The sequence below is a fragment of the Diabrotica virgifera genome, chromosome 7 (genome assembly GCF_917563875.1).
Source record: "Diabrotica virgifera virgifera chromosome 7, PGI_DIABVI_V3a".
In the NCBI taxonomy this organism is placed as follows: domain Eukaryota; kingdom Metazoa; phylum Arthropoda; class Insecta; order Coleoptera; family Chrysomelidae; genus Diabrotica; species Diabrotica virgifera.
In genome coordinates, this window is record NC_065449.1 from 162,032,537 (window position 1) to 162,320,894 (window position 288,358).

At 33.0% G+C, this 288,358-nt stretch overlaps 2 protein-coding genes and 1 long non-coding RNA gene across 4 annotated transcripts; 1 reads left to right on the top strand and 2 right to left on the bottom strand.

Annotated features, from left to right (window-relative positions):
- Positions 1–19,032: 19,032 nt before the first annotated feature.
- LOC126888836 (uncharacterized) lies at positions 19,033–22,150 on the top strand. Its single transcript, XR_007699668.1, has 3 exons — positions 19,033–19,837; positions 20,567–20,724; positions 21,970–22,150. It is a non-coding gene; the product is annotated as an uncharacterized LOC126888836 (long non-coding RNA).
- Positions 22,151–22,841: 691 nt separating this feature from the next.
- On the bottom strand, positions 22,842–196,746 carry LOC126888833 (gastrula zinc finger protein xLCGF3.1-like). Of its 2 annotated transcripts, XM_050657258.1 has the most exons (3): positions 196,619–196,746; positions 46,240–46,421; positions 22,842–25,084 (listed from the first exon to the last, which is right to left on the bottom strand). In XM_050657258.1, the coding sequence occupies exon 3, from the start codon at positions 25,065–25,067 to the stop codon at positions 23,958–23,960; it is 1,110 nt and encodes a 369-aa protein (XP_050513215.1). In that variant the 5' UTR covers positions 25,068–25,084; positions 46,240–46,421; positions 196,619–196,746; the 3' UTR covers positions 22,842–23,957. The 2 variants fall into 2 exon arrangements, with proteins under 2 accessions (XP_050513215.1, XP_050513214.1); XM_050657257.1 differs by lacking the exon at positions 196,619–196,746 and having other exon boundaries at positions 46,240–47,041.
- On the bottom strand, positions 63,846–64,640 carry LOC126888656 (gastrula zinc finger protein XlCGF8.2DB-like). Its single transcript, XM_050657018.1, has one exon. The coding sequence runs from the start codon at positions 64,638–64,640 to the stop codon at positions 63,846–63,848; it is 795 nt and encodes a 264-aa protein (XP_050512975.1).
- Positions 196,747–288,358: the final 91,612 nt, after the last annotated feature.

Here is a 288,358-nt window from a genome sequence, read left to right on the forward strand (position 1 = left end):
AAATTTTCTACAATTTTTTATCGATCACTTTTTATCGTCAAGTGACCAACAAAAAAGTTATAAACAAAAATAAGAGAAAATTTTGTAAGAACTTTCCTTTTGGAGGTTATAACTTTTTTTCCGTTCATTTCACAATAAAATAACGTCATAGAGATTTTGTAGAGGATTTTTTAACGAACAATTTTCACTATAAAGTTGTTTAATTTTATTTATTTATCTAGGGTTTACAGCGCTCCAAACTTGACCAGGTTCTCGAATTCTCATAGAAATACGATAAAAACAAAACCTTAGATTTAGATACTTTTCTATCTATATATTTATTTATTATAATTTTAACATTCCTATGCTATTATTAAGCTATTTTTGACCCTTTTCCCCGCCACCTATGAGGTAGAGTCTGGACGCGCGTTTTTTGTGTGTTATCCCCAATAGGCCTAATCACGGACGATTTCTAGACAAAATAATATTATTTATTATTACATAATATAGTTATTATTTTTGAATTTTTTCGATGGTCTAGGCTGCTAGTCAAGGTCTGAATCAGTATCCGAGATGAATTTTTGTGGTATAATGAGAGATAGAGTTGGCGTCATTGTCGGTAATTCATCTTCCAATTCATTTTCTTCAACAAATAATGTTGATATGTCCACGATGTTGCTGCAACTATCGCCACCACAATGGAGGCACACTGCCATAGGCGCCCATACACACGGCCAGGGGGGGCCGTGGCCCCCCCTAGCTTTTCAGGAAAGAACAAAAATTAAATTTATATTACATAAACGTATTTTTGTCGAAAAATTATTGGATAATTTTGAGAGATAAATTATAAACAACATATTTATTAATAAAAAAAATTCACATATTGGGTAATTAATAGTTTAACAGAAAATCTGTGTGTGCGACAGCGCATATGGAATGTGCATAATACACATTTCGCAGTCACGGTATGCTATTAACGAAAACATTGAAAGAGATTAGAAACGTGGGAACATAATATATACTGTAATCGACACCCAAAATTACAAATTAAATGAAGCATTTAGAATACTGCAAAGAAAATCATATCAACAAGAAATCCGATCTCTGACCGATATAATCACTATGAGCCATTTGTCTTTGAGAACTGGCACTATAAAAGTGTAAAATCTGTGAAGTGATTATATTAAGTTTTGTGTACACCGAATAGAACCGTCTTCATAAGCACCATTAGGTATTTAAGTAATTATATTTTATATTTTAAAATAAATTGAAAAATAATTTTTAAAATTTATTGAACATAGTCAAATTTTAGTTTGTAAAATTATTTTTTAGTAAGTAGATTATTTTTAAAGTGTACATTATGATGAACAGAACAATTTTATTTAAATGAAAAACAGGTGATCTTGCATGATGAATGAGTGTTATATACAGGGTGTCCCAAAAGTAGCGGAAAGGTCGAATAATTCGCGAAATGAACATCGGATCCAAAAACTGAAAAATATGTCTTAAATATTTCTCAAAAATTTATGCAGTGACACTAAACAAGTCCCCCACTCCAACCCCTGGGTGTGGAGCGGGGGGTAAATTTAAAATCTTAAATGGAACCCCTAATTTTTGTTGCAGATTTGGATTTTCCTTGTAAAAATAAGCAAATTTTATTCGAGCCATTTTGCGAATTGTGGATAGATAGCGCTATAATCGGAAAAAAAGATATATCGTGATACCATAGCAAAATTATAGAAACGGTCTAATATCTCGAGAAATATACTTCCAAATGAAAAACTAAAAAACACGTGTTTAATATTTTTCAAAAATCTATAGAATGACACCAAACACGATTTTTCATTACACACTCTGGAGATGGAGTGGGAGTTAACTTTAAAATCTTAAATAGGAACCCCCGTTTTTTATTGCAGATTGAGTTTCCTCCTCAAAAAATAAGTAACATTTAATCTAAACTTTTTTTAGAATTGTTGACGGATGGCGCTATAATCGGAAAATGCGATTTATTTGCGCCATCTATCAACGATTCTAAAAATGTTTGGAATATATCTAGGGTGGGCGGGAATAAGAGTATAAGTCAAAAAATGTAATTTTTCGGGAGAGCGTAAAAACTGTATGACATCAGGCATTTTGTGTTTTAAACTATTTTGACACCAGTTCTATGACTTATTTTTGATGACTTTAAGGTGATACAGTAGCGATCAACAGGTAGCCAAAACGCTTTCCAAGACTGCGGCTGTAATTTTGAATATTTTTTCGAAATATTTGGCACACGTATTCGTAATATAATAGAGAATGGCGGTACAGAGCCCAAATTGAAAAATGTATTAATATGTGGAAATTACTCTGTAATTAAATACAATATTAAAAAAACGAGCCTGTACCGCCATTAAGAAGAACAAAAAAATACACTTTCTTCAGATAAACTTTTTTATACGATGGCTAGATTTTGTGTCATTTTGGAACTACTAATGAAATAAAAAATTTTAGTAGTTCCAAAATGACACAAAATCTAGGCATCGGATAAAAAAGTTTATTTGAAGAAAGTGTATTTTTTTGTTCTTCTTAATGGCGGTGCAGGCTCGTTTTTTTAATATTGTATTTAATTACAGATTAATTTCCACATATTAATATATTTTTCAAATTGGGCGCTGTACTGCCATTCTTTATTATATTACGAATACGTGTGCCAAATATCTCGAAAAAATATTCAAAATTACAGCCGCAATCTTGGAACGCGTTTTCGCTACCTGTTGATCGCTACTGTTTCCTCTTAAAGGAAAAAAATATTTTTTTTTTATAAATGACAGAATGACATAATTAGATGACTTGTACTACTTGTACCAGGTAAGTGATACGAGTCAAACTGACTTGTACTATAATGTCCATAAAGTATATAATATGGATTTAAAGAAAACAACTCTTTATTATACGAAAACCTCTTACACATATTGTAACAAAATATGAATACATAATAGGACCTTAAAAGTACAAACTTAAGCATGTAAAACTTGTTAAACAATAAAATTAAAATGTATGATATACACATTACAGTCAATCATTTACATTAACTTCAACAACTCTGCAAATACTAAGAAGTTAATCTTCATTCTATTCTTCTATGTCTGCTAAAGTATCAACAGCCGTACTACTGACTTTCAAGTTCTTGTAAAAGTCATGAAACTCTGGTCTTATAAGTGGAAGGAGGCTAATCAAGTCCTTTTTATTTTCGTTGGAAATCGGAAGAGAAGCTGTATAGCATCTTTGAGGCTGCAAAGTTGGATTAGGGTTACCACGTCTTAAGAATGACAGAGACTTAAATGTGTCTTTTTCTTCCAAAGTTTTCTTAAACAATATCTCTCCAGGACTTTTTGTGTATCGGAACCATTTTGCTTCTTGCCATTTAAAAGGTTCTCCTGTGGAATCTTTTTTTCTCAAGACTAAACATGATTGTAACAATGAAGCAAAATATAAAAAACTTTCATGATTCATCTCTTTTACAACAAATTGCAACAAAGGGCACTCTCTCCCTCATGCCACATGTAGCAAGTGACCTCACCAGTGCCTTGATTATGAAGCGTCAGGTTGTACGTCCAAAGTTAAGGCTTATAAAATGCAACTGATGTGTTAAGGTATGGGGTAGGAAGACATTGTTGCAGATCGAACGTAAAACTTCTCATGGTAGAATCGTGCTTAGCAAGTTCTTTGTCTCTCTCTTTTTGAATTATATGCAGTATCAGCCAATTGTTGATGTTCTCTTAATTCTGTTTCATGTTGTTCTTTTCCCCCTAAACTACTTGAAGTTTTAAGTTTCATGTTTAGAGTATCGCATTTGTGGCAAGTGTCAACTTGTGGAACCTTAAAGCTAAGATTTAATTTATGAAATTCACGAGAATAAATCTTCCTAGACACGGGAGAAGAGTTTTTTCACAATATAATGAATACATTTTTTTTATATTCAAATGGGAAGGCAGATACATTTTTTGATTTGTACGTCTAGTGTCTAGTGTAATGTGACTCATATGCTGGAATCGATTTTATGTGCTGTATTACATTCGCGATTGCATCATCTGAGTGCTTATTTTACTCGTAGACCCTCTTCCATCGGGTTGTGGTATCCCAGATAGGGATGTTTTTTCTTTTTAATTGCATTCGTTACAAACATTTTACTTACATCATACACATTTTGAAAGCAGTCTCGACACACTTTTACTCTTTCACCATTTATTTGAAAATATAAGCTATTCATGGTTTCCCTGTTATTTCTTTTTGCTGATTTAACCTCTTCTCTCTTTTTTGTGACCTTAGTTCCACTAGTTTCAATGAGGTTTGCAATATATGAAACTCTTTTCGCGTACTCTCCCAGTGACCAAAATTCTTGAAATAATGTACGTCGGATATCTTCAGGTATTCTTTCCCTACATTTAAGACAGCATATTTTTAAAGACTTTATTTCCCGTTGTCGTACTTCATTTCCTGCCAAATTCACATTTGATTGACCTGTGTTTCGCTTCAGTTTTCGCTCACTTCGTAATTTTCTTGAATGTAATTTTCTTTTAATCCCCTATCATTTCTTTCACTAATAACACCAGAGTGAATAATAGTAGTTGGAAGATTAGTTGGGTACTGCGTACCCAAACAAACACGTTACACTTCGAGAAGAAAGGCAAAATGGTGGGAGTTACCGTGGGTTCGAACAGTACAAAAATAAGCTTTGTTTTCATTTTGTATGAACACAAGCGGTCAAATGAGTACAAGTCTACTTGTACTGTTTTGACCGCACTCAACTTGACGATTTTCTTTTGTACTGTTGTTGCCGCCTCAGAATGCTGTTTGTTCCAGTAAGAGTTGACTTGTACTCTTTTTACAGCCTATAGATATCGAGTTTTTAAATCGAAACACATACTTGTCCTAATTTCGCTAAAAATTGACTTGTACTCTTATTCCCGCCCACCTTAGATATGTGACTTATTTTTCATAAGGATTCTAAATCTGCAAAAATAAAGGGGGCTACTTTTTAAGATTTTAAAGTAAAAACTTGGTTCGACACATACTCATGGTTAGTCTACTCGCCAAAGTTGAAAGCAGGGCTTTGCAAGTATTGTATTCTTTTCAAACAAGATTTAAAGAGATGCGCATTTGGTTCTTTTATAATAAAAGCTCATCAAGACTACAAACATTTTTAAGAAGTTGCCCGATCACATGAAAAGAGTAGTTGGCATCTAGAATCTACAAGCAAGGCCAACAGTTTTTGTGATTCGATCGAAATGGAAAAGAAAAACATTATTGAGCAATTGGATAGTGGGATTAAGAACTTGTGAATATCAATAGGAAAAAACTTAAATCGCGTCTTTAATTTTTTGTGGTACCCATGACATTTCCATTTAAAAACTTGGTCTAGTATTTAAATGTATGAATAATTTCTCACAATAGTGTTCAAACTAAGTTTTTTAGGTGGTTTAAACTACAGTAGACTCCCTCTATAACGAGAACTGAAATGGTGGACTAATTATCTCGTTATAAGCGGATCTCGTTATATCAACAATAATATTGAAATGTTTTGATGCCTCTTACGTAGTTTATTAGGTGTCGATGAATTCGTCGGAAGAATTCGTCATTGACACCGGGCTTAGACAAGGAGATCCTCTCGCCCCCCTGCTGTTTAACTTCGCACTGGAACATGCAGTAAGAAAAGCTCAGCCACAACTGACAAACGGATTTGCCGCCCAAGGATCAAAAATACTATTGGCCTTTGCGGATGACGTGGACACAATTACACAATCCACCAGAGATGCAAAAGAAGTTTTCACCCTATTCGAGAACGGAGCCAAGGAAGTTGGTCTTAAGGTCAACGAGGACAAGATCAAGTACATGGTGGTTACGAAGAACCCAAGACCAAGGGTTAGACAAAACGTAACAATTAATGAATACAACTTTGAAGTCGTCAAAGAATTTAAGTACCTGGGAGCGATCATAACATCTGAAAATAAATATGAAAAGGACGTGGCAGCCACGATCATTGCAGTAAACAGGGCATATTACTCATTAATGACCCTTCTTAAATAAAAATACTCTCAATACCAGCAAAAATAAGAGTATAAAAGACAATAATTCGTCCCACAATAACGTATGGAAGCGAAACCTATATTCTGAACCAGCGGGAAACGACAAAATTACTGCTACTAGAAAGAAAGATACTGCGGACTATCTATGGGCCTTGCCGAGAAGAGACTACAGGAGAATGGAGAAAAAGACACAATGATGAACTCCAGACAATATATGGAGATGAAAACATAGTACGCTACATTAAAGCAAACCGAATACGATGGGCGGGTCACGTGCTAAGATCGACTGACGAAAGACTTCTGAACGCCACATTCTGGGAAAGGCCCGATGGCAAAAGGTCAGTTGGTCGACCAAGAAAGAGATGGAAAGACGCAGTAGCCAGTGACCTACGCAATAATGGGAGTACAGCAATGGGAAATAGCTGGTCAGGACCGACAACAATGGAGGGAAATAGTAAACGCGGCCAAGACTCACATGATGATGATGATGATGGTCAACCTGAACAGTGAACAATGAGACTTCGCCGTCATAAATTGTAAATTTCCTGTAATATTCAATATCGGTCGATAAACAGGCAGAAGTTTATTACAGGCGGCCGAGTTTATTACAGCACTAGCCTCGATAATAAGACAGATGTTGGGCATTTCTATGTACAGGCAGTTGGGGCATTTATTTATTTATTTATGACCATTACAACGCTAAAAACAGGTAAAGACACGTATTTTTCGATTTCAATTTTCCTCGTTATAACCACTGGCGAAGCGTCCATGTAACCACTGTTACCATTGGTAACAGTTAAAAATCTTGCAATAAATATTTTATGACTGTTATGAAATAATTCCATATACATTTTTTACCAAAGGAAATATTTGTTCCTAATTCAGTAAATAGCCAACTAGACGCACGAAAATATTGGCCAGATATGTGAATCCATTGCACGTTATTACATGCTGTTATTTACCAATACTGGCAGTGGTAACGCAGGAGAAACCTCGCTATCGCTCGGGACTAGCTTGTTTCTGAAAATTTTGAAGGAGAGACGGCGCGCGGACACGCTGTGTATATCAGTATTGTAACCATTTTGAGGATTGGTAACATTAGTTTAGTACCTATTACAGATTACAGTGTGCGTGTATTTAAACATGGGAGAGTGTTGCTACGTATTGCGTAATTGATCAACTACTTGAAAAGTTATTCTCCTTGTATATTTTTTTTATATATAATTTTGAAGAAAAAAAAATGATATTATTGAAAATGAAAGAATTAAAATATAAACAATAGTTTTCAAAATCTATTCTTTTTCCTACTTGTTCATTTTTTTTATGTTAATTTTATGGTAGAATAATATGTTTAGTTTGTTTATTATTTATTGTTATACCTGTTACATATACATAATTACATACATATAATTTGGGAATAGTGATTTCTTTAATTTTATCCCACAGGATTGAAAACAAAAACTTATATTTGGGAGGTTCAAAATAAGTTTTTTAAATAAGATATTTTTACATCTGGTTACTGGTTTGGTAACACTTTGGAAAAAGTCACGCGTCGCCACTGGTTATAACCAAATATGCCTCGTTATAGAGCGTTACAGCTCAATAGGAATTTCATGGGACCACCTAATGTACAGCTGGTTCCTAAAAAAACTGATACGACTCTTAGTAAGATTTGATTATTTTGAGCAGTGTATGATTGGTCTGACATTATATTATATTTATTATGACAGACAAATAATAAAATAAACAAACAGCCATTTTTTGAGGTTGAAGTTATCTGACAAGTTTTAAGATTTGGCAGTGGCAGTGACAGTAACTAAATAATAAGTACTTATCCTTCAAAATATAATAAATTAAATATAATTAAACTCATATTCATTATATCACACCTCATCAAAAGCTTTTTACAAGAACATAGTCAGCGATTTTGATATGGCTTAGAGCCAGACTACATCAAGATCGCCTATAAATCGTGCTGGTAATTGCCTTGCAGCGAGACCAAAAACAAAAAAAAGAAGAAGAAAGTACACTGCTCAATTTTCTACAAAATACGCTATAAGAATCGTATCAGTTTTTTTTTGGAACCAGCTGTACCTCGTTATAAGGGAAACCTCGTTATATCCGTGTTCGTTATAGAGAGAGTCTACTGTATATATTGTCATCCAAAATATACAAAATGTAATGTGCAACATCTTCACTTTTGGCCCTCCTAAAAATTTTTATATGGGCGCCCTTGCACACTGCTGAAAATTTGAGGTCTGCTTTTTGGCAACCACATGCACTTCCAATTTCCATTGCATCTGCAAAAGATGAATTTAATAAGCTCAGGGGTACTTACTGGAGGCTTGGAAGTTTGGATTGGTATCCAAAATTGTCCATGCTTTTTCCAGCGCAAATCTTCTGGACCACAATGTTTACCGAGCCATGACTGAATCTGGTGGTACACTCGGAGTCTGTGGAATCGGGCGCATCTTGTTTTGGAGGAAGTAAGAAGAGATTAAATGCATTTTTTGTCACTGTTTTAGCAAATCGTTTGTATCTCAGGGATTCCAGAGAATCGTCTTTATTTCCGCCATATAGAGACGAAAAACGTTCGCCCACAACAGTAAGTAAAACTTTCCCACTGACAAATAATTTTCCCCAGAGGTATCTTACAAATAAAATAACCACCACTCATGATGCGCGCTTACAAAAAACATAAAATGCTTATCTAGTCACAAAAATATAAATTTTACGATTTTACGATTATTTATTAAAAATACGAGTTCACGTGGCCAAATAGGTAGCACAACTGTAAGAATAAGTTAAGTAGAGGGGAACCGACTGCTGTGCCACCCAGGATAAATTATAATTATAAAACTAATAGCAGGCAGATATTCAGTCCGGTATGGAGGAAGAATGACGTAACTGCAAATTTTCTCAATTCCTGTTTATTGCGAATTAACTTCTAAAATATTATGTACAGATGATACAAAAACGACTGAGCTTTAAAAATGTACTGAGCCACTATAGGGTACTTGCGTCGTTACTGAAATACGCGCTATGTTAGACCTTGTTTAAGATGCATAATGACGCAACTGTAGATAGGGTTGAAAATGGGGCGATTAAATTAAGATAATGAAATTCGAACCAATATCGATGAAAATAAAAGCCACCGTTGTCAAAAAACAAACGCCATACCGATGCTCCTGGACGATTACTCTTAATTTAATCCATATTTTAAATATTAAAAAATATTTTTTTGCTCTTGCAACTATTCTACCATTACATAAAAAAGGGGATAAACATAAGTGTTCTAACTACAGGGGAATATCATTGTTGGTAGTTGCTAGTAAAATCTACGAAATAATACTAGAGAAAATTTCTTATTACTTTCATATTAAAATTTTCATATTATAACCAAACACGGTACTGTGTAGAACGTTTTTAAAATCGCTCGTAGTTATTTGCTATTTTTGCAAGGAAATAGTTATTTTTGTATTGTTTAATTGGCATCAATTTAATCGTCTAATTATAGTGGTAATATTAGTGAAAAATTAAAAACTGTGCAACATAAATTAAGCGAGTAATTAGAAGATATCTGGAAGCTGTTCTGCCGTATAAAACAGGTTAGTCAATAATTGTTTATCGTTACCAAGGTCAAACAGCTTTAAATATGAGTGATTGCCAGAATTGTCGATCAGCTTTAGGGTCTACGCCAACAACAATGTGTGACGGATGTCGATCTACTGTTCATTTGAAGTGTGTTGGAATGCAATCCGCCGAAGATGTTAGAATGACTAGAAATAAATCACGAAGCGTTAAGATTCTTTGTAATAATTGTTCAGGAAATATTGGTAATCTTGATCAATTAAAATCTTTTTTTGAAGGCTTTAAAAATGAGTTTGAAACTAAAATGTCAGAATTAAATAAAAAGTTTGATGATCTAAGCACACAAATTACAAACCAAAAGATGTCACCACAAACTTTTGAAGAAGTTGTTTCGGAGGCAACTGAGAGGATGGTGCGAGCTCAGAATATAATTATTGTTGGTGCTCCAGAAAGTACAGGCAGTATCGATCAACGTAAAAAGCATGATGAAGAATTAGCATCCGATATTTTGGGGGTAGTGTGTGGGAATTCAACCCCACATATTCCTGTTAGCATAACCAGAATTGGCAAACCTTCACCCAATAGACCAAAATTAATGAAACTTTCATTTAACAATGCATCAATTGCAAAGGATATTCTTAAACGCAAGAACTCATTAACGGGAACCCGTTTTGATAAATTTATTATTAGAGATGATAAAACACCTAAGCAAATGGAGTATTTGGATCAGTTGAGAAAGGAGCTAAATGATCGAAAGGCTAAAGGCGAGACTGATATTACTATAAAGTTCATCAGAGGAACCCCCTCTATTGTACCATCAAAAAACTGAAACAGTCAAATTTTCTTAATTTCTCTATATCTTATACTAATATTGATTCTTTAATGGCAAAACTCAATGAATTTGTTCCTTATATGGATTTAGAGAAGCCTGCTATTATGCTTATAACAGAATCCTGGCTTAAACCACATATACCTAATTCTATCATAGATGTACAAGGTTATACTATATTCCGCAACGACCGGCTTTCGACTGGAGGTGGAGTATGCATTTATGTGTTAGATTCTGTTTTTTCTCAATTTACAGTAACTGTTTTACCTTCCAATATTCCTGGCTTCGAGGCAATATGTCTTCTCTTTCATAATAAACACTTATCTTTTACGATTTGCTGTGTTTACAGACCGCCTGATACTGCTTATAATAATTATGTTCAACTTATTAATTTTTTATCCGTTCTAGCTTCAACTTACAAAAACCTAATTATTGCCGGTGACTTCAATCATAGAGATTTAAAATGGCCACATCCTGTACCTCAAAATGCTTCATCTAGACTTCTTCTTGATTTTGTACAAGATTCACATCTCCAACAAATCGTTACTGAACCAACTCGTTTCCGTTCTGGGCAGCAACCCTCCATCTTGGATTTAATTATTACTTCTGATAATGATTTAATAAACAATCTAGAATACTATCCCCCTTTTGCTAAATCCGATCATGCAATTCTTCAGTTCCAAATGCAGTTAATTCTTGTTACTGATCCAAAAAAACTATACTCATCAAGATATTTTATTGATTATAGAGGTATTAATCATGATGTGTCACTGGTTGACTGGGCTTCCGCCCTGTCGTTACCAAATGTACAGGAAAACTGGAATATTTTTCATGAACAATGTAGCAACATCATAAAAAAGAATACAAGCTCAAGACTTATAACTACATTTCCTTCTAAACCCTGGATTAATTGGGATATTCAAAGACTGATTAAGAGAAAGAAAGCTCTTTGGCAAAAGTATCAAAGATCACGTTTGGAGAATGATTTTGTTACGCATAGGAAAGTTGCCAATCTATTGAAAACAAAAATTTGCAATGCTAGGAGAAACTATGAAAAAAATATTATAGACAGCAATAATCCAAAGAAGTTTTATAAGTATATTAGAACTTCCATAAACACAAAAGTTTCTGTTCCTCAATTAAAAACAGACTCAGGTGATATTACAAATGATGATTTGAAAGTGGCTACAACTTTTGCTAGGAGCTTTTACGGATCTTTTACTTTAGAACCTGATGGCCCGCTCCCAGACTTACATTATGAACCCGTAAATCATAGTTCTATTACCTCAGTAGAATTTTCTCCTGATGATATTTTTAAAAAACTTAAAGAACTTGACACCAACAAATCTCCAGGACCAGATAATCTTTCTCCTACTTTCTTGAAATCATGTGCAAATGCTCTTAAATATCCACTCCATTTGCTTATGGAACAATCATTCCACTCTGCTACTCTGCCACTTATTTGGAAAGAAGCACGGGTGAAACCAATCTTTAAGAAAGGAGATAAACTCGACCCCAAAAATTATAGGCCTGTTAGTCTCACTCCAGTTATATCCAAAGTTATGGAATCAATTATTGTGGATAATTTACACATATTTTTGAACCAGCATCAAATAATCCCGAACGAACAACATGGCTTTACCAGTGGAAGATCGGTTGTTACCAACTTGTTATGTTGCCTAAATGACTGGACTGCCGAAGTAGATATGGGACAGGATATTGATATTATCTACTTAGATTTTAGCAAGGCTTTCGATAAAGTTCCAAGGGAAAGGCTTTTGAAAAAATTAAACAGGATTGGAATTCGCGGGCAACTGTTAAACTGGATTTCAGCCTTCTTAAGTGAAAGAAAATTTTCAGTAAGAATACAGTCTTCAAGTAGCCCCCTATATGACGTGATAAGTGGAGTCCCCCAAGGATCTGTTTTAGGGCCACTACTGTTTAATATATTTACATCGGAGCTAAAATACATCATTTCATCAAAGTTTTCGGTTTATGCGGATGACACAAAGCTGTACAACAATCCTAAAATAAACTCTCAGTGTTTGCAAAAAGACTTGGACAGCATTTCTCGATGGTGTACTGACTGGTTGCTACCGCTTAATATAGAAAAATGTGTCGTTCTTCATCTCGGCAAGAATAACCCTCGGTTAAATTATTTTATTAACGGCACCGTTTTAAAAAAGACCGATTGTCACTCTGATCTCGGCGTGTTAATAGACTCACAATTGTCCTGGACTCCTCAAACGTTGCAACAGTGTAATAAAGCCAATCGCATGGTATATCTTATTAGTAAAGTTTTTTCGTCCTGTGACAGTCGAACCTTAGCAAAATTGTATAAAACTTATGTGAGACCTATATTAGAATTTGCTAATTCAGTGTGGTGTCCGGTTCTTCAGCGTGATGTAAATATGCTGGAAAATGTACAGCGACGAGTAACACGGATCCCGTATTCATTGGTGCGTCCCTCATATGAAGATCGTTTAAGGATCATGGATTTAGTTCCATTATCCGCCCGAAGACTTAGAGGCGACTTAATTACAACATTCAATTCATTTCATTACGAAACTTCTTCACTCAGAAATTTCTTTACAATAAATACAGATGAGCGGTTAAGAGGCCATCCCAGAAAGCTAAGAAGAGAACTCTGCAGAACCAACATCAGGTTAAACTTTTTATCAAATAGGGTTGTTTATGCTTGGAATTCATTACCGGCTTATGTCGCTATGGCTCCTAGTACAAATAGTTTTAAGAATAGACTCGATAATAATTGATTGTATTTTTAATTTAATTATATGTAAATCAGCGTATTTAAGTGTAAAACAGCTAAGTACCAAAATTTGTTTAGCTTTTAGAGTATAATAGGATTCTAATCCTCTATTCTTATTGAATGTTAATAATAATAATAATAATAATAAAAATCTGCGGGAAAATATCGAGGCCACACTGGATGACAGCCAATGCGGCTTTAGGCCCGGGCGAGGTACAACCGATCTCATATTCACGGTGAAACAGTTATCACAAAAAGCCTACAGCATAACAGTAAGTTGTTTCTCTGTTTTGTGGACTTGGAAAAAGCATTTGATCGGGCGCCACGTAACAAGATCAGGGAAATATTAAACTGTCGAAATGTGAAACCGAAGTTAATCCAAGCAATAAAGAGTATGTATAAATGAAAACGTAATAATGTAAGAACGAACAATCGCTCATCTCTAGAATTCTACACAAGGACAGGTGTAAGACAAGGTGGTGTTCTGAGTCCTTTGTTATTCATCACTCTAATGGACGAAATTGCAAAAGAATGCAGGGGTAAGGTAAAAAGAACTAGGGTTGGTGTGTATAAACTTCAACAAGTTTACATGTCAGAGTTGATATATGCCGATGACCTGGTAATTGTGGCAAAATCAGAAAAAGACTTGCAAGTGAATGTGAATGTTTGGAATGAAGCCTTTAAGAAATTTGGGATGAAAATAAATATTGAAAAAACAGAAGCTTTAGTAATAATATCGAAAACTCAAGAAAATATAAATGTAAATCTGAATAATGAGACCATTACACAAGTAGAGGACATCAAATATCTACGATCAACAATGAATGGACAAGGAAATATAGAACCAGAAATAAACAGCAGGATAATGAGTGCAACAAAATTATACTATGCACTAAATAAAAGTTTTATTAGGAAGAAAGAAGTAAGCCTGAAAACAAAAATGAAAGTATTTCAAACTGTATACGAGCCGGTGCTACTATACGGTAGTGAAACGTGGACAGTGAATGACAACATCCGTAGTAAAATTCAAGCATGCGAAATGCGATATTTACGTGGGGTATCCGGGGTGACCAGACGTGATCGTATAAGAAATGAAGACATACGTGAAAGGTGCGGTATTGGAAGGACCTTAGACAGACTTGAAACGGAACAGTTGTCGTGGTTCGGACATATGGCGAGAATGAGTGAAGGTAAAACTGTAAAGAGGGTATGGAACGCGGCATCCGACAACAAACGAAAAAGAGGCAGGCCAGCAAGAACGTGGAACACAAATATTGGAAAGACTTTTGTAAAAAGAAATATTGGGTGGAGAGAAGCAGAAAGACTAGCTACTGACCGAAAGGCATGGAGACGTCTGATTTCTCCACTTACCTCGACACCGTAAGGTACAAGAGGACGGCTTAAGGTAAAATATTTTTTTTGCTCTTCTGATGAATTTTGCATTTTCGGTTGCGTCATTCATCTTCTGGACCGGCGAATTTGTCCTCAAACAACTTCTTGTGCTTTTTCTATATATGCTTAGGGTTCTAAGTTTTATAGTAGAGAGAAAGATCAAAAATATATTAATAATAGCATATGCATGTTAAAATCATAATCAATTATATGAATAAAAAATATATAGATAGAAATGTAAGCCTAACGTTTTGTTTTTATTGTATCCCTGTGAGCATTCGAGAATCTGGTCAAGTTTGGAGCGCTGTAAAACCTAGATAAATAAATAGAATAATTAAACAACTTTGTAGTGGAAATAATTCGCTGATAAACCCTCTACAAAATTGGTATAATATTTTGTTCTAAAATGAACTGAAAAAAAGTTATAACCTCCAAAAGGAAACTTGTTAATTTTTTACTTATTTTTGTTTATATCTTTTTTGTTGGTCACTTGACGATAAAAAGTAATAGAAACAAAATTGTAGAAAATTTAATTTGCTACATTTTATGTTTTATTAGATTTTTCGTAGGGTTGGTAGTTTACGAAATATAGCGCGAAACCCCTTTGCACCCCTTTTCCAAGATGGCGACCGGGGAACAAGGGTGTGGCGACCCCAAAAACTTGAATTTAAGCTCCTACTGATCTCCTCTACACAATAAAAAAATAAAATTGGCTCCTCTAATAAATGCAAGGTACGGCCTAAAAAATGTAACATTTCAATGGACTACTCAGCGTTGCCAGTGTTCTTTCTTTCAGTAGCCATACCTCACAGTTGTATAGAGTGATATTTTTTACTACAGTCTCATATAATATCCTCTTTTTGTTTTCTTTGCTAATGGATTAGTTCCATAAAATGCTGTTTAATATTGTGATGGCTTTTCTACCTGACGTGTTTCTTTCTCTTACGGCTTTGTCTAATGTTCCATCGAGCGAAATATTGATCCTAGATATTTGTAGTCGTAGTAGTGTTTTATCGTGGCCAGGTTACCTAATATGATATATTTTTGTTCGTATCCAATGTATAAGTATTCGGTTTTATTTTCTTTTTATTCACTTCTAAACCCTATGTACCATCCTCTTCAATTAATTTTCGGGCATGTAGTTGATGGCCATTCACCAACACTATGTTCTTCAAAGTTGAGCGTATATACCATAGGATTGGTGAGTATTCCCATTGTTCTACATTTTTGTTTCAATCTTTTTAAAGCACTTTCGAGGTCTATTTTAAATAAAGTGGGGGACAGGCAACATTTAACGCGGAACAGTTCGGGTCGGTGGTCTATCTGTCTCTCTCTACCGGCGCTTAGCTTTCTCTCTCTAGCATATGATGGCCGCCGCCTGTGTGTCACTGTCGTTCCGTTATTCCCACCTCTTGGTAGATACGCTCACACTCGCACGACAGACAAAGATAGCTAGACCACCGTACTTGATATCGGCGTTACACCCCGATGCATTGAGTGGCATATGACTAGCCTGATCTATTTTCTTTACATATCTCTGCCTTTACTACTATTTTGAATATCTTGAATTGTACGAACATCTTCGGCAACTATTTCAAGAATGCATAAGCACCATCGAAATTCCTATGAAATGGAAAATATCATATCTTAGTACTATACATAAAGAGGTGATAAAATCAATTGTGAAAATTACCAAGGAATAGCTGTAACAGATAATAGAGAAAAAATGGTCCGAAATCAAGAAATTCGTATGTTGTTTATCGAACTACGGAAAGTCTATGACAGCGTTCCACTGAAGAAGCTGCAACAATCAACGGAAAGCACGAATGTTAATATAGAATAAATAAAAGCAGTCAAAGTGTTATACAATCAACCCATAACAAAATTAAAAGCAGCACACAAATAACCACAGGGTGTGTAACATCAAAAGGATTAACGCTATTTTTCGAACTGGCCTAATCTATTCTGTTATATCTATGAGTAAAGGTCATGTTAAATACAGCAGAGTATTAATTAAACGCATTAAGGCTAATTTTCACAGATCCGATATCCGAAGACACGAAATACGAAATTTTTTCGTACGATTATATTTGATTGTCGTATCCGAAATTTTTTGACATTTGTGTAATATGTCAGATTATTCCATGGATTGATATTTGATACAAATGTTTGCTGTTGGATATTGAACAGGAACAGATATATAGTTTTATTTCGATTTTATTCTTATTATTGTTTGGATCATCATGGATTCGTCAAATTATCTGTTTGAAGAGGATAAAAATGTGAGTTATTGTTAGAAGTACCATCACATCCATTTATAATTAACTGTTTTTAATGGGAAATAAGCCATAATTTTACTAAAAAATAAAATCATTTTTTTTATTAAAATTGTGGCTTATTTCTCATTAAGAATAGTTAATTACAAAAATGCCACAAGAAAATAGTTTCAGAACAACATCCATTTATAATTACGATTTTGATGTTCCATTTCAATATATCAAAAACATAAACACTTCACAAAAGTAAGGTTATCAAGACGTTCAAGATAGAATGTCAACAGTGTCAAAATTCATCCGATTTTCGTGCAAAAGTTAAAATAATTTTAACTTCTTCCGATGACTTTTTAATTTCGTACGAAAACCCAACTGTCACTTTTCAGCCAATGAAATTGTCTGAAATTTCTATCGTATCATCGTACCGTCGGACATCGGATCTGTGAAAATCCACCTTTATGCACAAAAAATACGTCTTTAGTTTACCGGCGGTAACGGCTGTACCGCCCTCTCGGCGAGCCTGGTTGTGGTTAATTAATCTCATATAAACATAACATTTAGAATAGTCACAAAATAAATGAGAAACAAAAGATCTCCGTCTCGTGTTTTCGTATTGGGCTAGTGTATAATGTAACGAAATAAAACTTAATATGCATGATCATTATTATATCGTTTTACACAAACACAAGCTTACCTAATCGAAAACTAATAACGTAGCGAAATTATGTCTAAATATCTAACCCAGCTTGGTAGATAGCTATAAATTATGTCTAAATCCCTGACACAGTTTGGTAGATAGCTATACTTGAACATTTGGGCTTAAAAGGAATCACTGCTATATTATTTTTTCGTAATGAGTAGGGAGCGGATTTATATGCGATCAATTTTGAGAAAATATGCGCATATATATGCAGTAAAAAATTACGAAATATGCGCAAGATATGCACAAGAATTCAAAAAATGCGCATTTCGAGAAACCACAAATTTTCTGTTCTATTCTATTCTAGGGGGTTCTTTTATAGGGGGGCGGCAGTCTTATTTATTATCTTTCAAATAAAATCATTATTTTTTATATATACAATTTATTCACATTTTTTACAAAAACTGATACCAATAGTTACCTATTTAAAATAAAACAACAACATCAATATATACCTATATCTTCGATTATAATTCACTACAATGTGTTTTTCCAATTTTTTTACGAGGAAACATTTTTTGATCAGATAAAATATTTTTATAACTTGAAAAACTCCTTTCAACATCAACAGAAATAATTGGGGCGTATTTAAAATAACTTGTTAAAGCCAAAAATCCTGCATAAAGAATTGCAGCTTCCAACCAAGTTCCCCACCTAGTCAGTACTGGACCGGGAGGTAAAGGTACATTAGGTAGTTTGTTCCTGTACAACTGAACCCGTAAAGGACTTTTGACGAATACTTTTTTACGCTACTTATTAGTAAATTTACATCAGGGAATTCACCCCTAATATGTTCCGTTAATAATATCCGTTAGAAAATCGTAAAATAAAACGATGGTTAAAGGTGTAAATTCTCTTAAAAATAGGGGTTTAAAAGAATCACCAGAATTATAGGTACCTACTAAATAATAAAAGTAAATAAAATTCGGATTTCCCGGTAAACCATCCTTCATAATTTTAACATCCTACAATAATTTTATAACGGCGTGCTCTAAGCACTATAAGTACTTTGTGTAAAGATCGGGTATTTTCTAAAAAAAAAAAAAATGAAAAGGCAGTGAATGAGCCGTCTCTCTTCAGGTAGTTCTCGAATTAATAGATACGACAGCCTGTGCTGAGAAATATTTTGTGTCGAATTAAAAAATTTAAAAAAATTTTTTTTGGACTTAAATGTTTTTAAATAGGCACAAAATATGCATGTTTTTTTAAAAATATGCAAAATTTAGTAAAGTTCTCAAATATGCGAAATATGCATGCAATATGCATTTAGCATAAAATCCGCTCCCTAGTAATGAGTAATGAATTAATAGTAGAAATAAACATGTTTTTAAAATGTGTTGAATTTGTCTTTGGAAGAATTGATCGCAACCATCCGCATGGCTCCACACACTAGTTCCAACATTAAGAGGAGTGAAAACTAGGATGGGTGAAGAAAATAACCCTAACAACACACAACATTCCAGGAATGTACTACCAAAGTTCTATCAATATTTGAATGTCCTGGACATTTAGGGAACATTCGGTGAACATCTGTTTAAATTATTCCTGGAATGTTACCATAAGACATTCTGTGAACATACTACCAATGTTCCTATATTTTAAGTTGCGAAATAATACATACGTGTAACAGATACAACATTACTTATAACATACCAGACAAACTAAGTGACACTTTAGGCCTACAGTGCAATAATATGTCAAATTTAAAGAGTTTCCCAAGTTCAATTAATACAATATTATAAACATACAAATGTAATAAAAATTATTGTTCGCGAATATTCAATTTGGAATGCGATTTTGTTAATAAAAAAATACTTATAACTTATGCAAAACCCAAGAGAGGCATTTATATTTATTTCTTTTGCGTTCATTTTCAAATTCGCCGTGCATATATTTTTGTGCATGGCGCTTGAGAGGGCATCACGTGACTAAAAACGACCAACCAACGACCTCGCTTCGGCCATCTTGGCTTGGCATCTTCATCTTGGCCACCTTGCTTTGCCGTGGGTGGATCGTTGTTTCTATTATTTGTGCTTTTTAAGAATATTTTTTTAATTCGGATACTTTTATAATAGCTTTAATAGTATTATTAACATAGTGAATAAAATGGTGTCCTGTTTTTAACGCAGTTGGAGTAGCAGAAACAAATGTAGATAAAAAAATCTGCAGGAATAACGTTTCAATTATGACAGAAGCTCCAAACAAATGACTGTGAATGAAAAGCCCTATTAAAAGGTTAGTATGCAAATATGTAAACGAAGGCATGCCCTGTATTTCAGAAAATAAATTAATACTATTAATACCCTAATAATACTATGTATTCATAAAAAATCTTTTAAGTAACCTAGATATAACAAAGTGAATAAAAGGCATAAATCAGAAGAATTATTATTTTATTTTATAAGTTAATAATTGGTCATATCCATTTATTATTTTAATAATAATTGTGAATAAGCCACAAACTTCGCTTATTCCTAACTAAAATAGTAAATAGAGATAATAACAATAGGATTTGTAAAACTAAAGTAATTCTTTTTGCGTTTTTGCTAATGTATGCCTTTATAAATAGGATGGTAGACCACACACTATAATATGCAGTACCAACTAATGAATACACAGAATATTATAGTCGATTTACTAAACTCAGTCTCAGTACTACTGAGTCTCAGACACAACTGGCTAGTGATTTTAGTAAATAATTTTGCCAATTTGGTAAAATTGGCAAAAAAAAAATAATAACTAAATAGTTAATAATTACTGTAATTTTGGCAAAATTGGCCAAAAACAAAAAAAATTACCTACTAAAATCACTAGCCAGTTGTGTCAGAGTTTGGGGAACCGACTATACTAATAAACAATTTCTAAGCTGTTTTATAATATTTTGTGAGTCCATTAATCATATTTTTTATTTAAAACTAAAATTTGTTAATAATGCTTAGTAATGCATATATTTTGTATTTTTAGCTTTCCAGAAGATCCTGCGAAGAAGACATGAAGTATAGATCAGATTTGTTAATAGAGGAGTATGTTCAAAACACTTTTTAGAAAAAGATATTGACAGAACTTCACTTTCATCTGTTCGTTTAAGAGACTGTGCTGTTCCAATAGCTTATGTCACACAGGTATATGCATTTTTTTTCTTGGTTTTAACATCTTTAAACGCGAAATACGCAATAGCTTATCGAATTGATGCCATGTTATTTTTCTTTATTAAGGTCTTTGTTTATTATTGTGTATGTGTATTAACAACAGAAACATTTTTGGTTATTCTTTTATTTTATTTTATATTTTGTCATCAAGTGTTCAGTCAATGTATGTAGTTTTCTTATGTACACCTTTATGGGTTTATACCTGGTGGATGTATATTTCAATAAATAAATAAATAAATAACCTAATTAATAATACAGTCTGTACAATATAGATACTGTTGTAATTCATTATCTACATCGGAGATCTAAGTTGACATTGTTGCCCAACTGCAAAAAATTTTTGAATTAATTTTAAGTCAAATATATCACATAATTATTGCGAAGTAGATTATACAACAAAACAGATTAATATTCAATGTAAATAAATAAAAACATCAGAAATAGAAAACAAGAATTAAGGTATAATCTTATGTTACAGTTATTAAGGTACCAAGGGTATTATAAGGATAATAACGCTTGAGGTCAATGGTGTTTTTAACAAGGGCCTGAGGGATATACGTTGACCGAAAGCATTATTATTATAATACCTGTGGTGCCTTCAACGTTTAATGTCTGACTAAATTATTCTTTATATGCGAAAAATTTGAATGAATTTTGAATTGATTAGTTTTTAAATAAGTACATTTACCAGTAACAGTAGTAACATAATTGTGGTAACCATAGTTTTACTTAGGTTGATATTTGTCAACTTGACAGTATCTAAGTCGTTATTTAAATTTAATGCCCAAGGGCGTTATATCATACTTAACAGACTTCGAAATGTCATTATTTGTCAAATAATGTACCAGTAGGACATTAAAGTAAATAATAAAAACAATAAATATAATGAATACTAAATACTTATTTGTTTGTGAAAAATCTATTTCTTTGTGGCTTTTTTGTAATTAACTATTCTAATGAGGAAATAAGCCACAATTTACTTGAAAAAAATAATTTTATTAAGGTTTCTACTTCCACGTCGGATGTCGTTGTCAAAATACAAAATGTTCATTATTATTATTTTATTTATTAAATATTATTTATTATTTATTTAAATATTATTTAATATTTATTTTTTTATTATTATTATTTATGCGTATTATTACCTGTAAATAATATTTCTTCTGATTGTTAATTGTAAAGGATAGAAAAATTACCTTTTATTTTATTTTCTTTTAGAATCAGCTGAGAGAAGTGGTCTACAAAAAACCAGAAAGGAAACAGAATATGTGGCTACGAAAAGCAAAAGAAAGGTTTACAAAGCAAATGTGACACATTTTTTTATAATATTTAGGAATGTCAGTAAATTACATTAAAAAATGTATGTAAAGATTTTTTGCAATAAAAATGTTTATATTTATCAAGGATGTATTATTTGGTATGGCCACATATCGTCAGTGATGTGACAATACCTCCTATCTGTTTTTTTCAAGAGATTTGTAAGATAGACTAAAAACTTGTTTCGGCCACCTCCTGTTTTCATATATTTTTTGACTTGTTTTGCAGTAAATAACTATCTATTTACTACAAAAAAGTCAGAATACGTACGAAAACAGAAAGTGACCTTAAAAAATGTTTTTCGTCTCCTGCAAACCTCATGAAAAAACATATAGGAGGTATTGTCACATTACTGACGATATATTTCAGTGAATGTCTAAAAAATATTCTGTGAATGTTCAAAGAACGTTCGTAGACATTCATGGAATGTTCTAACAAGACATTCAGTCTAAAAATATACTGTGAATGTCCAAAGAACATTCATGGAATGTTCCAACAAGACATTCAGTCTAAAAAATAGACTGTGAATGTCCAAAGAACATTCGTAGACATTCATGGAATGTTCCAACAGAACATTCTAAGAATATTTAAAATGCTGACACAGCACTTTCCTGGGACTTTCCAGGGACATTCGTGTGCATTTGGGGACATTCCAGGAATGTTTTCAATGTCCTGTGTGTACATTCTAGGAACATTCATGGAATGTTTTGTGTTATTAGGGAAGTTATTGTTTCTTTTAGGTCTTGGAAATTGCAATAATAAAAAATTAGGTATTCGCTTTTGCTATATTATATTTTGTATAAGTAAAAGTATTTACAATCAATTAAAGTTAAACTTTTACTATAAAGCCATCGGAAAATAAAATTTAACTAAATTAGACGAGTCTATGAAAAATATTCGAGAGATTTCAAATATATATCTAAAAAATTTTTGGCGGTGACGCTGCAGATGTATCTATATTCACTCTTCAAAGCTGATACTAGATGTCTATCTGTTCGGCACTGCCATTAATCCGGCAGATGGTTAGTCTTACACTACAGAATTTAAATTGTGAGTGAGTTTTCACTCACCGGTCAGGATCCATATGATGTGCTTTGTGCTTCTAAACCAGTATTTTGTGAAAATTTTCTGGAGCTTATTTTGTATGAGAACGGTTTTACACCAGTATGAACTCTCATATGCGATTTTAAAAGTGGTTTGATTTAAAACTGTTTGGTACAAGTTTCACATCCAAATGGTTTTTCACCAGCATGCCCTGTAATATATTTAACTTGCTTTTTGTTGAAAATTGTTTAGCGGAAATTTCATATTCAAACGATTTTTTATTTTATCGTTATGAACTGATTAACGTGATTTTAGATTATGTTTTGTTAAAAATTGGTTGGTGCAACTTTAAAATTTAAATGGCTGTTAATCGATTTTCATTTTCTCTCATACGCGATTTTAAAATTCCTTTCATTGAAAATTGTTTGGTGCGAATTTCACATTCAAATGGTTTTTCACCAGTATGCACTGAGATATGTGTTTGTAAATTCTGCTTTCTGAAAACTGTTTGCTACAAATTTCACATTTAAATGGTTTTTCACGAGTATGCCCTCTCATATCGACTGTACCTGCATAATATGTCATATGATTTTGGACAACTTTTCAGGAGAGATTGAAAACTGTTTTATTTTGCAATGCTTTGCAATTTTCTGCCTGACATAGACTCTTCTTTATGACAGTTAGGACCGAATGCTTGTTGCTCGGCAGTTAGGACCGAATGAAAGAGTTAAAATTAGCGCCAAATTCAATGATTGATGTTTGTTGCTATATTGCAATAATGTATTTTAGTGGTTAGGTTCCAATGCCCCGAAAAACGAAAAATGAGAAAAATCTTAGATAGGACATTATGCATGTACACAGTCGATATGCCTTTTTAAATATCCTTTCATAGAATACGGTTTGGTGCAAATGTCACATTTAAATGGTTTTTGACCAATATGCACACTCATGTGCGACTTTAAAATGTGTTTCGTTGAAAATTGTTTGGTACAAATTCCACATTTAAATGGTTTTTCACCAGTATGTACTGTCATATGTGATTTTAAAGTATGCTTTGCTGAAAACTGTTTGGTGCAAATGTAACATTTAAATGGTTTTTCACCACTATGCACACTAATATGCGATGTCAAACTGTATTTCGTTAAAAATCGTTTGGTGCAAATTCCACATTTAAATGGTGTTTCACCAGTATGTACTCTCATATGCACTTTTAAATCTCCTTTCGTTGAATACTGTTTGGTGCAAATTTCACATTCAAATCGTTTTTCACCAGTATGCACTGTCATATGATATTCCAAACTTTGCTTTGTTGACAACTGTTTGGTACAAATTTCACATTCAAATGTTTTTTCACCAGTATGTACTGTCATATGTACTTTTAACCTATCCTTTGCGGCAAATTTTTTGGTGCAAATTCCACATTCAAATGGTTTTTCACCAGTATGAACTCTCCTATGACTTTCTAAATGTGTTTTTCTTGAAAACTGTTTGGTGCAAACTTCACATTCAAATGGTTTTTCACCAGTATGAACTTTCATATGCCTTTCTAAATGTGTTTTGATTGAAAACTGTTTGGCGCAAATTTCACATTCAAACGGTTTTTCACCATTATGCACTATCATATGCCTCGTTAAATTTTGTTTCATTGAAAATTGTTTGGTGCAAATTTCACATTTAAATGGTTTTTCACCACTATGCCCACTCATATGTCTTTTTAAAAGAAATTTCGTTGAAAACTGTTTGGTGCAAATTTCACATGCAAAAGGTTTTTCCCCAGTGTGTATTTTCATATGTAGTTCCAAATTATATTTGCTTGATAATGATTTCTTGCAAATGATGCATATAAAACGTTGTCCTTCAGTGTTCACATTGGTAGTTAAAGTTATATTATATTGGTTCAAATTAATCTCACTTCTATCATGATTTGTTAATGGGCTACTGGCTTCAGTTTTCATATTTCTACTAGAGACACCTAAAATTATAATTACCTGTTAAATCAGAATAATTTGTTTAAATGATAATTGAGTGTCTGAAAAAGAGAAGGGATTATGCCACAAAATTTCTTTTTTGAGTAATTAAAGGTTTTATTAGACTGAACATACACTGACGCTCGAACTGGCGAATTTTTAATTGCATTTTAGACAAACAAGGGGATGCCACACTTATAAGAAGTTCATATTATTGTTCCTTGATGGCAGTACTATGCAGAACGACAAAAAAACCAAAATCTCGTTGTGTGGCATAGCCCCTTCTCTTACTCAGGCACTCAATTAATAATGTATGATGGCAGAAAATATATTATCTAAGCTGGGTTGAAGCAATATGTTTGTAGTACAAATTGCAACAATAAAACATTAGGTATTCGTTAAGATTTACACCTTATCATCCCGATCTCAATCCAATCGAATTGGTTTGTGCTTCATTAAAACATTATGTACGATAAAAAACGTTACGTTAAACTTTGTTATCCAAAGAAATAAATTAAGAAAAATAATTTGTTTACAAGGTGTGTAAATACAACCGCCTAATTGTTGTTATTATTGTGGCTATGTTCTATGTTACATAATATGAAGAGACAGAAAGCAGAGACCATCAATATGTAGTAGCATTTATCTTGAACAAAAAAATTAGGGATAGGTACACTAATAAATTGAAAGCCCATAGACGAAAGAATAATAAAAATTAGACTGAAAATAAGGAAAACATATGTATGGTCTATTACACAGTGCTATGTACCAACCAATGTAGCAGACGATGACAATAACGAACTCTTTTATAATAAACTCTCTGCAGTGCTAGACAAAATCCCTCGAGAAGAGTTAATCCTCTTGACTGGAGATTTTAATGCGAAAGTAGGATCAGAAAATACAGGATTTGAGGACATAATGGGTAAAGAAGGAATGAGTACACGGAATGAGAATGATGAACTCGTGCACGAACTATGTGGTATGTACCAATTGAAAAGTTTATGGAACGTTATTTACGCATATAAACTGCCATAAAATAACAAGGACATTCCCAGATGGTAAAACTGTAAGCCAGATAGATCACATATTATGTCATAAGTAAAAAATTTAGTAAATTAATGATAGATGTGCATGTGCGTAATAAAAGAAGAGCAGATGTGAGATCAAACCACTACCTCCTATTGGCTAATATACGAGTAAATATACAAAAGGAAAACTGAATTTACATACCCAAGCACAAACTAAACTTAACCAAATTAGAGACACAAGGAAGAAATTTGCCCTAATCCTAAAACGAAAGCAAGAACGAATAAATTACACGACATCGATCCAAGAAGTGTGGAAGAAATATTCCCAGGAAGAGGACAAGAGGTCCTCGGAAATAAAACAAATGGAAGAAAAAATGGATGAGTGGTGAATCTTGGAAGAAGATAGAGGAAAGAAAGAAATGAACTGTAAGAGATTATCCAAAGAGATCAAGAAGTCTAAGAAAAGATAAATAAACATACATAGGAAATATATAGCAAAGGTACTCTAAATAGGATGGGGAATAGCAAAGTACTCTATAGTAAAATTAGAGAATTAAGTGAAAATAGAAGAACATGCAATATTATAAAGAGTAGAGAACAACAAATACTAACAACAGAAGACGAACAGATAGAGAGATGGGTAGAATACTTCAAAGAGTTACTAAATATACAAAGAGCAAGAACAAGCAACAGAACAATTATCATTATTATGTTTGTTATTCATAGATTTCGAAAAAGCTTTCGATTCAATTAGTAGAGAAAATATACGGAGATCGCTTAAAAATAGAGGCATTCCGATAAAATTAATAAACCTAATCAAAGAAGGTTATAATAATTAAAGAAGTGTACTACAGCACCAAGGCAAACTATTTAGAACATTTGAAACAGAAACAGGGGTTAAACTAAACAAGGATGTATACTATCGCTACTACTGTTCGCCATCCTCCTAGATGACGTAATGAGGAAAGCATTAAATAACAAGAAGAGAGGAATAAAATGGGGATTAACGGAAAATCTTAAGATCTAGATTTTGCATATGATATATGCTTACTGTCGCAGAACAGGCAATACGTGCAGGAAAAGATAGAAGCGTTAAAAACAGAAGCGAGCAAAGTTGGATTAAAAATAAATAAAGGAAAGACCAAATCGATGAGCTTGAGCTTAAACACGACACGAAATACACAACTAAGAGTAAGAGAAGGAATTATAGAAGAAATAAACGAGTTTAACTATCTAGGAAGTACTACGTCACAAAAGAATGGAGTACCCAGTGACGTCGACAAAAGAATAAACAAGGCCAGGAGCACTTTCGCAAGACGAAATAAGATATGGCGTACATTGTACGCGTACAAGAACCCTGACAACCTATGCAAAAATAAAAGTCTTCAAATCGATGGTTAAACTAGTCTTACTCTATGGCGCAGAATCGTGGACGATTACTAAAACAATAGAAAATAAACTCCAGGTTTTCATAAATATACCTATGTCTAAGAAGAATATTCAAGATAATAATATGGTGGCCCGAAGTTATAAGCAACCGAGAGCTCTGGGACCGAGCAGAAGAAGAGGAAATTGGAAAACAAATACGCAAACGGAAGCTTGGATGGCAGGGACATACTTTAAAAACAAGCGACAACGAAATTCCAAAGAAAGTCTTACATTGGAACCCACAAGGAAGAAGAAAACAAGGATGGCCAAAGGAAACATGGATTAGAAGTACCCAAGCAGAAGTCAATATGGCCTTTAGACAGATGAGTTAGATCGCGAAAAACAGGCAGGGAATGGAAAAACTTTTCGACTACCCTATGCCCACAAGAGGGATAATGGGTTACATACATACATATTATGTTACATCCCTGTCAACGAGGAATTGTATTTCGCCTATGATGGTTGTAGTTTTTATGCTTTGTGATGTTGTGGTCATGGCCGCCGAGAGGGATGAGCGGGTCCCGGTAAGAAGTGAAGAACGGGACCCCGCCAAAAAGTGAATTGCGAAAAAAATGTTTACTATACAAAAATGACTACCTACTTGTCGGTTTATAACGTTCTCTTTTCAGACTTCCAATCGCCATTTCGTCCGGCTGTTCCGTAGTCCATAGATCCTCTTTTATGTTTCTTTCTCTCAGTTCTGTGTCTATTCCTTCGCTCCAAATTTTCTCGGCCTACCTCGTTTTCTTCTTCTTTCTGGTTGCCATTTTTTTGGTACCTATTCGTTGTTCATCCATTCTTTGTATATGTTTGAACCAGATAACTGACTTTGTCGATAAGTCATCTGTGATTGTTCGTTTGACTCGCATTATTTATCTAATGCGTTCGTTGGTAATCCTTTCTCTTGAATGTTACATTTCATAGAGGAGTCAATTTTATTTTTTTTGATATATAGGGGGATCAGTAGAAGGTTAAGTTCAAGTTTTTGGGGTCGCCACTCTTGTCCCCCGGCCGCCATCTTGGAAAATGGGGTGAAAAGAGCTTTTGCGCTGTATCTCCTAAACTAGCAACCCTACAGAAAATTTAATTACACGTAAAATGAAGCAAATTAAATTTTCTACAATTTTTTATCGATCACTTTTTATCGTCAAGTGACCAACAAAAAAGTTATAAACAAAAATAAGATAACATTTTGTAAGAACTTTCCTTTTGGAGGTTATAACTTTTTTCCGTTCATTTCACACTAAAATAACATCATAGCGATTTTGTAGAGGATTTTTTAACGAACAATTTCCACTATAAAGTTGTTTAATTTTATTTATTTATCTAGGTTTTACAGCGCTCCAAACTTGACCAGGTTCTGGAATTCGAATGACCAGAGATGCGATAAATCAAAACCTTAGGCTTAGATACTGTTCTATCTATATATTTATTTATTATAATTTTAACATTCCTATGCTATTATTAAGCTATTTTTGACCCTATTCCCCGCCACCTATGAGGTAGAGTCTGGAGGCGCGTTTTTTGTGTGGTATCCCCAATAGGCCTAATCACGGACGATTTCTAGACAAAATAATATTATTTATTATTACATCTTGCATATTTGGAAATCTCTCCGAAAAATATTAATTTTTGGCGGATTATTTGATTTATACCGTTCTAATTTAGTTTGTTTAGTTTTGTTAAACTTTTCCTTATTTAGTTTACATTTTGAAAGTGTTCATAAGTTAAACGTTACTTGAAAACTCCTCTATGGAGTCATCTAGTGGAGGCGAACCGCCTGATATTGAGAATTCGATGGATAGTAGCTGTGATTTACAAGATTTAAATGGATTTCTACCCAACCAGCCTCAAAATAAGATAAGTAGTAGTATTAATCTTAACAATATTAATGAAAAACAAAATACTTTAGTAAACTCAGATCAACCAGAAAAAACCAGGCCTGTTTATTTATACGAAAAAATTGATTTAGGACCTTTTTACATTTTCATTGAAAACTCCAGTTTAAATTTTACAGGAAAATTAAACGCTGTTAAAATAGGCGAGATCCTATTTACGTTACATCCAGAAATTGACAATTATATAAAAAAAATTGACTCAATCGGACGCAACCGAGTTAGGGTCTCATTTAAAAATTATAGTAGCGCAAATGCTTTAGTTACTTCCAAATTCCTTATTCAAAAAAATCTGACCGCATACATTCCAAAATTTCAATTGTTTAAACTAGGTGTAGTAAGGGATATAGATTCAGATATATCGGAAGAATATCTTAAAAATAGAATAAAGGAATTTGATCACCATTGCAAATTCTCGGTTGAGTATGTGAAACGAATAACAAGAAAAATAGTAGCAGATGACAAAGTAATATTTAATCCAACAAAATCAGTTATTGTGTCTTTTAAATGCCAGAATATACCAAAGTATGTAGTAATTAATCATGTCTTACACACTGTTGAAAAATACCAGCAAAAGGTAATTATCTGTTACCACTGCTATAGGTATGGGCACATGAGTAAGCAGTGTAAAAGTAATCCTCGCTGTTTTAAGTGTCATGAATCTCACGTTTCCGATTCTTGTCCTTTATCATCGTTTAACAAAAAATGTCTATCCTGTGAAGGTGAACACTTCACTAATGAATGGGAGATATGCCCAGAATTTGATCGTCAAAAGAAAATAAAACATTATATGTCTGAAAACAGCTTATCTTTTAAGGAAACAATTAAACTCTTTCCTAAGATAACTTATGCATCTATAGCAGCCAATAATTCCTCAATAAATTCTCATCAAACTCCAAATATGAATGCACCATCCTCTTCATATTCCTTTACTCAATTGTCCACGTCTCAAACATCTTCCAATCAGTTCGCTCTACCTTCAGTTTCAAATAGATATACAATAATAAAACCACCAAAATACAAACGACCTATCTCTTCCTCACCAGACCAAGTAACAATGGAACATCAAAAAATAATAAAGTTAAACCCCATGTCCAACAGACCTGGTGGTATTATCACCTCTTCTTCGTATCAATCTACATTTAATCCAGAACAAGGATATAAAATACATGAACCATCAAAAGAATTAACAGAATTAATATCAAATATAGTTACAAGTATTATCTCTAATATAAATCACAAAAATTTTGAAATTCCAGAAAAATCAGTTCTAGTAAATTCAATTCAATCAGTTTTAAGTTCTCTCTTATATAATAATGAATAGATTGGTAATTTGTCAATGGAATTGTAGATCGGCTAACTCTAATAGAGAAAACCTTATCCACCTATTAGAAGACCAGAAAGTTGATATCGCATTATTGTCAGAAACTAGATTTAAACCAGAAAAGTATTATAACTTTCACGGGTACAATATTGTCAGAGACGACCGCTTTTCAGTAACTGTTGGCGGTGGCTCAGCAATTTTAATAAATTCAAACCTATATTACGAGGAAGTCACCATGAAAGTAGATTTAATAAACGTCAATAAAGTAGCAATAAAAATAAAGTTTAAGTCATATACTGTCACATTTATATCTATGTATGTTCCCCCAGGAACCAAGTTATTGTTACAACAATGGAACAATTTCATAACATCTATAGAAAGACCATTTATAATAGGAGGTGACCTTAATGCTCACCACATTGCCTGGGGCCTAGACAACCAAACAGATATGAAAGGTAAAATCTTGATGGACTGTATAGACGATAATAATTTAATATTCAAAAATGATGGCTCTCCTACTTTCTTTAGGAACTTCTCGAAATCGGCAATAGACCTGACCATTTGTACTCCTGACTTAAACCACCTGATCACTTGGAAAACACTTCAAGACCTATTTGGTTCAGACCATACACCTATAAGAGTAGAGTTAGAGGATCAACCAACTCATACATATAATCCATATTCACAAAAGTGGAATTTAAAGAATGCCGACTGGAAATTATATGAACAGTATTCGGAAGATGTATTCTCTCAATTTAAAGATATAAATTCTTATGAACAAATTTTGCACAATATAAATACAACTGCATCCTACTGCATCCCCAAATTTAAAATAAAAAAACCGACTTCCAGAGGAAAATACTGGTGGAATTTAGAATGTGAAGAAGCAGTCAGAAGAAGACAGGAAAGTTTTTGTATATTCAGAGAAAATCCAAACCATGAAAACCTACTTAAGTATAAAAAAGATGATGCACATGTCAAGAAGATCACTAAACAAACTAAAAGAAATAGCTGGAGAGATTATGTCGGATCCCTAAATAGGTCAGTCCCTATTAAAGATGTATGGTCAAAAGTTAACCGAATAAAAAATAGAAAAACAAAGAACAAAGTCCCTGTTATTCTGTCGGAAGCTTCGTGGATAGAAGAGTTCCATCAAAATATCACACCGCCGTCTGCAGAATTAGTAATTCCTGATTTACAACTAAATGCTCTGTACGACTATCCAGAACCAATCCGTTTCCTAGTCAAACCATTTTCTGCCACTGAACTAAACTTTGCGTTGAAGAAAAACTCAAATTCAGCACCAGGTGCCGATAATATCCATTACTCGATGCTATCAAATATTTCAAGAATTGGTAAGGCTGCACTACTAAATATATATAATGAAATTTGGATGCGCCGCATAAAGATTCCTGACGATTGGCACGTTTACACTATTATCCCGGTTTTAAAACCAGGAAAATCATCAAAGAATTGGGATTCTTACCGTCCAATCGGTCTGGCTTCCTGTATACTAAAAACATATGAGAGACTTATTAAAAACCGTCTGGAATTTTGGCTAGAAAAGAACGACCTATTACCAAGAAGTCAGTTTGGTTTTAGAAAAGGTAAATCCACACAAGATAGCCTCTGCCACTTTTTAATAGACATTTATAGTTCCTTTACTTATAAGAAAGCAGTTAGTGCTTTGTTCTTAGATATAAAAGGGGCTTACGACAACGTTAATCTTCACATACTATACGCGAAAATGTTGGAAATAGGAATACCCGAGATAGTAACATGGAACATCATTAACTTATACATTAATCGAGCAGTTCACGTTAGATTAAATGGAGATCAATCTAACTCCCGATACACATCTTTGGGACTACCTCAGGGTAGCATCCTAAGTCCTATATTATATATACTGTATACTGCTGACTTAGAAACTAAACTTCCTCAACACATAAAAATCCTACAGTACGCTGATGATGTTGCGATATATGCAGAAAATAAGTCAATAGATAGATGTAATAACTACCTTAAATCGACATTGAATATTATAAAAAAATGGGCTACCGATAATAACTTAACAATATCAGAGAGTAAATCAACCATTGTTACCTTTACTAAAAAACGATATGTTCCTCAAAGCCATCTACAATTTGATAATACTAGTATTCCTTATAAAACTTCAATAAAATTTCTTGGCGTATTTTTAGACTCCAAATTAAATTGGAAAGAACACACAAATTACATATTACGAAGAATGGAAAATGCAATGAATATCATGAAGACTGTAAGTGTCAGTAACTGGGGAGCTGATCCAAACATATCAATATTACTATACAGAAATTTGATAAGATCAATCTTAGACTATGGATCTATTTTTTATGGCTCAGCATCAAACTCTGTACTCCAAAAAATCGAGAGAATCAAAAATAAGGCACTTAGGTTATGCACTGGTTATCTTCGTAGCACACCTATATTGGTCATGGAATGTGAGCTTAATGAACCTCCACTTTCATTACGCAGGGAATACCTAAGTGAGAAATTTATAGTTAAAACAGCGGTAAACGATAAACTGCTATTAAATAAAATTGTTCATTTAACCACCTTATACCTAACTCATTATTACTGGGAAAAAAAGAAACTGCTTTTAGTTGTGGAAAGCTTCCTCAACGTTTCTAATTCCATTGGCGACATACACCAAATTGAACAAAGCTCGTCTCGAAAGCTAAATTATGAAGATTATTTATCTCCAGTTAACTGTCATTTAAGTAATATTCGTGCGACAGACTTCCTTACTAAAATAGACCACCTTCAGTGTGTACAAAAAAACTGGGGGAGTTATCAGAAATTATATACGGATGGTTCAAAAATGGAAGGAAAAGTTGGATATGCTATATATTACCCACAAAAAAGTATAAAAATAAACAACAGATTACCTGATAAAATGACAATTTTCACAGCTGAACTCATTGCAATCAAAGAAGCATACAAAATATGTATTAATCAAAAAGAACTCAATTATGTTATATTTACAGACTGCCAAAGCATTGTAAAGACATTGAAATATAATGTACATAATTTTGCAGAAAATTATATCATCAGTGACATCATAGCAATGAACAGTGAAGCTTTGAAATCGGGCAAAAATATAATATTGTGTTGGATAAAAGCACACATTGGTATAAAAAACAACGAAATAGTAGATGATCTGGCTAAAAAAGCAACAACGAAGGAATCCACTCTGCATACTTATCAACTTCCTATGGGAGACATAATTTCTATTATGAGATCTATCAAACGGACGAAATGGCAGGAACAATACAATAATTCAGACAAAGGAAATTATTACAAAAAAATCCAGCCTACACTTCCCATCAAGACATGGTTTAATCAAGTTTCCAACAAAGGCTTTATCAAAACTATTTGTCGAATAAGAAGTAATCACTGTCTGACTCCAGTCTACAAAAGAGAAATAGGACTTGTAGATAATGATGAATGTTTATGTGGAGAGCTAGCTGATCTACAACATATGCTATTAGAATGTCCTTTACATTTTATTGAAATATCAAACTTTTTTGCCAATCTAGTTCAAGTTAATGTACAATTTCCTTTTAATCTTATATACCTTTTACAATCAAACAATCTAGATGTTTATAAAATTTTGTACAACCATGTTAATTGTTTAAAATTAAAGCTCTGAGAAAAAAGAAAAAAAAAATAAAAAAAAAAGAAAAAAAAAAATAATTAAATAAAATAAAAAGATACTAAGATCTAAACCTCCGCGAGGTTGAATCGGGTTTAGGTCTTAGCGCGATAAAAAAATATACAAAAAAAAAAAAAAAAAACTAAAAAAAAAAAAAAAAAATGTAATAAAAAAAATGTTAAAAAATATAATAAAAAAAATAATAAAAAAAACAGAGTAAAAAAAAAACAGTAGTACTAATAGTTTTAAAATTTAGATACTAAGCATATATTTTGTAAAAGAGAGAATTCAAAACACATTGACTGGCCAGTTGGTTGCTTAAACCAGTGCCAATAAAACATAAACACACACACACATTATTACATCTTGAAAAAGATTTATCATAGTTATTATTTTTTAACTTTTTTCGATGGTCCAGGATGCGAGTCAAGATCTGAATCAGTATCCGAGATGAATTTTTGTGGTATAATGAGAGTTCATCTTCCAATTCATTTTCTTCAACAATTAATGATGATATGTCCACGATGTTGCTGCAACTTTCACCACCACAATGGAGGCACACTGCTGAACATTTGAGGTCTGCTTTTTGGCAACCACATGCACTTCCAATTTCCATTCCAACGCCAAAAGATGAATTTAATAAGCTCAGGGGTACTTACTGGAGGCTTGGAAGTTTGGATTGGTATCCAAAATTTTCCATGCTTTTTCCAGCCCAAATCTTCTGGACCACAATGTTTACCGAGCCATGACTGAATCTGGTGGTACACTCGGAGTCTGTGGAATCGGGCGCATCTTGTTTTAGCGAATCGTTTGTATCTCAGGGTTTCCAGAGAATCGTCTTTATTTCCGCCATGTAGAGACGAAAAACGTTCGCCCACAACAGTAAGTAAAGACTTTCCCACTGACAAATAATTTTCCCCAGAAGTATCTGACAAATAAAATAACCACCACTCATGATGAGCGCTTACAAAAAACACAAAATGCTTATCTAGTCACAAAAATATAAATTTTACCCACAAGACTCTCAATAGTATTATCTATAAAACTCAAAATACTTTTCATTTTTTTAATACGAGTTCACGTGGCCAAATAGGTAGCACAACTGTAAGAATTAGTTAAGTAGAGGGGAACCGACTGCTGTGCCACCCAGGATAAATTATAATTAGGGGTACGGAATTTTCGCAAATAAAAAAACATGAATTTCGCATTAACTTTTTTATAATTACAAAATTTCGCATTTATTTTTAACTACGAGTAAAACAACAAAAAACATTAATTAAAAGCTAACATCATTGTAATTTCGACATTCGCCTCTTTAAGAGCAGTTCTTCGATCTGTCACTACAATATTATATGATGAAAGATCCTTCTGTTTCAACACGTGTTACAACAATAAACAACCTTTCAAAAATTACAATAGAAAACTTTCCGTAAAATCTTTCCATACCTTCGTAACTACCTACTTATTTAGGGGTGAGTTGAGCATATGCAGGTATTTCGCGGAAATAAACAAAAACTCCATATTTCGCATTTATCGCATTTATGTTCAAAATTTCGCCGAAATTCGCATCTATTTCGTAAAAACGAAAATTCCGTACCCCTAATGGAAGAGGAAGACTGACGTAACTGCAAATTTTCTCAATTCCTGTTTATTGCGAATTAACTTCTAAAATATTATGTACAGATGATACAAAAACGACCGAACTGTAAAAATGTACTGAGCCACTATAGGGTAGTTGCGTCGTTACTGAAATACGCGCTATTTTAGACCTTGTTTCATATGTATAATGACGCAACTGTAGAGTTGAAAATGGGGCGATTAAATTAAGATAATGAAATTCGAACCAATATCGATGAAAATAAACGCCATCTTTGTCAAATAACAAACGCCATACCGATGCTCCTGGACGATTACTCTTAATTTAATCCCTATTTTAAATATTAAAAAATCTTTTTTTGCTCTTCTGATGAATTTTGCATTTTCGGTTGCGTCATTCATCTTCTGAACCGGCGAATTTGTCCTCAAACAACTTCTTGTGCTTTTTGTATATATGCTTAGGGTTCTAAGTTTTATAGTGGAGAGAAAGATCAAAAATATATTAATAATAGCATAGGCATGTTAAAATCATAATCAATTATATGAATAAAAAATATATAGATAGAAAAGTAAGCCTAACGTTTTGTTTTTATTGTATCCCTGTGAGCATTCGAGAATCTGGTCAAGTTTGGAGCGATGTAAAACCCTCTACAAAATTATTATAATGATATTTTATTGTAAAATGAACTGAAAAAAAGTTATAACCTGCAAAAGGAAACTTGTTAATTTTTTACTTATTTTTGTTTATATCTTTTTTATTGGTCACTTGACGATAAAAAGTAACAGAAACAAAATTGTAGAAAATTTAATATGATACATTTTATGTTTTATTAGATTTTCCGTAGGGTTGGTAGTTTACGAAATATAGCGCGAAACCCCTTTGCACCCCTTTTCCAAGATGGCGGCCGGGGGACAAGGGTGTGGCGACCCAAAAACTTGAACTTAAGCTCCTACTGATCTCCTCTACACAATAAAAAAATAAAATTGACTCCTCTAACAAATGCAAGGTACGGCCTAAAAAATGTAACATTTCAATGGACTACTCAGCGTTGCCAGTGTTCTTTCTTTCAGTAGCCATACCTCACAGTTGTATAAAGTGACATTTTTTACTACAGTCTCATATAATACCCTTTTTTTGTTTTCTTTGCTGATGGATTAGTCCCATATAATGCTGTTTAATATTGTGATGGCTTTTCTACCTGACGTGTTTCTTTCTCTTACGGCTTTGTCGAATGTTCCATCGAGCGAAATATTGATCCTACATATTTGTAGTCGTAGCAGTGTTCTATCGTGGCCAGGTCATCTAATATAATATATTTTTGTGCTTTTCCAATGTACAAGTATTCGGTTTTATTTTCTTTTTATTCACTTCTAAACCCTATATACTATCCTCTTCAATTAATTTTCGGGCATGTAGTTGATGGCCATTCACCAACACTATGTTCTTCAAAGTTGAGCATATATACCATAGGATTGGTGAGTGATATATCCCCATTGTTCTACATTTTTGTTCCAATCTTTTTAAAGCACTTTCGAGGTCTATTTTAAATAAAGTGGGGGACAGGCAACATTTAATCCTTTTGATGTTACACACCCTGTGGTTATTCGTGTCGCTGCTTTTAATTTGGTTATGGGATGATTGTATAATACTTTGACGGCCTTTATTATTTATTCTATATTAACATTCGTGCTTTCCATTGATTGTTGCAGCTTCTTCAGTGGAACGCTGTCATATCTTTCCGTAGTTCGATAAACAACATACGAATTTCTTGATTCCGTGCCATTTTTTCTCTATTATCTGTTACAGCTCTTCCTTGGTAATTTTTACAATTGCTTTTACCACCTCTTTATGTATAGTACTGAGATATGATATTTTCCATTCCATAGGGATTTCGATTGTGCTTATGCATTCTTGAAATAGTTGCCGATAAGATGTTCGTACAATTCAAGATATTCAAAATAGAGGTAACGGTCATATTAAATACAGCAGAGTATTAATTAAACGCATTATGCACATAAAGTGAAGAGCACAAAAACGGGAAAAAATACGTCTTTAGTTTGGTCGACGCCTGGCCCCGGTAAAATGTACCGGCTGTACCGCCCTCTCGGCGAGCCTGGTTGTGGTTAATTAATCCCATATAAAAATAACATTTAGAATATGTAGTCACAAAATAAACGAGAAACAAAAGACCTCCGTCTCGTGTTTTCGTATTGGGCTAGTGTACATTATAATGTAACGAAATATAAATGATCATTATATTTCGCAGTCTAAATCCCTGACCCAGTTTGGTAGATAGCTATAAATTATGTCTAAATCCCTGACCCAGTTTGGTAGATAGCTACAACTTGAACATTTGGGCTTAAAAGGAATCACTGCTATACAGTGGCGGCTCATGGTAATTTAAAAAGGGTGTTCAATTAAGGAATGTAATTATAGAAACGGTGAATAAAAGCCGCTGGCAATTGCGGCACAGGCGAAAAATTTTTGGGGAAAAAACCCAGCAGGACCTAAGCGGATTAGTGAAACTATTATACTTTCCTGCTTCTCACCAAATTATATATTTACTTATTGCATAGGCGTTCATTAAAAAATTATCAATGGTGAGTGCTTTGCCTGTTTAAATGTTGTGGAATATTAACCATTTTTTAAAACGAAAAGAAAATCGTTTTCGTTTTGATGCAATTCGAGTCTCTTGTCATCCTCTGATACCGTGTTTCGGGGTCTCTACCCCTTATCAAAGAGACTATGCAAGTAGACTGAATTGAATCAGGACGAAACGAAGAAGAACTGCATATATTAGGGGTAGAGACCCCGAAACACGGTGTCAGAGGATGGCAAGAGACTCGAATTGAATCAAAACGAAAACGATTATTTTCTTTTATTTTTCATACCTTACTTGGTTTAGAGTACAAAATGACCACGTTTCGTTAAAGTAATCTGAGACGCATTGTTGGAGTGTTTCTCCTAGCGGCGCCGCTTGGTACTATCGTATCTCGGTTAACAGAATACTGACTCGTGGTCGAAATTTATTTTTGCTCATTTCGTCATTCCCCGTTAGAGGACAGTCTAACCACACTCTGCTGCAAATATTTTAATATATGCAGTTCTTCTTCGTTTCGTCATGATTCAATTCAGTCTACTTGCATAGCCTCTTTGATAAGGGGTAGAGACCCCGAAACACGGTGTCAGAGGATGGCAAGAGACTCGAATTGAATCAAAATGAAAACGATTATTTTCTTTTCTTTTTCATACCTTACTCGGTTTAGAGTACAAAATGACCACGTTTCGTTAAAGTAATCTGAGACGCATTGTTGGAGTGTTTCTCCTAGCGGCGCCGCTTGGTACTATCGTATCTCGGTTAACAGAATAATGACTCGTGGTCGAAATTTATTTTTACTCATTTTTTAAAACGTTTTTATATACTTGGCTTGGTTGGCGTCACGGACTCCGTAAATTTTGTAATCCATTTTAAAAATAGTTCTAGGCTATGTAGGTACCTGAAATTTTCAGAATAGTTTTGAACTAGCTAACAATGCAATATTTAACTGCTATTATACAGGGTAATTGATTAGTGGGGTAAAGCTCCGTAGATCCGTTATAGTAATGGATAGCGATAAAAGTTAATAACAAAAATTGTAGCCAACTTTGAGCTTCACATTACAAAATTAGTTAGAATTTTACAGGGTGTTCGATAACATAGTGGCAGATTAAACTTATGTTTTTTTAAATGGAACACCCTATATTTTATTTTGTATTCGAAATCTTCTTAACTTCTCCATTACAAAAATATAAAGGTTTGGTATGATATACAGGGCATTTACAAAGTTATTACTTTTATATGAAAATCGTAACAAGTTCAACTCCCTGTATAAATAAAAATAAGCACAACGGTAATGGTTTATTGATGCCATATTTTTTTACTTATTGTCAAAATTTTCATAAATGATTTTCCTGATTTTCTTTATATTGATTACAGGGTGAGTCAAAAGGCAAGTACATTATTTTCTCAGTAATTTTAAATGAAACACCCTGTATTTTATATCACTATCGAAAAGTACTATTACCGTTCTTTAATTTATATATAACATTCCCTATGTCTAAATTTATTAGATTTTGAGATATTTTCATTTTTCAGAGCAAATTATTAATTATGGGTCTAAATCTATCCAAATCTCAGGTAAGCCATGACTTGTCTAAAAGTGACAATTCATAATTACTGATTATCAATCTGTAATCAAAGTTGGCTACAATTTTTGTTATTAACTTTTATTGCTATTTATTACTATAACGGATCTACGAAGCTTTTCCCCAATAATCAATCACCCTGAATGGATAAATCGATATTTTTTATTTCAAACTACATATTTTAAAAATGTGGCTAATGCAATGACATTTTAAAGTACGTTAATAAATCAATATCTACAAATTGATGGTGGGTCAGTGACATTAGACTGCAGACCGAGAGTTCCTTAGTTCGAACACGGCTGTTGCGTATCTTTCTTTATTTTTTTTAATAAATATAAAAGTTGATATACTTAAAATTCGTATTTTATAAGTTAATTATTATATATAAATATGTATTATAGATACCATTTTAAACAAGCGTGGTATTATAAAAAGTACTTTTTTATACTAGTGTAATTTTCGGAATTATAATTTTAACAGTTAATACACCTACTAAAAATTCATATTTTATTCTTTCCAAACATGTTGTGTCCTATATATACAGAGTGTCCCAAAAGTAGTGGAACGGTCGAATATCTCGCGAACTAAACATCGGATCAAAAAACTGAAAAATACGTGTTCAATAATTTTCAAAAATCTATCCAATGACACCAAACACCAACCCCCACTACACCCCCTGGAGGTGGGGTGGAGGGTAACTTTAAAATCTCATACGGAAACCCCTAGGTTTTCTTGAAGATTTGGATTCGTTACGTAAAAGTAAGCAACTTTTATTCAAGACATTTTTTCGAACTGTGGATAGATGGCGCTATAATTGAGAAAAACGATTTATCCTGATACCATAGGTAAATTATAGAAACGGTCTAATATCTCGAGAAATACACTTCCAAATGAGAAACCAAAAAAAAAGGTTTTTATTACTTTTCGAAAACCTATCGAATAACGCTAAACATGACCCTCCCACCCACCCCCTGGAGGTGGGGTAGGGGGTAACTTTAAAATCTTAAATAGCAACCCCCACTTTTTATTACAGATTCGGATTTGTCATGAAAAACTAAGCAACATTTATTCGAAACATTTTTTAGAATTCTTGACAGATGGCGCTTTAATTGGAAAATACGATTTATTAGCGCCATCTATCAGCAATTTTAAAAAATGTTTCGAATAAATGTAGCTTAATTTTTCATTACAAATTCGAATCTGCAATAAAAAGTGGGGGTTGCTATTTAAGATTTTAAATTTACCCCCACCCCTTCTCCAGGGGGTGGGTTGGAGGGTCATTTTTGGTGTTTATCGATAGGTTTTCGAAAAATATTAGAAACCTGTTTTTTTGGTTTCTCATTTGGAAGTGTATTTCTCGAGATATTAGACCGTTTCTATAATTTACCTATGGTATCAGGATAAATGGTTTTTCCCAATTATAGCGCCATCTATCCACAGTTCGAAAAAATGTCTTGAATAAAAGTTGCTTACTTTTACGTAACGAATCCAAATCTGCAAGAAAATTTAGGGGTTTCCATTTGAGATTTTAAAGTTACCCCCCACCCCACCTCCAGGGGGTGTAGTGGGGGTTGGTGTTTGGTGTCATTGAATAGATTTTTGAAAATGATTGAAAACGTATTTTTCAGTTTTTCGATCCGATGTTTAGTTCGCGAAATATTCGACCGTTCCACTACTTTTGGGACACCCTATATAACAAAACCGTGTTATTATAAAAAGTACTTTTTTATTATAGTGTAATTTTTGGAATTTTAAGCATTTTATCTCGTCAAATTATTTTATATTCTCTCCTATAAATAATAAAAACGTTTTATTATAAAAAAGTTATTTTTTATAAAAGTGTAATTATTATTATTTATGTATGGTAGGTATACATAAAATCTGTAACTAATTTCGATTAAATAAAGAATAAAGCATTCAATTCCACACCACCATTGAGGTAAAATACAAAGCGCATTTTTTTCCTATACCCAGAATCTAATACTTGGCGAACATCAATATTGCCAATATCTGAGAGTTGCAATTCATTTTTTAAATGAATTTGGGAAGATCCGTGTTTTTTATTTTTGTTAATAAATGAGATAAATCCCGAACGCCCGTTTTTGTCCACTCTGAAGAAATAGTTTCATTCTTTGAAAATACTAAATGATGGAAAACAAAACAAAGAATGTAGTTTGTCACATCCGCACAACCACAAAGTTGTTTTATATTGTTCAAATTTAAAGCAAAATTTAAACTTTTTGTTTTTTATAGCACATTCTTGTATCTCCGGCCGAAGTGGACCATTATTTTTTATAAGAAGTCGGTTTTCAACAATATTTGTATTTTCTTTTATAAATTCCACTGAATAAGACTCCATCATAAAACTATTAATATTGTATTTAAGATTTAACCGTATTTAACTAAATCCCTCAACAGAAAATTCCAAACTGTGAACCGAAACGCTGCACTGGTCTCTGTGTGCACTGCACAAATCCTCACTGTTTTAGATAGGCGAAATTCTTTTTCACCGATTTTAAGATTTCTCTTTCTAATCTACAGCGGTAGGTTAGAACTGGCTGGTTCAATTTGAATTCTGCACCAGAGCATAGTACGTGTATCCAGCGGCGTAGGGCAAGTAAATGTGATTAATAAATAATAAAGTTATATTTTAATGATTTTATGAGATTAAAAAAAATATTTTAATAATATTATAATATTTATGAGATTTAAAAAAACTGTATTTTAATGAACTTTTATTGGGTGTTCACTGCACAAGTGAACCAATGGAGAAACCGCCCCTGCTGCTATATTATTTTTTCGTAATGAGTAATGAATTCATAGTAGAAATAAACATATTTTTAAAATGTGTTGAATTTGTCTTTGGAAGAATTAATCGCAACCATCCGCATGGCTCCACACACTAGTTCCAACATTAAGAGGAGTGAAAGCTAGGATGGGTGAAGAAAATAAGTTATTGTTTCTTTTAGGTCTTGGAAATTGCAATAATAAAAAATTACTTATTCGCATTTGCTATATTATATTTTGTATAAGAAAAAGAATGGTAAAAGTCTAAGTTTTCACTCTAATGGAATATAACATATCCCACCAGAATGAAAACAATGGGAACCTTCTCTGGTAACACCTCCGAGGCTTCTACAATTTGCAAGCCATACGGATGCTGAGACTAAGGAAGATGAGGGAATTCTACAATTTACAATTCACGTCCCATCTGCTCAGCGCGGTAAAGTTCCAACGAGACTGGTTCCCTTCATACTCCACACAGAGTAAATGTAAATAAAAAATGAATAACCATTTTCAATTTCGTTGCAAAACGAAAATACAGCCGAACAATATTCCAGTCCAATCAGAGAGTGCTGCAAGCATCTCTACCGGTTTCGAAACTTATTAGTCTCTCATCAGGAGGCACATATGCTGCTCTCCCTGATCCAACCAAAACAAACCCCAGCGTGCAGTCCCGAATTGCAACGAACGAAATGGCATAGATGCCCTAGCGGCAACTGCTAGCAAAAGACTAAGTTTTCACTCTAATGGAATATAACATATCCCACCAGAATGAAAACAATGGGAACCTTCTCTGGTAACACCTCCGAGGCTTCTACAATTTGCAAGCCATACGGATGCTGAGACTAAGGAAGATGAGGGAATTCTACAATTTACAATTCACGTCCCATCTGCTCAGCGCGGTAAAGTTCCAACGAGACTGGTTCCCTTCATGCTCCACACAGAGTAAATGTAAATGAAAAATGAATAACCATTTTCAATTGCGTTGCAAAACGAAAATACAGCCGAACAATATTCCAGTCCAATCAGAGAGTGCTGCAAGCACCTCTACCGGTTTCGAAACTTATTAGTCTCTCATCAGGAGGCACATATGCTGCTCTCCCTGATCCAACCAAAACAAACCCCAGCGTGCAGTCCCGAATTGCAACGAACGAAATGGCATAGATGCCCTAGCGGCAACTGCTAGCAAAAGACTAAGTTTTCACTCTAATGGAATATAACATATCCCACCAGAATGAAAACAATGGGAACCTTCTCTGGTAACACCTCCGAGGCTTCTACAATTTGCAAGCCATACGGATGCTGAGACTAAGGAAGATGAGGGAATTCTACAATTTACAATTCACGTCCCATCTGCTCAGCGCGGTAAAGTTCAAAGTTGCAATTCGGGACTGCACGCTGGGGTTTGTTTTGGTTGGATCAGGGAGAGCAGCATATGTGCCTCCTGATGAGAGACTAATAAGTTTCGAAACCGGTAGAGGTGCTTGCAGCACTCTCTGATTGGACTGGAATATTGTTCGGCTGTATTTTCGTTTTGAAACGAAATTGAAAATGGTTATTCATTTTTTATTTACATTTACTCTGTGTGGAGTATGAAGGGAACCAGTCTCGTTGGAACTTTACCGCGCTGAGCAGATGGGACGTGAATTGTAAATTGTAGAATTCCCTCATCTTCCTTAGTCTCAGCATCCGTATGGCTTGCAAATTGTAGAAGCCTCGGAGGTGTTACCAGAGAAGGTTCCCATTGTTTTCATTCTGGTGGGATATGTTATATTCCATTAGAGTGAAAACTTAGTCTTTTGCTAGCAGTTGCCGCTAGGGCATCTATGCCATTTCGTTCGTTGCAATTCGGGACTGCACGCTGGGGTTTGTTTTGGTTGGATCAGGGAGAGCAGCATATGTGCCTCCTGATGAGAGACTAATAAGTTTCGAAACCGGTAGAGGTGCTTGCAGCACTCTCTGATTGGACTGGAATATTGTTCGGCTGTATTTTCGTTTTGCAACGAAATTGAAAATGGTTATTTATTTTTTATTTACATTTACTCTGTGTGGAGTATGAAGGGAACCAGTCTCGTTGGAACTTTACCGCGCTGAGCAGATGGGACGTGAATTGTAAATTGTAGAATTCCCTCATCTTCCTTAGTCTCAGCATCCGTATGGCTTGCAAATTGTAGAAGCCTCGGAGGTGTTACCAGCGAAGGTTCCCATTGTTTTCATTCTGGTGGGATATGTTATATTCCATTAGAGTGAAAACTTAGTCTTTTGCTAGCAGTTGCCGCTAGGGCATCTATGCCATTTCGTTCGTTGCAATTCGGGACTGCACGCTGGGGTTTGTTTTGGTTGGATCAGGGAGAGCAGCATATGTGCCTCCTGATGAGAGACTAATAAGTTTCGAAACCGGTAGAGGTGCTTGCAGCACTCTCTGATTGGACTGGAATATTGTTCGGCTGTATTTTCGTTTTGCAACGAAATTGAAAATGGTTATTCATTTTTTATTTACATTTACTCTGTGTGGAGTATGAAGGGAACCAGTCTCGTTGGAACTTTACCGCGCTGAGCAGATGGGACGTGAATTGTAAATTGTAGAATTCCCTCATCTTCCTTAGTCTCAGCATCCGTATGGCTTGCAAATTGTAGAAGCCTCGGAGGTGTTACCAGAGAAGGTTCCCATTGTTTTCATTCTGGTGGGATATGTTATATTCCATTAGAGTGAAAACTTAGTCTTTTGCTAGCAGTTGCTGCTAGGGCATCTATGCCATTTCGTTCGTTGCAATTCGGGACTGCACGCTGGGGTTTGTTTTGGTTGGATCAGGGAGAGCAGCATATGTGCCTCCTGATGAGAGACTAATAAGTTTCGAAACCGGTAGAGGTGCTTGCAGCACTCTCTGATTGGACTGGAATATTGTTCGGCTGTATTTTCGTTTTGCAACGAAATTGAAAATGGTTATTCATTTTTTAATGGTAAAAGTATTTACAATCAATTAAAGTTAAACTTTTATTATAAAGTCGTCGGCAAATAGAAATTAACTAAATTAGAGGGGTCCATGAAACATATTCGAGAGGTTTCAAATATATCTAAAAATTTTTTGGCGGTGACGCTGCAGATGTATCTATTCACTCTTCAAAGCTGATACTAGATGTCTATCTGTTCGGCACTGCACTTAATCCGGCGGATGGTTAGTCTTACACTACAAACTTTAAATGTGAGTTTTCATAGCTACTCACCAGTCAGTATCCTTATGTGATTTGTGCTTTTAAACCAGAATTTGTGGAAAATTCTCTGGAGCTTATTTTGTATGTGAACGGTTTTTCACCAGTATGAACTCTCATATGCGATTTTAAAAGTGGTTTGATTTAAAACTGTTTGGTACAATCTTCACATCCAAATGGTTTTTCACCAGCATGCCCTGTAATATATTTAATTTGCTTTTTGTTGAAAATTGTTTAGTGGAAATTTCATATTCAAACTATTTTTTATTTTATCGTTATGCACTGATTTAGGTGAATTTAGATTAAGTTTTGTTAAAAATTGTTTGGTGCAACTTTAAAATTTAAATGGCTGTTAGTGTTAATCGATTTTGATTTTTTCTCATACGCGATTTTAAAATTCCTTTCATTGAAAATTGTTTGGTGCGAATTTCACATTCAAATGGTTTTTCACCAGTATGCACTGACATGTGTTTGTAAATTCTGCTTTGCTGAAAACTCTTTGCTACAAATTTCACATTTAAATGGTTTTTCACGAGTATGCCCTCTCATATCGACTGTACCTGCATAATGTCATATGATTTTGGACAACTTTTCAGGAGAGATTAAAAACTGTTTTATTTTGCGGTCTGGCTTTGCAATTTTCTGCCTGACATAGACTCTTCTTTATGAAAGTTAGGACCGAATGCTTGTTGCTCGGCAGTTAGGACCGAATGAAAGAATGATTAACAAATGATTGAATGTTTGTTGCTATAATGTATTTTAGTGGTTAGGTTCCAATGCCCCGAAAAACGAAAATTGAGAAAAATCTTAGATAGGGCATTATGCATGTATACAGTCGATATGCCTTTTTAAATATCGATTCATAGAATACGGTTTGGTGCAAATGTCACATTTAGATGGTTTTTGACCACTATGCACACGCATGTGCGACTTTAAAATTTGTTTCGTTGAAAATTGTTTGGTGCAAATTCCACATTTAAATGGTTTTTCACCAGTATGTACTGTCATATGTGATTTTAAAGTTTGCTTTGCTGAAAACTGTTTGGTGCAATTGTAACATTTAAATGGTTTTTCACCACTATGCACACTCATATGCGATGTCAAACTGTATTTCGTTAAAAATCGTTTGGTGCAAATTCCACATTTAAATGGTGTTTCACCAGTATGTACTCTCATATGCAATTTTAAATCTCTTTTCTTTGAATAATGTTTGGTGCAAATTTCACATTCGAATCGTTTTTCACCAGTATGCAATGTCATATGAGATTCCAAACTATGCTTTGTTGACAACTGTTTGGTACAAATTTCACATTCAAATGGTTTTTCAACAGTATGTGTCATATGTACTGTCATATGTACTTTTAGCTTATCCTTTGCGGCAAATTTTTTGGTGCAAATTCCACATTCAAATGGTTTTTCACCAGTATGAACTCTCGTATGCCTTACTAAATGTGTTTTTCTTGAAAACTGTTTAGTGCAAACTTCACATTCAAATGGTTTTTCACCAGTATGAACTCTCATATGCTCTTCTAAATATGTTTTGATTGAAAAGTGTTTCGCGCAAATTTCACATTCAAACGGTTTTTCACCAGTATGCACTATCGTATGCCTTGTTAAAGTTTGTTTCATTGAAAATTGTTTGGTGCAAATTTCACATTTAAATGGTTTTTCACCACTATGCCCACTCATATGTCTTTTTAAAAGAAATTTCGTTGAAAACGGTTTGGTGCAAATTTCACATGCAAAAGGTTTTTTCCCAGTATGTATCCTCATATGTAGTTCCAAACTATATTTGCTTGATAATGATTTCTTGCAAATGATGCATATAAAACGTTGTCCTTCAGTGATCACATTGGTGGTTGAAGTTGTATTATATTGGTTCAAATTAATGTCACTTCTATCATGATTTGTTAATAGGCTACTGGCATCAGTTTTCATATTTCTACCAGTGACACCTAAAATTATAATTACCTGTTAAATCAGAATAATGTATTTAAATGATAAAATTAATAATGTATGATTGCAGAAAATATACAGGGTGAGTGGGGAGGAACGCGCCAAACTTTAAGACGGTATAATATACGTAAAAATAATCAAAAATAGCTCATATGTTGTTATTCGATTTTCATTTGTTTCCGAGATACGGGGTGTTAAAATTTTTCTTACAAACTGACGATTTATTTATTACCCTAAAACCGGGTGAAATGTGCAAATGATATTTGGTGGATTTTAAGACATAGTTATTGCGCATGTTTTGACATACAATTAAGAATTTTATATTCGCCATTGGCGCGCGTACGGGTAAAAATCTGAAATTTTTTAAAGAAAAAAAAAATAGTACGCCACTGAGATAATCCAAATTAAAAACTATCTTTGAATTCCCTGTTCAATTTCTGACAAACACTCTATCTTCCCGTTTGTTCATACAACGCTTCGTTTTCATGCAAAAAATAGAATATCTTAACGCTTACAAAGTATTCGAAATATTCTACACAGTCATATTATATAGAAACTTCGTCGAAAAATTTGTAAGCGTTAAGATATTGTATTTCTTGCATGAAAACGAAGCGTCGCATGAAAAAAAGGGAAGACAGATTTTTTGTCACAAATTGAACGAGAAATGCAAGAAATATTTTTAATTTGAAATATTTCAGTGGCCTACCATTTTTATCTTTAAAAAATTTCAGACCATTACCCGTAGGCGCGCCAATGGTGAATATAAAATTCTTAATTGTGTGTCAAAACATGCGCAATAACTATGTCTTAAAACCCACCAAATTTAATTTGCACATTTTAAGTGGTTTTAGAGCAATAAATAAATCGTCAGATTGTAAGAAAAATTAACACTCCGTATCTCCGAAACAAATGAAAATCGAATAACAATATATGAGTTATTTGTGATTATTTTTACGTATATTATACAGTCTTAAACTTTGGCGCGTTCCTCCCCACTCACCCTGTATTATATCTATTAGGCTGGGTTTAACGACGTTCTACACCTTCGTTGCGGGGTATGCCTCTCAGATGAAAGGGGGGAAACTTATATGCACGCGAAAGTTGGTAACAATGCATTTATAGCAGAATACTCAAATCATATGTTTCAGTATTGAATACTTTATAAAAATAAATTATAATAAATTACGGAAATTACGGAATAAATTACGGAATTAATTATAATAAATAAATTAAAAATAAATGGTACGGTAAACAATCCTCATTTTTTTAATATGTTATTCCTTACAAAAAAACCTTTAATTTAAGCACAAATAATTAAAAATCGTAAATTTGGGTCAAAAGTTATTAACTTTTTAAGAATTCCCATAAGAGCCCATGTTAAAACTTAACTTTGACCCTTAATAGTAATTAAACGGCACGGTAAAACAATTTTTAAAAAATCGTACATACTAAAATTTCATGCAAATCCTTAATTCTTTGCCGAAGGTGTAGAACGTCGTTAAGCAATGTGTTTGTGTATGTCGTACAAATTGTAATAATAAAACATTAGGTATTCGTTAAGATTTACACCTTATCATCCTGATCTTAATCCAATCGAATTGGTTTGTGCTGCATTAAAAAATTATGTAGGATCAAGAAACGTTACTTTAAACTTCCTTATCAAAAGAAATAAATTAAGAACAATAATTTGTTGACAAGGTGTGTACAACCGCCAAATTGTTGTTATTATTGAGGCTATGTTACATCTCTGTCAACAACGAATTGTACCTATGATGGTTGTAGGCAACAGCCAGCTGTGGCTGGAAAGATTTGACGGTGGATGTTTTTATGCTTTGTGATACATTAAATTCTGATTATTCTGTGTGTTTGTGTAATTATTCTGTGTGTTATGTGTTTCACTTAATAAATTCTCAACTGGCAGCGACCACCGCATACTACGAGCCAAAATAGAAATAAGCAAACCAGCGACGCAGAAATCTAGAAGAAAACCAACGGCTATTGACCATAGCAGAATAAGACAAAACGCAGAAGAATATAGACAGACTTTAAGGGAAAACTATAATCAACAAGTAGCAAAGGAAGAGTCAGAAATTAATAAGATCAATGAAGAAATGAAAGAAAAACTCTTGGAAGCGGGAATGAAAACTGCCAAAAAACTAACAACAAAAGAAAATAGATTAAGTACTAAGTAGCGGAACAGTTAAATTAATGGAAAGTAGACGAAAACTAATAAGCGAAAACAAAAGAAACACAGTAGAATAAGTAGAACTAAACAAACTTATTAGAAGAAAAACCAGAGAGGATCTAAGAAAACACACTGAAAATGAAATCGAGAAAGTAATTGAGAGAAATAAGGGCCTAAAATGCTTACGACCAAATTTAGGGAAACCACTACTCATTTCAATAAAGGATGAAACAGGACGGGAAGAGAGGAGAAAAGATAAGATATCAGAAGAAGTAGAAAGGTTTTATAAAGAACTATACACCTCAAAGAAAGACGCAAACTTCAACACTCAGGAATATATCAAGAAAACAATCACGAATGTAAACTCAGAAACACTACCAAAAATAGAAAATTATGAAATAGAAGCAGCACTATCACAATTAAAGAACAACAAAGCACCAGGACCAGATGGAATCCTTGCTGAAATGTTGAAAGAAGGGAAAGAAGAAATCTTACAAACATTAAGAAATCTGTTTAATCAGTGTCTACATAAAGGAGAAATACCCGACGAATGGAACGAAAGTCTTACAATCCTGCTATTTAAGAAAGGCGACAGAAAGGACATAAAAATTACAGACCCATCTCACTGCTGTCGCAAACGTATAAACTATTCATGATAATTATCAACAACAGACTAACACACAAATTGGACTCGTATCAACCAGTAGAGCAGGCAGGATTTCGAAAGGGATATAGCACCACTGACCATCTTCTAACAATTAGGACACTAATAGAAAAAGCTAACGAATACCATATAGATCTGCACTTAGCGTTCGTTGACTACGAAAAAGCATTTGACAGCGTGGAAATGTGGGCAACAGAAAAAGCTATAAACAACTGTCGAATAGATTCCAGATACAGAATGCTAATACATAATATATATAAGAAAGCAACAATGACAGTACAATTGGAAGAAACCACAAAACCCATACCAATTAACAGAGGAGTGCGACAGGGAGATGTTATTTCTCCTAAACTATTTACATTAGCACTGGAAGATGTTTTCAAAACAATGGAATGGACAAACATGGGAATAAACATAAATGGAAAGAAACTAAACCACCTAAGATATGCAGACGATGTAGTAGTCATAGCATCAAGTTTTGAAGAACTACAAACCATGCTAACCGAACTAGCAAATGAATCCGAACAAATAGGTCTAAAAATGAATTTTGCCAAAACAAAAACAATGACAAACACACAAGACAATAGAGACGTAATACTAAACGACACCACAATAGAAGCGGTTAATGATTATATATATTTGGGACAGATTATAAAAATAAATAAGGAAAACCAAACAGCGGAGGTAAAAAGAAGTGTCAGATTGGCCTGGGCAGGATTTGGAAAATTAAAATGGGTCCTAAAGAATAAAATACTTAAATATACAAAAATACTTAAAAACAAGAGTGTTTGACCAGTGCATACTCCCAATTCTCACATACGCATGCCAAACATGGACCTTGACCAAGGCAAACATGGATAAAATAATAAAGACACAAAGAGCCATGGAGAGAGCAATGTTAGGAGTAAAATTGACAGACAAAAAGCAAAACAACTGGGTCAGAAATAGAACAAAAGTCAAAGACGCAGGCCAACATATAACCAGGCTAAAATGGAGCTTCGCAGGTCATAACGCTAGACAAACGGACAATAGGTGGAATAGCACGATACAACAATGGAGACCATGGACAGGAAAGAGAGCAAGAGGACGACCCCAGATGAGATGGGGAGACGACATTAAAAAGATAGGAGGAACGCACTGGAAACAGAAAGCACTAAACAGAAGCGAATGGAGGAAGCTGGGGGAAGCCTATGTTCAGAATTGGACGAATTAAAGGGCAAAAGAAGAAGAAGTTATGTGTTTCTGTATGGGAATGTTGGTAATAATGAGTTTTTGGGGTAAAAAAGTTATAGTTAAATTTTATCTATTGTATATTGGATATGTGTAGTATTTTGGAGATATGTGCTTCACGTTTCTCTATCCTCTATTATTGGTATGTTTTTGTTGTTCACTTCTTCTTTAAGTATTGGCAACCCAAGTCGTCTGCATTCTGCTGATGGATTCGCTACACATTTTTGTTCAATTAGTAGAATGAGAGCTGCTTCTTTTACCTTTCTCTTTTTCATGTCTGTATCACAGACCACGGTAGAAAACGGTAAGTATTTTTAGGTAAAATAATATGTAATTGTCATTATAGCTGTGTTGCTAATCCCATATAAACATAACACTTCAAATAGGCACAACAGGGCCGGCGATACCGGGCCTGCAAGGGGTGCACTGCAGGCGGGCGGCCCCGTTTGGGGGGCGCCAGAATGAGCTATTTTTGCTGGTGTTATGCAAAATACTAAAATAGAAAAATTCATTTTTTAAATATGGTTTAAATTCGTCATAATACCCTCATCTGTGTTTGTTAGTTATGCATACCACACATGTAAAATATACAAAAATATGCAATGCCGCATAGAAGTCTTACCATGTAGTAATATAATTTATTGGTCAAAGATATCATATTTCAACCAAACAACTTTGCTCTTAATGAGAATGCTTTGTTTATTTTCTTCAATCAGCAGTTATGAGAGGAAATAAATGATTTCTAGTAAAATAAACAAGATTGTGATACTGTTTTCTTGCCGCCTGTCTAATTTAACCCTCGCTAATTTAACGCTCACTTCTGTAACGTAAATAGTCGCGCGTAGAGAAAAAATCTCACAATATAGATTTAAATGCGAATTTAAATGAAATTTCTATTTTATAATATTTTTATTTACTTCTTATGTTAAAAATATCTATTTCTAACAATTTTAAAGCTAATTAGTTCTCACCAAAGCCATAAATTCCACAAAAAAAATAAAAAAAATTTCTACGCATTACTACGATCTTCCTCGAGGCACTTACGAGTGGAAAGCAATGTTGAAAAAGTTTTCATTAAGTTATCACGGAAAAGGATATGTGAGATTTTTTCTCATGGCGCGACTGCTCCCTGTTTAAGTAATATGTTCCTATATAGGTATCAAGTTAAAGTATTAATCCCATAAAAACCTAATATCAGTACTTCAGAGCAAAACTGTATCAAGTCCAAAATTTCAGTTTTCTACATTTTTAGCTCACTGGGATTACAATTTTCCGGTCTACTCACTGGTGTTTCTTATTCGCTGTTTCGACTGAAATTGGCCAAAATAGCCTTGTATGAACAGCATTAAGTCCACATTGCGTTTAGAGCAAAACAGTATCTTCTGCATTTCAAGTGTATTAGATCCAAAATGGTGTATACGTTTCCCAGGGCAATACCATATTATGTCAAACAAAAAGTATTATGTCCCACATACTTAATGCAATTCAGGCAAAGCATTAAGTCCACAATCTTTTAAAATTTGGCAAATCTGTGACTTAGACAACACAAATTCACATGCAATTTTGGAATCATGAGACAACCATAGATCCAAAAAGACAGTTTTTATGATCTTCTCTTGAAAAAACGTGTATCAAAAGAAAAAGAGAACGAACAGGTGCTCAAGCTCGAAAAAGCCATTGTAACTGGAAATATTTTTTTACCATTGAAGGAAAGAGACTCTAGATATTTCTCAATCTTTTAGATGTGCCCTTGAAAAATGCAAACAAGTGGAGTTTTAGAATGTGACAAAAAAGAAAGCAGGCATTTAAAAATAAAGTAAAGAATAAGGTAAAGGCTAGGATTCATGAGCATGTCATGGCCTATCCATGTGAAGAGTCACATTATAGTCGAAGAAGGACGGCAAACAAATATTTAGTAGGTTGCTAAAATATTTCTACAATGTTTAGGATGTTTAAGGAAGAATGCGATTTGAAAAACATTCCTTCGGACGAAGTAGACAAAGAATGGCTTTACAATCACATTTGTAGTACAGAATTTAATTTATCATTCGCTGTTCCTTCAAAAGACACTTGCAATAAATGTGATGAATTTCTAATCAATCTAAGACAATCAAGGTCTGAAGCTGAGTGAAAAACATTACAAGTGATGGTACAAATTAAAACAGATAGAAGATGTCCATCAATAACCCTGGACAAAGCGTTTTAATGATAGATTCACAAAAATCTCTTCCTTGCCCAAAGCAAACTGATTCTCAAACATTTTACAGTCGAAATCTCTGGTGCTTTAAATATACAATAATTCATGATTCAAGGAAAAACAGGCGAACTGTCTAATGTGGGATGAATCAATTGCTGGTTGAGGTGGAAACGAAATGGCCTCATGCTTGGTTCAATACATTCATTCATTACCTCAAATCACAACTTCTATTGTTATTTGGACCAATAAAATAGCTCATCCCAAAACCGGAACTTACAAATAATTATGTGCTACTTTTATCTACTTTCAAGATATCCACATATAAAATAAATCACAAAATTTTTTTGCGAGGGCATACGCACATGGAGGTGGACAATATATACTTAAAACGAGAGGCTAAAAAATGTCCTAATTTCTAAATTATGATCTACTCCATAGGATTGGTTACAGTTGGCTAGAATTTTCGAAAAAAATAAATATTTCAAAGTGTACTTATGAAATGACAACTTTTAATTTTAAAGACTATAATAAACTGTGAAATTCGTGCGATTCACCGTTTCAAAATAAAAATAAAACTGTGAATAATGAAAAAATTTTAATTTCACAAACAGTATGTATGTAATTCAGACAACAAAATCCTGGGATTCTGTAGTTTAAAACAGACTTCGATTTGGAATTTAAGAATGTAGACTTTAACCGAAGAGTTGGTAGAAGAAATCATCAATCTGTAGAAGATTCTTCCGATAATTGCTAAAAAATTCAATGATCTTCTGCTAAAGTGAGTTCCGGCGATGATTCACGATTTTTTCAGACTCTAGTCCATAAAGACAATTCAGATTACTGATAATTAGCGGCAGTAGTCCTGAATTTGTTAAGCTTTTAATAAAAATATACATTTGTTAATAAAAATACAGTTGCATTACAACCGTTTTCGTTTTTTTTAAACTCGATTATTTAAGAAGTTTTTTAGTACTCGTATTAATGGTTTTGTTACAGATAAGTCCGTAGTCCGTATAATATTTTTAATTCTTTATATTCAAACATTTAATTAATTTTGTAAAATAGGTACCTATGATATTTTTCGTAATAGAGCTCCGTCTTTGCCATGAGATAGGTGAAGGTGGCAAAATTAATATTCAGTCACAGTCAAAAATTTATTTTTCAGAGCGAAAATGTGTAAGTCCATTTTTTTCCAAAAACAGTAATATTCAAAAAAATTTCTTTTTAGTGGTAAAAAGAACAATGATCATTATTCACATTTTTTGAAATAAACATTTTACATAAAATTTAGTAAAGCTCTTTAGATTTAGTATTACTTCATGTGATTATAATACAGAATAGTTTGTCAGTTGTACTCTGTAGTTAAAGAATCTATGTAGTGTTGCATTTAGTTAATATAAAATTATATTTGTTAAGTACTAAGTACTATCTATTATTAAATTACGGTTTCACATTACTGCAGAAACATAATCTTGATGTTTTACAGTTATTATTTTTATTTAGTTAAATAAAAATGGATTCAAAAAAAATTATCTGTGGCACAAATCGAAAAAGAAAAGGTGAAAAAGAAGAAATGACAAAAAACAATCTTAGTTCTCTTAGCGAATTTCTTTAAAAAGTTAAAGTGAAGTTGTTTTGTCAGATGATTGGTCCAATAAAACTGTAACCGAACTTTATTTACCGGGGACATTTGCGGATAGCGGGACACCGACTTAGTCGGTGCCTCGCTGCCCGGAATAGACATTTTTAGGACACAAATTTAAAATCAAGTCATGCATAGGGGAAAAGCTCTTCTAGCTACCCCTAAAATCAGGTGGTTTAACCACATAAAGTAATACAGAGGATGTCCCATTACAAAGAGCATCCAAGGTAACGTTCAGTACAAAACCTCCTCATTCGTTCTGTACTGCGATGGGAGGGGTGGTGGTATAGCTTGGGGGTCAGATAGATACCACTCCAGGTTATGGGCGGTCAGATAGGTACCACTCCAGGTTACGCAGTGTGACCGGTTTGATCTTCGGACATATGGGGGTCTCACTGTTCCAATAGAACAAACATAATGTCACCGAGGCTGGGGTTGTGTGTATGTGTGGGTGGGGGCGCCGTCTCGTACTTTCTTGTATTGGCTTTGGGCTAGTGTATAATGCAACGAAATAAAAATATGTTCGATCATCATATCTTATGACACAAACACAAGCTTACCAACCGAAAACTGATAACGCAGCGAAACTATGTCTAAATCCCTGGCCCAGTTTGGTACGTACCTATAAATTCAACATTTGGGCTTAAAAGAAATCACTGCTATATTATTTTTTATCAGTGTCCGATGTACGGACGTACTCAAATTTTCGTAATGAGTAATGTATTCATAGTAGAAATAAACATGTTTTTAAAATGTGTTGAATTTATCTTGGAAGAATTGATCGCAACCATCCGAATGACTCCACACACTAGTTGTTTAATATCAAATGTTCAATTGTCATATTCGATATTAAACAATCTATTTATCACCCCATATATCATAATACCGAAATTTGTTATTATATTTACAGTTGAGTCCGCGAGTCTTTACCCGTGCGTCATTAATACCTGGCGAGATAAAACACATACTTTTTATCTAGCATCATTCTCTTCCACGCATGAAACTCATGACAAACCAGCTGCCGTTTGTTATTAAGTAACAACACATGTTATTTTTATGAACCATCTAGACTCAGTGCATTGAAAAGAGATAGGTACAAAAAAAGACGATTCGGTATGTTTTCATATTTTAAGCAAAATTTGTTTGACGTTTCTGCTTTGTTTACTTTTGTGGCTGTCAGTCAGTTGAATTTTTTGCGGTTTTTGTCGAATTTTTGCGTTTTGAAGTTTCCTTATATTACACAAACAGTTGTTTTCACAACTAATTTTATATTGGGCTTTGAAATTTTAAGGTAAATAATTATATTTTGGCAATTAATATTTAAAACATACAAAGCTAACGTCATTCACACAGTAAAGAAATGATTGTGTTTAGATTTCCGTCAAGTGAATAAAATAACAAAAATAAAATATGTTATTGAATTTTTTTTTATAAACTGTTTATATATTAATTAATCCATAATAATAAAAGAATTTATTAAGCTACTTCAAATGTAGCTGTAATTCTGCACAAAAATTTTGAAGCAAAACTTACATTTGACATTCTATATATTTGATAACGTCAAATTTTATAATAAAACTCGTAATCGGAACAGTAGCCACTTTCTGTCAGTTGTTGTTGCGTGAAATAGATTTCCGACTTATTTCGTATGCTTTAAATGATGACGCACGGGTAAAGACTCGCGGACTCAACTGTACACATGTGCGGGCTACTAATTTAGTTAACTAATTGCAAATCATAAACAATATTTTGGGCAATTGCACATTATTTTGCTGACTAAATAAAAACCTTTGTTCGTTAGTCGCGTGGGCCATGACCCAATTCATCTTACCGCAAAGAAAGAGTATACATTAGAATCATTCATTCGAGTCAATTCAACCAGTCCAGATGTGGCTTTAAAACATTCATTCGAGGGCCTTCAACGGTAATCCATAAATATTATATTATAATACGTCGCTAAAGACTTCTAAAAACGACTGCTTTTTATACAAAAGCAGACTAACAATCTAAAAATTAAAGAAATAACACAGAAACACAAAAAATCGCCGGTATAACTTAATTAATCTATGAAATGCTACTAGTGTTAAAATTTGATAAATGTCATTAGTGTCAAAATTTTATAACAGTGGAGTACACTTGCCTGCGGTTGGACCAATTACAAACAAGCATTACAGCGCGTAAATTTGAATTACTCCTCTTGGTTTAAAAACAAACCATAACAGTTTTTGATTTATTCGCTATCGAAAGTGTAAAGGCCACGTCCCACCATCAAATAATTTGATCAAACTGGTTTGAGCAAACTGAAAGTGACAGTTAGTGACGTCACATCCTGAGTGTTCATTGTGGATAATAATGAAAAATTTTAATTTTAAATAAAGTACAAACAAGTTAGACAACTCAATACAAAAAATTTGATCAAACTAGACTGATAGTGAGAGCACAGATTTTTAGAATTTCAAAAAAACTGCAATTGTGACGTCACTTTGACGTACTTCCGGAGTTTGCTCAAATTATTTGATGGTGAGACGCGGCCTTCAGTTTTATATCGAAAAAATCAATGTTTTTCGATATACTCATTTACGATTCACTCAATTTTTGCCGTAGAAAAATTTTTTTCAAACCAAGCTCTTGGGAATTAAATAACCTACAATTTCATATTTAAACATTTTTTCGTATCTCTGATTCTAATCTTTCTATTTTAAAGAAAATGGCATTATTTACCAAACTACAAAAATTCCTTATTCGCTTTTAACTCGTTTTTTAAAAACTAATCATTCTAAGCCAGGCAAACTTCCGGAATCTATTAATAATACATAAATAAAGAAGAATGAATAAGGCCAATGACTAAAAATACCGCTAACTTACATTATTATGCTTCCAATTGGATGTCTCAGTCGCAAAAAGAGGTGACTTTCAAAGGGTTAGTGAAGGTGGTTTTTGCATGTTATTGCAAGATTTAATTGTCAATAGCTCATTCAATTTTTGCCGTAGAAAAATTTTTTGCAAACCAGGTTCTTGGGAATTAAATAATCTACAATTTCATATTTAAACATTTTTTCGTATCTCTGATGATAATTTATCTACTCTGAAGAAAAGGCCATTTTTTCCAAACTACAAAAATTCGTTATTCGCTTTTAACTCCATTTTTTTAAACTAACCATTCTAAGCCGGTCAAACTTCTAGAACCTATTAACAAAACATAAATAAAGAACACCAAATAGGGTCAATGACTAATTTTAATTAGGGTGGTGATTAGGGGGTTGCTTCCGATCACATTTTCGCTGAAAAAAAATAGGGACTGACATTCATTTCAATATGTCACTTAATTTTTGAACTAGAGACTTTTTTTATTTCTTGAGATGGATATTTTTAAATACTTTAAATTAGTTTGGACAAGTTATCCTCGAAAATGCATAGTTTTCCGTCTTTTGACTTTGAAACTACAATATTTAGCATTTGACGAAGAAGAGCTAACATATAATAAAGTATAGCTCGATTACTATTGGTGTAAAAGAAAATTAAAAAACAGTTTTGTTTTTTTTTTCAGAAGGTACATTTTTGCTAAGTAAAGTTGTCTTGATAAAACGAAAACTTTTGGAGCTATTAGCAGAAAACATATTAAAAACATTGATTTTTTCGATATAAAACTGACACTTTCGATAGAGAATAAATCGAAAACTATTCATGTTATCAAAAAAATGTATAGAACGTTTTTTGCTTAGATTGTCTTAGAATTTTTTCGTCAAAATATAATAAAAAATTTCCACTTCCGAGATGGGGTGGCAACCATACCCATGGTAAAAGCGCCTTTCTGCATCATATAGATTTTGATCCTTGGACTATCCACTACTTATTCTCAAATTTTCAAGCAAATCGATCCATTCTGTAAAAATTTCGAGGTTTTGTCCTATTTTAAGCTTCATTACTTGGGACTAATGTGAACGATTTTTCACCAGTATGAACTCTCATATTATGTGATTTTAAAAGTGGTTTCATTGAAAACTGTTTGGTGCAAGTTTTACATCCAAATGGTTTTTCACCAGTAAGTTGTTTGGAACATTTAAATGGCTTTTTATCGGCCTTCATTTTCTCTCATAGGCGTTTTTAAAATTCCTTTCGTTGAAAACTGTTTGGTGCAAATTTCATATCCAAATAGGTTTTCAGCACTATGTAATCTCATATGCGATTTTAAAATGTGTTCCGTTAAAAACTATATGCTGCAAATTCTACACTTAAATGGGTTTTTACCAGTATTTTAACTCTCATATGCGGTTTTAAACATGTTTCGCTGAAAACTGTGTGGTACAAATTTCACATTTAAATATTGTTTCATCAGTATGCACTGTTAAATGTGATTTTGAATTACCATTATTTGTTGAAAAATGTTTAGCACAAATTTCACATTTAAATGGTTTTTCACCGGTATGAACTCTCATATGTTTTTATATGTGTATGTGTTGAAAACTGTTTCGTTCAAACGGTTCAAATGATTTTTCACCACTATGCAATTTTATATGCGCTTTTAAAACTTGTTTCGTTGGAAAGTGAAAATTTCACATTTAAAGGTCTCTTCTCTCTTCATCAGTATGCGCTGTCATGTGTTATTATTAGAGTTCGGATTTAAAAGCATTTTATTATACAAAAAAAGCATGAAAACAAGCATATCCATTTTGACAAACCATTTTTTTTTTAAGAAATTATAGGTATACAATTATCTCTAGCCTTAGCTTAAGAACTAGTAAATACTATTATAAACTATTATAAATTAAAAATAAAATGGAACAAAAAAAAATACATAATTAAAACAAAATGCTTTAACCTAATATTTTTATCGACACGCTTTAGATGAAGGAAAATATATCATTTTTGTTTAAAGCATGAAATAACTAAATACTTATTTCAATGTTCCGTCGTAAATTTTCGGCGCCTGTCACTCAAAACATTTTTGTATATCGAAAAGCTTCTTTTAACGTCCACACTGGTTATCGGTGCATACTTATAGTTTGCCACTACTGCCGGATCCATATTTATATCTTCAACGTGTTCTCCATTTAAAACTGAAAATATTTTCTTCATATTTTGAAATCCTTCGTATTTTGTTAATACATCTTTGACTTTTGTTAATACTATCTGACCAATTTTTCCAGTGAGACCTTCCATTTTTTTCAAAACTATTTATTTTTGGATCAACTCAACTAATGACATTTGATGTTTCTTTAAATATTTCATTGTTTCACTCACAAAACAAAACTTGTTTTGATAAAAGCAAGATTGTTTTGTAATTCTGTTTCACCTAAAACATCCTGACAATATTTTATCGATTTGCTAGTAGTATCTTATGGCTAGTAGGCATGTTATGCGTAATGAGAGATACAACATACTTCAGTTGATTATACAGGGGAAGATCCAGGGCAAGAGAAGTGTAGGAAGGAGACGAATCTCGTGGTTGCGTAACTTGAGGGAATGGTACGGATGCACATCAACTGACCGATTCAGAGCAGCAGCATCTAAGATCAGAATAGCCATGATGATTGCCAACCTCCGTCGCGGAGATGGCACATGAAGAAGAAGAAGTAGTATCTTAAAGTTCCAATAAAAAGCGTTTAAAATTTTAGAAATATTCGGCGTAGTATAAAGCTGCATCTGACCATGTAGGTACCCTACTGAGTTAACACTGATTTCGGTGGTAATGGAGTGTTAGGGATTCTGCCTCTAGAAAGTTGCACCTTAAAGGAGCTTTAATGAAATATTTTCCTATTTTTTATCAACTCATTAACAAGTGGAAATTGTAGCCGTATAGTCTCAGCAACGCGATTCAGGCCGTGAGCTAGACACGTACAGAGAATCAGATTTGGATAAAATACTTTAAGATTTGATGCTGTTTTGATCATATATGGTGCAGCGTCGGAAAGCATTAATACTATTTTGTTGGTGGGCACAGCCCCAGGAAGATAAAACTTGTTAAGTTAGTTCTTTTGAGTAGGTACACTAAATGACCCTTCGTCAAGATTTCTTCGTGAAGTATGCCTATGATTGAATTACTAACGTAAAGTCGGGTCCATAGATATTTCGCCCGTCGGCAAATTCAAACTGATAACAATTGTATGTTATGAAATTCGAGTAAACCGATGTCCCTTTGTTAAGGCACATGCCGGTATTTTTACAACCGGGTTACTCATCGTAAATCAATCAGTTTAACACTTGAAATGGTATACTTGGGCATTAGTACAGTTAAAATTGATAGACGATTATATTTAGATGAAATATTAAGCAATAGAATTGAAACTTTTTTTCTACTTTTAAGGACAAAAAAGCAAGTTCATTAGCGGAACGTGATTCAAAATTATTCTGCAGATTATAATTGAAGCAATATTTGATTAAAACATCTCATTTTTGGTGGTAAAAATATATTAAATACATATATTAATTTGTCTGGACTAAAGGTGGTAAAAGATGGTCTGGAGTTATATTTTTGTTTGAATTTGCCGAACGGACGATAGATAGATGGTGTCAACTTTACGTTCCACAAATATCCGTAGTCTCGTCCACAGCAAACCAGATGTAATTGTTACCCACTAGTGTTTTTACTATTTTCTGGTTTCCTTGTAAACTCAATTAACATATTTTTTCTCAGAGTATTTTCATCCGGCACATGCCGTTGATAGTACTTTTGTAACAACGATTTAAAACTTTCATTTTGCAATTTATTTAATGGGAGATCAGAGTCCATAATTGCAGTACATACATTGCAGTTCGCAAACGCAAAAAATGATAATAGTATATAAAAAAAGCACCAAATAAGCACGATAATTCAAAAAAGGCATAAGAATTTAAAAAAGCATAAAAAAGTGGTGTTAAAATGACTTGTTTTCGTATATTTCGTTCATATTAATTTAAAAAGAAAATAGTCTTGCTCGTATTATTTACCACAAGCATTATGCTTAGAAATCCGGATTCTAGTTATTATTAAAATTGTTTGGTTCAATTGTCACATTTAATGGTTTTTGACCACTAATCACACTCATGTGCGATTTCAAACCGTGTTTCGTTAAAAATCGTTTGGTGCAAATTTCACATTCAAATGGTTTTTTACCAGTATGTACTGTCATATGTACTTTTACATTATCCTTTGCTGCAAATTTCTTGGTGCAAATTCCACATTCAAATGGTTTTTCACCAGTATGAACTCTCATATGACTTTCTAAATTTGTTTTTTCTCAAAACTGTTTGGTGCAAACTTCACATTTAAATGGTTTTTAACGAGTATGATTTCTCATATTATGCCTTTCTAAATGAGTTTTGTTTGAAAACTGTTTGGCTCAAATTTTACATTCAAACGGTTTTTCACCAGTTTGCACTATCATATGCCTTGTTAAATTTTGTTTAATTGAAAATTGTTTGGAGCAAATAAATGGTTGTTCATCAGTATGCCACCTGATATGCCTTTTTAAATTTTTTTCCTCAAAAACTGTTTGGTGCAAATGTCACATTTAAACGGTTTTTCACCAGTATGAACTCTCATATGCCTTTCTAAATGTGTTTTGATTGAAAACTGGTTGGCGCAAATTTCGCATTCAAACAGTTTTTCACCAGTATGCACTATCATATGCCTTGTTAAATTTTGTTTCATTGAAAATTTTTTGGTGCAAATTTCACATTTAAAGGGTTTTTCATCAGTATGCCCTCTCATATGCGACTTCAAACAGAGTTTTGTTGAATACTTTTTGGTGCAAATTTCACATTCAAATCATTTTACACCAGTATGCACTGTCATATGATATTTGAAACTATACTTTGTTGAAAATTGTTTGGCGCAAATTTCACATTCAAATGGCTTTTCACCAGTATGAGTTCTCGTATGCCTTTCTAAATTTCTTTTTTCTGAAAACTGTTTAATGCAAACTTCACATTCAAATGGTTTTTCATAAGTATGAACTCTCATATTATGCCTTTCTAAATGTGTTTTGCTTGAAAATTTTTTGGCGCAAATTTCACATTTAAATAGTTTTTCACCAGTATGCAATCTCATATGCCTTATTAAATTTTGTTTCCTTGAAAACTGTTTGGTGCAAATTCCACATTTAAATGGTTCTTCTTCATCAGTATGCACTGTCATATGCGCTTTTAAAATACCCTTGATTGAAAATTGTTCGGTGCAAATTTCACATTTAAATGGTTTTTCACCAGTATGCATTGTCATAGGTGATTTTAAAATATGCTTTGCTGAAAATTGTTTGCCACAAATTTCACATTCAAATGGTTTTTCACCAGTATGAACTCTCATATGTGATTGTAAAGTATGCTTTGCTGAAAACTGCTTGTTGCAAATTTCGCATTTAAATAGATTTTCACCAGTATGCAATTTCATATGCGATTGTAAAACTTGTTTCGTTGAAAACTGTTTGGTGCAAATGTCACATTGAAATGGTTTTTCACCAGTATGCACTGTCATATGTGATTGTAAAGTATGCTTTGGTGCAAATGACAACTGTTTGGTGCAAATTTCGCATTCAAATAGATTTTCGCCAGTATGCAATTCCATATGTCTTTTTAAATATATTTTCCTTGAAAACTGTTTGGTGCAAATTTCACATGCAAAACGTCTTTCCCCAGTGTGTATCCTCATATGTAGTTCCAAATTCGATTGTTTGATAATGATTTCTTGCAAATGATACATATAAAACGTTGTCCTTTTTCAGTGTTCACATTGGTAGTGGAAGTAATATTATGTTGGTTCAAATTAATGTCACTTCTATCATGATTTGTTAATGGGCTACTGGCATCAGTTTTCATATTTCTACCAGATACACCTAAAATTATAGTTACCTGTTAAATCAGAATAATGTAACTAAATGAAAATTAATGAAAATGTATAAGAAAATATATTTAGGCTGGGTTGAAAAAATATGTTTGTGTAGGTCATACAAATTTTAATAATAAAACATTAAGTATTCGTTAAGATTTACACCTTATCAACCTGATCTCAATCCAATCGAATTGGTTTGCGCTTCACTAAAAAATTATATAAGATCAAGAACCGTTACGTTAAACTTCGTTATCAAAAGAAATAAATTAAGAACAATAATTAGTTGACAAGGTGTGTACAACCCCCAAATTGTTGTTATTGAGGTTATGTTACATCCCTGTCAACAAAGAATCGTACTTTGCCTATGATGGTTGTAGGCAACATCCAGCTATGGTTGGAAAGATTTGATGGTGGATGTTTTTATGCCTTGTGATACATAAAATTCTGATGATTCTGTGTGTTTGTGTAATTATTCTGTGTGTTATGTGCCTTTGTATGAGAATGTTCGTCCTAATGAGCTTTTGGGGTAAAAAAGTTGTAGTTAAGTTTTATGTATTGTATATTTAATAGGTATAGTATATGTTGGAGATATATGCCTCACGTTTCCCTATCCTCTATTATTGGTATGTTTTTGTTGTTCATTTCTTCTTTAAGTATTGGCAACCAAAGTCGTCTGCATTATGCTGATGGATTCGCTACACATTTTTCTTCATTTTAGTAGGATGTGGGCTGCTTCTTTTACCTTTCTCTTTTTCATGTCTGCATCACAGATCACAGTAGAAAACGGTAAGTATTTTTAGGTAAAATATGTAATTGTCATTATAACTGTGTTGCTAATCCCATATAAACATAACATTTAGACTAGTTACAAAATAAGTGAGAAACAAGACCTCCGTCTCGTACTTTCTTGTACTCGCTATTTTGAGCTAGTGTATAATGTAACTAAATAAAAATATGTACGATCATCATAATATCTTCATAATATGTACGACACAAACATAAGCTTACCTAACCGAAAACTAATAACGCCGCGAAACTATGTCTAAATCCCTGACCCAGTTTGGTACATACCTATAAATTGAACATTTGGGCTTACAAGAAATCACTGCTATATACAGTCAAAATCGTTTACAACGACACCGGCTATAACGTACAATCGAATATAACGAACAAAACAGTAGGTCCCGTAAAATGACATATAAAAAAAGCATTTATATTGCTTATAACGAACAAATCGGTTAAAGCGAACATATTTCTTGGAACAATAGCAGTTGAAATACTGGTTACAACATACATATCTGTACCTCGGAAAAATACAACATCCATTTTTTTTCAATTATTATGACCGTTTTACACACTATATAATAAACAATTAATATAATAAATAATATAAATAACAAATTTATGATTTAAATGACAATAGATACAATGTTCTAATATAATATTGTTTCCACATCTCAATAAATAGCTGTATATGGTTCTTTTCATGAGGATTTTTCAGTGCGTCACAAATGATAGAAAAAAAGGTAAGTCCGTGATAATATACATTTATTCTAACATGACATTTTAGTTAAATCTGACAGTTGTCAAATTTTATTTGCAATTGGGCATAAAACAAATCAATTGTCTTTATTGCATTTATAAAATGGTATTTTCTTTGATTTGTATAGTCTTATACATTGTACAGATAATATTCGTAGATAAATTATATAATTAGTAAATAATTTTTTTTCTATTATAGCGCCATCTATCGACAACTAGAATATTTACCCAACTACAATAATTACCAAAGTAATCACCGACGTGCCTTTTTTTCTGTCATATACAATTTAATGCATTAGAAAGAAATCGAAAAACTGTGACGCACTGAAAAATGCTCATGAGAAAAAGCATAGCAGTAACACTTTTTGTCGAAAAAAGTTTAAAATTGCTTTAAAATTTCCTGTAAACTTATGAAAATGGGCGCATTGTATTGTTGTATCTCTCCGAGGTACAGATATTGCCAAGAAATGAAAAGAAAGGTTTTATTAATTTATGATTATGATGGTAATACATCCGGGATGGGTCCAATTAAGTCCTTTAGACACTAATTAGACCTCCTAGGCGGTTCCATGGTATCACAAGACTTTGTTTACATTATTACACCATTTTACCCAAGTAATTTACATTTTTTGGTGTTTTTCAAAATAAATAGTGTGTGTATGCCTACATTTTTATAATACGATTTTGAGAACCCGTTATATTATGAGTATTGTTTATTGACTAAATGTACTCATTCCAATACATATTATTATATGTATGTATGTACATATTTAGATTTACGTAAGTACCATAAACACATATGTTAAATATTATCTGTAATATGTTATAGGTATAGATTAAATTACACATTTTTGCATCAAAAACTTTCGAGCTGACTGTTGCTACCAGTGTAATATCGTTTATAGCAACCTGTTCGTTATAACATATATAACCGCTTACAGAGAACACTTGCTACAACGTATAAAAACCAGCAGTCACCTGAAGTTCGTTATAAACGGTTTTGACTGTATATATATATATATATATATATATATATATATATATATATATATATATATATATATATATATATATATATATATATATATATATATATATATAACAGGTATATAATCTTTGCTGAACAGTTAGGAAACAAGGTTGAAATATTGGGGTAGCAGCAATCTCAAAGAAAACTCTTTATAATAATTCCAAGCTTTCGATAATGTTTATTATCATCTTCAGGAAAATTATTTGAGGATGTAGAGCCTAATATAATTTTTTTAAAAATATTTTAGCTTTTATCGCTTTATACTCAGATTTTTATAAGTTTTTATATAGTTTTTACTTTAATTTATATTATTTACTATTTACCAAGACAAAATTTCATTGTTATGTCAGTATTTAACAACTAGGCTCTACATCCTCAAATAATTTTCCTGAAGATGATAATAAACATTATCGAAAGCTTGGAATTATTATAAAGAGTTTTCTTTGAGATTGCTGCTACCCCAATATTTCAACCTTGTTTTATATATATATATATATATATATATATATATATATATATATATATATATATATATATATATAATTATTAATATGTAGTGACTGTTAATAATACAAAATGAATAATTTTGGGGAATGCAGTCAATGTGTTTTGATTGACTAAATCAGCCCAAAACACATTGACTGCATTCCCCAAAATTATTCATTTTATATATATATATATATATATATATATATATATATATATATATATATATATATATATATATATATGTATATATATGTTACAGTTCAAGTTGATTATCCAGTTGGAGTCGACTCTAACGGCTGGTTTCAGTAAAAGTTGATTATAAATATAAAATGAAGATTTATATTCAACATTTACTAGTAAAAGTAGACTCCAACTAGGAAAAGTATACTCTTCCCAATGCCATTTAGTAAAAGTTGATTCTGATTCACACAAACAGCCGATTCTAGAAATTAAATGTTACTGTATATGTTCAAATTAGTCAAGCCTGTATCGTCGCCCCCGTTAGGTAAATTACTCCGATTCGAATTTTTTGCACAAACTTACTCAAAAAGAGGTCTTTATAACAAATCTACTGGGTGCCAGGCAGTACCTTGATCGATAAATTGTTTAAACAATTTTTTTAGACAAATTCACAAAAATAATTTTTTCACTTCGAACAATTTTTTTTAGATCATTTGGGTTAGTCTGAGCAAAAAAAAGGTATTTTGTGATTTTTCTCTAAAATTGATTGTTGTCGAGTTATACGCGATTTAAAATTTGAAAAATGCGAAAATAGCCATTTTCAAGGCTTAATAACTCGGTTAAAATCCATTATTATGAAAGTCAGAAAGTGACCAAATCAAAGTTTATAGCCCCCTCTACAAGATTCAGCAGAAATTTTTGTCACTACATATGTTATTACTAAGTTTTATCTTTAATTATTAACAATGAGCGCTAAGTGCGTATTAGGCGGCCGTCAATGGTGAGTGCTAAAGAGATGCACCATTCCGGCCGTCCAATGGTGAATCTCACTCCCACTCACATTGACGGCCGCCTCAATACACGCTTAGCGCTCATTGTTGATAATTAAAAATAATGACAAAAAATAATGTTGATAATTAAAAATAATGAAATAATGACAAATATTTCTTCAGGATCTTATAGAGGTAGCTTTAATTTTTGATTTTTTTTAGTTTCTGACTTTCATAATATAATATAATATCGTATGGCATTTTTGCCTTTCGGACAGTTCCGGCGCCAATTACATATTTAACCCTGTTTCAAGTAACTAGTGTCGATGTACACTAGCCCAGGGGAACCGACGGTGAGACGGCTCGTGTCATTATTGGAAATGAAAATGGTTTGTCTTTGGCAGGACCGCAAATAATGATATGTACCACCAGTGGTACATGTACCACAGATTGAGAACCGCTGCTTTACATTAATATGAGACAGAGTAGATAAAAATTATTTTTGTGAATTTGGTTAACAAAAATTGGTTAAACAATTTTTCGACCGCGGTACCGCGTGACACCCTGTGTATTTGTTATAAGGATTGTTATACGGATGTATTTCTTTGAGTAAGTTTGTGCAAAATATCGAATCAGAATAATTTACCTAACGGGGGCGACGTTACAGGCTATACTAATAAGTAGTTGAAACGGTCAAAACAAAGAAACGCACACTCATCAAAAATGCACTTGAGATTCTCGTATAATCAACATTTACTGAATCGATCCAGGAAGAGTCAACTCCAACTAGTAAAAGTTGATTTAAATTTTTAAAATCAGCTTTTACTGCTCGTTTCAGTTGGAGTCAACTCTAACTGAGAATCAACTTGAACTGTAACATATATATATTAGAGCGGAGTAATTTTTTTTGTCATCGGGTCACAATCAGTTTCTGATTCTACAATGAATTCTGTGAAAAAAAAACTTTACACCATAGGTATCTGATGAATTTCGAGGGGCCACATTTTTCATTTTAATTTTGAGGTACATCAGAACTCGTCATTTTACGACTTCTGATGTACATTGAGGTTGATTATGGACAAAATTTTAACTTTTTTTATTACGGAAAAGTGTATTTTTGTAGCTTTTGAGACGAGGAATCCATTTTTGATATCTATTTGTACCAAAAACACTCACCAGGGGGCGCTACAATGCAATTTTTGTCATTTTACGACTACTTTTTTGGATAAAACAGTGTTAATATTATTTTTTCAACGTTTTTATTTAATAGGCCCTGATTTTATGTTACAAAAAATAGGTAATATTAATTAGTTTATTATAAACTTTGCTAAAGAATATTTTGCTTAATTAAATTTATTTGAAATATAATAAATTAGATGTTTTTGAGTAACCAAACCACTCAATTTTGGATCAAAAAAATTTTGGATCTTCGATTTTTCTAAAACTTGATGTATAGCTTCTGAGGAACGTAAAAATAAGCTCAAGCTGAAACATTTAAGCCCGAACATTCTTCTTCTTTTTTCTCAATTTGTATATTTTATCATAAAGTATCAATGGAAAAATATAAGGTATTAATACGAGGGACTCAAAAATGTCATTATAAGGCATTATAACAAATTATTATGATTCAAAACGAGGTTTTGGTCAAATTTTGGTGTAGAAAACGTTAGAATGCCGTTTCTTACATTTTCCTCCATTCCGAAAATATTGTATACTTCGATTTTGCTGATCATCTTGGCAATATTTTGCCAAGCATAATTCCTGTCCTTTGACATGTTCTACGTATCCGACTTATGACTTATTAAAATGTCCAGTTGGTGATAAATAGTCGTCTGATTTTCGCAAATGTGTGAGTGTTTAATGAAAGGGTAACACATCAATTGGAAGTTCTGCCTGACAAAATATATGGGACGTTTTCGTAGTCTGACGTTCCAAACTTTAACCTGTTTCACAAAAACTTCCCTTGTTCCAGTGTTCCCAAAGATCAAAGTTTGTCCGACTAGACACCGTTAAGCTATTAACAAATTTTCAGCTTGCTATTAATCAACTATTTTTTTGTACGCGCGATCCAGGCCTGTATACTTTTAGAGCGCTCACTTCCGCCTTTATCTTAATTGTAAGAATTTTATACCTTTTTTGTCTTGGAGTTATATGACTGCGACTGCGGGCTCTTAAATCTCCTTCGCTGATTTTTATAACTTATAATTATACATAATAATTGTTTAAAACGATTTTAGACAATATTTGTTACATCGCAAACCGCTACAAGTAATATTAAAATTGGTTGAAGTTTTTATCAATTTCCGCGCCCAAATCATAAAAATCTCATAAACACATCACCGGGGATTACGGCTTTTAGATATGACATTGGTGAAGCAAGTTGTAAACCTTTAGAGATGTTTCTATGTAATCTCGTGAAATATTGATGGGCAAACGTTGGAAATTATAAGTATTTTAGCGTGGGTTACTAGTCTTCTTACTAGTACTTCAACAGTAGTTTTGTAATCGTAGGATATTCAGTTATAATTTGTTCCGCAAGTTCAGAGTTTATTAGGTAGATGCATATTCTGTTATTGGAGATTCTTGAGGCTAAGCAAATGTTTGTGGGACTAACAATGTTACCTATGTACTTGATATATTCGAGTAGTAGTAAATTTGGTTCTGCATTGGTTAGTACCTATGGTTTGCTCTTTTTTGGATAGGCATTTAGGTTTCTGCTTTGACATAGTAACAGTTGCATGTGAACTAGAAATATTACTGGTAGAGTTGAGTTCAGACATGTTGTTGCTATCTGTTACTTATATAGTCAAAAGTACTGGACTAATTTGTAGCGTTAATGTTTTTGTGCCATTGAATGTAGCCAGCCACGGCAAAAACATCACTGTAACACTATAACATAGAATATTATTAGGTAAACATCTATTACTGATCGAGGTTACAATTTTCTCTTGATGTGTAACACTTTACACAACAGTTAATACTTACAGTAAAACCTCGATATAACGGAACTCTATTTAACGGACTTCGGATATAACGGACAAAAAATCCGGTCAAATGAAAAAAAATTAAAAACGTTCTGTTAACATTACACCTGCTTAACCTGTCACAACCCCAAGATATATTGAATACCAACGGGGTCCCCGTGGACCCCAAACGCTACACCTACCTACAAACTTTAGTTGCATGTTTTTGCCAAAAAATACATCGCTTATTCAACCCATGGATCAGGGAATAATTTTGTGTTTTTTATTTTTTATTTATATCTAAATACAGTGTACATATTAAAAAAAAAAAGTTTTTTTATTTAGGTATTTTAAACCTATTTTTATATAACGGACTTTCGGCTTTAACGGACACCCTGTCCCCCCAATTAGTCCGTTATATCGGGGTTTTACTGTACTATCTGATGAGTAAATAGTATTATAAACTAGTATTTAAGGTAATAATAGCAAAAATCGACACTAATTTTCAGATCGGTACGTAAACGATCTGGTCCTCGATTTTTTACCCTTCGCTTCGTTATCGAACGTATACGCTTCGAAAATGACAACTTCTGATGTTCATAAAATTGCATTGTAGCGCCCCCTGGTGAGCGTTTTTGGTAGAAATACATATCAAAAATGGATTAATCGTCTCAAAAACTACTAAAATACACTTTTTCGTAAAAAAATGTTTAAAATTTGTACACAATCACCCGCAATCTACATCAGTAGTCATAAAATGACAACTTCTGATGCTCATAAAATTGCATTCTAACGCCCCCTGGTGAGTGTTTTTGGTAGAAATACATATCAAAAATGGATTGCTCGTCTCAAAAACTATTAAAATACACTTTTGCCTAAAAAATGTTTAAAATTTGTCCACAATCAAACGCCATGTACATCAGAAGTCATAAAATGACAACTTCTGATAATTATAAAATTGCAATGTGGCGCCCCCTGGTGGGTGGTTTTGGTGCAAATAGATATCAAAAATGGATTCCTTGTCTCAAAAGCTACTAAAATACACTTTTCGGTAAAAAAAAGTTTAAAGTTTGTCGACAATCAACTGCAATGTAGATCAGAAGTCATAAAATGACAATTTCTAATATTCATATAATTGTATTGTAGCGCCCCCTATTGAGTGTTTTTGGTAGAAAAACATATTAAATTTAAATTTCTCGTCTCAAGAAATACTAAAATTCTCTTTTCCTTAAACAAAGTGTAAAACTTGTCCACAATTAACCGCAATGAACATCAGTAGTCATAAAATGACAACTTCTGACGTTCACAAAATTGCATTGTAGCGCCCCCTGGTGAGTAATTTTGGTAAAAATAGATATTAAAAATGGATTCCTCGTCTCAAAATCTACTAAAATAAACTTTTCCGTAATAAAAAAAGTTGAAATTTTGTCCACAATCAACCTCAATGTACATCAGAAGTCGTAAAATGACGAGTTCTGATGTACCTCAAAACTAAAATGAAAAATGTGGCGCCTCGAAATTCACCAGATACCTATGGTGTAAAGTTTTTTTTTCACAGAATTCATTGTAGAATCATAAACTGATTGTGACCCGATGACTTTTTTTTTGTCATATAAATTACTCCGCTCTAATATATATATATATATATATATATATATATATATATATATATATATATATATATATATATATATATATATGTATAAGGTGAGTCGGGGTAAGATCGGGGTATATATATATATATATATATATATATATATATATATGAGTTAGTTAGAAGCAACCTACCTTGCTCGTTTCGGTACGAAACCGATCTGTGCCTCTACTTTGAGGCCACGAGATGTCACCTGGTATTTATTGAAAAATACCTACGGCGTCAAACAAGCAGGAAATAATCGCAACTTTCTACTTTTCAAAAGTATGAAAATAATATGTAAAATATTATACGGGAAATAAATATTCTACCTTCGTCTGTGCTGCCATCTTGGGAACGTTTTCGCTGTCTACAGCTCATCAGCCAAGCTCTCAGAACAGACGAAGATGTAGAATATTTCCTCCGTATACCCGAGGCCGTAAGACAGCCATGCAGTCCTTATGGGACTAGCGCAATCTGAGTTAGTTAGAAGCAACCTACCTTGCTCGTTTCGGTACGAAACCGATCTGTGCCTCTACTTTGAGGCCACGAGATGTCACCTGGTATTTATTGAAAAATACCTACGGCGTCAAACAAGCAGGAAATAAAAGTAGAGGCACAGATCGGTTTCGTACCGAAACGAGCAAGGTAGGTTGCTTCTAACTAACTCAGATTGCGCTAGTCCCATAAGGACTGCATGGCTGTCTTACGGCCTCGGGTATACGGAGGAAATATTCTACATCTTCGTCTGTTCTGAGAGCTTGGCTGATGAGCTGTAGACAGCGAAAACGTTCCCAAGATGGCAGCACAGACGAAGGTAGAATATTTATTTCCCGTATAATATTTTACATATTATTTTCATACTTTTTAAAAAGTAGAAAGTTGCGATTATTTCCTGCTTGATTGACGCCGTAGGTATTTTTCAATAAATACCAGGTGACATCTCGTGGCCTCAAAGTAGAGGCACAGATCGGTTTCGTACCGAAACGAGCAAGGTAGGTTGCTTCTAACTAACTCAGATTGCGCTAGTCCCATAAGGACTGCATGGCTGTCTTACGGCCTCGGGTATACGGAGGAAATATTCTACATCTTCGTCTGTTCTGAGAGCTTGGCTGATGAGCTGTAGACAGCGAAAACGTTCCCAAGATGGCAGCACAGACGAAGGTAGAATATTTATTTCCCGTATAATATTTTACATATATATATATATATATATATATATATATATATATATATATATATATATATATATATATATATATATATATATATATATATATATATATATATATATAAATGAGACCAGAAGGGAAGTCTTTGCTGACAATGTTATATAACAAGGTTGTATTCTTGGGGAATTCAGCAAATTTTATGTGAAAGAAAACACTTTTTACTTGATCCAAGCTTTCGTAAACTTTAATGAATCGTTTACATCATCAGGGTAGACTGTAATAAAAAACGATGGTAGTTTTTTTTGGTATAGGACCTTATAAATTAATATACTCACAGTAAGTTGTGGTTGTTCACAAAAAGGTGTTGTAAAAAAGTTAATTAAAATCATAAAATGTCTCTTGAAGTTTAAAAAGTGATGGTTAAAATATTTTTTTACATTGATAACTACAATTGTTTTTTAAATTGTAAACAGTTTTTTAAAAAACAAAATATCACAGAATATATATATACTATGACAGATCGGATTACACAAGTAAATAACAGGCAGGAAATATTAGAATGATTTATCATAAAAAATCGGTTTTTAAGCTATTCAGCCATGGTCTTGTTATTAATAAGTATTGAGCCAACTCCAGTATGATTTGAACAAAAGTTATAATGTTGTAATCAAAGTCATTTGAGATTGATAGTAAGTTATTATTGTTAAGATATAGTTTTTTTTTTATTGATCTACAAGATCTCTTGTGCAGATTGTGAGTTACACTACATAGGTGAAACAAGTAGAAAACTAAAAGATCGAATCACATCGCACAAGAGTGATTGTAGGTTACATCCAGAGAGGTGTGAACTTGCCACTCATGTCACAAACAAACAACATAATATGGATTGGGAATCAACCAAAATTTTGTCTAGTGAATGTAATTCTACAAAGAGAAAGTTTCTAGAAATGACATACATTGCCCTAACTCCTTCTTGTATAAACAAAAGAACTGATATACAACACCTTAGTGTCATTTATTCCAATTTACTATCTAAAGATAAACCACCTTGAAATTAACAAATTGTAGTATCCTTGTCTCCTTTACATTGAGATTGACTACCTAATACTAATATTTTAATATTATATTAGAATACTTAAAAATAAAAAAAAAACATAAAAAAAAAACTATATCTTAACAATAATAACTTACTATCAATCTCAAATGACTTTGATTACAACATTATAACTTTTGTTCAAATCATACTGGAGTTGGCTCAATACTTATTAATAACAAGACCATGGCTGAATAGCTTAAAAACCGATTTTTTATGATAAATCATTCTAATATTTCCTGCCTGTTATTTACTTGTGTAATCCGATCTGTCATAGTATATATATATTCTGTGATATTTTGTTTTTTAAAAAACTGTTTACAATTTAAAAAACAATTGTAGTTATCAATGTAAAAAAATATTTTAACCATCACTTTTTAAACTTCAAGAGACATTTTATGATTTTAATTAACTTTTTTACAACACCTTTTTGTGAACAACCACAACTTACTGTGAGTATATTAATTTATAAGGTCCTATACCAAAAAAAACTACCATCGTTTTTTATTACAGTCTACCCTGATGATGTAAACGATTCATTAAAGTTTACGAAAGCTTGGATCAAGTAAAAAGTGTTTTCTTTCACATAAAATTTGCTGAATTCCCCAAGAATACAACCTTGTTATATATATATATATATATATATATATATATATATATATATATATATATATATATATATATATATACACCCCAGTATGTTTAACTCCTCCTTTGGGAAAGCAGCTATAAGTCGTCTCCCAGAAGGAGTGAGTATATGTACTTTTCGATTTGAGTATATCGCTTAAAACATCTTTATGATATGCAGTGTGGAAAAATATAAATCATTTTTTTTTTGTTATTTTTTTAAACTACTATTTTTCTCTCCTCCTTACATTGTGCAATGTTTGAATCTTCCACGTGTATAATTGCATTATCCATTTCTAACAGGTTTCGGTCTTCCTGAGTATATTTTTGTTACAAAATGCATTTAATAGATTAACCAACCTGTGTTGCCAGATTTAGACGTTTGTCTCGCCATGGCAAAATTTTAAAGGAACCGTTACGTCATGAAATCACCTGTTTGTTCATAGTGATGCGTTTGTTTAAGTTTTATTTTTGATGTTATACCTTTGCTTTAATTTGGTTTTGTTTTGTGGTTTTTAACCCGCGAGTAGTCGCGCGGTGAGATAGAATCTCAATTTTTATCCTTTTTCGCGATAACTTGATGAAAAATGTTGCAATTTTGAAAAAATTTCGTAAGTGCCTCGAGGAAGGGTGTAGTAATGCGTAGGAATTTTTTCTTCTTCTTCTTCTTTTTGTGGAATTTATGACTTTGGGGAGAGCCAATTAGCTTTAACCCGCGAGTAGTCGCGCCGTTAGATAGAATCTCACATTTCATCCTTTTCCGTAATACAGTAAAACCTGTCATTAACGGCCACTAAAAATGAAAGAACTATTGGCCGATATAGAAAGGTGGCCGCTATTGCCAGTTTTTGTAGTCAACATATAATTGGTCTGGGAAATTTTTCAACTGGCCGTTAGGACAGGTGGCCGATGTTGGCAGGTGGCCGATGTTGTCAGGTGGCCGTTAACACAGCTTTTACTGTACAGTAAAATTTGTCAGTAACGGCCACTAAAAATGAAAGAACTATTGGCCGATATAGAAAGGTGGACGATGTTGCCAGTTTTTGTAGTCTACATATAATTGGTTTGGGAAATTTTTAAACTGGCCGTTAGGACAGGTGGCCGATGTTGGCAGGTGGCCGTTAACACAGGTTTTTTTAATAAAATTGTTAGAAATATATATTTTCAGTATAAAAAGTAGATAAAAATGGTACAAAATAAAAATTTGTTTTAAATTCGTATTTTGAGATAGAATCTCTCACGCGATTATCGACGTTACAGAAGTGAGCGCGACTACTCCCGGGTTAACATTTATATGAAATTAATACTTGTGGTGAATCTGATAATAATTATTATAAATATACTATTATCTGTTTTTAAAATGTTATAGGTATATTTTGTATTAGTTTAATTGCGTTATGTACCTACTTTCGTTAATGAAAAAGTCGATTTCTAAAATAATATTAATGTCTGTAAGGTGTAAATTTTGTTTATTCTTTTGTTATTTAACTCGGGTTCCGTAAATTTGAATCAACATAACAAAGATATTTTAGTAAATTATGTTTTACTTCAGCATTTGCCCTAAAACGAGTTTGGAATCTTAAAGTTATTGGGTGCGTTCGGACGACCATAGCGGCTGGCTGTCAGCCAGTGGCGGCTTTTCTTTATGTGCTGCTGAGCTGCAGAACTACCAAACAACCATAGCAAATCTTAATTATTAAAGAATAATTAATATAGTTTTATTTCAAATCTGCCATATTATCATATTAAACATCAACTGTTAATAATAATTCACCAACAACGATGATTAATATTATTTTTTTTACGTATTTACTCCTCTAGTGAAACCGTATAATTTTTTTACGTATTTGGTGCTCCAGTGAAGCAATCTTTTTGAAGCCAGTGAAACCGAAACACTGGCAGCGCTAAAATGCATTTATTAAGCAAACGGCGATCTTAGCCGATGTGCTTCGGCAATCGGCGATGTGCGGCCTCGGAAATGTGTTTGGGAGCTGCAATTCACGACAGTTATTCGTGACCGTTGCATCTGTTCTGTGCCGTGTTTAGAAATTCTGTTTAATTTGTTTTGTTCGAGCGTGTTTAAAACAATGGAGTTTCAATTTAAATTAGGTGTAAATAAATTTCAAAAACTTCACTATCAACAACAGTTGATTATAAAAGAACGTGGCCGTCCTATGCCTGATCTTAATATTGAAGTGTCCGGTAAAAGCCGTGGAAAAACATATACGCGTAAATTTAATAAAGACATGTATCTACGAAATCAGTGGATTTGTGGATGTTCCGAAAAAAATGCTTTTTTCTGTTTTCCGTGTGCATTATTCGGCGCAGATAAAGAGGAAAAATTGTGGCGCGAGACAGGAGTGCGGGATCTAGTGCATTTAAGTGAAAAAATAAAGAAGCATGAAAACACGCAAACTCATATGAACAATGAAATGCGATTTGCATTATTTGGGAAACTTAATATACAGGCCCAACTTGACTCTGCTTATTGGATAAATATACAAAAACACAATGAAGAGGTGACGAAAAACAGGTATGTTTTGTCAAAAATAATTGACTGTATAAAATTCTGTGGGGCTTTTGAGCTCGCCTTACGAGGACACGATGAATCTGAAACATCAGATAACCCTGGAATTTTTCGTGGTTTAGTGAATTTTTCTGCTGAACTTGATAAAACACTTAGTGAACACCTTACAAATGCGACAATTTTCAAAGGTACCTCAAAAACAATACAAAATGATATTTTGGATTGCATGCTAGAAGTATACGCTGAGGAGATTTTAAACGAAATCAATGAAGCCCCATTTTTAGCAGTGATAGCTGATGAGACAACGGATGTTTCTATGAAATTTCAAATGGTCATTGTTTTTCGTTATGTAAAAAACGGTGCTCCAGTTGAAAGGTTTTGGACTTTTTTGCTTCCAGAAAAACATGATGCTGAAACCTTAGCTAACACAATTTTGAATGTTTTAGACCCAATATTAAAGAATAACAAAAATAAGCTCATTGCACAAAGTTATGACGGAGCAGCTGTTATGAGTGGGATACATGGCGGAGTGCAAACAATAATTAAGAGAAAATATGAAACTGCTCATTTTGTGCACTGTTACGCCCATCAATTGAATCTAATAATGTCAAGAGCATGTTCTATTAATTCCCAAGTACGCGTATTTTTTGGAGATTTACATGATATACCTGGATTTTTTAGTCATTCACCTCAAAGAATAGCTGTCTTAAATCAAATAGTTGGAAAAAATATTCCTCGTTCAATCCCTACACGCTGGAATTTCAATATTCGTACAGTAAATGTCGTTTACGAATATAGAGACTTTATTATTGAGTGTATGGAGCAACTAGAAGAAGAGTCAAATGCTATTACTTCCAAGGAAGCAAGAGGACTTAGACGTATTCTGGAAGATCAAAATTTTACTTTCTGGCTGACTGTTTTTCATTATATTATGCCACATGTTGACGTTTTGTACAATAATCTTCAAAAAAAGAACATGGACCCAACCGAAGCACAGAAAGCTATACATGTTTTTGAGCAAAGTATTAACAATGTCCGAAATAAAATAGACCCTATCATACATCAAGCTTCAAATTTAAATGCGGCGCCTAGTGTCCAAAAAAGGAAACGCCCAAATAACAGCCAACAGGATCACCGTATTGCCTGTCTAGAAGTTTGTGATGTTATTATAAACAATGCAAAAGAACGGTTTGCATATACAAATCATCTAGTTGCCGCAACACTTTTATCTTCAGAACATTTCGAAAAATATAATAATAAGTTTCCTGAAAATGAATTGGATTTAACTTGTACAGCTTATAACTTCTTTGATAAAAACCGTTTGCGAACAGAACTGTCAGTTTTGTATTCCAATATCGAGTGTAGAACATTAAAAGGTGCAGTGCCTTTACTAAAATTTATAATTTCTAATAATTTAGAGGACACATTAACAGAAACCAAAAAGTTGATACAAATTCTGGTGACTACGCCAATGACCACAGCAGAAGCTGAACGTAGTTTTTCAACTTTAAAACGGATCAAAACATTTTTAAGAAATTCAATGCGCGAAGACAGATTAACAGCCCTTTCCACACTCTCGATAGAAAAAAAGTTCATCGCTTCAATACCGAACTTTAACGATAAAGTAATCGAAAAGTTTGCGACAAAAAAGGACCGGCGTATTAATTTCCAATTTAGAAAAATGCAATAAATGTAAGTTAATCAGATTTTTATAGCATGTCGTTATTAGTTACTATTAATTAGTATTAAAGCTAATTTTATTGTTTTTGTTTTCGTATGTTATTCTATTTCTATTATTTTATATTGGCCGTGGTTCATGCAGCACACCCTATAGCAGATGTCACGAGCCGCCACTGCTGTCAGCAGAAATCGGCTGAGTGGTTGTATCCAGCCGTGATAGGAAAAGCTTAGTAAATCTCTCAGCGGCTGACTTCCAGCGATGACGTGTGACAGCTACTGCTGGCTCAGCTGTCCAGCCGCTGTGGTCGTCCGAACGCAGCCATTGATAAAACATTAATTCTTCAACTAGAAAAATCCATACTTATAAAGAATGTAGGCATCTATTCTATTTATAAATATGTGTATTATAATCAGATCCTGGAAGCTCGTAAGATTCTATTAGAAAACATCATCAGTTTTTTATTCATAAGTTATCTTTATTCTTGTGGTAGGTATTTGTCATACCCCTATTTGGCTGGTCCCCCCACTTTGCACAAATTAAAAAACAACTGCGATAAATTACGAGCTATATATGAGAGTTTTGTACTTGTTTTGGGATTCTATCTTCATCCATTCTTTGTACGTGACCAAACCATCTTAGTTATATTTAGTTGATTTCCTCATTTATTGTATGTGTGACCTTCATTATTTCTCGTATCCGTTCATTGGTGACATGTTCTCTTCTTGATCTTCCAGAAATCCATTTCGGTGACCTCTAACATTTGTTTTGATTTTTCCTTCATATGCCATGCTGTGCAGCTGTACGTTATAATGCTTTATACTATGGCGTTATAGATCTATTTCTTGTTTTGATTGTTTATCTGCTTGTCCGAGAGTACTTAGTTTAAAAGCGTAATTGCTTTCCTGCCCTGAATATTCCGTTTTTAATGGCTCCGTCCAGTATTCGTGATTTTCGTGGTTTTAGCTCCAGGTATTTATAATCGTTACATTTACTAATTGTTTCTCCTCCGTCTAGTAGCAAGTCCTGCTGCGTTCCATCGATATTCATATATTTGTCTCTTTGATCTCTAGTCTCCATTTCCTATATTCCTCTATTAGCTTTCTTGTCATGTAACAGATATCATCGTAGTCTTGTCATCGTTGTCTTAACCCCCCAAACAACCCTTTAATCGATTCAACAAAGAGAAAAACGTTGAAAAAGATTAAAATATTTATCGTACCGCAGATATAATTCGTATAGCATATAAAGTATAAGATTAAACTCTTAAAATTCGCGCATTTTGATTATTGAGCTACAACCCCCTCTCAAGAAAACCTACTCATCTTCCAGCCTTAAGAGAAAATTGAACTTAAAATGAATAAAATTAATTATTAAACATCTAATAAATTACTTACTTGAAAAAAACTTTTAATACCTTTCGATTTTTTAGGAAAAAGTGAAAAATAAAACAGACGCCATTTCCACAAAAATTAAAATATTTAGTAATCCCTATGCGACTTTTTTATTTTTGGCATAAGTAATGACATCATAAATTTTGTATAGAGTTTTTTTTTTGACACAGAACGAAATTTATGTTTCTTTGTTAGCAAAGATTTTACTTGTCTTTTTTTATTTTTGAAGGATACAAAATAACCGAGACAGAAACACTTGAAGCCTAAATTTTACTGCGAAAACCATGTAACCGGGGCCCTTTAATTAATCATTTTATCTTAAAAAATGTATTTAAATTTAATAAAATTTTATAGCTATTAAAATTGCCTTTCAAATGGTTTTTGGATCAACCTGATATAATAAAAATTAACGGAGTTATGAAAAAAAAACAATAACATTTGCTTGGAAAAATGTTTGGAACATAAATTTGGATGCTATCAACTTCTTCTGTAGCTCAGTTAATAGGTATTTCAAAGTACTTTGACAAGTGTTAAGTAAGTGTATGTTATAAAATGCACCGTTTTCTCGTTATTTAAGCTTGAACGCTTAGATTTGAGTAGGTACTCGCCGAAACAAAATATACATTAAATTAACTGTTCGCTCCGTGCATGACTCCACAATTTGGCATTAAACATATACACATTTGAAATATTTGACGTTAATATGTAATATTTATTTGCCATTTTTGATTAAATTTGTTATACATACATATAGTCTAAGATTCGAATAGGAGGTAGAAATGTACCCATCTGCTTGCCGGATGAAACATTTTTTTTTATTAAATTTCATATATAGACAAACTCGACCAGCATGAGTTGTCTATCAAGATCGTGTCATAGCAATCCCTAAGGGGGAGGGCGTAGTTTTTTGCACAAAAAAGGGCGAAAATCAACATATTTATTATTGTTAAATAATAAGCATAAAGCAAAAAATATGTCGACAGCGTTACCTCAAGGAATGTCTAAAGAAAATATATACGCAATTCCAGGTGGGTCGGTCAAGTAGTTCTTGAGTTGCAATGTCTACAGCCTTTGAAAAAAGTAGTTTTGAGGAAAAGGCGTTTAAAGTATTGTCAACTTTTATTTTCAATTTCTTTTTTGTCTGTCAAATCGTCAAATGATGTACACCGGAATATCTTTTTGAATCGCGGAGTAATTTACAAAAGAAAATGAGAACAGCTGCTGACCGTTGTTCTTACGTTCAAGCGTGCTGACGCGAACCTGCTGCAAAGCGAGTCGAAGATAGGGATATTCAACACTATCTTCCTACCTTCGACTCGGTTTGCAGTATCTTCGCGCCAGCGCGCTTGAGCTTAGTGTGAAACGGTCAACAACTGTTCTCATTTTCTTTTGTAAATTACCCGGCGATTCAAAAACATTCCGGTTTGCATCACTTTATGATTTGACAGACAAAAAAAAATGAAAATAAAAGTTGACAATACTTTAAAAGCGTTTTTCTCAAAACTGCTATTTTCAAAGACTTTTAGACATTGTAACTCAAAAACCACTTGACCAACTCACCTGGAATTTTGTACATATTTTCGTTAGACATTCCTTTAGGTAACACTGTCGAGATATCGTAATACACTTTGTTTTATGCTTATATTTTGTTTAACAATAATGAATATGTTGATTTTCACCCTTTTTTCTGTAAAAAATTTCATCGTTTTGACTTCTGAGTGATACTAAAAAGTCAAAGATCATTAAAACTAAAAGAAACTTGACAGCGTTACCTCGAGAAGTCATAAGCTAATAAAATCTTTTTGAATTTTTTGTCTACCATGATCCAATGATAAATTCTGATTAACTATTTTCTATGGGAAATAAGCCACAATTTTACTAAAAAAATGAATTTATTAACGTTTCGAAGCCCAAATCGGGTTTCGTTGTCAAAATACAAAATACTTCTAAACAATTACATGAAATCAATCCCTATTTATCGAATGAACTATCTTTTAGTAAAGTCGTCCCAGGAACGCAACTCATAAATATTGGCGATATCACTTTAAAGTCTTCTACTTTAAAATGTATAATATACGTCTGAATTGCCAATATAAATGAGTCAGATTAAATAAATTGTTAGAAGAATTTTTTTACTTAGCAAAAACATTTTTGTTTATTTTAGAAGTATTTTATATTTTGACAACGAAACCCGATTTGGGCTTCGAAACGTTAATAAATTCATTTTTTTAGTAAAATTGTGGCTTATTTCCCATAGAAAATAGTTAATTATAAAAATGCCACAAGGAAATAGCTTCAGAACAACATAAATTCTGATGTCCACCGTTGGCTTATTTTTCAATATTTTTTCTTGAATTTTTTTTAAATAGTTTTCGAATTATACTTAATATGCTTATTTAATTTAAAAATAAAATTATTCTCTCATACTTTCAAAAAAAATTCAAAAAAGTGTGCTTAAAATGTTGATTTCAACCCCTACTGGATAGCTATGACACGATTTTGATAGGCAACCCATGCTGGTCGTGTTTGTCTATGTATGAAATTTAATAAAAAAAATGTTTCATCCGGCAAGCAGATGGGTACATTTCGACCTCCTATTCGGATCCCGTACTATTAAGTGTGTTCGCGGAGACAGTCAAGGACTAGTCCACGACAAGTGGAGCATGCGCACTTTAAAATAATATAAATAATACCGTTGATAGATAAATATACACGATATATTTAATATTATTAATTATACAGACAATTAAAATATACGGGGCAGAAAACTTGGTACTGAACGACAGACAAAGAAAAAGATTACAAGCTACAAAAATGAGATAGTTTAGAATAGTGGTGGGAGCAAGAAGATTAGACAAAAGAAGAAACGAAGATATAAGACATGAACTACAGCTAAAATCGTTCAACGAAAAAATTGAAGAAAAGCCGTTAAATGGGCTGGACACATGATAAGAATGACTGGTTACATAGAAGTGAAAATGGCATGGGAGGCCAAAGCAGTGGATAAGAGCACGAGGGGTACACCAAGCAAAAGCTGGAACACTAATGTAAACGAAATACTGGAGAAAAGAGGAACATCGTGGAAAGAAGAAAAAGTTTTAGCAGCAGATAGGAAGAAGTGGGAAATTTGCAGAGAGCAGCATATAACCTTGGGTATAAGAGGCAATCGATTATGTATGTATGTATTAATTATTAAAATACAGGTATATTTACTAATAAACGGTAATACATTACATAAATATAATTGGAATTAAAATGTCCATGCGTTTGTCGTGGACTAAAACTCACTATATTAATTTTAATTAATCTAATAGTAAGAATAGCGAAATGTATGTTTTGATCTATATTATAGAATTATATGTACACACATCTAAATCAAATGTAAGATTAAACAAAATAAAACAAATATAAAAAATAACTACTAAATCCACTGAAAAACTAGAATGAACACACAAATAAACATAGTTTAATAAACAATGGAAAAAAATAACAAAACCAAAAAAAACAGAAACAAAAAACATCAAAAATAGAAAAACACTGAAAAATTATACACGCATTTATTTATGAAACCACTATATAGGTAGTCATAAATAAACGGTGCTAATACTTCAAGATATTAGACGATAAACGACGCGAGAGACCAACAGTCGAATATTCCTAACGTAGATTTAATTGCATGCAGTGTTGCCCGATTTGCGGAATACCTATGCTATGTAAAAATATAAACATATATTCAGCGGAAGACCTACCATCGGAAATACCTACATTTCGTATACTGCAGTCAATATACGTAGAGCGGTGGCGCCGCCGCAACTCTCGGTCATGTCTCAAACTAAATTATACAAAATGTTAAAAAAACCATAATAAGTCGTCCCTCTAAAAAGTTGTAGAAAGGTGAAATATGATAAATTAAATCGATTTACATTGATTTCTTTCGCTCCTCCATATACTGTGGAGCTATGTCGGTCGGACGACCTAACATATGAAAAATGTCAATGAATGGAAGAGTGAAACATGGTGGGGTATATATATATATATATATATATATATATATATATATATATATATATATATATATATAAACTCCTGGACAAAATTAACGCACCACTCATATTTCTCTCAATAATCTTTATTTATGTATAATTTACTGTACGACAAGTTGCCTATGGACCTTGTTTGACAGTGACAGTTGTTATGTAAGCTAATAATAGTCTTGTTCATAGAGAAATGTCTTGTTTTAACAATAATTTGTATTAAACTTCGTTTAAGACTAAAAGTGAGTTAAACTTTTCATAAAAAAGTGCCGATTAAAGCAAAGTGCTTGTGAGAAACAAGCTTTTTATTGGGATATTTTTCATCACATGCATGTTTGGAAGTTCATTTGCATAAAAATCAAATAAAAAAAATGAACCGCCAAAGAAATGTGTCAATGGAGGAAGCAATGCGAGCATCGACTCTCCTAGATGAAGGATATTCAATGCAATACGTTGCAGGTTTGTTAGGAAGACATCAGTCCAGCATCAGTCGCAAGGTGAGGCGATATAATGAAACAGGGTCGTACCATCGAAGACCAGGGCAAGGGCGAAAACGTTGCACTAATCAAATTGATGATCGTTTTTTGAGACAACGTGCTCTCAGAGATAGGAGAGTCACCAGAAATTTGCTAAAAAATGAACTAGCAGATGTTCGAAATGTCGCGATATCGTCTCGAACAGTTAGAAGACGTTTACATGAAGCAGAATTGAGCAACAGGAAACCGGCCAAAAAACCCTTGCTTACCAGAGAACACAGGGTTCAGAGATTGAATTTTGCAAGATTGCATCAAAATTGGACCATCGATGATTAGAAACAAGTTATTTTCTCCGATGAGACTAGAGTAAGCCTAAAAGCTCCAGATGGTCGTGAGCGTGTCTGGCGAAGGCGAGGAGAAAGGTTTGCCAGCTGCAATATCTCTCCTAAAGTACCTTTTGGTGGTGGCTCTAAAATGTTTTGGAGGGGAATTTGTTTTGAAGCTCGTACGGAGTTGGTCCCCATACGTAGGAGGTCTATGAATGCCCATTATTACTTAGACAACATTATTGTCGAACATGTAATGCCTTTTGCTCCGTTTCTTGGACCTAATTTTTTATTCATGCAAGACAACGCTCGTCCTCATGTGGCTCGACAGGTTATTAACTACCTAAATGATGTTGATATTCCATTATTAGAGTGGGCACCTAACAGTCCGGACATGAATCCTATAGAGCATCTATGAGACTATCTCAAAAAAAAGATTCGAAGTCGTGGACCCCCTATTGCCAATCACAACCAATTCATTGAGGCCGTTATTGAAGAGTGGGAGAATATTCCGCAAGCTTTTGTTGAACATTTGATATCAAGCATGCCTCGACTCATAAATGCAGTCATAAGAAGTAGAGGAGGGCCTACACGGTATTAGTGTTGACCCAGATGCATTTTATTGTGTTAGTTTACTGATTTTTTTCTTTTTGCAATTTGGAGTTATGCTAGCTTATTTACGCATTTCCGGCAAAAACAAATTTTTAAAGAAACAATAAGGCAAATTAAGGTCATGATAAAGTCATGTTGGACTTATTTGTATGTGTTTATTATTATTTCAATGTAAATTAGTTGTATTTTGTCTTCATATTGTAAATATTTAGATTAATTAGAGTGGTGCGTTAATTTTGTCCAGGAGTTTATATATATTGATACATGTATCCATGTGACTTCCAAAGTAGATACTCGTAATACGTTGTCACTTCATATATACCGTTATGACTTCCGATTTCGGAAGTCACAACGTTTTGCCTATATTTTTACGAATTTGGCTACTAAATGGTATCAGAACGCTTATATTAAAAATTTCGCCGGAAGTCATATCGTATCTCACATACTCATAAGATCAGATTTTAGTTCGACGGTATATCTCCAGAGCTAGTGTCGCTCCCGTACTACTATACAGGTTATGTACACAACGCGTAGCGTCTTCCGTATACCACACCGCTCGATGTGACTTCCGTTTTTTCTCAACCCTGTGTAACGGTTTCCAGACATTCATTTGTTCTAGATTCGCGGTCCTAATCGTACTTAGTATTTTGTGTGCCTTTTGTTTTTTAAACATGAATAATAGCAGATCTGCTTTACTTTTAAAGTTAGCCTTAAACGAAGGTACAATAAGTGATTATAATATATCTCTATAATTATATATTATCTGTACTTATTTTAATCTATAATATTTTACCTATACATTTTTTTACTTCCTTTTTTACAAGGAACTTCTAATTCAATCTACACTCACCGGCACGAAAAACGGGCACCTCAAAAAATGGGTAATTTTTGATGTCTCGTATCTCCCAAACCTGTTGGCCGATTTAAGTAATTTTTAATATGTTATAGCCTTATTCTTTAACAATATCGCTATAATAATATTGTTGATAGACAGGTAAATTTTCATTGTATACCGGGTGTACCAATCAAACTGGTTTTTTTTTCTCAATTTTCACAACACCCTGTGGAATATCCTAGCCTTAATAAAATATTGAAATTAAAACCCGACTATAGCTCCAGGTTTTCTTAACATTCTGTTTTTTTATTCATTCGCTTACGTTGGATAATGAAAAAGTTAGGGACTCTATCAACTAGCCATGTTCTTTATCGATACAGGGTGTTTCTAAATAAGTGCGACAAACTTTAAGGAGTAATTCTGCATAAAAAATAATGATCGTTTGGCAAAAGAATTTTATATTTGCAAGCGTTTGCGGACATAGCTTTATCAAGTAAACGATCATTATACCCCTTAAAGTTTGTCGCACTTATTTAGAAACACCATGTATTGATAAAGAACATGGCTACTTGTTAAGTCGCTAACTGTTTTATTATCCAACATAAGCGAATGAATAAAAAAACAGAATGTTAATAAAACCTGGGGCTATAGTTAGGTTTTAATTTCAATATTGTATAAAGGCTAGAATATTCCACAGGGTGTTGTGAAAATTGAGAAAAAAAACCCAGTTTGATTGGTACGCCCGGTATACAATGATAATTTACCTGTCTAGAAGCAATATTATTACAGCGATATTGTTAAAGAATAAGGCTATAACATATTAAAAAAATACTTAAATCGGACAATAGGTTTAGGAGATACCAGCCATCAAAAATGACCCATTTTTTGGGGTGCTCGTTTTTGTGCCGGTGAATGTATCTATTAAATAATCTAAATTATTTTAAAAAATCTTATTAAAAGCTTAAATACAATAAATGTAGGTAAATGTTCTCATTTAACGAAATTTCCGAAAATTGCGTATTTTTTTGACCCAAGTAGGCTGAAAAATCGATTTTATGGTTATTGTTATTTCGAAAGTACAATTGAATGGAATTAAATACACGAAAAAATGAATCAAGAGCGATAAAAAGTTTAAAGTAATAAATTCTAGTATTAATATGAAATACAGTAAACTCTCTCTTAATGGGGTAGGCGCAAAGTCTCGGTCCAATGCTATGTAAATGCATTCATTTTTTTCGAATCCTGAGAAAACTAAGAAATACTTTTTAAAACTTACACCCACAATGAAAGATTACATTATTACGGAGGACCGAAAGTCCCTTAGAATAAACAAAAAGTTTCTTTTGAATGAAATATTCGAAATTAAAAATTACACTAACTTTTCTCTTGTTTTTTCATCCCGTTATCTTATTAAAATAAACATTATATAAGTTTTCAGGGACCTTCGGCCCTCGGTAATAATGTAATCTTCCATTCTGCGTTTCAATTTTTCAAAAATATTTATTAGTTTTCTAAGAATTCGAAAAAAATTAGTGCATTTAATTAGCATTGGATTAAGATTTTGCGCTTATCTCTTAACGAACACCTCTATACGAACGGTATTTAAAACAAAACTCATTTGCCGATATTGAACCTGTACTCTTCATAGGTAAAAATACATAGGTAGGTATTTTTTCCAAATATTTTAGAATACAAAACTACATATTATTATATTTTATTATTTCAAATTAATGCAGAGATGTCGACAAGTGATATTTGGTATCACTTTATCAGCAGTAGGTAATAAAAATCTGTGTAGGTCATTAAAAGAAATGTGACACCCTAAGGTTGCTCTAATAATATTTAACATTGATATTATGTTGTGACTAAAAATTTGAACGGAAATGTCTGCTTGAACATATCCAATACCCAATAAAAATTTTATTTTCTTTTAAAAATGTTTCGGATTCGAGGGCGACTTGACTGTATGCTAAAACAATAATAATTATACAAACAAAACAAATATTCTGATTCGTTTTTTACGATCTTACCGAAATAGTATAGTTAATAGTTCATTAACGGATTTGCTTCAAATTCTAAAGAACGGATTGACGTGAAATCTAGCATACACATAGGTAACACTAACATGTGAAAGAAAAAAAGTGAAAAGAAAACTTTGTCCTGGGGGTGAGTTTCTCCTCTTCTCGGAGGTGAAAAATATACGTTCAAAATAAGTTCGGAAAAAGATAAACTGACTAATTCTAAGCAACTTTTGTTATATAGAATTTTTTCACTAAGTTAATACTTTTTGAGTTATTTGCGCGTTAATATGTCAATTTTTCAACAAAAAAACACTTTTATACGGTTTTTTGCCAATAACTCAAAAAGTAAGTATGTTATCGGGAAAACCATGAAAAATATAGCTTATAAAGTAACAAAATTGATGTACGTATGAACTTTTAGAATCAGTAGAAGCAAAGTTGTAGCTAATGTAAAACAGGAAGCAGGTTCATATTCGTCAAATTTAAAAACGAATGATTTCACGTGAAATAACCGAAAAATGATAGCAACCAAAAAATGATGCACTGTTCTGAGAAAACTTATTACAACTTTTTTAAAGTTTTAAAAAAATCTTTTTTATGTTTTCTAAAAAAATTCTAAACATACGCTCAAAATAAAGTAGGTCCTATTTTTGTTAAAAAAATCCGAAAAATCACCACCTAATTGGAATCTCAAATGAAATTAATACTTACCGCTTCACAAGTTATATACTTAACTTATGTAATATATATATGATCTGTAATTTCATCGGCTTAAAGGACTTATTTTTGAAAAAAATTGGTTTTAAAGTAAATTTTTTTTTATTTTGAAAAAAATGTTTTTTTTAATGACATAAAATTTAGTAGTGATACCAAATATTACGAATACATACTAAGAAATGTAGGTTTTGCTTTTCTGGATATTTAGGATTATGTGTTTTTCTTTGAGACAAATATTGGTTAAGATATGGCTGTTCAAAATTGGCATACACAGTTGGTTAGTGACTAGTTTAATCCCTTTCAATTACATCCCCTTCAAAAATAAGAACTTTGAACTGATGAAGCTTACAGATCATATTTTTAAACAATACATACACAGTAAATCAACTTGTGAAGTGGTGACAATTAATTTCATTTAGGATGCTAATTAAGGGGTGAATTTTATGATTTTTTACAAAAAAAAGATCTTCATTTTGAGCGTAACTTCCTTAATTTAATGCTAAAAACTTTCTTAACCTTTTTTTTAAACACTAGAAAAAAGTTGTAGTGAGTGTTCCCCAAAAAGTGCTTTAGTTTTTGACAGTTCACGTTGAAATATTCAATTTGGGATTTGGCGTGTATGAACCTATTTTTTATTAGTTACAACTCTTCTTTTACTGGGTCTAGGGATCTCATACATAAGTACACCATTTATTTTTCACTTTTTTTGGGCTATATTTTTCCTAAGAATGGTTTTTTGATAAAATACTTACTTTTTGAGTTAATTGCAAAAAAAACGTTAAAATGAGTTTTTTTTGTTGAAAATGAACATATTTAGTCGCAAATAACTCGAAAAAAGTGAAAAAATGCTATAGAACAAAAGTTGCGTAGAATTAGTTAGTTAATCAATTTCTGGACTTATTTTGAACGTATATTTTTTCATCCCGAGACGAGGTGAAAGTCACCTCCATGGTAAAAGCACACATCGGCACAATATCAATTTTCTTCCTTGACATGTTACCTATGTGTATGCCAAATTTCATGTCAGCGGTTTCACAAATTTCAAAACCCACAAATTTCAAAATTTATGGGTTTTGCAATATTTTACCGTCAGCGAACAGACTACTAGTAGAGGATCCGATATAAGGCTGATCTACATCGATCTATTTAATGGATAACAATAATTATTGGATATGCAATTTAGTATGTTAACAATTATAAAAAGCAAGGGGTGCATGATCTAATTTTCTTCTGACTATAATTAATGAATAACTAATAAATGACTTTTATCTACTCTATATCATACTATGTATAAGTTTTTAGTTTGTGAAAACTGTCATTATAGATAGCAGTGCGTGAAGGGTTTAGTTTAAAGTGTGCGTAAAGTAACAATGTATTTTAAATGGGATTTACTTTTTCGCACTGTTTTTGACACACTTTTATATAATCAAATATCCTTAACTTTCGCGTTGTCATGGTGATGACATAATGAGCACAAATTACAAAAAATAATTTGACAGTTTTGTGGATTGAAAGAAATAAGAATTTTTAAATGTCAAAGTTATAAAAATTGTAGAATAGAAATGAATTCCAGTGACGAAGAGTTACAGTTTTTTATTTGTTTATCGTAGATAAAATATTGTATGAAACTGTGCGTGAAGTACTTTTTGCGAACTTACACGATGTATAGCACTCGCTCCGTTGTCGCTCATGCTCTAAACATCGCGTGCGTTCGCAAAAAAGCATACTTCACGAACTGTTTCATAAATAACTATTTTCGTAAATTAAAAAAAAAATGTTTCGACCCGGGTAGATATTATTCCAGATTTTCAGATTTCAGCACAGTGTTAGATGGTTGGGGCATATATGGAGAGCAGGTAGAGCAACAACTATAAACTCAATTTTTACAATGGAAACCCGGAGTTAGAAGGAGGCGCGGAGGAACTAGAATAAATAGTTACACGAAGTAAAGGAAGATTTACATAGGGCAGGAATTAGAGACTAGCAGAAAAAGACAGGATAAAAAGAAATGGAGAAACACAGTCAATAGTATCGAGTAGCAGACTGGGACTAATCTGCTTGAAAAAGATCTAGATAGCTTTTTAGCGGCTCATCCCCACCTGGGGTATTTAGCCAGTTAATTTTCTTATTACATATTATTACTGGTACATCAAAAATTAAAAGGACGGTGTCTGTCATAAAATGTAAAATTCAAAATTTAATCAAGAAAAATAATAAACATTAAAATTTTCTATAAGTTCAAATTTATTTATTAACACTTTTTTAATTAATTCCAATAAATCCATTTTACAGCAATAATAAAATATTAGTATTTGTAAAATAAATATCAATCATATCATAAATAACACAGGTTTACAAAAAAAACTAAATTTCGGACTATTTGACGAAACCGTATGACAAGGGGGTTTTTGGGGTGGCTGATTACGAATCCGGGGTCCGCTCACCTCTATCACGTCCAGTAAAGGTCATTTCAAGGTAGAATCAAGATAAATCGACAGTCGCTCTGAAAATGTATATTAGGAGGTTTTTGGGATCGCTGACCTCTATCACGTCTAGTTCAAGGTCATTTTATGGTCAAATCAACATAAATCGACACAATCGCTCTGAAAATATATACTAGGGGCTTTTGGGGTCGCTGATCATAAAAACTGCGATCCGTTGAGCTCTACCACGTCATGTAAAGGTCATTTCAAGGTCAAATCAGGACGTGTCCACAAAATTGATTTGACTTTGAAGTGACCTTTACCTGATGTGGCTGTGCTCAAGGGACCCCAGTTTTGTGATCAGCGACCCCAAAAACACCCTAATATACTTTTTCAGAGCGATTCTGTCGATTTATCTTGATTTGACCTCGAAATGACCTTCAGCTAGACGTGATAGAGGTCAGCGGATCCCGGATTCGTCGTAAGCGACCCCAAAAACCCCCTAATATACTTTTTCAGAGCGACTGTCGATTTATCTTGATTTGACCTTTAAATGACCTTTACCTGACGTGATAGAGTTCAGCGGACCCCGAATTCGTGACCAGCGACCCAAAAAACCCCCTAGTCACATGGGTTCGTCAAATAGTCCGAAATGTATTTTTTTGTAAACCTGTATAATCAAAGAGTATCAGTCTTTTAATTTAAATAGACAACTGTAAAACACAGACAACTGTATTCACAGTAAAAGTTTCAAAAGATCACACATTACGCTCAAAGTAGGAGGTAAATCTAGCAGACAAGTCGTTGTGACTTCCAAAATATGACAACACCGCTGGAAGCGACAACGCGCCTTGAACTACCCTATATATGGAAGCCATAACGTATGCTGTACGCTTCGGTATATACGTATATATATACAAAATTTATTTTGGTAAATCCTTTCCCCTCAATAGGTAGTCCCATTTTATAAGCCCCCCTTTTACCAAATACACAATTTTTAAAAAATAATTCCTAGTAGAAAAGGTGGAGGTCGGACAGCCTCTTCTGTATACCGGAAGTCACAACTTAACGTGCATCTATATATATATATATATATATATATATATATATATATATATATATATATATATACAGGGTGAGGCAAATAAAGGGCCTATTAGAAATATCTCGAGAACTGAAGGCAACAGAATCATGAAAATTGGAATAGAGGGGTTTTGTAGGATGATCTATTAAATGAAAATATCTTCATGTCTTTGCAACTTCCGGTTATACCGGAAGTTGCTTATAACTTCGTTTTTTTAAATGGGACACCCTGTATATTTTTACATTTCTGGATTCTCTTCGATGTCGTCTTAAAATATGAGGTTTTGTAATATTATACAGGGTATTTTAAAAGATAATTACGGTTTTTTATTAATTTCGTAGCAAAATTAACACCCTGTAGAATTGTAGTAGTTTGACATCAAAAACTCTACTTACGTTCAAATGATTTTTAATATACTCTGCTATTGTTAAGAATCATTAGTATAGCTAAATTTGTAATTTTAGTATACAGGGTTGGTCGAAACTCGGAATGAGTATTTTCTGAGTTTTCTTAAATGGAACACCCTGTATTTTAGTATTGTAATGAAATGATATTTTATGGTACTTTTTTATTTCTTAAGCATTCCCTATACCTAACTGCTTTAATTTGTGCTTAATTGTTAATCGCACCAACAATCTTAACTAAGTAGGTATTTCGATAGCTAAACCATTATTGGTAATTTTAAGGACCAGTCTGGATTAATATGTATTTATTTCTGAAAAATTATTTGGGATTGAGTATTTTCACGGCCAACCTAATAAAATTTTACGTATTTTTTGTTGCAATTAATGTTTAGCTTGAATCACCAATAACTCACAAATTAAAGCAGTTAGGTATAGGGAATGCTTAAGAAATAAAAAAGTACTATAAAATATCATTTTACTACAATACAAAAATACAGGGTGTTCCATTTAAGAAAACTCAGAAAATACTCATTCCGAGTTTCGACCAACCCTGTATATTAAAATTAAAAATTTAGCTATACGAATGATTCTTAACAATAGTAGAGTATATTAAAAATCATTTGAACGTAAGTAGAGTTTTAGATGTCAAACTACTACAATTCTACAGGGTGTGAATGTTGCTACGAAATTAATAAAAAAAAACGTAATTATCTTTTAAAATACCCTGTATAATTTTACAAAACCTTATATTTTAAGAAAGAAGACATCGAGGAGAATCCAAAAATGTAAAAATATACAGGGTGTCCCATTTAAAAAAACGAAGTTATAAGCAACTTCCGGTATAACCGGAAGTTGCAAAGAGATGAAAATATTTTCATTTAATAGATCATCCTTCAAAACCCCTTTATTCCAATTTTCATGATTCTGTTGCCTTTAGTTATCGAGATATTTCTAATAGGCCAGTTATCTGCCTCACCCTATATATATATACGTCTTCATATCAAGGCGAGATCCGACTAAATCGAGGACAACCCGAGATCCACCAATAGGAAATTAATTATTGGAGTATATTGTTCATAAGTATCTTTATAATTAACATATTAATCATGGCACACTTAGAGGGGAAAAGATTTTTGTACTTAAATTTTTCTGATAAATTTACAGCGAAACGAGATCCGTCGCTGAAAAGTAAAGGGGAGGACTTATATACGAAATTTTAGATATTTACCGTTCAACGCGAGATCACACACTGATGCCAGCTCTAAAGAGTATTAGTCGAGAGGTTGGAGCTCGTGTTGTATTGTATATTTCCCACGATATAAAGATATATAATGGGCGTAACTTTTAAGTATCGCTTCTTTTGTGTCTTTAAAGTCTACGATTGACCTTTCAGAAAGTCCCTTAGTTTTATTACATACATACATAAGGGTGTGAAAAAAGAAAAAGAATACTTGACAAATAATAACCATTTAATAATGATAATTATTTGCAATACAATATTTTAAAACTATACATTAATATTCTTAAAAAACACTTACTACGAAACTAAAATGTAATTATTATATTCTTAAATAATACAAATTGTTACAAAATAATTATTTAAATGATTGCTTGTTTTAAAAATACATTACAAGAAAGTAAAATTTTTTATAAATATTATTAAAGTTTAAAAAATAAAATAACTCAATATGTAATTATTATTTGATAGTTAAAAAATGATTTTAAGTAAAATGATTTAAAAGATAAAAAGAAACACACATAATTTTCAGGGTCAACTCCTAATTGCATGAAAATTTGGATTTAGATTCTACCCATCCCCCACTTCAAAGTTGAATTTGTGCCGTTGATTGCTTTTACTTGGAGGGTGAAAAAATATACGTTTAAAATAAGTCCGGAAACAGATCTGACTAAGTTTAAGCAACTTTTGTTCTATAGAGTTTTTTAACTTAGGTACTAGGTTAATTTAGTAGTAGGTACTAGAGTCACTTGCGACTAAAAATATTTACTTTTCAACAAAAAAAAAAACACGTTTTTCGGCGGATTTTCGCAAATACTCAAAAAGTAAGTATTATATCGAAAAAATATTCTTGGAAAAAATGTAGCATATAAAAAAACGAAAAAATGGTATATTCTTAGTCTATAGAACCAGTAAAAGTAAATTTGTAGCTCATAAAAAAGACGATCTTATCCTTCAAATTCCAAATCAAATATTTTAACGTGATACATAGTACCAAAAAATGAAGCTCTTTTCGGGGAAAACCTATTAAAACTTTTTTAAAGTGTTAACAAAAAGCTTTATTTTATTTTATAAAAGTTATATACGAGTAGGAGAGACAACGGAACGAATTTTCGAACGTTTAAACAGACGACATCCCAGATTTACCAATTTCTGGACAATTGATCCAAAGGCTGGATTCTAACAACGAAACAGTTGTGGATTTTCAAGTTTTCAATGAGAGTTAGAATGAAAAAACATTAGTGACCTCGAGTATGATGGTTTGGAGAATTTGGCTGGTTATATCTGCCATAAATTGAAGGACTCCAGTATTCAATCCGAAGATGTTTCAACGTACACGTGGGTTGATCATTTGAGTAAGTGTGGTTTATGTAAACCATCAGACACTCTCTTGTCATATATTAAGTAACTGGAGACAATTTTTCCTTCCACATGAATGGTGATTCCATTTTGGTAACTAAAAATTATTTAGAAAACCTTATGTCCAAAAGTGTAACTGTAGACTGTTCTAACAAAGCGAACAAGTTATTTTTTAGGTCTCGGATGTACTTCCGAATTAAAGAATTAAACAAGTCTCTTAACAACCTGACATTGCGTAAAAGAAAAATTATGAAAACTGCTACATAGTTGCTGTATGTACGTCTATTTCACATGCACAAAATTTAAATAAAGCATGAAAACTGTAAAACTTATTTTTGTCTTTTCCAAGCCTCTTACTTAAATCTGATGAAATATATTATTTAAAAAGTAAAAAAATTTTGTTTTTTTATCAATCCATTAAATTTATGGTTTTATTTTAGGGCTTTTCTTCCCCTTGGTAAAAATTATATTTACTAATGTGTAGGCCACTAATCAATTTTTGCCAACTAACGAAATATAATAATTTTAGTAGATATCGATTATATGAATATTTTTATTTTCCGGATACCAATATAATTAAGAAACTGGGAACTTTACAAATAACTGAAAATCAATTTAAATAAAAGTAAATAGTTTAATAATTTTCCTCTAAACTATAAAAATCACTTAGTTTCTTTTAGTCATAATTCATTCATTTGTACTATTCTCAAATTTCATTCGCGTTCTTATTACGAACGCATAGACGGGACTATGCTTTACTCTGTTGTTAACGTCATGCGCCAATCGGACGAGCTTACGTAACTAGAATATCAGGGTGTGCATATTTCCGGGTCCCGGTGAATTCGTATCTATTTTAATCCCCATCCTAATTACAGACCAACTGGCAACTGTGGTGCGCAGGTAATTTTTAAATAACGCATTAACTACCGGTGAATTGGTAACTTTCATTTTTTAAGTAGTGTTGGAGAAATAAATTCCCAACATTAATATTTAGTAAAACTATATTTTGTTTCAATATTTTATTTAGTGGTTTGCGCCTTGTGTACACTTCACAAAGATGTTTCTATGTTTTTATGTTCTATAATTCAAAGTGTACACAAAGGCGCAATATTCAAAAAAAAAGGTTCGTTGCCAAGGTGTTGTTATATAGAATAATAAGATAATAAAAAACGGGAAAGTAGGGCGTGTGTCCGATCCCACACAAAAATTACTTTAATACCAAAAGTTTGTGTTATTGTAATAAAATATTAGTTGTGAAAAGTGTCTTTAGTTATTCCTAGCTTCAGAAGTGTAAAACCAGTGTAAAATTATTTCCTTGGTGTTGCAAAAATCCAACATCAAAAAGACACTTTTCACAACTAATATTTTATTACAATAACACAAACTTTTGGTATTAAAGTAATTTTTGTGTGGGATCGGACACACGCCCTACTTTCCCGTTTTTTTATTATCTTATTATTTTTATATAACAACACCTTGGCAACGAACTTTTTTTTTGAATATTGCGCCTTTGTGTACACTTTGAATTATAGAACATAAAAACATAGAAACATCTTTGTGAAGTGTACACAAGGCGCAAACCACTAAATAAAATATTGAAACAAAATATAGTTTTACTAAATATTAATGTTGGGAATTTATTTCTCCAACATGTAAGTAGTGTTGATAATCTAATATCGGTATTCCAGGTATTTAGCGCTGCACTCCTAGAAAATGGAAAAAATGTCACAGGAAGTGAAACCGATGATGAAACGAAACGCAAAAGAGAAAACTTGGATGATTGTTTTAATAGACGTAAAATTAAAAAACGGTCACCAAGCAAAGCAGGCAACGAAAACAAGGAAGACATGGAAAATGTTATGATTACAATAATGAAAGAGCTAATGAATAAAAACGATGAAATGCTTCAGGAAATAAAACAAATAAGGAAAGAATAACAACAAACCAATAAAGAGTTAATGGGTGTAAAAGCAGAGAAACAAAAACTAAAAAAAGAAGTAAAACAGCTACATGAATGAATGGAGCAACTGGAGAAATTTAGCAAAAAGAAAAGCTTGATCGTAAGGCTTGACTGGGTTAACTTGACTGGGTTGAAAGTAGAAACAAATGATTATAAGAAATTAAAAGAAGAAATGGAAAATTTCAGAGCCCAAGAGTTGCAAATACAAATAAAACTAATAAGTGCAAAAAAAATAGGAGAAACAGTATGCGCAATAGAAACAGAAGCCCTCACGGATAAAATGGAAATCCTAAACAAGAAACGTAAACTAAAACAGCATAAAGATCGTATCTATATAAACAACGATTGGACATCGAAAGAAAAAGAAATACAAAAGGAAATAACTAAAATAGCAAAGGACGAAAGAAGCAAAGGTAAGCAAACGAAAATCGGCTACAAGAAATTAATAGTGAATGGCAAAATCTAGATATGGGACGAAGAGAGAGAACAGCTGATAGAAAATTCAAAAAACTAATAAACGAAGAACAGCGGCTGAAATATGATATTGACATGGCAAAAAAAGACTCGGAAATGCAAACGGTTAACGAAAACAAAATAACGCACACAAAATAAAGAAAGAATCTCAATAAGAAGAAAAGAACAAAACCCATTAGAATGGGCTCTTGGAATATTAGAACCATGCTGGCAGCAGGTAAGATGCAAGAAATAGCTCTTGAAATGAAAAAATACCAACTAGGAATTCATGGAGGTATCAAAACAACTAAAAGTAAACAAAACGCCAGGGCCAGATGAAATCAACAACGAACTGATCATCAACGGCAGAGAGGAGCTCACGAAGCGAATGCACAAGTTAATGGTTACAATTTGGAAGGACGAAAGCATGCCCATAGAATGGAAAAACGGACACATCGCACCAATCTTTAAGAAAGGAGATCCAACTAAGTGCTGCAACTACAGACCAATTATGCTACTAAATACAACGTATAAGATATTGACCACAATTATAAGAAACCGACTAAATCAATACACAGAAAAAATTATAGGACCATATCAACAGGGTTTTAGAACAATAGATCAAAGGAAGATCAACAATAGATGCAATACACGTACTGACACAAACAATTGAAAAGAGCTATGAACATGACATAGAATTACACATACTATTCATCGACTTCCAACAGGCCTTCAACAGCATATACAGACAACAATTATTAAAAGAAATGAAAAAAATGGAGATACCGGCAAAATTAATAAGACTAACTAGAATGACAATAAAAGACTCAACAGCAAAAGTTAAAACAAATGAGGGCGATACAAATGACATCAAAATAGAACTTGAAGTAAGACAAGGAGACAGTCTGTCAACGACAAACGACACTATTTAATATCGCTCTAGAAGGAGTAATTAGGGACACAGGGCTGAAAAAGACAATTATTCAAAGCTCAACACAGATCATAGGATACGCAGATGAACTGGGACTGGTAGCACGAGATAAAAAAAAGACTAGAAGAGGCACTTTTAACCCTGGTAAGAGAAGCAAAGACGAGAGGACTAATAATCAATCAGAATAAAACAAAATATCTTATAAGCACACGAGACAATGTAAACAGAATAGCAGAAATAAAGATAGGTGAAAATACATTCCAGAGAGTAGATTGCTTCAAATACCTGGGGGTGATGGTGGACGGCAAGAACGGAAGGAGTATAGAGATAAACGACAGAATTAAAGCAGGTAATAGAGTATATTGGAAATATCACCAACTACTCAAGGACAAAAACCTGAGCAAAAAAAAAACAAAATCAAAAATATACACAGCAGCAATCAGATCAGTGATAGCCTATGGAGCACAAGTAATGTGCCTTACGAAAAAAGACGAAGAAAAGTTAAAAATAATTGAGAGAAAAATTATAAGGATACATGGCCCAGTAAAGACAGAAACAGGGGAATATTGAAAGCTGATGAACCATGAAATAATAAATATAAATAAAGGAGAAGATATAGTAAAATTCATTAAAGCACAAAGCCTCAGATGGTTTGGGCACACACAAAGAAGAGGGGTAGAATAACTGATCAGGAAGATAATGAACTGGAAACCAGTAAAAAATAGACCAAGAGGAAGACCAAAAATTAGATGGGAAGATCAACTGCTAGACGATATATCAAAGATGGAAATTGCAAACTGGAGAGAAAAGATTCAGGACCGGAGAGAGTGGAAGAAGATAGTAGAGAGGGCAAAAAAACATCACAACCTATGAACTAAGACCTAAAGGAAAAGCGGACTAATTTACCGCGTGAAATGGATTAAAAGAGCTCATATTTGAGCGAAATATACTCTAACAAGAGTGAACGGTCCATATAATAATTCCAGGTATGTACCTGTATAAATTACCCTCCTTGAAGTTGGTGTAAAAGGTATTCACCATTTATGTATTGTCTTTTGGAAGGATTACTAGAGAAAATCCAAATAAATTTTGAAAAAATGGCTTAAATCGCTGAAATTCTTGTAACAGATTCCGTAATGAGTGTACATGGGTGGTAAATGATTTTAAATTTCACTTAAAGAAAGTGCTAAAAAGTCTAAAACATTTACGGTACTGTTCTGCATCTGGTTTCCAGGCAACCTGTTATACCGACGGTTAGTTTTTTTAATATTTTGAGTAGTAACTATGTTGGTTATCAACAATTTGATGTCAAAAATGCACATTTTGCCATTTTTTGTCTACCAGTAAGAAGAAAAACATTCAAAACAAAATTTAAGATAACCGCATTATAGAGCATGTAAAACAATTTAAACAAGGTTTTATAAATTTCGCTATACTTAATTGTTGCTTATAAAACTATAAATTAAGTCAGTTTAACGTTAATATAACTTATGTAAAAAATACAACTTATATCTCGATATTACGTGAAATAGCTCAAAGAAATGAGTAAAAATACACGGTTTTTATGACCATCAGTGTAACTACGTAACAATTGTTTTAGTTTCTATATGGACGGAATAACAAAATTTTTGTAAATCTGACCAATTTTTTCTCAATTTAATTATTTATTGACAATTTAAATGAAAAATAGCCGATTTTAAGAATTTTCGTCTATAAGTTACAATGTTTTACCAAAAAACTGAAAAAAGAACCGATTAGTTTATTGAAATAGCCTTAAAATGAGTTGAAGTAAAATAGAATTGGAGCTTTGTTTATCAATAAACATTAACTATTCAAATTTATTTCTTACGTTTTAAGCTAACTACCTGAGGTACCCCTAAACCCTAAAAATGTCATCAAAACGACGATTTTGAAGCTCTTCCGACTGGATTAAAGAAGCTATTATCGATTCAAACAAAAGTTGTGTATTTTTAATTCTAAATTTCAACTATTTAATTAAAAATAAAGTGTTTCAGTTGAAAATTCAAAGTTGCTACACCCACCGCTTTCGCAGGCAGAATAAGAACCCTGCTATTGCATAAGTATATAGATTTTGAAAAACCATTCAAAAAGCATTCCAAAGTTTTTTCGATATGCCGTCTAGTTCTCGAGATATTTGACAATCGCCTTTCTGGACAGAGCCCTTAAATAATGTAAACATTCTTATTCAAGCTAGACATAAGCCGAGTGAGAGAGCTGACCGTGAAATTCGTTTGCGATGTTTCCAAATTTACCGGATCTCGGGTTGTCTGCAAAATATATATTTACCATATACACAACGGATCGCGCGCGCTGCCCTCTACAGCGGATTTAGTGGAACCACTGCAATATAAAATTCACCAAAAGGGGTGCAAAATGAGGTCCAGACAAAAATCGATTTCCTTGTACCCTAACCATTGTTGCATCGAGATGTCACTATATACACGTGAATACAAGGTGAGATCCAAAATCGGATCTCGCCTTGCAAAACGGATCTCATCTTGTATAGCTTATGATACAAACGGATCTCGCCTTGATATGAAGACATATAATATATATATATATATATATATATATATATATATATATATATATATATATATATATATATATATATATATATATATATATATGTATATATATATTATTTTTTATCAGTGTCCGATGTACGGACGTATCCAAATTTTCGTAATGAGAAATGTCTCCATAGTAGAAATAAACATGTTTTTAAAATGTGGTGAATTTGCCTTGGAAGAATTGATCGCAACCATCCGAATGGCTCCATAAACTAGTTCTAACATTAAGAGAAGTGAAAGCTAGGATGGGTGAAGAAAAATAAGTTCTTTTTTCTTTTAGGTTTTCGAAATCGCAATAAAAAATTAGGTATTCGCATTTGCTATATTATATTTTGTATAAGTAAAAGTATTTACAATCAATTAAATTTAAACTGTTATTATAAAGCCATCGGCAAATCAAAATAAAATAAATTAGAGGGACCTATGAAAACTATTCGAGAGATTTCAAATATATCTAAAGATTTTCGGCGGTGACGCTGCAGATGTTTTCATTACTCAAAGCTGATACTAGATGTATCTGTTCGGCACTGTCATTAATCCGGCGGATGGCCATTCTTACCGTGCATAATTTAAACGTGAGTTATAATGAGCATAACTACTCACCAGTGGGTATGCATAAGTACTTTGTGCTTCTGAACCAAAATTTTGTGAAAATTTTCTGGAATATATGAACGGTTTTTCACTAGTATGAACTCTCATGAGATTTTGAAAGTGGTTTCATTGAAAACTGTTTGGTGCAAATTTCACATCCAAATGATTTTTCACCAGTATGACCTGTAATATATTAACTTACTCTTTGTTGAAAATTGTTTAGTGGAAATTTCACATTCAAAAGATTTTTTATCGTTATGCACTGATTTATGTGATATTAGGTAATATCTTTTGTTGAAAGTTGTTTGGTACAACTTTAACATTTAAATGTTTTTATCGATTTTGATTTTCTCTCATAAATATTTTTAAAATTCTTTTTGCCGAAAATAGTTTGGTGCAAATTTCATCTTGAAATAGGTGTTCAGCACTATGCAATCTCGTATGCGATTTTAAAATGTGTTCCGTTAAAAATTATATGGTGCAAATCCTACAATTAAATGGGTTTTACCAGTATTAACTCTCATATGCAGTTTTAAACCTGTTTCGCTGAAAACTGTGTGGTACAAATTCCTCATTATGTAAATGGTGTTTCATCAGTATGCACTGTTACATGTGATTTTAAATTACCTTTATTTGTTGAAAACTGTTTAGCACAAATTTCACATTCAAATGGTTTTTCACCAGTATGACCTCTCATATGTTTTTATGTGTGTTTGTTGAAAACTGTTTCATTCAAACGGTTCAAATGGTTTTTCACCACTATGCAATTTTATATGCGATTTTAAAACTTGTTTCGATGGAAAGTGCAAATTCCACATTCAAAGGTTTCTTCATCAGTATGCGCTCCCATATCGTTCATTTGGAAAAAGAGTTCACATAACTAAGAATTTTCATTTTTTCAGTAGAAAGGTTTTAAGATTCATATTAGTTTATTTCATTTATTTTGTGCAGTGTTTACTGATATTATAGGATTTAATGATTGAGTATGATAGATTTCTGACAAGAATTTTCTTTTTTAAGATATCAGGTTGAGAAAAAAAAACTTAGATATAACCTTATTAATTAAAAAAATATCTTTTTAATACACTTATAAAGCTTTTGCTTATAAAGTTCCAGTTTAGGAATTGTATTAATAAAGTATTATTAAAAATACCATTATATCAATTATGATTTAATAAAACTGATTATTAAAACATTAAAAAACTAATTAAATAGTTCCCTATTATACATAGTATCCCTTATTATACAACACAAAATGAAACATAAAGCAATAATAGTAATAATTGTTTTTCTTTACAAATTTTTGTGAAAACTTAAATAGTATTCAGGGAAGCATTGCGTTTTTCTATTAAAGACAAAAACAAGCATTTGTTGTTAAATTAAATTAATCCTTAAATAATACTACAGTTTAATTTATAATAATTTACCCAATGCAAAAAAAAATAATTCACATACCTATAACAAAATAACTTTGAAGAATAAGGTTACATTTCACGAAACTACTTTTTACGCACATTATATTGCTTCTTTTTTATGATGAATTATCCAAAAAAAGTTACAACTAAGAAAGTATCCTTCTATTAGAACATACTGTTCACTTTTAGTGTTATTACTTTTAAGAAAAATGGTTATATCTTTACTTATAACTCAATATCCCAAAAATAAATTACCCTTTTAATTAAATTAACTTATTTTTGTCTATTATATTCCAAGATAAAATGAGAAAGGTACTTTGTGCAGGAGAACTGAAATTAGACTTGAGAGTTAGGATGGCAAGGTGTTACATTTTTTCGACTCTGCTTTACGGGACAGAAGCATGGACTCTTAACGCATCGACTACTAAAAAGTCGGAAGCATTTGAACTGTGGGTGTATAGAAGAATCCTGAAGATATCATGGACCGAGCATATAACAAACAACGAAGTCATGAGAAGAGTCAACAAAAGACTGGAAATATTGGAAACCATCAAGACACGAAAGCTGCAGTACCTGGGGCATGTTATGCGTAATGAGAGATACAACATACTTCAGTTGATTATACAGGGAAAATCCAGGGCAAGAGAAGTGTAGGAAGGAGACGAATTTCGTGGTTGCGTAACTTGAGGGAATGGTACGGATGCACATCAACCGAACTGTTTAGAGCAGCAGCATCTAAGATTAAAATAGCCATGATGATTGCCAACCTCCGTCGCGGAGATGGCACGTGAAGAAGAAGATATTCCAAGATATAACTGTATTCTCTAAAGCAAATAACGTTCTGTAGAGAAAGTTAGGGGAAAACCAAAGAGTTAGATACATCTGCCATCTCTCGGAGAGTAGTGTACTTACACATGTAACTATGTTTTCCTTAGTAGAAATCATTATTTGGAAGGTATTGATGCAATAAAAAAACTAAAATTTTGAGATGTAATCTTCCAAATGAACGATATGTGTAATTATTAAAATCGTTTGGTTCAATTGCCACATTTAAATGGTTTTTCATCACTATGCACACTCATATGCGATTTCAAACGGTGTTTCATTAAAAATCGTTTGGCGCAAATCCCACATTTATATGGTGTTTCACCACTATGCACACTCATATGCGATTTTAAACGGTGTTTCGTTAAAAATCGTTTGGTGCAAATCCCACATTTATATGGTGTTTCACCAGTATGTACCCTCATATGCGATTTTAAATCTCTTTTTGTTGAATACTGTTTGGGGCAAATTTCACATTCAAATCGTTTTTACCAGTATGCGCTGTCATATGGTATTCTAAAATAGACTTTGATGTAAACTGTTTGGTGCAAATTTCACATTCAAATCGTTTTTCACCAGTATGCACTGTCATATGATATTCCAAACTATGCTTTGTTGACAACTGTTTGGTACAAATTTCACATTCAAATTGTTTTTCACCAGTATGTACTGTCATATGTGTTTTTAAAGTAGCCTTTGCGGCAAATTTTTTGGTGCAAATTCCACATTCAAATGGCTTTTCACCAGTATGAGTTCTCATATGCCTTTCTAAATGTGTTTTTCTTGAAAGCTGTTTAGTGCAAACTTCACATTCAAATGGTTTTTCACCAGTATGAACGCTCATATGCCTTTCTAAATGTGCTTTGATTGAAAATTGTTTGGCGCAAACTTCACATTCAAACGGTTTTTCACCAGTATGCACTATCATATGCCTTGTTATATTTTGTTTCGTTGAAAATTGTTTGGTGCAAATTTCACATTTAAATGGTTTTTCACCACTATGCCCACTCATATGCCTTTTTAAAAGAAATTTCGTTGAAAATGGTTTTGTGCAAATTTCACATGCATAAGGTTTGTCTCCAGTGTGTATCCTCATATGTAGTTCCAAGTTAAATTTGCATGATAATGATTTCTTGCAAATGATGCATATAAAACGTTGTCCTACAGTGATCACATTGATAGTGGAAGTTATATTATATTCGTTCAAATTAATGTCCCTTCTATCATGATTTGTTAATAGGCTACTGGCATCAGTTTTCGTATTTCTACCAGAGACACCTAAAATTATAATTACCTGTTAAATCAGAATAATGTACTTAAATGATAAAATTAATAATGTAGGTATAATTGTAGAAAATATGTTGAAAGAAATGAAAATATAGTAGGCGAGATCCTTGTACTTTGAGACCGCTTGAACTTTGAAACGTTCGGACTTTTACAGACGACTAGCGGTTCAGGTGCTTTAACTAGACATGTAATATTCCTATACGCTCATTAATAGAGGAATGGACATGCAATATTAAGCAGATCGGTCTAACAACTCAACAAACAAATTTGTTTGTTTCTGGCGTGCCCATTGTGGTATTTTCGTGTCCTCCGCCATCGAATCAAATAACTGTAAGTATATTAATATTTTTATATTTGGTCTATGTTTACACAAATATTGAAGATTAAAGCAATACATATTCATAGTTTTCGCAGAGAATTTTGTTTATTTTGAGTTAAAAAAGAACGAAAATTGTAAACACGTGATTATCGTGTACTTTGAAACGTCTTCTGAATTGTACTTTAAACCATGTTTCAAAGTACATGGACACGGCCCGGAGTACAAGTTGCATGGACTGTAGATAGGTCTGGATCCCGCGTATGAAAAAAATGTTGATTAATAGCAAGCTGAAAATTTGTTAATAGCTTAAAGGTGTCTAGTAGGTACATTTATTTTGTCCGACAGAACAGACTTAAACTATCCGAACAGAAATTAAACTCTCATGCAAAAATCAGACTGCTATTTATCACCAAATGGGTGTTTTAATGAGTGAAACATGTAGAATATGTCAAATGGCAGGAATTATGACAGGTGATAAACAGCAGTCTGATTTTTGCATAAGAGCTTAATCTCTGTTCGGAGAGTTTAAATCTGTTATGTCGGACAAAATAAATGTGCCGTTTTCGTGTCTGACCGTTCCAAATTTTTAACCTGTTCCACAATTAAAACGTCCCCTGTTCCAGTGTTCCCATACATCAAAGTTTATCCGACTAGACACCCTTAAGCTATTAACAAATTTTCAGCTTGCTATTAATCAACTTTTTTTTCATACGCGGGATCCAGACCTAAGACGGTTAGAAACATTTAAACGCTTATTTTTTGGCTTACAGATGCCGAGAAGCAAACCAAATGTTAAAAGAATAAAGCCTGTAGCTGAAAACGTTGAAAATGCTGCTAATGCTGTATTGCAAAAACAGCTCAGTCTAAGACAAACCAGCGCAGACTTCCACCTTATGCAGACACCTCAATAAACAGATAATCTGGACAAGAATATTTTGTATCTAATGCAGCAGAAGACGTTAAGTTAGTCTTTACGAAACAGCAAGAGGAAGACCTACTAAAGTACGTTACCATTTGTGCCAAGGTGCCTAAACATTAATTTTTGGTGCTACGCGCAGGACAGCGGTGTTCGATATGTCGGTAAAGTCAGCAGCACCACTTCATAAGACCAAATTCAGACTAAGACTATATTTTATTGCTAATTTATTGCTAATTTATTACGCAAAGGAAAAATTTATTGCTGTAGCCGTTTCCGAGAAACAGTGGGTGCTGCTAGCTTTACGGTAAAGCCAGCAGCACCCACCCTATATCTCGGCAATGAAAAGGAGTACAGGGATCATTTTAACGGCATATTTTATTGCTATTTAATTGCTCTTGATTGGTATATTAACCAATCCTGAAAAGCTGCCCCATCATCCCCTAGCGTAAAACTCACCCCCAAAAAGATGATGAAAATCGAAAATTCAACCCCAAGGAATTAATTGCTAATTTATTGCTAATTTATTACGGAAAGAAAAAATTTATTGCTGTAGCCGTTTCCAAGAAACAGTGGGTGCTGCTAGCTTTACGGTAAAGCTAGCAGCACCCACTCTATATCTCGGCAATGAAAAGGAGTACGGGGATCATTTTAACGGCATATTTTATTGCTATTTAATTGCTCTTGATTGGTATATTAACCAAACCCAAAAAACTACCCCATCATCCCCTAGCGTAAAACTCACCCCCAAAAAGATGATGAAAATCGAAAATTCAACCCCAAGGAATTAATTGCTAATTTATTGCTAATTTATTACGGAAAGAAAAAATTTATTGCTGTAGCCGTTTCCGAGAAACAGTGGGTGCTGCTAGCTTTACGGTAAAGCTAGCAGCACCCACTCTATATCCCGGCAATGAAAAGGAGTACGGGGATCATTTTAACGGCATATTTTATTGCTATTTAATTGCTCTTGATTGGTATATTAACCAATCCTGAAAAGCTACCCCATCATCCCCTAGCGTAAAACTCACCCCCAAAAAGATGATGAAAATCGAAAATTCAACCCCAAGGAATTAATTGCTAATTTATTGCTAATTTATTACGGAAAGAAAAAATTTATTGCTGTAGCCGTTTCCAAGAAACAGTGGGTGCTGCTAGCTTTACGGTAAAGCTAGCAGCACCCACTCTATATCTCGGCAATGAAAAGGAGTACGGGGATCATTTTAACGGCATATTTTATTGGTATTTAATTGCTCTTGATTGGTATATTAACCAATCCTGAACAACTACCCCATCATCCCCTAGCGCGAAACTCACCCCCGAAAAAATGATGAAAATCGAAAATTCAACCCCAAGGAATTAATTACTAATTTATTGCTAATTTAATACGAAAAGAAAAAATTTATTGCTGTAGCCGTTTCCGAGAAACAGTGGGTGCTGCTAGCTTTACGGTAAAGCCAGCAGCACCCACCCTATATCTTGATAATGAAAAGGGGCACAGGGCCCATTTCAACGACATATTTTGTTGCTAATTAATTGCTCTTGATTGATATATTAACCAATCTCGAAAACTACCCCATCATCCCCTAGCGCGAAACTCACCCCCGAAAAAATTATGAAAATCGAAAATTCAACCACAAGGAATTAATTACTAATTTATTGCTAATTTATTACGAAAAGAAAAAATTTATTGCTGTAGCCGTTTCTGTATAAACAAAAAATATATATAAGATATAATGTGGCGCTCCAAGTTTACGTAAAGCTGTATTGCCCATATAGAATCCAAACGATTAGAGATAATCTGAATAAACCACAAGTTAGTGCTAGGTTTGTTCTGCATTTTTGCTAAAGCGTGTAATTTTTTCTGCATAAACAAAAAAGATATACAAGATATAATGTGGCGCTCCAAGTTTGCGTAAAGCTGTACTGCCCATATAGAATCCAAACGATTAGAGAAAATCTGAATAAACCACAAGTTAGTGCTAGGTTTGTTCTGCATTTTTGCCAAAGCGTGTAATATGTTCTGCATAAACAAAATAGGTTATACAAGATATAATGTTGCGCTACAATTTTGCCTAAAACTGTAGTGCCCCACAAACGTTTATGGAAACGATATGATTCGGGACTCGTATAGCACTGATCATTTGAAGAAAACTTGTTAGAAAAAATAGTCTATAATCAAGAATAAAACAAAAGATTTGCTTTTTGTCTTGTTTGACCCCACCGAAGTTTTAAGATCATCGTAAATTTCCCATTTATTGTTATTTCGTCGGCAGTGGGAAATATAATGTCCAATTGTTATTTCGTTTTCAGGAGGAACAAATTCAACAATGCCTTTAATTTGGTATGTTTTGTTTTTTAAGGTACCTAACTAACTGTTGCTGGAATGTCGGTTAACTCGACTAATGTACAATTTTCAAGACAAAAACATGAATGGGAGCAAAAAAATTGCTTGAAAACGTAGTAACAATTAATGTCTCTTCCACAAACGGAACACATAGATATGGTTACATTTAATGCATTTTACAAATTCTTGATTCCCCTCCTTGACAAATACTGTGTGTTATTGATAAACCGATTTTTTATTTATGCTGAAAAAAAATCATGTATTGCTGCTGTATTTGAAATTTCTCATTGTTTCAGTTTTCATTTTGTTATTATAACGCTTATGGAAAAATTTATCTGTATCCAGAAATTTAGTGTCTCATTATAAAAGTTATTTTAATAACAGCTGTAAAGCTGAATAATCCCTTGTAAATATAATACCTACTCTATTGTTGTATAGTTTTCAGAATTACCCAAGATGTCAGGACCGGCTTCCAAGTCAACTGTAGGTACATAATATTATAATATTTTATATAAATGATGATAATTATCATCAGATCAAATAATCTGTACTAGGGTTCCAGCTTTCATTAATATGAGTACCCAGATATACAATATTACTTACTCGTTCAATTGAGTCATTACCGATTGTTACGTTATAGTTATTATTATTTACGGCTGCCTGTTTACTAATAACCATAAACTTTGTTTTTCTTGCGTTGAGTTTGAGTTCATATATCGCGCAGAATGCCACCATTCGTTTCAATAACGCTTGAAGATGTTCAATTGATCCAGTCAGCAACAAGGTGTCATCTGCGTATCTGATATTGTTCATAAGCATACCATTAATGAGTATTCCCTCTTTTGCGTTTTCCATTTAAGATTGTTTCAGCGTAAAGATTAAACATCATTGGTGACAATATACAGCCTTGTCGAACTCCACGCTTGATTTTTACTTCTTCAGAGCACTGATTCGCAACCCTAACACATTCAGCCTGGCCACCCAATACAAATTTGCGATTATTCTAATGTCCCTACCGTCCAGACCGGTAGTTTTGAGAATATGTAGCATTTTTTCATGGCGAACTTTATCAAAGGGTTTACACATACAAAATGTCAGAAATGTGGTGTGGCACTGTGTTTCAATAGAAATAATACTTAATTGTTTTTATAATTTTCATGTAAATTAACAATGTAGATTTTATATCCTTACTTGACCTTGTATGCACAATGTAGAATTTTGGCAACAAACTTGTTATTGTCAAAAACAAGTGTTTAAAATTGAACTTAATTTTTTTTTATTATTTTTTCATCATTTCTAAGCTTCCGCTAAAGGCCTTTTTTTGATATGTAACCAATTTTATATTCTCCAATTTCTGAATGTGCACTTAGGCGACCATATAAGATACTCGAAATATTTAATATTATATTAAAAATATAATATTAAAATTAAATAAATAATAAAGAAATAAAAAAAATAAATGGTACAGTGGAACCCCGTTAAGTCGGCCTCCGATAACCCGGAAGTCCGGCTAACCGGGACCGATTTTCATCAGACAAACATTTCAACAATAAAAACGTAATATTGACAACCGAAACTGACTGAAATTTTTACCAAGGAATGAACAATACTGTATATAACTGTACGTAATTCACATGTACTGTGCATAATATATTTCATGTTTTTGCAATTATAATGGAGCTTATCTCTAAGGATACCGTATTTGATTAATTTTTACTACATTCTACGGCTAACACGGATTTTCGATAACCCGGATTGCCCGCATTCTCGATTAATCCGACTTATCGAGGTTCCACTGTAATCTTTATATACACAGCGTTTCAAAAGTATGGTAAAATATTTAAGGGGGCGTTTGTTTGGGTTTATTTTAAGAAGAAAACTTTATTTAAGATGCCCTAAACGTCTTAAATTCTGAGATATACGAACAATCTATAAATCCCTAGGGTGTTTCATTTAAAATAAGTAGGTTATTACAGCTTGAATTTGTTAATAGAACAATCTAAATTCTAACCACCATGTACAAAGATAGGTATAGGAACCCTTAAAAAGATTAAAAGCTAAGTAAATTTTCCATACGATAAACTAATAAAATGTAGGGCGTTTAATATAAAATAAATGCGTTATTACAGCTTGAATTTGTTAATAGAACAATATAATATTTTGACCACCCTGTACAAAATTTTGCTACCATAAATATCTATTTAAATACGCTGATTTTTAGATTCATAAATATTTACTTTTTTCTAAAACCTTTATATAATTTTTTTTTATAAAAATCGAAATAAATCAAAACACCTTGTACTTAGGTATGAAGAACCCTTATAAAAGTACAGCTTATTTTTTAAGAAAAATTCAAAAATGTTATCTGATATAGGGTGTTCCATAAGAAAAAATATAACTTTGATTATACTACTATTTTTTTGGAGCACCCTGCATAATTCACATTGGTCCTGTATATTTCTATGAAGATTTTTTTTAAATATCAAGTCGTTTCCCGTAATACAGAGACCGGGTCGAATGCAATAAACCACCCTGCATAATATTTTTCTATGAAATAAAATGAACACTCCTGTCACAAACTACGGTTTCGTCAATAATTGTTGGTTATTGTCGTATTTCTGATTATAAAATTATTGTAATATTCACTTTCTTCTCTTACATGGAATATAATATCTAATAATACCTATTACATTAATTTATTTTAATTTTTTTTTTTATTTACAACAATCCGCTTCAACCTAAGAAGGTTATTAGCGGGATAGTAACAGTTAATTACACTTTGTTTAGTAAGTTGCAGTCTTTTAGAAACAGAAATAGTTTATCAGTGTTGTTATAGTCTAAAATGTCTTTAAGATTGTTAGCTAAATGGTATTTAATTCTATGGCTATTGAACTTTTCACACTTTTCCACTAGCACATGTTTCACTGTAAGGGGTGACCCGCACTCATCACAAATTGGAGGTTCTTCTTTTTTCAGCAAATATTCATGAGAAAATTAGGTATGTGTAAGTCGTAAACGGGAAATAATTGTTTGCTTTCGTCTAGATACCTCGGGTGGTTGCCATGGTCCAACGTTGTTTTTTATCTCCTGAAGCTTTGATGATGTGGATTTCCATTTACTGTTCCAATTTTCGAAAATATGTTTTATGAAGTAGCTTTTTAGATCCATACTTACAGATTGAAGCGATATTGGAATACTGTTATCATTTATGGCTTCTTTGGCATTTCGGTCTGATGCTTCATTGCCTGCTACTCCAACATGTGATGGGACCCAGAGAAACTTGATTCTTAAATCTTCAGTATGCAATTTATGTAGTTCTTCCTTTATTAGTAAAGCTATTGGATGCTGCGTGTAAATTTTCCTTATTACGTGTAGTGAAGACATAGAATCTGTGACGATTAATATCTTCTTCATCTTGTTCGCATTTGCATGTAGTATTGCTTGGTAGATCGCATAAAGTTCCCCAGTAAATACAGTTGCAGTATCTGGAATTTTATGTTTGTGAGTCTCTGTGTTGTTAACAAATGCCACTCCGACTCCATTTTCAGTTTTAGACGCGTCTGTATAGTATACTGTGTAATCGGAATGAGAGTTAATTAGATCTCTGAAGTGTTGTAAGATGAGATTAGGGTTAGTGCTATTTTTTTGGAATTGTAATAGACTGCAATTGACTGTTGGAATGTTTACAGTCCAAGGTGGAGATGAAGATATTTTTTTGTATTGATATAAGGGTGGAAATTCCTGCCAGTTAAGTAGCTCCATTGCATGGTGGATTCTGCGAGAATAAGGGAGATTGAACTTTGAAGAGTCATTGGTCACGGATGGATCTAAAATGTTATTTATTGAAATTCTTTTATGTATATTTATGTTAGAAGCGTAATTAAAGGTTAACAGCTGTCTACGAAGCATTAGAGTGGGTTCGCCTATTTCAGCTTGTATGCTATTTATCGGAGTTGTTCTGTATCCTCCAAGTATAATCCTTAGGGAGGTGTTATGTAGCGTATCCAAAGGTTTCAACGTTGTTTTGCTGGCAGATGCATATGCGACACATCCGTAGTCAATCTTAGAGCGAATTAAGGATCTATATAGCATGAGCAGTGTTTTACCTTCGGCACCCCAAGTCCTGTGAGCTAGATACTTTAACAAGTTAAGACCATTTCGACATGAAAGAACTAACTGCTGAATATGACTTTTCCAATTTAACTGTTGATCAAATATCATTCCTAGGAATTTTATTTCGTTTGTATAGGAAAGATTTTGATTCTTAAGCGTGAGATTTGGTTTATCCTCGATACGTTTTTTTGAAAATATTATACATTTTGTTTTATTACAACAAAAACTAAAACCGGTGTTTAAGGACCAATTTACTAGTTTATTTAAGTGTTCCTGTAATATTGACGCCATATGATTTACGTTTTTTCCTTTGATGTAAATAATCAGATCGTCAGCATATAGTCGTGCCTGAACAGGTTTCGCCATGATTTTTACTATATCGTTTATTGCTATTAAAAACAGAGTAGGGCTGATGACTGATCCTTGCGGGATTCCGTTTTGTTGTTCTATAAGATAGGATATAGCACCATTCGCTCGGACTTGAAATGTTCTTTGAGTTAAAAAATTGTTTATATAGGCTAAAATATTTCCTTGATATCCAAATTTGTTTAGAATGCTCAATATACGGTGTTTCCCTACTGTATCAAATGCTTTAGTTAGGTCAAAGTAAATCGCCATACATTTTTGGTTATTTTTAAAAGCTTCGTGAATAGCGTTTTCCAGATCGATAATGTTGTCGTTTGTAGATCTGCCTGGTCTAAAGCCAGCTTGTTCGATAATCAGTTGATCATTGCGTTCCAGGTTCCACATTAATCTTCTGTTGACTATTTTTTCCATAAGTTTACATGAGGAACACGTTAATGATATAGGACGATATGATTCTGGGTGTAATTTATCTTTATTTGCTTTAATAATAGGAATAACAATGGCATTTTTCCAGATTTTTGGAAATGATTTTTGTTCCCAAATAATATTGAAAATTTGGAGCAGAAACTCTTTTGATTCCATGGGAAGTTTTTTAATGAATTGTATTGATATGTCATCTGGACCTGGTGCAGTGTCTTTTACGCTATTAAGTGCATCTTCAAATTCCCCATAACTGAGAGGTATATTAATAGCGTTAAATTCGTCGGAAATTGTAATAGGTACTGCCTCCTCCTCTTGTTTGTATGTTAGGAACTCGTTACTGTAACTTTGGTTGGATGAGAATTTTTATAGGTATCAGCCAGTTCATTTACTATATCCTGTGGCTCAGTTAGTAGCGTTTTTTCTTTTTGCAGGCTCACAATTTGTTGGTAGGTATGCTGCCCTGTTATTTTTTTAACTTTTTTCCAAACTGATGATATATTTGTACTACTGTTTATGCTAGATATGTATGTCTGCCATGATTCTTGTTTGCTTTTTTTAATTATTCTTCTTGCTTCAGCTCTACGTTTTTTGTACTCTGTTAATAGATCAATATTTTTGTATTTTTTGTAGCGGTTCCAAATTGTTTTACTTAATTTAATAGCGGCTTCACATTGTGAATTCCACCAGGGAACTGGTTTGCGTTTTTTTAAAAGTTGAGATTTACTTATGGTTATATTAGCCGCATCCAGTATAAGCTGATTGAAGCTCCTAAGTGTGTCATCAATGGAGTCTGAAATTTTAATCTGATCCAATTCTCTCAAATTCAATCCAATTTGCCTTTTTTAATTTCCATTTTTGAATTGGTATTGTATTTGTGTTTAAATTTACTGTGTGCTTTATTAAGATTGGGAAGTGGTCGCTACTATATAAATCTTTTAATGCTGTCCAGTCTAGTTGGGTGATCAATGAGAGTTCACATATGGAGAGATCAATGGCGGAAGAAGTTCCCGTAGCCATATTGAATCTTGTTGGCGAGCCGTCGTTAAGTAGGCATAAGTTCATAGTGTTCAAAACGTTTTCTAACATATTTCCCCTCGTTGTTGTTTTATTTGATCCCCATGTAATATTATGGCAATTAAAATCTCCCGTGATTATTCGAGGGGAAGGAATTTGTTGGAGAAGATTAAGTAGTTCGGGTTTAGTCAGAGTCTTGTCTGGTGGAACATAAATGCTGCAAATATTTAACTTTAGAGGGGCAAGTATTGTTACAGCAACTGCTTCGATATTAGTTGTGAGGTTTATATTTTGAACAGGTATATTTGACTTTATATATAGAGCTACTCCTCCACTAGCGTAGTTCTGATTGGGTGGATTGGTGCAAAATCCTGTGTAACCTTTCAGGTTGTGTGTTGAGTTATTTTTGAAGTGAGTTTCTTGTAACGAAATCAAATCTGGTGCATATTCTGAGATAAGAAGTTGTAACATTGTTAAATGGGTGTAATACCCATTTAAATTCCATTGTAATATACTATTGAAAGTGATTTATTGTTTAGTTGAAGCACATGAATCACTATCGGGTTCAGATACTTCATGTTGTAATAGTCTTTCTAGCTTTTTGCGTAGTCGTGTGATTCGATTTTTAAATTTTGAGTCAGTAAAATGAGGATGAGTGTCTACAAGCATTTTAATAAGTAATGGTAAATCTGGTATATAATCCTTAACAATATTATAGACATCTTTAGCTCCGCATGTCTCATTTAGTAACTCCCGAAATTCATCGTAATTTAAGACATATGATTTTGAATGTTTATTGATAAATATTTTAGCAGCTTCTTCGGTTTCTATTATTTCCTTGGATATTGTGTGAATTTGATTTTGTAATTTCTGATCAACTTGTATCTGTTGTTTTTGGGGTGAGTCTTGAGTGGGTGGTATTATGATTTTTTCGGGTTCAGAATTGTTGTCGGCTCTTATTTTTTGGATATAGGACTACTTTTATTACATGCTTCGTTAAATATATTAGATGCTGGTTCTTCTGTTGGAGATGGGGGGTTTCTGATAAATGTCTTTTAGTTGATGTTGACGTTTCTGTTGTTGAAAGGGATATATTTGAAACCTCCATAGAATTTATTGGAAGAAGAGGACTTGATGAATTATTTGTTTGGTTATCTGTTGTGGGAATCTGCGAGGTGATACTTTGAGGTGGATTAAAAGTTGGAATAGTATTTGGCATATTAGAATTGATTAGGGAAGAGGTTTCTGATGAGCATTGTGAGGCAAGATGGCCATTTTGTTTGCATTTGAAACAAAGCGATTGGTCGTTGGACAAAAATATTTTGTAGCTAACATTATCATGAATAACCATGACAAAATCAGGTATGGTTATATTATCTAGGGGTTCCATGTATACTTGACGCCTAAAACTGAGTATGTGGCTATATTCAGGATTTGTAGCTCCAATTCTCAAACATGTTATTGGTGACATTAATTTCAAGCCTAGGTTCTGGAGAATATTAATTAACATTTCCTGCGGTATTGTTGGATGAACATTAGATAAGAGAAGACGTTCCGATGGAGTGACTAATCTACGTGCTAGAAGTACTTCATTATTTATTTTTATGGATCCTGCTTTATTTAGAAAGTCATCAACTACAGCTTTACTTGAAAGATAAACGCATACTCGGTTATTAGAGATTCTTGATGAATAAATAATATTTTTTGGTTGGACGAGTGGTCCTAGTTGCAAAAGATAATCTTGCAATTTTGCGCCATTAATTGAACTGAAGATGATGGCTTGTTCTTTCACTGGTAATTTTGGAGTAGTTTGTTGAGATGCAATAGTAGAGTACATTGGAGTGTTTTGAGAAGTGGTAGGAGTTTCCATTGTTGATAAAGTATTATTCATCATTTAATTTTACTTGAACGATTTATTATAAACATATTCAAGTACGGCCCTGGTTTTAATTGTTGTTAATAAAAAACCAGTCCGGTGTAGTGTTGATATGAAGATTTTATATGGATAGATTTCCAAATGAATATATTATTTCAATCTAATTAATGTTCTTCTACTCACGTTTTTGGGTCTTCTTATAACACTAACTTTATTGAACAGGTATATCACTTTTGTTAATTTACTATTGTGAAAATACTGGTATAAAATTGCGAGTATATCGGAGCTGAAATTAAACACGCTTTGTGGTTCGGAATCAGGTCCGGTCTGTATTTTAATTTTCATTTCACTATTTTATTATTTCACTTGCAATTTATTTTTTCTACGAGCGTGCAAAAATGTCTACCTTCGCGCACGCATTTTAGTTTAGAAAGTTTTACTTTTCCGCACGCGTGTTACTTTTCCGCACGCGTTTTACTTTTCCGCACACGTTTTACTTTTCCGCACGCGTTTTACTTTTCCGCACGCGTTTTACTTTTCCGCACGCGTGTTAATTTAGATATGTTAATATGGCCTTAAAGTAATTATAATACATGCAATAAACTAATATATAGATATTATTTACTAATTTATTTCAAATATATCTTATTGTGTTTATGTTTTAATGAAATTAACGCGAGAATTCGATGAAATAAAATAATTTTGACATAATATTCGAAAGTCAAATCAGTAGACAATAACAGTGGTTTTGAATCGTCGTCATGGAAACCAAGATCGTCGTCATGCTAACCAATTATGCTGAAACTTTGGTTTTGACAACCTTGTCAAAGAATTAATTTGTGTATGTATTTTCATATTAATTAAATTAGTTGATTAAGATTTGGTCATTTTTTAAAGACTCGTAGAAAAAATATTGTTCCTAACGCTTGCAGAAAGTCTCTTTTCCGCACTCGACTGCTTGCCGAACTCCCGCTTCGCGTCGTTCGGCAAACTGCAGTCGCGTGCGGAAAAGTTTGACTTTCTGCATTTGTTTGGACAAACCTAGCAGGTGCATTTGTTCAGAATGTGCAATTAATTCAATGGGTCTATTGAATAAAAAGAAGTATTTGCTTTTACTTACAAGTATTTAAGTATTTACTTAATACTAATTGAATAAAGTCATTTCTTTAATGATTTATTCAATTACCGTTAAGTAAATACTTAAATACGAGGAAGTAAAAGCAAATACTTCTTTTTATTCAATAGACTCAATTAATTGATTAAGATTTGGTCATTTTTTAAACGCTCGTAGAAAAAATATTGTTCCTAACTCTTGCGGAAAGTCTATTTTCCGCACTCGACTGATTGCCGAACTCCGCTTCGCGCAATCGCGTGCAGAAAAGTATTACTTTCCGCACTTCTTAGGAAAATACCTATAACATAACAAAAATTGTTAATTACTTTCAAAATTGGGATATATTTAATAAAGAATCCACACCTCTATCAGTTTCTGTATTTTTCCCTTATTTATCTAGATATTTATTTAAAATAAATATGTAATGTTAAGTTAATACCAAATGAAATATAAAATTTCTTAAGCCGGCCCATTTCAATACTTATATTTACCTGAAATCCCTTTATTGCTTCGACTTTATCAGCGGGTTACTCTTAAATTCTGCATAAGTCAATTCTTAGAATTATTGTGAATGAGCTTTATAACAAAGTTAGCCTATTCAATTTTTTTTTGGATTTTATATTATGGGGCAGTACATTTAGGTAGAATTGGAGCAACGCATAATATCTTGTGTAACTGTTTTTGCGCAAATTTCACGCTTTGACAGAAATGCAGAACAAACCCAGCACTAACTTATTATAATATGGTCTATTTAGGTTTATCCATTTCACGAATATACGACTGTTTTGGATTATCTTAACAACGAATATTTTACTGTGCAAAATATGAAGAACAAAACTAAATTGCAAATTACATTGTTGCTTATTGAAATAATTATTAGAGCAATTTACTTTCGTACTGCTTATGTGGCACAGTAAAATATTCGTTGTCTCGATAATCCAAAACAGTCGTATATTCGTGGAATGACGTATATCCAAAATGTATTCAATGGTTTTAATTCTATAATATGGGACAGTACTGCTTTACGCAAAATTGTAGCTAAACATTATACATATGTATATCTTGTATTATAACTTTTTTGTTTATGCAGAACATATTACAAGCTTTGGTAAAAATGCAGAACAAACCTAGCACTAACTTGTGGTTTATATACTTTTTCTCTGATCGTTTTGATTTTATATGGGCAGTACAGCTTTACGTAAACTAGGAGCGCCACATTATATCTTGTATATCTTTTTTGTTTATGCAGAACAAATTACACTCTTTGGCTAAAATGCAAAACAAACCTAGCACTAACTTGTGGTTTATTCAGATTTTCTCTAATCGTTTGGATTCTATATGGGCAATACAGCTTTACGTAAACTTGGAGCGCCACATTATATCTTGTATATCTTTTTTTGTTTATACAGAACAAATTACACGCTTTGGCAAAAATGCAGAACAAACCTAGCACTAACTTGTGGTTTATTCAGATTTTCTCTAATCGTTTGGGTTCTATATGGGCAGTACAACTTTACGTAAACTTGGAGCGCCACATTGTATATTGAATAACTCTTTTATTTTTTTAGAACAAACTTCAAAATTACAGAACAAACTAGAACAAACCTAGCACTAACTGCTACAGTTATGAAAACATATATTGGGAACTGGGGCAATACAGGTTTACAGACATATCGCTATGCTATCTTCGTATATATTATATTCTCGATGGTTTTTACTAAATCCACTGATATTCCCTTTTCATATAATAAATGTGTCGCGTTCCGAATTCTCACTCTATCAAGCGCTTTCTCCAAATCTATCAGCCACATAATATATGCTGATTTATTATATTCCAGCGACTTTTCTTTTATTTGTCATTACAAAAACTGCATCCGTGCATTATGATCTTCCTGTCCGAAATCCTTGCTGCTCCTCTTGCAGAGTTATTCGTTCGTTTATCTTTGTCGCTATAATTCTTGTTGTCAATTTGAGTGTTGTATTTAAAAGATTTATTGCTCGATAGTTATTGGGGTCCTTCTTATCTCCTTTCTTGAAGAACCTCAGCATGATCGCTCTTCTCCATTCATCTGGTATTCTGTTCGTGGCGATTATTTTATGAATAAGAAGTTGCAGTTGTTGTACACCACCATATTATAAGAGTTCATTTGGTATTTGATTTTATTTGGTGTTTCTGGTAAAGATTTTTCGTTTTCTTTTTTAAAAATTTCTGTCAGGAAGGCCACCCACGTATCCTCTTTTATGTGTTCTATTTCAACTAGTTCTTTCATTTCGCTTCTTTGTTGTCTTATGAAGCGCCTTGTTTCTGTTGTCCATAGAAATCCATCTCTAGTCCTTTTGTGAATCTTTCCCAGTATAATCTGTTATTGTTTTTCTTACCAATTGATGAGTTTCAGTTCTTACTCTTTTATAGTTTTGATATGATTCATTCGTTTTTTCTGACCTATATTTTAGGAAAGCTTTCTTTTTTTGGTGACAGTTTTATTTAACCTCTAGTGTAAACCATGGTGTTTTCGTTGACCACTTTTGGTTTTTGTTTATTATTTTCGTTCCAGGGGCTTCTCCGGTAGCGTCCAGAATATTTACAGAATTGACAGGACGGAATTTTGACAGGATTATTAAAAATAATTAGCAATAAAATTGGTCGCCAAGATGGACCCTGTACCCATTTATCTTGCCGAGGTATAGCTTTAACCGTAAAGCTAGCAGCACCCATTGTTTCTCGGAAATGGCTACAGCAATAAATTTTTTCTTTTTGTAATAAATTAGCAATAAATTAGTAATTAAATCCTAGGGGTCGAATTTTCGATTTTCATAATTTTTTCGGGGGTGAGTTTCCCGCTAGGGGATGATGGGGTAGTTTTTAGAGATTGGTTAATATATCAATCAAGAGCAATTAATTAGCAATAAAATATGCCGTTAAAATGGGCCCTGTATTCCTTTTCATTGTCGAGATATAGGGTGGGTGCTGCTAGCTTTACCGTAAAGCTAGCAGCACCCACTGTTTCTCGGAAACGGCTACAGCAATAAATTTTTTCTTTTCGTATTAAATTAGCAATAAATTAGTAATTAATTCCTTGGGGTTGAATTTTCGATTTTCATAATTTTTTCGGGGGTGAGTTTCGCGCTAGGGGATGATGGGGTAGATGTTCAGGATTGGTTAATATACCAATCAAGAGCAATTAAATAGCAATAAAATATGCCGTTAAAATTATCCCTGTACTCCTTTTCAGTGCCGAGATATAGAGTGGGTGCTGCTAGCTTTACCGTAAAGCTAGCAGCACCCACTGTTTCTCGGAAACGGCTACAGCAATAAATTTTTTCTTTCCGTAATAAATTAGCAATAAATTAGCAATTAATTCCTTGGGGTTGAATTTTCGATTTTTATCATCTTTTTGGGGGTGAGTTTTACGCTAGGAGATGATGGGGTAGTTTTTTGGGTTTGTTAATGTAAGCTCCCGAACTAATGTAATATTCAAGATATAAAGAAAAAGAAGAATTAAGTTTTAAGGTTATGTTCATTATTGGAAGTTCCGTTACACAAATGTTACACATGTTTTAATTAATATTTTCAGTTTTCTCAGGCTAATTGTTTAATAAACTTTTTACTAATCGACAGGAGAGTTATTTTATTTATCAGGTTATGGCTGCCCAGACACGTTATTGTGAGATTTGAGAACTAGCCTGTTCTTCGCGCCGGTAAAAAGATTAGTTGTTTCGCGTTCAAGTCGTGAGTGGCCCCCGTGTTTATTTTGTGCTACGTTCAAGTCGTACAATTACAAAATAAACATTTAGTGAAGTGCAAAAATGGCCTCAGCTGTGAAAATTGATTCTGGTAATATCACCAAGTTTGATGGCTCAAATTTTCAACTATGGAAATTCAGTGTAACCATTTTGTTTAAAGCAGAGAAGCTGCTTTCAATTGTGAATGGAACAGTTACAGAACCAGCAGTCCAAACTAGCAGTGAATGGAAAGAATGGGATGAGAAAAATTCAAAGGCACAGGTAATTTTATTATCTACTATATGTCAAGATCAAATACAACATTTGATAAATTGTGAAAATGCTTCTGAAATGTGGTCAAGACTGATCACAATACATGAACAAAAGACAGAAATATCTAGAGAGTTACTATGGCAAAAATTTTATGAATATAAAATGCATGATAATGCAAAAGTTGCAGAGCATATATCAACAATTGAGCTATTAGTTAGACAGTTAAAAGATGTTAAAGAAACTATTAGTAATAGTGCTGTTTGTTCCAAAGTAATTAATAGTTTACCTCCTAGATTTAATGCCTTTCGTACAGCCTGGGACTCTGTAGCTAGTAATCAGCAAACGTTTGAAAATTTAGCAGCAAGATTGCTTAAAGAAGAAACTAGAATGAATAATGATGACTCTGAAATATCCCGTCTTGCTTTACAAGTAGAGGCTTTACAAAGTAAACTGGAAGTCACCAGTAAAAAGAAAACAAATATACAGGACTTAAAGAAGAATACCACCTGTAATTATTGTAAACGCAAGGGACACTGGGTCAGAGAGTGTAGAAAGAGAATACATGATTCTAAAAATCAAGATAAAAATAAGTCATCAGAAAGTAATCAAAGTTCAGCTTATATATGCGATATTTCTTCCATGTACTTGTCAACCTCCAGCGCAAATAAAAGTGAGTGGATATGTGACTCAGGAGCAAGCCTACACATGACTGGTGAAAAATTGTTGTTTTCAAAATTAGAATCTCTATCCGAACCTACGTTTGTTAGAATAGCAAACGACAAGCTGATTCCTGCAGAAGGTAAGGGTGTTATTGAGATACAGGCATTTGTAGAAGGTGAGTGGTATGATCGTACTATAAATAATGTCCTATACATTCCTGAACTTAGTCACAGCTTATTTTCAGTGGGAGCTATGACAGATAAAAACTTTACCTATCATTCTCATAAAAACAGGTGTCAATTTCTAGAGCCAAATGGAAACATTTCATGTGTTGGAGTACGTAGAGATAATCTGTGGGTCATGCAATTTAGAGTTAAGCCTATTGCAGAATGTAATTTAGCTTGCAAAACATCAATAAAGTTATGGCATGATCGCCTAGGGCATATCAACTTCACCACAATTAAGAAAACAGCTAATTTGGTAGACAACATGAGAGTTGACGACAAAGAAGAATTTTTCTGTGAGACATGCCAGTATGGGAAGCAGTCAAGAAAATCCCATAAAAGTCTTACAAGAAGCAGATCAGACAAACCAGGTGAATTTATTCACACGGATGTATGCGGGCCAGTAAACATTTCTTCTCCAAGTGGATCAAAATATTTTGTTTTATTTAAAGATGATTGTAGCGGTTACTGCAGTGTTTATTTTCTAAAGCACAAGTCAGATGTTCTCAACAAGTTTAAAGATTTTAAAATACTGATTGAAAAACAAACTGGCAATAAGATTAAGGTTTTAAGAAGCGACCAAGGTAAAGGAGAATATATCAATAGTGACTTTCAGGATTTTATCAGGAAGAATGGTATATTACATGAATGTTCAGCTCCTTATACACCTCAACAAAATGGCCGCAGTGAGAGGCAGTTAAGGACAATTGTTGAAAGTGCGAGGACTATGCTTATCAACAAAAATGTGTCACAAGAATTGTGGACCGAAGCTGTAAATACTGCTGTATATGTTCTTAATCGAACGGCTTCAAGTCAAGTACAAAACATGACTCCATATGAAAAATGGTTTGGGCGAAAACCAGATCTAAAGCACATCAGAGTTTTTGGCAGTACAGCTTACATGTTGATACCATCACAGTTTCGTAAGAAGTTTGATTCAAAATCAAGAAAATTATTGTTCGTTGGATATGATGGATATTCATCAAATTATAGACTGTGGGATTGTGAGAAGAGAAGAATTGAAGTGAGCTGCAATGTAAATTTTGATGAAAACGAAACAATTAAAAATAAGAAGGAAAACTTTAGATTAAAATTTGAACTCCTAGATGATAATGAAGAAAGAGACTATGATGATATGTACGATATTCAAGAAAGTGACAATGAAGAGAGTTTAGACATGTCACAAGGTAGTAGGTCTCAAGCAACAGATCATGATGATGAGGATTTTGATTGTAATCTGTTCTATGATGCGAATGATGATCATGTTAATGATAGACAGCTACGTAACAGAAATACACTGTCTAAGCCGGACTATTATGGTGTAGCAAACTACTGTGACATACTTGAACCCATAAGTTATGAAAGTGCAAGAAAGTGTGAGGACTCTAGCAAGTGGCAACAAGCAATGGAAGAAGAAATAGATGCCCTCAAGTTTAATAACACATGGGACTTAGTAAAATTGCCTGATGGTGCAAAAGTGATAGACAATAAGTGGGTTTATCGTGTTAAGACTGACTCAGATGGTAATCCTGTTCGTTATAAAGCACGTCTGGTTGCACGCGGTTTTATGCAAGAACGTGGGATAGACTATGAAGACACTTTCGCGCCGGTTGTGCGGTATGACTCAGTGCGGATTTTGTTATCGTTAGCAGTGGAAAAGGATCTTAGACTTGCTAACTTTGATGTACAGACTGCATTCCTGTATGGTGATCTACCAGAGTGTGTGTATATGAAGCAGCCAACTGGTTTTGAAAGTAAGAAGTCACACAACTTAGTGTGTAAATTGAATAAAAGCTTATATGGACTTAAGCAATCACCACGATGCTGGAACCAGAAGTTTGTATCTTTTCTTAATAAATTTGACTTTAGACAATTAAAAAGTGTTCAATGTGTTTTTGTTGGTAATTTTGCAAATTCTGAAACTTATTTAGCAATTTATGTTGATGATGGACTTGTCATGTCAAAATCAGAAAGTGCTATTAATGAACTTCTAGAATCTTTAAAGTAAATTTAAATAATAAATTACATTTTGTTGGACTTGAGATTGAACAAGATCTTAGTGCAGGTACAATTGCTATTCATCAACATAATTATATAGAAAAACTTCTTGTTAAATTTAATATGACTAATGCTAACCCATTAAAGATTCCTGCAGAGCCTAGTGTACCTTTGTCTAAAGGAAATATTTTAAATTGTAATAAATCTTTGCCATATCGTGAGGCTGTTGGTTCACTAATATTTCTAGCAACCACCAGTCGCCCAGATATTACATTTGCAGTTAATCAGGTAAGCAGATTCTTTAATGCTTGGAGTGATGAACATTGGAAAGCAGTAAAACGAATTTTTAGATATCTGAAATATACTGCTCATTATAAAATTGTGTACAGAAAAACTACACAAATCAAGGTAATAGGCTACACTGATGCAGACTATGCTGGCTGTCTGGATACAAGAAAATCTACTAGTGGATATGTATTTATACTAGGCAATGGTCCTATTACCTGGAAGAGTCAAAAACAGAACGTAGTGGCACAATCAACGACAGAGGCCGAATATGTGTCCTTGGCTTTTGGTGTTAGAGAAGCTTTATGGCTTAGAAATTTTTTAAAGGAGATTGGAATTGATGTCTCACCTGTCAACATCTTTGTTGATAATCAATCTGCCATTAAGCTAACACAGGCACAACAATTTCATAGCAGAACAAAGCATATTGATATTAAGGTTCACTTTGTTCGAGATGAGTGTGAAAACAAGAACATATGTGTAAGCTATGTCAATACAAGTAATCAGTTAGCGGACTTGTTCACTAAAGCATTGTCAAAGACAGTTTTTAACAATTTATTGAATAAGTTAAATTTGTCAATTTAAACTTTGTATTTGTTAATGTGTTAGGTCTTTGTTTTAGCATTTGTTGTCAAATCTTGAATAAGTGGGAGTGTTAATGTAAGCTCCCGAACTAATGTAATATTCAAGATATAAAGAAAAAGAAGAATTAAGTTTTAAGGTTATGTTCATTATTGGAAGTTCCGTTACACAAATGTTACACATGTTTTAATTAATATTTTCAGTTTTCTCAGGCTAATTGTTTAATAAACTTTTTACTAATCGACAGGAGAGTTATTTTATTTATCAGGGTTTGGTTAATATACCAATCAAGAGCAATTAAATAGCAATAAAATATGCCGTTAAAATGATCCCCGTACTCCTTTTCATTGCCGAGATATAGAGTGGGTGCTGCTAGCTTTACCGTAAAGCTAGCAGCACCCACTGTTTCTCGGAAACGGCTGCAGCAATAAATTTTTTCTTTCCGTAATAAATTAGCAATAAATTAGCAATTAATTCCTTGGGGTTGAATTTTCGATTTTCATCATCTTTTTGGGGGTGAGTTTTACGCTAGGGGATGATGGGGTAGTTTTTTGGGTTTGGTTAATATACCAATTAAGAGCAATTAAATAGCAATAAAATATGCCGTTAAAATTATCCCTGTACTCCTTTTCAGTGCCGAGATATAGAGTGGGTGCTGCTAGCTTTACCGTAAAGCTAGCAGCACCCACTGTTTCTCGGAAACGGCTACAGCAATAAATTTTTTCTTTCCGTAATAAATTAGCAATAAATTAGCAATTAATTCCTTGGGGTTGAATTTTCGATTTTCATCATCTTTTTGGGGGTGAGTTTTACGCTAGGAGATGATGGGGTAGTTTTTTGGGTTTGGTTAATATACCAATCAAGAGCAATTAAATAGCAATAAAATATGCCGTTAAAATGATCCCCGTACTCCTTTTCATTGCCGAGATATAGAGTGGGTGCTGCTAGCTTTACCGTAAAGCTAGCAGCACCCACTGTTTCTCGGAAACGGCTGCAGCAATAAATTTTTTCTTTCCGTAATAAATTAGCAATAAATTAGCAATTAATTCCTTGGGGTTGAATTTTCGATTTTCATCATCTTTTTGGGGGTGAGTTTTACGCTAGGGGATGATGGGGTAGTTTTTTGGGTTTGGTTAATATACCAATTAAGAGCAATTAAATAGCAATAAAATATGCCGTTAAAATGATCCCCGTACTCCTTTTCATTGCCGAGATATAGAGTGGGTGCTGCTAGCTTTACCGTAAAGCTAGCAGCACCCACTGTTTCTCGGAAACGGCTACAGCAATAAATTTTTTCTTTCCGTAATAAATTAGCATTAAATTAGCAATTAATTCCTTGGGATTGAATTTTCGATTTTCATCATCTTTTTGGGGGTGAGTTTTACGCTAGGGGATGATGGGGTAGTTTTTTGGGTTTGGTTAATATACCAATCAAGAGCAATTAAATAGCAATAAAATATGCCGTTAAAATGATCCCCGTACTCCTTTTCATTGCCGAGATATAGAGTGGGTGCTGCTAGCTTTACCGTAAAGCTAGCAGCACCCACTGTTTCTCGGAAACGGCTACAGCAATAAATTTTTTCTCTCCGTAATAAATTAGCAATAAATTAGCAATTAATTCCTTGGGGTTGCATTTTCGATTTTCATCATCTTTTTGGGGGTGAGTTTTACGCTAGGGGATGATGGGGTAGTTTTTTTGGGTTTGGTTAATATACCAATCAAGAGCAATTAAATAGCAATAAAATATGCCGTTAAAATGATCCCCGTACTCCTTTTCGTTGCCGAGATATAGAGTGGGTGCTGCTAGCTTTACCGTAAAGCTAGCAGCACCCACTGTTTCTCGGAAACGGCTACAGCAATAAATTTTTCCTTTGCGTAATAAATTAGCAATAAATTAGCAATAAAATATAGTCTTAGTCTGAATTTGGTCTTATGAAGTGGTGCTGCTGACTTTACCGACATGTGTTCGATTCGCACAAGTTGATTTCCACCAAGATTTCTTCCAATCTTTATCTAATATATTATTTTCTGACTCTATATTTTGTTGTATTTTAATATTTTAATTCCACAAAAATCAAACTAATTTTATTATTGTTTGTGAAATATTGTTTAAACAATTGCATATGTTTAAAAATAATAAACTTTTATTCTCCAAGTTAAAATATATGAACAAAGAAAGTTTTTGTTAAAAAAGTGTTATTTCAAAGGATGGAGTATGTGTTTTTATTTTGCAATAAACAAATTTATTTATTTACATCGAAATGTAATAGAAATTAGAATGTATCAATCATTATCAAAGGTCATTGGAATGCCCAATAAGAGCAAACTATCCGCTGTCCTGCGCGTAGCACCAATAATTAATGTTTATTTAAAAAAATTCCTGACGCCGTGGTAGTTAATCGATATTAATTTTGCAAATTGCAAATGAAAGGTACAGTACACTTCTATACGCAAAAAAATTTCAACCTGCTATCTGCTTTATTTTCAGTTCTGTAACATTTTGAAAAAATGAATTTTTTTGGCGAAAGCTGGATTGCAAAATTTATTTTGCAAAATCTGTTGAACCGATCTTAATGAAATTTACAGTATTGTTTTACTGTATCATAAAGTTTTTCTTGGTGAAATATGAAGGTCGTAAGTGTAGCATTAATGGTTGAAAAACGTAAAATGCGAATACTTGTTTTTGTATGGCTTTTTCGCAATTATTGCTATTTTGCAACAAGGGTGACTATTTTTTAAATTTTTAGCTAATTCTATATTGTAGGAAATTTAATTACGCAACTTTTATGTTAGTACAACTTTTCTGGGAAATGAATACTTTTAAAGTTATAATCAAAAAACGAAGAAAAATATCGAATTTTTCCTTGATTTTTTGACATTTTGATTATTTAAACAATGTTCCGGACCTTTTTGAGAGGGAGGATAACTCAAATATTATTATCTGAGTTATTCTCAAGCAATTTCTGCAAAAAATTTGAGTCACCTCTCAACGTCCAAATGTACTAATATTTTTACAGATGCGCCCTGGTCTATGCCTGGTTGTTCTAATTCGATTTATTTGCGGATTCTTGTTAAAAATTATCCCATCCCCTATAAACAAATCAGAACGGTGCCTTGCAAAATTTTTGGGCAAAAATGTTTTAACAATTTTTTGTAACAAAACCAAAACATCTTTTTTGCACACGAAAATATGTTTTTAGCATTTTTGGGTCATCCTAAACAAAAAGATCCTCATTTTTCTCAAAACTTGATAGATTTCGAGTTTTAACCGATTTAAAATCTGAAAAATGAGAAAATTAGCATTTTTGAAGCTTGAACACTCATGTGTAAATTATTATTTTTGCGGTTGTCAAGTGCCTAAAATGAAGTTTAAACATTCAATTTCAAGATTCTGATGAGTAATCGGGGCTTATTTCAATTTAGACCGTTGTTTTTATTGGCCTATTTAACTGACACATTGAAAATAATTAAATTAATAAATAAATAATGATTACAAAATCTATGTTAATAATAAATATAAAATTTTAATAAATATCAAGTATTTGTTGGTAATTTTTCGCATAACTACGTATAATAATATATGTATAAACGCGACAGAGACGCACCACAAAGTGCGACAGAGACGCACCACAAAGTGCGACAGAGACGCACCACAAAGTGCGACGCGCGGCGGCTTTAAAGTCGAATGGATACATAATAAAATTAACAATTAAAAAACAACGGTCTATATTGAAATAAGCCCCGACAGCGCATAAGAATCTTGAAATTAAATGTATAAACTTCAATTTAAGTACGTGGCAACCTGAAATCTAATAATTTACATAATGAGTTTTCAAGCCTCGAGAAATGCGTATTTTCGCATTTTTCAGATTTTAAATCGCTTAGAATTCGAAAACTTTTGAGAAAAATGACAAGAGACCTTTTTTGTTTAAAAGTACTAAAAATACTAGAAATAAATGTTTCGGTCCAAAAAGATAATTTTGAAATTGTTTAAAAAAATTTTTCTTTACTTGGGCCCTTTCTGATTTGTTTAAAGGGGACATTTTTAAAGAAGAAACCGAATCAGAAAATTTTTCATTCAGGAGCGGCCTCACAACATATATGGAAAGGAAAACTATTTTTTGGCCACTGTTTCAAGTGAGTTCAGTGCAACTGATTCTCAATAGGAAGTTGAGATATTCATCTGTTAGGTCAGATCTGTACCGATTTTTAATAAAGTTCATTCTTTGTAAAGCGGCTTCGCACACATAAGCTGAGTCAAACATAATATACAATTTCATGGCCAAACATTTTCAAGATTGCTACACGTTTTATTCTGAGTTGAATGTCGGTCCGCACAAAACTAGCCTACGGTCCGGATGCAGACCGCGGTCCGCTAATTGGTGACCCCTGATCTAGTGAATCGTCGGCCGTTATTTCGCATTCGTTTATTACATCTTCATCAGAACTACTATCAACAAGCTTTTTAGTTGCCTTTTGGTTTTTTTTTAAACAAAATTCTTCGTGGTTTTAAGGAGCGCCATCATTTCAATCTCATTCTTCTCTGGGGTATCTGTAACAATTCTACATCGCCATGGTTACTTGCCTCCTTTCTTCGTAAATTTCCTCGCAGCTGCCTTGGGAAACGGGTGAATTTTTTCGGGGCTTTTATGTTGATTTAATACATTGGATACTAACGGAGAACTAGGATCATTAAACATACTAGTTGTTCCTGAACGCATTCCTCGACCCTCTACAGAAATATTCGAGGAAATATTAGTTTCGGACAAATTTTGCTTATTTCTTGACTCTTCGGCGACTGGTGGTCTATCCGTAGCATATCAACTGAGAAATTCGTGCTCCTCGAAAATGTTTCTGTTGAATGGAGAAATTCCAGAAACGGTAAAACCAGACTGGATATTTTTCTGTGTAAATGCCTGTGGATATGCATTCCCAACACACTCAGCAATTTCATAGATTGTAGCGGTATGGTAATATTTCTTTAGAGGCCCGAAAACCGACATATCTAAAGGTTGTAGCTTGTGGCTGGTGTGGGCGGAAAGGTTAAGCATGAAGACTCCCGATGATTTTGCTAAATTTAAAGCTTCCACTGAAATGTGGCTCTCATGATCGTAGACAGTCAGTAGAGATTTGTTGTCATAATATAGTGGTTTAAATACTCGACACAAATCGTAGAGTTAGACCATCCACTGGGATTTGCGCTCCCAACGCTACCTATTGGAGAACCTTTAAGCATGTGTTCCTTAAGAAAACACGCGGAAATACGAATAAAGAAGGTACACAATTACCAATAGCATTGCCACAACAAATTAGAGTAACATTTACACCTCTTTCAGCCGATGTGATGCTGCCGACTTGTTAAACTCCTTTCGTTGCAATAACACGAACCGGGTATGCACCGTGGTTAGTCCGGTTTCGTCTAAATTATAGATTCTATCCGGACTAAATGTGTATCTTAACATAAGCTCTTCCAGTTTACCGAAAAATAAATTAACATTTGTTTTATTAAATACTGTCGACCTGGCCAGACTTGTTGCTTGTGGTTTACGTAATGATACACACGGATGTCTTCGCAGATAGAACCTGTAATTATAAAAAAAAAATCCTTATAGCCTTATGATCTAAAAAATGCAAAACTTTTTTACATGTACCACTAGTTTCCTGCTTTTTGGTTTGTATCCCAGGAAGAGGGACAATCAATATTATTTACACGTGCGTAATTATGTGCTAACTTTCTTAATTCGATAGTTGAGAGGCCGTAATGCATCTTGGCACAAATGGTAACGTACTTTAGTAGGTCTTCCTCTTGCTGTTTCATAAAGACTAACTTAACGTCTTCTGCTGCATTAGATACAAAATATTCTTGTCCAGATTATCTGTTTATTGAGGTGTCTGCATAAGGTGGATTTAGACACTTTAAAGTCTGCGCTGGTTTGTCTTACGACTGAGCTGTTTTTGCAATACAGCATTAGCAGCATTTTCAATGTTTTCAGCTACAGGCTTTATTCTTTTAACATTTGTTTTGCTTCTCGGCATCTGTAAGCCAAAAAATAAGCGTTTAAATGTTTCTAACCGTCTTAGGTCTGGATCGCGCGTATGAAAAAAAAGTTGATTAATAGCAAGCTGAAAATTTGTTAATAGCTTAAGGGTGTCTAGTCGGATAAACTTTGATGTATGGGAACACTGGAACAGGGGACGTTTTAATTGTGGAACAGGTTAAAAATTTGGAACGGTCAGACCACGAAAACGGCACATTTATTTTGTCCGACAGAACAGATTTAAACTCTCCGAACAGAGATTAAGCTCTCATGCAAAAATCAGACTGCTGTTTATCACCTGTCATAATTCCTGCCATTTGACATATTCTACATGTTTCACTCATTAAAACACCCATTGGGTGATAAATAGCAGTCTGATTTTTGCATGAGAGTTTAATTTCTGTTCGGATAGTTTAAGTCTGTTCTGTCGGACAAAATAAATGTCCCGTTTTCGTGGTCTGACCGTTCCAAATTTTTAACCTGTTCCCCAATTAAAACGTCAATGTTCCAGTGTTCCCATACATCAAAGTTTATCCGACTAGACACCCTTAATAACAAATTTTCAGTTTGCTATTAATCAACTTTTTTTTTATTCGCGGGATCCAGACCTAAGACGGTTAGAAACATTTAAACGCTTATTTTTTGGCTTACAGATGCCGAGAAGCAAAAGAAATGTTAAAAGAATAAAGCCTGTAGCTGAAAACGTTAAAAATGCTGCTAATGCTGTATTGCAAAAACAGCTCAGTCTAACACAAACCAGCGCAGACTTTAAAGTGTCTAAATCCACCTTATGCAGACACCTCAATAAACAGATAATCTGGACAAGAATATTTTGTATCTAATGCAGCAGAAGACGTTAAGTTAGTCTTTACGAAACAGCAAGAGGAAGACCTACTAAAGTACGTTACCATTTGTGCCAAGATGCATTACGGCCTCTCAACTATCGAATTAAGAAAGTTAGCACATAATTACGCACGTGTAAATAATATTGATTGTCCCTCTTCCTGGGATACAAACCAAAAAGCAGGAAACTAATGGTACATGTAAAAAAGTTTTGCATTTTTTAGATCATAAGGCTATAAGGATTTTTTTTTATAATTACAGGTTCTATCTGCGAAGACATCCGTGTGTATCATTACGTAAACCACAAGCAACAAGTCTGGCCAGGTCGACAGTATTTAATAAAACAAATGTTAATTTATTTTTCGATAAACTGGAAGAGCTTATGTTAAGATACACATTTAGTCCGGATAGAATCTATAATTTAGACGAAACCGGACTAACCACGGTGCATACCCGGTTCGTGTTATTGCAACGAAAGGAGTTTAACAAGTCGGCAGCATCACATCGGCTGAAAGAGGTGTAAATGTTACTCTAATTTGTTGTGTCAATGCTATTGGTAATTGTGTACCTTCTTTATTCGTATTTCCGCGTGTTTTCTTAAGGAACACATGCTTAAAGGTGCTCCAATAGGTAGCGTTGGGAGCGCAAATCCCAGTGGATGGTCTAACTCTACGATTTGTGTCGAGTATTTAAACCACTATATTATGACAACAAATCTCTACTGACTGTCTACGATCATGAGAGCCACATTTCAGTGGAAGCTTTAAATTTAGCAAAATCATCGGGAGTCGTCATGCTTAACCTTTCCGCCCACACCAGCCACAAGCTACAACCTTTAGATATGTCGGTTTTCGGGCCTCTAAAGAAATATTACCATACCGCTTGTTCCGACTGGCTAATTGCAAATCCTGCAAAAACAATGACAATCTATGAAATTGCTGAGTGTGTTGGGAATGCATATCCACAGGCATTTACACAGAAAAATATCCAGTCTGGTTTTACCGTTTCTGGAATTTCTCCATTCAACAGAAACATTTTCGAGGAGCACGAATTTCTCAGTTGATATGCTACGGATAGACCACCAGTCGCCGAAGAGTCAAGAAATAAGCAAAATTTTTCCGAAACTAATATTTCGTCGAATATTTCTGTAGAGGGTCGAGGAATGCGTTCAGGAACAACTAGTATGTTTAATGATCCTAGTTCTCCGTTAGTATCCAATGTATTAAATCAACATAAAAGCCCCGAAAAAATTCACCTGTTTCCCAAGGCAGCTGCGAGGAAATTTACGAAGAAAGGAGGCAAGTAACCAGGGCGATGTAGAATTGTTACAGATACCCCAGAGAAGAATGAGATTGAAATGATGGCGCTCCTTAAAACCACGAAGAATTTTGTTTAAAAAAAAAACAAAAGGCAACTAAAAAGCTTGTTGATAGTAGTTCTGATGAAGATGTAATAAACGAATGCGAAATAACGGCCGACGATTCACTAGATCAGGGGTCACCAATTAGCGGACCGCGGTCTGCATCCGGACCGTAGGCTAGTTTTGTGCGGACCGACATTCAATTGTCATTTTTCTCAAAAGTTTTCGAATTCTAAGCGATTTAAAATCTGAAAAATGCGAAAATACCCATTTCTCGAGGCTTGAAAACTCATTATGTAAATTATTAGATTTCAGGTTGCCACGTACTTAAATTGAAGTTTATACATTTAATTTCAAGATTCTTATGCGCTCTCGGGGCTTATTTCAATATAGACCGTTGTTTTTTAATTGTTAATTTTATTATGTATCCATTCGACTTTAAAGCCGCCGCGCGTCGCACTTTGTGGTGTGTCTCTGTCGCACTTTATCGTGCGTCTCTGTCGCGTTTATACATATATTATTATACGTAGTTATGCGAAAAATTACCAACAAATACTTGATATTTATTAAAATTTTATATTTATTATTAACATAGATTTTGTAATCATTATTTATTTATTAATTTAATTATTTTCAATGTGTCAGTTAAATAAGCCAATAAAAACAACGGTCTAAATTGAAATAAGCCCCGATTACTCATCAGAATCTTGAAATTGAATGTTTAAACTTCATTTTAGGCACTTGACAACCGCAAAAATAATAATTTACACATGAGTGTTCAAGCTTCAAAAATGCTAATTTTCTCATTTTTCAGATTTTAAATCGGTTAAAACTCGAAATCTATCAAGTTTTGAGAAAAATGAGAAGATCTTTTTGTTTAGGATGACCCAAAAATGCTAAAAACATATTTTCGTGTGCAAAAAAGATGATGTTTTGGTTTTGTTACAAAAAATTGTTAAAACATTTTTGCCCAAAAATTTTGCAAGGCACCGTTCTGATTTGTTTATAGGGGATGGGATAATTTTTAACAAGAATCCGCAAATAAATCGAATTAGAACAACCAGGCATAGACCAGGGCGCATCTGTAAAAATATTAGTACATTTGGACGTTGAGAGGTGACTCAAATTTTTTTGCAGAAATTGCTTGAGAATAACTCAGATAATAATATTTGAGTTATCCTCCCTCTCAAAAAGGTCCGGAACATTGTTTAAATAATCAAAATGTCAAAAAATGAAAGAAAAATTCGATATTTTTCTTCGTTTTTTGATTATAACTTTAAAAGTATTCATTTCCCAGAAAAGTTGTACTAACATAAAAGTTGCGTAATTAAATTTCCTACAATATAGAATTGGCTAAAAATTTAAAAAATAGTCACCCTTGTTGCAAAATAGCAATAATTGCGAAAAAGCCATACAAAAACAAGTATTCGCATTTTATGTTTTTCAACCATTAATGCTACACTTACGACCTTCATATTTCACCAAGAAAAACTTTATGATACAGTAAAACAATACTGTAAATTTCATTAAGATCGGTTCAACATAAAGCAGATAGCAGGTTGAAATTTTTTTGCGTATAGAAGTGTACTGTACCTTTCATTTGCAATTTGCAAAATTAATATCGATTAACTACCACGGCGTCAGGAATTTTTTTAAATAAACATTAATTATTGGTGCTACGCGCAGGACAGCAGATAGTTTGCTCTTATTGGGCATTAAAATGACCTTTGATAATGATTGATACATTTTAATTTCTATTCCATTTCGATATAAATAAATAAATTTGTTTATTGCAAAATAAAAACACATACTCCATCCTTTGAAATAACACTTTTTTAGCAAAAACTTTCTTTGTTCATATATTTTAACTTAGAGAATAAAAGTTTATTATTTTTAAACATATGCAACTATCTGCTTTATTTTCAGTTCTGCAACATATTAAAAAAATGAATTCTTTTTGCGAAAGCTTTATTGCAAAATTTATTGTGCAAAATCTATTAAACAGATCTTAATGAAATTTACAGTGTCCTTTTACTATATCATAAAGTTTTTCTGGGTAAAACATGAAGGTCCTAAGTGTAGCATAAATGGTTGAAAAACGTAAAATGCGAATACTTGTTTTTGTATGTTTTTTTTCGCAATTATTGCTATTTTGCAACAAGGATGATTATTTTTTAAATGTTTAACAAAATCTATATTGTAGGAAATTTAATTACGCAACTTTTACGTTAGTATAACTTTTCTCAAAAATGAATAGTTTTAAAGTTATAATCAAAAATACAATAAAAATATCGAATTTTTCCTTCATATTTTGACATTTTGATTATTTAAACAATGTTCCGGACCATTTTGAGTGGGAGGATAACTCAAACATTATTATTTGAGTTATTTTCAAGGAATTTCTGCAAAAAAATTTGAGTCACCTCTCAACGTCCATCTCAAAACAGATGCGCCCTGGACTAGCACAGGTAGCGTTGAATCCGGACCGCGGAAGTGCCATAGGTTTTCGAAACGGGCCCTCAGGGAATCTAATTGGTGACCCCTGCACTAGATGACGTGGATTTTGCCAATGCAGAAGCGGAATATAAAGATTTTCTTGAGTCTGACAACAAGCCCTGTGTGGGATATTTTATTTTAACACAAATTGCAACAAAAAAGACAAAAAGATATTTTGTGGCTAATGTCGTTGGAATGACTGACGATGGTTTTAAAGTTAGATACCTAAAAAGAAGTAACTTTGCCGCCAAATTTCTTTTCGAAAATGACACTGTCTATGACTTACCTGACGAAGACGTGGCGATGAAACTAGGAGCCCCTATGGTAGTGAGAGGCACTGCCAGAAGAAATGCCGAGATTACATTTTTTATCGATTTATCTGCATTTAAAATTCAATAAATAGGCGTTTCAAAGTACACGTACTTATGTTCCAAAGTACCAACCTCTGTGTGTACTTTAAGGTGAAACAGTAGCGATCAACAGGTAGCAAAAACGCGTTCCAAAATTGTGGCTGTAATTTTGAATATTTTTTCGAGATATTTGGCACACGTATTCATAATACAGTGCGGTGGAATAAGTTTTGCCCCCCCCCCCCTGTTAACTTGTTTATTTTAAGAATATAAGCAAAACGCTCGGATAGGTCGATTTTTAAACTAACCATAGTATATTATAGCATCAACGTTTCGAACTTTACGCGATCCCTCTTCAGGTGACAGCCATAACTTTGATTTTTTTAAATGGGAAAGTACATCATGTGACACCTCATTTAAAAGCTCTTAAAATACTGATTTCAAAAATGTATAATACTTTAATCCTGTTTGAGAGCGTAGGCGCAAAATTTCGGTCGAATTCTTCCTAAATGCAATTATTTTTTTCGAATCCTGAAAAAACTAATAAATATTTTTGAAAAATTTAAACGCAGAATGAGATATTACAGTATTCTCGATGGTCCAAAGTCCCTGAGAACTCCTATAATGTTTATTTTAATAAGCCACAGTGGTGAAAAAAGAGAAAATTTAGTGTGATTTTTAATTTCAAATATATCATTCAAAAGAAACTTTTTGTTTATTTTAAGGGACTGTCAGCCCTCGGTAATAATATAATCTTTCATTCTGCGTTTAAATTTTTCAAAAATACTTCTTAGTTTTCTCAGAATTCGAAAAAAATTAATGCGTTTAAAAAGTGTTCGACCGAAATTTTGCGCCTACGATCTCAAAAAGGATTAAAGTATTATACATTTTTGAAATCAGTATTTTAAAAGCTGTTAAATGAGGTGTCACATGATGTACTTTACCATTTAAAAAAATCAAAATTATGGCTGTCACCTGAAGAGGGATAGCGTAAACTTCGAAACGTTGATGCTATAATATACTGTGGTTAGTTTAAAAATCGACCTGTCCGAGTGTTTTGCTTATATTCTTAAAATAAACAAGTTAACAGGGGGGAGGGCAACACTTATTTCACCGCACTGTATAATAAAGAATGGCGGTACAGAGCCCAATTTGAAAAATATATTAATATGTGGAAATTACTCTGTAATTAAATACAATATTAAAAAAATGAGCCTGTACCGTCATTAAGAAGAACAAAAAATACACTTTCTTCAAATAAACTTTTTTAGCCGATGCCTAGATTTTGTCATTTTGGAACTACTAATGAAATAAAACATTTTAGTAGTTCCAAAATGACACAAAATCTAGGCATCGGATAAAAAAGTTTATTTGAAGAAAATGTATTTTTTTGTTCTTAATGGCGGTACAGGCCCGTTTTTTTAATATTGTATTTAATTACAGAGTAATTTCCACATATTAACATATTTTTCAAATTGGGCTCTGTACCGCCATTCTTTATTATATTACGAACACGTGTGCCAAATATCTCGAAAAAATATTCAAAATTACAGCCGCAATCTTGGAACGCGTTTTTGCTACCTGTTGATCGCTATTGTTTCCTCTTAAGACTATTAGCTTATGGCATTTTTTCTGTATTTATAAGCATATAATTTGACACTGGAATTAATGTTTTATTATTTTTATCTGTTTACATAAAGATTCTCTATTTAAAAAAAATAGCCAGTTCAAAATAAAATTTTAAAAGTACTGAAACAGTTATGCAACAAAGAACCAACCAACATTTTTTCGAAAATGGAGTTATTGGTTCGTACAGACTGTAAATAATACTATTCACGTTCTGCAATAACTAACCAAATGTTCCGGTACGCATATTTACAGATGCTCCTATACTACGGCACCAGAGTGCTGAAATCGGTTAGCCTTTGAAATACACTATTACGCTACAAACCCTCATTGATTTCGGCACCTATTAAATTATAAGACATCTATTAAATTATGGTGCCTAAGTTTTTATTGGGATTAATATTATTGTAAGTAATGTATATTTCAATTTATTGTATTCAAATAAAAATGTCAAAACTGCAATAAACCTAGCATACGTAAGAATGTGTCTTTTGACCCTAACCTGAGAACAAGTAAAACAAAAATTAAAAAAAAACGCCAATGAATAAATAACAAATAAATATTTTTTATTTTTATTTATTTATAAGTACAGATATAATTAAACTCCATTACAGTGCGTCCATAAAGTAACGCATAAATTCATTATTAACTAAATAAACAACATTATTAGAAATTACCGAAACATGTCGATTTTTGATTTTAATTTATGATTTTTTGGCATATATATCATACTAGTCACGTCATCCGTCTGGACGTGTTGACGTAATCGATGATTTTTTCAATAAGAATAGGGGTCGTGTGATAGCTCATTTGAAAGGCAATTCAATTCTCTATTCAGTAATATAAACATTAACATAATTATTTATACAGGGCGTCCAAAAACAATTTTTTAATTAAATTAATTGACACAAAAAGAAGACTGCGTAGTTTGTTTAATTCAAAATACATTTTACTGCTGTCAGAAAACAGAAATAAAATGTTTATTTCAAATATAAACATTACTTTTTGCTTAAATTCAATGATTAAGCTGCCACCCACCTGCCTCTTAACAGTTTTAACATTTAATTTAAGCGAAAAACAATGTTTATTTGTCAAATAAAAATTCTATTTCTGTTTTATGACAGCAGTAAAATTTGCAATTATTTGAAATACAAGTGCCTATCTAAATGACTAAAAAAGAATTATGCTAATTCTCAGAATGAAGATCGAGTATAAAATTAGTATTTTTAATAAATGTAAAATACGTTAAGTCAATTGAAAAACAACGTCACTACAATAACTTTTTTCATATTGAATGTTTTTTCAACAGGGGAAGTTTTTTCCTCGGAAAATTTCACATTTTCATTTCATTTCTCATTTCAACATGCGAGTCAAAATAATAATTGAGCCGTCTAGCTTCAAAACCAGGTACATCCATTTTTTTCAGATTTTATTTTTATGTTATTTGTTATTATCCATATGTGTGCCAAGTAAGAATGTTCAAAACAATATACATCCTATTCGAATTAGTTAGCTAAAGTCAAGGTTGGTTTCAAAACCAGGTAAGTCTTAAAGTTTGCAACAAAACCAGGTAGATCCGCTTAGGGGAGGGCATTCTGCGCCAGCCGCAGCGCAAAGATCGTGCGCGAACGTCGTCACGTAGCTTTGTGTGGCATGTGTGCAGGGTTACCAGGTCTACTGATTTTTCAGTAGACCTAGTGATTTGAACTTTAATCTACTGACCTACTGAAAACTGTATAAAACCTACTAATTTGAACTCCAATTTACCGATCTACTGAAACTTCTACTGAAAAATCTAAAAAAATTCAAAATTCAACGTCCAACAACGTGTTAATCTTCTTTCGTTTCACTTTAACCTAAATTTCTATAAATAGTCGGTACCTATTATGGGATGTTTAGAATTTTCATGGTACTTAATAAGGATGTCAAGTGGCTACAAAGAAAACATAGGGACTCTTGGGTTGAGAGATAATTGCTGTGTTTTCAATATGCCTCCTCTACACATCGGCAGACGTGTTCGCGGACGGCATCTTTTGATACATCCGCAGATGTGTAGATGGGGTAATTTGATCGTCTGTTGTTTACCTCGGACCTCTACGACGCATTAGTTTTCGCAGTGAATTCAAAGTAAATATTGCGTCACCCGAGAATTAACACAGACTGAACGATTTACAGATGTGTACTACAGATGTGTGGTCAGCACGTGATGATACATCGGCAGATGCATCCGCAGACGCGTCTGCCGATATGTAGAGGAGGCAGACATATGTGCCATGTGTTTCCACTGATACAACCAAACCATCGGGTATTGTGACGCCTTGGATAAGATTTATGAGTATCTGATGAATAGAGGTACAGTTAGGGTCAGTGAATAGTTTACAGGCTGGCCGATTTTTTTAAATTTTTACCTCGTTTAAAATGCACCTTTTTCGTCAAAGTGGCGTTGCCAGTGGTGTATCTAGTAGAGGTTGATTAAAATTAAAAAATCAAAATAATAAAGATATATTTTACAAAATTTAACAAACTGGAAAATATAGAAAGAAGATTTTTAGAAATAAAATTTATTATGGTCTTAATATGATTTATTTTATTATTTTATTTTTCAACACATCGCTGAAGAGTTCTAAAACACCTGTTTTTATATAAAAGTAAACTAATAATCTAAAAATCAAAGGAATAATGCAGAAAACATAAAAATCGTCGATATACTTAATTAACCTATAAAATGACAGAAGTGCCAAAATTTCATAAATGTCGTAAGTGTGAAAATTTAATAACAGTGGAGTAAACTGGCCTGCGGTTGGACCAATAGAAACAAGCATTACGGGGTAAATTTGAATCACTCCTCTTGCCTAAAAATAAACAATAGCTTATTTGAAAGGTTATTCAATTATCTATTCAGTAATATAAACATCTTCTTCCTTCTTGGATGTAGGCTTTAAAGCCTGTTTCTTCTTCAATATTAGCCTCCTAAATTATTTAAGTTATCGCACCATCTTTTTCTTGGTCTGCCAATACTTCTTCGTCCATTTGGTGACTTATCTCATGCTATTCGTACTATCCTATCATCTGCCATTCTACTAATGAATATAAACATTAATACCTACAATTATTTATACAGGGTGTCCAAAAAAATAAATAAATTTATTGACACAAATTAAAAGAAGAATGTATGAAATTTAATTCAAAATACATTTTACTGCTTTGAGAAAAGAGAAAAATGTTTATTTGATAAATAAACATTACTTTTCGCTTAAATTAAATGTTCAAACTTCTAAGAGGTAGGTGGGTGGAAGCATTAACATTGAATTTAAGCGAAAAACAATATTTATTTAGCAAATAAATATTTTTTGATGTTTTCTGGCAACAGTAAAATGATGTATTTTGAATTAAGTAAATTACATACCTACATTCTCCTTTTTATGTCACTTAATTTAATTCAATAATTTTTTTGTACCCTTTATACAAAATTATTTTAATGTTTGAAGCAATAAATGTTTATTGCACTGAATAGAGAATTGAACAACCTTTTAAATAAGCGAGCACACGATCCTATTCTTATTTAAAAAAATCATCGCTATATACGCCAAAAAAGCATAATCTAAAAATTAAAAATGACCCATTTCGGGATTTTTCTCCCAAAGTCACCCATTCACAAAAAATTATTTTATTTCAACTTTTAAGCGCTCACTATATATTATATAAAAGAACAAATAAATAAATAGTACATATTTATGTAAATTTCTATGAAGGCTTTAAAAATATGAGATTAGGTACTTGGTTACTTGGCCGCGTCCGTAATATACCGGGTGTCCACTTATATTTTCCCCCATTTTAACTGCCTATAACTTCTAAACGGCTCCAGATAGAAATATGCGGTTTTCACTGAAATGTTCTATTTTAGTAAAAGTTTTGTCTGAATGGATGGAATTTTTTATATCGCTTTCAAATACGAAATAAAAAATGGCGGATTTTTGAAAAAAACTTTGTTGACTTTTTTTTAATGGAACACCAAGTATATTCTTTTATAAATTGAAAGAAAGGTCATTCACCTATCTACCGATATAAAGTTTTTCAAAATCGGTTGTCAAATCACTGAGTAATTAATTTTTAAAATGAGAGGTGCAACGTGGTTATCACATACCTAAATAACATAACTAAGTACTACATACATAACTAAGTTATGTGATTTCCACAATGCATCGCTCATTTTAAAAACTAATTTCTCAGTCATTTGACACCCGATTTTAAAAAATTTTATAGCGCTGGATAGATAAATGACCGTTTTTTCAAGTTTTTAGGTAAATAACCATTTTTCATATCGCTTTTAAATAAAAAATGGCTGATTTTTGAAAAAAAAAACGTTGTTGACTTTTTTTATTAAAACTCCCAGTGTATTTTTTGTGTCTTGAAAAAACGGTCATTTACCTATCCAGCGATATAAAATTTTTTAAAATCGGTTGCCAAATGACTGAGCAATTAATTTTTAAAATGAGAGATGCAATGTGGAAATCACATAACATAATATCATTTTGCTCAGTTATGTTATTTAGGTATGTGATATCCACGTTGCACCCCTCATTTTAAAAATTAATTACTCAGTGATTTGACAACCTATTTTAAAAAACTTTATATCGCTGGATAGGTGAATGACCTTTCTTTCAATTTACAAAAAAATCTACTGGGTGTTCCATTAAAAAAAAGTCAACAAAGTTTTTTTAAAAAATCCTCCATTTTTTATTTCGTATTTGAAAGCGATATAAAAAATTCAATCCATTCAGACAAAACTTTTACTAAAATAAAACATTTCAGCGAAAACCGCATATTTCTATCTTGAACCGTTTAGAAGTTATAGGCAGTTAAAATGGGGGAAAATATAAGTGGACACCCGGTAGAGGTGACCATAGATACCAGTTCATAAATATAAGGGAATCTACATAATATAATTAGTTTGGAGAATTTTAAACTGGCCGTTATTTAAAAACTGGCCGATTTTAACAGGTGGCCGTTAACACAGGTTTTATAGTATTATAAATGGCTTAAAAAATCTACTGATTGCTACTGATTTTTTGAAAGCAAAACTACTGACGACATCAAAACTGACCTGGCAACCCTGCATGTGTGGTTATTGTTGCTTTGTTGCTGTTATTGAGACAACACGTGGTTTCGTATTATTTTGGTTTCAAATCCATATAAATCAGGTACAGTTTGTTTCAAAACCAGATACATTATTAAAGTTGGTTTCAAAACCAGGTAGATCCAAAATTTAATATTTTTTTTTTCAAAAACTAATTATTGGTCAAAAGTGGAAACACAGTCAAGGATGTATTTAGCTATGAACAATTTATATAAAATATTTAAAAAATAAATAAATAGAAAACAAGCTAGTTATAAGTTTTTCCTTCTTCCTGAAACATTTGTAAAAAGTGACTTACCTGGTTTTTAAACTAGACAGCTCAATTAGCCTAATGAGCCACTTACTTAAAACATTTTTTAAAGTGATACACAGCAGAATATATAAAAAATGCGAAGAACAAGTATCGTGGACAAAGATTGGATTCCGCAATGCCTTGCCCTTAGGCACCCGAAAGGCTCTATTGACTGTCCAAGTGCTTATGCAGAGGTGCTGATATGTAAACTGTCACGTACCTATATATTTGTTTTATCGACTACAAAAAGGCATTTGATAGAGTACAACATGATAAGCTCATACTCATAACCATCTTGGAGGAAACTGGATTAGATGATAGATCTAAACAACATTAGATATGCCGACAACGCAGTAGTTTTTGCAGATAGCCTAGTAGATGATTTGCAAAGAATAATGTCGCGCATATAAGATATAAGTAGTGAACATGGACTTAATTTCAATACGAAAAAAGAATGAAGAAGTAATGGTAGTCAGTAAGAGCGAAATATATTACATACACGGCTTTTGGTTAACCAACAACCAATTGATAGAGTGGACAGCTACACATACCTTGGTACCTACATAAACAGTCAATGGGACCACTCTAGTGAAATAAAACAACGCATAGGAAAAGCGAGATCAGCGTTCATAATGATGAAGTCTCGTTTCAGAAGTCACATTTACCACTTAATAACAAAATTTCTATTATCAGATCCTATGTATTTTCTAGATTATTATACGGAGTAGAAGCCTGGAGTCTTTCCGAAGCTTCTTTAAGAAAACTCAAGGCATTCGAGATGTGGTATTACAGTCGCATTTTAAGAATTTCGTGGATGGGTCGTGTGACTAATTTTGAGGTCTTACATAGAATGGGCAATGGGCAAGGAATGCGAGATTATTAACAGACATTATTATCAAAGAGCGCAAAGTAGAATATCTTGGCCATGTTATGAGGAATGAACAGAGATTGCCGCTACTCATTCTTCAGGGCAAGGCATTGGGAAGAGAGGACCAGGGAGAAGAAGAATATCTTGGCTTCATAATCTGAGAAACTGGTTCAATACATCGACAAACAGACTATTCCGAATAGCAGCAAGCAAAGTTAGGATAGCCATGCTGATCGCCAACATCCGGAACGAATAAGCACAGTGAGAAGAAGAATATCTCATTTTAAATTCTTCTTCTTCTTCTTCATATGCCTCGTCCGTTGCGGACATTGGCACGTTAGTCAAAACCATTGGCGTAAGTTTTGAAGACATGAGTGTCTTCTTCTTCTTCTGGGTCCATGTCTTCTCTATTTTACTCTGTATTGTCAGTGGCAGTATACGATATTTATCATGTCTCATAATATGATCGAGGTATTCAGGTTTCCGTTTCTTAATTGTGAAAGAGATTTCTTATTTTTGTATTCCCCTCGGAGCAATACCTCTACGTTGGTAGTGTGAGTCGTCCAGGATATTTTGAGGATAGGTCGGTACACCCAAATTTCGAATTCCTCTAGCTTTTTCATTAATGTCTCCGTTATTGTCCAGGCCTCTGCTCCATACAGCAAGACCGGAAAGATATCATTTTAGCAGCTGTATTTTTAGTGGGATAGATATGTCGAATTTGATGAATATATTTCTCATGTTGTTAAATGGTGCTCTGGCCTTTTCAATTCTAGATCGTATTTCGGTTGTTTGATCCCATTTCGAGTTGACTACTGTTCCAAGGTATACATATGAGTGTAATGTGTGGTATGTGTGTTGGGTAAATGTCTTGTTACTTAGCAAAGTGGAAGTCATTGTTTTTGCAAAAAAACGCTAATTGTATCTGAACGTCTGCGGTCCCTCCGGTGAGTACCGATCACACAAGGAGAGAAACTATTTTCATTTGTTAATTTTTAATAAATGAAAAATTCTCCACCAAGGTGAGATTTGAAGTCACGACCTTTAGGTCCAAAGGTAGGCGTTCTTACCACTGAGCCACAGAGGGGTTACAATCATTATTGAAACTCAAACAAAGTCCAAAATGTTTACTGGCAGGGGGAGGGGCCACTTTTCTAAACAAAACCACGTGATTCGTATTTCCATGGTTAAAAACTCGTTTTCAATGTTTTGCAGATTTTTTTAACATCCGGCAAACGCGCATCTGTCGCCATTTAATACATCACTGCTGCCATCTACTAAATGACATGTGAACTCAGTTTTTCATCTATTAAGTGATAGCCGAACTAATTTATCACTAGAAAAATGCCAACTTGTTACGGTTATATCAACAAAATCCCTAGATTGCAGCTTTTAAGTATAATTTTTATCTTTAGGTACAGTTAATTTAAAAATTATGGCAGTATAAATAATGAACGTTTGCTTAAAATAAAGCTTATTGCATATGTAGTTAATCATTTATGGTAGTTATTTTGTACCGAAGTTCAAAAATTATTACAAATATCCAATTTTTAGGGCAGGATACCAAGTAAGTTATGACATGGGTTCCTTTAAGTACAGTTATAAAAAAATTACTGCTTCCTTTGGAAATTTTAACTAGATACTATTAAACTAGAAAGTTTACAGTTCAACGTACATACCCACAAGTTGAAAATTGGTTTTGAAATAGTGACGGTAACTGTACCTAAAAATTATATAAATTTTAACATTGTGTCATACCACCTTAAGATGCTCATGCTTAAAGTTGGATCTATAGTTTGACGTAGCGTAGACGTAGACGGAACGGAGACGTAAGAAACGGACTGGAGACGTAAGAAAATATTTTGTCAATTTATAAATCGACGGACTGGAATTTTTGCGCATGAGTAGAAAGAGTAAACAGTGACTTAATTCTAATTCAATAGCATAGCCTATAAATTATACGAACAGTATGTAAACAAACTTTGTGTTTATTTATTTATACTATTATTTATTATAATAACGTGTGGCATTAATTTAACGTGTGGCAGTTAAAGACAACTACTGAAAGAACACTACAAGCCACGGAGATGGACTACTGGAGACGTGCCGCAGGAAAATCAAAACTCGAAAGAATTAATAACGAACGTATACGAGAGATTATGGGAGTCACACATACGATTGTCGAAGATATAAGAGTACAACAATTAAAGTGGTATGGACATGTGCAGAGAATGCCAGAACACCGTCTGCCAAAACAGATTCTAGATTGGTCACCACATGGAAAGAGAAAAAGAGGCCGACTCAGAAAGAGCTGGAGAGAAGGAATAGACAGAGAGATCCGAGAGAGAGGTTTAGACGAAGACCTTTGGGAAGATAGAGATGCATGGAGATTGGGCATCGGAAGACGTCGGAGGACGTTTTAAACCGATTAAAATAAAAAATAATTTATTATAATATTTATCCGTTTTGTGTGTTACATTTTTTTTATTGACATCCCAATTTATTACATTCTGCCGTTTTTTACAAAGTAATAAGCATTAAGTAATATTTATGTCGGCTAAACTCTTGACATGTGGCGAACATACCCATTAATATGCCGCTCTTAATGTTAGCCTACTAAACTATTATTTATTCTGGGAAAACATAAATAAACACTACACTTGTTTTTAGCTCACACTGTTACATGGATTAGGAAATAAACGAAGGTATGCTCCTTGATGCCGCATGCCGTGTGATTTCCAACTATTTTGTTTCATTTCTTGGTCTTTAAAATGTTTATTGGATTTACCTATCGTATAATATGTATGGATAACCCCGAATTAGGCTAATAAACAACTCATATTTATCTGAAATATTGAAATGACTCTATGATATATTTTTATTAAATTAATAACTTAACATCCATTGTATTAACAAATAATGAACAAAATTCGAATATGTTGATAAACAACTTTAACTTTACAAAATTGATGAGGGCGTGTCCACTTTGGCTGACGGAACAAAATTCTTCCATTTGATTGGCCAGACGTAAGAAACGCACTGTAAGAGATGAAAGTTGGTGAACTTTTCCGTTCCGTTACGTTTCTCTTACGTTCCGGCAGGTGCTTGCGTTCATTTATAAAGATGAGTACACAAAACTCGGTGCTGACCTTTTCCAGTGCGTCTACGTCTACGCTACGTCAAACTATTCGCCGTGAGCCAATGAGTAGAGGGGATTTGACAGTTTTCGCCAGCGCTGTTAGTGGCAGCAAGTGGCAGTTTTGTGCCTTGAATTTGAACAATTTTATCACAAAAGTATGAGTTTTAAACCGCGATAGAGCGCTACCGACGAAACTCACAGCCAATAAAAAGAGAGGTAACCTCTAAATTTCACGAGCCGTTAATAACCGCTATGAATTCCACGATTTTATTGGTTAGAACTACCCACGTGATATCTGTGTTCGTATTGGTCAGAGAATTAAGCAATAAAGACACATGACATTAATGACAATCAGCTGTTAGAAATTAGACATCATTATGCGATGGAGTTTTTATTTTGATGTAAATAAATATTATTACTGATAATTTGTATAAGCAAAATTATTGCATAATTATTGTACTGCACCTACAGTGACTCACAGCCTCATTTCTGAAATGATACACATCGCTACTCAATAAAACTAGCTTGTGTCAGTGACTCAATATTAGAAAAAAATTACATATTAAAAGTAAGTTACTAACTATAAGTCCTCTAAAATAGCATATAAGCTATGTTTTGGGTTTCAAATATACCATACTTAAATAACAATAATCCTTTAATTATATTGTGTATGATTTTGATATCAGCTAAAATGATGTAAACTTTTAAAGGAGAATATTAATAAAGAAAACAAAACTCCTTGTTGCTTATTTCTTTGGCTGATAGAAGATTTATTTCTTGCAATTCAGAGTTCAGCTCTGTAGATTATTCTTTTGTAATATCCGTCTAATTGTTTCAGGGTTACATCTTTTTCCAAACTGTCTTTCCACCTCATCTCTCAATTTTGGTGCACTTTTTTGGGATTATTTGCTATTTCTCTGACAATACATATTAGCTACTAGGACTTTGAAGACGGCTGCTCTGAAAAGTTCGTTTGATGTACATCCGTACCATTCTCTCAGGTTGCGCAGCCACGATATTCTGTGTCTCCCTATGCTTCTTTTTCCTTGAATCTTTCCCTGCATAATGAGTTGGAGCAAGTTGTTTTGGCCCATACATGGCAACATTTTTCATACGAATTTCTATTTACATACAACCTATCTTTTCATGTCGTAAGGCCAAACCCAGTTATACCAGGAAATTGGCTCCGGTCATAGCATTATTCTCTACATATAAAAACTTAAGAAAGTGTGTCCTTTTAGGTGACAAACAGATCGAACACAACGAGCCATGTGTATCTTTTTCGGTACACAGCGTTGAGGACAGTCTATATCTAAAAGGATACACTAGCGCTGAAGGTGTTATTTATTGCATATTTGAAACAGAAAACATAGTTTATGCTATTTTAGAAGACTCATACTAACTTACCTACTTTCAGTATGTAAGTTTTTCTAATGAATATTGAGCCACTGACAAGCTAGCTTTATTGAGTAGTGACTGCATCATTTAAGCTGTGAGCCCCTGTATATGTTTATCAGTCGTGACCTAGCTACACATTAAAATTGTTTCGTTGATCATTCCCTGCTTTGCTTTCTTCAGCGTGCACACTGATTTTTGTACAGCAGCTTTTGTAGCCAATAGTTACTCTTGTTTGTTTTCTAGATTTTTCCTAATCAGGACTTGATTTCTTTTTGGTTTGTTACTGTCTCCCTTCTACAATAGAGAGTTTGGGACTTATTATTCGTTTGCTTGTGGGTTTTGATATATGTACCTACTACCACAACTCTCAATACAAAATTTGATCAAACTAAACTGATAGTGTGACCACTAGATTTTTATAACTTGAACAAACTGCAGTTGTGACGTCACTTCCTAAGTTTGCTCAAATTATTTGATAGTGAAACCACGTCTTTAAGGATTTAAGTAAGTAACATCAATTTAATTTGCAATAAAAAAGATCATGAAGATTTGACGATGCTTGTAAATACATACACCCGATTTAGATCATTTAAGTGACATGACAGCAATGCTTAGATTGTTTTGTCAAATATACCTACTAGGTCTGGATCCCGCGTATGAAAAAAAAGTTGATTAATAGCAAGCTGAAAATTTGTTAATAGCTTAAGGGTGTCTAGTCGGATAAACTTTGATATATGGGAACACTGGAACAGGGGCAGTTTTAATTGTGGAACAGGTTAAAAATTTGCAACGGTCACACCACGAAAACAGCACAATTATTTTGTCCGACAGAACAGACTTAAACTTTCCGAACAGAGATTAAACTCTCATGCAAAAATCAGACCGCTATTTATCACCTGTCATAATTCCTGACATTTGACATATTCTACATGTTCCACTCATTAAAACGCCCATTTGGTGATAAATAGCAGTCTGATGTTTGCATGAGGGTTTAATCTCTGTTCGAAGCGTTTAAGTCTGTTCTGTCGGACAAAATACATGTGCCGTTTTCGTGTTCTGACCGTTCCAAATTTTTAACCTGTTCCACAATTAAAACTTCCCCTGTTCCAGTGTTCCCATATATCAAAGTTTGTCCGACTAGACACCCTTAAACTATTAACAAATTTTCAGCTTGCTAGTAGTCAAAGATGGCGCCGGGCATACAGACGTGTGTCCAATGTGCTGATAATTTTATTGTAAATACTAAGTATATCGTTTGCGATTTGTGTATTAAACCATATCATTTGCATTGTGCTAAAGTGAAAGATCAAGTGTTAAAAATTAAACAAGATTGTGTTAATTTAAAGTGGTTTTGTGGCAATTGTTTTACGATAGCTGAAAATAGACTTAACAAAAACGAGTCTGAATATCAACTTAATGAAAAGAAAACAAAAGAAGTATTGGAAAAAACTTGTAAGTTAATTGATCTTATTGAAAATAATGGTACACTAACAAACAGTCAGCGTCAATGGAGCGATGTTGTAAAAACGAAAAAAACCGAACCACTTATTATAAAACCAAAAAATCAAAATCAAACTTGTTTAACAACAAAAACTGTATTAGCACAAAAATTTAGTCCAGTTGATATAAATGTGTCGGTTGAAAATGTTAAATCTTGTGCTAAAGGGTCGATTGCAATTCACTGTAATAATAAGGAGTCTTTGGATAATTTGAAAATTAATGCTGAAAAAGTTCTTGGAGCAGATTATGAGATAAAAATTGCAAGTATATCTAAACCTAAGATCAAGATCATAAATGTCCACGAAAAAGACATTGAAGATATTGACAGCTTTGTTGATAGTTTTAAAATACAAAATTTGATTGACGGTATAGAAACTTACATTAAAATATTACGTAAATATAAATCGAAAACTAATAACCGTAATGCACTTAATGTAATAGTGGAAATTTCAGCAGATATATTTAATTATCTAATTAATGAAAGGGAAAAAATACATATAGGATGGAATAGCTACAGATTTTTTGAACAAGTAAATATTATTCGTTGTTTTCGGTGCTGGAAATTTGGGCATTTCGCAGATAAATGTACTTCACAGGATATTTGTCCATTATGTGGAGGTCAACACAAAAAAGATGAGTGCAGAATTACTAACGATAATTTTACTTGTGTTAACTGTAAATATGCAAATGAAATTCTTAAACTTAAACATGTTAATTATAACCATAATGTATTTGATAGAAATTGTAGTAGTTATCAAAGACAGTTATTAAAAGCCAAAGAAAGAATAGGGTATAATATCTAGCCATCAAAGACGCCTTCAAATATTACACGCACAAATAAAAAGTATTAATTTTTGTAATTGTATTAATGCTGAAAGTTACTATAAACATTGCGATGAAATCAAACTTTATGTTCAGGTATATGACCCACACATTTTATGTTTGACGGAAACTTGTATCACTAGCGATTTTTCAGATTCAGAGCTACAGATCCCTGAATATGTAATGGCGCGTTGTGATTCTAGTAGTCGTCATACAGGAGGAGTTCTAATTTATACGAAAGAATACATAAAAGTCAATAATATCAAAACATTTATTATTGACAAGAGTTTGTGGGTTTTGTCTTTGGATGTTGTAATTAATGGATCATATTATGGAATAGTGGGTATTTATAGATCGCCAAGTGGTAGTATAAGTGAATTCATTGATGTATTTTTCAAGTGGATGGATGATTATTATGAATCACATAGTAGTTGTAGTATAGTCATTGCTGGAGATTTCAACATACATTATGATAAAAATTGTCAGGGTAAAAGTAAATTGAAAGAATATATAGAAAATAATGGAATGCAGCAACTTGTAAATGAATATACAAGAATTTTTAAAGATTCAAAATCTATGATTGATCTTGTCATAAGTAATGACTATACGTTAACTGCTCATGTAGAAAAAAATTACATAATATCTGATCACTGTATTGTCCATGTGCTCAATAATAAAGTAACTAAAAATGAAGTCATTGAAACAAAACAAATTCGTTCTAAAATAATATATGATAATATGGTAAACATGTTGATTGAAAAAGATTGGGCATATTCTTCGGTAAACATCGATGAGGTTATTGATGCTTTCATCAGTAATATCGTAGATGTTTTGGATAGAGTGTCACCAGTTAAAACTGTGGAAGTTAAGAACTTTGGTAATAAATGGTTTGACAACACTTGTAAATTGGCAGTTAAGAATAAAAATCTTGCTTATAAAAGATTTTTGTTTACAAACGATTGCGTAGATTGGAATAACTATAAAATTGAAAGAAATAACTGCGTTAGAATTTTAAAACAAGTTAAAATTAGATTTTATGAGTCAAATATTGATAGGAATAGGGGTAATTCTAAACAAATGTGGAAACATCTCAAACAGTTAGTAGGAACTAATAAAACTATATCACAATTTCAAAGTCTTGAACATGAAGGTGTAACATAATATAGTGTAAATTTGGCAAACATATTGAATCAATATTATGTTGATAGTATTAAAGATATTATTGTAAGTTTTGACCAAAATAGTGATATTAATTTAAATTTGCAGACAGTTGTTTCATCTGATGTAAATTTTGAAACTTTTGAGAGCATATCACTAAACCAACTATATGATATAATCAAAGTACAATATAAAAAAAATAGTACGGATGAAGTAGGTCTTGATATTATCAAAAATCTATTTCACGTGTTAGGTTATCCTTTATTAAATTTAATTAATATGAGTTTAGAGAAGGGCCTGGTGCCCAAGCAATTTAAAATATCAACTATAGTTCCTGTTCCAAAAGTTCCTAATACTAATAAACTTAATCAATTAGGTCCAATAAATATGCTCCCATTTTGTGAAAAAGTTTTAGAAATTGTGGTGTACAATCAGCTGATTAAATTTATTACTTTAAATAATATCCTGTATAATTACCAGTCTGGATTTAGAAATTCTCATTCATGTGAGACCGCATTACAGTTAGTTGTCTCAGATATGAAAAGTATTTTAGATACGACAGGGGTCGGTATATGCGCAGTTTTTATAGATCTCAAAAGAGCATTTGAAACAATAGATCGTCATATACTTCTTTTGAAATTAAAGAAATATGGTTTTAACGGGACAGTTTTTAATTGGCTGGAAAATTATCTGTCAAATAGGTACCAAAGGACTAAATTAAATAGTAAAATGTCAAATCCACAGTTAAATGATATTGGTGTGCCGCAAGGCAGTGTACTTGGACCTCTACTTTTCATATTATACATCAATGATTTGGGAAACGTATTAAGCAAATGTAAAATTCATCTTTTTGCTGATGACACATTAATATATTTTTATGGGGAAGATTTTGTTGATGTAGTGGACACGATGAATCGTGAATTGCATTTATTAACTGAAAGATTTAAGTTAAACAAATTGAAAGTCAATGAGTTAAAATCCAAATACATGTTTATTGGTAATAATACTCTTTTCGGGAAATTCTTAAGTTCGGATGTTCACATTAAATTAAATAATGAAAAAATTGAAATGGTTCAGGAAATAAAGTATTTGGGATTCATATTGGATAGGGAACTAACTTTTAGTAAACATGTTGATTACATTTGCAGAAAGATAGGGAAGAAAATAGGTTTTTTTCGAAGAATATCACCATTTTTGACATTTCAAACTAAATTAACAATTTATAATTCGTAAAATATTACCTCACTTTTTATATTGTTGTTCATTGATTTATACAGGATGTTCTAATTATGACAGGCTTCAAATTCTCCAAAATAAGGCTATGCGAGTAATATTGAGATGCAATCGATATACTCGAATTCAAGATATGCTGAAAACTTTAAATTGGTTAAAAGTTGAACATTTTATGTATGTCCAATCTATGACATTCTTATTTAAGATGGTAAACCATTTATTGCCTGAGTATTTGAACAGTCAGTTGGTCCCGATAGCAAATGTTCATGAGCATAGCACTAGAGCTGCAAATTCAATAAATTTTTATGTTAGAACAACCAACAAGTCCAGTTCAATGAAAAGCTTGTTTCATAAAGGAATTGTACAGTTCAATAATATACCTTATCACATTAAAAATAGCCATAATGCAACTATCTTTAAGAGATTATTAATCCATTATATTAAAACTAAGACCTAGAAACCAATTGGCAATGTTTGTTGTTCTTCCAGTGTTTTTATTTTTATTTTATTTTTTCTTTTTTTTTTGTTTATATATTGAATGTTTCTGATTAATTTAATTTGACAATGCTTATTTCTTTATTTGTTTAGTCTCATGTTTTTAATTTTTGTAATACTTTATGATAATTATACAGCGCTCCTTGTCTTGACAATTCTTATGTAATTTGTACAGGTGTGGAGTGCAATGATTTTGTTTTGTGTATTATCTATTATGATAAATAAATAAATATCTATCTATCTATTAGGTAATCAACTTTTTTTTCATACGCGGTATCCAAACCTATATGTACATGCAACAAAAAATTTAATCAAAATTTGCATAAAAAAAATTGAAGTGTTTTAAAAGTTTCAATATGTAAAAACATTGAACCACAGAAACGGTTTTTCTCCACAAAAAAACAAAAATCGTAGCAACATTATTAATAAGTGATACGTTTAAAAATCCAAATGTAAATGAAATTTCAGACTTTTTAAAAGGACACAAGACACAACATGCCCCATATTTCCCCTAAATTACTTTTCCCCATATCCAGTATATTTACTTTTATGTAAATTATCTGTTTTTAATTTTCATGCATTTATAATTTAATTTATAAGATCTATTCTAGTGCTGCTGTATTTGTATTGAACAAATGAAATAAATTAAAAGAATATTATTACTACAACGTAGAATGAAGTAAACACGTCTGTTGTATGTAGGTATATAATTTATTAAAAAATTCTTAAAATTTATCCACAAGGGAGTGGAAGTACAACAAAACGTTTTCGGTCAAACTGACCATCCTCAGTGTAAACGTCCAGTGTACAAGTAATTGAAACTAGCCACTTGAATAGGTGTAAAACCTCAAAATAACATTGCTACATTATGAGCTGTGTAGTAATCGACAATAAGTCGATGTCTTAAGATTAAAAATATATCACATGTGGATGTATGTCATCCTTGCTCGGAATTTGCACAAGGTTGTGATCAGGTTGAGTTGGTTGTTAACCTCTTGTTAACCTACTACCAGAATAGAACGAATTGAGAAGGATAAAAGAAAAAAGAACATAATAATTAAAGGATTAACTCTCGATAGCAATGATAACAGGTCTACTAAACAAAAACTAGAACAGTTTATTGAAGCAAATCTGCAAAAAAAGGTTAAACTGAGGGAAGGAAATAAAATTGGTGATAAATCATTTCTGGCAGAAATGGAAAATATGACGGATAAAATCTCGGTATTAAGGAACAAAAGTAAACTTAGAAACATAACAGGACAAGGAGTATATATAGAGTCTGACATGACAAAAATGGAAAGAGAGATACAGGCTATAATTAGGAAAATAGCGAAGGAGGAAAAAGATAAGGGTAATACAACAAAAATAGGGTATATGAAGCTAAATATTAATGGAAAAGATATGAAATGGGATAAGGATAATGGTAAACTGACAGAGAGCACACAGAACAGCCAGAGAGGACTCCCAAAAAACTAAAAAGGAATGCAGAAACGACTACAAAAAGTATAACGACTAAAGCAACGGACAAGTACATGAGATTGGAAAATGATAATACGAAGTATAAACAAGATAACGAGGCAAAACAAAACCATAAGTCAGAAAAGCCAAGAGATCAAAAGTCTGACTACGTAGAGAATGATGAAAAAGGTAAAGAAATGGGTGAAGAAAAAAGAAGAGTGGAAAAAGGGAAAAAAGAGAAAATAAGAATGGCAACATGGAATGTACGCGGCACCTATGAGGAAGGAGCCATGAAGGAATTAGTAAAAGAAGTAGGGAGATATAAATTGGATATTGTAGCGGTACAAGAAACAAAACAATTGAGGTCAGAAATATCGGAATTAGAAAATGTGGTTTTTTTCAAAAGTGGAGGAGCAGATAGGATGTTGGGAACAGGTTTTATTATAAGAAAAGGTCTAAAAGAAAAGATTATGAGTTTTAATCCCATATCGGAGAGGATGTGTTATATACGAATAAAAGGGGAAAAAAGAAATATAAGCATTTTAAATGTACACGCCCCTACCGAAGAAAAAGATGAAGAGATAAAAGACATATATTATGAAAAAATGGAGATGGAATATGAAAAGATACCGAAACATGACGTCAAAATTATAATGGGAGATGTAAATGCAAAAGTGGGGAAAGAGGCAATCTACAGAAATACAGTAGGAAAGCATAGCAAACACGACGAGTCAAATGACAACGGACAGAGACTGATAAGTTTTGCAATGGAAAAAAATATGGTGGTAAGAAGTACACAGCTACAGCGGAAAGAGATACATAAGGGTACGTGGACATCTCCGGACGGAAAAACCGTTAACCAAATTGATCATGTAATGATAGAAAAACGACACGCGGAATTTATTACAAATGTCAGAAGTATGAGAGGAGCAGACTGCAGTTCAGACCATTTTTTAGTAAAAATTGAATGTAAAAGTAAAGTAGAAGAAAAAATAGTTGTAAAAAAGGATGCAAAAAGAACAAAATCATACGAAGTAGCTGAACTGAAAAAAGAAACAACCAGGCAAAAGTATCAAGAAGAAATAGAAAAAATGTTTTTGGAAACAAAGAATGAAGCCACAGATGTAGAAGAAAGATGGGAACAAATAAAACACATTACAAAAGAAGTAAGCAGAAAATTGATACCCAGAATTAAAAAACAGACAAGAACTAAGGAGTGGTTTGATAGGGAGTGTGAAGAGCTGTCAGAAGAGAAGAAAAAGTTAAGAATACGTATGTTGAACAACCCTAACGACAAAAACAGAGAAGAGTATAACCACGTACGAAAACAGTTAAAGAAAAGTTGCAGGAAGAAAAAGAGAGAATCCAATGAAAAAAAGTTGCAGGAGATAGAAGAAAAATTTAAAAACAATGAAATAAGATCATTTTATCAAGAGGTAAAAAAAGTAGAAAAAGGTTACCAAAGCAAAACAAGCTACATAAAGACCAGAGAAGGAGAGCTAGTAAGTGAGCCGGGAAAAGTTATGAAAGAATGGAAAATGTATTTCGAAACGTTACTAAACAGTGATGATGAAGATCAGGGAGAGGACGAAGACAGAACAGAGGGTGCAGATATAAGAATAGCCGAACCATCCAAAGACGAAGTGCAAAGAGTTGTAAGCAAATTGAAAAACAATAAAAGTCCAGGGCCAAACGAAATAAGTGCAGAAATGCTGAAAGCAGGGGGAAGAAAACTACTGGAAAAGGTGTATGAACTGATAGAACTTACATGGAAAGAAGAAAAGATGCCTGAAGAGTGGGCCAAAGCCTGGATAATCCCATTACATAAAAAAGGGGATGCAACGATGTTGCAGAATTACAGGGGTATTGCTTTGCTGGACGTGTGCTATAAGATATTTGCTAGGATTGTAAGAGAAAGATTAGAGGTATACGCAGAGAAACTAATAGGAGAATACCAAGCAGGCTTTAGAAACAATAGATCGACGACAGAGCAAATATTTAACATAAAAGAAATCCAAACAAGCTGCTACGAACATAAAATGGTTTTATATGCACTATTCATAGATTTTAAGCAGGCCTATGACAAAATTAATAGGAAAAAAATGTATGAAGCCCTACGGCAAATGGAAATACCAGAAAAGCTAATCAAGTTAATAAGAATTACCTTAAATATGACATCTAACGAAATAGTGTGGAACAGTCACAAATCGGAAGAGTTTATAGTCAAAAAAGGACTTAGACAAGGTGACCCTCTATCAACTGTGTTATTTAACCTAGTTTTGGAAACAATTGTAAGGAACAGCAGAATAGAAACACAAGAAACGATCTACCGTAACGAACATCAATGCATGGCCTACGCCGACGACCTTACACTGCTAGCAAAAACTAATACCGAATTAAAGAAAATCATGAGAAGATTAGTCAGAGAGGCAAAAAAATTCGGCCTAGAAATAAATGAAGAAAAGACGAAGTATATGGTGCTAGGCAACACAGACAGAGAACCTGTAGATATGCTAAAGTTAACAGCGTTCGATGGAAAAGAATATAAATTTAAACGAGTAAATCATTTTACATATCTAGGTGCCATTATAGATGAAAAAGGACACGAGCAAAACGAACTAAAGCACAGGATAGCTAAAGGTAACCGAAAGGTCGGCAGTTTAAAAAAATTATTAAAGTCAAATTACGTATCAAGAAAGACGAAAATTAGAATATACCAAACTGTAATAAGAGCAACAGTCACCTACGGATGTGAAACATGGGTACTAAACAAAACAGAAGAAGAAATGATAGAGAGATGGGAACGCAAGGTACTGAGGACTATTTTCGGGGGAAAAAATACGGCAGATGGTTGGCAAAGAAGAACTAATGAAGAATTAAGGATGCTTTACAAGGAACCAACTATAACAAGATACACAAAGGCACAAAGAATCAGGTGGGCAGGTCATGTCGAGAGGATGGATAGGTCAAGAATGCCAAAGAAGATACTATTAAGAAAACCAGTTGGGACAAGGAGACGAGGTAGACCAAGAAAAAGATGGCACGAAAAGTTTCAAGAAGATATAGGATCGATGGAAATTACAGACTGGAAAGAGAAAGCGAAAAACAGGATACAGTGGAGAAACATAGTGCAGCAATTTTTACATAGTCATTAAATCAAATTATATAATAAATATAAGACATTAGTATATATTGTTATTTGTATTATGTAAAATTGTTATTGTTAAGTTGTAAAGCCCTAGGCCTCCAAGGTCTGTAGAGCATGTTAAATAAATAAACCTTTAGGGTTGTCTTAGATGAAAAGGCAAAATTCGATGGAAATCAAGTTTTTTCACAAAATATACTTTTTATCGCCAACCGTCACTAAAGTCATTCATTATTGTACTCATTTGACGCCATTTGCGGCAGTAAAGTAACACTTTATTGTACTGAAAGAAGAATTTTACTTAACCTGCCGCGATTAATCAAATTAACCGAGATTGAATGTAAGTGGTCGATGGCAGTAATCGATTATTTATTTGAGTGAGCTTAAAATTTATTTACTATAATTATTGAAAATATTGTACACAATTTACGTTATTATTAATTAAATTTATGCCAAAAAGTGAAATTCTGTAGTATTTTGCAATTATATTCATATAAAATTAATCAAAATTTTACCGATTTAGTAATTATTCAATATTGATAACTATCTATCGATTGAAAATCGAAAGCGGCATGCAGAAGTCACCTGTCATCACTGTCATATTTAAAAAGTTTAAAAGTTTAAATTGAAAATAGTATTTATTGTAATAAAAGTGTTAAAACGAATATCAAATTATAGTACAGTAGTGCTGCTTTGGAAATGGAAGAAATTACATGAACGCCACCTGAAATACACAAGAAACCGTTAGAGGCAGTTTCAGAGCTTCTCCCAGCAAAATCCATCGAAAAATACAATGAAGCAGGGCGTGAAAAAAATTGTATTAAATTATAGTGAAAGTGTTTTACTAGCGTATTTCTTTGAATTGCCTAAAGAATATTCTCCATCGACTATGTGGTCCTATTATTTAATGTTAAAGGCAACTTTGACCACAAATAAAGACATAGATATGTATAAGCAATTATAAAAAACTTACAGCTTTCTTGAAACAAAAAAAGAAGGAATTACATTCTCAAAAAATCAAAAACCCTGTCGCAAGAAGAAGTGATAAATTTCTTATTAAATGCACCTGATAACCATTATTTTTAATGATGAAGGTAATTCAATAAAAATAAAATTACTATTACATATTATATTTGTTAAGTACATTGACTTTGAAATTTATTAGACTCTGCCAATTATTGTACAAGTGCGTATTACCGAAGATTGCCGAACGAAGTGACCCAAGTTCATTTGCAGGTTACTGGGTGACGAAAAAGTACATAACGACGAGAATAAACACAAAACCAACGCTTCGATGAACGAACATTTTTACTTCTTACATTCAAGTTATTGTAATTTGTTTTAGATCTGTTATATTAAAATTTACGTGAAATTCTGAAAATTCTTCACCACATCCATAATTATTGGTCCTTCGAACTGCGAATCTACAGTGCCAGCAGAACTACAAAGAAAATAGCAGCTTTACATTCTACGAACCGACGTCGTACTTGACCCGCTGTATCAACCCCAGGAAGCTACATTTACAACACTGAATACTGAATCCTTTTTATAATTTCACATTTTTTCAGTCTCTATTTGATAAATATTTTAAGTACATGAGTTTCAATCTAAATTAATATATTTATTTCGAATAGTGACATATTATTTGACGTTTTACCTACTCTCGTATTCATTGTGAATGTGCTAGCTGATTTTTTATTTTATTCTGACAGATCGTAACTAAACGTTAATAATAATTCTTACGTACATAATAATTGAATTACAAAACATTTATTTCCGTTTTCTGCACTTGAATAAATCATTTTTTTATTTAATTAGGTACATTCATCGAAGATCAAATATTTATTTCTTTAAACATCAAACACATTTTGATTGTTTATATCTGTATAATATACGTCACATACATTAGATTACTAAAATTACATAATTTAATTAACATACATACATAATATTTAATTATTTTGCATCTTCATAGATTTTGGTCATATTGTCAAGAATGTCAGACCAAAACAAAACAAAGAGAATGGCCACTAAAGGTGCTCTTACACGTTTAACATATTTTAGAAGTATAGAAAATAATGAAATTATCGACCTCGTAGATTTAGAAATGCGATTATCCAGAGCCGAAGAGTTTTTAGATGTTTTTAATGAGGTTCAGCTGCTTATTGAAACTGACGATCCTGACTGCGAGGAAAATTATGACACAATACATGCCATTGAAAGGCAAACTTTTGAGGACAGATATTTTAAAATAATATCTGACATCAAAAAACTTATTTTATCTAGAAGACCTACTGAAACGTCTGATTCACGTAGTGTCAATGGTTCAATAGCAGCTGGGCCTACAAATACAAGCAACATTAAGTTACCTCCATTGAATCTAGCTACATTTGATGGGTCATTTGATCAATTCCTCTTCTTTCGCGACAGTTTTAATTCTATTATTAATGATGATACTTCACTTTCCAATGTACAAAAGTTTCATTACTTACGTCTGTCATTACGTGGCATAGCTGCCGACACTATTAAATCTTTGCAAGTCTGCGATGCAAACTACGACATTGCTTGGAGTTTATTGATCGAAAGATTTGAAAATAAACAGTTACTTGTAAACAATCACATTAAAGCTCTCCTTAACCTACCACTAGTCACAAAAGAGTCAAATCAAGGTCTCAGACAACTTCTAGACAATACACAAAAACATTTACGTGCTTTAGAAGTTTTAAAACGTCCCACTAAACACTGGGATGATTTGATTATTTATTTGTTAACAACAAAATTTGATAACTCAACAAGACGCTCTTGGGAGTCACAAAATTGTAAAGACCACCTACCAGTTTTAGATGATTTACTGAAATTTTTAAAAGAACGATGTCGTATCTTAGAGTAATTAGACAACTACAATGATAATAAACAGGATCAAAATTCACCACGTTACAAAGGTAATAAGTCTGAAACAAGAGCCTTTGTTTCTAACACAGAGAATAGGTTTAAATGCAACTTTTGTAATAAGGAACATAAAATATATTATTGTCCTGACTTCTTAAAACTAAATCCTACTAATAGGTTAAACAATGCAAAACGTCTACGTTTATGCCTTAATTGTCTTGGCACATGCCATCGTACTAAGGATTGTCGTTCTACTGGTTGTAGAAAATGTGGAAAGATCCATCACACTATGTTACACTTCGAGAATTCACAATCCTCAAATTCAGTTTCCACAGAAAACAATTCTTCTCAATCTTCATTACCTTCCAATGTTCCAAACACTGGGCTGCAGTCAAATGAATCTACTTCTACCTCTAACTTCTCTTCAACACATCATATAAGCTCAAGTGTTCACACTGCTATTAAACCGTATATTCTACTCTCAACTGCTGTTGTTAACGTTTTTGACAAGTTCGGCAACTCACATAAATGCAGAGTACTCTTGGACAACGGAAGTCAATCCAACTTTATATCTGAGAAATTTTGTGATATTTTACAACTTTCAAAGGAAAAAATCAACTCTTCGATCTCGGGAATTAATCAATTAACTCACAATATTAACTTCCGGACATCACTAACATTTAAATCAGATATTAACAATTTCTCGAAAAAAATATCTTGTCTAATTTTGCCCAACATAACAAGTAAATTACCTTACATACACATCAATCGTTCCCAGCTCAATGTTCCAACAAAATTACTTCTAGCTGACCAGAATTTTGAAAAACCTGGTCCAGTAGACCTTCTTATTGGAGCTGACACTTTCTGGGATATTTTAAGCGTTGGACAAATCAAACTTGGTCCTGGGTTACCGATCATTCAAAAAACCACTCTTGGTTGGATAATTTCTGGCCCAATTCCAACAAATATTCAACACCACCCCCAACATAATTGTTACTTTTCTTCTACCAGTGAATTAGATTCACAGCTCACAAAGTTTTGGGAACTAGAGGAGTGTCCTAAAACTAAGTTTGTTTCCGAAGAAGACATCTATTGTGAAAATCATTTTAAGCAGCATATTTCTCGCCATTGTGATGGTCGTTTTATCACTACTCTTCCACTAAAGGAATCTCCATCAGTTTTAGGGGATTCTCTAACTACTGCCAAAAAACGTTTTTTAAACTTAGAGAGAAAACTTGAAAATAACATTCAATTGAAATTAGAATATCATGACTTCATACGTGAGTACATTAAACTTGGTCACATGTCCCTAATAAATGACACTAATGATAATTCTGGATTCTTCTTACCTCATCACTGCGTTTTAAAGGAAACTTCAACCACTACAAAGTTAAGAGTTGTATTTGATGGTAGTGCGAAAACTACCACAGGCTACTCATTAAATGACATCATGTATGTCGGCCCTCATTTACAAGATAATTTATTTTACATTTTACTTAGATTTCGTCAACATAAATTCGTACTGGGTGCAGATATAACTAAAATGTATCGTCAGGTTTTCCTTACTCCTGAACAACGTTACCTTCAAAAGATCCTTTGGAGATTTAATAAAAATGATGAAATTTCTGCTTATACACTGAATACTGTTACCTACGGTACTGCATCAGCAGCGTTTCTTGCCATTAGGTCTCTTCATGAAATTGCTCATCGACATATTTCCGAATACCCAAAAATTTCCTCTATAATTTTGCACGATTTTTATGTAGATGATCTATTAACTGGTTGTGACAGATCGGAAGAACTCCGAGAAATCAAGGAAACTATTTCATATTTATTATCTTCCTACGGCTTTCCTCTGAGAAAATGGACTACCAATGATTCGTCTCTACAAAATCATTCTGATCCTGATTTTTTGCATATTGGTTCTGACGAACATAACAAAACACTAGGATTACTTTGGAATCCGTCTTGTGATTCCCTACAATATTCTATAAATATCTCCACAATTAACTTAAAGATTAGCAAAAGACAGATTTTATCCTGTACAGCACAAATATTTGATCCTTTGGGGTTACTTTCACCCGTAACAGTTACATCGAAAATTATTCTTAAAGAGCTCTGGAAACTCAAGATAAGTTGGGATGAATCTGTTCCTGAAAGTATTTACACACTTTGGTCGAAATACTACTTCGAACTTACAAAATTAAACACTTTAAAAATACCTAGACATGTACTTTCTGCTAACCCAGTTTCTGTTCAACTTCATGGGTTTTCTGACGCCTCGGAGGCGGCTTACGGTGCATGTATTTACATATGCTGCACAGATACATTTGGAAATTACACTTCAAATCTTTATTGTGCTAAAACTCGAGTTTCTCCTATGAAACTTGTAACCATTCCAAGACTCGAACTTTGTGGGGCATCACTACTTTCTGAACTTGTAGAAAAGGTCACTTCATCTGTAAATGTCTCCTTTAAAAACATTACGTATTGGACTGACTCTAAAATTGTTATTTCATGGATAAACACCTCTCCCCATTTACTTAAGACTTTTATAGCAAATCGAGTCTCACAAATACATAAACTGACCAACCCTGAATTTTGGAAATATGTTAATACTTATGATAATCCAGCAGATCTACTGTCACGAGGTATAAGTCCTTCTTCGCTCAGTAATTCCCACATATGGTTTCATGGCCCTTCTTGGCTCACTTTGCCTCAAGAAGAATGGCCTCAATATACAAAACATCAAGAAGTTTGTATAACTTCTGAATTACCTGAACTGTGTAACAAAACTCTTGTGTTTCATCACATCAACAACGAATTTACCTTTTACTACAAATATTCTTCATTAAATAAACTAACACGCGTCTTTGCTATGTCTTAAGATTTAAAGACAATCTGTCGATTCATAAACATTTACGAATAACAGGTCCCTTGACCACAATAGAACTCAATAATTCCCTTTTAACCTTAATTAGGTTCGTACAACGTCAGTCATTTCCATATGATTATGATGCACTTTCCAATTCCAACCAAATTGACAAAAGAAGTAAACTTCTTGGCCTAACTCCATTCTTTGATACAACAACAAAATTAATACGCGTTGGCGGTCGTTTACATCATTCGTCATTTGATTTTAACAAGAAACACCCCATAGTCCTACCTCAGAAAGATCACCTCACGATACTCATTGCTCGCCATGAGCATTTGAAACTTTTACATATTGGTCCTCAAGCATTTCTTGCTTCCTTAAGAGAAAATTACTGGCCAATATCAGGGCGCAATTTGGTTCGAAAAATTGTTCGTGATTGTGTCCGATGTTTTAGATTTAACAATAAACCCGAACAGTATCTTATGGGCAATCTTCCGGAGTCACGAGTTACCCCTTCACGTCCCTTCACGGTTTCTGGTGTCGATTATGCTGGTCCCGTTTTATTACGAGATAGAAAGGGTCGTAATTACAAAACTTCTAAAGCTTATATTGCTCTCTTCATTTGCTTCGCCAGTAAGGCTATACATTTAGAAGTTGTCAGTGATCTCACGACAGAATGCTTCTTAGCGGCATTACGCCGATTCACGGCACGACGCGGTAAATGCTCCGAAATCTTTTCAGATAACGGCAGCACTTTCGTGGGAGCAAATAATGAACTCAGACAATTTTTTAACACAAATGCTGATCACATTATTACAGACCTCTCAATCGACGGTATTCAATGGCATTTCATTACTCCACGTGCTCCCACTTCGGTGGATTATGGGAGTCAAACATTAAATCAGTTAAGCACCACATGAAACGTGTAGTAGGTAATGCAATTTTAACATTTGAAGAATTTACCACGGTTTTATATCAAATAGAGGCTTGTCTCAATTCTAGACCACTCTATCCTCTTTCTAATGACCCAAATGACCCTAAGTGCCGGCGCAAATTGAACCTAAGCGAACACAACCTGGCACCGGCGGGACGGGTGACCTGTGTAGTTATTTTTCTAGCGCACCGCATATTGTTCACAACAAAACCCAACCGTTGGCTGTCTCTACAACGAATAGAGGGACGGGCAAAATCAGTGCGGACGTGTAACGGTTACTTTTGATACCGGGTCTCAGTGGTAGATACTGATTACAAAATACTGATGTATCTGTATCTGATGTGTTTCATAGATTATAACAAGGCCTTTGATAAAGTGCGGCATGATCATTTAATCAGACTCCTGGCAGAAAAGAATTTAGATAAACGAGATATCCGACTAATAGCAAAGCAAATATGTACTATAATCAGAAAGCAGTAGTGAGAGTAGAGAATAATACCACTGAAGAAATTGAAATAAAGCGAGGTGTGAGACAAGGGTGTATACTGTCACCAACCCTGTTTAATCTCTATTTCGAAGACGTAATGAATTTTTCGGGGAACAATGAAATAGTTATTTTCTAATTTTTTGAGAAACAATACAATGACATATTTGCTAATTTCCTTCCCTTTCAGGCACGCGGCTTTGAGGTGTTGTTTAAGAATAATTCTAATCCTAAAATCCTAATAACTAGGACTGTGGACAATAGATTTCTACTTCCTCTTGTAATTTGCGTCTCATTTTTGGCTTTAAGTACCTTTTAACACTGTAAATGCCTACGTTTTCTCAACAACTAACAAATTTGCTTTTATGTACTACCTCAGTGTCTACAAAGGTGCCAACTTTGCTAAAAACTAATTATTTTATCAGCCGATGCCGATACTATTATTATAAACAATACTGATTGTGATTGGATTTTCGTTGCAAAAACTGCTTACCTATTACATATATTTATATCTCGTCTACATATTTTGTTATTAAGCATGAACAAGCCCGGTATGATGACGCATTTTATTTAAGGGTAATGCGATATTCCCAGATATGCATAACGCTTTTTAATAATGAATCATTTTTAATGATGTGTAGATTTAAGAAATGAATGATATTTACAAAAATTTTATACCTATAGAAAAGGGATTACGCCATCATTTGTGACATGGTATTTCTAGGCCTGGATCCCGCGTACCAACAAAAAGTTGATTAATAGCAAGCTGAAAATTTGTTAATAGCTTAACGGTGTCTCGTCAGACAAACTTTGATGTACGGGAACACTGAAACTGAAACAGGGGAAGTTTTAATTGTGGAACAGGTTAAAAATTTGGAACGTCATACTACGAAAAACGTCTCATGTATTTTGTCGGACAGAACTTCCAGTTGATTTGTTACCCTTTCATTAAACTCTCATGCAAAAATCAGACTGGTATTTATCACCAACTGGGCATTTTAATAAATCCGACAAGAGAACATGTCAAATGACAGGAATTATGACAGGTGATAAATAGCAGTCTAATTTTAGCATGAGAGTTTAATGAAAGGGTAAGAAATCAATTGGAAGTTCTGTCCGATAAAATACATGGGAAGTTTTTGTAGTCTGACGTTCCAAATCTTTAACCTGTTCCACAATTAAAACTACCCCTGTTCCAGTGTTCCCATACTTTAAAGTTTGTCCCACTAGACATCGTTACGCTATTAACATATTTTCAGCTTTCTATTAATCAACTTTTTTTGTTACGCGGGATCCGGGCCTATTCGTTTTAAGTAACCTTTTTTTTTCTAATAATGTATTCTTGTAAAGGCATATCTGTTATCGCCGTTTATTTTGTCTACGAGTAGGTACCTAATAAAGTTATTAGAATTTTAATGACAAAGCGGTGTTGGGTTTTGATTATATTGTACTAATATTTATTTATCACAGTAAATTGTACTTACCATTCGTATGAAGTTTATTTCCGATTTTCTCCCATACTTCGTCTTTAAGTTTCGTCCTCATGTAATCCTTATTACTGGTATCATATACACAGGGATAATTCCGAACGAGTTCTATTAGCTTCTCTACGTCCATCTCGAAACCAAAACCACATCAAAAGAATTGAGTCACGCGTCCCACGACACCAGAAAACTGTGTTTCGATGACAAACGTTCGCATGTGTAGACCTGGCTCTGTATTCACTGATATAGGATGCGCAGAACTCTCTACGCACCTCGCCGGTGCCAGCTTGTGTTCGCTTAGGTTCAATTTGCGCCGGCACTAACCCTCTTACTCCTGCACACTTGTTAATTGGATCTTCATTGACGAGTATACCACAACAAAACTTAATGGACATTAATGAAAATCGTCTTTCAAGATTCCAAAGGGTGCAACAGATATTACAGCACTTTTGGACAAGATGGTCCAAAGAATATGTATCCCATCTTCAGCAGCGGGTCAAGTGGAAGGAGAATTGCCAACAGCTGATCCAGCCTGGACGCATGGTTCTAGTAAAGGATGATGGACTTCCTCCCTTGAAGTGGCAGTTAGGCAGAATTTTAAAAACTTACACCGGAAGTGACAATATTGTGCGGTCGGTTGTGATAAAGACAAACTCTGGTGAGATTAAACGACCGGTTGTGAAATTATGTGTTCTGCCTAACCAAGATCAATAACTTTTGTTTGAAAACTATAATTAATATGATCTTTGACTTTTTCTTTAAGACTTTTTATTGAAACCCGGTCTTTGGGGTTTCAAGGTGGGGGAGTATATGTTAAGTACATTGACTTTGAAATTTATTAGACTCTGCCAATTATTGTACAAGTGCGTATTACCGAAGATTGCCGAACGAAGTGACCCAAGTTCATTTGCCAGGGTTACTGGGTGACGAAAAAGTACATAACGACGAGAATAAACACAAAACCAACGCTTCGATGAACGAACATTTTTACTTCTTACATTCAAGTTATTGTAATTTGTTTTAGATCTGTTATATTAAAATTTACGTGAAATTCTGAAAATTCTTCACCACATCCACAACTACTATTGTACGTAAAGTTCTTTTTCATATCCTTATATCTACCATGATTTATATATAATGTCTTTTCATTTTTAATGTCAATTATTTTCTTTACATTTTTTACTTGCCTATTTGTTCTTTTTATAATTAATATCGGCCATGTCTAGAGTGGTTGCGCGGTATCTATGCGTAACTAGTTACGGACGTGTCAGTACTTGGTTCGAATCCCCCGTAAGGAAAACTTTTTTGTTTAATATTAATGGTTATTGACATATTTCGACTATTATAAGGACTTACTATAGGTAAGTGTGTGTACTTATAGAGGTGTGTACTATAAGTACACACACTCTTTTTTCATTAGAAAGATGTAATTAAGTAAGTATTAAGTAAGTGTTAAGGTTTTTTTATGATTGGCGATAAAATTTTGTATGCACCACGTCAGTAAAGACTCTTTACTGACTTGGTACATAAATAACTATTAATGAACACATGTTGTTGTTAAAGGATATGTGATAAGTTTCTGAAGGTTTTGATTTTTGTCAATAAAATTATATGTAAATATCTGTCAATGTTTCAATGTATATACAAACCAAGCCACCAGTCCCTGATTTCCTAAGTTTAAATTTAATCAATAACATATCAAAGTTGTCAAAAAAGTTACAAAAAGTTTTTTGGGACAGAAATTGTATGAGGTCACTACTCCACTGTTTCCCACAGTTATTTAAATAAAGGTTTATAATTGCAATTCAAATTAATCTGAGTGTTAACACAAAAATCCGGATTAGATTTCATTTCTTTGGAGATCTCAAGGTCTTCTAACAGATTCATTAGTCTATAGTTTTTAGATGAAGTGTTATGTAAAATTAGGCTATCTTTGGTAGGGGAAAAGGAATGGTTGGTAGTGTTAACATGATAGCCAAAATTTGACTTTTCTGGAGTTCTCACATGTTCCTTGATTCTCTGAGAAAGGGTCCTCATCGTTCTACCCACACAGGTGGTACTACACTCACCACAGGATAGTTTGTAAATGCCACTTTTGCTTAGTTTCTCTATTTTATCTTTGATTTTACTGAATAATGATTTGATAGTATTTTTAGTCTTGAATGAAATTTTTAGGTTATCAACTTGGTTTGATAATACATTTGATATTTTATCTGAAATTGGTCCTAAGTAAGAAATAGATCTGTAAATGTGGTTTGTGTTATTGTTGGCACTGGAGTTAAAGGCCTGGTTTATTTTTTTTAGTGATTTATTTTTAATAATGTTGTCTATTAACGAAGAGGAGTAACCATTGTTAACTGCTAGCTGTTTTAGTATAGAAACTTCTTTATTGTAGTTGTCTTTGGACTTAGGGATGTTTAATAGTCTGTGTATGTAACAATGAAAAGCTGACATTTTGTGTTGATATGGATGGTTAGATGAATTTATGATGATGTGGTCAGTTTGGGCAGGTTTTACTGTTGTTATTTTCAATCTCTAGAGTGAATTTGATGGCTGGGTGTAAATCAAAGATAGGATGTGGTGGGGTGTGTTGGTAGGACCCTCTATGAAAGCTAAAATGTCATCCACATATCTGTGCCAAAGTATAATTTCAGGACGAGAGTGTACAAACTTTGTTTCAAGAGAGTCTAGAAAAAGATCAGCTAACAAAGGAGAGAGTGGATTTTCCATGGCTAGCCCTTCTGGTTGTCTGTATAGTTTGTTGTTAAAAATGAAGAAGTCTTGAGATAAGCAAAATTGTAACAGAGACTTGATGTGAAAGATTTTTTGAGGATCTATGTTGTTTGATGTTAATAGGCCGTTGATAATGGGTATGGTTTCTTGTCTTGGAACATTTGGGAAAAGGTTAGTTACATCAAATGAAACATAGTGTACTTGGGTGAATAGTTGATAAGATTGTTCAACAAATTATTTACAAACTGGGCTAGGAGTGATAAAGGTGTATTAACAAAGCTAACAACAGGTCTAATTGGAAAATTTATTTTGTGAATTTTTGGAAGTAAATATAAACCTGGTACTATCGGGTTATTAAGAATAAATGACTTGGGTTTTACTTTAAGCTGTTCGAAAAGGTCTGAGTGATTTGATAAGATGGTTTTTAGGTCATTATTTAGTTTGTTCATAGGACTTCTGTTAACTGTCACAATTGTGTTAGCATACCTGTGTAAGAATAAGAAATTTAGAGCTTGAAAAAATAATACATAAGGAACCTACGCTGAAGTCTCTCAAGAATTTCAGTACGAACCAAAGTGTAAGGTAACCAAACAACAGAACAGTACTCTAGATGTGACCTAACCAGAGAATTAAACAGCAACTTCAATGTCTGCAAGTTATTAAAATCAGATAAGTGTCTTTTAACAAATCCAAGCTGTTTTAGTGCTTTAGCGAAGATATATTCTACCGTGCCACCCAAAATCTCGACAGCCAACATCCCGACGGCCAAAACACCGACACGCCAGAATCCCGACAGGCCAAAATCCCGACATGCAACAATCCTCGCATAAGTAAAAATTCCGACCACTACATTTTGAATATTTATTGTTTCCTTTTCAAATGCAATACCAAATCATATTATAGAGTATTGAAATTGAAAAATTATTACTTACTTATAAGTAAGGGTAATTAATTATTATGTATTTTTTCTACAACAGTGTTAAAAATGCAATTTTTAGTACTCCATACGAGCGTAAAAAATTCTACTTTAAGGCACTAGTGCTTTAAAATTTTTATGGCACTGCAGTTCGTATTGACCGTATAGGCAATTTTGATGTAATGTCAAAAAAATATAAAAATGGAATGTCAGTCTAGTTTAAGTAAAAGTTTTTGTAGATATTGTCCTGTAATTACGTTTGTAGAAAAAATATTGTATGATATGCGTGTTAAAAAGTACATTTTTTTACATAAGCACTCATGTGAATTGCAGAACTCGCTTCGCTCATTCTGCAAACTTTAACATGCGTGCCTTAAACGTGTACTTTTAACACTTATATCATAAATAACTATTAAAAGAAAAAAATATTTAAACACTTAATTTTACAATATAAAAGCTATACTTACTGAAATGGAAGGTTGTAAGTGACATGATAATATCTATTATATTACTCCAGGCTGTGTCAGGCATTTCAGGATATAATTCAGGAATTTTTGAAACCTATCAGGTGTTGTAAAGGACGATGCCAGAAATAACTTCTACTAAAATGTGACCAAAAATATTGTGAGCTTTTTTGTTATTGCGATTTTCATTTGTTAAATATGCAATTTTTAAAGATTTTAAATTTTGCAGCTTAGGATATTGATTCTAGAGAAAAACTTTTTAATAGAAAGTTGTAGTGAATTAAAAAACCTACAATTTGAGCTATGGTAAGTTTAATTTCGTTTATTGGTTATTGCAAAACAGCCTGCGAAAAGTCCAAAATGGCCGTTTTTTACAATTGCGTTATTTATTGTGCAAATAACTTTTTTTATTTTTTAAAGCTTTAAAATGAAGATCTTTCAATTCCAAACATAAAAAAAATTGTAAGGCCGGATTAACGAATTTGTTGCTTAGATATTATAAATTGTTTATCCCAAGAGGACAAATGTCGAAAGCTATACCTTTTTGAAAAAACATCGTAGAGAGTTGGTGAAACATCCAATCTCCTTCTAAAGAGTTATATTTTCATATTCTGATGTAAATAAATGCGTAAAACATTTTTAAACCTCTAATTTATGGGTTTGAAAATAAGGGGGCAAATTTCGTTATAAACATTTAGAGCTGAAGCGGCCCTGTACATCCTATAAGTTTTTAACTTACAGATTATTGTTGCTGAAGACGAATCGAAGATTTATAAAAAAAATTAAAAATTTCTACGACCAACTGAAGCCGAGCTAAATGTTGGGTTTGAAAATAAGGGTGGTCTGGGCTGATTATCGGAGAATAGGCCATTTTTGGGAAAAGTTATTTACCAGCAGAATCGAAGCTTATGATTAGATATATTAATAATATAGGTATGCAAAGTCCGCAGATAATGTGCTACTGTTTTTATTAACAAAATGGCGCCCCAAATCGTGTTTTTTTCAATTTTTGCTCCATAACTTAGAACATTTGAACTTTACACCAAAAGCACTCTAATAAAACTTCACCGAAATTAAATTCTGCATAAAGACATGTTTTTCCCGATCTGCTCCGACGAAAATTTTCCTCGGAAAATTCGGATTTTCCCAACAAAATCTTTAAATTTCAAATAAAGTTTTAGATAAGTAATTATCTACCAATAATTAAATAACTCGGTGACATAAAAACTTTCTTGGTTTAGATTATAGTTCCAGAAGCCGGTGAAAATTAAACGAATATTTTAGCAACAATTCAATTGTTAATTAATAATTTACGGTCGCAATAATAACCAAAATAATTATGATACACTTATCAAACTTTGAAATCTTATAAAGATAAGATACCTATTTAATATTTTGTCGACAAAATATTAATTTTTAATTTTTTTGAATAATCTTTAAATGTTTAAAAAAAAATAGTTACAAACAAATTAACGTTTCTCAGAAAGTTTTTATTATATTCTAATTTTAAAAAATAGGTAAAATGCGTATTTTAAAGATCTTGAAAATGAATGCTTTAAAACTTTTTTGCAACTATTTGCAAAATAGTTATGAAACAGCAAAGTACACATACGATTGCTACGTTGTTTATAATGTTTTTTAATTCTTTCAAAGCGTAAAAGTGAGTTTAAAGTACAAGCTAATTACTTACAAAAAATATCGATTATTAGTTTAATATTTATATTTTAATTAAAGATAATAAATATTTTTTTTTGTAATTTACACGTGCGAAAGTAGACTAATACAGTACCGTAGCTAAAATTTTCACTCGAAACGACGACCACCGCGCGACGTGCACTAGTTAATAAATAAAAGTATGTATTATAACCCGTCGACGGCTCTGTATCAAGCCTACTTTCGCGCTAAAAGTTACAAAAAAAAACATTTTTAATCTTTGATTAAAATATAACCATTGAACTAATGTTTGGTATTTTTTGAGAGTAATTAGTTTGTACCATAAACTCACTTTTAAGCTTTGAAACAATTAAAACAAATTTTAAACAACGGAGTAATCGTATGTTTACTTTGCTGTTTCATAACTTTTTTGCAAATGGTTGGAAAAAATTTTTAAAGCATTCATTTTCAAGACCTTTGAAATATCGATGGCTTAACTTGCAAATCGGCTAACTCCATTTTACCGGCAAGTAGTTTTAATGAAATAATATAACTTTTTGTGAGAAATATCCTAGTTATAACATAATATGTTGAGGATGGAGTTGTCCATTTTTAACGTAACTATTTACTATGCTAATTAAGGAGTTACCCAATATACCAATTCTGTGATTTTAAGAAGTTTGTTTGTGTTCCTGTAAAATTTTAAAAAACGGAGTTAGCCGCTGTGCAAGTTAAGCCATCGATATGCATATTAAGTATTTTTTTAAATAATAATATAATAAACAATTTCTGAGAAATGTTAATTTGTTTATAACTATTTTTTTAAACATTTAAAGATTAAGCAAAAAAATGAAAAATTTATATTTCGTCGACAAAATATTAAATAGGCATCACATTTTTATAATCTTTCTAAGTTTGATCAATGTCTAAAGGCTGTATGACACTATGCATTTTCTTGTATCATTTCTAATATCGTTTCTTGTATACATTTTCTTGTATCATTTCTTGTACGTACATTTGTGCCCTGTATGACACTATGCAAGTTCTTGTATCGAAAACTGTATGAAATTCGGCACGTGATTGGTCGAAATTTTGTTTGTCGCCCTGTCACGTTACATTGGTATGGTAGTACTGCGTCTACAGCTGATTTTAAGGATTTTATAAACTTTTAAAAACAAATATTTTAATGTTATAATAACTAGAATTTTTACGTTGACTGTTGATTATTTGTGTTTTTTATTTTGTTTTGATATTTGTGCTAAAATATTTACATTATAATTATCTTCAGTTTGATCCAAATTGGAACTATTGTATTTTCCTCTATTAAAAAATTATGCAATATGAAACCCAAAGTTATTCTAAATATATGGTTATTAGTAGAACAGTAGTCCATACCAAACGGTATATTAAGTATCAATAAAATATTTATAAATAATACCTACAAAACACAAATAAATTCATCAAGACATAAATCATATGATCTCATTTTCAGCCGCCATTATGACATTTAGAAGTTTTACCAGCAGGTTTTACGTTTTTGCTCTTTGCGCAGAAATTGGCGCAGTTATTGTACAAGAATCTGTGCCTGACACAAATTCTTGTATCGTTTCTGATATCGTTTCTTGTATCTGTGTATGACACTATACATTTTTTTGACATATCAGAAACGATATTAGAAATGATACAAGAAAATGCATAGTGTCATACAGCCTTTATGATTATTTTGGTTGTTATTGCGACTGTAAATTGTTAATTAACAATTGAATTGTTGCTAAAATATTTGTTTAATTTTCACCGGCTTCTGCAGTTATAATATATACCAAGAAATCTTTTATTTCACCAAGTTATTTAATTATTGAAAAATAATTACTTGCCCAAAAAATTTATTTGAAAATTCGAGATTTTGTTGGGAAAACCCACATTTTCCGAGGAAAATTTTCGTCGGAGCAAATCGGGAAAAACATGCCTCTATGTATAATTAAATTGGGGTGAATTTTTATTTGAGTGTTTTTGGTGTAAAGTTAAAATCTTCGGAGTTATAGACCAATAATTGAAAAAAACACGATTTTAGGGCGCCATTTTGTTAATAAAAAAAGTAGCACACTATTTGCGGACTTTGCATACCTATATTATTAATCTATAGGATCATAATATTCGATTCCAGCAATAAAATTGCTGGTAAATAACCTTTCTTTGTACTTTACTAATTAGACCTGCGTATTATAACTATTTTTTTTTCAAAATTTAAAGGTTATGCAAAAAAACGAAAAATTTATATTTTGTCGATAAAATATTAAATAAGCATCTCATCTTTATAATCTTAACAAGTTTGATCAATGTATCATGATTATTTTGGTTATTATTGCGATCGTAAATTGTTAATTAACAATTGAATTGTTGCTAAAATATTCGTTTAATTTTCACCTGCCTCTGGAATTACAATCTATACCAAGAAAGCTTTGATGTCACTAAGCTATTTAATTATTGATTAATAATTACTTACCTAAAGCTTTATTTGAAAATTAGAGATTTTGTTGGGAAAACCCGCATTTTCCGAGGAAAATTTTCGTCGGAGCAAATCGGGAAAAACAAATCTCTATGCAGAATTTAACTGCGGTGAATTTTTATTTGAGTGTTTTTGTTGTAAAGTTAAAATCTTCGGAGTTATAGAGCAATAATTGAAAAAAATACAATTTGTCGGCGCCATTTTGTTTATAAAAAAAGTAGCACACTATCTGCGGACTTTGCATACCTATATTATTAATATATAGGATCTTATAATTCGATTCCAGCAATAAAATTGCTGGTAAATAACTTTTCCATGAATTTTGCTAATTAGCCCAGAGTAGGGGGCAAATTTCGTTATAAACATTTAGAGCTGAAGCGGCCCTGTACATCCTATGAGTTTCTTACTTACAGATTATTGTTGCTGAAGACGAAACGAAGATTTATAAAAAAATAAAAATTTTCTACAACCAACTGAAGCCGAGATAATTGTTTCTTTTTTCTTAAATAGTAGTGCCTTTATTTATAACAATTAAAAAATTATTTTACAGTCATTGACTAAAGAAAGACTTATATTATCTTAAAATAAAAATTATTATAAAATATAGTTACATTTAATTATTAAAAATTATTTTTAAAATCGGTGCTTTTGCGAGCGGTCGAATTTTGCAAATCACCCGGCTCGCTTCAAATCCGCGCGCTCGGAAAAATTTTACGTAACTTGTATTAAATTTTGACCGAAAACAATTTATTAATATTACCATTATAATATACAGTCTATTTACCACTGTATTTGTTTTTCTTGATAAACTTTTATATGTGAAATCTCATTTCTGAAGAAATAATAGGGGTAGAGTAGGGGAGCAAAGTATGCTAAATGTGCAGTCACTCGAGCGCTTTGGGGACCTATTGGGTTGTGAAGAGTAGTTCTTAAAATCAAAAAAAGTTAAGTAAAGTTTTCCATTTTAGTGAGCGCGTGCCATTTTTTTATTTAATTTTCCATTTCCAACAATGGTTTTTTCCGATTATAACGCCATCTATCCATAATTCGAAAAAATGTTTCAAATAAAAGTTACTTATTTTTACTTAAGAAATCCAAATCTGTAACAAAAAATGAGAGCTCCTATTTAAGATTTTAAAGTAACCCCTGACCTCACCTCCATGGGGGTCGTGTTTGGTGCCATTCGATAGATTTTTCAAAAATATTGAGTAAGTGTATTTTACAGTTTTTCGATCTCATGTTCATTTTACGAAATATCGCGGGATTCGTATTAAAAATATTTAATTTCCCCCCCACCCCTCTCCTTGGGAAGTCGTGTTTGGTATCATTAGATAGATTTTTAAAAAATATTGAGCACATATTTTTTAGTTTTTCGATATGTATTTCGCGAAATATTCGCTTTTTTCTCGTGAAACTTTAGGACTCACCCGTTTCCTTACGCCCGGTTCAAATAGTCAGATTTTTGAAATATACACTCTTTTGCATGCACTTAACTTACCTTATCTTAATCTGACAATTTCGAGTTTTTTTAAGGATAGATTTTTTTTTCGGGCTCCCCTTAACGAACTCCCCTGTGTTAAGAGCCAATATATGATAGAGGTACATCTGCAGGGTACCAGGTTTCTCCCCATATGCTAATCTGACGCGCTCGAGTAACTGCAAAAATCCCCGCTTGGGCTCCCCTACCATTACAAAAATGATACATTATATGAAATATATAACTATATTTTTAATTTTTTCATTGTTTTATAAATATAATAATAATAATGGTACTTCTTATTATATAATATAAAACTTTTTCTTCTTGTAGTAACTATCCGTTTTGGATGTTGACGACCATTATGGCAATCTGTACTTGCTCACTAAATCGGTACTGCTGCTCTAAAAAGATTTGTAGTTGTTGTGTTGAACGACGTACGTAAATTTTCTAGCAAGGTAAATCCTTCGCCTTCGTGGTTCTGTTTCCAAATGGGGTTTGCCAAATTGCCATGATGGTCGAGAACATCCAAAACGGATAGTCACTACAAGAAGAAAAAGTTTTATATTGTCTAATAAGAAGTAACATTATTATTATTATATTTATATAACAATGAAAAAATTAAAAATATAGTTATATCATTGATTAATAAATATAGGGGAATATAACTCCCCTATATTTATTAATCAATGGTTATATATTTCATATATTATATGTATCATTTTTGTAATATTATTTCTTCAGAAATGAGATTTCACATATAAAAGTTTATCAAGAAAAACAAGTACAGTGGTAAATAGATTGTAGGTATATTATAATGGTAATATTATTAAATTGTTTTCGGTCAAAATTTAATACAAGTTCTGTAAAAATTTTCCGAGCGCGCGGATTTGAAGCGAGCCGGGCGATTTGCAAAATTCGGCCGCTCGCAAAAGCACCGATTTTAAAAATAATTTTTAATAATTAAATGTAACTATATTTTATAATAATTTTTATTTTAAAATAATATAAGTCTTGCTTTAGTCAATGACTGTAAAATAATTTCTTAATTGTTTTAAATAAAGGCACTACGATTTAAGAAAAAAGAAACAATTATCTCGGCTTCAGTTAGTTGTAGAAAATTTTTATTTTTTTATAAATCTTCGTTTCGTCATTAGCAACAATAATATGTAAGTTAAAAACTTATAGGATGTACAGGGCCGCTTCAGCTCTAAATGTTTATAACGAAATTTGCCCCCTTATTTTCAAACCCAAAAATTAGAGGTTTAAAAATGTTTTACGCATTTATTTACATCAGAATATGAAAATATAACTCTTTAGAAGTAGATTGGATGTTTCACCAACTCTCTACGATTTTTTTTTTCAAAAAGTTATAGCCTTCGACATTTGACCTCTTGGGATAAACAATTTATAATATCTAAGCAACAAATTTGTTAATCCGGCTTACAATATTCTTTTTATGTTTGGAACTGACAGATCTTCATTTTAAAGCTTTAAAAAATAAAAAAATTATTTGTACAATAAATAACGCAATTGTAAAAAACGGCCACTTTGGACCTTTCGCAATTTCGTTTTGCAATAACCAATAAACGAAATTAAACTTACCATAGCTCAAATTGTAGGTTTTTAATTCACTACAACTTTCTATTAAAAAGTTTTTCTCTAGAATCAATATCCTAAGCTGCAAGCTTAAAAATCTTTAAAAATTGCAAATTTAACAAATGAAAATCGCAATAACAAAAAAAGCTCACAATATTTTTGGTCACATTTTAGAAGTTATTCCTGGCATCGTCCTTTACAACACCTGATAGGTTTCAAAAATTCCTGAATCATATCACGTTTTTTCACCCACAGCCTGGGGTATATGGAAGTAAACTTGAATTCAGGATTTGATTATACATAAGTATATTATTGGACTATATATTGGCAAAAAAAATCATATTAAATGGTAAATACTTTTGTTTAGTAACAAAAAATAAAAACCAGATGGCCATAAACAAAAAACAAGAAATAAATGTAATTATATATTAAAAAGATACTTATCAAACCTGTCGGGATTCTGGCCTGTCGGGATTTTGGCCTGTCGGGATTCTGGCGTGTCGGGATTTTGGTCGGGATTGTGGCTGTCGGGATTTTGGGGTAGACCCATATTCTACATGCTTACCAAAAGATAAAACTTACTGAAATATAACACCAAGATCTTTATAACCAGATACTTTTTGTATATGAGTGCCGAGTAACATATAAGAATAATCAATTTTATGAAAAGTTTTGCAAAAAGCTAACACATTATTTACATTTAGAGGGATTCAAATTTAATTTGTGATAAGAACAATAGTCCTGCAAACATATTGATGCATCCTGCAATTGAACACAGTCAGATGACTTCTCAATTATTCGAAACAATGTAATATCAACCTACTAGTTGAGGGAGAATTAAACAGCCCTAAAGTTTTTAATAGTTTTCGTTTATTAGAAAAGGTCGGTACATACTTTGAACAGAAATATCCTAATACTTAGCGTGGGGGTTCGAGAGGTAGTCGATCTTTAACATTAAGACGAAAAGGACGTGTTGTTTGGGATAATCAAAAAATACGCAAGTTAAAGAGAGGCTTTAAGACGGGTATTATGACAAGCCGGTTATAATATTGATTAGACGCGTTTATTTCAAAGACATTTTCTTTTGTAAGAACATGTAAATTTTCGTCGCAATTACACAAACACTCTTAGATTTCGTCAACTTATCAGTACTCTACACTGGCGTGCAAAATTAACCGGACATCTTAAAAATGGGTCCTTTTGATGTCCCGAATTTCCTAAATCTGTTGTCCGAATTAAGTATTTTTTTAAATATATTATAGCCTAATTCTTTAACAATATCGATGTAATAGTATTGTTGCTAAACAGTTAAATTTTCATTGTATACCGGGTGGCATATTTACCGATGCTAATATACTACGGCACCAGAGTGCTGAAATTGGTTAGCATTTGATATACACTATTACGCTACAAACCCTCATTGATTTAGGCACCTATTAAATTATAAGACTTCTATTAAATTATGGTGCCTAAGTTTTTATTGGAATTAATATTATTGTAAGTATTGTATATTTCAATTTATTGTATTCAAATAGAAATGCCGAAACTGCAATAAACCTAGATACTTAAGAATGTGTTTTTTGACCCTAACCCGAAAAACAAATAAAACAAAAATTTAAAAAAACGCCAATGAATAAATAACAAATAAATATTTTTTTAATTTTTATTTATTTATAAGTACAGATATAATTACTCGTATACAGTGCGTCCATAAAGTAACGCATAAATTCATTATTAGCTAAATAAACAACATTATTAGAAATTACCGAAACAGTTCGATTTTTGATTTTAATTTATGATTTTGGCATATATATCATACTAGTGACGTCATCCGTCTGGACGTGATGACGTAATCGATGATTTTTTTCAATATGAATAGGGGTCGTATGATAGCTCATTTGAAAGGCAATTCAATTCTCTATTCAGTAATATAAACAATAACATAATTATTTATACAGGGTGTCCAAAAACAATTTTTTAATTAAATTAATTGACACAAAAAGAAGACTTTGCGTAGTTCATTTAATTCAAAATACATTTTACTGCTGTCAGAAAACAGAAATAGAATGTTTATTTCAAATATAAACATTACTTTTTGCTTAAATTCAATGTATAAGCTGCTACCCACCTGCCTCTTGAGAGTTTGAACATTTAATTTAAGCGAAAAGAAATGTTTATTTGTCAAATAAAAATTTTATTTCTGTTTTATAACAGCAGTAAAATGTATTTTGAACTAAATAAATTACGCACATTGGTCTTTTTGTGTCAATTAATTTAATGTAAAAAAAATTGGGCACCAAAAGTCGAAATGATTCGGTAATTTCTAATGCTGATGAATAACAATGATGTTTATTTACACCACATTCACATAGCAAATTCCCAACATAAACAAATGCACGTGTTAACGATTCGTCCACTCATTCGTCAAGAAGCTATTAAATGTAATTTATTGCCCTAAACGAGGATTTTTCTCATTTTACAGGTCCTAACTTGTCAGTCTGCATCTGCAAATTCAAATTGTATTTTTTAGCGTGTTGGTTTTTAAGATAATATTATTTTGTGTTATGTTATGTACTTTACAGTAGTTATTGTTGAGTTATTAATTAAGACTGGTCGTGTTTTATAGTTTTTTATAGTTAGTTATAAGTTTTATAGTGTGTAGTCTGTGTAGTGAACTTTTAGTATCCATAAACAAAGTATTTATTCATCAAAAGTAAAAATATCTTGTGGTAATCACTTTTATAAAGGTAAGAGAAACTTATATTTTAATTTATAGATGTTTCAAAAAGTTTCATTTCCTCTTCTGGACATGAAAAAGTATACAAAATTAATGCAGTTTCATAACAGTCCATTCACTCACGGTAAAATGTTACAAAACCTTCAAATTTTAAAGAACCGCTTAGATTGACATGAAATTTGGCATACATATAGCTAATATGTCAAAGAAAAAAGTAATACTGTGCCGATGTGTGCTTTGGTCCTGGCAAAAAAATACACGTTCAAAATAAGCCCGGAAATCGATAAATTGATTAATTCTAAGCAACTTTTGTTCTATAGCGGTTTTCCACTTTTTTCACAAAGTCAATACTTTTCGAGTTATTTGTGAGTGAATATGTTCATTTTTCAACAAAACAACCATGTTTTTAGACGGTTTTTTGCAAATGTACCAAAAAGTAAATATTTTATCGAAAAAAAAACATTCTTAGCAAAAACATAACTTATAAATAACATAACCTTATAATATGATGCTACTTTATTCCAAATGTTCACATTGTTATGTATAGAAATAGAAATATATATCTCAGTTAATGAATATTTTATTTTACCACATTTTTCTTAAGGACATAGGCGCAAAATTTCGCCTGCCAAAATGTTGAATGTGTTTTAAATGTATTCATTTTTTTCGAGTCCTGTGAAAACTAATAAATATTTTTGAAAAATTTAAAGGCAGAATGAAAGATTACATTATTATTGAGGGTCGAAAGTCCCTGAAAACTTCTATAATGTTTATTTTAATAAGTTACAGGGTTGAAAATAAAAGAGAAAATTTAGGGTGATTTTTAATTGCAAATATTTCACTAAAAAGAGACTTTTAATTTATTCTAAGGGACTCTTGACCCTCGGTAATAAGGTAATATTTTATTCTGCGTTTAAATTTTTCAAAAATACTTATTAGTTTTCTCAGGAATCGAAAAAATGAATACAATTTAAAACACATTAAAAATTTTGACAGCCGATATTTTGCGCCTTTCCCCTTAAAAAGAACATAAAATTTTGTTTACAATTAAATTTCAAGCAATTCTTACGGTATTAGTTTCAAAAGTAAATATTTAAAAAAATCTATGATACACCTCAGTACGGCCCTGTTTAGCTTCCACGTGCGTTTGTTTACAGTTGGGAATTTGTAAAGTGAATGGGCTGTAGCTAATATCTAATGAATGTATGCGATACTTTATGAACGCACTGTATACGAGTAATTATATCTGTACTTGTAAATAAATAAGAATACAAAATTTATTTATTTCTTTTTTATTCAATGGCGATTTTTTATAATTTTTGTTTTATTTGTTTCTCGGGTTAGGGTCAAAAACCACATTCTTAAGTATGCTAGGTTTATTGCTGTTGAGACATTTCTATTAAAAATTTCGACAATTCTATAAAAAATTCTATAAAAAAATAAAAGTAAAGCAACAAAATGTACTTATGTATCTATAAAAATAATATTGTTGTAAGCAATCACAAACAAGTCTGGCTAATTGGCTCTGCCAAAGACATTTTTCAAAAAAGAAAAGACATTTCTATTCCTGTTTTTCAAGCAATAAATTGAAATATAAATATACAATACTTACAATAATATTAATTGCAATAAAACCTTAGACACCATAATTTAATAGATGTCTTATAATTTAATAGATGCCGAAATCAATGAGGGTTTGTAGCGTAACAGTGTATATCAAATGCTAATCGATTTCAGCACTCTGGTGCCGTAGTATAGGAGTATTTGTAAATATGCTACCGAGTGTACCAATCAAACTGTGTTTTTTCTCAAAGTTGGCATCACCCTGTGGAATATTTTAGCATTTATAAAATACTGAAATTAATATGCAATTATAGCCTCATGTTTTCTTAACATTTTGTTTTTTGATACATTCGCTTACATTAGACTATAAAAAAAGTTGGGTACTTTAACAACTAGCCATGTTTTTCATCAATACAGGCTGTTTTTAAATAATTATGGCAAACTTTAAGGGGTAATTCTGCATGAAAATTACACTTTTATAAAAAAGAACTTTTTAATAATAAAACCTTTTTATTATTTATAGGAAAGAATATAAAATAATTTAACGATAAACGATTTAACGAAAACATGCTTAAAATTCCAAAAATTACACTCTAATAAAAATGTACTTTTTATAATATCACGGTTTTGTTATTGTTCATATAGGATACAAAATGTTTGGAAAGAATAATTAATTTATAAAATATGAATTTTTAGTAATTGTATTAACTGTTATTTATAATTATGATTCCGAGAATTACACTAGTATAAAATAGTCTTTTTTATAATACCACGGTTGTTTAAAATGGTATATACAATTTTAAGTATACAAACTTTTAATTATTTAAACAATTAAAAAAAGATACGCAACATCCAAGTTCCAACTGGGGACCTCTCGATCTGCAGTCTAATGCCACTGAGGCACCATCAATTTGTAGATATCGATTTATGTATTAACGTACTTTAAAATATCATTGCATTAGTCACATTTTTAAAATAGTTTGAAATTTAAAAAAATCGATTTATCCATACAGTGTGATTGGTCAGTGAGGTAAAGCTTTGTAGATCCGTTATAAGTAATAGATAGCAATAAAAGTTAATAACAAAATTGTAGCCAACTTTGATTACAGATTGATAATCAGTAATCGTAAATTGTAAGTTTTAGACAATTATTTAGTCATGGCTTATTTAAAATTTGGAAAGATTTAGACCCGTAATTATTAATAATTTTGCTCTGAAAAATGAAAATATCTCGAAAACTAATAAATTTACACATAGGGAATGTTACACAAAAATTATAGTATGGTAATGGTACTTTTCGATAATGATATAAAATACAGGGTGTTCTATTTAAAATTACTGAGAAAAGAATGTACTTGTGTTTTGACTCACCCTGTATTCAATATAAAGAAAATTAGCAAAACAACCATTTAAGAAAATTTTGACAATAAATAAAAAAATATGACGTCAATAAACCACTGACCTTGTGTTTGCTTTTATTTATACAGGTAGTTAAACTTGTTACAATTTTCATATAAAATTGGTTATAACTTTGTAAATACCCCGTATAACATACCAAACCTTTATATTTTTGTAATCGAAAAGTTACGAAGATTTCGAATATAAAATAAAATACAGGGTATTCTATTAAAAAAAACATGTTTGGTCTGCCACTATGTTATCGAACACCCTGTAACATTCTAACTAATTTTGTAATGTGAAGCTCAAAGTTCGCTACAATTTTTGTTATTAAGTTTTATCGCTATACATTACTATAACGGATCTACGGAGCTTCATCCCACTAATTATTAATCACCCTGTATAATAGCAGTAAAATATTGCATTGTTAACTAGTTCTAAGCTATCCTGAAAATTTCAGGTGTCTAGGTAGCCTAGAACATATTGACGTTACTATTGCAAGCGATGGGCTATCAAGAAGAGTCCACGATTGGGATGTTCTCGACGATCAGTTATTTACCTACCACCGATACATCAAATATGAAATAAAGGTTAAAGGGGGAATAAGGCGGCCGATAGGACACACTAAAACATATTTTAACACAAATACGTACCTATCGGAGGTCAGAAAAATAAATGAGGAAGAGATTTCTGACCTTGGCCAACTGAGAGGAGTACTCGAGAGCGCAGTAAAGTTGGCCACCGTAAAAAGGAAAAACAACCAAAAAACTCCCTACTGGTGGACGGATGAAATTGAAGATCTACGGGAGAAATGCCTCAGAGCTCGAAGGAATTACACGAGAAGCCAGGGCAACCTCGAGCTCAATGAAATATATAAAGAACAGAAGAAAAAATTAAACAAAACAATAAAACAAAGTAAAAAAGAAAAGTGGCAGACCCTGATTAAAGCTTTAGATGAGGACATATGGGGCGACGCATATAAAATTACCATGAAGTCCTTGAAAATAATGGCCCCATATAAACTTGACGAGGACCAGCGGATGGAATCAGCTGAACTCCTCTTCCCTACGAAGACAGTCCAAAACTTTGTCAAGATTTTTCCAACAATGGTAGAGGAGTTCACGGAAGATGAAATTAAAACCGCTGGTCAGGAGATGAAGACGGGGAAAGCTCCCGGCCCCGACGGGCTGCCTCCAGAGGCAATCAAGATAATAGCAACAGAGAAACCAGGTTTGATCAGAAGAATATGTAATGACCTACTGCAGAAGCAAGAGTTTCCCAGGGACTTAAAGGAAGCGAACTTAGTTCTACTCCTGAAGCCTGGGAAGCCCCCCGATTCAGCAGCCTCTTATCGGCCAATATGCCTCCTGGACTGCCTTGGTAAGTTCTACGAAAGACTTATCAAGAAGAGACTGGAAGTCATGTTGGAAGATGAGAGAGCGTTATCTAATCAACAGTACGGATTCCGGAAAGGCAGATCGACAGTAGATGCCGCAACCTGGATAAAGGACTCGGCAAAGGCAAGCAAGAAAAGGTGGGTAGTCCTTGTTCTGTTGGACATAAAAAACGCTTTTAACTCAGCAAACTGGGGCCTCATTGTAGACAGAATAGTCGAATGTGGAGCTCCGGAATATTTGTCCAACATAATAAAGGACTACCTATCTGAAAGAACCGTATGCATATCAAAGAAAAAGAAGATGAAAATGACCGCGGGAGTACCCCAGGGGTCAGTTCTGGGACCCTCACTATGGAATATATTATATAACGGGGTACTAGAAATAAACAAAGAGAGAGGAGTAAAAGCGATTGCATACGCGGACGATCTGGCCTTACTAGTCGAAGGCGATTGGGGCATAATAGAAAAAGTAAACCAAGCAATAAAGAGAACCGCGGAATGGATAGAAGAAAACGATTTAAAACTTGCAGTAGAGAAAACTGAAGCGATAATCTTGAGGGGACCGAGATACAGAAACAACATAATATTCGAGTACAATGGCTCCGAAATAAGACCCCAAAAGACCGTGAAATACTTAGGAATCACGTTAGACGATAGACTAGCATTCGGACAACACGTTCAGGAAGCATGTCGAAAGGCTGAAAAAAGGACCTCGTTACTAAACAAGTTAATGCCAAACATAGGGGGCCCAGGATCACAGAAAAGAACAGTTATGTTACAATCCATTCTATCGATAGTATTATACGGGGCCCCGGTATGGTACGAGGTCCTCCGGATGAAGAAATATAAAGACATGCTTCTCAGGGCACAAAGGAAACCTCTGATCAGGGTGTGCAGCGCGTACAGAACCGTATCAACCATTGCGTTACAGGTGGTGGCTGGTTCTGTGCCGGTGCACATCCTGGCTGGAGAGAGAGTCCGAATGTACCAACGGGGCAATAGGTTCAGGATCATTAGAAAGAAAGAGAAGTATAGAGTTGTGGCAGAGGGAATGGGCAGCCGAAGTCGAGAAGGCGGTCTGGACGAGATCCTTGATCCCGGATGTGGTGAGGTGGTGCGGGTGTCGGCATCGGCGCGTCAACTACTACTTCACACAGTTTTTGACGGGGCATGGATCGTTCAGAAAATATACCCACCGTATAGGGAAGACCGCTGACGATCTATGTCCCGAGTGTGGGGTGGTTGATGACGCGCGGCATGTCGTGTTCGTGTGCCCTGCGTACCATGCGGGGCGTGCCGAGCTGCACCTGGGTCTGGGATCCCCTCTAGGTGAGCCACACGAGCTAATGGACAAAGCCATTAATAGCAAGAGAGACTTCGACCTGGTCATTGCTTTTGTCACCAAGACAATGAAACACAAGGAAGAGAAGGAGAGGCGTCTGCAGACGGGATGACCACTATATTTATTTATTTAAAAAATGTGTCTGTGTCGTGGCGGGCAGTCAGAGGGGGGAGGACCCTTTACATCCAAACCACACTGACTGTCTATTTTTATTCTTACATGTTTTTATTTATTTATTTTATTGTAGTTTATTTATTTATTTACTTAATTTTATCTATACAAGTAATCGTCTTTTGATCAATTTTATCTTTATATTTCCTGTTTATGTTTTCTATCTTTACTTTTTCTTTTCCCTTTTGCTTCTTTCCTATTCTTTCTTTTCTCTTTCTTCTCTCTTCTCTAATTCTATCTCCATTTTACTTTTTCTTTTCCCTTTTGCTTCTTTCCTGTTCTTTCTTTTCTCTTTCTTCTCTCTTCTCTAATTCTATCTCCACTTTCTCTTTTCATCTCCTTTTACTCTAGTTCTTTCTTTGTATGTTATACCATGTTTTGTATCGTTTTGGGACAGTCAGTGGGGAAGGACCTTTTACATCCAACCTACACAGACTGTCCCATCTAAATGTCAGAATGAATGGGTAGACGAGTAAGTGTGCATAGATGAAAGTAAGGAATGTTTGGGGTTAAATGAAAGTATGAATGGGTGGATGAGACAGCGTGGATAGATGAAAGTATGAATGACTGGAGTTGCTCGTAACTGCCAACTGACATTCTCTGGTTCGTTCCATCCTAGGCTGGGGACACCCCGGTCGACCTACCCGCGCACGGGTTGAGCTAGGCAGTCGCTTCACCGGCCTGTCTGGTGCGAAGCGTGTGCGGGGGGCGGCCGAGCGGCCAACCAATCCATGGAATGCACGCTAGAAGTACCGGAGGGGAGCTATGAAGTACCTATATAAAAAGGTTTTAAAAAATAATGACAGTTTGCTTTATAAACGGTATGTCCGCAAATGCTTCGGTTCCGAGATGGGGGGTGTTGAAATGTTTCTTACAAACTGACGATTTATTTATAGCTTTAAAATCGGTTGAGATATGCAAATGAAAGTTGGTGGGTTTTAAGTAGTTCTTGTACAGTTTTTGACATACAAGTAAGAATTAAATATTCACCATTGGCGCGCATACTGGTAATATAAGCCGTCATATTACCCTTATGCACGCCAATGATGAATATTAAATTCTTAATCATACGTCAAAAATGTGCAATAACTAAATCTTAAAACCCACCAAATTTCATTTGCATACCTCAACCGGTTTTAAAGCAATAAATAAATCGTCAGTTTGTAAGAAAAATTTCAACCCCCTTTATCTCAGAAACGAAGCATTTGCGGACATAGGTTTATAAAGCAAACTGTCATTATTTCTTCATGTTGAATTACCCTTTGAATTTTGCCATACTTATTTAAAAACAGCCTGTATTGATGAAAAACATGGCTAATTGTTAAAGTTCCTAACTTTTTTGTGGTCCAACCCAAGCGAATGAATGAAAAAACAGAGTATTGAGAAAACATGAGGCTATATATAGAAGGGGTTTTAATTTGAGTATGCTATAAATGCTAGGCTAGATTATTCAACAGGGTGATGCGAAGTTTTAGAAAAAACAGTTTCATTGGTACACCCGGTATACAATGAAAATTTACCTGTTTAGCAACAATATTGTTACAGCGATATTGTTAAAGAATAAGGCTATAATGTATTAAAAAAATCACTTAAATCGGACAACAGGTTTAGGAAATCCGGGACACCAAAAGTTACCCATTTTTAAGGTGTCCGGTTAATTTTGCACCCCAGTGTATAATTTAGTTGTCTATTTTATTAATTAAAACTGTTAAACATATTACATATAACTTTTATTACGAGTGTCTTTAAGGAATCCTACACTAATAATAAAATTTATTACACTTAAATACACAAAGTTTTATCAAAAAAGAAATGTATAAAGCCAGTCAAATGACATTTACATCTTCTTCTTTTCTTCATGTGCCTTGTCCGTTGCGGATAGTGGCTATCATCATTGCAATTTTTATTTATTTATTCACGGGCAAGCCCTATTCAGATATAAATGTTACAGTGTTCTAAATTATATAACATAATTATACAATTATATAACATTAATGTTAACCAATTATACAACATAAATTATCATAATATAACATAGCAAAGTGGTTTGAGAGAAAATAATTCTATGAGTAGTACAGTTACAAAAAAGAAAAAGAAAAAAAGAATAAGATAACATATAGGTCAGTAAAATTACAAACAAAAGATATCACCTAAATCAATTCAGAAATGTTCCAAGGTATAACGGTTTTGAGTTATCTAATACATACATGTCATGTAACACCAACCACAATACAAAAGCTCTGACCGAAAATATTAAAAAGTTAAAAAGTTAGGGAAGAAATATGGTTTTTGAAGCGGGAAACTGATATATTAAAAATTTCGAGGTTATTTAATGAGTTAGCTAATCGAAGAGCTCTAGGAATAAATGTGTTGTAAGAATAATTGAATCTATGAAAAGAGACATAAAAGGTTTGCACCTGCCTAGTCGAACGACTGGGGACAAATAGAGATATTTTGGAGAGAAGCTCGGGGCAGTTACACAGCCCGTTGATAATTTTAAATAAAATTATTAAGTCTCTTTGTTTTCTGCGTACCTCAAGAGGAGGTAAGTTCAGTATGCGCTCTAATACAGAATAGTCATAGTATACATGCATCTTAGTAGCAGTATATCTCAGAAAATTGTGTTGGACAGCTTCAAGTTTCAGTTTATGAGTAAAATAATAGGGGGACCAAATTGTGGAACAGTAATCGAAATGAGATCTAACCAGGGAGAAATAAAGTGATTTAATAGCTGAGATGTTTGTAAAGTCTCTGGTGGTTCTTTTTATAAAGCCAAGCATCTTCATAGACTTTTGTATTGTACTGGAAATGTGTGATTTATAGCTAAGGGCGGAGTCAAGGATCACACCTAGATCCCTAGTTTCAGAGGCAGAATGTAAGGTCAGATTATTTATACTATATTCGAAGATGATTGGATGATGAGTTCGATGGAAACGAAGAATATGGCATTTGGATGCATTCAAACACATACCATTTTGCATACACCAGTTAGATAGGCGATCAATATCACCTTGTAGACTAAGTGAATCAGCCTCACATGTGATTATTTTAAAACATTTTAAATCATCAGCGAATAACAAAGTTTCACTTACTTGGAAACAGGGTATTAGATCATTAATAAATATATTAAACAGCAGAGGTCCCAAGTGTGATCCTTGTGGTACACCTGAGGTAACAGAGATGGTATGAGAATAGTGATGAGTAACCCTAACAATTTGCGATCTTTGCGTAAGATAGCTCTTGAGCCACTTCAATATAAGGTCATCAACTCCATATAAATAAAGTTTATGAATCAAGAGCTCATGATTAACTTTGTCAAAAGCTTTGAAAAAGTCAGTATACACAGAGTCAACTTGTAAACCCCTCTCAAGAGCATCTGTCAAAAAATCAACATATGTTATGAGACCCAATTCTGCTGATTTTTTGGATGTAAATCCAAATTGGTGGGCCCCTATAATTGGCGAGAAGTCATAACTTAAATAATCGGAAATAATGCTCTCAAAAACTTTAGGAATAGCACTAAGAATACAAATGGGACGATAGTTACCTATATCCGATTTTCGACCTGATTTATATATTGGAGTGACATAAGAGTTTTTCCAGTAGTCTGGAAATTCCCCTGTTAATAGAGACTTATTAAATATATAAAAAAGTGGGCGCGATAGAATGAAGCTGAATGTTTTAAGGAAAGTAGGGGGAATTCCATCAGGACCAGGACCTTTGTTGGTATTGAGTTCAGACAGTTTTTCGTAGATTTTTGAAATTTCAATGTGATAATTAGACACATTAACCAAAGGTGAAATCTGGGTTACATGCGGATGTAAGTATTGGTTAGTATAGACGGAAAAGAATTGGTTAGCAAAAAGATTAGCAATATCAGTTCCATTGAAGGCAGTACGATCTCCAAGAGTCATTGTATTAGGTATAGCGTTATTTTCTCTTTTACTACTTACAAACTTCCAAAAGGATTTAACGTTATTAACAATAGAATGTTCGGTACGTTGAATGTAATCAGCATAACACTGTCTTGATAAAAATTTACATCTAGTTCGTAAGTTACTAAATGCTGCATAACTTTCTGGACACCTAGTGCTCTTATATATCTTGTGCGCTGATTTCTTCTTGTGAAGCAACTTCTTCAGCTCAGAGGAGTACCAGCATGGATATTTCTTATCACAGATTTTTTTTAGCGGAACAAAACGATCAATGATGGAATAAAAAATGTCGTAAAATACAGAAACCATGTCAGAGAGCTCTTTTCCCTGAAGTGCACCATCCCAATTAATTGCTTCAAGGGAAGAGCGAATTGCTGCATAGTCAGCATGAACAAAGTCATAATAATACTCTTCACCAGATGAATGATCATTTGTGATTTTGAGTGGCAAACTGCATCCAAGCGGAGGATGATGTGTGTCCACTGGAATTAAAATGTCGATAGCCTTCAATACATAAATACCCAATGGAGATAAAATGAGATCAAGCGTAACTCCTCTATCGTTGGTTATTTCGTTGGTCTGGAAGAGATTGAAAAAAGCACAGATATTGGATATAGTTTCAATAGAATCAGCTTCGGATTGTGTAGCTGTAGGCTGAGGAGAAGCAACGGAACAATAATCATCGACATCCCAAACTGCAGATGGAAGATTAAAATCACCCAATAGAAAAAGGTTTGCTCTATCATATTGCTCGCTTATAGTGATAAGCTGTTCAAAGTATGATTGGTATAAAGTAGCTATAGATTTAGGTGGAAAGTATACTGTACCGATTATAGATTTGTTATTAAAGAGAACAAACAACTGTTCAATCGAAGGATCAGACTGAATTTGATAAGAAGGAATTGAGTTCTTAACTGCAATTAATACTCCACCACCTCTACTGAAGACACTGGAGTCCTTAGAGCGGTCGGTTCTGTAGATATTGTAGTCGAGAAGCCCAAGTTCAGCATCCGTAATTTCAGGTGTGAGCCAGGTTTCAGTTAAGATAATGATATCATAGGAACAGTTGCTGACATTCAAGCTGAGGTCAGACAGTTTAGTTCTTAGTCCTCTAACATTTTGGTAATAAAGTAAAGGGCTGCCCGGTTTTAGTTTTTTTTACAGATTTTCGGTGTATTGTTGAAGTATTTAATAGTTAAATTCTGCTCACCAGATTTTAATTTTATTTGCAGCATTTCAGAATAACTCGATCGATGTTAGTCCAAACCATTGGCATAAGCTTTGAAGCCATGTGTCTTCTTCCAAAGTGTCTTCTTCTTCGGTGTCTGCGTTTGCTTTCTATTTTACCCTGTATTATCAGTTGGTGTATATGATATTTATCATGTCTCATAATATGACGGAGGTATTCAAGTTTCCATTTCTTAATTGAGAAAGAGATTTCTTTTTGTTTTCCCATTCAGCACAGTACCCGTTGGTGGTGTGAGTCGTCCAGGATATTTTGAGGATACATAGATACACCCACATTTCGAATGCCTCTAGCTTTCTCATTTACAGACATTTACATAAAAGTAAAAAACAATAATTAGCTAAGTAGTGCACTACTTGCATAAGTTTATATAGGTACATTTAGATATGTTAGTTCCATGTACTATTCATAAAATCATTTATTGTGTACGGTTCTAATTTGACAAAAAGCTTACAATCTACCTTTTTATCATTGAGATATCATCAGACATCTGTCAGATTAAAACTGTTTTAGAATGGCAATCTACAATTTTAGGATTCATATGCAATTAAGTTTATTTGACACACTATAGTTATTACGCATCTTCTTCTTCTTTTGCCCTTTAATTCGTCCAATTTTGACCATAGGCTTTCCCCAGTTTCCTCCATTCGCTTCTGTTTAGTGCTTTCTGTTCCAGTACGTTCCTCCTATCTTTTTAATGTCATCTCCCCATCTCAACTGGGTCATCCTCTAGCTCTCTTTCCTGTCCATGGTCTCCCATGCTGTATTGTGGTATTTCACCTATTGTCCGTTTGTCTGGCTATATATTATATTGTCCTGCGTTTTTTACTTTTGTTTTATTTCTTACCCAGTTGTTTTGCTTTTTGTCTGTTAATTTTACTCATATTATTATTACGCATATGAATCCTAAAATTGTAGATTGCCTTTCTAAAACAGTTTTAATGTAATCTCTCTAATGTTCGATTACAAATTCTTTTTGATAAAATCATCATCACTGCGCTAAAAACTTTCTTAACACATTGCGTGCCACTTCACTCATATATGAGATACACAGAGATTTTGTCAGGGGCCACTTTGCTCATTTTTGACATACCAAGTATATCAAATGACACGTATACTTTCTTGACGTGGATATCAATGCCCCTGAGACTATTATCCCAAGTTAAGCGTGGCACGCAATGTGTTAAGGACTGCATTGCCTATGTTCTGTAAAGTACTGAAAAGTCAAGGTGAGACGGACTGTAGTCAGCAAGATAGAGGAGCTTAAATGTCCATAACTACTATTTAAATGTTGAATGGGTTGCATATTGTGAGTTCATTTTAAATGAATGAAGTAAAGAAACAATCTTGTGAGTACGTCTGTGTTTCTTTACTTCATTCAACTACTATTTATTTTGTTTTTCTGAAGCTATTTCCTTGTGGTATTTTTATGATTAACTATTTATATGGGAAATAAGCCACAATTACTAAATTAAACAAAAATGTTGTTGCTTAGTAAAAAATTCTTGTAATACTGACTCATTTATATTGGCAATTCAGACATATATTATACATTTTTAAAGTAGAAGACTTTAAAATGATATTGCCAATATTTATGAGTTGCCTATATATTGGCAATATCTACTATTTATTTACTTACCATCATCTTGTTCTATTTCGGCTTTTACATGGCATGTCTTAACCTCTAAATAATCGAACATATCCTTTAAACTTTCCCTGAGAGGTTCCTCCTTAATTTCAATTTTAAAGGTGTCCTCTAGAACTTCATGTACTTCGTTATCTATTTCTTCTTTACAAGTCGTCTCACTAACTTCTTTTACTTCAGTTTGATTAAACATGATGTTATTATATTTCAGTAAATGTTTTTTTATTTTTATAATAAAATATAAAAATATTCTAACAACGTCAAAAAAATCACCACGTACACGTAGGGCTAATGGCTAATTTATCCATTTATCGTTTTGTTTAGTTTTCGTTTTTAGTGTTACACTCCTCGATCCTCATCCTCGAGTTCAAAGTTCATTCATGTTGACAGTTGACCATAATGTTGACACATTGTTTATTGTTTTGTTGAGTTTGTTGACGTTGACATATCGTAATAGGCTTTCTATGTTTTTTTTATGTTTCTTTCTCTCAGTTCTGTGTCTTGTGTCTATTCCTTCGCTCCAAATTTTCTCGGCCTCTACCACGGTTATTAGACTTTATTACGGTTGTCTTGTCCGACGGTGGTGGGGAGACTTATATTTTTGACTTTACGTCACAAGAGTTTACATTCCCATATTTTTAAATTATTTTCTATCATTGAATGTGTGTTATTGTGTATATATGTGTATTATTTGTGTTATTATGAAATAATAAGACAAATAGTACACATTTTATCTTATACCGGGTGGTGAATCGTAAAAAGGGCCATAGGAAACTCAATGTAAAATTCTGAATTGTTGAATTCCTGTTTCCCTAATTATTCTACATCAAAAGTCATGAGAGAATACTTGTAGAGAATTAAAATCTGTATTAAAATCAAAAGTTAAAATTGTTCTACGATTTAAATGCATTCCAAAATTTTGAAAAATATGATACATTTGCCACAATAGGTATGCGTGTAAAAGTAAGGCCACACGTTATTATTTAACTGACAGTGCTCACACCATTGACTGAATAAAAAAATCTTTATTATTAATCCTTTCTCCGCAACTGAGGGTATCTTATCAACTGTATTGTTTTTAAAAAATAGATGATAAAATAAAAATATTGACAGTTCAAAAATGTGAACATTATTGCATTGTGTGTGGCCTAAGTTTGGGCTGAAAACTAAAATGTATTACATTTTTACAACATTTTGGAATATGTTTAATTACGTAGACCAATTTTAACAGTTATTTCCAATACAGATTTCAATCCTCTTCAAATAGTTTCTAATTCTTTTGATGTAAAATAATTATTAGGGAAGCTGGAATTTAACAGTTCAGAATTTTACATTGAGTTAATGCAAAATTTTGACGCATGTCAAAATTCTCAATGTGTTTTAATTATTGTATTCATTTTTTTCGAATCCTGAGAAAACTAATAAATATTTTTGAAAAATTTAAACTCAGAATGAAAGACTACATTATTACCGAGGGCTGAAAGTCCCTGAAAACTTCTATAATGTTTATTTTAATAAGTTACAGGGCTGAAAATAAAAGAGAAGTGTGATATTTAATTTCAAATATTTCATTGAATAGAATCTGCTTGTTTATTCTAAGGGACTTTCCGCCCTCGGTAATAATGTAATATTGCAGCCTGCGTTTAAATTTTTCTAAAATCCTTGGTTTTCTCAGGATTCGAAAAAAATCATTTTACGATTCAAATGACAGTAAACTCTCGTGACGTAATCTCACCCTTAATGTTCATTGGTTAGTCGATTTAGGCAACCGTAGTAATGTCTAAGTTTATAAGTTAGGTTAAGGGTAAAACTTTCAAATTGCATGCAAGCCGAGTTGCAAGCTGTAAAAGACCATGCAATAGACTTGCATGAAAGTCTTGCATGCAAGAAGTTGCAGCAAGTTTTCTTGCAAGCTGTAAAGCGGTCTTTAAGAACCGGTGGGCCTCTACCTCGTTTTCTTTTTCTTTCTGGTTGCCATTTTTTTGGTACCTATTCGTTGTTCATCCATTCTTTGTATATATTTGAACCAGGACTTTGTCGCGATAAGTCATCTGTGCAGGGTTGCCAGGTCAGTTTTGATGTCGTCAGTAGTTTTGCTTTCAAAAAATCAGTAGCAATCAGTAGATTTTTTAAGCCATTTATAATACTATAAAACCTGTGTTAACGGCCACCTGTTAAAATCGGCCATTTCTACTAACGGCCAGTTTAAAACTCTCCAAACTAATTATATTATTAGTCCAGAAAGCCACTGCATGCGCATCCGCTAGGAAAAATATTATAATTCGGATTCTTTGCACAATCTTACTCAAAAAGGACTCCTTTTAACAAATTTGCATGTTGCCAGGACCAAAAGGTGGTCAAAAATTTTTTAAACGTTTTTTTTTTGTTTTTTTCCTAAAATTATTTTTTTTGCACGGAAAAAAGTTTTTTTAGGTTTTTTGGATCATTCCAAAGAGAAAAGGTCTTTAGTGACTTTTCTCTAAAAATGATAGTTTTTGACATATAAGCGATTAAAAATTGAAAAATTGCGAAATCGGCCATTTTTAACCCTCAAAAACTATGTGAAAAGCTGAAAATTTGAATGTTGCCAAGGTAGGTATATATTCTTTAAACATCGATTGATGAAATCCCGAAGAGTTTTTTGCAATATAATATTTAAAACTCCTTTGTTTTTTAATTGCTAATCAAGCGTGCATGACACTATTTTCCACCGACAGTATGGTGCAAATGAAAGGAATAAATTCGTTATTTCGTAAACCGGCGACTTTAAGGAAAAATCTCGAAACAGGTCGATTTTTATTTTTAAGTTATGATATTGTGGCATATATGGTATACTAGTGACGTCATCCATCTGGACGTGATGACGTAATCGATGATTTTTTTAAATGAGAATAGGGGTCGTGTGCTAGCTCATTTGAAAGGTTCTTCAATTCTCTATTCAGTAATATAAACATTTATATAATTATTTATACAGGGTGTCCAAAAAATTTTTATTAAATTAAATTATTTGACAAAAAAAGAAGTAGAAGGACACCCTGTATAAAAAATTATGTAAATGTTTACATTACTTGATAGAGAATTGAAGAACCTTTCAAACGAGCTACCACACGACCCCTATTCTCATTTAAAAAAATCATCGATTACGTCATCACGCCCAGACGGATGACGTCACTAGTATACCATATATGCCATAATATCATAACTTAAACATAAAAATCGACCTGTTTCGGGATTTTTCCTTAAAGTCGCCGATTTTCGAAATAACGAATTTATTCCTTTCATTTGCACCATACTGTCGGTGGAAAATAGTGTCGCGCACGCTTGATTCGCAATTAAAAAACAAAGGAGTTTTGAATATTGTATTGCAAAAAACTCTTCGGGATTTCATCAATCGATGTTTAAAGAATATCTACCTACCTTGGCAACATTCAAATTTTCATTTTTTCACATAGTCTTTGAGGGTTAAAAATGGCCGATTTCGCAATTTTTCAATTTTTAATCGCTTATATGTCAAAAACTATCATTTTTAGAAAAAAATCACTAAAAACCTTTTCTGTTTGGAATGATCCATAAAACCTAAAAAAAACTTTTTTCCATGCAATAAAAATAATTTTAGGAAAAAAACAAAAAAAAAACGTTTCAAAAATTTTTGACCACCTTTTGGTCCTGGCAACATGGAAATTTGTTAAAAGGAGTCCTTTTTGAGTAAGATTGTGCCAAAAATCCGAATTAGAATATTTTTCCTAGCGGATGCGCAGTAGCTTTCTGGACTATATGTAGATTCCCTTATATTTATGTACTGGTATCTATGGTCACCTCTATATTACGGACCCTCTATATTACAAGTAACCAAGTAATCTCATATTTTTCAAGCCTTCATAGAAATTTACATAGATAGGTACTATTTATTTATTTGGTCTTTTATCTAATATATAGTGAGCGCGTAAAGGCCGCGTCTCACCATCAAATAATTTGATCAAACAGTTTGAGCAAACTCCGGACTCCGGAAGTACGTCAAAGTGACGTCACAATTGCAGTTTTTTTTTTAAATTCTAAAAATCTGTGCTCTCACTATCAGTCTAGTTTGATCAAGTTTTTTGTATTGAGTTGTCAACTTGTCTGTACTTTATTTAATATTAAAATTTTTCATTATTATTCACAATGAACACTCAGGATGTGACGTCACTAACTGTCACTTTCAGTTTGCTCAAACCAGTTTGATCAAATTATTTGATGGTCGGACGCGGCCTTGAAAGTTGAAATAAAATAATTTTTTTGTGAATGGGTGACTTTGAAGAAAAATCCCAAAATGGGTCATTTTTAATTTTTAGATTATGCTTTTTTGGCGTATATAGCGATGATTTTTTTAAATAAGAATAGGATCGTGTGCTCGCTTATTTAAAAGGTTGTTCAATTCTCTATTCAGTGTAATAAACATTTATTGCTTCAAACATTAAAATAATTTTATATAAAGGGTACAAAAAACTTATTGAATTAAATTAATTGACATAAAAAGGAGAATGTAGGTATGTAATTTACTTAATCCAAAATACATCATTTTACTGTTGCCAGAAAACATCAAAAAATATTTATTTGCTAAATAAATATTGTTTTTCGCTTAAATTCAATAAAGCTTCCACCCACCTACCTCTTAGAAGTTTGAACATTTAATTTAAGCGAAAAGTAATGTTTATTTATCAAATAAACATTTTTTCTCTTTTCTCAAAGCAGTAAAATGTATTTTGAATTAAATTTCATGCATTCTTCTTTTAATTTGTGTCAATAAATGTATTTATTTTTTTGGACACCCTGTATAAATAATTGTAGGTATTAATGTTTATATTCATTAGTAGAATGGCAGAGGATAGGATAGTACGAATAGCATGAGATAAGTCACCAAATGGACGAAGAAGTATTGGCAGACCAAGAAAAAGATGGTGCGATAACTTAAATAATTTAGGAGGCTAATATTGAAGAAGAAACAGGCTTTAAAGCCTACATCCAAGAAGGAAGAAGATGTTTATATTACTGAATAGATAATTGAATAACCTTTCAAATAAGCTATTGTTTATTTTTAAGCAAGAGGAGTGATTCAAATTTACCCCGTAATGCTTGTTTCTATTGGTCCAACCGCAGGCCAGTTTACTCCACTGTTATTAAATTTTCACACTTACGACATTTATGAAATTTTGGCACTTCTGTCATTTTATAGGTTAATTAAGTATATCGACGATTTTTTATGTTTTCTGCATTATTCCTTTAATTTTTAGATTTTTAGTTTACTTTTATATAAAAACAGTTGTTTTAGGACTCTTCAGCGATGTATTGAAAAATAAAATAATAAAATAAATCATATTAAGACCATAATAAATTTTATTTTCTAAAAATCTTCTTTCTATATTTTCCAGTTTGTTAAATTTTATAAAATATATGCAAAAGGTGCATTTTAAACCAGGTAAAAATTTTAAAAAATCGGCCAGCCTGTAAACTATTCACTGACCCTAACTGTACCTCTATTCATCAAATACTCATAAATCTTATCCAAGGCGTCACAGATGGTTTGGTTGTATCAGTGGAAACACATGGCACATATGTCTATTGAAAACAAAGCAATTATCTCTCGACCCAAGAGTCCCTATATTTCCTTTGTAGCCACTTGACATCCTTATTAAGTACCATGAAAATTAATAGGTACCCACTATCTATAGAAATTTAGGTTAAAGTGAAACGAGAAAGAAGATAACACCTTGTTGGACATTGAATTTTGAATTTTTTTTAGATTTTTCAGTTGAAGTTTCAGTAGATCGGTAAATTAGAGTTCAAATCAGTAGGTTTTATACAGTTTTCAGTAGGTCAGTAGATTAAAGTTCAAATCAGTAGGTCTACTGAAAAATCAGTAGACCTGGTAAGCCAGCATCTGTGATTGTTCGTTTGTCTGTTTGACTCGCATTATTTCTCTAATGCTATGTGATGTCTTTTCTACCTGACGTGTTTCTTTCTCTTACGGCTTTGTCTAATGTTCCATCGAGCGAAAGATTGATCCTAGATATTTGTAGTCGTAGCAGTGTTTTATCGTGGCCAGGTCATCTAATATGATATCTTTTGTTCTTTTCCAATGTACAAGTATTCGGTTTTATTTTCTTTTTATTCACTTCTAAACCCTATATAACCCTCAATTTATCAATGAAAGGCAAAATGAAAATTAAATTAAATTTTTTTTTAAATAACGCGGGCACATAAATTTGATACACCCTGTATATTGATCTGTAAATATTTATTAGAATTTAGTTTGGATGTAAGTGGATTTCTCTTTTAATGAGCTTTTCGATGAACCATTAAAGACTTTTGTGAATAATTAAAGTGAAAAGGACGATGTATTTAGTTTTAAAATGTTAAAAGATTGTTTATTACGGGAACTATAGAATCTACAGGTAGAGGTAATTATCATTTTCTAGAAAAATGGTTTAAAAGAAAGTTTTAATTTTTAATATCTTTGTTTCACCCCGAGTAAATGTTGTAGGGTTCCCCGAAAGTAATTAGGATGGTCGGAATAATTTTGAAAATGACTGTTTGTTTGTCGAATGGAAAAGAGAAATGTTTCTGATTCTTGGCAATTTGGAAGGGGAAAAGTGGTTTGAATGTTGAGTGAATTTGAAAAAGAAGGCAGTATGTTATTGGCATCGCTGAGGAGCAGTTCGACGTTTTCGTGGATAGGTAGTTAGCAAGTACCAGTGGTTGTTTGATAATGGAGAATAGTGCTGAAAAGTGGAACGAGAGACAGATCAAATTGAGGCGAAATACCTCTTTGATTCTGTGTTATTGTGAGAAGGAGAGCAGAGAATTTTTGGAGTTCTGTTTGAATCGAGTACTGGTCAAAGGAGGCCTGGCTTGTTGGAGAATTGGTGCTAGTATGCTGATAGATTTGAAGCTGGAGAACGGAGAGGGCTTTGATGAGTAGCCTTTAACATATTCAACGAGGGAGAGCTGTTTTGGATCACGAGAAGACATCAGAGTGAGTGAAGCAAAAGGTCAGTCAATTTTTGTGAAAGATATTTTTATGTTCGGAAACTAAAATTTTGAGTAAAAAGCATATGAATTAAATTTCCAATATTTCAAAAAGTAAATATTAAATATAGGTAATCTTGCGAATACATAAATTTGTTTTGTTTAGTTTGTTTTACCAAAGTCATCGGGAACAAACCGATAAATTGTTTTTTTAACTAGAATAAATTTAAGTGGTAGAAATTTCATTCGGACATCTGTGTCCACAGGTTTTAGATTTGACAGATTTTTAGAGTATTGATTTTGATAAATAAAAGACAATTCTGTATGTTTATTTTATATTTTGCTTTATTTCTTTTTCCTATTTTATCCCGATTAGGATCAACTAAGAGATACTGAAACCACGAGAGAAGATAAGTATAACGTGAGATAATTTAGACATTTTTTTAATATTATAAAAAGGCACCCTGAGATTTTTTTATTCATTTTTTATGTATGATTTGCGACAATTAAATAATTAATCAAATAAATAATAATTAATATAAAATTAATAAGAAGCAGATCATAACAATATGTACCATCCTCTTCAATTAATTTTCGGGCATGTAGTTGATGGCCATTCACCAACACGATGTTCTTAAAAGTTGAGCGTATATTATATAGGTACCATAGGATTGGTGAGTGATATCCCCATTGTTCTACATTTTTGTTTCAATCTTTTTAAAGCACTTTCGAGGTCTATTTTAAATAAAGTGGGGGACAGGCAACATTTAATTATTTTGATGTTACACACCCTGTGGTTATTTGTCTCGCTGCTTTTAATTTTGTTATGGGTTGATTGTATAATACTTTGACTGCTTTTATTTATTCTATATTAACATTCGTGCTTTCCATTGATTGTTGCAGCTTCTTCAGTGGAACGGTATCGTAGACTTTCCGTAGTTCGACAAATAGTGCAGTCACTGAAGGTGGATATGAGCTATTATCTCCGATTTCGTTGAACCTCCATCGATTTGCATGATAATTGGTGAGTGTTTATAGGATATCTCAAGAAATAAAGGTGACATGGTGCCAACTTGCGCTTTTACCCTGGGGGTGGATGCCACCCCTCCTCGGGGGTGAAAATTATTTTATTAAAAATAACCCCACAGTTCGATAGAGGGGCAAATTATAAGCAAAATTTGTTATATAAAGTTATTAAAATAAATCAAAACTTTTTTAGTTATTAAAGATCAAAAATTTTAATTTTTTTCGTGAGAAAGGTGCATGTTTTTAACCGATTTTTCATAAATAACTCAAAAACTATAAGTTTTTACAAAACAGTTATTATTATCAAAATTGAGGCTAATAAAAAATCAAATAAACTCCTTACTAGAAAAACCTATTAATGTTAACTAAAAGTGAGTTGTACCCAAATCTAAGTATTCAAGCTTAAATACCGGGAAAATGATGCATTTTATACAATTCTGTATGTTTATTTTATATTTTGCTTTATTTCTTTTTCCTATTTTATCCCGATTAGGATCAACTAAGAGATACTGAAACCACGAGAGAAGATAAGTTATAACGTGAGATAATTTAGACATTTTTTTAATATTATAAAAAGGCACCCTGAGATTTTTTTATTCATTTTTTATGTATGATTTGCGTCAATTAAATAATTAATCAAATAAATAATAATTAATATAAAATTAATAAGAAGCAGATCATAACAACATGGCGAGCCAACGTAGGACATTAAAGTATCTCTGGTTGTGAATTTGAAGGGAATAGGAAACGGAAAAACAGGTGAAGAAAAATTTATTTGCCCGTCGGAAAAAGTTGATATATTTGAAGTTTATGGAATATTTTGTTTGGAGTTAATTTTTTATCTAGGTACAGTTTTTACATATTTGTTTTATTTTTGATTGATTTGAATTTTTAAATAGTTAAAAATTTGTGGAATAAATTGATTATATTTGGGGAGAGAAAAATTTTCGTCTCGACAGCATACAAGGTATTTTCGAATTTCATATTAGGCGGGGATAAAATTTAAATACATGTCCATTTAAATACAACCAGAAGCAAAAGCAAAGAAAACAAAAACAAGAAGAACATTTGGAACAAGAAGAACATATAGAACAAGAAGACATTTTCGAAACAACAATCATGGCATCAGAAAATCAAGAATTGTCAGGAATAGATAAATTATTACAACTGATGCAACTCCAGTCACAAAAAATGGATAAAAATCAGGAAGAAACATCAAAAAAATTGGATGACAATCAACAGGAAACAAAACAAGCGATAGAAGAAAACAACAGAAATATAGAGAGTATCAAAAAGGAAATGATTAAAAAAATCGAAGAGATTGCAGAAAAGAGCGAGAAACAGGAGATAGAGATTAAAGAAATCAAAATCAAAATGAAGGAGATAAACAATTGCCAGAAAAAGGAACTAGAAAATTTAGAAACCAAATTTGAAAATGCTTTGCAAGAAGATAAGAAAGAAATAGAAGAAAGATTCCGAAATAATGAAAAACTAATTGATGATATCAGAAATCAACAACATTCCGGAGAAAGAAGGGAAACGATTATCCATAGTTCAGAGGAAGTGAAAATAAGATTTGGCGGGGATGTAAAAAAATTACACCCAGTAATTTTCATAAACAATTTAAAAAAGAAAATACGATACATCGGTAACTTCGAGACAGCCAAAGAAACGATAAGGAACCATCTTAAAGATGAGGCAAGTTTATGGTTCGATAGCAAAGAAGAAGAATTGGACAATTGGCATAAATTTGAACAAAAGTTCCTGAGTTATTTCTGGGGAAAAATACAACAGCTAGAAATAAACAAGGAATTGCAAAATTGGAGGTACCATGATAGAATGGGTATTTCAGAGAAAACATATGCACTACAATTATATAATAATGCAAAACATCTACAGTACAATTATTCATCCGAACAGCTAGTAGAACTGATAGCCAGACATTTTGAAGATACCTTAGAAGATCACATAACTCTACAAAACTACAAAGATATCGACAGTTTGTGCCAATTCTTACAAATACGAGAAGCAAAAATGAGAGAAAGAGAAATAAGAAGATCGCAAGATAATTATAGACAACGCGAAAATCGAGACTATAGAGATAGAAGACAGAACTTTAGAAGAGATTATACAAGAAGAGAAAACGAAAATAGAGACAACGGAAGAGGAAACTATGAACAAAGAAATCGGCAATGGAACGAAGACAGATATCGAGAAAACCAGAATAGAAATAACACCCGCACAACTCAAGAGGACAGAAATGATAATAGAAGGAATGAACAGGAAAATCATGGAAACCGATACGGGTCCGACAGACAAAGAGAAAACAGAAGAGCGGTAAACAACACTCAAATATATGAATATGAGGATGAGAGACAAAGCGACGGAAGAAGAAGCGAAGAAGAACAGCCAGCGTCTTTTCACGAAAGCGCTCACTAAAAACAAAAGAAAAAACAGGAATTTTTTGTCACCCGAAGGAATTTATTAAATTAGCAGGAAATAATGATAAAGGAAGTGGATCTAATTTAAAATTTGTAGATGGTTTTATCAATGAGAAACCGATTAAAATTATGATTGATACTGGTTCAGAAATTACTTTGATTAACAGGAAATTAATAGAGGAGGTTGATTTGACGAATTTGATTTACAAAATTCCCAGGGTAAATTTAGTGGGCGCAAATAAACGGACTTTGGCAACAATAAATGAAGGAATACGAATAAAGGTTCGATTGGGGAAGAAATTTTATGCACTACAATGTGTTATAATGCCAAACATGATTCATGATATGATCGTAGGAGTGGATGAATTGTCAGAAAAACATGTGGTGATAGATTTCAAAAATAACACGATGAAAATCACGGATGGAAAAGAAGAAGAACCGAACATTCTGGAAATGGACAAGGAACATGAGAAACGAAAAAAGGAGAATGCAGACAAAAAACAAACGGTGGAAATGAATTTGGCAATGAAGCAAGGACAGAAAAGAAAGAGGAGAAAGCAGCAGAAGATAAGTAAAAACAATGAAAATTGGGATTCCTCAAAAAAAGAGATGAGCCCAGAAGAAGAAAAAGAAGAAAGAAGATGGATAAAAGAAAATGAAGATTGGGATTCCTCGAAAAAAGAGATGAGCCCAGAAGAAGAAAAAGAAGAAAGAAAATTGACAAAAGAAAATGAAGATTGGGATTCCTCGAAAAAAGAGATGAGCCCAGAAGAAGAAAAAGAAGAAAGAAGATGGATAAAATAAAATGAAGATTGGGATTCCTCGAAAAAAGAGATGAGCCCAGACGAAGAAAAAGAAGAAAGAAGATTGACAAAAGAAAATGAAGCTTGGGATTCCTCAAAAGAAGAGATGAGCCCAGAAAAAGAAAAGGAAGAAAAAAGATTGACACAGGAAAATGAAACTTGGGATTCCTCAAAAGATGAGATGAGCCCAGAAGAAGAAGAAGAGATCAGAATAGAAAAAGAAGGCGGAAAAGATACAATTGAGACTGCGGTATTTAAAGAGGAAGTATGCAAAATGGAGAAGACAGAATACACAATAAACATGTGTAGAGAATCGGAGGAAAAAGAAAGAAAATTGATATGTGGAGAAGAAAAGGAGAAGGAACTGCGTGTAATATTGAGGAAATGTGAAAATTTAATAAATGAAGAAAACAGAGTAGCCAAAAAGTATGAAAATTCCTTTGAGACTAAAGACTTAGGAAATTTTCGATCGAAAACTTACCCTATCCCATCTAAGTACAGACACTGGGAAAAAGAAAGCAATTGTTTTTCAGGTGGGACTCAATTTTTTGACACAATAGAAAAGTGTTGTTGTCGAGAGAAAATCATTTTTTTGTTGCACTTATTAATACTGATTTTATCTCAAAACAAGGCGTGGATGTTATTGTGTTTTCAATTTAGCAATCAAAGGCAAAATGAAAATTAAATTAAATTTTTTTTTAATAACGCGGGCACATAAATTTGATACACCCTGTATATTGATCTGTAAATATTTATTAGAATTTAGTTTGGATGTAAGTGGATTTCTCTTTTAATGAGCTTTTCGATGAACCATTAAAGACTTTTGTGAATAATTAAAGTGAAAAGGACGATGTATTTAGTTTTAAAATGTTAAAAGATTGTTTATTACGGGAACTATAGAATCTACAGGTAGAGGTAATTATCATTTTCTAGAAAAATGGTTTAAAAGAAAGTTTGGAATTTTAATATCTTTGTTTCACCCCGAGTAAATGTTGTAGGGTTCCCCGAAAGTAATTAGGATGGTCGGAATAATTTTGAAAATGACTGTTTGTTTGTCGAATGGAAAAGAGAAATGTTTCTGATTCTTGGCAATTTGGAAGGGGAAAAGTGGTTTGAATGTTGAGTGAATTTGAAAAAGAAGGCAGTATGTTATTGGCATCGCTGACGAGCAGTTCGACGTTTTCGTGGATAGGTAGTTAGCAAGTACCAGTGGTTGTTTGATAGTGGAGAATAGTGCTGAAAAGTGGAACGAGAGACAGATCAAATTGAGACGAAATACCTCTTTGATTCTGTATTATTGTGAGAAGGAGAGCAGAGAATTTTTGGAGTTCTGTTTGAATCGAGTACCTACTGGTTAAAAGAGGCCTGGCTTGTTGGAGAATTGGTGCTGGTATGCTGATAGATTTGAAGCTGGAGAACGGAGAGGGCTTTGATGAGTAGCCTTTAACATAGTCAACGAGGGAGAGCTGTTTTGGATCACGAGAAGACATCAGAGTGAGTGAAGCAAAAGGTCAGTCAATTTTTGTGAAAGATATTTTTATGTTCGGAAACTAAAATTTTGAGTAAAAAGCATATGAATTAAAATTCCAATATTTCAAAAAGTAAATAGGAAATATAGGTAATCTTGCAAATACATAAATTTGTGTTGTTTAGTTTGTTTTACCAAAGTCATCGGGAACAAACCGATAAATTGTTTTTTTTTAACTAGAATAAATTTAAGTGGTAGAAATTTCATTCGGACATCTGTGTCCACAGGTTTTAGATTTGATAGATTTTTAGAGTATTGATTTTGATAAATAAAAGACAATTCTGTATGTTTATTTTATATTTTGCTTTATTTCTTTTTCCTATTTTATCCCGATTAGGATCAACTAAGAGATACTGAAACCACGAGAGAAGATAAGTATAACGTGAGATAATTTAGACATTTTTTTAGTATTATAAAAAGGCACCCTGAGATTTTTTTATTCATTTTTTATGTATGATTTGCGACAATTAAATAATTAATCAAATAAATAATAATTAATATAAAATTAATAAGAAGCAGATCATAACAATATGTACCATCCTCTTCAATTAATTTTCGGGCATGTAGTTGATGGCCATTCACCAACACGATGTTCTTAAAAGTTGAGCGTATATTATATAGGTACCATAGGATTGGTGAGTGATATCCCCATTGTTCTACATTTTTGTTTCAATCTTTTTAAAGCACTTTCGAGGTCTATTTTAAATAAAGTGGGGGACAGGCAACATTTAATTATTTTGATGTTACACACCCTGTGGTTATTTGTGTCGCTGCTTTTAATTTTGTTATGGGTTGATTGTATAATACTTTGACTGCTTTTATTTATTCTATATTAACATTCGTGCTTTCCATTGATTGTTGCAGCTTCTTCAGTGGAACGGTATCGTAGACTTTCCGTAGTTCGACAAATAGTGTAGTCACTGAAGGTGGATATGAGCTATTATCTCCGATTTCGTTGAACCTCCATCGATTTGCATGATAATTGGTGAGTGTTTATAGGATATCTCAAGAAATAAAGGTGACATGGTGCCAACTTGCGCTTTTACCCTGGGGGTGGATGCCAGGGCCTCGGGGGTGAAAATTATTTTATTAAAAATAACCCCACAGTTCGATAGAGGGGCAAATTATAAGCAAAATTTGTTATATAAAGTTATTAAAATAAATCAAAACTTTTTTAGTTATTAAAAAAAAAAAAATTTAATTTTTTTCGTGAGAAAGATGCATGTTTTTAACCGATTTTTCATAAATAACTCAAAAACTATAAGTTTTTACAAAACAGTTATTATTATCAAAATTGAGGCTAATAAAAAATCAAATAAACTCCTTACTAGAAAAACCTATTAATGTTAACTAAAAGTGAGTTGTACCCAAATCTAAGTATTCAAGCTTAAATACCGGGAAAATGATGCATTTTATAACATAAACTTATTAAACATTTGTCAAAGTTCACAGAAATATCTATCAAATAAGCCCTCGAGCAAGTTGATAGCATTACAATTTATGTACCAAAAATGTTTCAAAATGTATCTTTTAAAAAATTTTCCAAAAAGTGTTATTGTTTTTTTTTTTGTAAATAACTCCGTTAATTTTTAAGATATCAGGTTTACCTAAAAACTAATTAGAAGTTGATTACAAGAGCTATTGAAAAACGTCGAAATTAGTCTTTCAAACCTCTTAATTTTTTAAAAATAACAAGTTAAATTGCCCCGGTTACATGGTTCTCGCAGCAAAATTAAAATTTTAAACGTTTCTATCTCGGTTCTTTTGTACTCTACGGAAATAGTAAGATGGGTATATTATTTGGAACAGAAAAAACTAAAATTTAGTTGTATATCATTTGTATATTGAGTATTTTTGGAGTTATTCGCAAAAGAAACTGAAAAGTACGATAATTTAAAAAATTCTGATTTTTTTAAATTATATCTTTTTTTCAAAAATATGCATTCTAAACCGGTCAAAATTGTTGAAATCATTAACTATGTTAACCTAAAGAAACTCTTGTGAGGATTACTACAAATTTTAATTTTTGTGGAAAAAATGGCGTATGTTTTATTTTTCACTTTTTCCTAAAAAAAATCGAAAGGGTTCTCTTATTTTCATCATAACTTGCTTAATTTTGATGCTATTAGCTTCTTCTTGAGCTCATTTGATAGGTATTCCGAAGTATTTTGACAAGTGTTTAACAAGTATATTCTATAAAATGCATCGTTTTCCCGTTATGTAAGCTTGAATACTTAGATTTGAGTACTCGTCGAAAAAATTAATATTCAATTACCCGTAACTCACTGCGAAATAACATTAGTTTAGTTCTTTAAGTGGGGAGCGTATTAACTTTTTATTATCTTTAATTTTGGTAATAATAGCTTTTTTACAAAAGCTTATAGTTTTTGAGTAATACTTGAAAAACAGTTTTAAAGCATGCATTTTTTTAAGAAAAAATAAAATCTTTGATATTTAATAACTCAAAAAGTATTGACTTATGTTAATAACTTTATATAACAAATTTTGCTTAGAAGTTGCCCCTCTATCGACTTCTGGTATTATTTTTAATAAAAAAAATTTCACCCCCGAGAAGGGGTGGCATCCACCCCCGGGGTAAAAGCGCAAGTTGGCATCATGTCACCTTTGTAGGCGAGCAGGAGATACCCATAAAATTTTATTCATACTTTATATTTTCGAGGGTGCTGAAAACGAAAATGAGGTTTATTTTGAATGTTATGTGGGTTTTTTGGGTTTACCTCGCTACAACTCTGTTCAATTTCAATATTTTTTTCCGAAATTTTTACAGTAGGTATATAGCTCTAACATTTTTGAAGACAACGGTACTTGTTTTAAGCTTTAATTCTTATTCTGATAAAGGTTATGAATTTTTCAAAGGGAAAGGTACGGATTTGTTCATTGCAAAGTTTAATCGCAAAAGTTGAGTGACGAAATTTAAAATTTAGCCTTTTAATCACGTTTGTGTTAAAGTAGAGAGTACAAAGAAGTTTTCTGGAAAATTTTTGATAAAAATGTTTTATAGAAAAAAAAATAGTGCAACTTTTATTATCGACATTAGAAATCCCCGATATAACGGTTATTTTTCGAGATACTGACCATGTGTGGTGAATGGCTAATTTTGGTCTTAGATTATGTTTTTGATGCTGCTGAAAACGAAAATGAAATTTATTTTAAATTTTAGGTGGGGGAATATTGTCAAAATCGCAATTTTACCATAGAAATAAAAAAAAGTGAAATCACGTTTTTTTGCGTTTAACTCGCTACAACTCTGGTCGATTTGAATATTTTTATCTAAGGTTTGTACACTATATGTTGTTCACTTTTTTGAAGACAACGGTATCAGCTTTAAGATTTTAGTCTTATTCTAGTAAAAGTTATGAATTTTTTAAAGTACAAGGTACAGATTCTTGAATTGCAAAGTTTAATCGCAAAAGTTAAGAGGCAAAATTTAAAATTTATCTTATTAATTACGTTTATGTTAAAACATAGAGTACAAAGAAGTTTTCTGGAAAGTTTTAGTTACAAATATTTAATAAAACAAAAATTGCGTCACTTTTAATATAGACGTTGTATGTCGCCAAAATAGCGCTTATTTTTCGACATACTGACCACGGGAGGTGAATGGCTAATTTTGGTCTTATTTTATGTTTTCGATGGTGCTGGCAATGAAAAAGAGGTTTATTTTGAATTTTATGTGACGGAACATTGTCAAAATCGCAATTTTAACCTAAAAATGAAAAAAACGTGAAGTCACGAATTTTTACGTTTAACTCGCTACAACTCTGTTCCATTTTAATATTTTTTTTTTCTAAAATTTCTACGGCATATATTTCTTACTTTTGTGAAGGCTATGAAAGTAACTGTAGTCTTTCAGTCTTTTTTTGTAAAAGTTATGAATTTTTAAAAATTAAAGGTGCAGATTCGTGAATTGCAGAGTTAAATCGCAAAAATTAAGTGACAAAATTTAAAATTTATCTATTTGATTACGTTTATGTTAAACCATAGAGTTCAAAGAAGTTTTATGGGGAGTCTTAGATCTAGATGTGTTATAGAAAAAATATGGTGCAACTTTTAATTTTAAGAAAAACGTGGTTTAACTTTTTTTTTATTTTTAGTGCAAAATAGCGATTTTGACAATTTTCTCCCACCTAAAATTCAAAATAAACTTGATTTTCGTTTTCGGTACAATTAACTTCGGAATAATTAATTTCGGAATAATTAGCGTTATTTTGGGGATTTATAACGTAGATGTTAAACATTGTACCATTTGTCTTCTATAAAACATTTTGATCCAAAACTTTTCAGAAAACTTTTTTGTACTTATGTTTTATGTTTGAATTTGATTTAAGATCTATATTTCAAATTTTGTCAGTCAAATTTTGCGATTAAACTTTGCAATTCACGAATCTGCACCTTGTACTTTAAAAGATTCATAACTTTTACTAGAATAAGACTAAAAGCTTAAAGCAGAAACCATTGTTTTCAAAAAAAGTGAGTGATATATAGTGTAGAAACTTTAGAAAAAAATATTAAAACTGACCAGATTTGTAGCGAGCTAAACGCAAAAAACGTGATTTAATTTTTTTTTATTTTCAGGGTACAATTACAATTTTGACAATATTCCCCCACCTAAAATTAAAAATAAATTTTATTTTTGTTTTCGTCACGGTCAAAAACATAATCTAAGACCAAAATTAGCCATTCTCCACCCATGGTCAGTACCTCGAAAAATAAGCGTTATATTGGGCATTTCTAATGTCGACAGTGTAAAGTAATGTAACACGTGGTAGGGTTCCTAGGTTAACTTTGGAGGATAGGTTATAATGAAACAACTTGTATCTATCGTGTCTAGATTCAGAATGGTTTTATTTCCGCTTCACTGTACTTGTCACTGTCATGTCACTCTTACAATATTACCAACTTGAGTGCGTTCCGAATACTACCTATTTACATACATCACATCCCCCTCTTTTTATAATGACAAAATAAACATCTTTAACAAATCTTTAAATAAACACTTATAAATTTCCACAATTGTTTCATTCATCCTTTACCCCCTTTTATTTTATAATAAAATTACTTATAAATCTAGTCTATCAGGTTTTTTAACAATTCGACCTGAAGAGGTTTGTGGAGGTAAGTTTATTGGAGGGTGATGATCAGAATGGTTATCAGAGACACTTTCAAAATTTTGTGACTCACTAGTTTCAGATTCGTTATCTGAATGTTCATGTCAGAAGTTGCAGGAATGCGAACTAAAAATTGTCTATTTCTTGCAATTTCTGACCCAGAATCTCTTAATTTAATCGAGTAGGTTTTATCTCTTAATTTATGTGTGATAAGACCTTCTCTCAATTTGTTTTTATCTTTAATATAGGTAAACTTTTTCATTATTTTTAAGCGGTTTTAAATTTATTGTCCCTCTATCATGATAAGCTTTTTGACTGTTTTGTCTTTTCTGAAAATCGCTGATTACTATTTTAGCATTACATAATTTTGGTTTTAGAATTTTGTCAGTGGTGGGAATCTGAGTTCTAAGTACTCGTGACATTAAAAGTTGAGATGGTGATGGTAAATTTGAATCAATTGGTGTATTTCTAAGTTGTAGCAATGTTAAATATGTATCTTTACCATCTCTAAGAGATTTTCTTAGCGCTTTTTTGTAGGTTTGAATATATCTTTCACTTAGACCATTAGATCTATGATTTTCTGGGCTTGACTTTATGCTTTTAAATTCCCATTCTTGACAAAATTTAACAAATTCATTGGCTGTGTATTGTGGTCCACCATCAGAGTAAAATATTTTTGGTATTCCATGACGAGCAAATATCGATTTTAAATGTGTAATTATAGTTGAACTGGTTGTATCGTTCAACAGACAAATTTCTGGATATTTACTGTAATAATCTACCACCATTAAATAACTTTTTTGACCTATGTAAAATATATCAGAGCCAACTTCCTCCCAGGGGAGTTCTGGGATATTGTGTGGAGTCAAAGGTTCCTCTCTTTGCATTTTCAAATTGTGGGCAAATTGGACAACCTTTAACTTCATTCTCAATGTCAACTGTCATGGAAGGCCAATATAATGATTGTCTAGCTAACATTTTACATTTATTTATTCCTTGATGGCCATAGTGAATTCTTTTTAACATTTCTTTTCTCATTACATGAGGAATTATAATTTGACTATTCCTCATCAACAAACTATCAAAGAAGGTTATTTCATCTTTAATCTTAAAAAATGCTTTTAAATCTTTATGTACATTATTTAATTCTTTTGGCCAACCTTTTTTTATGAAAGTCTTTAGATCAATTAAAGTTTTGTCTTTGCTAGTCTCTTCTTTGATTTTTTGCAGTTGATTGTTTGAAACATTAATGTTTAATCTTACTAAACAAATTTGTGATTCTAGTTCAATATCTAAATCATTCTTTATTACAGGCAATTCCGAACAACATCTCGATAGCGTATCAGCTATATAGTTCTTTCCCTTTTTTATACATCAGATTATAGTCATACCTCTGCAATTTAAATAACATTCTTTGAAGTCGTGGTGGCGCATTCATTAAGGGTTTCTTTACTATGGATATCAATGGTTTGTGATCAGTTTCTATGTCAAACTTGGAAGCATATATATATATATACATATATATATATATATATATATATATATATATATATATATATATATATATATATATATATATATATATATATATTGATGTGATCTTGATTATTGATATGAGATAATATCTTATATGTTACTTAATTTAATCAATGTATTAATACTAATCTAATTAATTAACCAGATCACATATCAATATGTTTTCAATCTCAGGGCTTTTTTTAAATTAATTACTTACTTCCGTGGCTTCTAAATATTTCTTAATGGTTCCTAATCGGGATAGAAAATAAAAGAGTAAAAAAAATACACATATGGGTTACAATTATAACCAAAATATTTTTTATTTTATTTAAAAGGCAATCAATGCTTAATATTTGCTATTTCTTATTATTCTTAAACATAACATTTACAAATGGGAATCTTATTTCCTTTTGGTTTTCAATTGAAAGTTTTTATTAACATTTAACTATTAGGAGTTATTAGGAACAACTCTATTTAACTTTGATGAAGCTTTTCTGATATTATTGATTATGTTATTCAATTTTTTATGTGGAATTTAATACGAAAAACCCATACATTCATGTCCAAACAAATGAGACTGACCTTTTCCTGGTGAACTGAAAATGTCCTCACACAAGACCCGTTTCCTGCTATCCTTGGCTGCGATCAAACCTCGTCCTGGCTTCCAGTAATGTTCTCCTTTGAAAAACTAGCTCGAATAGCTCTCGTTCCTGCTTTTGTCGTGATGCTGTGTTCTACCTTTTTCGAAACTGCTATCAGCTACCGGGACACTCTTGGCTCAAGGAGGTTCTTTTACTCTCGACCTGGCCTACTTCTCGTTCCACGATAGATACTCCACACTCACGGAACTACCGGCTTTCTCACTCTCCGTACACTACCGTCTACTACTCGACTTCACTTCTCGACAGCTCAAAACATTCTGATCTCACTTTCTCATCCATTCCCCTACTTTCTAAATATCCCTTCCAGATTCACAAATCAATCTTCCACCACCAACTCTCATTCGTAATATTCCTCAAAACCAATTTTTAAACTTTCTAAATATGCTTAATGGATTTCAAAAGAAAATATTTAATTCCCATTCTAAAATACTTTCTAACTATTTACAAATTTTAATGACCTATTCTCTCTTTCAAATGGGTCTTATTTATCATAGGCTAATGATCGAAACCTTCCGCGAAAAACGATAATGAACTATCATCTATTTCACTGAGTTTTATTTAGCATAGGCTAATGATCGACCTTCCGAGAAGAACGATAATGGTACGCGTCATTCACTTTGTTTATCTAAGCACATTGTTCCGAGTTTCGTACGCTTATTCTAATCACTTCTTAAAATTAAATATAACAATTTGTTGTATACAGGTTGTTCTAAATTTATATGCCCGTGGTTGAGAAAATTGAAAATATTTTATATTAAATTGAATTTTGTTTATAATTATCAAAATTTAATTTTCATATCAAATAGAAATATAACAATATATATATATATATATATATATATATATATATATATATATATATATATATATATATATAATTATGAAATTTCTCACATGCCACCAGAACTCCAAGAAGTTCTTTTTCAATTTGTGCATAATTTTGTTGTGTTAAAGTTAAAGCCTTTGATATGTAAGCTACTGGTTGACCTTTTTGTAAGAGTACAGCTCCTATTGAGTCTTTTGAACAGTCAACCGATATTAAACACTTTTCATTTATATCAAAATGTCTTAATACTGGGCTTTTTGAAATTATTTCCTTAATTTTACTAAAACATTCATCATGTTTATGTGACCAATGCCATTCTACATTTTCTTTAATTAATTCCCTAAGAGGTGCGGTTAAGTCTGACAAATTTTTTATGTGTTTAGACAAATACGTTATCATTCCTAATAATCTCTGTATGTCTTTTTTATTTTCTGGCTTTTTCATATCTTGAATGGCTTTAATTTTATCACTATCAACACTTTGACCATCTTTATTGTAATTAAATCCTAAAAATTTTACATTTTTTACACCAAAACTACATTTTTCATAATTAAATTTGACATTATTTATCCTAGCTCTTTCTAAAACTTGATATAAACATTTATCATGTTGTTGTTTTGATGAGCCATAAACAATTATATCATCAATATATATGTTTCTACACCCTCCATATTAAATATTTTACTGAATCTTTTGTGAAACACCTCACTTGCTGAACTAATGCCATAAGGCAGTGTTAAAAATTTATATCTACCATAGCAAGTGTTAAAAGTACATAATTTACTACTTTCATCATCGAGATTTATGCTCCAGAATGCTTTTGAGGCATCAAGCTTGCTGAAATAAACGTTACCTTTTAAATTTGCAGCTATTTCATCAATCGTAGGGAGTTGAAAGTGCTCTCTTTTGATAGCTTTATTCAAGTCTCTAGGATCTATACAAACTCTTATGGAATTACTTTTTGGTTTTCTTACCAAGACTATCGAGTTGACCCAATCTGTAGGTTCATCAACCTTCTCAATTATTCCATTTTTCTCCATTTCAGCTAATTCAAGTTTTAGTTTCTCCTTTAATTGTAGTGGAATCTTTCTTGGAGGATGTATAACTGGTTGTGCAGTTTCATTTAACATGATTTTGTATGGCTCATCCAAGCAGCCTTTACCTGAAAAAACTTCTTTAAATATTTTTTTCACATCAGAGTAATCATTTTTAAATGTAACTTCTCTAGAATTCAAATTATTTTCAATTTTTTCTATAGTATTGATTCTTTTTAAAATATTTAAAGCTTTACATGTAGGAAGACCTAATACCGTTGGTGAATTAATTTCTACCACATAAAACATTATGTTGTACATGTTATCTTTATACTTGAATTCTAAACTACATTTTCCAATGACCCTAAGTGTGTCATCCGAAGATGTCGCTAACCTGCAGTTTGTTTTCTGTAGTTCAACATTAACTTCTAGAGAATTTAACTTATTTATTGATATTACGTTTGCCATTGCCCCTGTATCTAATCTACAGCTTAATTTACGACTGTGAACTTCAAAATTTATCATGAAATCATCATCAAAACTGCTATTTTTAGTATTTACCAAGCCTATAAACAAATCATCTGATTCTGAATCATCTACATCTACGTACTTAATTTGTTTTTGAAAACATTTTTTTGCATAATGCCCGATTTTATTACATAAATTACACTTAGTTTTATATGCTTTGCATGGTTGGCCTCTGTGCTCCATTCCGCACCTACTGCACCCTGAACTGCTTCCAGATTTACCATTGAACTGGCCGTCTTGGGACTTTGAATGAGTTGGATTCACTCTTCTGTCTTCCCACTGTTCTCTATTTACATATTTCTTATTGAAGTTTCTTTTCTTTATGTAGTGCACCTCCTCTGACTTCATTTTTTCAGACTGGATTTTCGAACTTTCTATACTTTTACACAGATTGATTGCTTTTTCCAAGCTCATCTCATCTTCTTCTAGTAGTCTCTGTCTCATCGTTTCATCTGCTACCCCACAAGTTATGCAAGTCTTAATCAGACTGTCCTCCAAATTGTCTAGCTCACAATTTTTTGCCTTGTTTATAATATCTGTTATAAATTTGTCTACTGACTCACCTTCTTCTTGTTTTCTGGTGAACAGGCAATACCTTGCATTTGACACGTTGCTTTTTGGCTTGAAATGTGCTTCAAATTTTTTTATTAACAGTTCTAACTTGTCTTTTTCTTCTGTTGAGAACTTAAACGTGTTATATATTTTGAACCCTTCGTCCCCTATTAACTGTAATAACTGTGCACACTGGGTTATTTCAGGTTTCTTTGTTAATTCTGTAGCTTGTAAGTAGTTTTTGAATCTTTGTATGAAGAATTTCCAATTTTCATACACGTTACCCGACATCTGCATGGAATTTATTGCTGCCTTGAATTCCATTATGTTTCTTATATACGTTTTTCTTCGGTTTGGTTACGGTTTCGGCACCATGTAAAATAATGTAACACGTGGTAGGGTTCCTAGGTTAACTTTGGAGGATAGGTTATAATGATACAACTTGTATCTATCGTGTCTAGATTCAGAATGGTTTTATTTCCGCTTCACTGTACTTGTCACTGTCACGTCACTCTTACAATATTACCAACTTGAGTGCGTTCCGAATACTACCTATTTACATACATCACAGACAGTAAAAGTTGCACCATTTTTTTTTCTACAAAACAATTTGATCTAAAACTTTCCAGAAAACTTCTTTGTACTCTTTATTTTAACATAAACGCAATTAAAAAGCTAAATTTTAAACTTTGTCACACAACTTTTGCAATTAAATTTTGCAATGCACAAATCCGCACCTTTTCCTTTGAAAAATTCATAACATTTATCAGGATAAGGATACAAGCTTGAAACAGGTACCGTTGTCTTCAGAAATATTGGAGCTATATACTGTAAAAATTTCAGAAAAAAATGTGAAAAACGGAACAGAGTTGTAGCGGGGTAAACGCAAAAAAACGTGATTTCATTTTTTTTTTATTTTTAGGTTAAAATTGCGATTTTGACAATATTCCCCACATAAAATTGAAAATAAACCTCATGTTCGTTTTCAGCACCCTCGAAAATATAAATTATGAATAAACTTAGCCCTTCGGCCCTCCGTGGTCAGTATCTCGAAAACTAAGCGCTTTTTTGAGGGTGTCCCGCTCGTGTATTGTTCCTTGAAGTATCTTCTAACGACTCACCAATTTTCATAAAAATCAATGGTTTAACGAAATCGGAGATGAAAACCTTCTGTGACTCCACTAAAACAACATACGAATTTCTTGATTCCGTGCCATTTTTTCTGTATTATCTGTTACAGCTATTCCTTGGTAATTTTCACAATTGATTTTATCACCTCTCTACGTATTGGGACCGTGCAAGTTCGGCAAAGCGACCTCTATTTCTACGCTCTGTACTTTTATTCGCACTTTTAATTATATTGGCCAATTATATTAGTCCTGATTGCTGGATAATTGTCAAGACCATAGTCCAAAAAAATAATAAGAAGAAAAAATAAGATGCAGGTTATGTTTAGCAAACGTAAACAATTGTATGTAGTAAATAAAATCAGTTATTAAAATGCAGTACTGCAAGCAAAATACAATTAATTAAATTTACCTTTATATAATAATTGCATATCATATCAATATTGTGGAGCAATATATAATTTTTCTGCGTCAATGACAGAAGGTATGAAATATACGTCAATTTGACAATTTCAATTGACAATATGAATTATTTAAGATAGTTGCAATATTTCTCCGCGACTCGCGCACGGTCGTTTCTCGTTTCCCTTTCCAAGTACTTGCACACCGCAAGTACTAAGATATGATATTTTCCATTTCATAGGAATTTCGATTGTGCTTATGCATTCTTGAAATAGTTGCCGAAGATGTTCGTACAATTGAAGATATTCAAAATAGTAGTAAAGGTCATGTTAAATACAGCAGAGCATTAATTAAACGCATTATGCACAAAAATACGTCTTTAGTTTATCGGCGGTACCGGCTGTACCGCCCTCTCGGCGAGCCTGGTTGTGGTTAATTAATCCCATATAAACTTAGAGTATGGAAAATTTTTTCTCTCTCAGGAGAACTATCACGCCATCTCTTTTTCGAACGGAAGTGAAGCCTTATTTTAATACGGTTGGTTCTCATTGATGTTTGACACCACTAGTTTTATTAGTGATTTTTGTGCGATTTCTGAGTGAAAACTAGCAATTTTTTTAACTCTTTAAAATGGTGATGTGTTCGGCTTACGGTTGTAAAAGCGATAACAGAAAGAAGGAAGTAGGAGTTACATTTCACAGGTAAATAAATATTTCTGTTATGTGTGCGTATATGAAAATTCAATAAATACTCCTTTATTCTTAGATATTGCCTCTTAAACGGTTAATAATTTGAAAATTAACACTTCAATGTACCTTATTACATAATTAAAATTACATGTTTAAGTTATAAAATGCGGTAAAATTAAAAGTAACATAAAGAGTCGCCATTTTACCAGTGGTGTAGATAGGAAACGGTACGAAATAAATGAATTTATAAAATATATTGTGGCAACTACGAAAATGGAATTAATAACGTTTACTTTTTATATAGGTTTCCAAAAGACGATCCAAGAAGAAGTCTTTGGATTGAAAATATGAAAATTAAAAACTTTACACCTACAAAAACCTACAGAATCTGCTCGAAGCACTTTGAAAATATTTTTTTTTATGAAACTACCACAGGAAAAATTAAATTATTGGATCAAGCAGTACCAACTATATTTATTGAGTTGCCAAAAAGTGTGCAGCCAAAAGGAGAACTTCGAAAGGTATTATTAGAAATCATTTTGATATTATTTAAAAAGTAATTTTACATTGAGTCCACAATAAAAAGTTTAGATTAACTACAACTAGTTTGAAGTCACTGCAAGGTAATGATATGCAACAATAATTATTTTTTCTAGGACCGTTGAACGGCATGCTTATTATTCACTATTTTTTAATAGATAATATCACCCATTACCTTACCCGTGAGTAATAGTTCAATACTCACGGGTTGAAATTAGGTTGTTATATGCCACTTTTAATATATTAATTATTAATAATAATTAAATTAAAATAAGTTTTATATTATTAATAAATTAATTAATTAAAACTGCTTAACTTGTTGAATTAATACAGTAATTATTGTAATTTATACCAATCATTAACTTATAGATACCAAAAATTTTAAAGGATTTTTAAGGGTAACAATGTGTTTATGTGGCTTTTCATTCACAGTCATTTGTTTCGAGCTTCTGTCATGTGTCAAATAATATTAATATATCTACGACATACGTTATTAGTATATACAATAATACAAACCAAAGACGTATGATGTAGATATATTAATATTATGTGACACATGACAGAAACTCGAAACAAATGACAATCGATGAAAAGCCCTATATCAAACACTGAGCGCACATGCATTTGAAACCAGTAGGTAACGTTCATTATTAATGTTTACATGTTTTTTTACAAATTTTATATACAACATCAACGCCAACTTTTATCAAAACGTGAAGATTCCATGATAATCTTTTTATATTAGCCAGTAATTAATTTGAAGAGAATTTGGGCCGGACATGTGATAAGAATGGGAGAGGATAGGTTACTAAAAAGAGCACTGAATGCTAGAATGCAGGGAAAGAGACCGGTTGGAAAGCCAAGAAATCGCTGGGAAGATACAGTAAACAGCGACGCACAAGCCCTTTTAGGAATCCGTGTATGGAGAAGAGCAGCCACAGACAAGCAAGGGTGGAGGCAAAAAATAAAGGCCAAGGCTCAATTTGGGCTGTAGTGCCGTAGAAGAAGAAGAACAATAATAAATTTAAAATATGTAAAAATAAATATGAATATTACCTACTTGGTTCATATTATGCATGTGTGCTCAGCACATGCCATTGAAAACACCCTCAACGCTAGTTCAGACGAAATCCACGAGAGGTTGTCATTGTGACTTGACATCGCTAATTGTGTTAAATATATTATAACATATTACATATTATATTATAGTTATATTAATTAAATATAAATATAGGTACATTATAACTTTATAAAATATTATGTCCACCGATAATAGCCATTTCCTATTTATTACAATGACGGTGGGTACAAATTTGTCCTTAAAATTTTTCGGAAATGAATAGAACTTGACTTGTATATTTCTGTAAACCTATATTATTATTTTGTTGTATTTTTACAATAGACCAATCAAAAGAACAATCTGACCCCAAAAAGGTAAAGAAAGGATGAAAATTTGGGAATAGGTAGTTGAAATTGTCTATTATTATATAAGACAAAATTTACAATTATATATCCTCTTCTCGGGGGTGAAAAAATATGCATTCAAAATAAGTCCGGAATTGGATGAAATGACTAATTCTAAGTAACTTTTGTTCTATATAATTTTTCATTATTCAATGATTTTCGAGTTATTTACGAGTAAATACATTTCATACGTATTAGTGCATATATGCTAATATGCGCTATATGCACTAATACATATTTTCTAATTGTAGATAATATAGGTACATATTTTCTTATTTAAATACATCCAGCAGAATTACCTACTTATTTTTTTTTTAAAGATAATCGGTAATCTTACGACGAATTTGTTTTACAAAAATTATTATTCACTTGTTGCTCCAAATTATAATGATTAAAAAATTGACATTGGATTGGTCAGTGCTTATAATATATATTATAGTAGGTAACAAAATATTTTATAAAACCTTAATCTTATTAAAAAATCATTTGTATTTGAATAGCGTGGTTAAGTTTTCGGCCTAGGTGGAAATTAATACAGTTTAATCTATTGTGCTTTTAATTATTATACCTGCTATTCAGTATTCAGTATGTCCACCTCTTGAACTTTAACGATAATACTCAAATACAAATGACTTTGTAAAAGGATTAAAATACGGTTTTACAAAATATATTGAAAGGGACTATACAAGCGGTTACAAAAATAGGACTTCCAAATTAAGTGTTTCTTAAAATCTATTAACAGGCAACGCAATAAAAATTTCACAAAAATGTAAAAGTACCTATTATACTTTAGAATCTGTGAATATTTTTGTCGGATGGTGCACATTAAGAAGTAACAAAATTTTACCTGACAGACCCTATAAACCAGACACCATCTAAATTTGTTGGAAATTGTACATAAAAAGTTTTTGGTTTAACTGAAAAATATTATAAGCGGATACATTTGTTAAGGAGTGAATGAAACCGTTTCCGGACCTCAAATTTCTATTTCTTAAACCGGTATTAAAGTAACTGTGTTCGATTGTAATACCAAAAATCTCAAACAGTCATAAAATGTACGTTTTGTTTTTATGAATATTTTGGATTTTTTGTTTTCCTGTTAGACAAAAATTGGTTATGCTAAGGCTGTTCAAAATTTGCATACACTCGTGATTAGTGACTCATACAAGTCATTTTAACTAAAGCCTTTTCAAAAATAAGCACTTTGAACCGATGAAACTTAACAGATCGTATTATAAAGAATATAAAGTAACTTATGAAGCAGTAAGGATTAATTTCATTTGGGATGCTAAGTAGGGGGTGATTTTTACGATTAGTTTTACCAAAAAAATAAAACGGCCCTAAGAACAATATTTTGAGCGTAACTCACTTATAGTAGGGGAGGAAAGTATGCTAAATGTGCAGTCACTCGAGCGCTCTGGAGACCTATTGGGTTGTGAAGAGTGGGTTCTAAAACCAAAAAAAAGTTAAGTAAAGTTTTCCATTTTAGTGGGGACTTTCCATTTTTAATTTAATTTTCCATTTCCAACAATCGTTTTTTCCGATTATAACGCCATTTATCCATAATTCGAAAAAATGTTTGCTTTCGTCACATCCCCTAATTCCTAATCCTGTTTTATTTTGAGTGGGTATAAAAGTTCAACATACTAAAATACTGTTTTTTGTTTAAATCTTTCTATGTAAGCCATAATTAATATTATGTAATTAATAAAAATAGAAAATTAAACTAAAACTACGAGCAGTATTTTTAATTATGTAGTTGTATTTAGTTTCTTCTGGCCTACGCGATACTAAAATACTGTTTTTTGTTTAACTTTCTATGTAAGCCATGCATAATATTGTGTAATTAATAAAAATAGAAAATTGAACTAAACCTACGAGCAATATTATTTAATTATGTAGTTTTATATAGTTTCTTCTGGCCTACGCGATACGCCACTGGCACATTGGTTTTGGCTTCAGTTTCGTTCTCGTTGCGGTCACTCCAGGGAGAGGGTAAAAAAAATTTTCCATACTCTAAGCATATAAACATAACATTTAGAATGGACCATGATAGTGTGACGTCAAAACGTCAAAATTTTTCCAAACACGTTGTGTCTAGGGTATACGCTACCGTGTACGCAAATAAAAAAGTTAGGTAGAATTAAACGTCATAACAAATATTTTTCTATCAAACAAACACTAAACATATAAAAATAGCGTGTATCAAAATATACAGTCACTGACCACGCTAAATAGTCACTAGCTTGATGAAGTTTAACTTTTTTATTTGCGTACATTTTAGCGTGTACCTAGACACAACGTGTTTGGAAAACTTTTTTTGACGTTTTGACGTCACGACTATCACGGTCCATAGTCACAAAATAAATGAGAAACAAAAGATCTCCGTCTCGTGTTTTCGTATAGGGCTTTTCATCGATTGTCATTTGTTTCGAGCTTCTGTCATGTGTCACATAATATTAATATATTCTTGTTCTCATGATCATTTTTCAGTGCGTCACAGTTTTTCGATTTCTCTCTAATGCATTAAGTTAGATGAGACGGAAAAAGCGGTGGCTCCGTGATTAAACACAAAAATAATGCAGCATTACAATGGTTATATACATAAGATGTCTAGTCCTAACCTACGTTTGATTCGTTGATATTTAGAATGCGCGTTTTTTCTAGCCAATCAAATACACGTATTACGAACATTTGACGAAAACTTCGTTCATTTTGGCCATTTTTTAGAAGTGTCAAAGAGTCAAGTGACGGTTATTATTCAGGTCAGTATTTTGTGTGCCTGTCATTTTGAAATTTCGAATTCGACTTCCCTTGTGTTTCACAACGTCTTTGTGCATTTTTTTGTGTTTTGGTTTAGAATTTAGTTCGTTAAAAGTTAGTCATTGGCGTGAGGAGACTAGAGACATTTGAGATGTACCGAAGAGTGCTAAATATCTCATGAGTAGATAGAATAACCAACGTGGAGGTAATGAGACTTACGCATAAGGAACGAGAAGAACTAACAAATAAGAAGAAAACTGAGATATATGGGACATGTGATGAGAGATGTATATCTAATACTCCAGGTCATTATGCAAGAAAAAGATCTATAGTAAGGAGACGTAACTCATGGCTGAAGAACCTTAGGAACTGGTTTGGATGTAATAACAATGAATTATTTAGAGCCGCGGTTTCATAAATAAAGATCGCTCTGATGACTGCCAACTTTTGAAGCGGAGACAGCACCTAGAGAAGGAGATAAAATCACAATTAATGGATAGTTTTGTGTCATTTTTTAATGTTTCCATATTTATAAATTTAATTAAAAATATTGCTTACTTTTTAATTTTATTCCCCTTTATAAAAAATACCTACATGTTAACATATTGTGTAAAAATCAAATATACTAAATCACTAATTAGTTTAATTCCACCAGCTTTTCACCTATGGCTAAGTACGATTCTAGCATCTGTCAGATTCGTCAATAATTACATGAAATAAGTCTCGACACACGCAATACAGTATATGACGTCATAATTAATGATGCACTGAAAAATGATCATGAGAACAAGAATATGTACGTCATACGTCTTTGGTTTGTATTATTGTATATACCAATAACGTATGTCGTAGATATATTAATATTATGTGACACATGACAGAAGCTCGAAACAAATGACTGTGAATGAAAAGCCATATTGGGCTAGTGTATAATGTAACGAAATAAAACTTAATATGCATGATCAGTGATCATCATATCGTTTGACACAAACACAAGCTTACAACGGCGGATCCAGCAACCTTGCAAGGAGGGGGCAATTAAATAAAAATTTTCTCGTCACTCGCGTACGCAGGATTTTTTTCGGAATAGGCTGTTACTTTATTTTTCTTCATGTACCATGTCCTTTCAGAACGTTGGTTACTATCATAGCTATCTTAGTTTTATTCACTGCCACCCTAAATCAACCAGGAAGTGCTTCTTCGTCCTGGACTGCGTTTGCCTTCTATTTTCACTTGCATAATATTTTGTAGCAACCTATATTTGAAACTTCTCATTACATGTCCAAAATACTCCACTTTTCTCTTCTTGATGCCTTCTATAATCTCAGTAGTCTTGCTGAGACGTTCTAGTATTGTGGAGTTTCGAATCTTCTTCACCCAAGATACTTTTAAAATTCTTCTATAGAACCACATTTCGAAAGCCTCAAGGCGATTTAGGTAAGTAGATCGATTTTATTCACAGTCCAAGACTCGACACCATACAGTAAGACCGAGAACACGTACTTTGGAGAAGGAATTCTGTTTTAAGTTTCATTCCGTTATTCAGTTATCAACAGGACACAAAACCCATTATTTATTTTCAATCATAATTATCTCTATCTTAAAAAAAGGCGACACCAGGCGAAGTCTCAAGGAGTGGGCAATTGACCCCATTGACCCCCCCCTTGGATCCCCTTCCCATATAGCACACAACGTCCGATGTACGTCCATATAACGTACATTTAAAGTCCAAACGTCCATGGACCAAAACTGGACGTACTATGTACGTACATTACGGGACGTCCATCGGACGTTTGATTTCAACGTACATTGGACATCCATTTGTGGTCCATGGATATTTTACACAAAACGCGACCATTATATTAAGTCCCAATACAAACTAAATGAGAATCTTCTTGACAACGTTGTCGCTCTTCGCGCTATCGGTCGTGAAAGGTGTAGTATTAGGCAGGTACTTTTAGGGGATTATCGCTGTTAATTGTTGTGGAATACTGAAGGATGGTTTATTTATGATAATTCACAGAATGGCAAACGCGCTTGTAATATACAACAACGGTACTGACTCTAAAAATAGTTTGGACAGAAACAGAACAGAGATTAAACCTCTTTTAATGTGCATGCTTCCTAGGGCGTCATTATCTGAATCTCGTCTTTATGAAAATACATCCTGTGATATATTTGTGTTTTCTGTTTATCGTGCAAGTGCAGTCGTGCATTAATGAAGTTCCTAGTTCCTATAATAAAGTATATATTATAATGAAGTTATAGTAAAGAGAAATAAAAAAGGTCTTTTGTGTAATATTTTTAAGTATATATAAGTTTAGTATTATAAGGAACTATTTCCTATAAAAGCTTTTTGCTATGTATTCACAAAATTATGTATACTAGATTGCTTTCTGAAAAGTGCTCTACAAATGTCCATAAGACCCCACATAACAATGATGTTCGTATCATGTTCTAAGCATATACTACCAACATTCGTCGGAGTATATTCTGTTTAGTATATGCGTAGTACAAGCATAGCATGTACCTTAAAAAACATTCTAAATTTCATGTTCTTTGCATATACTTTAAAGTATATTCTCGTACCGAATATACTGAGTACATTCGTGTACGTAGTAACTCGGAATATTCGTAAAAGTTTATTCTTAGAATATACCTTTATCGAATATTCTTAGCACATACTTATAAGTACATTCTTAACACATCCTTATAAGTAGATACTATTCTTAGAATATACCTTTATCGAATATTCTTAGCACATACTTATAAGTACATTCTTAACACATACTTATAAGTAGATACTTTTAAAATATCTTAAAAATAATATGTATGTATATTAGTATAGGAAGTATGAATAATATTAGCCTTATAGATTATCAACTTCGTTATATTTTAGAATAATTAATAAAATTGATGTATGTAAGTAGTATTGGACGAATTTCATTTCAAAATTGTTGTATGGTAAAAAAGTTTAAAGATTAATTGTATTAACGTTTACATAGATACTATTAAAAATTCGTTTTCATAATTGAAATGACTTTACCATTTCGAGTTTATCATGAATCATTGAGTATTTTTATATCCTTGGAATTTGAATTTAGGTACATTCAATTCAATATGGGCCATTTCGCAGAACCAAAACGTGCCAAACTGCACAACCAAAGGCTTTGGCGTTGCCAACCGTCGAGTAAGCTTTTTCCGTCAACTTACCTTAAAAATTCCCACTTTTATAAAAAAAACTTCCCTCCTGTTTACAAAATCTGAGAAGATATGTTTAATTATTTTCAAATATTTTGATTTTTTCTTAATATTTTACAATTTGGAATGGATAAGTTACCTTTTGAGTTAACTTTTTCCCTTTATCACCTTTTATGTTGAAAATTCCTGCAAAAAGGGAAATTTCTCTCCGTTTGGCAACACTGACCACCGATGTTATTCCACAATACATTCCCCCATCTGACCATTTCTTACCTGAGTGGATCAGGGATAGGAAAAAACCGTAAAATATGAAAAAGAAAACAGGCATTATTTCATTATTTCTATCATCTATGGATCTATGCAGTGTTGAGGATGAAGACGAATGATATAGTACTAGGACTAAAGAACATACATACAATATCTTTATTGTAATATCTTTATTTTGTTTGCGGTGCTTCAAAATACATAAAATATAATCTATTTTGGTAACTCATTAAATAGGTAAGTACATATAAGTATTATATAAATTTTAGTTACTTATGCATAGTTTAGTTTAGCTAAATATATAATGATTTATACATATAAATAACTAAAATTTATAAATATGTACTTACTTTTTAAGTAATATTGTAGAATGTAGGTACTATAACTACATTCTCATTTGCAATTAAAATATGTAAATATAATAAGTATTTGGTAGAACCAGTAGAACCTAAGATGAGATTAGGTGATGCTGAAAGCATAATTCTAAGCAATATAGCACTTGCTAGCACTTTCTTAGAATATTCTTTAAAATATATATTCTTCCCATACAAAGATGTGCGGTAGTAGGTACGTTCTAAGTATATAAATAGAAGGTTTATAGCACTTCCTTGGAATATTCTAAAAAGTACCTTCTTGGTATAAACTAAAAAGATGTGCGGTAGTATGTTCTTAGTATACACATAGAAGGTTTATAGCACGTCCTTGGAATGTTCTAAAAAGAACATTCTTGGTATATACTGAAAAGAAGTGCGGTAGTACATTCTAAGTATATACATAGAACGTTTAAGTACTGTAATGTAGTATATACTCAGTATGTGCTCTGCACATTCGCAATGGTAATTACGCATATTCTCAGTATATACTTTTTCTGAAAAGTATGTTCTATGAATCTACTAAGAACATGAAATTGTTATGTGGGACGTACATTGAATGTACATAAGGTGTACACTGAAAGCTCCAATACAACGTACAATGTACGTTTGTAGCGGACGTTCTATGGACGTCCAATTTTGTGAACTCTGGACATTCGTTGGACGTCCATCGGATGTCCATTGTACCTTAGCGGGACGTCCATTGGACGTTCCAATGTACACAGATGTACGTCCATTGGATGTCCATAAAACGTACTTGTGATATCTGGGTTACCTAATCGAAAACTGATAACGTAGCGAAATTATGTCTAAATCTCTGACCCAGCTTGGAAGATAGCTATAAATTATGTCTAAATCCCTGACACAGTTTGGTAGATAGCTATACTTGAACATTTGGGCTTAAAAGGAATCACTGCTATATTATTTTTTCGTAATGAGTAATGAAATAATGTTGTTCTGAAGCTATTTTCTTGTGGCATTTTTACAATTTTAACTATTTAGAATGGGAAATAAGCCACAATATTATTAAAAAATGATTTTTATTAACGTTTCGACGCCCAAATCGGGTGCCGTTGTCAAAATACAAAATACTATTGTAATGAATTAATGAATTAATAGTAGAAATAAACATGTTTTTAAAATGTGTTGAATTTGTCTTTGGAAGAATTGATCGCAACCATCCGCATGGCTCCACACACTAGTTCCAACATAAAGAGGAGTGAAAGCTAGGATGGGTGAAGAAAATAAGTTATTGCTTCTTTAGGTCTTGGAAATCGCAATAATAAAAAATTAGGTATTTAGAAACTTTTATTATAAAGCCATCGGAAAATAAAAATTAACTAAAAAATTAGAGGACTCTATGAAAAATATTCGAGAGATTTCAAATATATCTGAAAAATTTTTGGCGGTGACGCTGCAGATGTATCTATATTCACTCTTCAAAGCTGATACTAGATGTCTATCTATTCGGCACTGCCTTAATCCGGCAGATGGTTAGTCTTACACTACAGAATTTAAATGTGAGTTTTCACTCACCGGTCAGTATCCATATGATGTGCTTTGTGCTTCTAAACCAGAATTTTGTGAAAATTTTCTGGAGCTTATTTTGTATGTGAACGGTTTTACACCAGTATGAACTCTCATATGCGATTTTAAAAGTGGTTTGTTTTAAAACTGTTTGGTACAAGTTTCACATCTAAATGGTTTTTCACCAGCATGCCCTGTAATATATTTAACTTGCTTTTTGTTAAAAATTGTTTAGTGGAAATTTCATATTCAAACAATTTTTTATTTTATCGTTAAGCACTGATTTACGTAATTTTAGATTATGTTTGGTGCAACTTTAAAATTTAAATGGCTATTAATCGATTTTCATTTTCTCTCATACGCGATTTTAAAATTCCTTTCATTGAAAATTGTTTGGTGCGAATTTCCCATTCAAATGGTTTTTCACCAGCAGGCACTGACATATGTGTTTGTAAATTCTGCTTTGCTGAAAACTCTTTGCTACAAATTTCACATTTAAATGGTTTTTCATGAGTATGCCCTCTCATATCGACTGTACCTGCTTAATGTCATATGATTTTGGACAACTTTTCAGGAGAGAATAAAAACCGTTTTATTTTGCGGTCTGGCTTTGCAATTTTCTGCCTGACATAGACTCTTCTTTATGACAGTTAGGACCGAATGCTTGTTGCTCGGCAGTTAGGACCGAATGAAAGAATGATTAATAACAAATGAATGAATGTTTGTTGCTATAATGTATTTTAGTGGGGTTCCAATGCCCCGAAAAACGAAAAATGGGAAAAATCTTAGATAGGGCATTATGCATGTATACAGTCGATATGCCTTTTTAAATATCGATTCATAGAATACGGTTTGGTGCAAATGTCACATTAAAATGGTTTTTGACCACTATGCACACGCATATGCGACTTTAAAATTTGTTTCGTTGAAAATTGTTTGGTGCAAATTCCACATTTAAATGGCTTTTCACCAGTGTGTACTGTCATATGTGATTTTAAAGTTCCCAAGTAGCAATTTGTCGACGCGACAACGTTGTCTACCGCGTGGCAACGTTTTGTTGCAACGTTGTTATTGCCTAGAAGACGACCCTATTCTGCACTAATTTGGTGGACGATTTTTGAGTTGTCTTGACGTTGCCTAGGCAACCTCCTATGAAGCAACATCGTTTCGTAAGCGTTGCATAAGACAACTGAAGCGACTATAAAAAGAACCTGCGCGTGCAATGGTTGCTCAAGGAGTCAGACTAGTTATGTTTTTTTACCTATATTTTTAACACCTGTATGGTGAATGCGAAAACCAAAATGGTAACTATTTTGACATCGTATTAGGTATTTAAATTTATATAAATACATAAAGGACTTAAACAAAATTACCTGATCTGAAAATTTATAAACGCATTTCAGATTACCGTCAAATATGGATATTTCACCTTTAAAAAACCCACGCGCTACTTTTTTACGACATTTTTGACAAAAAATATGCAAATTTAAAAAAATCAGATTTTAATATAAAAGTTAAAATTTATGTTAAAGATGTTCTGTATAAATTTAATGTATTGATGGTGCTTTTAAAGGTATCATTTTTTATATTCTGTATTTTCATTTTCTTTACATACCAAAAATCTCAAGTAAAACCAAAATGGTGCATTAAACAATATTACCTTATTACCAACCCTAGACCGATAAGATAACTTAGAAGTCCAATCGCCAACCAAGCCCGGCCGCGCTGACTATCCCAACCATTTTAGAACGCACCCTCTTATTGGGTGACAGAGAGGTCATGTGACCAGTGTCAAAAGTGTAGCATTCTCCTTAACAGCGTTGCCACATTTTGGAGATTTCTACTTTTTTGGTAGATTTTTGATATTTTTTAAAATATTCTAGTAGGTAATATTGTTTAGTAGATTTTTGTTATATTTCAACATTTTGTTATGACTAAAATAAAATTTGCTTTTTAATAGTATTTACCCCATTTCTAAATTAATTTTCACACATTTGGTTACAATTTCCCAATCCGAAAATAAGACCGAAAATAAGATTTAGAATAATTAGGTCATTACCGAAAATAAGATTCAGGACGTAGATGATGAATATTACAGAGAAATGAAACTGGAAACTGGATTCTTGTGTAACAAACTTGCAGATTTCAAGTAACAGTGCAAGCAGTATTTCAGGTGTTATTGAAGAGTTCTGGCATTCGGTGAGCCTATTAGAAGCTAACGATGGAAAACTAAAATATCTAAACATATGTAACTTTGCAAAACACAAAATGTTGTGTTCACGTGTTTCTAATGTTAAATGCGAAACAATTGTTTGAAGAATTTGATCCAGACATGCAGCTGTTAAAATTAGTGGATGACAAAATATTCTAGTTGTTAAATGTACCTATTCATTTTTTTCGAATCATGAGGAAACTATAATAAGTATTTTTGAAAAATTTAGCAAAATTAAATATAAAAGTCAGGGACGGCTTTGGAAAATTTAATCAGGTGGAATATAAATTAAATTAAAGTTGGTGGGTAGTGTTTTTCTCTGAACGGATAGGGTGGAAGACACTCCTGACGCCAACTTTAAACAAAATAAGGTTACGGGTATAATCCCACTCGAATGAACAATAAAAGGAGCAAACCGGAGCATGATAATTCGTTTGACAAAGAGGAAGCATTTAAGAAAAGTAAGTCAACAATAAGAACACCACCCCAAAAAGACGATAAGGAAAAGCAAGAAATGGATGAAATAAAGAACATATTAGCAGAACTGAAGCAGGAGATTAAAACAGAAATAAATAACTTAAAAACAGAAATGAAGGAAGAGAATAAGAAGACCAGAAGTGATATAAAAGAACTAAAAGAAGAAATAAAACAAAATAATGAAGAAATAAATATTATAAAACTAGAAATCCAAAAAATGAAAAATGAATGGACTAAGGAAAGACAAGATTTGATAGAAGAAAATGAATTGTTTAAAAAAGAAAATAAAAAGATAACAGAAGATATAAAAGAACTCCAACGAACAATAGAAATAATGGACAAAGACAAAAGGAAAAATAATTTAATTATTAGTGGGTTAGAAATTGATACTGACGATTCAGCAACACTGAAAGAAAGAGCAACAAATATGATTGGAAAACATTTAGGTGTAAATATTAATATTAAAAGAGCATGTAAGATTGGAATAAGAACATGCTTAATAGAACTAGGAAACGAAACAGAAAAAACAGCCATTCTACGAAATAGGAACAAACTAAAGAATGTTGAACCCAAGAAAACAAAGAGGCATGGGAAAAGCAGCAAATCCCAAAAGACTGGCAAAGTAACCTTATAGTGCCAATATACAAAAAGGGAGAACACGTCAACTGCGAAAATTATAGAGCAATATGTTTATCATCGGTATGTTTTAAAATATACACGAAAATAGTAGAGAAGAGGCTAAGACAAGAGGTAGAAAAAGAACTGGGAGAAGAACAAGCAGCGTTTAGACCAGAAAGACAGACAAACGATAACATTTACATCATTAGAAATATAATAGAAAGAAGTATTGACTCGGGGGGAAAGCTCATTCTAGCATTCATAGATCTAAGGGCAGCATTCGACTCTATAGAAAGACAAATTATATGGAAATGCTTGCAGAACATGAAAGTACCAAGTACACTGATAAAAATAATTGAAAATATATACGGAGTAGTAAAAGGACGTGTGTACAGATAGCAGGAGAAAGATCTGAAGAATTCAATTGGGAAAGAGGTATCAAGCAAGGAGACAGTCTTAGTCCGCTACTATTCATAATAGTCATGAATGAATTGACTAGAAATACTGGAGAAAGAACGAACCAAATACAGACAACAATAGGATACCAAAGATTACAGCCAATAAAAATAGAAGCCCTATTGTATGCGGATGACATAGTCCTTATAGCAGATTCCGTGACAAAAATGCAAAAACTCATAAATATATGGACAGAAGAAATAGAGAAATTAAAAATGGAAATAAACATCGAGAAAAGTAAAATAATGGTCATCGGCGAAAAGGAAGAAAATGAAGTAATTATAAAATGCAAAAATACTCAACTGGAAATAGTTACAGCATATGATTATCTTGGAAGTATTATTACCAATGATGGGAAAATAGACCTCGAAATAACAAACAGAACTAAAAAATCAAATAAACTGTACTACGCACTAGCGCCAATTCTGAGGAAAAAAGAATTGTCCCACGAAACAAAAATTAAAATATATAATACGATTGTGATACCGACGATACTGTATACAAGCGAAAATTGGACTTTACAGAAAAAGCATAATAGTAGGATAAATGCAATTGAGATGAGACATTTACGTGCTATAGCCGGAAAGACCAAATGGGATAGAATAAGAAATGAGACAATAAGAGGGATAACTAAACAGGAACCAATAATGAATAAAATAATAAAGAGGCAATTAAACTGGTATGGACATCTGATGAGAATGAAACCTAGTAGACTAGCAAGGAAAATTCACGAAACAAGGAATATTACAAAAAAGAAAAAAGGCAGGCCGAAGAAAAAATGGATACAGCAAATAGTAGAAGCAGGAAAAATCAAACAGAAAACGCTAGAAGAAATGAAACTAATAGCACAGGACCGAAAAGAATGGAAGAGATGGGTGAATATGTAGCTAAATTAAACCCAAATTCGACACCTGAAAGGGTATAAGGAAGGGGAGAAAGAAAGAAAGAAAGAAAAATTTAAACGCAGAATGAAAGACTGCATTATTTAGAAAAACCAAAACGTTTCTTTTGAATGAGATATTTGGAATTAAAATTACACTACATTTTGTCTTTTTTTCACCCCTGTAACTTATTAAAATAAACATTATAGAAGTTTTCAGGGACTTTCGGTACTCGGTAATAACGTAATCTTTCTTTCTGCGTTTAAATTTTTCAAAATACTTATTAGTTTTCTCAGGATTCGCAAAAAATGAAAACATTTAAAATACATTGAACATTTTAACGGGCGACATTTTGCGCCTATCCCCTTAAGTTAGCTGTTGTTTTTATTATCAAAAATCCCAAATATATCCCAAAAATCCTTAAGTATGTTTTAGTTTTTGATTTAGTAGATTTTAGCTAAAAAATGGTAATTACCAGTTGTTGTTTTGGAATAATTAGGTTTCCAATTTTTTGGAATTCCTCTTGGACAGTTAAGACGGATATGCAGATTACTGTATTTACATGGCCTAAAAAGAATCTACTGATTTTGTGAAAGCAAAACTACTGAAAGAGTAAAAACTGACCTGGCAACCCCGTCTAGCAGGCAACCCCGTCTAGCAAAGCTGATAAAAAGATTGAAAGATTAAGGTTATCAAATCTACTGATAAAACAGTGGACAATGGAATGGAAACCAGCTATTAAAAAAACAAACAAACAGGTTGTTAAATAAATCGAAAATTTCCAGCAAAATAAAACATATAATAATAAGAAAAAAATAAGGTTATAAAGTAAATTCTTTTTCTCCTTCTGAAGTTGCCGCAAAGGTGTCACTGTCACACACCTAGAACAACACCTAGGGTCGTGACAGACAACTTCAGAGTCGGCCAGGGCGTAAATTAGTTTAGCATTATAACGTTTTTAAGTCGTTGCGATTGTTGAAAAAACTGAACTGTGATATGTAGTTGTCACAATGGTAATAAATTAGTTGCCCGTGTAACTAAAGGTATTACTTAAAGTTGTAACATCGCAATGTCAGTCGGGATAGGGGACGTTGGCCGAAACAACTTAAAATGCTCTCGGGCAACGTTATATACAGTGCATTTGTTTGTACTGACAACCAATGCGTCGAAAAATTGCTACTTGGGTTTGCTTTGCTGAAAACTGTTTGGTGCAATTGTAACATTTAAATGGTTTTTCACCACTATGCACACTCATATGCGATGTCAAACTGTATTTCGTTAAAAATCGTTTGGTGCAAATTCCACATTTAAATGGTGTTTCACCAGTATGTACTCTCATATGCACTTTTAAATCTCCTTTCGTTGAATACTGTTTGGTGCAAATTTCACATTCAAATGGTTTTTCACCAGTATGTACTGTCATATGGACTTTTAACCTATCCTTTGTGGCAAATTTGTTGGTACAAATTCCACATTCAAATGGTTTTTCACCAGTATGAACTCTCGTATGCCTTTCTAAATGTGCTTTTCTTGAAAACTGTTTGGTGCAAACTTCACATTCAAATGGTTTTTCACCAGTATGAACTTTCATATGCCTTTCTAAATGTTCTTTGATTGAAAACTGTTTGGCGCAAATTTCACATTCAAACGGTTGTTCACCAGTATGCACTATCATATGTCGTGTTAAATTTTGTTTCATTGAAAATTGTTTGGTGCAAATTTTACATTTAAATGGTTTTTCACCACTATGCCCAGTCATATGTCTTTTTAAAAGAAATTTCGTTGAAAACGGTTTGTTGCAAATTTCACATGCATAAGGTTTGTCCCCAGTGTGTATCCTCATATGTAGTTCCAAATTATATTGGCATGATAATGATTTCTTGCAAATGATACATATAAAACGTTGTCCTTCAGTGATCACATTAGTGGTTGAAGTTATATTATATTGGTTCAAATTAATGTCACTTGTTAATGGGTTGCTGGCACCAGTTTTTAAATCTCTACCAGTGACACCTAAAATTATAATTACCTGTTAAATGAATATAATGTAACTAAATGAAAATTAATGAAAATGTATAAGAAAATATATCTAGGCTGGGTTGAAGAAATATGTTTGAGTTGTAAAAAATTAGAGAAAAATGTAAAATACAAAAGTTGTTCGATTTTTAAAATATGATTTTTTGACATATAAAACATACTAGTGTCATCCATCTGGGCGTGATGACGTAATAGACTATTTTTTTTTTTAAATGAGAATAGGGGTCATGTACTAGCTCATTTGAAAGGTAATTAAATTCTCTATTCAGTAATATAAACATTAAGATAATTATTTATACAGGATGTCCAATTTTTTTTTAATTAATTGACACAAAAAGAAAAATGTATGTAATTTATTTAATTTAAAATACATTTTACTGCGGTTAGAAAACAGAAATAAAAGTTTATTGCACAAATAAACATTGATTTTTGCTTAAATTCAATGTTCAAACTTCCAAGAGGGTGGCAGCTTGAACATTGAATTTAAGTGAAAAGTAATGTTTATTTGTTCATTAAATATTTATTTGTTTTCTGACAGCAGTAGAATGTATTTTGAATTAAATAAATTACATACATTCTTCTTGTTGTCAGGGCCGCCGAGAGGGCGGTACAGCCGGTACATTTTACCGGGGCCCGGAATTGTAAGGGGCCCGGCGTCGACCAGACCAAAGACGTAATTTTTCCCGTTTTTTTTTGCTCTTCACTTTATGCCCATAATGCGTTTAATTAATACTCGACTATATTTAATATTATTACCTTTAATCGATTTTGTTTAAAATTTTAAATCACAGGAGTCAAATACTAAAGTGCAGTCAGATAAAACTATGGTATGGATAGGGAGATTAAAAATATATCAGGGCTTCTAGAAAATTTACAAAAAATCAGAAGAATTTATGTTGAAGAATCTAAATTACATGACTCTGACTCTATGTTAAGCTTTGTCCATAAAATTGTATAATTTTCAGTGACAATAAAGCATATTTCTATTCTATTCTATTCTACATCAAATAAAGCATACTATACTAGTAGTGATGCTACTGATAATTTTGAGCCTGGCGCAATATTTTGCTGGAAAATATTTAATATTGTCATATAATAAGCAATTTAACCAGAAGATTTAATGCGGAAAATAAAATTCATTCGCTGTTTAACATTTTATGGATATTCCGAGATGAAGATGACGACAATATTAAGAAAAAAATTGATATAGGTAGGTATGTATTGCGCAAGTTTTATAAAGAAGACATCAGTAAAGAATTGATAGATGAAATTTTTCATTTGAGAGCGATATACAAGGATAAGTAATATTGGTGAATCTCAACTTTCTCCAATATATTTGCTTAATAAAATTAAATATCCCAAATTTGACTCGTTATTGCGTTAAGAATATTTTTTAGTTTTCTTTTTCGGATAAAAAATTCTATGAGGTAATTCTACAATGAAACAGGATCGGTTAGCTGCCTATTAACTTTGTTAATTGAGAATGGTTTGGCAAAAACATGAGATTTTTCAAAAATTAGATGGCAATCAAAAAACTCGAAAAGCACCTTTAATATAAATATTTTCAGTATTAGATAATAAGCAATAGATATAATCAAAATTTAATCAAATTTATATTTGAAATGTTTCTTATTATTTATTATTAATAATTTGATTTCTATAAACATTAAATAATTTTTCTCGCTCTTCACTTTTTGCCAGGGGCCCGCCCTTCACTTTTTACCGGGGCCTGGTCATCCCTCTCGGCGGCCCTGCTTGTTGTATCAATTAATTTAATTTAAAAAAGTTTGTTTTGACACCCTGTATAATTAATCATGTTAATGTTTATATTACTACATAGGGAATTGAATAACCTTTCAAATGAGCTAGCACTCAATCCCTATTCCCATTTAAAAAAATAAGTGATTACGTCATCACGTCCAAATGGATGACGTCACTGGTACGATATATATGTCAAAAAATCATAATTTAAAAATCGAATAACTTTTGTACTTCTAATTCTGTAAATAAAGCAGTTTACACGTGGGCCAAAATATAGTGAATAACCCTGTACACCATAGGTTTGTTCCAAAACGACTGAGAACCGTCATGTAACGATCACGTTACTATACAGAGAGGAGCTAAATTATGGAATAAATTAATTTTCTCTAAAATGGATGACTTTGAAGAAAAATCCCGAAACAGGTCGATTTTTATTGAAGTGAAAACTTCTTTAGGGACGTTGTGCACTTTTTGGATGGGGTAAAAGAATTGAATTCGCGACCGTCATCGCACGTTTTGGATGGGGTAAAAGCATTGAATTCGCGACCATCATTGCGACCGTCATCGCTTCGACGAAATAAATATTGTACGTATATATTATAAATATGTATATATATATATATATATATATATATGAAACATAAAGCTAAAATCAATATCAATAAAAGAATTAATATTAAAAATAAACTCACCAGGCTTCCGGGTTGAACCGCGTCGTTGATTTCTAGGCCGAGCTTTCGACGTCCTCTCTGGCGTCATCTTCAGGGCTTCCGGGGTATCAGTCTCCTGAGGCTCCAGACACTACACTCACTACTCACTGCACTACTACTCACTGCACTGGAGTAGTGCAGTGAGTAGTGAGTGTAGTGTCTGGAGCCTCAGGAGACTGAGACCCCGGAAGCCCTGAAGATGACGTCAGAGAGGACGTCGAAAGCTCGGCCTAGAAATCAACGACGCGGTTCAACCCGGAAGCCTGGTGAGTTTATTTTTAATATTAATTCTTTTATTGATATTGATTTTAGCTTTAAGTTTCATTGTATTAACCGCGGAAACCTTTCCGAACATATATATATATATATATATATATATATATATATATATATATATATATATATATATATATATATATATATATAGAGAGAGAGAGAGAGAGAGAGACAGAGTGTCCCAAAAGTAGTGGAACTGTCGAATATTTCGCGAACTAAACATCGGATCGAAAAACTGAAAAATACGTGTTCAATCATTTTCAAAAATCTATCCAATCACACCAAACACCAATCCCCACTACACCCCCTGGAGGTGGGGTGGGGGGTAACTTTAAAATCTTAAATTGAAATCCCCAGTTTTTCTTGCAAATTTGGATTCGTTACGTAAAAGTAGGCAACTTTTATTCAAGACGTTTTTTCAAACTGTGGATAGATGGCGCTATAATTGGGAAAAACGATTTATCCTGATACCATAGGTAAATTATAGAAACGGTCTAATATCTCACGAAATACACTTCCAAATGAGAAACCAAAAAACAGATTTTTAATCTTTTTTGAAAACCTATCGAATAACACCAAACATGACCCTCCAACCCACCCCCTGGATATGGGGTGGGGGTAACTTTAAAATCTTAATCAGCAACTCCCACTTTTTATTGCAGATTCGGATTCGTCATAAAAAATTAAGCAAAATTTATTCGAAACATTTTTTAAAATTTCTGATAGATGGCGCTAATAAATCGAATTTTTCCAATTAAGGCGCCATCTATTAACAATTCTAAAAAATGTTTCGAATAAATGTTACTTAATTTTTCATGACGGATCCGAATCTGTAATAAAAAGTGGGGGTTGCTATTTAAGATTTTAAAGTTACCCCCACCCCACATTCAGGGGGTGGGTTGGAGGGTCATGTTTGGTGTTATTCGATAGGTTTTCGAAAAAGATTAAAAATCTGTTTTTAGTTTCTCATTTGGAGGTGTATTTCGTGAGATATTAGACCGTTTCTATAATTTACCTTTGGTATCAGGATAAATAGTTTTTCCCAATTATAGCGCCATCTATCCACAGTTCGAAAAAATGACTTGAATAAAAGTTGCTTACTTTTATGTAACAAATTAAAATCTGCAAGAAAAACTGGGGGTTTCCATTTGAGATTTTAAAGTTACCCCCACCCCATCCCCAGGCCGTGTAGTGGGGGTTGGTGTTTGGTGTCATTGGATAGATTTTTGAAAATGATTGAACACGTATTTTTCAGTTTTTCGATCCGTTGTTTAGTTCGCGAAATATTCGACCGTTCCACTACTTTTGGGACACCCTGTCTATAAATTGTGTAGAAATATTTATATTTAAAATAAATGTAAAACCTATTTTTGGATGGGGAAAAAGGATTGATTTGGCGACCGTCATCGCTTCGGCGAAATAAATATTGTACGTATACATATATTATAATGTATGTATATATAAATTGTGTAGAAGTATTTAAATTTAAAATAAATGTAAATCCTATTTTTGGAAGGGGGAAAAGGATTGATTTGGCGACCGTCACCACTTGTGACGGTCACACAAAGCAATGTTTATTTGCTAAATAAACATTTTTTTCTATTTTCTGACAACGATAGAAAGTATTTTGAGTTAAACAAATTGTATAAATTCTTCTTTTTTCGTCAATTAATTTGATTAATAATTTTTTTGGCCACCCTGTATAAATAATGATATTAATGTTTATATTACTGAATAGAGAATTGAACACCCTTTCAAATGAGCTGCCACACGACCTCTATTCCCATTTAAAAAAACGCTGTGCCTAGGTACACGCTAACGTGTACGCAAATAAAAAAGTTAGGTACACGCTTAAACGTCATTAAGTCAGTGACGTCATTATTTAGCGTGTACTATGACTGGGCTTTTTGGTACACGCTAATTTGAGCCGCGTGTATGCTGTGGTATTAAGTATCGCGAGTCTCAGAGTGTGGTTAGAATTTGTCTAATCGCGTTTATGTTTACACTTTAATATTGATTTATAAAGACTTTCCTTATTTTTTACTTGTTTAGTGTTTTTTTTAATTAACTATGGAGTGTGGACAATTATTTAGTTCTTTTAATGAGTTTAACAACATTCTATAAAACAGTATGAAACAGATAAGAGACAAAAATTTGTGATTAAGGGTAGCAGAAGTAATAAGATAAAATATACGGGGCGATTGATTAGTGTGATAACACTCAGTAGATCCGCTAGAGTAATATATAGCAATAAAAGTTAGTAACAAAAAAAGTTTTAGAAAACTTTAAGCTTCATATTACAAAATTACTAAAATTAGTTAGAATGTTACAGGGCGTTCGATAATATAGTGACAGACCAAACTTATTTTTTTAAATGGAACACCCTATATTTTATTTTATGTTCGAAATCTTCCATATCCATATCACAAAAATATAAAGGTTTATTATGTTATACAGGGTATTTACAAAGTTATAACCAATTTTCTATTAAAATCGTAACAAGTTCAACTCCCTGTATAAATAAAAATAAATACCACAGGAAAAATAAACACCAATATAAACTGGTATAATTAACTTACGTATAAAAATTATTTTAGCAGTATTTTGTATATATATCATGTTAACTAATATTTATTTTGCTATCCTGAATATATACTTTTAAGTACATATTTATATACATATTGTCTTATTACAATTAAGTTTAAAACATCTGAATAGTTTTGCTTCCCTTCCACTTCCCTTAATAAAAATATGTTCTATCAAACAAACAACAAACACTAAACATATCAAAATAGCGTGTACCAAAATATAAAGTCATTGGGCACGCTAAATAATGACGTAACTGGCTTGATGAATTTTAATTCGCGTGTACCTAACTTTTTTATTTGCGTACACGCTAGCGTGTACCTAGACACAGCGTTAAAAAAATCATTGATTACGTCATCACGCTCAGGTGGATGACGTCACTAGTATGAAATATATGCAAAAAAAATTGTAATTTAACAATAAAAATCGACCTGATTTGGGAATATTTCTCCAAAGCCGTCCATTTTAGAGAAAATGAATTTATTTCATAATTTAGCCCCTCACTGTATAATTAACGTTCCATGGGAACGAAATAATACGTTCCATGGTACTGCGCAGGACGGTGATCGTTACATGTACGGTTCTCAGTCGTGTTGGAACAAACCTCATATCATCTTGATCTCAATCCGATCGAATTGGTTTGGGTTTCATTAAAAAATTATTTAAGATCATTTATAACGTTACGTTAAACTTCGTTATCAAAAGAAATAACCAAGAGGTGCAAAATGAAATTGTAAATTACTAATCACATCTTTGTTAGCAATTCTGCAACTAATTATAACGAGCGATCCACAATTATTGGGATCAAAGCTAGCCGTGCAAAAAATTACGTATGTCTTGTTTTAATCTGAATTTATATCATTGGTTTATCAATTAATTTTGATTAACATTATAAAACATAAAAAATCAGTCTAAGCCTAACACAGAACTTTAATCAGAAATAAAAAGAATTAACAAAATTATAAGTAACAATAATAAATAAAATCAAACAAACTACATAACCTAACTTTTCATGTTAAGTTGACGTACACTGCAAAGTTGACGTAAACTGGAAAGTATATCTGAATTAAGAATAGACATGCACTGTATAGCTATCTCTGTCGTTCAAAGCCACCTATGGTGACAATAATTTTGGATCACACGTTATCTTGTACGTAGGGCTTACAATACCGGGATTCCGGACGATTTTTGTCCGGTATTCGATACCGGTATTTATAATAAAAATACCGGTATTTCGGTATTAGCTTAATTTATAAAAAGTGAATTGATGCACAATAAACTTTCTTTAAGAAATTATTTTTGAAGATAAACAACCAATTACATTGTAAAAAATATTTATTAAACACTTTTATTACACATACAAGTCAAGTATAGCGCTTTCTAAAAGCGTGAATGTCGTTAATTTAAGACAAAGGGTTATATTAGCTTTTACAACCAAATTATTAAATTTTGTATATACAAATACATAAAATGAGTTATATAAAAATTCTTAAATATTTAAAATTAGACTACTTTATTTTATAAATAAGCCGTAAGATTGATTAATCAAATTTTTTTTACATTTTCAGATCTATTTTTCATTTTTTTGTGTATTGTGGTGTATAAATTAGGCTCACTCATTTTCTAAATTATTAATAATAATTGAAAAAATATAACGGTCTAAATACAGAGTAATCCATATAAAATATTTGTCACAGTAAGGTAATTTTTGTATTAATATATTTTAAAGTTAAATTAATTTACAAATAGCAAATAATAAGTAAAAGTACTATCCTATTATATGCAAAATTTATCCTAGAATCAAATATATAGTTTTTCTATTTGCACATTTTTTGTATCTATCTATTCTTACTCTCTATGTAATGTTATAAACATCTACTCATTTCAAAACAAAATTTAATAGGTTTCATATATTATTTAATAACAAGTCGATATAACAACTGAGGATAGTATGAATATAACGTGTATATTTTTTATTCATAATACCGGTTTTAATACCGGGATCCCGGTATTTGAAATTTTAAATACCAAATACCGGTATTGAGATTTTGGCTCGGTATTGTAAGCCCTACTTGTACGTGTGCACCGAAAAAATATAAAAAATAAATAAAAAAAATATATAAAAAAATAAAATAAAAAAACAAAAAAAAATAATAAAATAATAATAATAATAATAATAAACAAAAAAAAACAAAAAAAAAACAATAGTAAAAAAGAATAATAAGAAAAAAAACAAAATAAATTATACATATAAAAGATAAGTAAAAATTAAATTATAAAGAAAACAAAAGAAAAATTTGCACACATTAATCTTACCTTACTAATATTTTCAGCATTGTAATCGTGAGGAAGGATGAGTTTTAAATTAAAAAAAAAAACAAAAAAGAATTGTTATAGTTACAGAAAAAATTGTCTGGCTAATTGGTCCCTATCAAAGCCATCAAATTAATTTAAAAAAAAGAAATAAATTAAGAACAATAATTTGTTGACAAGATGTGTGCAACCCCCAAATAGTTACTTCCCTGTCAACAAAGAATTGTACTTTGTCTATGATGGTTGTAGGCCACATCCAGCTATGATGGTTGGAAAGATATAATGGTGTATGTTTTTATACTTTGTGATACATCAAATTCTGATTATTCTGTGTGTTTGTGTAATTATTCTGTGTGTTATGTGCTTCGTATGACAATGTTCATCATAATGAGTTTTTGGGGTAAAAAAGTTGTAGTTAAGTTTTATGTATTGTATATTAGATAGGTATAGTGTATGTTGGAGACATGTGCTTCACGTTTCCCCATCCTCCATTATTGGCATGTTTTTGTTGTTCACTTCTTCGTTAAGTATTGGTAACCAAAGTCGTCTGCATTCTGCTGATGGATTCGCTACACATTTTTCTTCATTAGTAGGATGGGGGCTGCTTCTGTTACCTTTCTCTTTTTCATGTCTGTATAAACAGACCACAGTAGAAAACGGTAAGTATTTTTAGGTAAAATATGTAATTGTCATAGAATAACTGTTGCTAATCCCATATAAACATAACTTTTAGACTAGTCACAAAATAAGTGAGAAACAAGAGACCTCCGTCTCGTACTTTCTTGTATTCGCTATTTTGGGCTAGTGTATAATGTAACGAAATAAAAATATTTACGATCATCATATCTTATGACACAAACACAAGCTTACGTAATCGAAAATTGATAACGTAGCGAAACTATGTCTAAATCCTAAATCCCTTACCCAGTTTGGTAGAAACCTATAGATAACTTGAACATTTAGGCTTAAAAGGAGCAACTGCTACATATAAACTGCTCGTCAAAAGTTAGGGATATAGAAAACTATACTCAATTTTCATAGTTGATTTTTTGATTTTTTCGCGAACAGATTAACGGATTTCGCTAATTTTTTTTTATTATTTTAGATTTATCTTTAATATTGACACAATTACACAAAGATTTACTCAACCTTTTTTTTTATTTATACCGGGTGGAACAAAAGACATGTTTTTCTTATGTTATGTTTGTGACACCCTGTAGGGAGGACGAGATACAAATGTTAGTATACATCGAAATCGTATTGTAGTCTTATGGTTTGTGAACATTTTGCTTTTTGAATGTCCCTGATATCTTTAGAAACAAAAAAATAGACGGTTTTGTAATTTAACATGCGTTTTAACCGAAACAAAAGTTTGAGACACCTTGTAGGGAGGAAAAGACACAAAGGCGAGTATACAGTATACCTCAATGTTATGTTGTAGTCTCATATTTTGTGAATATTTTATCTATTTAATTTCTGTGATATCTTTAGTAACAAAAAAAACTACATATTACTCTTTAATATGTGTTTTAACTGACGACATGCGTCACAAATGTTAAACATAAAAACACATATTAAAGAGTAATACCGTCTAGTTTTTTTATTATTAAAGATATCAGATAAATTAAAAAAATAAAATATTCAGAACATATGAGACTACAACACAATATAGAGGTTATACTGTGTTGTAGTCTCATATGTTCTGAGAGCCTTTGTGCCTTTTTTCCTCCCTACAAGGTGTCTCAAACTTTTGTTTTGGTTAAAACACATGTTAAAATTCAAAACCGTTTATTTTTTTTTTGTTTCTAAAGATATCAGGGAAAATCAAACAACAACATATTCACAAAACATAAGACTACAATACGATTCTAAAGTATACTCACATTTCTACCTCGTTCTCCCTGCAGGGTGCCTCAAACTTAACATAAGAAAAAAAATTCTTTTCTTCCACCCGGTATAAGTACAAAAAAATAAGTTTGAGTAAACCTTTGCACAACTGTGTAAATACTAAAGAAAATTTTAAAATAATTTTTGTACAGCACGACCAGATTCACTTTGTATTTGAGATTTGGATGCGCACTAATGTCGACGTTTGGTTTTTACATTTTTTTTTTAAATTTCATTTTGGTTACGTCTCGCCAAATAACATACCTGCACGGTACCAGACTAAAATTCAGAAAATGTGGAGAACCCGAACATCAACAGCACTGCGCATCCAAATCTCAAATACAAATAAGTGGCGGCTCGTATCACTTTAAGTAGGTAGTGCCAGAATTCGGACAACCGCCAAAAATTTTAGTCACGGGTTCACGATATTGTCAAAAGAGTTATAAAAAATATATATGTCAAAAATTAAAAAAAAATAGGCGCTGATACTTTTTCCTCATGTATCTTATGTATTGTTATGCTCTACTTTACCTCATCATTTAGATTGATTAGCAAATTTCTTAATTTAATTAATTACTCAATTCTTTTAATTACTGCCTATGGAAAACAAAACAAATTTAAATGAACTTTTCCAATAAACTTTATTCTCAGGGCTATTTTTGTATTTGAAACAATACCTTTGATTTGTGGCTTCTAGTATTTCTAGTTGCTTACTTCTTCCAGGATAGAACAGGGAAATTAAAAACATTCAATATCACATAAATGTAATCTATTTTTTATTTATCAGAATAGAATAGAATAGAATAGAAATATGCTTTATTGCCATGAAAAATTTTACAATTTTATCGACAAAGCTTATAAATAGTCAAAAAACAAAACAGTAACAATCCAATTTACTAAAATTACATAAATCGTCAATATATTTAAATAATAATAATAATAATAATAATAAAGTTAACAAAAAAACTCCCACAAAAACCTGTGGGAGTTTTTTGTCAGTTCTTCTATCAGGCGCGGCCCCCTGCGAATGGGGGATGCTTTCTGGGTATTCGTAGCGCCAGTACCCAGAGAGTAGCAGGGATACTTGCCGTGGAACAAAAACTGACACCTGGCAGTAGGTATAAAATGCACACCCATGAGAATGGAGAATAATAACTTATGTTTAGGGCCGCTGCCTGGGGATCGCCAGGGCACGTCTGGAGCCGACGCTGGACGTGACAGCATGCGGGACGTCGGTGGCAGGGTGTTGAGGAGGCGGGCCCCTGTCACACAAACAGCTACAGCCCAACAACAAGAACAACAACCACAAGCGAGCCAAACAACAGCAAGAGCTCCACTCGCTGAAGGTGCTGCGCTGGAACTTCAGCCGGCGCTCACTCAAGCGGGACGGCCGAGGCAGCGCATGAAATGGACTGTGTCCATTAATGAAAACATTTTGCGCTTCTACTACAAGGTGACAAACCTCGGTCAAGAAACAATCGGCTACCGACAACAGCTGTATGCCGAATTTTGCAGGACGTACCCAGATATTCAAGTATCGGAGCAACGAATATCAGACCAATACCGGGTAATTATAAGAAACAACCTTATCCCAGAGACTAGACGCAATATCATCAGAAGCGAAGTCGAACGGGAGATTCATAACGATGTTGTAATTGAAGATCAAGTCCCCAATGAAGTTCATGAGCAGATTCCTGAGCTTGCCATACAAGAAACTCAACCTGACAATACAGATCAGGAAAACAACGAGCTACATGATAACCTAGTAAGCGAAATGGCACGTGCTGTACAAGAGTTTAATGGAACAAACCCACTTAGCAGACCACCGCTACCACGAATAAACTCTTGTAAGAGACTAGGTGTGCTGTTACAAATTGTGAACACTGAAGTCCTACCCAATTATGTCGTAGAAGCCCACACATTACAGTATCTGCACATGCTAATCTACTGTGCAGCAACAGCAATTGCTAATGTAATGGGCATTAAGATCAGAACACGACGGGGTACTAATAATGGAAGGACTGGTAGCAGAACTGCACCCTGGGAAAAAAGACTGCTCGGAAAGATTGAATTGCTGCGTAGGGATATTGGTCAAGTCACAGAATATATACGAGGTGTAAGAAGTACAAGAGTCATCAGGAGAGCTGAAGAAATAATACGGAATACTGCAAGACATTCAAGATACGATCCAGAAAACAACACAGCCCAACAGTGCCTGGATACATTAAAACAAAGGCTCTCAGTTTATTCAGGACGACTAAGAAGGTACAAAGTGAGTAACAACCGAAAATCCGACAATGCCCTTTTTGAGACTGCTGAGAAGTCGTTCTATAGAAAACTCAATTCCACCGTAGAAAATCTCGATAAGTCTTACCCAAGCCAAGAAGAAATTCATGAGTTTTGGGGAAATCAACTTTCCACACCAGCTGCTCTTAACAACAATGCTGGATGGATAGAAGATACGGCACAGAACTGTCAACACTACACTACTACTCTCTACGAACCCTTCACCACTGAAGAAGTCTCAAATATCATCAAAGAGCTTCATAACTGGAAATCTCCTGGACCAGACGGAGTTCAAAACTTTTGGCTCAAGAAGTTTTGGAGTGCTCATGAATGCTTATCAACACTAATTAATCATGTTATTTCTAATCCGCAGGATATACCATCATTCCTAACTCAGGGAACCACTTATTTAATACCGAAGGATCAAAATAACACCCAAGATCCAGCAAAATACCGCCCAATTACTTGCCTTCCAACTTTGTATAAATTGGTCACATCCTGTGTAGCCCGGCGTATCTACCAACACTGTACTATGAACAATATCATAGAGCCTCAACAGAAAGGATGCGCTAAGGGTTCCATGGGTTGCAAAGAACAACTTATCATCGACTCAGTCATTTCTAATCAAGCATATTCCAAAAAGAGGAATCTATTTACTGCTTTTATTGATTACAAGAAGGCCTTTGATTCAGTGCCGCATGAATGGCTTATAGATATATTGAGAATATATAAAGTCGATGATAATATAGTGACCTTTTTACAACATATAATGACAGAGTGGAAAACTAGAATTCACCTTCAAATACCTGGTGAAAGTAACATCGAAACTGAAAATATCGTAATCAGCCGGGGCCTGTTTCAAGGAGATTCGTTGAGTCCTCTGTGGTTCTGTCTAGCTATGAGCCCACTATCTCAGCTATTGAACTCCTCAAATGCAGGTTTTAGCATCAAAAATAACAACAATGTGGTGGCGAAGCTTAATCATTTATTGTACATGGATGATTTGAAACTAATGGCTTCCACTCGAAACCAACTCGACGAGATGCTAAAAACTGTAGAAACTTTTTCTAATGATATTAGTATGCACTTCGGACTAGATAAGTGCCGTATTTTAAATATAGTCAGAGGAAAAGTACAGCCCGGAGGATTCGATATGCAAAATGGCCAGAACATCGAGGCCATGGGTGAAAACGATATGTATAAATATCTTGGAGTAAAGCAAGCGCGGAAAATTGACCATAAACAAATGAAAACAGAGATAACTACTGAGTTTATACGAAGGGTAAAACAGCTGCTTCGCTCACACCTTAACAGTAGAAATTTGTTTAAGGCACTAAACACCTACGCATGTTCCGCGCTTAGCTACTCATTTGGTATTGTTAAGTGGACAAAAACAGATATAGAAGCTCTTCAGCGAAAAGTACGAACACACCTCACAAAGGCACAAAAACACCATCCTAAAAGTGCAGTAGAAAGAACAACATTACCACGGAATCTAGGAGGAAGAGGACTTATGGATATAGGTGAGCAATTAGATAAACAAATTGCTAATTTAAGAACTTATTTTCAGATGCAGGCTGAGACATCTACTCTACATCGCGCTATCTGCGCAGTAGATGACACAACACCGATCAAACTGAGGGAACCAGAAATGCGCATAAACCACCTTACTAAGGACGAAAAAGTGCGCGCCTGGATGGGTAAACCTCTGCACGGGCGACATCCCAATGAGGTCAGCCAAGATTATGTCGACAATATAGCGTCGAACTACTGGTTGACATCAGGAAAGATGTTACCTGAAACGGAGGGTTCATTACTGGCCATTCAGGATCAGGTTATACCAACCAGAAATTACCTGAAATATATCATTAAAGACCCTCAGGTTCAAAACGACAGATGCCGATATGGATGTCAAGCCCAAGAAACCATCCAACATCTTACAGGGGGCTGCCAGGCATTTGCTACAACTGAATACAAGGAACGGCATGACGCAGTGGGAAAAATCCTTCATCAAGAGATAGCTATCAAGCTGGGACTTCTCCAAGCAGACCATCTCCCCTATTATCAATACGTCCCTGAGAGTATGCTTGAGGATGGCAACTACAAGCTATACTGGGACCGCACTGTGCTCACAGACCAAACAGTGGCACATAATAGACCAGATCTCGTACTAGTTAATAAATTAACAAGACAAACAACACTAATTGATGTGGCGATACCTAACAACAATAATCTACGTAGTAAATTTACTGAAAAGATCGCCAAGTACAGAGATCTAGAAATTCAAATACGAAGGCAATGGAGAATGCAAAGTACCCAGACGATACCGATTATTATGTCTACTACTGGAGTCATTCCGAAGACCCTCCTCGAAAGCATAAAAAAGCTGGATCTGAGTGAACATCTTTATAAGACCATGCAGAAAGCTGTACTACTCGCGACGGCCAGATGCATACGAAAATTTCTGGGAGATACACCTGCATTCCAAGTCACCTAGGGCTCGATAACACGGAAAGAGTCCCACCAGAGCTCAATCCTTTTGATACCGTAGGTATCTGGGATGAGTCAATTTTCCCCTTAGAGGGAGTGTGAGCCGTATGGCTAAATCTGGAAGTTAACAAAAACTCCCACAGGATAAAGTTAAAAAGAAATAATCAATTGCAAAAATTTAAATAAATTGCAAATGCATAGTCTACCTAATAATTAATAAAAAAAGGTTTAAAAGTTAAAAAGTTATTATCAAATAAGCCGTGTACATATGATTTAAAAAATACTAAAATTTAAATTTGTTGCAACAATTTCTTACTTAATAAATCAAGCTTTAATTCTGATATCTCCTTGTTTTAACAAAAAAAATATTTAAATAAATTAATATTTACTCATACTAAATTTAATAAAATTGACTTTTCTCCTTTTGAATTGATTTCTTAAATTTGAAATGACTAACTGCGTTATATAAATGTTCAATAAACAAATAAGCAAATATGGTTTGGATATAAACAAGCTCTCTCCGTTCCGACAAATGATTTTACTAACCTTTTTGTTTCTTCACTCCCTCTTTTCCCGGATTCTCGCACACGTACTCTTTGGATGTTGCGAAAAGGTCCCTCTCGTACAAACTGCTTCCAAAACAACACACAGGACTTGCTCGAATTCTCTTACTCAGTTTTCTTCTTGCTCGATATCTTGTGCAAATAGATATCAATCAGCTACTCGCTCTAGACAAAACAAAGGAATCTCCCTCGGACCAGGAAAATTAACTTCTCAACCGGTCGACAATGTTGTTTCAACTTGATTCTGCTCGCAAAGGCCTCTTACACCACTTTACAATGATTTCTCACTTTTAAAAACTGGACTGCTCTCTCCAGATATTCATTACACAGTGCCCCTCTTTTCTCTCGCAAATTCAGACTCCACATTCTCATCCCTTCTACCGATCTTTTCTCTACCAATCAAAAACATCCTCTCTACACGTTTCATACCTCCTTTCATTTCTTAAGAACCAAATATTTTACTATATAACTTTTCCATTTTGTCAATTTTTAAGAAATACCAGAATTAGTTTTTCCTAGATGCTAAACTTTACTTCTAAAACTGAAACAATTTGTTTACCATTATTAAACCTTCCAAGAAACATTTTAAAACGTTGTATTGTTCTCGTCAAACGCAATATGTCCACTTTCTAATCCCGAATTGTTTTTTATTGTACCAGTTCGTTCGTCGAATCATTATCGCTAATCGTTTTCACTTTCCCCGAACAAGCTCTGTTTATCAACTAAATTAGACTCTATACAATTTTTTGTCATATACAGGGTGAAGAAAATCTATGATCTCGTGGTCCCTGATATAAATTTATTTTCTGAATTTTTCCAAAAAACAATTCTACAACAGTATATTTATCTGAGGTGCCAAGAAATTGTTCAAAATTTATCAAAACAGTTCCGTAAATTCATTAACAATAAAAAAACTCTCAACTTACAACCACTATTTACTGCTAATATTACTTAGCTTGTATTATGATTTCGTCTCTATTTACAAAATTATAAAAATAATAATGTTTCATTATTTACACACGACATGCACAAAGTTGTGTTAATACCACTTTTAAAGTTTACGATACATCCTTCTTGTTTTTTTTTCGGTTGCAAAGTTTTCAATGACTGTATTATTAAAATTGTGTGTGTTTGTGTCCTTGGTTTTCTTGACTGTGGACTTAATCCATTAGCCGAACTTATTTTGCTCTAGAGACATATATTTACAAGCATTGACTATGTATTATATCATACTATCTACCGTGATAACAATGATTTACACTTCAATATTTATTTACATTTGAAGTTATTTTTAATTACTACGTGCTATATAATCATGTATATAATTATTATTATTTGTTGTTTATTATTTTTTTTATTTTTTTTTATTTTTTTTTATTTTTTTTTCATTTTTTTTATTATTTTATTTTAATATATATATTTTTTATTTATCTATTTATTTTTTTGTATTCTTTTTTTTATTTGTTTTTTTTTTATTTTTTTGTAATTATTTATTATTTTATTATTTTTTAACGATTAAAGGAATTAACGAGGAACACAGTTGCTCAGGGGTCTTTCAGAGCAAAAGACACGAACATGACCAGACCACGGAAAATATAGGTACACAATTGGGTTAAACAAAGGAATCTTAAATATAGGTTTTCACAATTTTAGTTTAATATTAAGAATGTGTCTAATTAGGATCTCATATGTAGGTATTTATATTTTGACTGACAATAAGTGATTGTAAATTGAAAGGTTTTTGTATGTTACTACAGTTAACAATTTGATCAATAAAATTATTAATTTCCTGTTTTTTAATTTTACAATTTAATATCATATGTTCGGCTGATCCTAATTCTCCACATTCACAAGAATTTGTTTCCGCTAATCCTATTTTATTTTTATGTTCAGGAACTAAAGAATGTCCAAATCTAAGTCTACACATATAAGAAATAAGTATCTTTTTTCCTTGATAATTATTAAACCAGCATTTAGTTGGAATATCTGGTTGAATACTTTTATAAAATTGCCCTTTATTAGATTTGTTGTACCATTCTTTCCAATTCTTAACTATAGTATTTTTAATATGCGCGAATGAATCATTTAAAGTTAGTTTATAATAGCAATTAGGTTCTTTTTCGGTGGCACTCTTGGCTAATCCATCTACAGTTTCATTATTTTGAATATTACAGTGTGCCTTTACCCAACAAAATGCGACTTGAGTATCTTTGGATTTGAGGTCAATAAAAATTTTTATAATGTCTATAAAAATATAGTTCATACCATCTTGCCAATTTCCCAATTTAAGGAGAACACTTTTACTATCTGTAATTATTACAAATGTATTGTCTTTATTGTCTGCAATTCTAGCAATATATTGCATTGCCCTCCATATTGCAATTAATTCTGCTGTAAATGTTGTAGTATTTTCGTCAAGTCTTATTTCTTCTTTATACTTCGTTTTAGGGTCCCATATAGCGGCAGCTACTTTACATTCAAGTTTTGAGGCATCTGTATAAATTTGATGATACTGCGGGAAGAGTATTTCTATATCCCCATTAAACATAATATTTCTGAGGTTTACTGGATATATTGAATAATTTCTGAGATAATGTGGTTGAATAGTAGGAATAATTTTTAGGTATAGTTCAAAATTTGGTGACATTCGTGATATATATATATATATATATATATAAAAACGTCCAAGGAGTAATTGGGTTACTAGTAAATAAAAGATGTATTCTTATTTTCACTGAGCACTATTGCACCTATTTCGGTAAGAATTGCTTGTTCTATCTTTAAGCATATTTGTAAAGAATGTTCTTCTTTGTAGCAAGTCCTGAAGAAGCCTAAAAACAATAGGCGAAAGCTTGACCAAAATAAAAGGCACTCACTTTGAAGCACCAGTCTTTCATTGCTTCCTCAGTACCAGGGTTTTCCCAGCTGTTATCTCAGTACTTTTTATATATATATATATATATATATATATATATATATATATATATATATATATATATAATTTATTTTTAATTTGTCTTAAGTTGTTATAACTGTCAACAAATAGTAACGTTTGTTTATTTTCCAATATTCACAGGTGAGATCGTGTAAGAATAATGTGTGGCATTTATCCCCTATTGAACTCTCTTTGGCAACCATTTTAATTATAAACTTTTCAGTAAGAGTTTGTCGTCTTATATTTAGAGGCGGTTCATTGCACTCTACACTTAAATTGGATGTTGGTGTACTTCTTAGTGCTCCTATACATAATCGAAGACATTTGTTTGCTAGCACGTCTATTTTTTTCAGGTGTGTTTTGGCTGCTTGATTGTAGAATATGCATCCATAGTCCAAAATTGCTCTAATGTAAGATCTATACATGAGTAGTGATATATTTGCATCTGCTCCCCAGGTTGTATAGCTTACTGCACGTAATGCGTTATATCCTTTTTCAGCTCGTGTAATTAGGTACTCAATGTGCTCTTTCCAATTCATTTTTCTATCAAGTATAACACCCAAATATTTAATTTTAGATTGGATTGGGAACTGTTCGTTTTGTATTTTTGTGAACGTTGGAAGTTTTTGTTTCCTAGAAAATATACAAACTTGTGTTTTCTTTACCGATATAGATAGCCCTATTTGGTACAAATCCTCACATAAACGATTATATATGTCATTTATTTTTTTACAACCCTTGTCCACATCTTTTTGATCGACATATATACAGATATCATCAGCGAACTGTAATATTTTGCCTTCATTACTACTTATTATATCTTTCCCTAAGTCTACCGTGTAAATAGCGTACAATAATGGGCTTAATATACTTCCTTGTGGTATACCATTATTTGCAATTCTAGGGCCTATTAACTTATTGTTAATTTGCAAATAGAGAACAACAGAGATGAAAACCCTAAGATCCATAAGAGGTATCACACTCAGAGATAGAGTACGAAACGAAGACACATTTGAGAGAGCTAGGCGTTCAGGACGTAGTGAGATGGACAAGAGCGCGACGACGCATGTGGAGGGACCACGTAGATCGGATGGACTCTGAAAGTATGGCGCATTGGGCGAAAACACAGAAGCCCAACACCAAGCGACCCATAGGAAGACCCAAAAAACGATGGTACGAGAGTTGGAGCTCCGGATCGCAGCAAAGACTGTAACAGAAGAAACAGGACATAGTCCTATTACAAGAAGAAGAAGAAGAAGAATTCTGTTACAGTATAGTTTGTATATTTTCCAACAAAAGTTATCTGGTAATCCTATTTTCTTCATTTGTTGACATAGAATTGTGAAGTTAACATTATCCTAGGCATTTTCTACGTCTATAAATGTAGCTACCAGCGATTTATTGTTTGAGAATGAATTATATACATCTAGTACTAAGTGTGTTAAGTTTTCCATTGTAGAATGCGATTTTCTAAACCCAAATTGTGTTGGGGACAATTTTTTATTAGTTTCTAACCAAAATTCTAACCTGTTTTTAATCATTCTTTCTAATGTTTTTAAAATGCATGATGCTAATGATATTCCTCTATTGGGACCGTGCAAGTTCGGCAAAGCGACCTCTATTTCTACGCTCTGTACTTTTATTCGCACTTTTAATTATATTGGCCAATTATATTAGTCCTGGTTGCTGGATAATTGTCAAGGCCATAGTCCAAAAAATAAGAAGAAAAAATAAGATGCAGGTTATGTTATCCAAACGTAAATAATCGTATGTAGTAAATAAAATTAGTTATTAAAATGCAGTACTCCAAGCAAAATACAATTAATTAAATTTACCTTTATATAATAATTGCATATCACATCAATATTGTGGAGCAATATATAATTTTTCTGCTTCAATGACAGAAGGTATGAAATATACGTCAATTTGACAATTTCAATTGACAATATGAATTATTTAAGATAGTTGCAATATTTCTCCGCGACTCGCGCACGATCGTTTCTCGTTTCCCTTCGAAGTACTTGCACACCGCGAATAGGAGTCTGCACAATCAGCAGATTTATGTGGTTTAAGTACTGGTACTACAATATATTCTTTCCATGAGCTGGGTATACACATGCTGACCCATATTTGATTTATTATTTTTAGTAAGTGTAGTTGTTTATTGATAGGTAGATTATATAACATACTATAATGGATGTTGTCCATTCCTGGCGCTGAATTGTCTTTGTTTCTTAAACAATTTTTAAATTCTTCAAAGTTAAATCCTTGAGTAAGGAATATGCTTCCTTCATTTGATTGATTTATTGTAGTGTCCAATGTATGACTAAATCCTTGCTCAGCTGCCCATGGCTTGGCAATTTTGTTAAAAAATCCTTCAGTCCAATCGTTATCATTTATTGGATTCTTCGGAGGGTTATAGACATTTTTTAGTTTTCTTATCTCATTTCATACTGTTTTTATTGATGTATTTTTATTTAAACTGTTACATAGGGTTTTCCATGAGGCTCTTTTACTATTCAAAATAATTCTTTTTTTACAAGCTTCTGCTTGTTGATATTTTAGATAATTTTCATGATTTGATACTCTTTTGAACTGTAAAAAAGCCTCTTTTTGTTGTTTTATTGCTAACTTACATTCATTGTTCCACCAGGATTTATTAAATTTTGAATTGGTCACTTTTCTCTTCTCTGGAATACTGCTTCTAATAGATGCATTTAATGATTCATAAAAGATTTGATATTCTTGCTCAATATTTTCAGATATATCGTCTGTATTCTCGTTATTTAACAAATACGAGAAAATTGTCCAATCCGCTTTTTTCATATCCCATTTTGTCCTAAATCTATTTATATAATTATTATCACTATAGCTAGTTGTTTTAATATTGTCATTACTAAGATTATTATTATCATTTATATTATTATTTATCATTTCCATGATAATTGGATAATGATCTGAACCTAAGCTTATTGTTTCTGTGCGCCAATTAAATAAGTAATATATATCTCTAGAGCATATTGATAAATCTATAGCCGATTTATTTATTTTTTGTTGTTCCCAGAATTAATGTTTCGGATCCATCATTTAAAAAATTAAGTCCACATTCTTCCATTGCTTCATATAAATTAATTTCTTCACGATCATTTATATCACATCCCCACACTTTATTGTGGCAATTAAAGTCACCACCAACTAGGAAAGGCTTACTTAAGCTATTGAAAAATTTTACCCATTCATTTTTTGATATACCTAATTTAGGTTTCACATATATGGAGTATAAATACATGACCCTGTTTTTTAAATTAATCTGTAGTGCAATACACATAACATTATTTATATTATAGAAATTTAAATTATTTTGATAATTAATGTTTTTCCGGAGTAAAATTGCAATTCCTACATACCCGTCTAATCGATCCTCGCGAAAAACATTATAATGTGAAAATGAAACATTTAATTTTGGTGTTAGCCACGTTTCACTTAATAGTATAGCTAAAAATTTGTTTTCATTTACGAATTTTTCAAAATGTCCCTTATTATGTATTATAGATCGTGAATTCCATTGTAAAATTTTACTACTTGTTAGTTCCATTGAAAATTTGTTCAAGATTCGATTTAAATTCTTCCAAAACTTGTTTATTTTGTTGTATATTATTGAATTTTTTTCTAAAATGCTTTTAATTAATACTAATATAGTTTCACTAATATTTTTATTTGGATTTTTAGTTTGTTCTACCGTTTTATTGTGATACATTGGGATGTTTTTGGGTACTGGTAGAGCCGGAAACGAAGAAGTGCCAGTGAGTTTCTAAAATATTTTTATGTTCTTCCATGTATGGATACACTGATTTAGTTTGCGTACCTTCATTCCACTTTCTTTTAGTAGTTATTGTGTATTTGTTTCCTGAATTTGAGGATTGTATGGCTGCCGTGTAACTGTTGGTATATTTTATTTTAGCTTCCTCAAATGGTAAATTTTCATTTACCATTAAATACTTAATAGGTACCTTTCTGTTTTGCAAATTCAGGGCATTTTTCTCTTTCCAGTGCAGAGTGGTTTCCTAAGCAAAATACACACTTTGTTTCGGTTAATTCACATTCTATCAAATCATGTTCTTGTCCGCATTTTCCACATCTTTTCTTGCCTCTACACTGTGTTGAGCTGTGGCCATACCTAAGACAATTTACACATTGTATCACTCTTGATATATACGGTTCTACTTGATAAACCATCTTCTCTATGATTACCTGTTGTGGTATCATTTGGCCCCTGAACGTCACTACTATAGTATCCGTCTCTACCCGTTCATCATTTACTTTTCTAAGCATTCTTTTAACATTTAAAACTTTAAAATTTCCATATCTAGGTACAATAATGTTTTTTAATTCAGTTTCAGTTATTTCTTTATCAACACCTTTTATTACTCCGCTTTTTTGTACAAAAAAGTTTGGAATGTATAAGTCGTATTTTTTTTCTATTAAATTTTTACTCTCTACTAGAATGTTCGCGCTCTCATAGGAATTGCATTCTATTCTGACCTTATTTCTACCAATAATATTAATGTTCACTATGCTATCTTTAATTGAGGGTTCAGCATGCAAAATCATACGCGCAGTCGCAATGCGATGCAACTTGCCAATGTTTCCATCAGTATTCTGCAAAAATACAAAATATGGACCTTGGTCTCCGCGATTATATTTATTTTTCGGTTGTAAAATTACTGACTGGCCTATTTTATTAATATTGTTGTCGCTTACCTGATTGCTCGGAAAAAAGTTGTTGTTATTTGTTTTTATTACTACCTGTGGCTGTGAAATTTGTTGATTTTGACTTGCAATTGTATTTGTGGTTTGTTTTTCATATTCGTCTAGTTCCATATCATTGATAATCTCTGTTGTCCTTCCTCTGTCGGGGGGTTCTTTGCCATTAACACTCGCCATTTCTCAAAAATTTAACACTCGAAACACTATACGGACCGATTACACAGAGAGATGTATACACTTCAACTGTTGAAATCGAACTGTATTATTAAAATTATCAATACCATTTACAAAATGCTTTTCTGAAGATAACATACCTAAGTCGTTCTTCTTTCAGTGTATTTTTAACTAATGTTTTAATTCGTTTTAACATCGAAAAACAGCGTTCTGCTTCAGATATTGATATAATAATGGTAATTAAAATGCTTAAATTTTTAATAGTTTCTTCCGATGTGCTTTTTAAACCTTCCTCATTTAATAAAACTCATAGCGGAACAGCCCCAGAGGTAGTACTTAATTCGTCTCACTAATACAGTACTTCTAATTCAGTTTTAAACCGAGTTTTGTTTAAAAATTAAAACTGTCTCCATGTTTCACTAAAAAATGATTCGGGGAACCGACGCTTGTAAGCAGAAAACTTCTCCGACATAAATAAATTAGAAGCAACTACATGTCAGGAGACGGTAGACCTTTGAAAGATCTGGAACTTTAAATATTATGAACCTTTAAATTTTTGTCTAATTCGGCGCTAAAATTGACCAGTTCCTTAAATATGCCTCTATTTTGTGAATTTTTTTCGTCGTGATCTCTTTAAGCGAACTCGAAAGCTCCACAAAACCTTATAAAATTTGTAAAGAAAAACCACCAAGAGTTTTTTAAGATACTAATCTGATTCATTGTCAATTAATAAATTAATCTTAAGAAATAATCAAAATATTATTTATACTACACCCACGATCATGATAAAGTAAAAGTTTAATAATAATATAAATACAAAAACTTTTAACAGAAAATAGACATAACAAAAGCGACAAGCCAGCACTTAAAGCAACTAAAATAATAGATACTCTCTCGTGCCCGGCACGAGATTCTCATTTAAGGTGTACTAAATAGTCCAATATAGCTCTTTCTCTGTCACTTATATAGGATGCTCGTAAAATCTTTCTCTTTTCAGCCGTGCCAGTACCAATTTTGACTCAAGATTCTCCAGTGGAATAATCTCCGCTGTAAGTGGCAGCGATTGTACTACGCACACAGTTGCCAGATTTTATATAATTTATGAAGATAAAAAGAAATACACACAAAAAATTAACAGGCATTAAAAGATTTTAAAAATAAAAAATATGCTTCTGCATAGTTAGTAAGTTAGTGCCAAGCCTCTATGGCACTACCTCACGGGCCGCCACTGATACAAAGTGAATCTGGTCGTGCTGTAATTAGTAATGTAGTCATAGGAGAAATAAACATGTTTTTAAAATATGTTGAATTTGTCTTTGGAAGAATTGATCGCAACCATCCGAATGGCTCCACACACTAGTTCCAACATTAAGAGAAGTGAAAGCTAGGATCGGCGAAGAAAATAAGTTCTTTTTTTGTTTTAGGTCTTGGAAATCGCAATAATAAAAAATTAGGTATTCGCATTTGCTATATTATATGTTGTATAAGTAAAAGTATTTTCAATCAATTAAAATTAAACTTTTATTATAAAGCCATCGGCAAATAAAAATAAACTAAATAGGGAACTTGCACTAAAAAATATTTTTGCATAAAATTGTAATTTATGTTTTAAAATGTTATATTCAAAATATTACGTCTTAACACTGAGTAGTGTACGTACAACAACTGATAATAGTTCCGCGACCAAAATTTCCGTTTCAAACAACTTCAAAAGTGCGAGCTGGGGTATGACGTTACCAACCACTCGTTCGTTCGCCCGTTCGGTGGGCTATTGCATTGAATGCAGTTTGCCATTGCTAGTTGTGCATGTCGAATAACTGTGTTGTTTGCTCGGTATTTATGTTATTGTATTTAGTGTAGTCTAGTGTATTTAGTGTGTAATATACTTTGTCAAAATGGAAAACTAATCTGCGCTATAAGTACTGTATAGTGCCGGGATACATAAGCACAACTGTCAGAACATCCAACAAACATTTTTTTACTCTACCAGTAGAACCAAAACGTCGATTAAAATGGGTAATTCACAAAAAAAGAGCAAAGGTCTTTATGCCTGTGAGGATCATTTAGATGTGAGTATTTATCTAATTAGGTACCTATTTTCTATTTAAAAAAAATATTAGTTGTCGTTTCATGAAAGGTGCCTACTTAAACTTGTTTATTTGTTGCAGTTGGAAAAAGATATGGATAACTATATAAAATTCAAGATTATGGGTGGTCCCAAAATTATTAAGTCAGGTATTGTCCCGCACATATTTGATTGTCAACCAGACAGAAAACGAGCTTTTTCTCAGCGTGTGAGGGAAGCAGCCCTTAAAAGGGTTAAACCACAGCTTCTTGAAGATGCCGCTTTTACATCTAAGTCTGTTTTAGAGGACAGTGATGATAAGAGACAGTGTGATCCTAATTTCACAAACTTAGTTCAATCAGGACCTGAATTAAACCAATCAGCTTTACCTCAAAAACTAAATAATGCATCAACACAGACTCACATCAAAATCAGAAGTAAAGGTATTCAGTGTAAATTTCAAAGGAGTGTTACAATCGGGTTGTCGCCATTGAAAATACATAATGAGGATGCAGGAACTTCTCCTTTAAAAGACTTGCAAATATTATTTGAAGATACAAAAAGTGAATCAGGAAGTTCTGTATTTGAAGATAATAGTGAATATAGTGGTCGTGATAACTGTTGGTACAATGAAAATGATTCTTTATCTTGTGATGAAGATGTGAAAGAAGAGGAAGCGAAACAATTTAAAAGTTTGTCTCTGAAGTGTACAGTGATGAAGTTACAATACAGACCTAGATTGTATATGGGGCTACCAGAATATGCATTTATAAATTTCAGGACGAAGTAGTTTTCAATCCTAATAGTAAATTATTAATATTGAAAATATTAAAAATATTACTAAAAGATTTTTAAATTGAAAACTTATTGGTACACTTTCCTGGTGACACCTCCAAGACTTCTACAATTTGCAAGTCAAATGGATGCTGCAGTGAAGACGAGAGGGAAGGAATTCTACACTATGCAATTCACATCCCCCGTCTGCAGCTGAATAAAAATGGTATACATTTTTATTTTGTAAATTTCACTTTGAAACTAAATAAACTGATTGTAGAACTATGCAAGAATACAAATAGTAGCTGGTAATTTCCATTTAAATACGATTAAAATGTAATATACCATACCTTTAATACCCTAATCGCGTTGTTTTCGACTGCTAGCCCGGTTGACTGTGGTCCGTGACGTCAGACCAATAGAAGGGCGTTCAAGAGGCTTCTAAGATATTTGAATTTTATAGCATTTTCAAAGCGTCGTAATAAGCGTACGGGTTAAAAATATTTGTTTTTTTCGCATGCAAGCGTTTTAAGATTATGTTACCTTATGTTCTTTAATATTATTTTAGTATTTAAAAATTTATGCAAGTTCCCTATTAGAGGGGTCTATGAAAAATATTCGAGAGATTTCGAATATATCTAAAGACTTTTGGCGGTGACGCTGCAGATGTATTCACTCTTCACAGCTGATACTCGATGTGTGTCTGTTCGGCACTGTCATTAATCCGGCGGATGATCAGTCCTACACTACAGAATTAATCCAGGGTAATAATATTTTTTCCATGACACTTCAACAGCCAGGGTACTGAAGAGTTTTTTAGAACAGGTGATACCTGTAAGAACAAATTGTAACTATTTCCTGCGTAGGGTCTGGTGGCCATTTTTATTTATAAACAATTTGGTGTCAAAAAACGGCCGTTCTTCCTTTTTTTTTTTTAAATCAACGGAAAAGAGTAAGACTTATGGTTTTCTTATTACAAAAATATCCGAGAGAACGGAAAAAGCTTTAAAATGGCGTATTAGAAAGTTTGATATATTCATTTATTGTTAATATAACTGCGAAAAAAGTCGAAATTTCAAAAAAATTAATTTTGCAATACTTTTGTAAAAATAAGTGTACGACTTTGAAATTTTTGTCAAATGAGGGTTCTTTGGCGCTTAATATGTGACAAAAATTTCAAAGCGATTCATTCCATTGTTTAAATTTTATTCAAATTATTTATCCCAGAGAGAGTTTTTTTGCAATAACATAAGTCAGAAAAAAATAATGTTAGAACTATTCTACAGGTGTCAAATGAAAGAGCATAGGCTATATTTTTAAACTGGTTTAAAAAAGTGAATAAAAATGTATTTATTAGTGATAAATAATTATGCAAAAGTATGGTAAATTTTTCCTAATAAACTTTTTATTTTTATATAATAAATTATATTATATAATTATAAGAGTTGTTTCCTACCCTTATTCTTGTAAGAGATAGTAGTATGAATTCATCTAAAAAGAGTTTATTTACAATATGTACAATAAAGATTATAAACATTAATATAAAATAACTAAAATAACTTAAAAATACAAACCTAAAAAGAGAATCAAGAATAATGCTATTTCTTACGCTATGAGTTTTTGACAACTATCAAATAATTTACAAATGTCATTGAAACTAAAATTTCACAGTCATGCCACCTAAAACTATAAATAACTTAAAATAACTAAATGTGGTTTTATTGAAAATAAACATAGTTTTATTTTTACATCCCCCCACCAACAGGTATGACAAACCATGAAAGTCTATGGTTAGTCACAAGGCAACAATTTTGAGATGTGAAAATAATTCATATCGTTCCTTTTGTATCCAATATCTATTTCATATAAAGTATTTGAAATTTATTTTTTTATTTGAAATCGGCCTAGTCTTACTTCATCAAGTTTTTTTCTATTTAGTTTGGATTTATTTTCTACATATGCCCAATCTCCTTCTTTAAATTCATGGAATTTTCTATTTTTGTCATACAGCTTTTTATTATATTCATGATGTCGTACTGAATTTTTATAAGCTATTTGCTTATCTTTTGATACATTTCTTGTTTCACAAAGTTCCTCGGGAACAATCGGATCCGCTTTTCCAAAAAGCAAATATTCTGGGCTGTATCCGGTTACGGAATGATCTGTTCTATTATATTCATATATACATTCTTCAGCTATTTTTGTCCATGATCTACTTCTAGTTTCACTTAGTTTACATCTTATCCTATTAACTAATATTTGATTAAGTCTTTCATTTAAACCATTCGAAAATGGGCAGTCCACTGCTGTAAAAACAAGTTGAATATTTAACTGTTTCATATTATTTCTAAATATTTTGGAATTAATTCCCGGATACTGATCTGTTAATAATGTTTTTATGGGGTGTTTATCTTGAATTTTAGAGATTAGTTTAATAAAATCACCTGTCGTCTGATTTTTGGAAGTAACTGCAAATGCATATCTGGTAAAATGATCTACAAGTAAGTGGAGGTATTTTTTTGTTGAACGATTGCCAGCAAATCCTCCTATTGTATCTAGGGACATTATGTAGAAAGGTTCTTTTGCCGGACCTAATTGTGACAAGAGACCATATTTTGGACCTACTCTTGTTTTATTTTTACAGCAGATCTCGCATTTCTGGCAGATATCTTTTGCCAGTAAATCCAAATTCTTAATGTAGTAAAAATTCCTAATTTTGTTAATTACTTTACCAGCACAAATATGACCATAAAATTTGTGAATTTTTGTTATTAACTCCACTCCAAAATCTTTGGATAATATTTTTTTTCTGGTTCTTCCTTAATTTATAGAATACATCTTGGTTGGAAATTGTTCCTATCATTTTATCTATAGCTTGTCGATTATTATTCTGGTCTTGTTTTACCTCAGTTAATGTCACTAGGTTCACTGTCTTTATAAATGTTTCTGCATTTTCTATATTTTCCAAAACTGGGTTTCTAGAAAGGCAGTCTGCTTCTACATTTTCTTTTCCAGGTTCATATTTAATGTCGAAATCAAATTGTGAAAGAAAATGAGTCATATCTCCTAATTCTTCATCTGGTCTTGTACGAAGTTCTCTTCCCTCAAGGGGCTTATGATCAGTAATAACGACAAATTTTCTTCCCATTAGCCAGTATTGCCAAAATTTTAATGCTTCTTTAATTGCCAGGCATTCTAAAAAAATTGCCTTTTTGTTTTTCTGATATTTGTTCAATTTTTTTGAAAAGTAAGCCACAGGTTTCATTTCTCCATCTTCTTGTTTTTGTTTGAGAACTGCACCAGCTCCTAAAATACTAGCATCGGAATATATAACTGTAGGAGCATTTGGGTCAAAAATAGCTAGAATAGGTTCAGAGCAGAGGATACTCTTTATCAAAGGCTGTTTGGCAGCTTAAAGACCAGTGAAATTTAATATCTTTTCTAAGTAAATTATGTAATGGCTCTAATAACCTAGCTGAATCTTTTATATATTTGTGGTAAAAATGTACTTTTCCCAAAAACTGTCGTATTTTTTCTCTGGTATCTGGTGCTGGAAAATTTCTGATCGATATTAAATTATCATGTAAAGGACGAACTGAATTGTTTCCCACAATGTGTCCCAAATATTTTACCTCTTCTCTTGCAAAATTACATTTTAGAAGTTTAAGCCTAAATCCCTCTTCAAGAATGGCTTCCATGAGTCTTTCAATGTGCTCTAAGTGTTCTTCAAATGATACTGAAAATATTAAAATATCATCTATGTAATTTATACAAAATGGGTTTAAATTATGTTTTCTGATAATATTACTTAAAATTCTTTGAAATATTGCTGATGTTTTAAACCCAAAAGGTAAGCATTTCCATTGCCAATGACCATCTTGTGTAACAAAAGCTGTCTTATATTTATCTTTATTCCGAACTGGAATACACCAAAAAGCAGAATGTATATCTAAAGTAGTAAAGAATTTAGCATTCCTTGTTTTGGTCAAAATCTCGTCAATTAATGGAAAATGTTGTGGTTCGGGAACAATTAATTTGTTTAATTCACGAAAATCAATGCATAATCTTGTTTTAGATCCTTCATCTTTTTTAAGAGCCAATGTAACGGGTGCTGCAAAGGGCGAAGATGATTCTTCTATTAAATTTGCTTTTAACAATTGTCCAATTTGAAATTCTATCTCTTTTTGGTCCTCTAGTGAGCATCTGTATGGCTTCTTTGCGACAAATTTATGTTCTAAAAGTTTAATTTGAGCTTCATTATTTTGCACTTGCCCAATATCAAATTTATGTTTTACAAAAATATTGTCATATTTATTTAGTAATATTTCTATTTTACTTTTCTGCTCTGGCTTTAAATGTTCTAATTTTGCTTCAAAATGCTCTGTGGGAATTCCTTCATTAAAGTTTATTGAATATTCTGTCAAATTAACATTGTGATTAAACTTTTCAATCTTCTCTTCAATATCTAGATCTAATCTTTGATAAATTTCTAAATCAAAATCTTGTTTCATTTGAAAATTCAAAATAGAATCCAATCCAAGTAGAATATCATACTCGAAATATTCATCATTAATTACAAAAAGATTAACATTTTTTTCAATTTTATTAATTTTCATTTTTGCAATTAGTTTTCCTGTAAAATTTGTTCTGCCATTTATCGTTTTAAACATATTCCTATCTTCATGAATAACTAATCCCAACTTACCTGCTACCTTCGAATTCAGAAGAGTAACATTCGAACCTGGGTCATAGATTCCACATAATTCTCTATTATTTAGGAATACTTTTAATTTGATCAATGGCAGCAAATTCAGTTTTTTTGGTCGGTTACCGTTTCATTTAATGTCTCCTGTATAGCAATATTATTAACATATTGAATATCATTTGATTTGTTTTCTTGTATTGTCCTTCTATCTTTTTGTTTTAAACGACACATTGCCTTTGGATGAAACCTCCCAGGGAATCCTTTTTTATCACAATATTGACAACTATTTTTTTCTTTTGGTATTATTGTATTTAATTTGGTAGGTATTTGTACAAAATTTGGGTTTGTCTCTGATTTATTCTTCTTGCTTATAACTGAACTCTCCAATGTTCGTAACTCACCTATCAATTTTTCCATTGTTGTAACCTCAGCTCTATTAATATTATTTTGTATATGAATGGGCAAATTTGTCACAATTAAATCAATTAATATATCAATAGGAAAATCATTTTTGATATTTAGCAATAAATTTTCTTTGCGAAATGCATAATCAACAAGACTACCACCTATATACTTAAAAGAATAAGCTTTTCTATGATTATCCCAACCTGTTTCACAAAAACTATCAAAAAAATTAACTTTCCATACCTCAAAACTGTTATCTATATCTAAGCCTAATGTTATTATTTTTGATTAAAACCATTCCTTTGCTATTCCATCAAGAAACAGACGTAGAATCAAAATCTTGTCTTTATCAGTATCCACCTCACATCGCGAACATTCTGATTCGAAGGTCTTGAGCCATGAATTCATTGGAACATTTTTACCATCAAAATTTCGAAGTACGAAATCATCTTTTATTTTTTTGTAATTTTTCTTTTCAACTTTAGGTATACTAGTTTCACCAAGTTTCTGGAGCAACTCGACTAATGGTGGGGATTGTTCAATCGCTTCTTTCTTCTCATACACTGGTAATAAGGTCTGTTGTAGGTACTCATTTTGATAAACCACATCACCATCTGAATCAAAATAAATCATAAAAATACGAAGCAAGTTTTCAATCCTAATAGCAAATAATTAATATTGAAAAATATCAAAAATTACTAAAAGATTTTTAAATTGAAAACTTACTGGTACATCCCCATGTATACGCCTCCAAGACTTCTACAATTTGCAAGTCATATGGATGCTGCAGTAAAGACGATAGGGAAGGAATTCTAAACCTTGCAATTCAAATCCCCCGTCTGCAGCCGGCTAGGAACTGAAAGATGCACCATAGTTACTCTACTGAGTAATAAGAAAATAAAATAAAAATGTGTGTACCATTTTTATATATTCGGCTGCAATACGAAGGAAAAACAATCTTACTTTTTAATTAGAATAAGGAGTGCAGCCAGTCCCTTTAACTGCAGTTTTCTGCTCTTATTGGAGCGTCATCAGAAGGAACGTAGGCACTGTTCTCCTTAATCCAATCAAATCGCATCGAAATGTTTTCCCAAATATTGCAGCCAAAATGATGGTAATGGGTGGCTAGCGCCATCTGGCCGTAAAAATACGAAGCAAGTTTTCAATCCTAATAGCAAATAATTAATATTGAAAAATATCAAAAATTACTAAAAGATTTTTAAATTGAAAACTTAATTGGATTTGAATTGCAAGGTTTAGAATTCCTTCCCTATCGTCTTTACTGCAGCATCCATATGACTTGCAAATTGTAGAAGTCTTGGAGGCGTATACATGGGGATGTACCAGTAAGTTTTCAATTTAAAAATCTTTTAGTAATTTTTGATATTTTTCAATATTAATTATTTGCTATTAGGATTGAAAACTTGCTTCGTATTTTTACGGCCAGATGGCGCTAGCCACCCATTACCATCATTTTGGCTGCAATATTTGGGAAAACATTTCGATGCGATTTGATTGGATTAAGGAGAACAGTGCCTACGTTCCTTCTGATGACGCTCCAATAAGAGCAGAAAACTGCAGTTAAAGGGACTGGCTGCACTCCTTATTCTAATTAAAAAGTAAGATTGTTTTTCCTTCGTATTGCAGCCGAATATATAAAAATGGTACACACATTTTTATTTTATTTTCTTATTACTCAGTAGAGTAACTATGGTGCATCTTTCAGTTCCTAGCCGGCTGCAGACGGGGGATTTGAATTGCAAGGTTTAGAATTCCTTCCCTATCGTCTTTACTGCAGCATCCATATGACTTGCAAATTGTAGAAGTCTTGGAGGCGTATACATGGGGATGTACCAGTAAGTTTTCAATTTAAAAATCTTTTAGTAATTTTTGATATTTTTCAATATTAATTATTTGCTATTAGGATTGAAAACTTGCTTCGTATTTTTACGGCCAGATGGCGCTAGCCACCCATTACCATCATTTTGGCTGCAATATTTGGGAAAACATTTCGATGCGATTTGATTGGATTAAGGAGAACAGTGCCTACGTTCCTTCTGATGACGCTCCAATAAGAGCAGAAAACTGCAGTTAAAGGGACTGGCTGCACTCCTTATTCTAATTAAAAAGTAAGATTGTTTTTCCTTCGTATTGCAGCCGAATATATAAAAATGGTACACACATTTTTATTTTATTTTCTTATTACTCAGTAGAGTAACTATGGTGCATCTTTCAGTTCCTAGCCGGCTGCAGACGGGGGATTTGAATTGCAAGGTTTAGAATTCCTTCCCTATCGTCTTTACTGCAGCATCCATATGACTTGCAAATTGTAGAAGTCTTGGAGGCGTATACATGGGGATGTACCAGTAAGTTTTCAATTTAAAAATCTTTTAGTAATTTTTGATATTTTTCAATATTAATTATTTGCTATTAGGATTGAAAACTTGCTTCGTATTTTTGCGGCCAGATGGCGCTAGCCACCCATTACCATCATTTTGGCTGCAATATTTGGGAAAACATTTCGATGCGATTTGATTGGATTAAGGAGAACAGTGCCTACGTTCCTTCTGATGACGCTCCAATAAGAGCAGAAAACTGCAGTTAAAGGGACTGGCTGCACTCCTTATTCTAATTAAAAAGTAAGATTGTTTTTCCTTCGTATTGCAGCCGAATATATAAAAATGGTACACACATTTTTATTTTATTTTCTTATTACTCAGTAGAGTAACTATGGTGCATCTTTCAGTTCCTAGCCGGCTGCAGACGGGGGATTTGAATTGCAAGGTTTAGAATTCCTTCCCTATCGTCTTTACTGCAGCATCCATATGACTTGCAAATTGTAGAAGTCTTGGAGGCGTATACATGGGGATGTACCAGTAAGTTTTCAATTTAAAAATCTTTTAGTAATTTTTGATATTTTTCAATATTAATTATTTGCTATTAGGATTGAAAACTTGCTTCGTATTTTTACGGCCAGATGGCGCTAGCCACCCATTACCATCATTTTGGCTGCAATATTTGGGAAAACATTTCGATGCGATTTGATTGGATTAAGGAGAACAGTGCCTACGTTCCTTCTGATGACGCTCCAATAAGAGCAGAAAACTGCAGTTAAAGGGACTGGCTGCACTCCTTATTCTAATTAAAAAGTAAGATTGTTTTTCCTTCGTATTGCAGCCGAATATATAAAAATGGTACACACATTTTTATTTTATTTTCTTATTACTCAGTAGAGTAACTATGGTGCATCTTTCAGTTCCTAGCCGGCTGCAGACGGGGGATTTGAATTGCAAGGTTTAGAATTCCTTCCCTATCGTCTTTACTGCAGCATCCATATGACTTGCAAATTGTAGAAGTCTTGGAGGCGTATACATGGGGATGTACCAGTAAGTTTTCAATTTAAAAATCTTTTAGTAATTTTTGATATTTTTCAATATTAATTATTTGCTATTAGGATTGAAAACTTGCTTCGTATTTTTACGGCCAGATGGCGCTAGCCACCCATTACCATCATTTTGGCTGCAATATTTGGGAAAACATTTCGATGCGATTTGATTGGATTAAGGAGAACAGTGCCTACGTTCCTTCTGATGACGCTCCAATAAGAGCAGAAAACTGCAGTTAAAGGGACTGGCTGCACTCCTTATTCTAATTAAAAAGTAAGATTGTTTTTCCTTCGTATTGCAGCCGAATATATAAAAATGGTACACACATTTTTATTTCAAAATAAATCACTTTCAAATTATCATCTAAGATAATGGTACATGTTCTAAAGCATCCTCTTGATTTCATAGATGCTAAAACATTTTTTACTTTTTTCAGACGAAATAGTTCAGAATGATAACCCTAATAACACAAAACATTCCAGGAATGTTCCTAGAAGGTACACACAGGACATTGAAAACATTCCTGGAATGTCCCCAAAAGCACACGAACGTCCCTGGAAAGTCCCAGGAAAGTGCTGTGTCAGCATTTTAAACATTCCTTGAATGTCTTGTTGGAACATTCCATGAATGTCTACGAATGTTCTTTGAACATTCACAGTATATTGTTTAGACTGAATGTCTTGTTGAAACATTCCATGAATGTTCTTAGGACATTCAAAGTATATTTTTTAGACATTCTCTGAAATATATCGTCAGTGATGTGACAATACCTCCTATATGTTTTTTCATGAGTTTTGCAGGAGACGAAAAACATTTTTTACGGTCACCTTCTGTTTTCATACGTAAGTTTTGAATTGTTTTGTAGTAAATAGATATTTGAATTGACTACAAAACAAATCAAAAAATATATGAAAACACGAGGTGGCCCAAACAAGTTTTTCATCTCCTACAAAATTCATGAAAAAGCAGATAGGACGTATTGTCACATCACCGACGATATACCAGGAGTATGTATATGTAGCCATGCCAAATAATACATCCTTGATAAATATAAACATTTTTATTGCACAAAATCTTGTTATATATTTTTTTCCATAATCATCACTACGATGACGATTCATTGTATTGAATTGTTCATTAGAATTACAATCTGGTCATAACTCTGACTAATGAGCAATTTTAATTTAACCTAAATTACTACTGTTTCTTAAAATGAAGAGCTTACCCATAGCGTCTCTTATCTAATCTAACAGGCACACAAGCACTATGCTCTGCTTTTCTAACCGCACTATTCTAACATACACATGCACACAAGCATTATGCTCTGCTTTTCACTATCACTCAAACTAGTTCAAAAGGCTTTGTCCTCTTCAATCTTCTAGTTTGCCCAGTAGTATCCAGGATGAGCTGGATTTCCTCAATATGCTTGTAGGTACTTACGAAGTTGTTGCTTGTGACTTCCAACTTTACTCCAACTTTAAAAACAAATCCAGCTGTAAAATATTTATGTGCCTGAAGGCTTTTGTATGCTTTCATTTATAATATCTATAATAGTAATTTGGTGGAATGCACTTTATGGTAAAATCCAATTCTGACTGAATTGTATATGGATCTAAATCCCCAATTATTTTCAGATTCAATAAATATCTAAAACAATAAAATAAATAATGTTATTGCTTGCAAAATTCATCAATATTGATAAATATTAGAGAAAAATGAACATTGATAAAAATTGTTTGCCCTACCTTTCTCCAAACATCTGGTGTCTCCAATAATAATTTCCTTAAATAATTACTTTATAAAGTTTATAAAGTTCACAAAATACAGCAAACGAATTCCAAATGAATCCAAAATATGACGATAAACAGTGAAATGATGAAATGATATTACAAACATAACCTCTGTAACCTGTATGCCATGCCCCATGCCAACCAGAACCAGAAGTCACGTGGTTTGGATTGCCTAAACGGTGGCCTAAATACATATACACGCGCAGCAAATTTGAAAATGAATGCAAATTAAATAGTAAATGGCCTCTCTTAAAATATAGGACATTGGTAGTATGTTCATAGAATGTCTTGTGGTAACATTCCACGAATAACTTAATCAGATATTCACCGAATGTTCCTTGAATGTCCAGTACATTCAAACATTAATAGAACTTTGATAGTACATTCCTGGAATGTTTTGTGTTGTTAGGGAATCTTGAAGTTGCTTTTCAGCAGGTATTTCATAATAGAAACGGGACTCTGTTGGCTGCAACCACTTAAATTTATATACATTATTCTTACTATCACTACTGCTTGCTTCTATAGCAATACAAATTCTCATTGATGCAATTTTCATCCTTAATTTGTACAAATAACGGCTTGAAAATCTATTTTTATCGCTATTTTCGCTTGGTCAGCGTAAGTTCTTGATTTATAAGAGTTGTTTCCTACTCTTATTCTTGTAAGAGATAGTAGTATGAATTCATCTGAAAAAGAGTTTATTTACAATATGTACTGTATCGAACCGTCTATAATGTTCTAAGGTCCTACTAAGAAATAAGAAAAGTCAATTACCTTAAATCTACGACTTCCGAAGTCTCAGCAAACACACGAACTGGTTGACGTCCTCTGCGATGGCGATGAGACACCACCTCTAGTATCCGCCACTGTCTTACTGCTCCCGGGTCCCAGCTAATCCGCCATTTAGTGTTCCAAGTCTACACTCTAGACGACAACTTCGGACATAGTTAGTACGGTATTACGCGAATTCGTATTTTTTTTCCGCCGATCACTAGTAGTTCCGATCGCACCCCTTTCCTCAAGGAATTAATCCGTAACAAGAAAAAAAATTACCCTTCGTTCGCTTACACACACGCCGAGCAAAACAAAACATTCCAATCGTCTTTTATTTTGACCGTTCTTCGCAGCGCACTCCCCAAAGAACAAAATAACCCTGCCATAAAATCCTCGAATCTGTTTTTCTCTCCTCTCTTAGAAGTTTCAACACCCAACAAACGAAATCATAAATCCCTTTTACTATCCTCCAAAATGCACCTGCTCCTATCGCGTGTCATAAACATTTCCATTCTCAGCCGCCGACGAAAAACACCTCCTTTTACACGGAAAGAATCTGTTACCGCGACCAACAATACAGGCACCAGGCTGACGGCCGTAAAACCAGGGACGTTACATCACTCCCCTCCACATAAAAAGATTGCCCCAAGGGCAATCCTTTTCAATCCTCTATACGATATCTAAGGGGTTTTCGCCTCTCTCGCTGAGGCCGGCCTCCTCTTGATAACCCAGGTTCCTCCACGGTTGCTTCGTTAATTATGTCTAGGATTTCCTCGTCACCCGAACTTTCCCCTACTTCTGCCGCTACCATCTGCTCTTCTTCACTGCTGGTGTCCGCAAGCTGCTGCAAGTCCCGCAGTTCTTCACTGAGACCGGAGTCATCTGTCCAGAACTCACTCTCGCGAATTCCATCGGAGGTTGGAGTGTATCGCTGTGGAGGCCTTCTCGTTCTTGGGGCTATCACTCTCGATTCGTCCGGAACGTCTCCAATATCTGCCGTACCCCCTAAGTCATCGTCGTCAACCTCTGGCTCTCTTGCATAACCCCATACAATCTCTCCTTCCTCGTCGCTTCCCTCGTCGTCGGTCATCCTGGGTCTCTCCTCTACTCCATCTTCTATTATTCGCGGAAGGGATAACGTAGGTTTTGCTTGGTTGCCGATTTGTTCTTCCGATACGTCTGGATCTTCCCAGGCTTTATAATATTTTAGCCGATCTATGTGGTAAGTTTGGGTCTTACCGTCGCCCTTATCTACCACGTAGTTCACAGCCCCGCGTTTTTCTATGATTTTGTATGGCCCACTCCATGGTTTGAAAAACTTCTTACTGACTCCGCTGGGCACGATCGGATTTTGAATATATACATAATCACCCTCCTTTAAATTTCTCTCGTGCCTTCCCCGATTCATTCTCTCGGCATTAGTTTGTTCTAGTTTCCGCGCTTGTTCTGCTGCTAATATATAAGCCTCGTCCAGTCGCCTTCGCAGTTCCGCTGGGTAGCTTAACTCTCCTCGGTCATCTATTCTCGGTCCCACGTCACAGTCAAAAGGAATATGTACTTCCCTCCCAAAGGTTAACCAATTTGGGGTGAACCCCGTAGCATTATGTTTCGCACTCCGGTAAGCCATTAGCGCCAGTCCTATATGTTCGTCCCAGTCCCGTGCCTTACTGTTCACATAATGCTTCACCATTCCAATAAGTGTTCGGTGCAATCGCTCCACCCGTCCATTTACTTGGGGCCGATACGCCGTGGTTTGAATCTTCTTGATTCCCAATAGTCTACAAACTTCTTTCATTAGCTCCGAAACAAAATTTGTCCCTTGATCCGTCAGTAACCGCTCCGGCGCTCCATGCCGAAGAACGACCTCGTTCACAAAAACACGCGCCACAGTTTCGGCCGATAAGTCTTTTATGGGTATCGCCTCAGCATATCGCGTAAAGTGGTCTACGTACGTCAAGAGATATTTATTACCTCTCTGCGTTTGTGGCAAAGGACCCACTATATCCATTCCTACCATTTCGAGAGGTCTAGACGTATGGTATGGTTCACAAATGGGCACCCTATTTACACTTTTCGTCCGTCCACATTCTCTACAGTCCTCAACATGCTTTCTTACGTCCTTTTGCATGGTTTTCCAGTAAAACTGTGACTCCGCCCGCTGAAGTGACCGCTGTACCCCACAATGTCCCGCACTCGGTTCATCATGTGTCCGCTTCAACACCCGATTTCTCATTTTCACGGGTACTACGACTCGCCACCTACCGTCCGTCACTTTGTATAGTATGCCGTCCAAATCCTTTCGATATTCCTCGCTCCCACTGTTGACATAACGCTGGCACTCGTTATCAGACTCTTGAGTTCTTTTGATCCACTCCCGATCTATTGAGTAATCTTCATCGCGCCTAACATTTGCTACGGCTCTACTTAAAGCGTCCGCGTTTACGTGTCTCTTTCCCGGCTTATACACTACCTCATACTCGTACTCGGCCAGTTTCATTTGCCATCTCGCTAGTCTAGACGACGGATCTTTCACCTGCAACGTCCAACGTAACGGCGCATGATCGGTGATTACGCTAAACCTCCGCCCGTATAAGTAGCACCTAAACTGACCGATTCCCCAAACCATCGCTAAAAGTTCCTTCTCCGTTACCGAGTAGTTTCTTTCCGCCGTGTTGAGTTGCCTTGAAGCGTAGGCTATCGGATGCTCTTCTCCTTCAAGTCGCTGTGACAAAACCGCACCCAAAGCTAGTCCCGACGCATCAGTCGCTAGAATGAATGGCAGTTCAAAATCTGGATAGCGCAATACGGGGTGTTTCGACAAACTCTCTCTTAGTCGGTCGAACGCTTCCACTCTAGTTGGGGTCCACTCAAACGTAGTTTCCACTTTTATTAGTTCTGTTAGCGGCTTAGCTATTTCCGCATACCCTTTTATGAATCGCCGATAATATCCCGTCAACCCCAGAAAGGCGCGTACTTCTCGCACAGTCTTCGGCCGCGGATATGTGCGTATTGCTACAACCTTCTGTGGGTCAGGTTTTACACCTGCGCTGGTGACTAAATGACCCAAATATATTAGTTCACTCATCATGAACTGACATTTCTTAAGGTTCGCTTTAACACCTACTTCACGTAGCCGCTGTAAAACATTTCGCAACCGCCTATTGTGTTCCGTCTCATCCGCTGCAAAGATCACTACGTCGTCCAAGTAAACATAGCACTCCGTCCCCTTTATTCCCATTAGTACCGCGTCAATGAATCTCTGGAACGTTGCTGGTGCTCCTGACAGTCCAAACGCCATCCGGTTATATTCATAGTGTCCATCAATCGTATTGAACCCAGTCTTCTCTCGGTCCTCTGGTCTGATCTCAATCTGATGGTACCCGCTGGCTAAATCAATGGTCGTGTACCACTTGCATTTTCCCAACCGATCCAATGTTTCATTTATGTTGGGAAGGGGATAGGTGTCCGCCCTTGTCACCGCGTTCAACCCCCTAAAATCAGTACAAAACCTGTACTTTGCCTCCTCCCCCTCCATAGCCTTTTTCTTTACCAACACCACTGGCGCTGCCCACGGTGAAGTCGACGGTGCAATTATACCCTTGTCCAGAAGATCCTGTATTTGCCGTCTCATCTCGTCCTGCAAACGGAAAGGTACTCTATAAGCCGATTTAGCTATCGGGGCAGCATCCCCCGTGACGATCTTATGTTGCACCTGATTAGTACATGAGAATTCCCCCTCCGTCTCTGCATCCATCACATCGCGGTATTCAAGCAATATCTCCCCTATATTTTTTTCCTGCCCCACTGACAAGTGGGCCAACTTCTTGTGAATTTCCTCTGTGAAGTCGGACCCTTGAGATTCAGCTCTCACCTGTCTCACCATCTTCGTATTATCTCGAGCGATTATTGCCGTCTTTCCTACGACTCTTCCCGAACTTAGCTCCACGGGTTCCTGGTTACAATTTATGAACTTCACCCATACATTATCTCCCATTCGCGTTGCCATCACTCGGTTCACTCTAACACCTGATGGTAGGTGTCCAAACTGCTCGACAATTATTTCCTCCGGTTGGTTCGTTCCTCTAATTTTGGCTTTTAGTATAGTTTCGCTCCAGGCTGGCAGGTGGGCCCTACTTTTTAGTACCACTTCAGCTGGCTCCCAATTTTTCTGACAGACTCCGCCGCAAATTGCTCTTATTCGCCGATCCTTTGGTGCCCGCTGAATCTCGCCATCTATTACTTTAAAATACTCTCCTTCATCCATATGATCTCCCTGAATCTGAATCCTCTGCAAACACACAAATTCGTCTCCCTTGCTCCTTCCATTTTTCCTTGTTTCTTTGAAATATTCCCGTACAAACGCGACATGTTTCTTTTGGTTCTTTCTATGCTCGTTGTTTAGGTGAGAACGTATTTTTTTGAAATAATCCCGTATAAACTCGACATGTTTCTTCTGGTTCTCTCTATGCTCTTCGCTTTGGTGCAAAATAATGGGGATATTTTCCTCCTCTGCCTCAAATAACTTAAAGCGATTCTTCAATTCTATTCCACCACGTATCCCACTTTCATCAGATGTACGCTTTATCGTTTTCTTTCGCTCCCTATTCGTTTTGCTTTTGCTCGCTGTACGCTGCTGTGCATTTTCTTCCATCACTTCTTTGATTACTTCCCAATATTTATCCCGCATTACATATTCTGTCAATGCTTGCATCTCACAGCATCTCTTGTCGGGTTGCAAGACCTCTCGAATCCTTTCTGCTAACTTAATCTTTCCCTTAAGGTTAAAATGGAATCCCTGCTTGGTATAATCGCTTCTCCTTGTGCCGCTGTATATATCGACCAGATCTACATTCATATGTATCTGCATCACCATTAACAAGTCCAAATTATGTTGACGGACGTCTTCAACAACAGTAGAACTTGAAACTACGTCGAATCGTTTTGGTAGATTGCAGAGAATAATCTTAGGTTTTTCTGTCTTCACAAATAACCTCGCTCTTGCATCATTTGCTTGCTCTTGTTGTTTCCGCCGAATATCGTTGGTGCCCGTTAGCAAAACGAGACAATCATTAGTTCCAAGTGTACTCGTCCGTTGCTGTACCCCATTAATAATATCTACAGTGCCATGACCTGGCCAAACCATTTCCTCGATTTCCCATTCATCTCCAATCCATCGCTGAAGAAGTGGTTTCAGAAAGCGTCCATGACTATCCGCTGCGATCACTAATGTTCGCCGAGCAGAAGTTTCCTTACGGTTAACCCCACTACCGCTATTTCCTAGCTTTTTCATTGTTGTCTCCACATGATACTCCTTGATTTCGTTTCGCTGTAAATCAAATGTTACTTTTCTCCTTTTATCTCCCAGTATCTCGTGAGTGACTTTCCGTATAACAGGTATCATGGCCTGCTTCGTCCGCAATTCATTTCTATTAACGTCGATTACCAGTCCAAGTCGTTTCATCAGATCGAGTCCCAATATACCTTCAGCTCCACAGTCCACATCGACTATCCATACCTCATGTATGGCTGCGGTATCACCGATGGTTACGTTTAGCTTCTGCTTACCCTGGATGCGTTGACATACCCCCGTCACCCCCGTAATGGTCTCGCTTCGGCCGGTGATGACTGGTACACCCTCCACAGCTTCTCGCAGTAAGGTTACATCGGCTCCCGTATCCACTAAAACTTTTCTATTAGCCCCTTGAAAATCGGCCGTAATTATCAAGGATGTTACTCCCCCTGCGGTTACGGTCGCTTTCCCAATATATCCCCCTCCAGTTTTCTGGGCCATCTCCAAGCTAGGGGAACCTGGAGGGCCACCTAGTTTGGGGAAACGCTACGGCTTTCAGCCCGTCTTCCGGCTAGGCTCGCATAATCTTCCACCTCCCTGTCTGACTTATCTGATTCCCATGACCGTTGTCGCCGCGAAAATGAACCCCTCCTCGCGGATGTTCCAGTATTTTGGCACTGTCTCCACACGTGACCGCCATATCCACAATTATCGCATATGGTCTGTGGACATGTGTTTATAAAATGGCCCGGTCGCCCACACTGAAAGCATTCTTCGTTGCTCGCCCTTTTCCCCAACCGTGTTCGTTCTTCCGGTTTCCAACGTGAATCCCCACTCTTCTGGTTGCCCAGATGTATCGTGCACTCCCGTGTCCAGTGACCAACCTGTCCACACCTCCTACATGGGGTATACGGTACCCTGCGCCGTGATCTCTGCCGCTCTCCTTGCACTTCTCCAGCCGGATTCGCCCTATCATGCCATTTACTTCCGGCCGCTACTATAACCTCTGCACGGTCCATCTTTACAAATCCTTCCTTCTTCTCACCTTCTATCCGCCGAATTCCTCTTCGCTCGCTGCTATTGCTTGCTACCGTCGCAAAGCTCTTCTCAGAATCGCTGCTGTTTGCTTCTTCTTCCTCTAGTTCCTTCCTCACCTTCCATACTCTTTTCCGGTCACCTTCCTCTCCTATGTCCTTCAACATATCTAATACTGCCGTCAGGGTATTTACTCCCTTCCTAGCCTTCACCACACGTCGTACCTCGCTATTTAAACCCTCCATGAATACTCCCAAGATCATTTCCTCTCGAATCTCATTCGCTACTTTCTTTTCCTCTTCTTTCTCATATTCTTTCACAACATAGCGCGCCGCTGTCCTACACCTATCAGCGAATCTCCGATAATTTTCCCCCTCCTTCCGTCGGATGTTCATTAGTTTCACCATTTCATCCACTCTGTCTTTCTTCACCCCAAACCGCTGCAGTAGCAGTCCTTTTATCTCCTTCCATGTCCATCCCTCTTGCTTCTCACTCGTCGCATTTCGCAAAAATTCCGCCGCCTCGCCAATCATCCTTCGTCTCACCAAATCAGCTGTGTTCTGCTCAGTCCACCCATTAATTTGCTGCAACATCTCTACTCTCTCAACAAACTCCTCTACACCCATCTCTCCTTCGCTTCCACACCATTCTTTTACCTCTCTAGCACCTATCATTTCCGCCCTCCTACTTCCGGCCATTCTCAGTTCTTCCATCTCCTTTCTCAAATAGTTTAGTTCATTTTGGGCGACTCTCTGTCTCTCATCTTGTAACTTGCATACTTCCTCTCTCGCCTTTTCTAACTCTTGTTTCAATCTATCTACCTCGTCACCAACTTCCGCCATGGTTTTTAGAGGCAAAACAAAACCCCAGTCTTACACCCGTCGGCACCGTGCCTTTCGCTTGGTTCTCGTCACACCTATACCCCGAGTAGACAGCCCAATGTCCACGACAACTAATAACTAATCTATCCCACCGCTCCCACCATTGTATCGAACCGTCTATAATGTTCTAAGGTCCTACTAAGAAATAAGAAAAGTCAATTACCTTAAATCTACGACTTCCGAAGTCTCAGCAAACACACGAACTGGTTGACGTCCTCTGCGATGGCGATGAGACACCACCTCTAGTATCCGCCACTGTCTTACTGCTCCCGGGTCCCAGCTAATCCGCCATTTAGTGTTCCAAGTCTACACTCTAGACGACAACTTCGGACATAGTTAGTACGGTATTACGCGAATTCGTATTTTTTTTCCGCCGATCACTAGTAGTTCCGATCGCACCCCTTTCCTCAAGGAATTAATCCGTAACAAGAAAAAAAATTACCCTTCGTTCGCTTACACACACGCCGAGCAAAACAAAACATTCCAATCGTCTTTTATTTTGACCGTTCTTCGCAGCGCACTCCCCAAAGAACAAAATAACCCTGCCATAAAATCCTCGAATCTGTTTTTCTCTCCTCTCTTAGAAGTTTCAACACCCAACAAACGAAATCATAAATCCCTTTTACTATCCTCCAAAATGCACCTGCTCCTATCGCGTGTCATAAACATTTCCATTCTCAGCCGCCGACGAAAAACACCTCCTTTTACACGGAAAGAATCTGTTACCGCGACCAACAATACAGGCACCAGGCTGACGGCCGTAAAACCAGGGACGTTACATGTACAATAAAGATTATAAACATTAATATAAAATAACTAAAATAACTTAAAAATACAAACCTAAAAAGAGAATCAAGAACAATGCTATTTCTTACGCTACTATCAAATAGTTTTTGACAACTATCAAATAATTTACAAATGTCATTGAAACTAAAATTTCACAGTCATGCCACCTAAAACTATAAATAACTTAAAATAACTAAATGTGGTTTTATTGAAAATAAACATAGTTTTATTTTTACATAATTATTACAATTTTTCATCAATTACATCATATATATCATAGGTATCTAAAATACGGTAAAAAATTGATTTTTTTGAAAAAAATTATTCAAAAAGTTTATAAGGAAAAATTTACGATACTTTTGGACAATTGTTTATTACTAATAAATGCATTTTTTGTTCACTTTTTTTTAACCAATTTGAAATTTTAGCTCATGCTCTTTCATTTGGCACCTATAAAACGGCTCTAATATCATTTTTTTCTGACTTCTGTTACTGCAAAAAAAGCTCTCTGGGATAAACAATTTGAATAAAATTTAAACATATGAATGAATTGCTTTGAAATTTTTATCACGTATTAAGCAGCAAAGAACCCTCATTTGACAAAAATTTCAAAGCTGTAAAGTTATTTTAACAATAGTTATTGCAAAATTATATTTTTTTGCAACTTCGACATTTTTTCGCAATTATATTAACGATAAACGCAGTGCCGTCTTAACCATACACGGCGCCGGGGTGCAAGACTAATCTTTGCGCCCCCTTTTGTCAGAAGATTATATAGGTTATAGGTACGCTAAAATTAAAACTAATTATGTGTGCCTTCTTTATTTATTTTTTATATTAAAAAACATGGTTTCTTTCAATCTTATAACACTATAACATATTTTTTAAAGTATATCAAAGTCAGCGCTTCTAGCTTTTGAAGTTGGCAAAAGTTTTTATTGCTTCGGTGATATCTAGTTTTACTTGTTTCTCTATGTACTTATTAAAGCCAGGTTTGTTAATCTGTCTAGGTCCATTGTTGAGCGCAGATAATTTTTGATCAATTTAAGTTTAGAAAAAGACCTTTCTCCTTCAGCTATTGTTATTGAAAGTGTTAAATGTATCCTTAGACACGTAGAAAGATTTGGGAAAATGGAGAGTAAATTATTAGAATATATTATATATTATATAACTTAAACTATCGACTGGATTTGTGTCTATATTTATAAAGACCATCTATATCAGACCTATTAATGTTGTTCTGAAGCTATTTTCTTGTGGCATTTTTACAATTTTAACTATTTATAATGGGAAATAAGCCACAATATTATTAAAAAATGATTTTTATTAACGTTTCGACGCCCAAATCGGATGTTTTGAATGTTTTTGTAACCAGACCTATTAAAATGTGCTGTTTTTTTTTATAAATTTAAACATTGTGGTTTTTTTTAAGTTTTCTTCGGAGTTTATCTAACTCAATATACCTAGTTTCAAAGAAAGAAAAATAATTATAGTTATGTTCTCTCCACATTTCAAATCTTTCACTTAATTTTGCAATGACAATGTCCAATAAATAATAATAGAAGTTAACTTCAAAATTTTGTTTTAGTTTCGCAATCTAGTTCTTTAACAATTATTGATATCGAGTCAATTAATATCTGCTCACAGTGTCAGTGCGGTTGTTGGTTAAATCTTTACTAACTTGATCAAGCATCTTAGCAGCTTCCGAAATAATAATACCGCTCGTTTGCAAAGTTGTGCTGACAAAATTAACCTTTGCTAAAGCGGCTTTAATGTAAAGGTCGGTATCTCATTCATTATGACATTCCACCGTAATGTTGATGCGGAAAAGCACACCTAAATTCCTTTAACAATTTATTTAAGATTTGTTATTTCCGTTGAGAATTTAGCGGCATCATTTAGCACTAAATTAAGGCTGTGAGCAGGGGCGGCTCTAGCTCACCTGCCGCCGGGGTGCAAACTCTTGTGTGCCGCCCCTTCTGGGCGATAAGTTGAAGGAGGTTACAGCCTAGAAAATAAGACTTATTTCCTATATACCGTGAAGAAGGTGAACGACATAAGGGAAGCTAGATAGGTAGAGAACTATTCTTAAAATAAACCAAACAATTTTATTTATTTAGTTATATCACAATTTAATAACATCAGATATATATTTAATTAAATGAAAAGTAAGTCACATGTGTATATACATATTATGTACCAGATGTAAAAACAAATTATAAAAAATTACGTACTTATACCTATATCCGAATACATACTTATGATAATAATACACATCTTGAAATAGGTAGGTATTATTTAATGTTTGACCATATTTTTCAAAAGCTAAAATCAATTTTTCTAGATTTTCGGATAGCAAATTCTTTTATAATGTCATTAATATCTATGTCAACATCATTTTCAATGCTTATTATAGCTAGATTTGAAAGCCTTTCTTGTGTCATACTAGACCTTAAATAGTTTTTTATAATCTTTAATTTGGAAAATGATCTTTCACCCTCAGCAACAGTAACTGGTAATGTTAAATAAATACGTAAAGCAATCGACAAATTTGGAAATGTGCTAATCAAGTTATTTTTAAATAAATATCCTAAAACATCAATTGCAGAGGAGGTAGATTTTAAATAGGTCGGTAAAATTTCAATTTCATTCAGCAAATCGACTGCATTTATATCAGAATGCTTAGTTTGAAAATCTGTCAATTTATTTTGCAAATCCGCGCAATACTTTAATTTATCATTTGAATTTAAATTTTTAAAAGCATCAAGGTTGTGTAAAAACGAAAAACAGTTGTTGTGATCACTTAACAATTCGAACCTTTCATCTAATTTAGTTATGGCAGTGTCTAATAAAAAAAAGTAAAAATTTACTTTAAAGTGTAACTCTGGATTTTGTATAGCGTCATCTCTTCCTTCATAATTAAACATAGGTCTTCGTTTTCTAGGTTGTACAGTGCCAACTGCTGGAAAACTAATTTCGCAGTCTAATTCTTCAGCAATAATTTTTGATTCATTAAGCATTTCTTTATAAGCTAAGTCTGTACGACATTCAGTTAAATATTTTTTTACTTCTTCTAACATTTTAGCAGCCTCTGGAAGTATCACAGTAGATTTCTACATAATTTTGCTTACAGTATTAATTTTTAATAAAATATTATACCAAGTTACCAAGGAACAAACAAATTTGTACGACTTTATTTTTGAAATCAAAGAATATGCCAAATTTTTTGTGTCGTTATCTTTATTTGAATCACTATAAATAAAGAACAAAGCATCATAAATTTTTTCTAAATTAAAACGAAGGGCTTTCACAGCATCAATGCGGCTTTCCCATCGTGTATCGGAAAGTGATTTTAGAGTTAAAGTAGGCAGTTCTTTTTTTAAGACTTGCCAGCGCGATGTTGATGCCGAAAAAAATACATATAATTCTTGGACAATGGCAAAGAAATTTGTAACTTCCAAAGAACATTTTGCAGCATCATTTACAACTAAATTAAGACTATGCGCTGCACATGGTACATAAAATGCTCTAGGATTTATATCCAAATTTTTTTTTGTAAGCCAATTTTTTTGCCTTTCATATTGGCACCATTGTCGTAGCCTTGGCCGCGCATGTCATTAATATCAATATTTAAGCCTTCCAAAAAATTCAATAAAAACGTCATTAATCCTTGTCCAGTTGTGTCAGTAACAGAGCAAAATCCAAGAAAATGCTCTCTTATCTCAACATTTTTTGTTAAGGGGTTAAGATAAACAAATCTAAAAATTATTGTAATTTGCTCTTCATGACTTATGTCAGGTGTACAATCTAAAATTATAGAATAATATTTACAATGTTTCAGTGTGTTAACAATGGTGTTTTTGATATTTTCTCCTATTACAGTTATCAGTTCATTTTGAATGTTATGACCAAGATAATGAGGCATATTGCGGTGTTCAGCTTTTTCAATGCGATTAATGTGCTCTGCTAAAACATTGTCAAATTTTGAAACACTTTCTATTAGTTTTAAAAAGTTTCCATTATCATTTTGAAATATCTTTTCTGTATGCCCTCTAAAAGCCAAATTTTGTCTAGCCAAAAACTGAATAATGTATATAATTCTTTCAATAACTGCCATCCACCTTTTTTTTTTCACGGTCCATTTGGGCCTGATTAATCGAATCTACAGTTCTTCCTTTCATTATATTTTGTTTTAAATCAACATATTGTCTCACACTTTGAAAATGTGCTACACTTTTTTCATGTCGTTCTATATTTCTCGATAAATGACGCCAATCTTTGTAACCTATTTCATCATTAAAAGCATTTATTGCACTGCTAAATAGTTTACAGTAAAAACAAAACACAGAATCACTAGATTTAGAATAAACGAGCCAGTCCCGTATAACCGTTTCATTATTTCCTAGTTTCTTAAGAAAATACGTAGTTGAAAATGATCGATTAGAATCATCTAATGGAAATGTAAAATTTTTTATTTGTACCGGACCTATTTCAAGTAGTGAGAGCTTGACATTATCTGAAATACTTTGTGGCCAAAGGGCAGGATCTGTCAATGAATCGATGATATTCGCATTCATTACTGAACTCGAATTATTACTGATATGATCAGAAAATGCAGTAGTTGTTACCGAGGCTGCTGCGGTCGGTGTTAATGTTGCTTCCGATGCTGACGTTGCTGAAATTTCTTCCATCGGAGTATCAGTAGAAGTTTCAGTAACACCCATCATTGTATCTTCAACAGTTTTTTCGAAAACTGGATTCATATCTGAACTTGTTGATGGTCCTGGTTGAACTTTCTGAAGAAACTTGCTTATAGAACTCGTGCATTTTTTCACTTTTTCTTCTTTTTCCAGTTTCCGTTTCCGATATTGGAAACCAGAAAGTTTTTGTCTTCCATCAGCCATCTGCAATAATTTAAAAAAATAAATAAAAATACTACAACCCTCTAGCCAGACGTGAGTTTCATTAATGTACAAAAAGAATTGTTTTACAGTCCTCGTTTAATAGGTAGTAA

Coding starts and splice junctions, on each gene's coding strand:
- LOC126888833 (XM_050657258.1), bottom strand. CDS start 25,067: ATGAAAACTGAAGCCAGTAGCCCATTAACAAATCATGATAGAAGTGAG.
- LOC126888656 (XM_050657018.1), bottom strand. CDS start 64,640: ATGGAATTGCATACTGGCGAAAATCTATTTGAATGCGAAATTTGCACC.